Source organism: Arctopsyche grandis, chromosome 3 (assembly GCF_051622035.1).
Source record: "Arctopsyche grandis isolate Sample6627 chromosome 3, ASM5162203v2, whole genome shotgun sequence".
Lineage (NCBI taxonomy): Eukaryota > Metazoa > Arthropoda > Insecta > Trichoptera > Hydropsychidae > Arctopsyche > Arctopsyche grandis.
In genome coordinates this window covers 19,489,376-19,777,733 of record NC_135357.1, presented here as the reverse complement: position 1 = coordinate 19,777,733, position 288,358 = coordinate 19,489,376, and the positions used below count along the sequence as shown (strand labels likewise).

The window sequence follows — 288,358 nt, the reverse complement described above, 5'->3', positions numbered from 1 at the left end:
ATGTGTATGTATGTGTGAGCAATATCCCAAAAAGGTATATTGCAAATACCAAACTAAAATACTTGAAATAAGTCGCACATATTGAAAACAAGTGCGGGGATACTGAACGGATTCTTATACATATGTTATGTATATCACATACGTTTCATTTTTTAAAATTGACTTTTATTGCGCATTTGCAATTTCAATGCACCCGTTTGAGTAAAATAACAAAATTTGCATTATAGAGAAATAGAAAATACCCTATTATATTTAGTAAGTCACTAATAATATGGATGCGTGCATTATTCGTATATAACATATGTATGTATGTTTTTACAAAGTAGATTAATTGAAAAAATTAAAATATATGTTTAAGTTAAAGAAAGTATTTTTATGTTTATGTCCATAGTAGTTTATAGTCCTATTAAAAAAAATCAAGTGGAAGTAAGTTGAAAATTACTTGAAAGTTTGAAGGATCTCAGGAGTTTTTATACACCTTAATTATATTCTCGTAGAGTTAAAAAAAAAGTTGTGACCGAGAAGTTTCTATCCAAAATAATCTTATTAAAAAGGGTAAGTGTAGAAACTTTTTCCGTAGAACGTTATAAGCTTTCTTGGTATTAAAATAGTAATCGATACACTCACATATATATATATATATATATATATATATATATATATATATATATATATATATATATATATATATATATATATATATATATATATAAATATATATATATATATATATATATATATATATATATATATATATATATATATTATGTGAAATGAAAAATTGTATATTTATTACAAACAATGTAAGTATGGTACATAAATGACTTTTTTAAAGCTTTCCAGAAAGAGCCATTTTTAAAAATTCAATTATGTCATTGTATTTAATAATATTAAAAATATAAGAATTATTGAATCTTTGCGTCTATCTAACGGCATTGGAAACTCGTTGAAAAATTACATTGATTTTGCGTCTTAGTCTGGGGCGAGACGTTATAAGTACGACGGTACCCATTAGTACGACGTGGCATGGGAATAAGGAAAAGTCTGTGATAAATAAGTTACCTCTCCCTCTATATACTATCCTTCTGAATAGAGTTGCCAACAAATTACGTGAGTGCTTAACTATTTGATATTTTATACGTGACACTCTCTGTGTCGAGAGAAAAGTTGCGATTTATGTATGAAGGAATGCTGTACTTGCCATGGACCGAAGGAAACAAAAAAAATAGATTCCTTTCTTGGCTTTTACCGAAATATCATATATGTATATTATATGTATATCTATGCGTGTTGATTTACTGAAATGTGAGAAAGCTATGATGTTGATTTCTATAGCCGCGGTAACGAGATATCGAACTGTGAACGCCAGGGTATAATTTTGTGAGTAACGGAGAAATCACATTTTCACGATATCATTGATATTTTGGAAATATAATATTTGTTTATTGTCACTATAATTAATCGGTTCTTCATTACGTATAAAACAAACAGATTGTGCAATTTTTTTGAAATGCAAAATGTCGATTGTTTTATGATATGAACTATATGAATGTTTAAAATCAAACATAGATATGTACATATATACATTCTAATTTGCAGAAAAATATTTATTTCAATAGAAATTTTTATGTGAATTTTCATTGCGTTGCTCATATATACATATGTATTATAAATGGATAAAGCAATGTATGTAATAAATGTACCTATGTGACCTTAGAGCGGGCGTATCTGATAGCCAGCTGTCATTATGTCGATCTGATAGTCAATTCTGATGAAATTTTAATGATTAAAATTTTCTAGCGTTATGTTGGAGACATTCACTTACTTTAATTGCAGCTAATATGTCGGTAAAATATCAAAGCGATCAAAAGAGTGGAAGTGGTTTAAAATCAGCTTCCAAATATTGCACCACACAGTCAGTGAAACTAATAAAAAGCTTCTAAAAATATCAAATAAAAATATCATTCAAATTATGATTGCTTCGTAAATCAAATAAAAACATGTTTCATTCATAACAGGTTGGCACATTCTTAGCATACGAGTTAATAAAGGTTCAATTTAATATCGTAACTCCGTAGATATTTTTCAAATATTTGAGGCTCGTTTTATAGAATTTTTACGCAATAAATAAGGAGGATGAATATTTTTGTCGAAATCATTAGATTACATTTTTGAGAAAAAAATGACACACATACAATCATACAACAACCGCTCATTTATAAATGTATGTAAATACATGTGATATCGTAAATTTCTAAACAATATAAATATAGATTAAAAAAATTAAAGATTGATCAAATAATTACTATTATTTCGCGTTCCGCGGATTTTCAGCAATTTTTTAATCAACTATGAAACGGCATATGAAAAATTTAAATATAAATTTTCTACTTGATTTGTTTGGTATTTTCGGAGAAATCGCGTGATAGCAACATATTTAAGTTTTTCTGACCGGAAAAAGTTTCACTTTTTTTTATTTGACATTGACTTACAAATTAGAGCTAAGCTGTATCACCGAAACAAACTCGCAAGGGAATTTTTCATATGGGGACAAATTTTTAGAGAAACACGGCGGAAATTAAAATGTGAATATCCACAAATGCCGAAAAGCACTCTTCGGAGATACATAATGGCAACCAAATTCGTGTTGTTCGACAGTCGTTCAGTTAATTCGATTCAATTATCAGAGACATCTACGCGAAAATTGAATGGATTTGCGGTCGCAACAATAGAACGAACAGTTATCGAATTCGAACGGCCCGTCGATTCGACTCCCCTGATAGCGTCCATTGTGCAGCCGATCGTGCGAAATAATCCCAAACAGTAAAATAGCCCCCATTTGGAATTGCGAATTGGAGTAATCGAACAATCAATAACGACATTGTTTCAAATGATCTGTATAAACGCATTATTGATTAATAGGAGATGTCGCACCCAGAAAAGCTAATCAGAATGCAGCTGCTGAGATTGGTTCAAAGTGGCTGCCATCTTAACTGACTTCCTGAGGAATTGCTTCCTGTTTAATTATCGATTTTCTCTTTGTCACAGCTTACTTAAACAACTTGACAAGAACGTATCTGTAACACGCCGCTGGCTCAAGTGCTATAACGTTTCGGTAATTAATCCTGAGCTATTGATCCGGATAACCAACAAGTCACCGAATATCTCATTTACGTATATACATATGTACATATATACATATGTGAGTAAATGAGTAACCTTCGTTAAATCGACAAATTGAAAAAAAAACACTAAAACCAGACTGTATGAAGACTAATTTGTTTTCATAAAATATAATACATCATTTATTAAATTCAGTATGCGTTCGGCGATTGAAGTTTATAATGTAAATTTGTTTATTGAAAATCGTATTATATAAGGTACTTGGTTGTCTATCTGACTCATATATACATATATAATGTGTATTAAATGTATAATTATACTGAAACTTCAGCGAAATTCGAATTATGTAAGTAAAGTGACTCTTTAATTTGTTTCGAGGATAATTTTGAGGACTTTGCTGTACCGCGACACTGATTCATTAATTCGATGTAATCTCGCAGGAATTTCGGAAAATTCTCCATCTTCCTTGAAAAGATACACTTATAGTAAAGTACGGTATTTAAGTAGCCGTGTAGTAAGAAATGATATAGAAAAAACATCTTTGTTAAATTTTGAATATTTCCATATTGCATATGAATATTTAATGCAAAAATTTCAGTTTTTTGTCATTGTGGGAAAAAATATCTTAAGGATTTACCCTTTTTATCAGCCCGCTTTTGGAAAGCCAATTTACATCTAAAATCGTGGGATACGGTAAAAATCTATCTATGCAAATACTGATAAAGATTCAGCAAGTTTGGAAATTGGATGTTAAATTGATTTATAAAATATTATTTGCTATTTAACTAAAGAGTGTTTATGTGATACCTCAATTATGCATAAAAGTACATACTTCAACAATTGATATGCAAATTTCAAGTGTGTACGATCAATACGGTGTACGTTTGTACCTATGTATATGTACTACTACATGCAAATTCGACGACGGAATATATAAAACAACTATTATCTATTGCTATCGACACACCGAACATTACATGAAAACTACATATGTAAATTTTTTTATAACGAAGTCACCTTTCCATATACACTATTCATCTATGTACAGACATATGCATATGTACATTTTTCTATAATGCAATTAATAATTGTTAAATTTCATTTTAGATAATATTTATACTCCTATATGTGAATATGTATAAATATATATTTTGATATGGTAATATAATAAATATCATGCCTTATATTAATATGCATGATTACGTGGTTCAAAAACTAATTACTGTAGTTGTGATATATGTATATATATGTATATATATATATATATATATATATATATATATATATATATATATATATATATATATATATATAAATCAATGTTTGGCTCTTTGTCTGTCACGTATGCGTTCCTATACCACTTAACCGATTGCGATGAAACTTACAGGATATATTGTATGTTTGTCCGCCATGGTTTCTGTAAAAAAAATCACTCAAAAACGGTAACGGAAATTGCATGCGTTTTTGTGGCATTGCAATGCATGCCGGGTTCAGCTAGTCTACATATATACATATATATATATATATATATATATATATATATATATATATATATATATATATATATATATATATATATATATATATATATATATATACATATATATAAAATTGAATGTCTGTGTGTGGGTCTCGTATAGGCTTCTAAACCACTGAACCAATTACGATGGAACTTTCAAGATTGTTGTATGCATGTCCGGGAAGATTACTGTGAAAAAACAAACGGGAAAAAACCTTTTTATAATAATATTCGTATTTACGATTTTACTGACGCGAAAGCTATCCCGACTTCAACGCATCACGCCGCGAGTGTGACAATAATCGCGCCACGCCTACCTCGCAATCGAATGTACTGACCATTCAGGGCTGTACCACAAACACACAGCGAATGGCCCACATCAACAAATATATCTATACATATATATAAAATTGAATGTCAGTGGAACGGGAACGAGAACGGAAAACGGAACGGGAATTGCACACGTTATTGTGGCATTGCAACGCATGTCAGATTCAGCTAGTGTATTATAAATTGGGTATGTACATACATATGTATGTAAGTGCGACAGCTCCATGCCAACCTCGAATAACATTCCTAATATCAATATGCTAGTATGCATAATAATAATAAGTACTTGCGATGACAATTTTGTATCATAAATTGAAAAAGCGGAAAGCCATTAATATTTATGAACTGCGAAGAATAAAGGGAAACAGACTAAAATATAATTGGACTTCAAATTAAGTTTTTAAATCGGGACTCTTATAATTAGAGGTAGGATAGTCACAGTGCTATCCATTGTTCGGCAAACCAACAATGCATTTACAACCAACAATTCGGCAACAATGCATTTACAACCTTTGAACAATACACGGCCCCCTCAGGCTCCGGTGACTACAGCTATAATACACACACAGTATAAACGTCAGGGTTGCCAACCGGGAAGTAAAACGAGAGGACATTTTTCAAAAATATTGAATTTTATTACATACCTCCTTTGCATTTCACATGGTTTTCGTGTAAGTAGTAAGTATCCGATCGTTTTAATACTTTGCCATATTGCTCATTTTGGTCATCAATATAAGTTAAGGTATATTTTTACGCCATTACGATGGTGAAAAAATATCGTATTAGACACGTTTGAAAATACTGCATCGTATTACACGGTGACGTTTATCTGTCACATTCATCATTCACAACGGGAGTTTCATTACTTTTCGCCCTGCCATCTCGCTGTCAAATTTTAATTATTTAAACGCCTATAACCTTTTCTTTTTTCACTCTATATTTTTGAAAACTTAATAAATAGAAATATTTTTGAAAAATATTTAATTTAATTGAAAAATCTTAATAAAGCCTCAACATTCAGAACTACGAACGTAGTTCAAAACTTAACACAGGATTATTTAGACAGCGGTAGCCAACTAGAAATCATTAGATTTGACTTGAAAACATGAGAGTATTGCAACGAAAAATATGAAACGGTTTGAAAATTAGAAGATTCGGATATTAATAAAAATAGATGCCATTTTACATATAATTAAAAACAAACACAAATTCACAAAAATTATGTTTAAAAAGTAATATCGTACTTTTTTTTACAAATTTGCAAAAATGTTATATCAATTCTTTAAATCTCATTGCAGGTGCATTAACTTTTACTTTACCACTAGAACAATGTTGTCTAATAAGAAACATTTTGTTTTACAAAATAGTATAGCGTAAGTTATACATATGTATATATAAGATAAATTAATACACAAGATAAATTAAAATTAAATCTAACTGAGGTTAAATGAGATATTAATTTTTAAAATGTTCTTATACAATATCCTTAATAGATATTTAAATAGCTCGCTCATTGGTTTTCAATAATCCTAGAACTACACAATTCGAACGAACACTATTATAAATGCTTATTTTATTATAAAAAAATGTAAATGCTTATTTAATCATTACAAAACATTTAAAGGTCGGCTCAATAAAAAAATTACATTTTGAGAATATTTCACAAAAGAGAAAGAGAGAACAAAATAATTTTGTCAAAAAGAGGACATATTTTCTTGCAAAGTGACCTGTTGGAAACCCTTTCAAACATACATAAAAATGGTTATATAATACAGTGAAACCCCGATTAAATGTTTTTGAAAGGCTGACAAAAAAAAATTACTACACATGTATGTATGTACATATGTATATTGGTGGTATTGAATAATTTAAAAAATTAAACGGGACTGCAGAAATTGCTCTCAAATACTAAAAAATTATGAATTTCTGGCAAGTTAATTCGGGGTCAATTTAATTTTAAAGTATTGGTTTGGAATTGATTTTATTATAATATTTTTTTGTATAAAAAAAAGCGAATTAGCATCTCCATATTATATATCAGTTTTTATCAGAAATTAGAAAACAAAATAATTTTTTGAAAATTTTATTCTTGTGAATTTGTATTTTTGCTTTTAACAAAATGTTTCGCAACATCGTGATAGTTTTTAATTATAATCTGCGGTTGTCCGATACAGCCACGCAAAACGATTGTATTGGACACAGCAACAGTACGGTTATGTATTACCGTATGTATATTTATTATATTCACCTTATACGTATATGTATGTACATATGCAAATACATATTTGCCGTGTTTTACATTGCTGAAAATCTGAAATGGGTTTATTTTCTCATGTTATGCTCACACGTATCGAAAACGCTCTCAAAACCACTCTGTACATACATTTATTTATTTATTTTTTTATCGATTAAACATGCAAACTCGCCTATTAGATCGCTCCAAAGCGATGAGTGAACTACACAGATTAAGAACAGAAAAAAATAGAAGACAAAATACATGAATTAAAAAAATATATAATGACGGTGAATTTATAAAAAACGGCCAAGTTAACAGTTAACAATTAACTTAGGTGTAGTTGGTCGCAACTTATGATTATACAAATTCTATGATTATAAATAAAAACTACGGAAGTAGCTCTATTAAGGTAATGCATATGATTATTACGAGCTTTATCTAATATCCTTTGTTGTTTTCTCGCAAGATCTTTATTAGCAAATGTTTGCAGCCGTTTAAGATTCGCTTTCGCCAAACGCTTCTTACGGCAGTATGTAGTGTTCATACTAATTAAATACCTGGACGACGTCGGATAATCTGAAAATGGCTAAAAAATAGTATAATATAAAGGTAAATATTCTCAAGATAGCTGGTGGACTCAACGCAGAGCAGGCGGACAGTCCAAATTCGCGAATATATCGAACATATCGAATCTAACATTCAACATTTTTTAACATTCATTATATAACGTTTGAGTGGAGTAAAAAAATGTATATACATATATGAGAGATAATGAGAGCCTATAATGCTAATTTAATAAGATATAGTGTGAAAATGAAAAAGTTATAGGCGAGCAAAATGGCAAAGTTTGAAAACAATCGGAAGAGAGTGGATATCAAACCCAAATTTTGTCAGACGAAAAAGCGAAAGAAAGGTAATAAGAGGCTTGTAATAAAAATACTGCAATGTTTGTAATTAATTGTCTAGGAAGGCGCATTGGAGTCTACCTGTTACGCCTTCTTAGTATATACATACATACATATGTATATATGTATGTAAAGATAAAATATCGAATTTTATATTTAACATTTAAAATTACCGAAGAGGATTCATCCGCCGCGTTTATACGTAGAGCATTTTCCTTATGAACACTATTGTGATTTCATACATTTTTCGCACAACTGCCAGACCGACTGGTTGTTGTCACCATTTTTGCCCTATTCAGCGGTATGAGTAGTATTCAGAGAAATGTTATAATAATAGAAGGGCCCTTACAGAGAAGTGTTATACAATAGAAGTGCCTTTTTGAACAAATACCCTGTGTCAAACGCGTTCACAGTACTATAATTAGTAATAATAGTTGTCTCTGTCACGCTCGTAAGCGTGTCCACGCACGTGAAAGGGTCAGAACATCGTGTATACGCGCCAGCTTTTAATTAACAGACCTTTTTTCACGAACGGAGTGTGGCCACAGCCACACCGCAACTGTCGACACTTTTGATGCCTTAGGGCATTTCTATTGTATAACACTTCTCGGGGCCCTTACGAATAAATAATTCGTAAGGGCCCAGAACGTCTCTATAAATACGCTACAACGCACGGAATACAATCGGATAAATTTACTTATAATAAAAATGTATCCCATGTTGTTTATTGCGTGTTTTTGAATGCAGAAATCATAACCTAATTGACTTCACTTACAATATTGATAACGTAGATCTTATAGCGAAAAACTGTGCCAGAGATTAAGGTATACTTATAGATTCCAAACTATCATTTAGTCATCATATTAACCATATTGTCACTAAATCATATAAACTCTTGGGATTTATTTGCCGAGTTGCGAAGCCTTTTAAGAATCCTCATACTCTGATTCTGCTCTATTACAGTTTGGTTCGCAGTAATATTGAGTATGCCTCAATCATATGGTCTCCTTACTACCAAACTCACATTGAGCATTTAGAGACAATTCAGGAGCGTTTTTTGTGCCATTTATCCAATAAGTCTGGTCTTAAAAAACTGTTACCATCTTATAATGATAGACTTTCTTTTTTCCATATTGTAAGTTCGTCTCAGCGCAGAAGGGTTTCTGATTTGTTAATTTTATACAAGATTGCTAATGGTACTCCGGACACATCTGTTTTAAATGAGATTAAATTTAACGTTAATGCCCGATTCACCAGATGTTCAAATCTTTTTTATCCACCAATTTGTCAAACCAACACTTCTTTCAATAGTGCAATCGTTCGTATATGCCGTATTTACGATAGCTTAGATGATTGTCCCGACCTCTTTAGTGACTCTTTTAGTATTTTTAGGACAAAGGTGAAGAAAATAATCTGTGGTTGATTTACTTCTTCACCTTCATTGTCTTTCTTTTTCTTTTTTACTTTATCTGTTTTTTTTTTTTTAATCTTGATGTTTTTGTATTTTTACTATTTTATATTACCATGTGGTGCTCACTGTAAATGGAATATTATATTTTTATTTGTGTATGTATATTATTATTTTTTGTCTCACTATACGACTTTCTTTTTATATTTTATTATTTTATTTTATTTTTTTTTTATTTTTATTGTTACAAATCGCCATTACAGATTTGCTCCAATGCGACGGGTGTACGTTAATGAAATACATAAACAATCAGAAATCAGAAATACAGTAATACATACATATACAAACAGAATATATAGAATATAACAATTAATCAGAAATAATAATCATAGTGACATCTATGGATTTCAGATTACTGTGTATAATTAATACAAATTATATATACACAGGCAGATTTTTGTGACAACAGAATTAGATTTTGAATACCAATTTTCAGGAACCGTTTCAGCAATGATCAGATAAAATTGGCAAACTCTGATAGAGAAACGATCGATTTGGAGTCACAAAACCCCCAAATCTAACCAGCAGTGGCGAGGACACGAACCTATGACCTCAGTGATGCTAAATATATACGCTATCACTAAGCCAAACTGCTGGCCAAACTTATGTATGTGTGCCTATTTAAAATAAATAAATAAATAAATTGTGCAATTTTTAACGATGCTTGCCCATCTTGCGAGTTATATAAACAAACAGAGACAAACGTCGAGCACCAAGCATCAAATACGACTGATGGCTGACTGACTGAATTATTTGGTATTGTCTGTGGACAATCGTCACTTGACAACAATATGACGCTTAAAGCCACTTCTATTATTATAACATTTCTCTGGTATTATTTCTGTGCTGCAGATATCCTCGGAGTTGTTTTCTGTGTCGCGAACCTTCAGGGATCGACCTGTTGACCATCTCCGGCCTAGGCAATCCCAAAATGAAGTCAAAACCAGAGTACAAAGTGCGGATGAGAGTCTAGTGTTTTTCACGTGTTGAATATGTATGTTGTCGCTAGTTGGTATGTGGGTAGAAGAAGGTGAAGTGGTGGTGCGCATGTCGCAACAAGTGAGAGACTCCGGGTCGAGTCCCGTTTAGTCCAACATGTCAGTCGTCGTAGCGCCTCTACGCGCCCACGCGGACTCTACGACATTCGTGGACACTCTCTACACATTCGCATCACATCAAACTCTTATTAACTCCATCGCGAACATTTTATCCGCGGGTAATTGCACTTCTTTCATTCATTCATCGGTCGAATTTTATTTATATTTAAAAAAAAATCCGAACTCCTTACATGACTATCGATAAATGGCAAATATAATAGTTTAAATACGATGTATGTAGATATATTGTATATGAATTTAAAATATATTGAAATTTTTTTAGTGGGAGCTTTAAGTTTAAATTCATGTATTTATAACAAAAAGAGTTCAATATTATTCGATAAGAATTTCTGGATTTGATTTACGAATTGAATTTATTTAACACATTTACCGGCATTCGTTGAAAACTTTTAATCATTTAATATAATGGTATGCGTAATTGAGTTATGAATTTGTGAAATTTTCAAATTGGGCGCAAGGAACGAAAATTAAAATAATTCGTTCGAGGGAATTTTCATTTGAAGGAATTATTCCTTCTTCAATTGAATATATTTTCTATTATGTACGTACATACATATATATTTGGTTTTTTACAATTTAAATTTTTTTTATCAAAATATAAAATAAATGGAGTTATCATTCAGAAACAAATTTATAACAGATTTCTTGCGCTAAATTTAACAATTTCCAAATGTTTCGCTTGTTGAATCACGATCCAGTGAATTTATAGAGGGACTCGGATAACGATTAGAGCAATTGAAACGTTAATAACTGAATTAGGAAGTATGTATGTAGTAGGCATACACAAACACATTTAAGTTAGATAATAAATATAGCACAAATGATAGTTTAATAAAATACTGATATATTTAATCCGATTCGTAATACATAAATGGTATCTAAAATTTTTAATATATTTACACAAAGACATTTTAGACTTTTAAGCATAAGCAATGTTGTGAAAATTTGACAAAATGTGAAAGTAAAAGGCGATATATCTATGTGCTATGTGTAAGAATCGTAAAGGTAAGCGTTCATTTTCACTTTATTTAATTCTAAACGGAATATTTCATATGAAAAAATGTACTATACCTACACATATTACCAATCTATAAGTATTTAAATTAATTTTGAAAATAGTGATTAAAAATAAAGGAAGACGTCCAAAAACTAATTTGAATTTAATTACAATTAAAAAGATTTTTTTCTTAAAAAGCAATTGAAAAATTAATATATGAAAATTGCAATAGACGACGAAACACGATTTCATGGTCCAATTAAGATATATTGAAGTGATGTAATACGATTTTGTTTTAATTAAAATATTTATTAAAATACGTACAATGTAAGCTTTGTTTCGATAGTAACTGGAATATCTACATACAAAAATGTACGTACATGTATGTACATACATAGATCGATAAGTGTTTTAAATTACATTGATATGTAATAACAATAATCGCTAGAGAGCAACTAATGTTATTAAAAAAAGGGATAATATCTTTGGTACGGCTGTAAAATAAATTACACGACAAATTTCAAAACGACATTTAATGTCAAATTAACATCTTTAAAATAGCTCGCACGATAGAATCGGTGTTCGCCCGGGAAATAAAACGTCAATGGGTTGCCAGTAACAAAAATAAAATTTAACGTTTCGGTGAAATCATAAACAGTAACATTTTCACTGGGTAATCGTAATATCTTAGTAGCCAACACTTATTTATTTAGGGGTTAGGTTTAGCCCCATTCATTTAATATTAGGTTTTTAGGGTCAGTATTTATTTTTGACAAATTTTATTTATGTTACTGGCAACCCATTTGATGTTTCATTTGCCCGAAGAAAGCCGAATCTGTCGTGCGAGTTATTTTAGAGAGGTGCATTCTTTTTATTTGTCGGGCCGATAAATGGTTCCAAAAAAAAAAAAGAAATTGAATGTGTTGGATCATAAGCATGATATTAAGGCTTGTTCATGATATTTATAAATAATTTGTTCATGATATTTATCTATCGATTCGAAATAAACAGTTACAATTTAAACGGATGAAAATCGTAGAAAATTAAATGGAAAATTTCCATATCATGTTTTAACACAATTAAAGAAAATATAAAAGAGATATAAAATAAAACATATGTACATATGTACATATATATATATCTATTCGAAATGGTATTCATTTCATCTATCCCAGCTAGGTCGATATATGGCAGCTCAACGTGAAAAGATTTCTAAACAAGCTATAAATCGAAATTTATGATTCATAATTTTGTAAGATATCGTAAATTGAACCCAAATACAATAAGATTTTTATTTTAAATTTGCTAAAAGGAAAGTATCGTTCGTGAAAGCTTTCACCAGAGTAATACATGATATATAATACATATATGTATAAACACAAATGTTTTCATAGAAATACGTACATACATTTATTGCGATTATAGAATTTAAGACCCTTTTTTACAAAAATTCCTTCACAACATTTGTATAGAAAGTTAGACATTATTGATACTTCAGAAATGTATAAAAGAATTTCGTCGATGTCGGATATTACAATTTTATTTATTCACAGAAATCTGAAAATTCCATACATATGTATTTACGTGATATTGACACAAAAACATTTTGCGTTAAATATAAGTACACATATATTTTGTAAATAGCGAATTCGAAAATCTATGCGTATATATGAAGCAAATTCATAAAAGAGATGAAAATTTTAGTATTCAGTCATGATCGAAATGAATTCTGTGTATTTTCCCAAAATTTGCTTTTGAACCATATTTTGTATATCATACATACATATAATAGAGAGAGATAAAATATATAATATATGTATATAATAGAGAGGATCGTGAAACGAACGTGATTAGCATCACGTGTATTCGATATACGGAATTCATCTGGCTTTAAGAATTGTAATGTTTATACGTATGTACATATATTTATTTTTTTATTTTTATTACAATCAATGTACACTCGTCATTATTACAGATCGCTCCAATGCGACGAGTGTACGAGAACGGTCAGACAACGTATACAGTACGTTCAATAAACATAGAATACAATAATTAATTATCATGGAGATATCTATGGATTATTTTTAGATTTTGTGCACAATTATTATTACAATTTTTATACACATAATAAACACGAAATTATATAGACATCTATAGATTTCAGATTTATGTGCATAATTTCTACAAATTATACACACAGATTTTTGTGACAACAGGAAATGATCTATTACCAATTTTCAGGTACCGTTTCAACAATGATCAGATAAAATTGGCAAACTCTGATAGAGAAACGATTGATTTGGAGTCACAAAACCCCAAATCTAACCAGCAGTTTGACGAGTCAAACCATCGATCGCAGTGGTGCTAAAAATATACACTACCATTAAGCCAAACTGCTGGCTATGTATGGTATATGTATGTACATATTATTGTAAATGCTTGTATTTTTGAATATCAGGTGAATATGATATTGAATTCATAATATAACGTGCAAATTTGTTCATTCTTGTAATATATAATTAACCAACCAATTTGAAATTGATCAAAACGGTATGATCGGATCAAAAGGTGTGAACTTAAGCTTTTCGAATAAACACGAAAAGAGAACAGCCGATTCCTTGGGATCAAACGAGAACCCGTTTGACTCACTGTCCGTACTCAAACATTTTCCTTTGCGGTCGGAGAAGGGGTGGAAAAACAACAGGCACTCAGCGTTTTCCGAGACACCACTTTTCCGCCGACGCATTCTAAAACTTGAATTAACTGCTCTCACGGCATCAACACTCGTAAAAAAAATTACGCAATAGGACTTAACAATTCAAATGCTTTTACTGACATGGTGGAAATGAAAAAGTTCTTCTTCTTTCCATACCAAATAAATCTAAAGTATGAAAAATGTATACGGAGTTATAAATGTATTCCAAATGAAATAATTCAAATTGCTTAGTAACTTTCATGCCATGTTGTGTAGGTATTATGTGAATAATGGATTAAGAAAATACATAGTAGGCATATGTACATACTTATGTAAATAAACATATACAGAATACAGAATATTATAATATTAACAACCTGTATATTCTTTCGGGTTGTTCCCGAATATGAATTTCGTCTGATTTTGTCTGGTTTACACACATGTATGAAATTAAAAAAAAAAAAACTCCGCCTACGATTGTGAGAGTGGTGTATGTCAGGAAAAAAAATTAAAGTCGACTTTATTATTTAATATCGGTTATATTGTAATATGTAATTGATTAAAAATTATTTTTTTCTTGACATAGACCACTTTCATAATTATGGGCACATATAACTCTAATCATATTATATTGTCAATTTGATACATTATATTGAGTGTAGATATTGATTGACATCTATTAAATACACACAACTGCTTGCTTTGATCAGTTTTCAGTATGAGAAGAGGTAGTTATCGTAGCAAGTTGGTTTATTAGTCTGTAATGATAGGGTTTCAAGAACACTCATGATTAAAATGTGATAGTTGATATTGATGTAATACATGTAAGTTAATTACACATTTGTATTGTAATAGAAGCCTAGTCTAAAATTATCACAAATACTGCTTTGAATTATTTTAATTCACCATAATAATAGTATTAAAAAAAAGTCAAATTTACCAAATTTCTCCAAAACTGTCGAATTTTTCAGACAAAACGCTAATGCTAATAGTGAATATAATTTTATTTATTATATTTACGTGCTTTTTGATATACATATGTACATAGGCTCTTAAATTGAAGAGCTCGCACGACTAGATTCCTGTAATTTCAGTTTTTTTTCGTGAATTTTCCTTTCTGATAAGCGAGAGCCTTCTTCGATAGTTTATCGCTCAGCATCCGTGAAAAACGTAAGATTTATAGGCGGGTCGTGTCGTATTTGACAATGAGTTGTGTCACATTGTAAGCAGATTTTTCGCGGGGGTTGAGTATGGGCCGGAGAAAATGAAGCTCTTTTCGCGGTGGCAAATATTTGAGATGAAAGTGCGCGCCGCGGATGCCATTGTTATCTTTGGCGAGACACTCCTTTCAATACGTTATTTATGCGAATCATCAATCTTACGTCGAAATTTAAATAAGATACTATGTGAAAATTTTAATACTTCAAACGGAAAAAAAGATTGTCACAATTTTTAAAAATCTACTTTTTGTTTGGATAATATTTAATGTAAAGAAACCCCAATCATTGAAAACTCTTTGATTGAAATATTAATCATGAAATCTCACATATTTGTACATTTGTTGTTGAAATATTGTTTAAATTGCCTTTTTATTTTATTTCTACAGTTTTATTAATTACATTTATATTTTTGCTACAGTTTTTTTTTACTTTTTTTATTTTATTATATATCTTAATATTATATACAAAACTAAAAGGAGGTTTGTATTTAAAAAAGTTTTTTTTACCACGGTTTTTTCAAATATTATTATATCTAAAAATATCAATGAATAATTTAAATATAGGATGAAGTTAATTGTAATTAAGACATTGAACGTAAAACTTCATATTTATGAATAGAAACTCTATACAAATTGATCCTTTACATTAAGTAAAACGGGAAATTTTAATTTATCATTTTTGAAACTGTTTTCTCATTCTATCGTAAGATTTATCGCGTTATCCGGAATTCCATATAACATTTTACATATTATCAGTAATATATGTAGATAGTATTAAAAATATAAAGTTTGTTAGTGAAATTAGCCAGAATGGTATCTCGAGAAGGTAACTTTCATCAAGGAGAGATTTGGAAAATGAACAATTCGACGTTTCTAGAATCAATCAAGCGTTGACGTCTACGCCTTTAGCCACCGTTGGGTTTTCTTATACAAATGCGTCTTCAGAGGAAGGCTTTGTGGGGATTATGAAGCAACCGCAGATCCTGGTACAAACGTGTTCAACCGTCAAAATTAAGCCGTTTCTTAGTCTTGGTTTTTCCGGTGATTTTCACCGGTGTTACCATAAAATTTTCTGCTCAAAATTAAGTAACGCCAAGTGGAGGATTTGGTAGAATTAAGACGTTATCACCAGAGGATTATTCGATATTATAAATGAAACGTACTTTTAGTAGTGAACCAAGTCAAAGCGTAGATTTAATCAAATTTTCCTCATATTTAAAATCGAATCAAAAACATTTTTCAAAATAAATAAATATAAATATAAATTAATTAAATTTTGAATTAAATTTTTCGATTAAAAAATTTAATTAAATTTTTCGATTATCCTGAACTACGATATTATTCAAATAATGAAAAAAATTGAAACACGTTGCAGAAATAAATGATCTTTAGGTTAAATATAATCATCTTTAGGTAAAAATATCTTCTTCCTTCCATTCCCCAAAGGAAGTGTCCTCCCAGCATCACATTCTAGTTTCGTGCAATGTTTCAGCGTTATAATGGGGAATTGCAGGGAGAATTTTTTTATATTTGAAATAAATTTAGTGTAAAATACATAAGTATGTAGTTTTTGATGGATTTTTTTAAAATACTTTTTCTCTTTTTAAAAGTTTATATTTTTCCCATGATGCCATTGCGAGTTGCTCATGAGTGACACCCATGGTATTAACCTTATTTTATTTTTACATATATACCAGGAAGGCCTTACAGGTAAATCCCAATGCACCTTCCTGGCCAATTACAAATACAAATGCAGCATTTTTATTATAAGTCGTTGAATTGCGAGACACTGAAAAAACTCGCAAATTAACGAGACATCTATGAATTGTACATAAATTTTTATTGTACATCAATCAAATTTCAAATAGTGGTGACATAGAGTAGGTAGGAAGGATTTTAAGCCAATTTTTTTTTCCGGGAACCGTTTCAACAATGAAATCAGAGAAAATTGGCAAACTCTGATAGGAAACGACCAACCTGGAGTCACAAATCCAGGTCTGACCAACAGCATACTCTGAAAAATTCATTTTCATTCAGGGATTGAACCTGGCACCTTCTTGACGGTAAGCAGAAGCTTAACGTCCGAGCTATGCTGCTTATACATATATAAATTTTGAAATCATATTAAAAAAGGTGACATAGTGGGTAGGATGGTTTTACCAATTTGATGAGGAACCGTTTCAACAATGAAAACAGATAAATTGTCGAACTCCGATAGGAAAGATCAATTTGTAAATATCCAAGTCTGACCAACAGTACTACAGATATATATTTCCGAATACATTATTTTCGATTGAGGTCAACCCAGGGCTTGTACCCGGGAACCTTTTTATACCTGTTGTATCTCCTAACCCCTTACCTTTCTCACACCCGTCATGTCATGCTGGAGTCATGTTAATGTGTTCTATATAATATGTATGTACATATTATATTCATATTGTAATAATCCTTTAATGCAATTAAATCATACGACTGCTTTTTTGTTGTTGTTGTTTTATTTAATTTGAAATTGAACGTTGAATAATATGTGGCTATATGTTGAACTGTATGACAAATTGCTGACCACGATTTGTTTGAAATGTGTCATTTCGCCAGCGGCCAAATTAAATGTTTTTCAAACGGCTCGGGTCCGAATCTGTGTGTTTGTCGGGGGATTAAACGTGACTTTTTCGGCACACGGAAAAAAATTGAAAGTCATTATCCGAAACGGTCGGTGAAAGGATGAAACAACGGCGATTTGGCCGTTTTGACGTTTTGACAGTTGGCAGCATTGTTGTTTTCTAGATGTGAAACCCGCGGGCGTATTAATTATGCATTGTGTTTCATGGCCTCGCATTTTGTGTTTTCGCCACGGGTGAAATTAATTTCAAACGGGTGCACAAAAAAAGTAACGAAAATAAGATGGCCGTCGAAAAGCGGGGGAATCGTCGCGAATTATGCAAATTGTGGCGACGCAAAACGCAAACACAAAAGAAAAACATCGATCCATTATAGCGCGGTGCCGGGGGATTATTTTGGCGGTAAAAAGGGCGAGGGCGTGTCGCCAATCAGGGAAAGGCCACAGTCACAAACACACTAATTCTTCACCGGTAAGGGAGGCATAAAAAGAAGTAAATATACGACGAAACCACCGAGGAATCCGCTCTTTTGTGTTTAATGAGCAGACGAATTGAGAAAGGTTCGTTTTTTGCCGAAATTTAAAGTGACCTCTCGATATATTCAAGCAGCCCCCATACTTTACATTCAATGGATTTTTAATAAAAATTTTAAATTTCACAAAAGTATTATTATGATAATGATAATAAAGCCGGGGGTGATATTTTCAATAGGTAATTTTACATAAATGCGATGCATATTTTCAATAAAATCTATATAAATATTTTTTCTATGAAATAAATCGAAATTGTATGTAGTATACGTATATAAAAAAATCAATCTTAATCAAATTGTAAATTTTTGATGAAAGAAAATCGATAAAAAAATCAATTTGTAAATAGAAATTGATGCGATGTGACATACATATTTATACTAATGTTTCAAATCATGACAGATTTTAATTATGTATAATTCTCCATTTTCATTTAAATGATTAAATTGTCGAAATTCCTGCGTTTTAATCACCGTAAAATAAAAAAAAAAATTATATAAACATACGGAAATATACGGCTTAAAATTCTATTTTGCTTTTTACTCAAAAATTTTAATTTATTTTGGATACTTTAAAATATATTAAAGAGAAAAAAAAGGGGATGGTGATTTAACGAAATTTCCTGAAAAGATTTTCATTAACAATACGATCATTTCGCTAAGGCCGCAGCTTTTCCCGACGATCTCTTGTTGATGATAGTTAGAAAATGGCGCTTTTCAAGACGACGTCGGATATTTTTTTCACGTCAAAACCTATTCACGAAGGGGTGAACGGGTGTTTATATAAATGTGAATACTATCGCACACTAACGTCAACATTGACGTAAAAATACGTGAAATATGAAAGTTTCTATGGACGACCATCTTGTATGCACAGAAAATCCAATATATCAAACTTTGGCAAAATGAATGCGCTAGTATTTGCTAAATATTTTACGAAATATCGTTTGCGTGAAATACGCGAAAAGGGGGATTAAGCAGAAGCGAGGCCGTATCTGCTTTTTCCATTAGGCTTATTTGAGTTTTCACTTTTTTTTTTGTGAACTTCGCTTTCCATCAGACCGTATGATAACTTTTATGAAGAAGTTCCCGAAATATTATTGTGAAAGTGTTCAGAGCAGTTGCTATAACCAAGTTATTACAATTCTAGTACATATTATAACAATGCACACTTACTACTTACATACGTCTATTATACATTTAATGTTCGAACTATATTAATGAATCTCTCAAGGTATTAAAAAATCTAAATAATGGCTCAAAATGAAAAATTTTGCTTTGAAATTCGTTTAAGCAAGACAAAGTTTATTTTCAACGGAGAGCATGCGTTTAAGCTGAGATAACAAAATGATTTTTCACGGCTAAACGATTGTCTTTCACGGCTTAAAATTTATTCTGAGCACTTACTTATATACATACTTCTGTTTCCTTTCCAAACAAATCAACGAAACCCTGCGATTGTATACGTACATACATACATACATAAACATACATACGTATTGATAAATCCTGGTTGGGAAGTTCCAGCACCGATATCGTGTTTGTATATAATTTTGTCGTGACCCAAAAATTCGCCTGGGAGATCGCCTTCCTAACCGCATATTATTTTATCACAAAAATTTATTATTTTTGCCTGTCACATCCGACGCATTTATTTGCGTAAATTTATTTTTCTATTTATTCGTGCAAAAACGGAAAATATTTAAATTTCCAATTGGCAAAGCACGCGTGACATTCTGTCCAGTATGCGCGACAAGTTTGAATAATTTCTCGTTTGGTCATCGTTAAAAATTTTCACGAAAAATATACATCCAAATTTAAAACAGCCGGACAGTACTTCGTTTCCTCTAACGATTGCTATATTTTTGTAATAACATGGTGCACTTGATCGATGGTTGAATGTTTCGACCTAAAGCCAAATTTGAAGTTGGGAACATCGATTAAGGGCTTGAGTATTTTTAATAATAGTTTTTCTTTAACAATAGTTTGACATATGTATGTATACATAGATATGTATGTACATGGTTTTAGCATTGATAAAAGCAAATGTTGCTGTTGACACACAAACACGGGCTTTGCAAAATCAAAGATGAAGAGGATGCATTATGGATGTTTTTATAAAATATAAAAAAATACATCATAATTTCAACAACTAAGAATATTTGTTGAGAGGGGGGTCGTAAAAATCAAACACCGATCTGGTTATTTTTTTATTTAGCACTACACCACTGGTAGTATCTATGCATAAAAGTTTGTGTTTTATTTAAGAGATGTATGTATATTAAACATTAAACATTATAGGTAACATAAGTAAAACTTAACTATGCAAAATCCACATACATATGTACATACCAGGTAAGAAGTAGATTGTTTTTGTGAGATAATTTTAAAGGGAGGGGAAACAGAAGTTCCCCCTTAAAGGGGAGCAGCGGGCTCCTTCCCCATCGTCTCAATTTAATTTCGTGCAATGTTTTACGTTTAGTCAAATAAAAGCATTACACCGATCGTAATAAGTTGAACTTTGGTAAGCAATTTTTTTGGCTTATTTCCATAGTCACCGGAAGAAATGTTACCTTTTCAATTTCGATTAATAAAACCTAAACTTTACACGGCATTCAGACAGTTGTGCGTTGAATTATTCACGAATTTCGTGTTTGTTTTCATACGTTTTTTCCACGTAAATAACGTTTCACGTTCAAATCGCCAGAGATGAAATGCGAATCGCTTAAGTCGCTGCATTCGTGCAGAAATATGGCCGCACAAAGGTAACGTAAACTAAATATTGAAAGTTATAACGTTTGTGACACACTTCACGGCAAATAAAAACAAAAGACCCACAAGCGAAGGATATTTTCCTCGGGGGATCTATTACATGAAAATATATGGTGTCGTTTGTCGGACATGAAGGACTCGGTTGAAATTCAACAGGAGGCTCAACGAATATTTATTTTTATTCGCTAAAAATGAACTGAGATGGATAGAGGAATAAAATTCATGACATCCATTAAATTTTACTGTTGTAATTTTATTACTTTCAGTGGAAAAAAGTATTTTATGTATACTTCTACTATATAAAGCTTAATATTTATTTGTCCGATATGTAAATCTACAATTTTCACTAAATTTAGTTCATGGCATTCTATCTAAGATCGTACACTGAAAAACTTTTTGAAACTTTTTCCCAACATTTCTCAGCTTTAACAACACTGTGTAATGCATAAAAATATATAGATATTACATTTAATTAAATAAATTCTTATTATAACTATTCACAAACATTTTCACCCCACGAAGGCATATTTTAAAAATACATATTCTATTAAGCAGGTTTTGTCCTTATTTATTTGTATATTTGAAGTTTGGAACATTGTTTCATTACAGAAATATAATGAAAAAAATTGGGAATGTTTTACATTGACAGTCAGCATCAATATATATGTACATACATACATACATATATATGTATGTACATATGTACGTACAAGAACCAGTCACGAATATAAAACATTCCCGCGTGGTCTGTATGGAAGAGAAAATATCAAAACTCACTTATACATCACATTAAATTATGAAAATAATTATGAGCTCAGGCTACCACACAAATTGGTTAAAATAATTTCTGATAACTTAGGCTTATTGAGGTGGAAAATACCATATTCAGGCACGGCGGCAATGATTTCATTAAGAAGTCGGATAACTCTTGTAATAGGAGCTATCCAATAGCACTTTCTCAATCACTAGAGAGTAATTTGCTTCATGCGGATTCCACACAATAGCATTAGAATCTAGCTTGTTTCTCGCAAGCGCGATGAAAAGATAGCGAGAAGACAAAGAGTTGGAGTATAACCTTGCATATCTCATGACAAATTTGAGTTGATGAAAAGAAACGTCAGTGACTTTCTTGATGTGGTTGTGAAAGGTGAGTTGAGCATCAAAAATGATACAACACATGTAGCAAAAATGATTTATTAATATTTAGTTCTAAACCTAAAATAGAACTAAACTCTAGGCCGGCGTCAATATCAGGTTGAAGAAGAGAGGCTTGCCTCTCATCCTAGACAGAAATATGAGAAAAACGTAAAGTAGATTTGTAAAAAAAAAGAGACATGATGCATTAGATAGGACTCTAGGGAGGTTATTTAAATATTTATAAAGGAAAAAAATGCATATGCCCATATGTATGTACATACATTTGACCTATACTATTGATCAGTAACTGTAAATATATTATAATATATTATATATGTATAAAAAACTATTTTTGAGATAATTCAAAGAAATATAGAATTTTCATTCCAAATTGACCTTTTTTATTCATTTCAATTTGACTCTTTTTATTTCAAACTGACATTGAAAAGGGGTCAATTTGAAATGAAAAAGTTTTAATTTGAAATGAAAAAGGGTCAATTTGAAATAAAAAAGGGTCAATTTGGAATGAAAAACCTGTATAAATACATCTTTATGATTATGAGATAAGTACGGTGTATATACATACATATGTATGTACATACATATGTATAGTTGTAAATACAATAAAATTTGAAATCTATATTTTTTTGCAAATAAATTTTACCATGACTTGAATAATCAATAAAAAATATTTAGATTTTATATTCAAACAGGGAAGAAATAAAATGTGGAAGAGAGAACATTTTATTGAAGATTTCTCTAGGGTTCGGAAAATTTGCTTAAATTTTGGGCAAACCTCTAAGCACATACATATATATGTAAGATTGCCTCTTCTTTTTTTTCGCGGGAAATTGAAAAAAAAAACTATTTCTTCAAAGATTAAAAGACACCGGAAAGGGTTTGGCATTCGTGAGCGTTTCCTGTCGGTGATGAATGAAGGAAAATTGATGGAATATCGACCGAAGCTTAGCGTTTCGTGATCGGGAAATATTACACGATATGTGTGTTTGTATACTCGTATATGCCAGATAATCGTGTATATTTTGCTAAGTCGATATATAAATCTGACTGATGTCCATTAAGATTAAACAACCGTTTATCTATGTATATCAAATATTTGCGTTGGAGACATGGGATAACGGAATTATTAATCGAAATGCAAGTGGGGCATAGAGGTAAATGATTATGTTTGCACAACGCTCTTTATACCGTGATATATAATATGTATGCGTCTGTGACGAAACAAAATACTGATGTTTTCATATTTAAATATTTACATGTATGTATATCAAAAGATAATGGGAAAAACCAACACCCGAATTTAATATACGTTTTTAGTATACATATTATATTTAAAGTACCTGATTAAATTTCATATTAATATTTGATCTTCTTTATCCTCTGGTGTATATGCAGTTAAATTTTCTTCTTTAATACGAGAACTTTTTTTAAATTAAAAATTAGTTATCTACGATTACATATAAAGGTGTATGAAAAAAAAAACAAATGAGAATATTTAAATATTCAACGACGAAAATTCTGTTAACTTTTTCAAACACTTACTTTATCATCGCGGTTATATTAAAAAAAAGTTTATTTATCGGAAAATAAAATGCACTATAAAAATTGAAAATTTTGAAAAGAGGTGATTCAAATATCATTAATTCAACTCAAATACTAGACGATTGAAATTTAACCTACCTAGCAATCTGTACAAAATATGTATAGCAACTGAATATATGATGCGAGAATTTCATTTATTTTTATTTATTCGAATAGCTTGAATTCAAATATTTCAAATTACTATTATACGATAAACATTAAGTAGCAAGAAGTCTGCCATTGAATATAAAAGTAATTTCGAACTACTACTTTATTATGTATTTATGTCTGAACTACATACATCATCGCACAGTACTTATGTATGAACTACATCACACACTTACATACATATGTATGTACATATGTATGTACATATGTACACATGTTAAGTGTGTTCTTAAAATTTTATGAATAAATTAAATAACCGCGTATTATTTGTAACATAAACAATCATGTAATTACCATAAAAAAATTCGGTTACTTTGAAATTCTCTTTTGATTGAACATGTCAAACTTTAATAGCAGTTACAAGAAAAGTGCGTGTCCTCCAGTCTTGTGAAAAATATGTTCTACGTAAAACATCTCTGTCAAGTTTAATTTTAATACAGACTGACAAATTTGAAATCGATTTACTTTGAAACGAAATAGTATGACACCAAATATTTCGAATACCTAAAAATTACATAAATATATAAAAAAAATTCTTTACAATTATCTTTCTCGTTTTTAAAAAAATCCATTGATTTTAATATTAAATGTAGAATATGTATGTATATTAAACCTGTTTTGATTATATTATCATTATTGGAAAATTGATAAATGACTGAATACAAAATTTAAATATTTAGTAATTTATCAGTAGAAAACAATATATGTAGGTATGTATAAAACAAAATATTTAGTAATTTGTCAGTAGAACACTTCGCGTCAGTGCAACGTTGAAATATTCATTTGTGCTGCTTTTAGAGTGAAAATGCAATTCCAAAAATGAAAATGGAAAACTGGCGTTCGCTTTAGGCTCGGCTGGTTGATATCAGGCTGAGCAATTCTTGAATTTTTTATTACAGACGAGAGCGCTACTTTCCAAGAGTTTTTGAACAACATTTATATTTGCATATTTACGTCAAGATAATATATACATATGTATGTATGTACGTTAGTGCCGTTTATTTCCATCTCACGAACCAGCACCCTCTTCCACGTTTCGAGCAATTTGCGGTATATCGTAGACGAGAGCTTGCTGGCATGCTCGATAAGGTGCTTTTCGTAAATGTCGTATCGAAAGTATTATTGCATATGCGATTCGATTTTAATATTCTAACTATCATTGATCGATATTATTCAAGAAATATAAGCATATGTACATACATATTATATGTACATGAAGAGAAAATATATCATACTAAGATTGCTTTTTGCTATCATTATTTTGGTTAAAATCTTTCGTTTGACATGCTTTGTTATGTTGCAATTGACGCAGGTGAGGATTAAGTAGATGGGTTGACATTTAATATATAAGGGTGGTTTTTTTCTTGGCCGATTGCGGTTCTGCCATATGAGGGACACCGCTCAACCGTAGGAAATTCTTTCAAGTATTTATAGCTCAGATTCTGCCCTCGTCCCTTGCATCCTTTTGCCCAGGTTTTCTAGAGGGAAAAGCACTTTTCCAGTCGATAAAGACGCCACCTGCCACCCCCCATCATGCCAGTATTCGGGTCAATTTCAACCACCAATGACGACCCTTATGTGGCCAATAATAATAAATACCCCACGGATGACTCTTGAGGGAGTATACGTATCTATCAAGGCTTACAAAATACTATTCACGATCTGTATACTATAAAAACTGTCACATTTGAAAGGTTTCGTTGAATATGTATGAGCATTAAAATGTACAAAATTATGATCTTTGTTGATTTCTCTATTTTTTTAATAGGAAATTGTTTATGAATTTATTTCGCGTAATATGAAAAATTGAAATTATATGTGCGTTTTTGTATGTCATTTTTCCAAGTAAAATTACTGAGTTTGATATGAAGAGAAATTATGAAAATTTTCAACACGAATAATTTTAATTACTCGTGCATATATACATATACTTAAGTACACATGAAATATGGTAACAAATAAACGGGCGTTAATAATTACGCGAATGTCTACCAAGCATTTATAGGAAAATCTTTCCCTTTTAGACCGTTAAAGCATGAAAGCTTTATTACACATCTCGCGCAGAATATGTAGCTATTTAAAATTTATGCAAATATGATTTTATAACATTTCACAATATATTTTATGATTGATATAAAAGAACGGTAGCTGATGGAAAAATACATGTAACATTTTTGCTCCTTTGAACGCAGCAGATTAAATGCTTTAAGTTTGTAACGTTCGCGAGGTTCCTAGGATTCAATAAGCGTAAGGGGAATTTTCTTTTTAAAATATGAAAAGATTTCACTGAAGCATTTCTTTGCAGAATTGAAGTTTATGCTTGTGCTTACTTTCCTTCAATATTACAAATCTAGATGTAGTTATTGAAAGCTATAAAATTATGCGATAGCTACATATATTCCTTAGTTAAATATCATTAAACATTTTATGATTTTTAAAATAGTAAAAATTGTTACATTAAAGATCCGTTTATATTATTCAGCACTACACGTCTACAGCTCGGCATATCACTACTCGGAAAATACTACTTCTATTCATTCTAAGTATACTACACCGTCGTATGGATTGACAATTTTTGTACATAAGTAATAATTTTTTTTAAACATAACAGTACATTGATTTTATTAAATGTATATTACTGAGCATGTATCTGAAGAATATTTTCGTATTGCTGTTTACGTGTAGTTGCTGGCTTGAGCAGTACTAAATAGTATAAACGAACCGTCTTAGATTTTTCATTGAATTATTCATTTTAATATTTGACACTTTTCATTCCTCATAATGTACGAATTGTAATTTTATTCGCTTTTAACTAAAAAAATGATGTTTTTTTATGTTCATGTGCTGAATGTTTGCGTAAATCGTATTGAAATATTGTTCCATATTTATCAATTTAATTTAATGTTTTAATTTAAACGTTACAAAATGAACGAAAGGAGTAGCGTTACAAAGCGAATATTTATCAAGGGAAAGTCAGAGTATTATAAATTACGGTTTGGTCGTCTGCCATTCTTGCGATATTAAATGTCTTGGTGTCGGCTTTTAGGTGTAGAATTCATAAAATGCGTCACGCTGATGACGATCTAACCTCAAGGGAGCTTTATTTATTTATCGTTGTATAAATTTGAAAATTGAACTTTTTTGCAACAATTTTAATAATAGATATCGAGACTCTGAATAGGACTTCAAAGGTAACCCATTTTTTAGAAGCTTTCCTTTCAAATTTCTTTTCAACCTCTTTCGGATATGCATTGGACTATTTAGTTTCTCTTATGTTAAAAACAAATTTAAAAGTAATCGTAAATATGTAAGTGTGAAGTAACGACATAAACCAAGTCTAAAATTAGCATATGTAGTGCGACGGGCGCTGGAGTAGACGCAATGCACGCGCGCACGCCTTTGAAGTGTGTTTTTCCGATACAACGGACTGGGGCGGGAAAATCCCACGATAATCGGAGTGGGGTGCACTAACGGTATTCATCGAACTGTGCTTTAGCCTGCCAAGAAGCTTTACGCTAATTTTCCGCCGGAAAATTTCGTTTGAACCGCAACCGGACGACCATTTTTCCGGAAATTGAGCGGGAGTAAACAGAAGTGCTATAGTTATTTTCTCAAGAAATGTGTAGTTTTCCTGCAATATATAATTTATTACACCATTAAAGTCATCCATATAAATCCAAATAAAAAGTTGGAGTACATATGTATATGATGTATATTGTAAAAGTTGTAGGTCAGTACAATTTTACCAGTTATTGTGAAAAGGAAATAATAACTGATAACTGATAACGCTGCGCTCGTTTTTTTTTAACTAAATAGTTAAAAAAAAACTGAAACGTTTTTTTTTAACTAAATAGTCACTTTTTTCATTTTCTCGTAATCATTTTGAAAATAAAAATCGTTTAATCAGCACCTTTAATTGGAACAGAAAAAATACGTAAAATAATATGGATGAAATGGAGCAAGTGATGAATTTTTTTTTAAAGGCTAAAAATGTAAATAAATTATGTTCACAATATATTTTACATATATCTTTTATAATAGTTACTGATTTTTTATTTAAATTTTTTATAAATTTTTTGTAGTATTAACTTATTTTATTGTTAGTGTACAGCATAATAGGAAAAAAAAACCTCGAAATCCTATTTACAATTCTTCCAAATGTTCATAATGCATTTTATACTTGATATTTAAAGCAAAGACTGTTTAAAGTCAAGGATCTAAAGCAGATTGATATAGAATGATATCTAATATATGTTTGTAAAAGCTCAAAAGGTGTCAGAAAATGTTTTGATGGCAAGAATTAATTTGAATTAGATTGTAATATTTTTGACTCAAATTTATTGTTGGGATATTTACATGTGTACTATATATTTATTGATAATGTGATTTAAAAATTTGGACTTTTAATTTCTTAAGGAAACGTAAGTAGAAAATTGGAAAATTGGTAAAATTTTAAAGTGAACGATGTAAGCAAAACGAAAGTGACGCTTTGCAGTATTAAATATGAGATATCAATATAAAATAAATAAGAGGTTTATTTGAATATTTTATTTTTAATTCCACCTAAGAAGTTTATTCACACACTTCTTAAGTGAAATTATTGTTCAATTTTATTATTAACAATAATATACCTCGATCTTGGTTTCAATTAAAATAGGGGAATGTTAATTTTCACAATAGAAGACATTTAAATCTAATGCTACAAACATAAATTTCACAGGAAAAGTTCAATTATGTACATACACATATGGGAAATATAATATATAATATATACAGACATACATATTTACATATATACTTGAAATGTATGATATTATAACATATATTAAATTTTCATTTTCTGATACAAAACTGATCAAATATGTATTTAGGATGTGTGGCAATGATTTCGATATGGCTGTTCATATTTGATATTGATAAACACATGAAATTGTGTTTGAATATGCTTACACGAAATGTTTTACAACTAAGTATTGCAGAACAGTCTGGTTGGACTCGTAATTCATTTTTACGAGCAATTTAATAATGGCAATGTCAACACGAGTCGGAGAATTCAAGCGAACGTGCGTATGTGAAAACTTTAATTAGTTTTTGAAATTTGAGAATCCTCGCACGACCTAAAAGTTTATTTTCGGGGTTATCAAATTTTGACCCGTGTGTCCTGTACGAAAGTTTTCGGCGATTGGAAAACCCAAGTTTACGACCGGACCCATCTACACAGGGTTAAATTAAAACCGCAGTTTCGTCACTCCTCTTTTCGAATCAATTCCCATAGCTATCGAGGGAGGATAAGCGGTAAAGCACCACAGGTGGTAGGTTGCTTGCCGGTAGTTTGCAAGTTAAGTTGTACCCTGGAAGTTGGTGCAATATAGTGAGCTCATCAAAGCAAACCGGAGTCCCTCGATAGTAAAGGTTGGTAACCACTCCCATCTACCTTATGAGCTTTGCATGCATGTTTATGTAAGCATGCTTACAGCGTACTATAATATTTTCTAAATGAAATCTAAGATGTATATTTAATACAGGCTAATAAATAAATAATATTTAAATCAATTTTTAATAAATATTATATCATCAAAATAAATTTTGATCAATACTGCTTTACAATGGTGCCTACTAAGAATTTGACGGGATAGTAGAATTTTAATGTGAAAACTTGGAGTTGGAATTCATACAATATTTCAATTGAATACAAAGCTTTCGCTTTTGAATATGAAAAGTGTCATATGTCATATGAGAAAATTTTCACATTCACCTACATTCAAATTGTCTCGTCTCCCTTCAAATCTGACACGTGTGAAGGTCTCTTAATTTTTTCTTCTTCTCCTGTAGCGTTCGTACTCTGCATTGACAGTAATAAATCACATCGTTACGTGCAAAGTTACGATAGATATATGACGCGTGAAAATTTTCCGCTACAAGCGCTTCTTTTATATTTAATAAGCAAATATATACATACATATACATACATATATAACAAACATGTGGACTCATGTATAAACAGCGTAGCATAATTGGTGAATGCATTTACTTTTGATCTTACGTTCTAGAATCTGAATTTTGTTGCAATTAATTGTCACGACAGCACAATTAAAACTTGCCTGAAAGTTCTGCTTTTAATAATCGAATCAAAATAGAAAATATTCCATATGGTGATTATGAAAATTAGGCAATTCTTTTTTTTAATTAAAAATTCTTTACACTCTGTAAAGTGATCTACTTTGACATGACTGAACGTGCTACGAAAATTTGCAACGCTGAAATATTGCACAATAACTCTAAGAATGAGTTCAAAACAAAAATGTGACTTTCCAACTCAATTTACTAGTCAAGTGACGTTTACCGAAAGTCTAACCGGGAACTGTCAAATGTCTGACGAGACACTTGGCCATAAGATCAATATCGATCGACAACGAAATCGATCACATTTACTATTAACACTTTGAGTGAACTAAAAATATATATGAGAGATAATAAGAACCTATAAAGCTAATAATTTTATAAATTATAGAGTTTAAAAAGAAAAGTTATATGCGTTTAAACAATTATGTGACATAGCAAGATGTCGGGGTGAAAAGTAATAAGAAGGGCTGAAACTACTGATGTGAATGATGAATGTGACAGATAAACGTCATCGTGTAATACGATGCAGTATTTTCAAACGTGTCTATTACGATTATTTTTCACCATCGTAATGGCGGACTTGATTTCCACTTATATTGATGACCAAAATGAGCAAAATGGCAAAGTATGAAAACGAACGGATAAGAGACAAAATTTTTCCTTAATAGTGATTGTAAGTGAAAGTAAGAAGAGGTTAGTAATTAGTAATTAGTAAAAATAGTGGGATGATGTGGATGACCTTTACTTAAATTTCTTCCCCTCACCTTGAGAATTACTTTACAAACCTAACCAAAGATTTTTGACTTTATTTTTCCTACTATTAAAGTGCCCATCACCTCGAATATTATTATTATTTTAAATTTTCCATTCGGTCTTATCCAGACGTCAGCGGGAAACAATTGGAAAAAGTCTTACCTAAAATGATTACAGTACGTGGTAAATACATATACAAGATTGACATTAATAAGATTCAAATATGCAACTACAATAAACTGAGTATGCAATTGAAGTTGATATAATAGTAGGTGAATATTTAAATAACATTTTTGGAATTCTTTCTATACAAATTGTCAACACTTCAATTGTCGTTTTGCGGAATGAGTTTCATAGTAAAATAAATAACATTTCAGTTTCATTTTATAAATAAATACATAAAAATTGAGCCCCAGAAATTCTCACTAAATAAGTGGAAACGACAAATCCTATTCAATTTTAACGTCGTTCGTAGCGATAAATTGTACAACGATTCGGCTTCCGCGCGAGCTTTTACATTTCCACATAAACCTAAATTCAAATTTACCCCCCGACGGTATATAAGATTTCGATCAAACCGGATAATCCGACGAAAGGCTGAACGATTAGCTATTGTACGACGAAATTTTATGCAGCGAGTATTTTGGATCATTGGGGTGGAAATTGAACTGAAACGGCTTTTATAAATATTTATTTATACATAAAATGGGTATAAACATACGTATATGAAGAACCAGTGGACGTTGCACTATTTCTGTGTGGAGTATTGGTAAAAATCCAATATTTTTTGATGTAAAAGAAAAAATAGTATTCGGTCAGTTGGGCTTTGGGACGTGGATTTAAAAAAATCCGTTCGGAAAAGGTTAAGTCTGGCATAGAAGGCAGTGAACAAAATAAAACCTTTATCGTGAATAAACATATGTAAAAATACATACATGTATATACAATCTATTTTGTTTAGAAAAATAGTTCTCGAAACATACATAGAAATGAACAGTGATTTTATTTTCACTTATAGTATGTGTACATACATATACATATATGTTACAAATATTATATAATATAATGTACGGATATAAAAATTCTTTTGAATAATTTCACAGTTCCAAATTTCTACTTATTTCTACTATTCACAAAAAGTCATGAAATAGCATCGAAAAAAATATTAAATATCCATCAATTTCATTGTCACTCGCACGCGATTACTCGCATGTGCTTACAAACATACGTACATACATATGTATATAAAAGTATCGTATCAATACATAAAGTATAAAAGCAATCCATTATTTCTAAAACCGCTTCAATTCAATAAAATTTTCGATATTCTTGCGGATACGATTCCGAGCGCTTTTAAAACGCGTTCCGTATAATGTGAAAGGGAATTATTAATTTCTCTCGCCACGAAAAAAGGAAACGGATGAGGATTGAAACGAAAAAAATTTAAGCAGATGAAAACAAAACCGCCCCGCGTTCATTTTAAAAAGTTTAAAGTTAATTAAAGAATTTGACTTTAGAAAATAAACGCAGAGTTTTTCAATTCGGAAAGCAGCGAATTGAGTTTGAAATGCAAAAAAATCATCACTTTTATATAACTATCGAGTTTCTATTCAATTAAAATTATTTAAATTAGGCTTAGATAAAAAAAATACTCGAAATTTGCATACATACATATGGGCATTAGATTGCATCGTTTTGTTTTTTTTTCCGAACATGATTTTTAGGTCAGGATCGTATGTGCGTAGAATATTCTATGAATTTGTCGGCGTGGTACGGAACCTCAAACCTTCACATAATACGCTTTACGACTGCTCTTTGATATCACCATAAGAAAATTAGCATAAATTGGTGTAGGGAATTCGTCGACAACCGGAGTTATCTGGCCGGTTGGATGGTAGGTGTACCCAACAATAGAAATTAGTATGGTTCCGACAACCCGAAAATAATACATGGTTCGTGTATGCCGTGTTATGTATGCATAGAGAAAAGCTTATAATTTTGACCCCAGCTAAAAGTCACGCGTTCTGAAAATTAGCGTCAGCCTAATTTAAAATCGCTCGACCGCGTAATTAATTCGTCCGACTGAAAATGTTTCACAATTGCATATACATATGTATGTAAGGGTGTAGCCGTGAAAAATATAACAAATTATTTTAGGACTAATTATCTTATAAAGTAGACGAAGCTCGTATAAGCGTTTGTTGTTTCTGTTAAATGAAAATTAACCCGTTTGCTTTGTGAATTTCTGAAACGTTTGTATTAAATTTTATTGTATGTGTTTATACTGAAAAGTATCTCCAAGACTGAAGGATTCCATGGGATAGGTGCCACCATAATCGCCGAAATAATTCACCGAGGAAAAGGCCACAAGGGGTGTTTAGCTATATATTGTATAACGAGGTATGGTTATCTTCAAGAAAACGACCCAAACGTATTAAATGTTGGCGCACAATGGAAAAAGCCATACTTTATTTTGAGAAATTACATACATACATACATGTAGAGTGAAATTTTCCGTGGAAAGTATGCTAATTGTGTAAAATTCAAGGCCTGTTGTAAATACATAAGTGAAAACGTAGTGGAGTATTTTTGAAGAAAACATTCTTGGAACATACATACATATACTACATATGTATATGTATATACCGATATAATACATAATTGAATATTATGAATATTATTATATCAGATTTGAACAGTCTAAATTCACTTCATTGTTGGAATTAGAAGGAAGCTCATTTATGACCGTCTCGCTATAAATGAACTTAAGCTGACGTATACAAAAGGGACTGTGTTGGAAAGGGATTGCAACATGTCGGTTCTAGGTATTTAAGACGGGTGATTTCAATCCTTACAAGAGCAAGTGAATTGGAAATGTTGTTCAGAGTACAACGGAAATTCATCCCCTTTCAATATAGAATGCTAGTACATACATACATATATACCTATTGTAATTCATTGTATGGAAATTTATATCTATATTAGTTGAAATAATTGATCGAAATCTTAGTTAAATATATCTAGGGCGGTTATACTGGTAATATCGTAAAATGTTTGAGATTCACTTTGCTCGAGTTTTGATCTTGTTCACTGAAAAAACGAGGGAAAACAGGAAGCGAGCGCTTCAAATCTAATTTCGCGAGAATACGTAACGAAGAAAATCGTTCGATTATTGATTTTCTTCTTTTTCTATTACGTGTGTCAATTTTACTGTTTTACTAGTCAAATTTTCCCAAACAAATAGATCATATCGGAGGGAAAATCTTTATTAACAGATTTCATCCGACGCACGAAGGAGAAAATCGAATCTGATAACTTTTCTCCCCTATTCAACAATTTATCCTATTTTACCTTATGGTTTCGAATAAATCCATGCTGTAAATCTTTATTATACGCCTTTCGATTATTATTATATTTTATTATGCTTTCAAACAAACGTGAAAGGTACCGTGGTAAATACACGATAATTATTGTGTCAAATTTTTCGTTGTTTTGAACCATTTAGGCGGAAAATCTGATAAATGCTTATTAAAATAATTCACATGAGAGAGTCCAAATTAGACAAAATGAACTGACGTATCATTTCAATCGTAATTGCCGTATAATTCGGAATAAATAATATCTGCAATGGGTTTCCATGATACAAAATATCAAAGTAAACCAGAATGACTAGACAAAGCCGTTATTTTGAATAAACATTGTTTTAAAATAATAGCCATCCTGTATGTTGGGTTTATTTTATTATTATTATTTCTAAATTTAAACTTCAAAGTACATTTTTGTCAGTTAATGTACATATAGTGAAATACGCGGTAGTTCCGTTGGAAATGTGGCTTTATGTAGAAATGCAGTATAAAAGCACAGCGCTTTTATTAACTGTTTATTTCATCTCAGTATACATACATACATACGTATGCTTTTAATTAAACGTTTGTATAACAACTGCGTTATTTCTTGCAATAAAGATTTAATTAAAAAAGTTAAATGAAATAGATATTTAAAACGTAACTGTATAAGAGCTTTCGGAAAATTATAGACATAATCATTTCAGATAGAATGCGTTCTAATACCATTGACTTTAATCCGGCGCAATCTTCACGCCTCGGGGGATGGCAATAAAAATAAAAATAAAATAAAAGAATCACTTTCTTAGCAGAGCTTGTCCCTTATATGTAGATACCGATCGCATCGTGTGTAAGATACCAATTCGCGTTTGGAATGCCTAATGCTTCTCTATCTTTGCGTCAGATCATTCATGTGTGAGTGTTTCACCCCCGAGGACACGTATACGTATTACACGATCCGGAGAAGCGATAATGTCACCTTATCTAGCTTTAAGTTTGAGGAGTAGATCGCCTTCAAGTTACTGTTAGGATTTTATCCATGTCGTCGTCGTTGTCGTAAAGTGACATTATTATTTACCGGGCATACAGTTTTATCGCACAAAAATCGCCACTGAGTATATCTAATCTTCGATTTTATGATGACTTATACTTTTTTAATACAAACATATTTAGTGTATTTTGTATATCATCAAAGTTTTTTTCAACACATTTTTTGTAAATACATATGTGTATGTAGATATTGGTCAATTTTGTAAAAATTCACAATTAGTGCTTCCAATCCCGGAAGATTACTTCAGCACCGGGATTGTGGTGCTAGGAATTTCAAATCCCGGGATCCCAGTGCTAGCACCGCGAAATCAAATGTATAACAAAAACAAGGAAAAAAATGTTCAATTGCATATTTTCATATTTCTAAACCGTTCAATTGCATATTTTCATATTTCTAAACCGTTCAATTGCATTTTGCAAACTCTCCCGATGTTTAAAAAAAAAAAATACGTATTCTGCGCGCGCACATTTATACGGGAGGAAAAATCTGTTCCTCTTGTTCCTGTTGTATCCTGCTCGCGCAAATTAAGTGAGTATGTACCGTTTACCATGCACCCTTTTTTTTGATCTTTCGACTTAAGATCTTTCGATTTTCGATCTTTGCCTTCCGATATTTGCGTTTTCGGTAATTTCACATTCCGGAGACCGGTATATGTAGGTAGTATGTTTTTAAATAAATAACTGCTAATTCCAAATATATGTACTAGCATACTAGTTGATGTTATTTCAAAACCATCAAGTTCATTGAAGCTTTCACTTAAATAATTATAATGAACACAATAATTATAAATAAGATAACAGAACTGCAAAGTTTTGATTTTACTTGGGCCTTGACTATCTAATATATAATTTGAAAAGAGACTTTGTATGTATGTAGCCTTCGTTCGTTGGGTCGTAGAAATCCGTGACATCATCGAATAAATGATTCGATTCAAAGGATTCGAAGTCCCCGGGGGCAAAGTCGCCGAGAGCAAAGCCCTAGGGGGCGCAGCCGCGGGGGCCCAGGCGCCGGATTCTGGTATACATATAATTTCGTATACATATAATTTCATATACATATAATTTTTTATAAGAGACTTACTATATAATATGTTTGTTTGGGCGTTTCACATTCGGGCCCGTGACGGAGACCGGTATATATACATATGTACATATGTACGTTAGACCGGAGCAAAAATCGGATTTTCATCCATGGACACAGTGAAAAATGTATATGAATAAGCTTATTGTAAAAAACTAAATGTATGTAAGCTTATTGTAAATCATATTAACAATTAGATACAACATAACTTCTTATTGAATACTTATCTCGCAGATAAAACCGACTGAGGAGATATACAGTGAAATGTCAGATTTGACATATTTGGCCAAAAATATAAATAATATATATCGTGTATTACATTACATGAAGCTAGACGCCAAATTTGAAATTTATATATACATATGAGAGTTAAAACTATAAATATTTATATATTAGAGATAACGAGAACCTATAGAGCAAATTTTAAAAAATATAGAGTGAATTATAGGCGTTTAAACAATTAAAATCTGATATGGCCATATCAAGGCGAAAAAGTTGGAAGACACGTGACGAACGCTTGTTAAACGTCAGGAAGGTCTACGTGCCCCGTTTTTAAAACGCGTTGTATACGATATTTTATCTCCAACGTAATGGCAGACGATACATTAACGTATATTGATGACCAAAATGAGCAATATGGCAAAGTATGAAAACGATCGAATAAGAGATAAGAGATATAAAAAATGACCACTAACACGAAAGCCACGTGAAATGCAAAGGAGGTATGTAAAAAAGGGAGGTATATGAATAAACCTACTTTTTCGAAACATTGTTTAAAATCAATAATTTTTTTTATTTAAAATTCCACTAAGTCCATCGATGAAAATCCGAAATTCATAATTTGATATAAAAGTACATGTATATTTTATGTCAAAAATTTTCAAGTCATAAAAGGGAGACAAAGATAATGGTATAACACGCAACTTCAAAAACTTTATTTTTACGACTCTCGAAGTTAAGAAAATGTGTATATGTACATAATCATTAAAACTTCAAATTTTTATTAAATACGATTAAAAACATTTTTATATACTTTAAATTTAGTAATTTGTTATTCAAATTCGAGCATTTACTTTAGAGTTTTGATTAAGTTTGCATGAGGGTAAAACAGATTATCAAATTAATTACAATTATTTAACCTCGGGATTGTTTTGAGGATGAATTTAAATGAACGTTGCCGTAAAGTTTCAAATACGATATAATATAAGTTAATCATAAATAATTGATTTAAAAAATTAGTATGTAAATATGTTTAGATAAATAAAATTTACAGATTCCCAAATGATTCCACGAGTATTATAAGAATGTTACGTTTCCGTGTTCTTCGTACTTTAATCTATTATACAAGGAAAATGGTTCAGTCGTGACGTTTCCAAAGTTTATTCATTCTGAGCGTGTTTCGCTGGCTATCCGTTTCGTATACGTGTGTGGACCTCCGCATCCGGCTAAGCCTTATCCTGACAACGTAGCTTCTTCAAACTTATCCATTTTAAACATCTTATTACAGCGGCTAACATTAAACCTAAATTCAAACAATAAAAACATTAAATCCACATAACTCGAATAATGAAACTCACGAGAGAACGTTAATGCCTACGTGAGAAAAATGAACAAAAGCGTAGGTTGTCGAACTTTTTAGAGGTCCAGATATTGGATGTTAACCGTTTAGAGGGGTGGACGAGACGTCCAAAACTAATGAGTGTAATTAATCTTCAGCCAAATACCACAACCACTTTACCATGCCACCATTGCGCTGGTTTGTCGTTAACGAAGTGGAGATTGAACTGGAAAATTCGCCGAGAACAGAAAATCCAGCATTTTTCCCGAAGTGCACGTCATCCTAAATTAATTATCTACACAATTCTTTGAATAGTTGTTGAAAAATTTTCGTAACTCAATTATATTTGCCGTCTTAATTAAATGTGAAATATTTTTCATATTCTATTTTTATTCGAATTAAATCTTACATTGACCTTAAAATGTCCTTAGAATAGAAAAAGGTGAAAAGGCAACAATGTCTCCGACACGGGAAAACGGTTCTACTTTAACAGATTCGTTTAGAAAAGAGCTTTGTAAACTTATTAAACTTCTAGCTTTATCAGCAACGACGGTTTCCATATATTGTATTATACGTAAAACGTGTAACAAAATTAAAGGTCCCTTTTATTGAAGATAAAAATATTTAAAACATTTATGCATGTCTGTATTATATATTCTTAATTATCCGATATATTAACGGAACATGTTTCTTTATTCAAGTTTATAACATTTAATTGTTTACTAAAATAAAGCCATTTTATTACATTTGTATTTTTACTTAAATTTTCATTACTTTTATTCGATGTATGAATAAAGAAGTAATAAAAAAATTATTTTCTGATATAAATGTATAAAATAAAAATTATTATTTGTGCACATACGCACATATGCTCCCACGATTAGGTTTTACACCTTAATTCTGATAATTGGCAAGACATCTGCATGAGTGATATCTTAAAAGAAAAAGCAATAAACAGCCATGTTTTTAAAAAGGTTTGAGCTCTTAAAATAATTTTTGTTATTTTTTTAAATAAAAAAAAATAAGATTTTTCCTATTTGACAAATTTTTGAAAACTTATGGTACCTCTATTATTTTTTCCTGGTGACACAAATGGTTGTATTTGTTTTTATTTGATTGAATAAACATTAGAAAAACAAAAAAAATAATAACTGACTAACATACCACTTTTAACTTCGGCAGTGTTAGCAATTAACTGTGAGATTTTGGTGTTTTTACTAAAAATCTTTAAAAATGAAATTAAAAAAACCGTAAAACTTTGGACTGAGGTATGTGTGGCTCAAAATGTTCTAAATGATATGAAGTATCAACCTTTTCAGGCTTTGCATCGAGCTACCAAACACCCTGTACTACTATATATGTACATTTATACATATAAAAGTATATTTCAAAAATCATTTTCATTTGTGTGTGATAAAAGCGTAAACGAGATTAGCAGTAGAAAAATTTGCTTTCAAAGGTTTCAATTTTTTCTTGGCATTAATTGTTTGTGATTTCTCTAATTCTTTAGCTTCACCATACCAACTGAAATAATAGCAATTTTTGTATTGAACAATGGAATTTAATATTTTCAACAATGTTGATACATTATTATTTTTTCTGATATATGTATGTAGGTAAATATGTCTGTCTACATACACTCACTGTTCAAATTATATGTGCATATTTCAATCAGGTATTTTTTGTAAAAGAAAATGAGGTCAACTGTAATTTGTTTTAATATCGTTTTATTTTTTACAGCATTAGTGAGACTAATATTTGATTTATTCTATGTATGTACATACAAACTCTATATATGTTTATATATTTTTATTTTCATAATAATAATTATTTCATATTATATTTCATTCATAAATCAAAAGCATAAAACCGAGTTTATTTGATTTTAAAAGTAGTTGAAAAGTACTCTGAATTCTTTCGGCAAACTAAATATTTGCACGAGAATGAAAAGCTCACTTTTATTACGTTTGACGTCAAATAATGAACACAGAAGGTAGAGATTTTCTTTTAACTCGTTATACAATAGCAAAGAAACAATTCTATCGAATCTTTGACCTTTGGCTTGAATGAACACATTTTCTTCCAATTATACGTTTTATTAACGATAGTGACAATCACAAAAATTCAGAAAAAAGTCATTTTATACATATAATTGAGGTATAGTGATATATTGAAATTATTCAAAAAATTACCTTACACCTCAGTTAAAAAAAAAATGTACATACATACATATACATTTGTATATATGAGACTAAAGGGACGTATTGAAATAATTAATTGACAATAGCAATATTCAAGCAAGCGAAATCAGATAAATGACAAATTCTTTTAGAAATTAAATTCTTGAATTGAGAAAATCAATAAATACTCCCTTGAGAAAAGCAATCAAAATAAAGAAATGTGTCGCATTTATAAATCGAAAAAAAAAGTCTTACATTGTTTCGATAAAATGAAAGCCTTTGATCCTATTAGCGTAATGTATATGTAGAGTAACCAAGCAGTGAAAGTCATAACATCTAATTATTTATTAGAAATTGTATGGTTTACTTAAATTTTTAATGTTAAAATCATTGTGAACGATGTAAAATATAAATTGAACCACCGTACTGAGATGTATTTACATATGTACATACATCAGTTATCGGGGTTATTTTATTTAGACAAAAGGTATACCTACATATGTACATAAATATGTATGTATTATATATTCATCTGACATGTCACCGCACATATCAACGCACGTTTCTTGTCCTTTCGAAAGCTACTACTGTATCATAAAAGCTCACTAGAAAGGCTTTTCGCTAATTTTCTCAATTACATTTCCTCGGGTCGTGGCAGGAAGCCTCTAATAAAACGTGGCCCGTTACTTCAATTAAGATTTTAACTCGACAGTAATATGTGAATTTTCGTCTAACGAACCCGAAAGCTTCTACACACATACATACATACATACATATTTGTACGAGCTCGCGTGTTCATATCATAACAATTAATATATATTTTTCTTACTATAGCATAATAACATTTCCAGCTTTTAATTGACGTACTCATATGACGTATATGAGAACGATATATGTACGATAGAATACGATACTCGACATAGTTGAAATATATTTTCCCATTCCTTTGATAGCCATTAGCGACTTGTCATGGCTTGTGACGCAGAAGGATTAAGAGGGAGAGGTGGAATCCCGATACAATAAACCAAAAATTTAACAAAAAAGACAGCTCTTTGTAAATCTTTCAGAAAATATTGGAAAGCAATCCACAATCAGCTATCTTAAAATCATCGGTAATGAAGAAATCTATGATATCACATCGTTTTATTGGAATAATTTAGTCCAAATAAAATCAAACCAGTCATTCTTTAATAGCCTCATACACATTCCAATCATCAAATCACTTCCTGAAATAAAGCTTGAACGCAAGTAGTATAAATTTTATATTAAATTCTAGAGGCTCGTTAAAATATTCATTGGTTAGAAACTTTTTTTCAAATTAGCTTGAAATAGTCCAAGCACATTGTAACTTTCACGTGACGCTTTCAGTTTTGAATTAAAATATGTAAATTTAGATCTCCCCAGTTTCAACGTAAAATATGCTGATTCACTGATTCACACTTGAAACTAAAAAAATATAAGAATATCGTACATTATTTAGTCCCCTCATTACTTGCATATTTGTAAGAGGTAGAAAGAGAGTAAGAAGCAAAACGTAGTCCCAAAGTTCATAATGGTTTGTTACCCCAGAGCTTAATATATGTATTGTATACGATGTCGACTAATTCTTTCTAAGTGTGAATAAATTTGCGGCTGCCACACAATTCAAAGAATTTTCACCATAAACCCCTTTCCGTCCTTGCATGAGCTTTTAATTACACGATAAAGCTTTAGTAACTTTTAATGAATTCACGTTTTAATTAAATATGCCCCCAAGGTTATTTCAATTTCGTTTTGAAAACGTGTCTTTATCCCTTTGCGGCTGAGCCATCGATTATCACATACATACATACATACTAGATACTACACTAGACTAGACTTTGCGTGCTTAATTTGACCGAAATGCATATTTCATTATTATGTTAATGCACCTTCTACATAATATGCTAATCCTTTTCATATATTGTATACATATAATAGTTTTATAGAAAAAATCGTTAAACCATGTGTGTATTGAAAATGTTTCTTTGAAAATGTAAAATATTGAATTTACTAAGAATTTACTAAAAACAAAAAATACACTTAAGAACTTTGAAAGCAGTGCGTTCACTTTGAAAGCAGTGCTTTCGTATAAACGAGACTAATTCAGGTGACAAATATTGCCATCACATAAACTTTTTTTTGTGAGTGATATGTATTTTATTTATTGAGCAGACATAAAAATTATGCTTTCTCAGGAATCACTTTATTTACACAGTTTATTATATACTGAGAAATATAAGAACTATTGGGATTTACACATCTACTTCGTTTTGGACGTTTGCACACATGATTATCAATTTCAACTAGTGTGCGTCGACGAGAGTTTGCAAAAATTATTTATTTATTTATTTTTGGAAAATTTACAATTTAATTAATTATAAATGTTAAAAAATATAATTATTAAAAGATAAACCATTTTAAAATTTTTGCATATAGTCAGTATAAATTATGTAGTATAAATTTGTTTATTTGATTACCATATACTTTAATTAACATTTAGTATTTGCATTTTAAAAGTGCAACTGAGTATGTGGGGATTAAAAATATGTAGTTGAGGATACTAAAATGAAATTAATAAAAAATATTCCCACAATAATTATAATTAATTCATTGATGACGTATTGAAGGTAATTATTATTTTTTTAAATATCATCTTTGAAAAATATATTTGTTTAGTAAGCAGTAATGAAAAAGTTTAAAATGAAATGTAAGTTGGGCAATTTTAAAATATATAACGAAGATATTTCATCCTTTAGTTAAATACGCCGAAGAGACTCATTTGATTATCATAACATGCCAAGGAGGAACATTAAGTATACCTATATATGTTAAATTTATTAATAAGTTTTCATCTTTATAAATTTTGTTTATGCAAGATTTTCAAGTTGATAAAAAATGCCTGCCTATAAGTTATTCTTGTGATCTAAATATTTAATATTTTAATAAAGTTGAACGCGATGCTGTACCTTTTTCAGACGTGTAGAAGAGCATTCACACCAGTTTACGACATACGACATAGAACAGAGCGTCAACTAGCGACAAATAATACAGAGGGGATCTGTTTGTAAATCATTCTGATATATTTGAGAACACATTCGAAAAAAAATAAAGAAAAAAAGAAGCTCAAATCCTTTCATCCCTAGCCCAAATCCAGTCGTTTATTTCTCTTCGAATAACTATAACAGACGTACGAGTGGACCACTACTCAAATCTCATTTCCAAGAAATGTACCGAATGTGGATAAATTGAATAGAATTGACAGCGGTTATTTCAGTCTCCTGTTTTGTATATGAACCTTTTGGTACGTTCAAAACATATTATATTTTTATTCGTGTAATTATTTCTATATTTTTGAGTAATGTGATCTATAATTATCCATCTTTTGTCAATCAATACGACAAATATTCATACACATTATACATATATGTATAAAATTTACATCATCTCGAACTTTCTTTGAACAGCAAATCTATTGAATTGTATATATTTTATACGAATATAAACGATCGGGTAACATATGGCATATGAAAATAAAATTCAAATTGAACGTCATATGCAGAATATATAGAAGAAGAAATTTAGAATATATTTCAATACGTGTACATATGTACATACGTACATACGTAAATAGTGTACATATGTAAATACTATTTTGATTTTTCTAAATAACTACATAAAATGATTATGGTGAAGATGAATAAAATCATTCATTTAATTTCAAAAGTAAAAAGTTCAATTATTTTCATAATAGAAAATAATATAACTTAATTTGCTTTATATTGCTAGCTTTTCTCGTGGAATCTGATTTCATATAATCCGCACACTAATTTTTCAGGATAAGGTACAATATATATAAGATTGATTAAAGAAGAACGGTGTCCGACGTTTATATACAATAACGAAATTACTCGCATGTGATGATTTTTCGATCGGAATTCTCTCTCTCTCTTTCATTTCTTGGGAAATTAATGAGGGCCGATTTTCGGTCTACTTTCCAGAAACGATGTTCAGGGCTCATCGAGTCAACGCAATGATTTATGACTATTCTCGAGGGTACGAAATGTTTGCAACATCCCAGTAGCCGTATATCAGTAGACTTTATTCCCAGGTGCTTAAACCTTCAGGATATAAGTTGTATATAAATTGATTCTATAATTCAGTGTATACATACGTGCTGAAAAAATTGTTTAAAAAATTCGACCAGAAACTTTTCTCGAATATTCGTATGTTCATACTCATATTGATATATTGAAATATATGTTCATATTTTTAAAATTCACAATGTACATATATGTATATAAAGTTATATCGATAGGGCGATATTTACGAGTATATGTAGGAAATGTCTGAATCAGAGTTTTTGCGTCGAGTTTGAATATATATATTTTTTATTTTTGGAAATAGGCTTGATTTAATCGGGTATGCACAGCGAGCCATCGTTAGATCGAAGCTCATCGTTAGTCCGGAATCGAACGACCGGTCAAATCGGCAACGTTTTAACGACCAAAGCTCGGCAATATCTGATGCGAGATAACGGCGCGTTATTGCTCGAACGGTCGCGTTTCGCTTATCCGAGTCCGCATCTGGGACTCGAGACAGACATGGACACTATTATGTATTATGAAAGCGTTTCGTAGAACTCGAAACTTGAATCGGACCTGCTTATTTGCAGGCAATTTGCCAACGCGATTACCGATCGCCTAAAGAGTCAAAATCGCGAACGAATAAATAGCTTCTTCGTTATTCAAGCGAAAATCGCAATAAAACTTCAATAAATACACAATATGAAACATTTCTTATTAAAGTTTCCTGTGACAATATATATAACATATATATCGAGTGAAAGTAATTCATTAAATTTAAATTATTGAGATAGTTCAATTGGAGTATTTAACACTCTTCACACTTTATACATAATATACTAATACGAAAAATAATTTTTATGATTTAAAATATAATATAGATAAATATATTCAGATGCCGTAAATTACAACTTTTACGATGATAATACATATTCTGAGACAAAAAAAAACATCACATTTGAAGCGAGAAATCTGTTTCTGAAACTGCCGAAAAATATGCTGCTTTCAGTGTGTGTACGCAAATTTTGCGAAAGTTTTCCCAAAGTAATTTTCCTCTATTATGGACGTTTTATGGTCTGCCTGGAGTATATAATTTTATCTATTCATGCGTAAACTTGATTCCCTTCTATGTATTTTCAATCCATACCTGTACTTTCATTTAGAAAACAAATATAAAACAATATTATGTAGAGCACATCTACAATATAAAAATACATATATGATATTATAACATCAACTATAATATCATAATGCATATTCATATGTCCATACTTACATACATATATAGTTCTATAAATACATTCAAGAGTTTTTTGACATAAAACAATGTACATATGTTCATGGGGTTAGATATGGTGAATAGTATAATATTACATCTTGGCAATAAAAATAATAAGTTAACCTGCTAAAATACAGCAACCCCGAAAAATTTATATTTATAAAATTTAAGATATATTTACCATGGTGCCATTACTGGTTGCCCCAAAGCGACATATACAAATAGTACAAATATACTTTATTTATATAATCGATTTGGAGTTATAAATATCCAAGCCTGACCAGCAATACCGTTGAATCATACAGTTTATAATTATTTTCAATCGAGGTCAAATCAAGGCTCAAACCCGGAACTACTCAGTCGTTAGCATTATACGCTAACCACTGAGCTATTCTGTTGGCTTATAAAGTGAGCGTAATACATTAAGCAATCGTAACTTCTAATAATATTCAAAAAGTAAATGTATATGTGACAATGTCACATTGAGCAAATTCACATTGAGCATTTAGAGACAATCCAGAAGCGTTTTTTGCGCCATTTCTCCTATATGACAGACTTTCTTTTATCCATATTGCATGTTTGTCTCAGCGCAGAAGGGTTTCTGATTTGTTAATTTTATATAAGATTGCCAATGGTATTCTTGACACATCTGTTTTAAGTGAGATTAATTTTAACGTTAATGCCCGATTCACCAGATGCACAAATCTTTTTTATCCACCAATTTGTCAAAGCAACACTTCTTTCAATAGTGCAATCGTTCGTATATGCCGTATTTACGATAGCTTAGATGATTGTCCCGACCTCTTTAGTGACTCTTTTAGTATTTTTAGGACAAAGGTGAAGAAAATAATATGTGGTTGATTTGCTTCTTCACCTTTATTGTCTTTCTTTTTCTTTTTTACTTTATCTGTTTCTTTTATTTTTTTAAAATCTTGATGTTTTTGTAATTTTACTTTTTTATATCACCATGTGGTGTTCACTGTAAATGGAATATTATATTTTTATTTATGTTTATTATTTTTTTTTGTCTCATTATACAACTTTCTTTTTATATTTTATTCTGTATGTGTGCCTATTTAAATAAATAAATAAATGTGTAATAGTGACAAACTTGAAATAAATAAATGAATCTTCTATGTATGTAGTTTGTTCGTTTCAGTAAGAAATCTTATGCTATGGTTTAGGTCACCTACTTTGAACTAAATATAAAAAAATAATAACATAATACATCAATAAAAAAATATATAAAGCAATTAATCAATATCGATTTCTTTCCCCGTGTCGAATTTCACGTATGCAAATTCGGTGACATGCTCATATATTTTATTACATTGAAATTATATTTTATTTTCAATTTTTAGGTGTTCTCACGAGGAGTGGATGATTCGCATGCTTTCCGGTTGGATTGTGAAGCGTTTTCCCAGGCAAACGCGGGTGCGTGCCTCGCTAGCTGACCCGTATTTAATTGAAGAGAAAGCTTCGTGGCTCGAAGCTCACCATTTCAAGCTTTCGACCGTGAATAAAAGAGGATTCGATTCTACGGATAAAAGCTCCAGCAAGCCCGCTTTTGTTCCGTTCAGGCCGCACCCAGCGACCTATATGTACTAATGTTCCAGATTCATTATGCACTATGTATTTCAATTATTCATCGCTCCTTAGCAAGATTTCACTAAACTATTCGAAATAAAACCACAACTTATTAATACCTGACTATAGTCCCGCTAAAAGTTAATCACAAAAGTTTCAACGTCAAAAGTAAACACCCTGATCTGAAAGTGTAATGGTGCCGCGAAAAAAAGTGACAAATTTATCGTGAGTGATGAAGTGATAATAAAAATGAGAACTATCCCAATTTTAAGATGATTGTAAATCAGTGAAATTAGGATGAAGTTTTAGTAAAATTAACAATATTGGCATAACCCCGTACACCCAGCGGAATCAAAATGGACTACACGTCAACAGTGAGTATAACTATTTTAATCCGATAATGTTTTCATTTTATTACTTGGATAGATTCATATTTAAAAATTAAATTATTTTTATGATACATATATTTCTTTGCATTCAATCTTTATAAAAATTAAAATAAAAAAATAGCGCACAATAGATTAAATTAAACTCGCATTGTTAATTATCTGGAAATTTTATGGTAACTTAAAAATTATACTGTAAAATGAATAATAATATTATATAAAATAAGATAATGAACATCTGGCGTGTGACTGCGTATATGATAATTAATTTTCTCATATGCAAGCTTTCACCACGAAAAGGAATATTTTAGTTAATGGATCGTACGCAATGTAATTACATACATAATTAGTCGTCACAAGATTTCTATTGCATGAATTTACAATAATTTAATTATCAATGAGGCTATGTACATATTATATCATTACATAATACCAATAAATACATATGTAAATATATGTATTGCGGATGATGTTATACTTATTAAATTTCCTAGATAATAATTTCAAACATAATATTCATGAATCGGAAATACTATTATTCATCGCATCACACACTATGTACATACATAGACAATATGTACACTGTAGATACATACAGATGTATTTGTAATGTTTTGAGAGACCGTCTGTTTTGAAATTATAACAAAAGGAAACAATGAGGATATCGGTCTTCGTGCAGTTGACAAGGAAGCTTTGTGTGCATAAGCAGTACTCATAATAAAATATTAATTTAAATATGGTTTTGAAATTTTCAAATAACTTTGTTCAATGGTTAATTTCATAATGAATGCAAATCATTGTTGCTATAAATTCGAAAATTTAGAGAACAACGAGCCTTATTCAAAATGAAATTTGTACTAAATTATATTCTTATACAACAATTTACCAACAAGTAAATTTTATTTCATTTTATACGACTTATATGCCTATAAATTATTTTATTATATATTATCGTATATAATATTATTTCATTATAATATTATTTCATACATTGTCGAATGTGTATGAATGTAGTCAACATGCTCCGTGTCTCTTTCTCTTTTTGGAATCGTATGTCGTGGAAAGAGACGCGGCATAGTATGGCCTTTGCGCATGCACGATGCGATGTACTCACTCAACATGATCCGTGTCTCTTTCTCCCCTTGGAATCGTATATCATGGAAAGAGAAGCGGCATAGTACGGGCTATATGGGCAGATTTAATTCGAAACTGTCCAAGGACAGCATCACAAGATTTGTTGACATTTAAAATGCTGAAAATTTATCTATACATGTCTCTATGATGATTGTTAATCGATATTTGTAATTGGCCTTGAATAATACAAACAACAATTATGTCTAGTAAAAATAAAAATAGGTGTATATCTGTATAAATGAAATATAAATTACAAAAGTCAGGAAAAGACTATTGATTTTTTTTAAAGTTAAGAATAATATGTCACAGCTTTAAATTAACTGCGATTAAACTACAAACTGACTGATATATATATGCACGTAGTTTAAATGTATTTTAACAATGAAACATTAAAACTTAATGGAGGATGTAACGCCATTTAATATTGTATAAGGGTATACAAATTCTTGACATTTTATAAGAAACTCTAAAGCTTTAACTTATAATTAAAATCTTGAAGATTTAATATACGGTGTTGTAAAATGTGGAAATAATGGTAATTTAATATCCTATGTAAGGATAATGGTTTTTAATTTTTATTACTTGGTGTTAATGAATTTCTTAAGATATTGAAAGTACGTGGTTTTTTTTATCGCTAAAGTATTATATGTTATCGTTATATTATAAGACAGTGTCGTGTGAAACGAAACGAAGCATCGATCGTTGTGTTTAAAAGCCGAGTGTATTTTTTTATTTCACTAGATTTTCCGGTGGAAAGCGAAATTTATTAAGTGCATAAACGCGATGCAATCACCACAGTGAGTGCATAAAAATGGCCATAATATGCAAAAAGTAAATTTCACGTACATTCGATAAAATACAAGGTATATTTTGATAAGAATTTAAAGTCAGATTTTTTCTTGCTTATTAATAAAATGTATGAGCATGAAAATGTCGCATAAAAGAGACTTTTACTGAAACGTCCAAAGTTTGAAGTGAGAGTCTTTTGGTTTTATTCTAAGTTGAAAGAAAAAATATCGTTCTACTTTAAAAGTAAAAATAAAACTTTTCGTCGAATTACAATATACATACATATACTCAGGAATAAATCAAAATAGCGTGATTCTAAACTAAGAGTGGAAAAGTTTTGATCATAAAAGAAACGAGAGAAATATTACTCGCAAGAATTTTCCATCTCTTCCTTATCTTTTAAACGTTCTTAAGTTTTCTATTTCCATTTAATTTTTGCTCGTAAAGTTTAATGTGACTTCGTCGAAAGAAACTTAAATAAATCATAATATTATTAATAAAATCTGAAGCTTGATATCAAAATCAATTACAACAATTATTGGAACTCTTCTAAAAGTAATTTATCGATAATTTTTGATTTTTACATACATATGTACATATGTACATACCAGGGAGACATAACAGGTAAACCCCAATGCGCCTTCCCGGTTAATAACAAATATCGATATTTTTAGAATAATTTTAACAAAACATCATATAGGCATCTATGGATAAGTTTTTGACAAATTTTGATAAACTTTGTCAAAAACTTTTTCGGAGCTTTTTTATACATAAATTTCTGGAAATTTATAGACAAATTTGCAGCATTTTTATACAAATCAGCGAAATATGAGATGCTGAAAACTCGAAAATTGCGAAAAATTGTTCATCGTTGCTAATTTTTTGTAACCGTTTCAATGAAAATCAGATAAATTGGCAAACTTTGATAGGAAACGTACATATGTACATATGTATAGGTATACATATATGCACACACGTGCGTATTGAACATACACCCATTAAATACCCATTAATAGATTACAATCATTTTACAATTTCCATTTTAATTCAAGGAAATAACTAAAGCACATTAAATAAAGATTAAAATAACGCCCCGATCGCACACAGCGTTCAACTTAACAATAATCGTTTTTACAGAGATCACGTTCATAACTTCTCATTGTTATTATACCAGAGGTGAAAGGGCTACATTATCTGCACCCCTAACTCTGAAAAGATCTAATTATAGAGAACCCCCACTTTGTAGCCCCGTTCTGCCCACCCGTTCACGTAGTTTACAATGGACCGGAAAATGCGACAAAGGCTATATATTTTTGGATAGATCGGAAGGGGGTGAAGAGCATGAATGAATCGTGAGATATATGTAGTAACTTGTCGGACAGATATAATGTGTGTGAAAACGCCATGGAGTAGATATGCCGTTACATTTTCCATAATAACCAGGACGTTATTGTATCGGTCCTGTAAACGGTTTCGCGTACGTGACAAAGCGACCCGTATTTATTGGAAAATAATTTGACGGTAAAATCAGATACTGTGCCATATATTACGTAAAATCATGAATGGCATCATAGTACAGTATTATAATATAACGGCTGATAGCGAATTGTGCGTTCAAAGTGCACGCTAACGGCGTGGAAATTTGCGTTGTAACCACTCTGTAATGGGGACGTTAACGTTGAAATTAATCACCTTGTCAAGCTAATGCACGATTCTCTATAATTATAAATTCTTATTTTGAATGTGAAATTTTTCAGGGATAATTGCGTGGCTTAAAGGAAAGTGTAAAGTATGATTAATTGGTATCTTTGTTAATTAAAGTATGAAAATTTTCAACCATACAAACGACGAGGAAGCATTTTCTTGTAAATGGTTTAAATAACCTCAAAATTTTAAATAACAATTCAAGTACAATTTAAAATTTTAAACTAGTGCTCATAAAGAACATATAATTATAATATAAATCAGCCAGCGGTGGTTGGGTTAATGCTCTCCACCGAGAGCTCCCGGGTTCAAGCTCTCGTTTGACCTCGATTGAAAAGAATGTATTCAAAGTATTTCTGCAGCGCTGTTGGTCAGACTTGAATATTGTGATCGATCGTCTTCTCTCAGAGTTTGCAAATTTATCTGATTTCATTGTTGAAACGGTTCCTCAACAAATTGGTAACCAACCTATCTACTATTTGTTACCACTATTTGGATATGATTTCAAACTTCTATAAATTTATGCATGTACAAGTTTAAGACCACAGGCGCCGCTTTGGGGCAACCTGTAATGGTACCATGATATAAAAATATTTTTTATAATATATATATATATATATATATATATATATATATATATATATATATATCCAAAAAAAAAATATATATATATATATATATATATATATATATGTATATATATATATATCCAAAAAAAAAAAAAAAAATATATATATATATATATATATATATATATATATATATATATATATATATATATATATATATATAAATATATATGTATACCTATATATATATATATATACATATATGCAAATATATGAAATAATATAATGAAGCGCGGTAGTAAAAATGATAAAAAAATCGATAGCTTTAACAGAATTTCAATATTTTTCATTTCACATAAATTTAAGCTTATCCTTAATTACATTAGGGTGGGTGTTGTTACGATTTTTTGTTTAAAAATATAGCGGCGCTAAAAGCCTGTTCAAGTGAAACTAATTTTAATTAATTTGAAATAAATTAAGCATTTATTAAATATTTTTGAATGTCAAATCGAAGCAGAAAATGTATTTCCCTACCCATTCCTTTGTTTTTATTTAATAAATTATTTAAATGCAAAGAGCAAACAAAAATTGAAATTGGTTAAATTTCGGATTTTCAACGAGCTGTTAGAAAATATTCGAAGATTTCATTTCTTCCGAAAAAGTGAGTCGGTAGCATCGACTAACAAAATATTCCACTTTATGATTTTAACGCTTTCCTGCCTCCACAAACTCACACCATAACTGTCGACTTGGGCAAGGGAAAAATTATTAAATCATTTGAACATTTGGTGGCCCAACTGGGACCAATTTTACCAAATTTGATTCCGGTATGAAAATATATCACAAAACACTTTATTATGTAGAATGTTAAAGAATGAAATACTCCTACAATTTATTCAACAATATTTTGTAGTTTTTTATAATGTTATATATCATCATTTTCAAACATAATACTGTACGACTATTATCATTTATCTTCATATCTTATTCAGAAGCTTGAGGTATAAGGCACTGTAATAACGCAAATTATGGTAATAATTTCGTTTCTATTACTATTTTCAACGTATTTTTGAGCATAATATAATAATTAATCAAACATCAACTAATAAAATAAAGTGAAAATAATGTGTTTGGAAAACAATATCTATATAATTATGTCTATATATTTAGATAATCGTATACATATCTATATGTACATACATACATATGCATAATATTATGATAATAAAAAAAATAATGAACTTAACTTATTTGGCGATTGTCAATTAAATTTCATCGATTTTAAATTTAATTTCCCTCGTATTTTCCGAACGTGAAATACCGCTGAAGTGAACGCTATTTTAGAGGATCAGGTGTCTTTTGCGAATTTAAAAGCCGCTTAAACCCTTTTCACTACAGTTAACCCCTATTGCACTCTTAAATAACAATACAAATACATAAATATAGCGATGGGCTTTATGGTGTATGCATGTATGTACATATATGTACATACATATATAAGAAAAAAATAAGTACAAAATTAATATTTTGAAGAAAAATATTTTAATAAATAATAAAATACATAATGTATAGTATATCTATGTATGTCTATACTCAGTGGCCGTCACTGCAACAAAAGTGACAAAGGTTTTTCGCGATTTTTATGACAATATGTGAAATAGTTCGTTTACCATGCATACATATGAAGAGCGGGTAGTATTACCATACATATGCACATATATAGTACCGTTTACCATGCATACATTCTTTTCGATCTTTGCTTTTCGATCTTTCGGCTTTCGACTTTCGATGCAGTAACCTAGACCTGTTTATACTCGTATTACATATATAGGTATAGGTATAGGAACATATATAATTGTATTATTTTTAGATAATTGACGGGCTGAAAACCAGACTGGTACAAGTGACATTAAAAAAAAGCTGGTTTAAGTGCTAAAATAATAGCATTTCATATATGTTATTATTTTAGCACTTAAACCAGACTTTTTTTTATAAATGTCACTTGTACCAGTCTGGTTTTCAGCCCGTAATATTTGATAAAATTTAAATGTGAATTTCTATGATGAAATATTTTACTACTTGTCTAAACTAGTTAACGGTTTCGTACGAAATTCGACGTCAAACTTTGATATCCGTCAGAATAAGGAAATTCTAAATCAATGCAAAATTATGTGAACCTACTCAATTTTCCTTAGAAAATTTCCGTCTCAAACCTTGAAATGTTCTTTTGAAACGTCATCAAACTATATTCATAAATCATTTTACACCGTGTTTCTGGCTTCTCAAGTTTTATGTCGTTCATAATTTGAAAAGTTTTATCGATGTGTTAATTTGCATTTCAAAACGAATACAATTAAAGTTCACGCAGGTGAGATTACTATTTTGCCGTTAATTTGCCGTTTTTAATTATAAAATGCTAAAATACTTTTATTAATATATATTTGAGTTTTTAATCTAATGTTTTTTAATCTAATGTTTTAATCTATATAATGTTTTTTTATAAATTTAAACTTTGTTTTATATTAATAAAATATCAGGTTGTTTTTGTTTTCTTATAACGATGTTATAAGAAATTTTCTTCTCCAAGATAACGATGCTTCAATTCACTAGATGAAAGGTGTATCGGCATGATGAAACATTTCAATATTGTCATTTAAATATTGTATTGAACATCCCGATAATAAGAGAAGGGGAAGAAGGGTCGATCTAACGAGAAATTTATGCAAAATTCGATCACCTCTTCAGCGATAATTGCGATAAATGGTGATTCGACGAAATTCAAACAATTCAAAGTTTTTTTTCACAACATATTTTCCGTATTTTTTATTATATGTATTATCAATTTCATAAAATATGTAAATTTATATGCAAGTTTATAAACTGGTTTGCATCAATTCAACTAATTTACATTCAATGTATTGAATATGCATATCAGAAAATGCTTATCATTATTGAACATTTCCACAACAAACGCGAACATTAAATTACCAATGAGTGAAATATGCTTTGCAAATAAATTAAATTGAAATACATTCGAAATTTTGTAATTATTTCATGGATGTTATCAGGTCAATTCGTTTAAAGGACCGATTCAACTTAATTTCATGTTTCACGAGATTCATGGTATCACAAATTCAATTTGAACTTAGTAAGTCTGTTGTAATACCACGAGGTTAAGTCTATATTTGTATGCCTTTATATGGTACGTGTTTGCTTTGCACCCAACGTAAATGTATAATATTGTATAATCCCTTACAACGATATTACATATACATACATATTTATCTGTCGATAATATTATAATTGAAAAAAGTTATGGGTGAATTTATGATACATAATAAATACATACATATGCATGTAGATCAAAACGAATAATTTCAATAGATAATTTAAAAAAAAAATACAGAGCCGTATTGAATTAACAGAGTAGCTGTTGTCTTGTTTATTCATTTACTTTATGAAATTTACTGTAGTTAATGATAGTTTCGTTTATTACGGCAATTTACGGAACTTCATACATTTTTTAACATTAATTTAACGCAACACGACTGACTGTAAGTCACAAGGGCAACTAATTATTACTGTTACAAAGCATGATGCTTACTCTATTGAACAAAAAAAGTACCATTGCTATTTAAATATTATATGTATGTACACATGTAATATGACATTTATCGAGTTCGTGCCAGAACTTGCGTTCTCCCCTTACAGTACCTACTATATAGATTTATTATAATATATGTAGATGAAATTTATATATAACGTTACATATAATCCGCACATGTTCATAACGTTACATACGTATTTGTGTTTAATCCGCTAGAGAGTGCCACTGTTCGATCCGCCATTTTGGGATTAGAGCGAAATGGCGGTCGCACTTGCTAGTTTGCGGATGAGTATGAGCGTTTCGACTGTTATTGGCAAAGAAATGGTGCGCCACGTGAGTCGAATTCAATATTGAAAGAGGACATAGTGTGCTGAGCTCAGCCATTGTGTCGCATCCACTTCTTGGCCCTGGGGATGTGGCGTGTTCGTTTCGACAAATGTAAAAATTTTATTTGGAGGCTTTCGCACCGCGCTTTTTGCGACAGCGTAAAAAGGCTCAAATGCGGTCATGAGCCGAGACATTCTCGGTATATAAAAACGAGATTTTCATATATGTATGTATGTATGTACATATTCAAAAATTTATTCACCACTTCTTTGACATTTTTCTCTCTTTGACCTCCTCCTTTCTTTAATTACCACTGTTCGACACGAAAAATGGTTCAGAGACGACATTTTTTTTTACTTTTCTTATACATAGATATGCCCAGTAAACACGAATTTGGTGATAGCAAATTTGATTGGCTCGAGATTCGGAGATACATACTATATGTGTTTTTTAAATCGCGCGATTTCTATATATCTTGGTGTTGTTCGGTCGATGTCTCAAAATTTGTCAATTTCCTGTTCAAAATGAACATTGGAATATATATTCGGGTATTTTATATTTCATTTGTAGTACTTTTTAGCTTTTGAAATCTATCTACGTAGTCGTCCAGTTCAAATCAAAAGTCAAAAGTACGTATTTTCACTTGGGATTTTTTCCCACTGTTAATAGTATTTTATATTGAGTATTTTCTATTGAAACATATTTATTGGGATAGTGTTCTGGCCACACTATTTTTTGTTTTCGTTTAAAAGAGTTAATTGAAAGTGAGCTGAATTTTAAATCGGTAAAATTTCGAGCTAAAAACTCGTACTAGTGGAGCACGGTTTTGCGTTGTATGCGCTGGACGCATGATGACTCACTACGCTCGCAATTTTACCGATTTACGTGTTCACTGGGCATAGATCTATGAGAAAAGTCATATCTCGTCTCTGAACCAAACAAAAGTCCGCATTTGTCGAACAGTGTTATCTATGCAAAATTAAATTGTGAACGGTATCATTTAAAGTTTTGTGGCAATTCAAATTGACATCATACGTATACATAAATTAATTTGTGGTACAAATTATTGAATAATGCTTCGTTTTCAGTTTTCGATTTTTTCCATGTAATAAATAACTACACCATAAATACGAGTATTTTATACGAATTTTTCGTGATATAAAACGTATATATATGTATGTATATGTATGTACATATATACAGTAACGTGCAGAGAAATCGCATCACTTTCAATTGTTCGATGTTTTCGATTTTTTTTAATTACATGAAGCTATACACAAGTTTTTTTGGTTTTATTATTTGATTTCAAGTATTTAACATGTTTTACGATAAAAAAGATTATTTATATTTTTAAATAAAGGCGAGATACGAATTTTAAAAAAACATGCAAAATAGGGCATTTTTCTTATATGTATTTCAAATGTCTCTAGCTAAAATAATATTACAGTATATATTTTTCTATGAATTAAAATACATGGACATATGACAACAGTAAATAGTAATATAATAATTACTAGACAATCGTCTTGCTTCTATGACGGGATGGATACCTGCCGGCAGGGACAATACGACTTTTTTTAGTATGTCGTCTGAAATTTCTTCAAACCATACAATTCAACAGTTTTTTTAACTCATAATTTTCCCCAGGGTGTTGTTTTTATTCCCTTTGCTTTTATAATAGCCAATAAATATTCGATAGGTTGTAAGTCGGGACTATAGTCTGTATATACATATATATATATATATATATATATATATATATATATATATATATATATATATATATATATATATATGAATGCGTGAACTGGACAGCGTGTTATATTATAACCAAGTGTCAAAGTGACAGCTGAATAAGGATGTTTAATTTACATATTATTATGTATAATATGACTACATACATATGTTTCACTGTTAAAATATTGATCAAAATGTATAAAAATGGCATTAATTTATGTATAAGTCATATGAGATGATCGAAACATATGTATGTAGTCATATTATACATAATAATATGTAAATTAAACTAAATTAAACATCCTCATTCAGCTGTCACTTTGACATTTGTCCACGCTGTCCAGTTCTAAAAAACAACACCGGAGCGCTGCTGTCTATTTGCCGACTCCATGCTTTGAGCAGACAAATTCTTGCCAAATACACGCATTTGCCAAAGAATTTGCCAAATCCGTGAACTGGGCAACGTGCTTGCATTTTTCACGCATTCGGCAATTCTCTTGCCGAATGCGTTTAATAGACAATTTCACGGATTCGGTGTAACATGTATATATATAATGTATCTATAAGTACGTATGGATGATCCAATATAATATTAATATCATGCTGGGATGAGGAAAAAGATGTATTTTTATTTTTCTTTTCTAAAACTATTGCCGGACCATATGTTGAAACTTTAACCTTTTTTTATACTAGCTTTCTTTTGTCAGACTCTTTACATAGAAAAGTTTCCACCTCGGAAGTTCACCATGAATCGAATCCGGTCGAACGGAAACTCAAACAAAATGATGACACTTTTCTGAAGAAAATATAGCATTATTTTCCAGTTTTTCTATCGCATCGGCTCGATAAAGATTTAACAATTCAAAATGCATTACGTATATTCGTAAAGAGTTTTTCTAAAATCAAATAAAACTACCATTAACGGATTACTTTACACAAATTTGATGCTAATGATGAACAGCAGCGTATCCGGAACTGTTTTACCAGGTCAGACCTTATTTGTTTTTTCTGAATAAATGTATACATACAAATAATCTAAATCAGCACGGCTGACCTAAAAAAAAAACTAAAAACGAAAAGTAGAACGATAAGCGCTTGCACCACATAGAAAGCATCAACACAGAAACCATTGACCTGTGGGAAATTGCGTTATTATTATAATGCGTTTTTTCTATGTATAAATATGTGCAGTCACTTTCATTTGTAACCAGGTAAATACATATCATTTATCGAACAAAGCTTCTATCAACTCTCAGTAAAAATTTTGCAATTTAATAATCAACTCAAATTTTGAGGTAATGTTGTATTGTCATAGAAAATATTTATATTTGCAAAAATAAAATTGACGAGGCATAAGTCGGTTAAAATTTATTGTTAAGGTCTTTGTCCCATACACAGAATCACCAAAAATGAAATCATAATCGTTTCTTGCATAAGCTTAACATATACATATTATTTTAATTATTAAATTAATAAGTAAAAACTAGCAGGCTGATAAGTGTACATAATATGTAAGTGCTAGTTTCATATCTATAGGAAAGGTCTTGAAGGCTCTTTCCGTTATTATGTTACGGCCGGTAAAGATCAAAACTAACTTAAAATGACAGACACATTCTGACACATGAAACTGAACACGACACAACCGTAGACTTTCGCACTCGTCGGCTTCGACGAACAAACCCAGGGTTAAAGGGTCGCCTGTGAGTCCCTCAAACCCTTGTCATGACTCTACAGACTTTCCGATCCATCACATAGCTGCCCTATCCCTCCAAGTTTATTCCAGTAAAGGAATGGGTGAGAGCGAAAAAAGTCAAACCGATCCGTCTTCTTAACGTCTAACAGTTTACCGGTAAACATTATCTCGACAATGGCTCGACACGGTCAATTCACGAAGCAATAGAAAAACTTTAGCAACAAAAATACGAGAACCAATTGCTCCGACGATTAACTTAGTGATCCACATAAGTTCATCGTTCAGTTGAAATTAAGCAATTGTCTATGGTAAAAACCTAATAAAAAATCCAGGGAAATCCATTACTTGCACAAATACACACATCTGATAATCAAAAGAAAAATTAAAAAGAGAAGAAGATATACCATTTCTGTCTAGCTAAACAATTTGTAAAGAAAACTACAAAGTAATGATTAGCATTTGTAAATAGAATAACAGTACCTGAAGTATCTTCTAAATACATCGAGCCTAGGCCCTTAGAAACCTTAAACTTGTAAGTCTGAGATTTAACTTGTTTTATTTTAATATTTTTTCCCATTAAGATACTTATATTTGTAGAATTAGTATTGGATGAAAATTCATTTCAAGTTGAAAAATATGTTGATATTTTTGTTTTCATGATTATTTCCAACAATATAAAGTTTTAATGTCAAATGTTAATTAAAAGCACAGTTTTACTTGAGATATGAATCTACTTTGCATTTTTGCTGACCGTTTGTTTTGGGACGAAGTCTTATCTTTGATGCTTGAAATGTTTTTTCGTTCCTTCTTTTAATACTATTTCTAAAAATAAAAAGCGCTTTCTCAGTTTCGTTTCATTAATTTGCTCGTCAGTAAAAGGTTTCTGTACTTAGTTACAGAATTGTATAAATACATAAAATTCACACGTACTAACAACCGCTTCGTAGAAAAATACAATTATGAAGTATACCTTATAAATGAGTGAACGAAATATTATATTCAAAATTTAAGGGCGTGAAAGACGTGTATGGTTTCAATATAATGAGTGTCGCGTGATTTTTACGTCACCGAAAAAATTATTATTATACGCATTTGAAATTTACGAATGAATTCTGTCACAATTTTTGTTTCAACGTTTTATTTTATAAAAATGCTATTTAAACATCTTATATGACCTTTATTTTTGTCTAGTCTACAAAACAAAAATGTAATCATTTTTCATAAAAAAACTGTAATAAAGCACAAAAACATATTCTAATGTAAGTATTATATTTATTAGACGTAGGACTAGGCTAGTCCCCTTAAACATTTTACTTAAAATACCAACAAATCAATTACAATAAATTCAAATCGTTGTCCATATTGATGTTGTTCGCTCGGATTAGCGAAGTTCAGAGACCGGTACCTTAAGTAGTAATAGTCATAGTGGATTTTTATGCTATGGTCCGCCGCGTCGTTCACTTGCACGGACTAGCCGTTTCAATTTTATTCCCTTCGCTGAACTAGCAAACTTTTAGGTATAGGCGTTCCATCGAAGAAAAAAAAATTTACTCGTCTCTTCAATATTCACTAAGAATTTTCTGATTTGTATCTATCAAACATCGTTTTTTTTTTTATTAAAATAGCATATATTTACACAGAACTTGTTGAATAAAAATATGACAAGGGAATCAACTCACGAAACAATTCCCTCAGAACAAACCAATACGGATGGCGCGAAAGTTTTGAAGACAATCAAGATGTTATTAAGGAAGGTAGACGCACAAAAAAGAATAAAAGTACTTTTTTGTCCATACTTAGTCCCCTGTCCAAAAAGTCACAGCACGCCTCACATATGTACATATATACTTACATATGTGTTTAATATTTGTGAAGGAATTTAACTTCATAACTCGAAAGATTATTGATTAAGAAAAATGTATGAAAACTTCTTTTCAAAAATGATTATTCATAAAAGAAAATACCTGAAAATATTATGTTAATTTGTCTCGCTTGTTGTTCGACTGATTATACGACAATTTTAAAATTCAATATTAACCGCGCAATGTTCAAACAAAAATACGATTTAACTTGAATAATAAAATTATCTTTTGCGATGAAATTTCGTTTCAAAACTTTTCCTACTTGGAAAATATTGTCCAAGTTTTATTGCCCAAGTCAATTATGCTCACCGTAATTTGTGTAACGTAACAACACCGTAACACAAAGCTAAACAAAAGCCCTAAAAAACCTTATGTTTCATTTATATCTGTCAGACGACGTTGATACAAGTTTAAATTTGCCGAAATCTAAAATGAAATTTCTTTCCTCATGCAAATAAAATCACGTTTTATATTACATATTTATTTCTCTTCCCCATCCATTTACATATAAACATGTATTGTGTATTGAGAGGAATGCAAATATAAAATTGTCGATGATAAATTTTTGTATATGTATGTACAATTTATGTATGTACGTACATACACATACTAATATTTGATATGCGAATTTCGGGTGCTATAATGTAATTCGATATATAATTTTGGCGTATCAGCATAAGAGAGGGCTACCCGTATGTCGGACCCAAGCGTCCGATATCGGTGAAAAAAAATCTCTTGTTGATTCGAGAGCCTCATTTGATTATGTCCTCATATTGATTTTGGGCAAAGGTTAGGTTCTGCTGAGCAACGCTCCTTGACTAAAAGACCGTGAGTAGCAATCGCAATTGACACACTTTTAATCAGGCGGAAGGGGTTAGAATCGGGGACGCTTTGAAATGGCCATACCCTCATGCAAAATAAATAATACGACTTCGTTAACATAAAGCGACTTGTAAATACAAGGAGGCAGCTTATCCATTCGTTCAAAGTTAACTGAAAAATGTTAACCAACCTCGTGGAAAATCCCTATTTTCGCAAATTTGTTTAATACGCCAATGTTTGCCGTCGAGATGAGAAAAAAATGAGAAAATTTTGTCTTTTCCCTTGGTAATATAATTTTACAAATCGAGATATATTTTTACATCTTTTAAAACGAGTCATCTAATAATATCGTTATTATAGAACGTGTATATTTAAAATATTTATTTTATTGCTGAAAACTACAACAGCGGTTTATACGAGTATTGATTTTAAATTCATATCCACGTACATGATTCATGTACTTCAATGGTAAAGCAGCAGTGTTAAAACTTTTAATGAACGCAATAAAATTTTACCATACTTTCAATTAAAAGTGGAAGGTTTTTCAAGTGCAGTTTTCAAAAACCGCATAGTTTTTCGCGGAAACATTCAGATTCCAATTTAATCGCGAGTGTTTCGGATTTATATTAAATAATTAATTTATATAAATATTACTTTTGCAGGAGATGTGGGCCATTAATTCAACAATGTTGGAATTCGAGGACGAAGAGGAGCCGGATGCTGTAACCTTACTCTCGGTGTTGTTAGTCGGTAAGAAAGTTTCCTTATCGAGTTTTACTATCCCATTCAGAGGTGAGGTCAAGACAACCTTCAAGTGGAAAATTTTTTTCGTTTTCACCTAATGTCTTACTGTAATCGACTAACTTCTTATACGATTAAATTTCAGAAATTTTAAATTACATTCAGAATTAGACATTTTTATTCACGTTTGAAGGACTTATTTTTATCTATAACTGCCTTTCGATGGAAAACCATCGAAATAAATTAACGTCCGTCAATGACTTTCTCTACTTGATCAAAATATAATATCTACTTGAGCAAGGTTCAAAGCATAATTTATGATTGCGATATTATGAATTTGTAATTAATGGACGGACATCCGTTCGGTAAAGTTCGTTTTCTGTTTTCAAATGTTTTGGTTGTTCATTAAACATCAAAGAGAACAAGGAAATCTGTATAGTGAAATTTGAGCCATTTTAGCAAATAATCAAAGAAAGCTTCGGAATAATTTGAGTGGTTATATCCTTTGATGGCAATCAAATTTCAAATAGGAAATAATGCTCTTCCAGAGCGATTTTGATATGAACTTTATAAATTTGACACAACGAAAGCTACCAACGAATACGTACTTCAAAAATATCATAAACATAATTTAATATAATCTAATATATAATTTTGAAAGAGATTTTGTATGTAAATATATATATATATATATATATATATATATATATATATATATATATATATATATATATATATATATATATATATATGTATATATATATATATATATATATATATATATATATATATATATATATATATATAATAAAAAAAAATGAATATTTACTATTAGATTCGCCATATTTACGCTTTTTTTATATTTCAAATACTGAGTGAAGCCGGGTAAAACAACAAGTACCAAATAAAACATAAAAAATTGTACAGAAAAATGGACTTTTTAACTAGTCACATGTATGTACATACATACATATGTATACAACAAATATCAATAAATTTTGCATCATGCATTTACAAACATATATACATAGATAGAAATAAAATATTAAATTTATTCAAATTAGTATTTAAGTGATTCTCAACTATCATTGCTATAGATATTGTAAGGATACCATCAATTTTAGTTTCTTCTCTAACACGTCCGCAGGGGGTTAAGCAACGAGGAAACCGTTGATGAGATTTATTATAGGGTGAGTCCACAAGGAAATCAGAACGATCGTTAGCAATATTAGCGATAGCAAAAGAATACAACAAAACAAAAACCCATATAATAACACTAGAACGAATCATAAACATAATAACTCAAGGTGAAAATGACGCTAAAATTAAACTAGTACTAAATTTGGGTAATGGCTGAATTGTACTCGTAAAACTTAATAAAATTCAAACCGGCCTCTGAAGAAATCCGAGTCTGGCGAGCGTTTTATTTGTTTTAATGCTACGTGTTTAGACTTTGGACCTTTCGTTGGTCTTAATTTAATAAAACTGGCGTTGCTTTTGCGAATTTAAGCTAATTAGACAGTCGCAACGAAATATGTATATGCAAGGGTAGATGTTTTCTTCAATGCCGTCAACGAGCACACCCTTCAACTTGCCAGAAAACAAGTTGAATTTATTTTATTTATAGAAGTACAAGTAAACCGTAATTAAAATTTGCATTTTTGCTTCTCGAATATTGACTATTATTTAAAATGATATTCCTGAAAGTTTAATCTGCGTTGTTGCTTAAATTTGCCATTCTGCGTTACAACCATTCGCCATAAACTGCTGGATAAAGGCCTCTCCCACACGCTTCCATTCGTTTCTGTTTTGGGCAACTCACATTCATCTCACCCTAAACTTTTTTTTTTTTTTTTATAAACCCATCTTGCTTGTGGTCTTTCGTGCACCCTTTTCCATTCTATTGGGTATCATTCGAGCACTTCTTTCTTCCATCTACCTTTTTACCCTCATGAATCACCCACAATTTTATCGTACTCGTTATGCCAAGCATAGAGCGTTTCACAATTATTCGAGTGCACTGAGCCTTATGTAGTATCTAGCGTCCAATGTCCCAATTTTGAACCCATGCAACACAAATTTTAGAAGATCTTTTTAGAAGATAGAAGATCTTTTTCTTAAGGCACAGAAACATTTTAGATTTGAAAATGACATTCATTTGCCCAAACACACCCCGTCCAATTTCATACGTCTCATTATTTCCTCAGTAGATTTAATTAAAAGCTTTTATTTAGTACATTCAAATAAATGTTTTATATATAATATATATATACAACATTTATTAATAAAATATATATTTTTAGTAAAAACAACGTAAACGATTTCTGATTTCTCATCGTAAATATAATGCAAGTACTGAATGTTGACTAATTTATATGGTAACCAAGCAAACAGATATCAATAATATGACATAGCTTCTATTTACTCTCGCTGACAATCCAAGGACATTATAAATAGCTTTTTTTTCTGGAAGTGGGAGGGGGAATTGTAAAATGTTGATAGAATTTTGTATTACCTGCCATCAAAAGTTCGTACGTATGGAAATTTCCGAAAAAAAAAAATGGTTTGGTGTAAGTGGGTCAAAAATTGATTGTGAGAAATATACTTTATAATAGAATAATCAATTATTAAATAAAACCGTGTAATACAATTATAATAATAATAGTGATAGTTTATAAATATATTTTCTTACCGTGAAAATATTCTTCTGATTGACTCCATGTTGCCGTTATGTACATATAAATAAACTGCATTATCTTTTGTTTATTTCATTTGAAAACTTATTCTTTGTTTTGTTTGGTTTGATACCAAAGATCATAATAAACTTGTCAAGAATCTAATTTAAAATACATTTCTATATAGCTGACGAGTTATTTTATGTTTGTATATACATATATGTACATACATATGTACATATATATTTTAAATTAATGCATACATGACTGAAGCTGTGTATAAAACTTTTCAATATAAAATACTCAAATGTTTTTGTTATTCGATTATACATAGATTATACAAATAGTGTTGTTTATTACTTGTAGTATATGTATACGATAATAGGATTTGGACACGAGCATATCCGATAATAAGCACTATATGTAGTATGAATGCAAATTAAGGCTTCCAATCCCGGGATCCCGGTGTTTTCTGGTACCGTGAATTCCGATGCTGAAACTAGTCTGAATACCAGGATTACGGTGCTGCCAAAATTTCTTTAAAAATATTATTTTTACAAAAATAATAAAGAAAAAACATAAAACAATATTATATAATGAAAAATGGTGGGATGAGTAATGACAGTCATAGTCCATTTGTTTTCTCTGACCCGTTTTGACGCCGGCTTGCCTTTCCCACGAAATGGTATCAACGGCCTGTATTGTGTCGCAGCTTTTGTGCTCAACTGCAATGATATTTGTAGCATATTTTGACTGATTTGAACTCAGAATCGATCTCTGATCATGTTTTACCTGTGTTTGTGTGTCTGTGTGAGTGTCTGTACGTCAGTATATTTTGAGGATTTTTTTAACACCGTTCGGCCTATCAAACTGAAACTAAGTATCGGTTACTAAAATTACTATCGATACGACGTAATATTTTTTCAAATTTTCAAGTTGACCGGAAATGGTACCTCCCATTATAGGTGTTCTCTTTTTTACTAACCTCTTTTCAGCTTTCTTTCGATTTTTTCGTCTGACAATATTTGGGTTCTTATCCACACTCTTTTGTTTCGATGAATAATTACTAGACGGTACAAACTATTTGTAAAAAAACGAATCAATGAATCAAAGTGATGTTTTTTACTTTATTTGATTACATTAAAGGATGTATTTTATTTAATCTTAGAAATCTAGAAATGGATGCGAACCGAAAATTTAAAGAATGTAGCCAAACTCTCAAAACAAGAACGCCAATATGAGGAGTATTTTTTGCGTGAAAGATCGGGAGAGTTTGCAAAATGCAATTGAATGGTTTTGAAATATGAAAATATGCGCTTGAACATTTTTTTCCTTTTTTTGTTATACATTTGATTTCGCGCAATCCCGGTGATGAAGTAATCTTCCGGGATTGGAAGCACTAATACAAATAGATAAGGTACCTTTTTTGAAAATCTAGATTTTCTTGAAATTTTTATCCTTTTTATTAATATTTGAATATAGCAAAATTTTATTGTTTACACATACATTTGCGAACATAATTCATATACGTATATACGTTTAGGTGCGTGCTATTCAAAGCTGATGATTAACGTAGTTCACAATACAAATTCCACCAGGTGATACCAAAACTTAACGAAAAACAAAATCAAGTACGCCTGTTGAACTTTTGGCTAATTTCTGAAGCAAATATGTATAGAGGTATGTGTGGTACTAAATATATGACTTTTCCCCATAGTAGCGTTCTAAAATCACGAAATACGAGAAATTCGACAATTCGGCACACGACACATTCACGTGTCGCATTTTCACGGTGTAGGAGGTATCGTGGAAGAGAGGGGAGCTTTTCCCGTCGGTTTCGCGATTTTCACTCGTGAATTGCCAGCAAAAGCTCGCGAAAGCTCACACCGCGTTATTAATTTTAATTTGGCGAAAGACGAGCGTGCGTGAAACACGCACGTAGCATTCTCAATTTTGACACTATATCCGCAAATACAAGTCGTATATATGTCGCGGTATTTACTTTCAAATAAAATATCTCAATGTATATATTTCAAATATCCCAATGTATGTATTGACTTTCAAATAAAATATCACAATGTTGAACGCAAACAAATATACGGTTTTTGTACTGATAATGAAATTTAATAGTAAATATTCACTATATAAAAACACCAAACTTTTATACATAACATCGTGTTATAAAGTCATTTTCGACTATATAATATCACTTAGATGAGATTTACTGGATGTCAATTAGCCTCAACACGTTGTCCAACATAATATATCATTTTTCTCAATATAATGTCTCTGGGGTTTTTTGTATGTAATTTCTGAATGGAAATTCTGGAATTGCTTGTCTCGTTTCAGAGATTTGGTCTGGCCTCGACGCTGTCTGATTTATTAGCGTGCAGTTTCTTACTGTCGCATTTTTAGAAGAAAAAATGAAAGTTTATTGACCTCAAACTATCCAAAAGTTGAAGAATAACATCTGAGCAGAAATTTTAAAACACGTGCTAAAATAATTTAAAAAAAGTTCGATGACGTATTGACAACACAATCTTCAATAATACCAATAATTAGCTTGTTTTGAAATTTATTTATTTTTATTTTGTGCTTTATAATGCATTATATAATGATTTTTTTTTATTTAGCTTATTATACTTTATATAATATATTATTAAAAATGTACAGGATAAAGTGTAAAGACCTGTATGGCAAAGTTTATATGTGTGGATAAGGTGACTGCTATAACTGTTTAACCCGTTGAGTTGCACAGGCGCGGTAGAAAGGTGCGTTTGGATAGCTAGCTATCATCGCGTCGATATGACGTATGATTTAGATTTAATTTTTAATGATTTTGTTGAAGATGTTCAAAATCAGCTTACAAATTTCAGACCGTTAGGAATTTCACCCAACTAACCAAGTGAAACTAATAATAAGACTATAAAATGACTTTGTACCTTAATGCTACGTTTTTAGTTTGGTTTTATTTATCTAGTGCACATAAAATTTAAATTAATGTGTTCATATTCAAGATATTATTCATTTCATTGTTTCTGGCCTACTTTGTATGTGTGTAGATAATATGCACATATGTAAATTTGCATGTGGGGAGTTGAGAATATAATTTCCTGGCAGATGCGTTTATATCATATTATAAGAGATATGACGAAATTTTAATCACATACTATATATGAAGGTAAAATATGTCTTTCATTCTTACAAGGAACGTTAGGAATTTCCCCACATTCATTAGTGTCGTATAAATACGCATTTTTATGCGTACAAAACGATATTTCAAATTCAAATTCGTGCTCGACTGGATTCGAGCTCCGGCATCTTATTGATTTGAGCCCAGCATTGTTCGAAGGTGTTGAATTGTACTGACGTTTCCGTTTTTATTTTTAATTTTCGATTGAACGTTATGCGATAACAAACCATGAAAGGCTAATTGTTTTACTTGCGTGTCTGAAAACTGTTCGTTTGTTATAATCGGTTTTATCGACGTGAACTGAGGCATAATCTTGTTTTCACATCTGAAATCGTTGCTTTTGTGAGTGCGTATAGTATTCGTAACATTAATTTATGTAATCGCATAAAACAATTTGTATTAATTACAATTCATTATTTTTTGTGCCGTTTCAGAAATTTAATGAAATCAAGCATTACGAATGGTTGATTTAAAGTCTCGTACAGAGTTTCGTAATAATTTAAAAACAAAATTAAACATTAGACGTTTTTGAAGAGACTATAATATTTCTATTTACATCTTATGTAAGCTATATGTATTTCATATTTGTAATACAAGTCCAACAGTCTTATTAAATCAATACTGTTCACATCAACGAGGGTATTATAAAATCCCATACATTATTAAACCTGAATATGTTTAACATGTGTAGAAACTATTCCGCGAATTACAAATGGCACAACATTATTTTTATGCATTTCGTGGAAATGACTTTATAATAAAAAAATTCATTTAAATAAATTATATATAATACTATTTTTTCAATATGCATGACACGGAAAAAACATTTTTTATATTTTATGTCAAATGGTTGAAAACCGATTTATTGGAAAAATAATAATTCACTTTTGTACTCTTATTTCGAATTAATCATTTTAATGGATTCATAAAAGTGGAGAAGAATAATAAATACGCTGTTACGTTTTTATGCCATGAATGATTCATTCGAACATTATGTTAAACATTATGTTATTAATTAAACTTTTTTTTTAAACTTTTTGTATCATCGATTCAATATTGTCACAATATGATGTTTTCGTAAAAATCATATGCGCATGGTAGCACTTACGTTAGTACGGGTGCACTCGCCAAATTTCCACCATGGCCAAAGAAAATGGGTTCTGTTTCATACGTTTTGATGACATGTATTGCTTTATGATATGAATAGATAGTGACGGTTGCTGCTGTTACGGCACGTCGCATATGTATATACTACGAAACGTATGATTGTGTTCATTTAGCTTGTAGAGTATAAGAATACTTTTCGTATTGCTGTTTACGTTCAGTGTCCAGCTTGAGTTGTACTGGTATAAGTGAACTTTTAGAGTGTAATATTTTGTTTATATCAATGAAATTTTATTACATTTTAATTATATATTATCATATATATAATTTCAAAAGAGACGTTGTATGTAACAACATATGTAAGGTTTGGGGTGGGATCATCGAAAACAAATCAAAGTTTCTATGACGGCGATATCGATATCGTTGAATATTATTTTTTTTCGATTCAAATAAATTTAATAAAAAAAAACAAATGAATTTTAACTATTAGATTTTTTTGCCATTTTTAAGCTGTTTATATTACAAATACTGAGCGAAGTCGGGTAAAACCACTAGTATTATCTACATTAAAAATCAATCTTTTTCTCTCTGTTTTTCTGTATGTCTGTCTGTCTGTTTGTCTGTCTGTTTGTCTGTCTGTTTGTCTGTCTGTTTGTCTGTCTGTTTGTCTGTCTGTTTGTCTGTCTGTTTGTCTGTCTGTTTGTCTGTCTGTTTGTCTGTCTGTTTGTCTGTCTGTTTGTCTGTCTGTTTGTCTGTCTGTTTGTCTGTCTGTTTGTCTGTCTGTTTGTCTGTCTGTTTGTCTGTCTGTTTGTCTGTCTGTTTGTCTGTCTGTTTGTCTGTCTGTTTGTCTGTCTGTTTGTCTGTCTGTTTGTCTGTCTGTTTGTCTGTCTGTTTGTCTGTCTGTTTGTCTGTCTGTTTGTCTGTCTATTTGTCTATCTATTTGTCTGTCTCTCACGAATGCGTTCCTATACCATTCAACTGATTGCGATGGAAGCGATGAATTATTGTGTGCTTGTAATGTAATGGTTTCTGTTAAAAAAATCACCCAAAAACGGGAAAGGAAACGGGAAAAATGGGAATGAGTGGCATTGCAACGCAATAATTTCCAGATTCCTGTTTCAATTCTGGATCCGGATTTCTGATTCAATTCCGGATTCCGATTCCTGTTTCAGTTCCGGATCCGGAATGCTTTTTAGTTCCGGCTCCGTATTTATGTTTCAGTCCCGGATCCGGAGTCCTGTTTTAATTCCGGATCCCGATTGCTTTTTCAGTTCCGGATCCGGAATCCTTTTTCAGTTCTGGATCTGTATTCCTGTTTCAGTTCCAGATCACGATTTCTTTTTCAGTTTCGGTTACGGATCCGGATCCCTGTTTCAGTTCCAGATCAGGATTATTATTTCAGTTTCGGTTCACTTATACATATATACATATATAAAAAAAAACCATTAATTTCTGATCGATAAATGTCATAAAAAATAAATGAATTTTTACTATAAGATTAACCATGTTTAATCGGTTTATATAATAAATACCGAGCGAAGCCGGGTAAAACCACTAGTATTATATAAAAGTAAATCAGTAAATTAAAAAAAAGTTGCGTAAGTCGATTTAATTTAATGAGGCGATTTTATTTATATGAGTAATATTAAAGTTTTAAATAAAAAATTGGGTTTTGTAAACTTTTCTGCAATAAACTACGGGGAAAATGAATTATATAAAACATCATTTGAAGTTTTAACGCTTAGCGTCGGTACTTGGACCCGTTTTGTGCAAAAACGTGAAACCCTGTATGATTTCCGACTTTGGGCGATAATTTTAATTGGTACGTACAGGGCGAGGTTGGAAGTTGTGCAAATAGCCCACTTGCCAGTAGGAAACGAAAGGCCTGGAAAAGGTTGAAAACTCTAATAAATACAAACGAGCTGTAATTCCGAGACATTAACTCCGGACGCTTTTTATAATTCATAATTTTTCAAGAAAACTTTTTTAAAATATGTATATATTAAATTTATATTTCAAATGTTATATAAATTTGCTATGCAGGGTTTTTTTAATCTAACGATAAATCACATGTATATGTTTATGTCAAAATGCTCCATAAATAATTGAAATCGGAGTCTATTGATTAAAATGTGTCAATTTTACAGACCTAGATCTGGCAGGTGTTTTTAGCATAGCTTTGTGTTCTTTATTTTTTTCCCGCAAAAATTCATTAAAAAAGATTTCTGTCGTAAATCGTTTAATACTTGATATGTGTATGTAAAAAACGGTTTTCCGGTAGCTTTTCCGTGATATCTGTCAAAAGCATGTGTTTTCGCAACTGAAAAACAGCTAAGGAGATTTATTCCGCTACCCTTTTTACAAATATGCCAAATTTGCATACGCAGTACACCGACTACCTCATTGCGGATATAACAAAGGGATGGAAATTAATCCATTTTCCTGGAGAAAAGCGATGACCGACCGTAATACGCGAACCCAATTGTATTCTTGATGTTGACGAACCGTCGCCGAAATAAAATTCATTACACACCTTAATGTAGGTATTTGTCTGTGCTTAAAATGATATTGGCTATTAAGAAATATACGAGCATACACATTATAACATATGTACATACATCTGCCTATCCGGATGTAATGATATGTAAACACTCGAAAAAGCGTATAAAACGTGGCATGTAAAGTGAAAATTACCTCGTGAGAAATATATTTACCTCGGTTGTTATTTCTACATTGATATTTCTTCTCATGAAATATACGGTATACATAAATGTATACCGTATATTTCATGAGATTGTGAACAATATTTAAACTTTGAACTACATATGTATGTATGTAGATAGTAATTGTTTTCCGGATAATTGGATTGGCAAAGGTGGACTATGACTTAGGCTTGCTCGGTCACCTGATTTTACCCCTTATTTTACAAATTTTTAACTGGGGATGGGCTACGGAGCTCATTTACATAAAAAAATAATTACAAAAGAAACAGCTAATCGGGAAAATATAAAAAAATCAAATGAAAGAAGAGATGAAATCAAAACCACCACCACAGAAGTGAGACGAAGGACTCTAGCATGCATTAGAAATCGGCATTTGAACATAAACAATAAATAATTTTAACAATTTTTTGTTTTATTTGACATTATAATTAATTAAAGTCACTTGTGAATGGTGGCCTTTGTTTGACGCGCTTCCTTAATTAGGTTTTATCACCGTAATTCTTATAATTGGCAAGAAATCTGAATGGGTGATACCTTAAAAGAAAGGGCAATAAGCAGGCATGCTTTTAAAAAGGTTTGACTTAAATTTAGTTTTTTTTTAATACAAAGAAATATATCAGTGTTTTCCTACTCGACAAATTTTTGAAAACTTATTGTGCCTCTAATATTTTTTTCTGTTGACAGAGACAGTATTTGTTTTTATTTGATAGAATAGACATTAGAAAAAAAAACAAAAAATGACTAGCATACCACTTTTAACTTGGAGAGTATTAGCTATTAACTGTAAAATTTTTTTTAAAAGTGTTTTTACTTAAAAACCTTTAAAAATGAAATGAAAAAAAACCATCAGATTTTGTACTGAGGTATGTGTGGTTCAAAATGTTTTAAATAATATTAGCTATCAACCCTTTAAGGCTTTGCACTTAGCTTATTAACATCCTGTATTTTGAACACAAGTTAATAAAGGCTATGTTCAAATGCTATAACTTCAAATTCAACGAGCTCTATTTAATTTAAACAACCTTGTGACTATTTAAAATCAAAAACATACATATTTTATACATTTTCCATTAAATAATTTTTTTTAGTCCGCTTTAAATAAATTTGTATTCAATGAAGCCAAAACTCTTTGTAATTGTAATTCTGATCCATATATAAATATGTTTGTTTATATTTTAAATAAAAATTCTCACCCCAATTTTAACACATTATAAATAAATATATTTTGAAGGGAATGACTTTTAAATTAGATTATTTTAAAAGAAGGCGCTTATAAACAATTTTTAACGGGATGGCATCTTTATTATCATTTTAAATGTCGCTTCTGGGCGGAATTTTCACGTAGAATGGAAAAGCTATTCGTTACGGAACAACAACCGTAATATGCTTAGCCATAAAGTAGCAAAAAATGCGAGAAGCGAAAAAAAATCTGAAATTCAGGGTTGCACTTGCTAAAAAATTATGTATATCATTTTTGATCATATTTATTTAATATTAAGTAATTTTCAACAAAATTATATAAAGAAAGAATATTTTTTGAGCACATTATTATATTAATTTAAATATTTACGAGAAAGTGTATTCATAAATGTATAAAATGCGAGTACGTTTAGATAAATAAAATGTAATATACTTACATTGCTCATGCTTATTATATGTATAAAGTCAAGAAATATTTAAATGAAGTCAGGCTTTAGATTAAAACAGGCTTCTATTACAAATTATTTGTTTACTAAAAAACTCATTTCGTTTTAAGTAACAGTTCCATCCTTCGTCGCAAAAAAATCTGCTTGATAAAATGATGGCAATTAAAAAAACAGAAAACAATTTTAAACGGCCACGAAATATATGACATCGAGATCTCAATTTTTAAAAGTCACGCTAAGCTTAATCGTTTACGTTCTTGAAAAAAATGTTTACAATTTAAACGTTAAACTTTTTCAATTAATTGTGGCTGAGAGGATTTTTTTCTTCTATTACACTAATTGTGTAGAATTAAATACATTGAGGATTGATTTATCGTCGTTTATTAGTATCTAATTTTATTTCTTTGTTTGAAAATACAATAAAATCGCGGTTTGTTTGATTGAATCTTTGACCCCGATGGATATCTGAACAATGAATGTCAATCAATGTTAAATTGTGGTTCAAATACAACGAGTTGATGAGTTGCCAAAAATTGCCCCCAAAATATAATATAATATGTAGAAGTTTGAGATTTACCATAGAATGTCAATGACTTTTATTATATAATTCACGTATTAAAATTAAATCAACAAAATTTCTCCTACCACTTGTACATTATAGTTAAATAATCGATATTTGATATTCGTTTACAAAAAGCTTTGGCAGGAATTCGAATTAATTCTATCGAAAAATGCCGATCGTATTGATTTTGATGGGAGAGTATCCAATTAAGGTCAATTGATGAAGACAAGCTGCGTTTTTCTTTGATTTTATTTTAGTCAATGTAAATAAAACATACCCCGTCTGAAAAGCTTCCCAATTTACATAGGATTACCACATTCATAATAAAATACGTGCACACTTCTAGATACAATGCTACAAATGCATGCTGTGTATTGATGCTGAACGTTGTTTACAGTTATATTTTGAATGTATTGAAATAAATTTTTCGATGGTCATATTACCAAAGGTTCAACGGAAAATAATTTTAATTGTTTTGTTGATGTTAAATTCAATATAAGGTGATATCGAGTAACAGACATTCTCAAATCTGATGATGTGGGTCGAACAAGGATAACGGGTTAATACCTGGCTCCATAACTTAGGCTGGTAAATTAAAGGACAGGTGTGACGTCTTAATAGAACTGACAGCTTAAACAGAAGGAAATTTCGTGAAATATCTTAATTTTGATCACACATAAATTCGAAACGCAGTCAACACTTGGGAAATAATTAAAATCGACGCCCACTTTAACTATTTTCGTGCCTGTATACAAAGGATTGCATAATTTCCTTATTCCTTTTAATGGGGAAAATATTTTGAAAGAAACAAAAGATCAAAAAGACTTTTCGTTTTTGAATCACTTCATTTTATTTATTTGAAAACAACAAACAACCTTTAAATAACCTTTTTATTCACTTTCTCCATTAAGATATCGTGTTTCAAGTATTTTTATTTAATTTAATCAAAGGTCTCTAGGATATTTTAACGTTGTTGTTCTAATGATTTTTCCTTTTAAAAAAGTTCGTTTTTACAAATACATATAATGACGTACAAATTAATGAAATAATCCAAACAGTTATTCATCTACCTTTGAATACGGATGTATTTTTCGTATGATTTCTTTTTGTGAACTTGTTCTAATGAAAATAATTTTCATATTGTGGTGTTGAAATAAATACATATACTAATTCTGTGCATTCCTTTTGCCTGAATTCTGTATGAGAAGTTTCTGTGGCGCGCGCGCAAACCCGTCATTAATCACGCTTTTGTGAAAACTCTCCATTATATTCGGCCACAATGTAAACAGCAACTTTGTGAGAAACATCACACCGAGTAATCGGTTCATTTTCGAATGAGAAGAACTTCATTATTAGTCTAAAACAGTCGGAAGCCTATTTTTAAACTTTTAGTCTCGACCGAATCTCTTTCGAGAACTTTCTATCGAGTTTACGCACAACGTTTGATACTTTTATGACATGCTAATCACCAATTATTTCAAATCTACAAATCAAGTTTGCACAAATATTATTTTTTATTAAAAAATCAACGAATTTGACTACACATCTGAAATTGGTTACATTCAAATATTTAAAGATCAATTCAATTATCAGACGTAGAATTCAAAACCCGCATAGTTTCATTTTCCTATATCATTTTCAATAATTTCCTTTTAATATTCATTTTCAAGTTGTCCGACTATCTACACACCAATTAACAATTTAAATTTCACATTGAATTATTAATTGGCAAAATTTCAGACCCAAAAATTAATCCAATTAGTTTTATCGAATAACATAAGCGATAAGTTATGTATTCAAATCAATCACAAGTATATGCCATGTTAAACTGAACATTCTACATTTAATAAAAAAATATTTACTATTGAAAATGAGATTAAAAACTCTGCCTTTGTAAGTAGATGTATAATTTAAAATTATGTGTATACGTTCATGTAAATGTACATATATATACATATATAAATGTACACGTTTTCAGTTTTATTTCGAAAATTACTATCGATATTGTAGAACCAAGCCTGGGGCTAACGCCTAATAGGCACAACCATAAATATTTTATTCAGTGAAATTCTTCCCTGATATATGTATGCTCTGCGGTGAGAATCGCTAAATCGGGAAAAACGTGAAAATTTAATAGGGTTTATCCCACACCGTACGGTGAGCTTCAGAGTCGTAACTTAAAATTTTCACAAATCGAACGAGATTTATTTCACGTTGCTTTATTTATACGCGCTATAAACGCTAAATTTTATTCATCTTCCGTTTCTCTGACATATGTATGTAGGTACGATGGAATTGATAGATGCCACTTGAGCTTTAACGTCTATTTTCTTCACTGTTTTTTGTATCATGATTCCGCTTATCGTGTCGTGTTTGGACTATATTTTTCGATTATCTCCATTAAAAATCTAGCTCTGCTGAACGATTGAAATAAAATTTAGCTTAGTCGCCCTTTTTTCTAAAAGTTTTATTGTTATTATTTTCAATATAACCAATTCGAATAAAACAGGGTATATATCTATATGCATATAATACATACTACATACTGCACAAAATCCAATGCACTCTAGGAATTGTGGAACGCTGTATAATCGGCACAACGAGGAGAGATTGGAAACGGTATACGTGGGTGAGTAGTATGTATGACAAGAGTAGTGGATATATAATATTAGAGAGAGTGACGATAATGAAGTGGCAATGGGTGGGTCGCGTAGTTAGAAGAATGGATGTGAAGTGGAAAAAAGAAGTGGTAGAATTGTACCCGAGAATATGTAAAAGGGTGAAATGGATGAAAGGTGTGCAAAACAGAATAATCGAAGTGTATTGGAAAGGCTTTGAAAATGTGGATGGCGAGTTGTTGTAGATGATGATGATCATGATACATACATATGTATATATTTATAATGTACACGTAAAGCGCATCCACTGTTTGCCAAACCAATTTTATTTTATTCATATACATATATGCCAGGAAGCCTAATAGGTTAACCCCGATGCGCTTTCCTGGCCAATTACAAACAATTCTACAGTATCATAGAGACAGAATGGGTAGAGAATGAAATGGAATAGTTTTAAGCTACATATATCAGTACGATTTCAAAAGGGCGAGTAATGCAAAAGATTGAAATGACAAAAAATGTAGTGACAGAGAGACAGCATAGACATATGTATGTACATATGTACTTAGATTTGTAGAATACTTGTGAGTATTCAATAATAACTTTGTAATGAAATTTTGTGAAATTCATCAATGGACGAAAACCTAAAAACTACTTCTTCAACTCAATTTAATTTATAATTATTTCATAACACACTTGTTTATTGGTGTTCAATGTAAAATTCAATGCCAAATTTCTATCATCTACAGCAAATTATGCAAATGAGCCGTTATATGTATAATATTTGAAAGTGTCGGAAGTCCAAATTCCAGTTCCAAAAACGATATTTCTGTTCGACTTAATTCACAAAATTCTATCAATTATTTTAATTCGATATTTCCAGAATCTTGGAAAAGAAGAATAAACGTATTAAAGGCCACAAGTATTTTTAAATATTGTTACACGTAAAACATTATATTTAATCTTTTGCGAAATATTTCTCGAAATGAAGAAAAGTGAACTTTTGTCACTTTCAAATAAAACGGCTCTTTTACACATGTATATTTATGTATTTGGAAACGTCTTCATATAGAAACACTACCCATGGAAAAAGTTTTAAAATTTGGTAGTTGATTTGGTAAAAATTCCCTAAATTTTGATAGAAATGCATTTTTAGTCGCCATGCCAATTTTCGTATTCAGATTATTCTCTTTGGTACCTCTTGCTGTGCCTCAAATCAATATTCTAGCCACGTCGTCTCGTGGAAAGGGGGATTACATTGTTAAGCCATGTCGGTACTAACTTGTGTTTGTCAAATTTAAAATACTCATATGTATGTGAAATTAATTAAAATCTCATTCAATCACGCTTCATGGTATGCATTCTTCAAGTATAATATATTAAAAAGTTATGATATTTAATAACATATTAAAATTAACCATGTTCTTTGAAACCAAAATTAATATTTACTAAACATAAAAGTGTCAACCCTTTTAACGCAGTTTAATTAGTCCATTACGTGTTTAATTTTTGAGTAGGTTTTTTCGTTAGCAATTTTTCGGTCAGCTTGTGCTCACGTTAGTATAATTAATCGGATTTGAACCTTTTCCGCCAATTTGTAATAAATGAGGTCAAGGTTGACCTTGCGATGGCTATTTGCGACATTAAACAAAATTCCAACTTTTTCAGGTATCTTTTTATCTGTGCTAATCTTCATGTCGGTGGCGGGCAACGTGTTGGTGTGTGTGGCCATCTACACAGACCGAGGTCTCAGGAGGATCGGCAATCTATTCTTGGCTTCGTTGGCCATCGCTGACATGCTGGTGGCAGCTATGGTTATGACATTTGCAGGAGTCAATGATCTGCTAGGATATTGGGTATTCGGAGCTGAGTTTTGCGACACTTGGGTCGCTTGCGACGTCATGTGTTCCACGGCATCCATACTCAACCTTTGTGCAATATCTTTAGATAGATACATACACATCAAAGATCCTCTAAGGTTGGTTTTATTGATAATTTATTTGATAAGCAAGATCCTACTTCAATGTCCAATCAGATCCCTCCGTAAACCTTCATTATTTCACATTAATCGCTGTTTTACTAATTATTCCTGCAATTATTTTTACTTTATTTTATATATGTAGATCTTGCTCTTCTCTTATTAATAATCCCTCTCATATTGATCCATTTTTTTGTACTTTGTCTTCCTTTTTTTCCAATTCTCAGTATCCCGTATCCCCCACTATTCAAAGCTTTTCTTCGTTTCTTTGTTTTTAATTTATATCATTGCTAAAATATATTTTCAGAATATTATTTGGTGGTGTGTATAATACATTGATAATGTTTGCTTTTCATTAATAAATAAATAAGCCATAAATACATACATATATACCTAAATAAACACATCTTTAAGTTTTATGGACGTTAAAAAGATTCCCCTTGACTGTGAAACCTGAATATTTTAACTTAATTATATTACAAGACTGATTTTATAATTTAAAAAAATTCTTAAAACATTATGTGAGTAAATTTGTATTATCAGAATTTATGAAGTCGATTTAAAAATTCAATATTCGTGTACAGAGAAACAGTTACGTTCTGTAAAATTTCATTATTCGCGCTAGGGATGTGAAAATATATTAATTGAGTTATACAGCAGGTTGGAAGTTAAACGCTGAATTTAGAAGTATTATATGAATTTGGAAACATTTTTAAGCAATGCCTTAAATGTTTGCTTCAAATAAAAAAACCGACATAGCTCAATTAGAGTGTAACGTCCAATGTATCATCAATAACGTGTATAAGTACTGCAGTAATTTTTCGCATATGACATCCCAAAGGGTAATTTATATATGTAAAATTTCAATGGATGCAAGTTCTTATCGTTATTTTATGATCCACATAAAAGCAATAAAACCATCTTCTTTATCATAAAAATGGGGATATCCCGGAAAAGAAATCCGGTGATCATATTATACACCGCGTCCCTTACTCAGCATGAATTCGAAAAACGAATTTTTATAAAAATTTCCATTTTCAGGTACGGCCGATGGGTGACAAGACGAGTGGCTGTTGGTACCATCGCTACCATTTGGCTGCTGGCAGCCCTCATTAGCTTTGTGCCCATTTCTTTGGGTCTTCACAGACCAGCTCATGCTCCTACCACTCCAAGGCCCCGGTACCCAACGTGTGCTCTTGACCTTTCGCCATCATATGCAGTTGTCTCCAGTTGCATCTCATTTTATGTGCCGTGCATTGTCATGATTGGCATATATTGCAGGTGAGAACCTTCAAATTTCAATAAATATAATCAAATTCTCAACATTACTCGGATTTATCACTCGACAATAACAACATTGCCGGAGTCGAAGAGAATTCATCCACTAGATTTAAACGTATAAATGTCTATTCATATTGCCAAAGCACAAATTGGCAACTACAGGTAGTCTTCGACTTGCACTTTCGACCGAAAAAATCAACGATTTTCAGAAAATTATTTTTAAACATTACTATCAATTTTTTTAAACATTATATCATGGGCTTCTGTTATTCCACTGCCCTTTGGAAGAAGTTAAATGGCGCATATTTTCGAGAAATTAGTAAATATGCGCATTTTGAAGTGAATGAAATTGATAAATTTTCTTAATATTTTGAAGTTTTGTATGAAATTCAACTTACGACCGAGGTGCAAGAACGTTTCTCCGTCGTAAGTCGAGGAATATCTGTACACGTAACCAGTAGTACGAATAGTACTCTTTGATATATTCTAAAGGTAATATAATATATTATACGCGCCAACGGAATATATAAATGTGTCCATACAGAATGAACAAAGAATACTTTTAAAACTACTGATTACCTGCAGTCGCCGGTCTGTGCTGTGCCAATATGAATAGACCTACATATATATGAACCATTGTGGCATTACCGGAATTCCTAATGCGTCACAAAAGATCAGAGAAAAAAAATTATACAGATTAAAAAAAAAAGAATGTAAAAATTCAAACAATAACAGTTGGAAATGTCTTGTTGGAACAGTCAACACCAATATTGTATGTATGTGTGTATGAACAAAAACCAGCCGTGAATCAAAACATCCCCGTGAGGCCCGAATGGAAGAGAAAAGATCAAATTTCACTCATACATCCTATTCAATCATGAAAATAATGATGAACGCAGGCTACCAGACAAATAGGTTAAAATAATCTTTGATAACCTACGCTTACTGAGTTGGAAAATATCACATTCAGACACGACATCAACGATTTCACTAAGAAGTTGAATAGCCCTTGGATAGCACTTTCTCAATCACTAAAGAGTAATATCCTTCATGTGGATTCCACACAATAGCGATACTCTAGCTTGCTTCTCACAAGCGAGTTGAAAATCAAGTGTGGAGACAAAGGGTTGTGGAGCAATCTATTTAATGATAAAAATATTATTGCTACCCGAGATATTATTTCGAATTTTTGTATGTATGTACATATGTATAACGATTATGAAAGTGATACCTCTTCGAGTTGCGGCTAATGCTAATATGTAACGAATACACATATGTATCTATGTAGTTCTACTTCACGTACGTTTAATGGAAATCTAGTAATTTTATCAAAACAAAATAATTATATTTGGAATATTGTTTTCGCTGGTACATGTGTTCTATTAATATTCTCTTTCTGCCTACCACATTTTATATTTGATACAAATACATACATATTTTAATAGAATGTTTTTTGTTGTTATGAAATATTTAGTTAACATTTTCTTTTAATATTAAATTTTTTATTGTTTTTTAGGTTGTACTGTTATGCACAAAAGCACGTTAAATCAATTCGCGCTGTCACTCGTACAGTGCAATTGCCAGATAATCGCACGAAGAGTGTACGAGCTCGAGTGCAAACACACGTGCAATCCTCGCCGTACCATGTGTCTGATCACAAAGCAGCCATCACCGTAGGTATCATCATGGGAGTGTTCCTGGTCTGCTGGGTTCCATTCTTCTGCGTCAATATCGTTGCGGCTTTCTGCAAAACTTGCATACCAGGTATTTTCAGTCCCCCGTTGAGATTCAAACCGCATAAATCTATTTGCATTGAATTTACATAATTATTAACAGGTCTCGCATTCAAGATACTCTCCTGGCTGGGCTACTCAAATTCGGCCTTCAACCCCATAATATATTCCATTTTCAACACCGAATTCAGAGAAGCTTTCAAGCGCATCCTTACCTCTCACTATCCGCCCTGTTGCGGATATCACACCGTCCGCGGAGGAAATTCATCCAGGAATGAAAATTTTGTCACGGACTACGGCACTAAAACCCTAATGGTGAGGAGGAGTGGATCATTGAGAGAGTGTTCCTTCGTTGGAGCCACGCCCAGGTCTTCGGTGGAGTCGGTTAGGAACTTAAAAGACAGCCAAATGTGACCCGAAGATGAAGATGGTGCCGCAGTGCAACATTCAAGCCAGAGTGGACTCTTAGATTCAGTAGACATCGTCTAATAAGTGAAAAACTATACAGTATTCATTGCAATTACATCTAGTATATACTTTTATTGCTCAACAACCCCGTTACGTTGAACTTTGAATGGTAGAAAAGCACATGAGAGCATCGCAAAGGAAGGGTGAATGAGAATATATACCCATCATATATGTTGTATTATAAAATTTCATTATTAATTGATCTACGTACTTTCATTTGGAATGAATAATAATGGCTGAATATACTGCAATATTTATGTATGTATGTACATGTGTATTAACCTACGTGTATGGCTTTTGAATGTAATATAACATATCATGAAGTCATACAATTATTAACTCTTCTTACGAATTAAATGAATGCTTAAAATCGATGGTAAAAAATAAATGCATGAATGTGATATACGAATATTTTTAATATAATAAATATATTGTAGTGAATCCAAATATATACATATATATATATATATATATATATATATATAATAGGAATCTACATATACTTCAAAATAAGAACATATATATATATATATATATATATATATATATATATATATATATATATATATATATATATATATATATATATATATATATATATATATATATATATCTAATTGTTTTAATGTAATTAAAATTTATTTAAAAATCGTATCCAAGCACACATAATGAATGTAATACATATTAATTAATGTTAAATTACACAAATATTCCACATAATCATATCTGAAACGAATTAAAATACAAATAAATAAAAATTCTTATACATGTGAAAGAAGACGGTTTACTAAATACCATATGTAGGTATTAAATGAAAAAAAAATTAAAATAGGTATTTGTGTTAGATTACATAGACGTACTTATACGTTAATATTATTCATATATTGTAAAGAATCTGTAATGTGTATACCTAAATTAGTTTTCAGCAATTAATATTTAGCCACACTTTCTCCAAGGACTTCAAAACAATAATATGAAAAATTCTATATTTTTTAATGTGCCAAATTTAAAATAAAGTACATATATACATGACATTCGAAAGACAATTTTTTTGTTATCTTTATATTCAAAATGTTGCATTCATTCTTACATTTCTAAATGATTGGGTTGAGACATAATATATATGTAGGTATAATCTGTAACATTGTAATTACATATGTATACATATAATACACTTGGTATTAATTAATTTTTGTCTTCCAAATGCATTCATGTCTATGCTAAAATTCATTCATGTCTATGCTAAAATTCATTTACAAAAGTCAATACAAATTGCATACATATTTATATTATATTTATTGAAAAAAATAATGACTCTCTTTCAGATTACAATGTAAACTAATTTTAAGACGAATAAAAACGACTTTAAAATTAAAGCAATATATTATATATATATGTATATTAAATAAAATATATATATGTAAACAATTAAAATAGTAAAATGTACGTATTAATAGTATAAATATGTAGATTTCTTTCCATCAACTTTTAATATCTTTGACTATCAGAGAAACAGGGTGAATGAGTAATGCAATATATCAAATAAATATTATATTATACTTAATATATCTGTGTATATACATATATATATATATATATATATATATATATATATATATATATATATATATATATATATATATATATATATATATATATATATATATATATAACATTATAAATCATTTCTTATTTTATTACATAATACATTTTTTATATTCTTCATACATTATATGAAAATAAATAGACACATTATTTATTTTAATATATCGAAGAGCTTTGTTTAAAATGTCCAAAAATAATTGATAAATCCACATATTTATATATGTATGTACATATATGTATGTATGGATGTATAAAAAAACGCATGGTGTCTATTAAAATTTTAAAATACTATATCAAAATATTGACCATTTTATAAATTTATTATAATGAGATGCTATTTAAAGGAAATTTTAAAACGTGCGGGGTAATTAAAAATACTATTATGAAACTGTTTCCATTACATATATATTTTAAAAAAGATTTAAAGCATATCACATAAAAAATGACACATTCTACATACTTCATAGTTATTATTGAAATATAAATCATAAATAGTATATATGTATGTATGTAATACTATATGTATTTGTATATGTAAATATAAATATCACCGTTTATTTAATTGATTATAAGTATTTATGAGAATGTTATTGATTTAAAACTATTGATGTTATTTAAAATTAGATAAATTATTGTATTATATGTAAAATATAAATATATATATGAAACATAATATATTAAATTATCAAATTCAAATATTGTTTCAGTTGATTTTTAAAATATTAATTCGTATTCATAAGTATATGAGGAATTTTAGTTTACTTACAAGAAAAATTATTCTAAGGTGCTTTTAAAAAACTCTAAAATTATATATCACATAAAATATTTAACCACTTATGTATATACATATGTACATATGTATGTAGTTCATATTTATCAATACGGTATGTAGAAAAATCACAACACTAATTTATTTATTTAAAGTTTGGACCTTTGTAGCATTACAGGAATACCTAATGCGCCACAATGGTCAAAAATATAACAGAAACGAAAAGAAACAAAATAATAACTAATAAATTTATCGCAACAATATTAACACTTCAGCATAATTTATTTCATAATACATATACATTACATATATATTATCTGTTAAGTGAGTTTATTAATTAATATCCACATTGATCCTCTATCGAATAGTGTTTTGATTCAATATTAATATCAGTCGTGCTAGTGACACAAACATGTGCTTTTGTATACCAAATTAGGTCACCTTGTAGCCACTCCACGTCGCATTGTTTTCTAATCAGATTCAATTTGTCGGAAACTACACCCCTTAACTGACCCTTTGAAGCCATTTGCAATGTAAACACTATCGATAAACGATCAAATTTCGCAATTTAATCTATTCAATTGCTTCATCCTAGTGACATATTTTACACAAATACATATGTATACCTAATACATATACCAAATACATATGTATACCTAATATTACTACACAGTAGCTCAATATACGAATGTATGTACATATGTACGTAATACGTATATATTTACTGGAGCGGAAAATAAATTATTTCCCTTTCTGAAACTATTCAGACGATTTCATTTCATTTTTATATACATTCATATGTATAATATATAGAAGTACTTACCGAAAGTATGTGTAATATATGGATATAAAATGTATTACTATCCTTTGGCATTTAATACCAAAATATTGCATATAATTTAATAAGTATGGAAACATTATATGTCGAAAATATGTAAAGAGATAGAAAGCTAAATATGACTGAAAGAAATGACTATAGTAACTGACATTGTTGGACGAGTAATGAAATTAAAATGGTAATAGTCAGGTCATGAAAATGGACATGAAAAGTGCTCGAATAGTAATTAAAGAGAATGTGATAAAGATGGAAGTCAGGTCGCAAGAAATAAGGAAAAATGTTAAGTTAGATATGTAGATATGATAGATGAGGATTATTTAATGGGTTATTAATGAACGCGTTTCAGAGGCCTTCATCTAATTGATTATTCATGTCAATTATGAAGTATTTTGTTATATTTTTTTATCAGTGCTTGTCGCATATACAGTTCAGCATTTTCACAAATTTTCTATCAGCCTCTATTGGTGGTTTTCCTTACTAATATAATTTAGAAAAGGGTCTGTAAGCCGAAAAATTTTCGGTTTACTTATCATAAAAGAATTACTACTACTACAGAATTATAAATTTTTGATTATAAAACTCTCTTAATCAATGTGTCGAAAATAAATTATAATAACTTTTAAAAGACTGCTGGTTTTATTTTTATGTTTGACAATCACAATTATGAATATTTCAATATTATATGAAATTTGTATTAAGTAGATACCTATTTAAAAAAAAAACATTAAATAAAAAACAACATATTATTAATTGAACGTATGTTTATTATTATATTGAGACATCTATGACATTTGGTATGAAAATACAAAATTTAGTCAAAATAATGGTTGCGTTCTTTGTTGAGAAACGTCAAAATCATCTATTTAGTACCCAGACAAGAACTGAGGATGGGAGATACGAGGAGACGCGTCACCGTCTTTAGGAATGGACAGGCAGTCGGAGGGAAGTTGATCAGCTTGCCTAGTACGTTTGAAGAATTGCTGAATAAGGCCGGTGACAAATTGTCCATAGATGCGAAACGAATCTTTGCCAAATTCGGTGGAGAAGTGGACGATGTCGACCTGATCCGCGACGATGATATTCTCTACGTGTCCACAGGTGAGAACTATATCAGCAAAGCGTCCACTCCTTCTGACGGTTGGATCACTCTCAATGTTGGAGGAAAACATTTTACAACCTCCAAGTTGAACATAACCGAGAAAGAGCCTTTCTCAATGTTAGCTCGAATGTTTGCCGAAGAAAATGATCATTATTTAATGAAGCCCAGCTTACGAGACTCGACTGGGGCATATCTTATAGATAGAAGTCCCTTATATTTTGAACCTATTTTGAATTATCTGCGTAATGGACAAATCATTATAGACAAAAACGTCAATCCTAGAGGTGTATTGGAAGAAGCTGAATTTTATGGTATGTTATTGACATGTTACTTATATTTTCTTACGATAAAATGTTGCTTTTAATTTTTCACAATATAAATTTTTACCATTGATCATAGGAATTGAAACAATGGTGCCTCAACTTGAGACGTATATTCAAAATGAATTAGCCAAGACTAAAGACAATGCTCCGTTAACTAGAAAAGAAGTTGTCAGAGTTCTCATCGGAACTACCACTAATGATGACCTTAGATTTCAAGGTGTTAATTTAGAAGGAGCAGATTTATATAAATTAGATTTAAGGAATATTAATTTTAAGGTAAATTTTCCATTTCCAAATATTGTATATACATGTCTTTTTACCATAGATGTATAATACATAGATACGCCCTCACGTTTTATGCCGGTCTCCCTGTTGGCGCATGCAAAATACATGGCGCATGCACACTTTCTCTCAGTAACTAGTTAGCTTCTAAGTCGGAAGGTTGATATTGCATAGATATTGAGGAGATCTTGTTGTCACTAACTGAGGGGTGCGGGGGGTTTAACTAGCGGGGAAGTGGTGAAAAAAACGACGACCGCTGCGTCGTAGGGAAAAAAACCTTTTTTTCCCCAACTTCCCCTCTAGTTAAACCCCCCGCACCCCTCAGTTAGTGACGACAAGATCTCCGATCAAAAGCAGGCGTCAGGGTCCATCTATGTATTGTATATCTATGCTTTTTACGAAAATTAATAAAATTTTAATATATTTTTTAGTATGCCTGTTTAACTCAATGCAATTTGATTGGTGCAAATCTGTCATATTGTTGTTTAGAAAGAGCGGATTTATCTCATTCAAATTTAGAAGGAGCTCAGCTGCTTGGAGTTAAAGCGTTGTGTGCAAATATGGAAGGTAAATTTTAAAAATATTTAGATATATCATACATACATTTTCTTATCTTCCTTTCAATGATATTTTATATGTATACTATAGGAGCCAATCTTAAAGGATGTAATTTAGAAGATCCATCGGGTATTCGAACTGTTTTTGAAGGTGTCAATCTAAGAGGTGTGTTTCAACACACAGTATATTTGTTCTCATTTTCATTCCGAAAACATTTAATCAATATGAAATTTTAGGTGCAAATATGGAAGGAAGCAATATGGCTGGTGTTAATTTGAGGGTGGCTACATTGAAAAACGCCAATTTACAAAATTGTGACTTGAGAGCTGCAGTTCTTGCTGGGGCTGATCTTGAGGTTGTAATTGAGTTTTAATGTGAATAAACATTAAATTTATCAACAATTTTTACTTTGTACTTTTTATCATTTAATCTGCTTTCCTTCTGGGAATTCCAATTTATCATAGTTACAATCTACCCATTTCCTAAATAATATTTATTTTTCATTGAGCATTGCAATTTTATTATTTCAGAATTGTGATTTATCTGGAAGTGACTTACAAGAAGCTAATTTGAGAGGAGCCAATCTTAAAGATGCTACGTTTGAATTCATGTTAACGCCTTTACACATGTCACAAACTGTGCGATAAATTTTTAATAAACTGTACGTATTATATTTTGTGGAATATGCTATGACAAGGTATAAGGTTCTATTCGGAAAAAAATTCCAGTTGCGTTGGCATAGAAAAATTGTACTTGCGATATTATAAGACTGCAATTAAGTTAAAACTTATTTGGAGATTCAGGAAAATCCGCTGAAGCTAATTTCCTGAAAAAAAAAAGGCTCGGAGAGTATATACATATATTGTATTATTATATTCTTGTCAATTAGTCTAAATATATATTAGTCAAGTGTCGTGTTGGTGACTGAAAATTCTTTACAATGTTGTTTTTAAATAATATTTAAAATACAGGGTCTGCTTTTGTATTGTGTCTATACATAGTAATTATTATTAAATGAAATTATTTTATTTTAGATTTCATTATATCATTATAATTCCATATTATAGCATTTATTGTAATATTTTAATAATATATTATTTTGTTTTCGTTTGTGATTTTATTATTTTATTCAACACCCCAATTAGTAAACTGATAAAACTCAGATAACTTTTTTTACACAAATTGTGAAGCAATTATGACATTTATTTACATATTGTTTTATTTTTTATTGGTAAGATTGGTAAAGTTAAAAAAAATGAAACTGGATCATATTTGTTTATTTATACTGAATCTTTTACATAAATCTCAAGTAGTTTTTTTTATTTTTTGAAATGATTCTTTTGATTTGTATAATTTTTTTATAGAGATATAGTAAATGCATTTAACTCATCATTTAATTAAAATAAATGTATTTGGTTAATTATTTTTAGAATATCTTTCTGCATATTTATTTTAATAAAGTTCCATATTTATATTTACTTACATTTTAATCAAGTTTTAATAAAACTGATGTAAATAAAAATATTTAAAAAAAAAATTCCGTTCAAGTCAATTGAAGCCCCCCCCCCCTTCTCAATTTGATTTTTTTTTAAATTGATAAAAATTTAGTGGAAAATCAATTGAAATGCTGTAATTATTGAAAAGCTGAAATGAAAACTGTATGAAAAGCTGTAAATAATGGTAATGAAGTATATAATAAGATATTTTCTACTATCAGGAACCTTAAAAAAAACGCGATATTTTCATACATTTGGTACTTAATTTAAATTGGATGACCACAGTGCAGATATATCGATAACGACAAATTTGGTGAATATCGAAATATGTTTAATAATTTATTTAGATTTAGTTATAACTACAAGATGAATTAGGGATCGTTTTATTGATTTTTAGTTGTATTTGGCCGAATTCATTTGGAGACGGCAAGTATTCAAAATTTTCTTATCTTCGGAATGTAAGTTTTGATCAAAATTTTGTTTCTACATAAATATGTAAATATGAATTTATGATTTTTTTAATAGTTCCCGATAACGCAAAGTACTTGTGATTTAATCGAACCTACCTACCGCATTTAAATTTTTTTCTTCGATTTTTCTAGCGGCATGAAAAGTATAAAAAAGTCGGCTGGAAAAAATAAAATCGAGTGATTTGAACAATTTTTACGGTGAAGTTTAATTAAATCAGTGAACGAATAAATATAGAAACTACCCACGAGTTTTGATCACGAGGACATTGTTGCCGGCTGCGTGCGTGTACAGCGCGAGCGCATGGCCGCAAAAGAGGCGGCTTGGGGCGCGCTTGTTTGGTGCGTTGTTCGGCGCTGTGCGACACTGCGACGTGCGACGTGCGAGCTTCGTTGCTGTGTTGCCGGGTTGCTGCTTGCTATTGCTATTGCTATTGCCATTGCCATTGCCGTTGCCGGCGAAGGCGTGCATCAGACCTCGGCTCTCGGCATTCGACATTCGACACTCGACTCCACACTGGTCGCGTCGTATTCGCACAGCTCATCAAAACTCACGCTCGCATGTCAGCTCCCATGGCGCCGGCCGACGAGGGCGAACGCGAACGCGTTCACGCCAACATGAACGGAGACAGCTCGCACGCGTCCGAAACCTCGCGTGAGTATGGAAACACCGCGTGCGCGTGCGCGAACGCGAACGCGAACCCCTTCGCCTGTCTGCACGTGTGCGATCGCGAGCCCCACGTGCCTCACCCCATACCCCGCGCCCGCGCCCGCACCCGCACCCGCACCCAACCGCGCGCTCTGCACGAACGCTCGGGGATGCCGGCCTCGAGGCTAACTACCTGCGGCTGTAGGTAGACATTGCGCCATAACCTAGCCACTGCCACTGCCACTGCCACTGACTCATCATTCCCGCCGCACCGCTTTTTCCCTCTTGCCCTCTTCCCCTACTCCCCTCCCCTCTCGTCGTGTGACCTTCAGCGTCAGCCTATTCTATGACGCTCTGTTGCATTCGAAGCGCACTCTTCGAATTCGGCCCGGCAACTTAACCTCAAATTGCGCGACTCGAGTCCGCCATTTTTCTTTTATTTTTGTTTTTTTTTTCTCAACGAAATGCAGTAGTGTTTTGGTTTGAATATTTGTTGTACGAGTGCGACAAAGGATTCTGATTTTTTTTCAACAGAGTTCCATTTATATGGGTGCGTTCAGTTTGTAGACGTACGAAATGCTTATTCATGTTTTTTTAGCTTGAAACGGCGGAATTTATTTAGCGAATGGCCGTTCTGAAATTGTAACAAGCTAGGTTTTAGACGATTTTGTAAATGTATACGAAATAGAAAAAAAAAATCATGCTCATACATCTCTAAAACTTAGTCTCGATTGAAATTTATATTCTTTTGTTTCATTCTATAAATCGTATTCTTTTTTTTGTGTAAATCGTATATGCTTTTGTTTTTTCTTTTAATTTAAAAAAATTCTCATACTTGAAATGGTACATTTACAAAAAAACCCAAAAAAAACACTGCTAATAAAAACGTTGTTTGTTTGTTTTTAATAAATTTTCACATTAAAATTTTTGATCCCACTACATACAAAGCAGTTTGAACTTCGATTTGATTTCACCTTTGCACCATTTAATATTTACTTGGGTAGATTGTCGAACGAATAAATGTAATGTTATACTTTGCATACACGTTGCAAAACTTCTTGCAACAAAATTGATAATGGTTATGTGTCGGATTATATTTGCAATGTCGGCATATTATTACGTATCCAATTCTGTTTAAAATGAGTTCATTGTATTTGAGTTACATGTAGAACGAGCGTAAACAAAAAAATGTATCACAGATTAAATGATAAACGAAATCAAATGTGGATTTATATAAAATATTACAATTACAATAATATCATAAATCAATGGAGGAAAATTAGATAGTAATTTACCTTTATTAGCTATAACGTAACAATACTCTATTTTAAAATATTTGAAATTTAATTAATTTGGTACTCTTTCATCGTCCGGAAGCATTTCTATATTTCTATACTTTAAATAAAATACATATATATTTTTACTAAAACAAAATCGAACCCATTGTTTCAACAATTAGATAAACTTATGTGAGTACAATCATTTTGAATTTTATTGCAATTCAATACCAAAGTACTTTTGATTGCATCTAAAAATGACTTGAACATGTCGTTTTCAACCAGCTGTCTCCAAATTTATTCAGCCAAATATGACTTGAAATAATTTAGCTCTTGAGTGTGGACACCAGTGTGCGGTTTAGCCAAGTTGTAGCAATGATTGACTTAGCAATGTTCAAATTCAAGATTTTTTAACATTTCTACACTGCAGCCAGTCACTTCGACTGAACATTCGCGAGTCCCCCAAAAATCCGATATTGGAAGTATTCTATTGGCATTATTCTTCTTTGTAAGCAGCTTTGGTGGATTTCGACGATTGATCCTCCTTTCTACTATTTTGGTTGTTTTTTTTTTTCATGTAGTAATTTCAGCTGACGGTTATGCCTAATTCCTCCTAGCAGGATTTGATAGAATTGACCCAACATATAAAGAAAGTTCATTTTTGGTAGAACAAATAAGTTCGTTTTTAAATGTGAACAAATGAATATAAGAATATGTTTTGTTCATAAGAAATGTTTCCAGATAATGGGACAGTACCGTTTATGTTTATTATGCACCTTAAAGTTCAAAGTTTATTAGAGCGTTAAATTTTATATTATCAATGAACCAAATAACCTTTTTCCTCCTGTTAATATTATGTTTAAAACAACACTGTTTGTATTTGAATACTGCAAAGTATTACATTTATTTGACTGTATCCATAATAGTTCTATGCTAAAGATAACATTTTATCAATTATGTTTATTCTCTCCCGTTAACCTCTCATTGAAAAGAAACTGTTATATGTAAGTATTTTCATACACTGATAATAATCATTTGCAATGATTTGTGCGATCATTAGTAACAATCTCTGAATGAGGTCATTGTATAACCTCTTCATGTTGTTTTGTCACATCTTTACAATTTGTTGCACCATTTCAAGGTATTCCACTTAAGTTAATCAGTTAAATATTGATCAAAAACAATCGTGTACGTACATATGTTTAAGTATTAAAATTATAACATTTGTGTTATTTGTATAATTAGAATATTAGATATACTATTGAATTACACAAGGCTGTGAGGGATAGATGATTGAATAATCTGGAATTGCTGGAAATGAGCTATTGAGTTTTGCATCTAAGACATCTGCAGAACAAATTGAATTATCGGGATTTTTTAGAACTTATTTTTGAAAATTTTGATTGTTGGAACTTTACTACTTTTTATTTGCATACGAATTATCGATAGATAAAATACTATTGTGAGAAATTTGGACCTCAATTTTTAAGTTAATATTTATTTTATATGATAACCTTGATTATGTTGATGACGAATAAATTTCCCGTCATACAGTTTTGGTTTAGTATTTACACAGTTGTGTTGGTAACATAACTTTTGGTCTATATTCAAATTTGTTATTCATCCACATTCTTATATACTTATTGTTTTCAAGCATGTATAAATGCGCTTAAAACACTAGGCCTGAATTTTTTATGTATGCACTTAAAAACTGCATTAGTAAAATACGCTAATTGCACTAATGAGCTATAGACGGGATGCTATTTGTTCTAAATAAACATTGAAATGAAAATTTTTACTTACAGCTGTGGAGGTGACAAAAAAGGGTATACGCAGTGGTATATGGAAGCAAGTGCGCAAGAATCAAATATCTGCAAAGGTCAGATATAGCTATTACAATTGTATTCCTTGGTTTACCGATTCCGATGATCCTGTTGCGAATTTGAAAGAACAGGACGTTTTCAAAAATGCAACAAATATTCTTGTGGGATATGATAAGGCTCAAGAGAGTATTAAGTGAGTAAAAATTCTGTTTATTTAAATATTACTATTGTGTTAATTCAATTAAATTGACACAATTATTTATTTGCACATGTTCACAGCTCAAAATATATTTTAATTTTCTTTTAGGATGGCTTGTTTACAAGCTGGTAAAACTTTATACGTTCAAGTGCCATATCTGCAGAAGTATCTTATGACACGTTTAAAGCTAGAGGATGATGCAACTGAAGAAACGTTTCGTGAAGCTTTAACTTTAAAAGGACTGGAAAAATTTGGCCAAGTTATTGGTATGTGTAGTATAATTTTTCGGTAATATCTGTTTATGAAATTTAAATACTTGAAAAACATTTATGTCAATATGGGGATTTTAATTTTCATCAGGAGTGAACGAGAAAGTTGAATTAGATTTGGTAATTCTTGGATCTGTGGCGGTTTCGAAAGAAGGTGTACGAATTGGTCGAGGCAGAGGTTTGTTTTCTTTTATAACGTATACGTAGTATTGAGAAAAAAAAAATTCCATGATCAAATGATTTTGTTTGCTTTTAGGATATGTTGATCTGTATTTAGCGGTTCTGACACAGCTAAAAATGATACAATCTAATACTATTATCATGACTACTGTGCATGATTCTCAGGTATATATATTTTTAATTGTTTGATTGATAATATTTAGAGATTTAGCTGAAACCTTTTTAAGGTGTCTATAAATAAATATTTTGTAATTAATTTATATTAAAAAAAATTTAGATTGTTGATCCTGTTCCTGCAAATATTGTTGGTCCTCACGATTTTCCAGTTGATATGATAGTAACTCCAACTCAGGTCATTAAAACAAATTGTCAAAAACCACCTGGTATAATTTGGAATTTGATTTCCCCCTCCAAATTGAAATTTAATCAACTTGTTTCTCAACTTAGAGACAAGGAAATTGAGTAAGTTGTTTAATAATTATGTGTATTTATTGTTTTTATATTATTTTAATAGTCTTTATATTTATAATTACTTGAACAAAAATATTAAAACGTGTTTTATATTATTTCATAGAAATGGCGATACTTGTGAATTAAAAGCTGAATCTGATACGGAACGTGAAAGGGAGAACGGAGGTTTCAGACGTTATTACCGTGGACGATATGCTAATAATCGACGTTGGCAAGGACCTAGATATCGTAAACAACCCAATGGAGTTCACAGTGAAAGTGAACAATACGAGGTTCATGTTCATTCCTTTAATATATTATTTTGGTATTTTCTGAGAATGTCAGTAGAATGACAAAAATACAATTTTTTTTACAGCCTGTTGATGGAGAGTCGGCTGATCCCAATGGCAAACAAGAAAGACAACCACGCAGGACGTATTTTTATAGAAGAAGAAGACTTACATCGACAAAGGGTAAATAATTTTTTTATTATTGCAATTATTTAAAACTTATTAAGTTAAGCATTTTAAAATTAATGTTTGGGCTATCTGTTTTAGAAGCTACAGATATTGGGAAAAGTTTGTATCGCAACAAAGCTTGGCAATCATTGCGAGTAAATCGTGCTGCAACCACTTTGCGACGTCCTTATAACCGTATCCCAGGTTTTAAAGGCGCACAAGAAGCAGCCCAATTACTTACATCACAGGATGCCTTTAAGAACGCAAAAAATATTCTCGTGAATACCGATAAGTTACACGAAGGCTTAAGGTTAATATTCTTATTTGTTTGATTTTATTTTTGCTACATTTATTTAGTCCAAATTTTCTTTAATAATGTTTATTAATTTAGATTGGCATGTCTTGAAGAGGGTAAAGGATTATATTTGCTTAATCCCAAACCACAGAAGCAACTATTGATACGTATTGATTTGCCCGCTGGAGAGGATAATCTTGATTTGAAGACTGTCGTAACTCGACAAGGCTTAGACGAATATGGTGTAAAGCTAGGTAAGTGAAAATTGATTTTATGAAACAGTTAACTAATATTTATTTCAAATGTTAATATCTCGATTATTTTTTAGAGTCTGATGAAGATGTGAATATTGATCTATGGGTTGTTGGATCAGTAGCAATATCTAAAGAAGGGCAGCATATTGGCAAAGGAAATGGTGAGTTAGTGTTGAGTAATCACATTTTTTCTTTATTTTTAATGCAAAATTGAGATTTCATTTTATAATACATATGAAATGATAATCATACTGATATGAAAAATATGTTTTGTTTTAAAATGTTATTATTTTTTTAGGTTCAATTGACTTGTGCTATGCTTATTTAATGGAGAAAAAGTTCATAAGCTCTGAAACAAAAATAATTACTACAGTTCATGACCATCAGGTACTAAAAATACATTTTTAATTCCAATTTTTATATATATGCGTATTTACGTTCATAGTAAACATAATATATATGTAAATAGTGAATATTTTTGATTTTCAATTTTTACTTATTGTTATAGGTATTTGATACATTGCCAGCTGAGTTATTTGGTGAGCATGACATTCCTGTAGATATAATCGTAACTCCAACACAGATAATTGACATTAAGAAAGAATCGAATAAAACTGCCACTGGAATCATGTGGAATATGATTAATCCCAGAAAATTGAAGCGTTTACCATTCCTTGCAGACTTCAGGGAGAAAGAAATAACGTCAGTACAAGTTCAATTAATGTAGTTATTATGAGCATAAACATATTGAAAAAGTGATTATTTCAATCAAATGATTTAATATATAAATATTTATCATATATCCACTACATTTTCACTGCCATTTATTTTATGCTTATATACTAACTAAATTTTATTATACACATTACAAATAAATGTATGTTTTTTTGCATTAGTCTATATAATTTTTTAAAATCCAATTTTAGTAACGGAAAGCCATGCGTGTTGAAAGAAGAAAGTTCTGATATGGAGAGTGGCAATAGGAGAAAGAAGGAACGTTTTAATAGATCAAATGATCCCAGTGAAAGTGAACATAATGAAGTAATTGTCATATTTTGATATTATATTATTAATTTCAATTTTATTCTTATTTATTCGGTTATTATTTTTTTTTAAGGCAGGAGAAGCTGAATCTGGCAATCGTAATCGCAAAAAACGATTTGGACCACCTCATTTCCGCCGTTTCCAAAAAAGACAAACTAATGACACTGGTAAATAAAATTTTTTTAAGTTAAAGTTTTGCTTATAAAATTTAATTCTTTCATCATATCTTACCTTTTTTTTTATTCGTAGGCGAAAATGAAGTAGGTGGTGAAAGTGGAAATATTTCTCCAGATACTACTACTAGACATAAGCGACGCTTACCATACCACCGCCCGATGCAACCTTTAGACTTTAGTATCAAGGTAAGGGGGGGAAGGGGTGCTTATTTTTATTTAATTTAATTTGTATTGTTTTGTATTTTTAACTCTTATTTCTCAATTAGTTAACGAGCATTGATCGAGTTGTGCGCATAAGGGATCTGAAGACTGCCTTAACCGAACGACATGTGAAACCTAGTTTCATTACATGGAAGGTTTGTGCTGAATGAATTAGTTCTGTTAAATATGTGTACATGTTTGGAATCAATTTTAATATTCATATTTTTGCGTTTAGGGCTACAAAGGTTATTGTTATCTTCACTTCACCAAACCAACGTCCCCATCAGTAAGCAGTTTGTTTTATTTTCATGAAAGGAATACATACTTGTTAACTATAAGTGTTTGTTATAAATGATGATTTTTTTTTTAGGGTGAAGGTGAAAGTGATTTGAATCCAGATTCAATACTGGGGGCACTGGCTGAATTGACTCTAAATCCTACATCTGATGTTAGCGAAGAGTGTGTTCAGGAACCACAGCCGAATAAAGTAACAGCAGAACTTGTTAAGCCGTTTCCCAGAATCGAAACTGCTGATGAAACAGCAGTTTAGACTTTAATTGTGACAATTGTGATTTTAAATTGTATAATATATATACTAGTGTTACGTAGTAAAACAAATTGTGATAATGTGAAAAATGTTTGTTTCAAATAGTTTTTTTTAAATAGTTTTTATTCCACAAACAGGGAGGATAGTTGTCAAAATGAGTATGTAAACGCACACTATTGCGAAATGATACCTTTTAGATTACATGTTGATAATATAGGTTTACTTTAATGTTATTTTATTGTATTTTGAATAATAGTACAAAATAATTTTGTATTGTATAACGAGATATGATTATGATTTATAGTTTTACAGGAGTATTTATTTTAATTTTTATATTCCTGATGGAATATGTATGCTGAAGAGAAAATAAACATAATATTCACATTATTGCATTTTTTGGTACATAATAATAGTAATGTTTATATAATAACACTCAGTTGTCCAAAAAAGAAATTGTGATTCTAAATTTTGTTTGTTAGTTTTATCTACTACAATGTTTTTCAAAACTTTCATTAATTTTACTTGCGATTGCAAGTATTATTTATCACTGTAAATTCCACTGCTTCATATTTTATCTATATTGCTTAAAATCGTGTGCAGTTAGTTGCATTAATATCTAATCGTTTCTTTCATTGTACCTAAAAAAGTTGGTTAACTAAACAGTGCATATATGTGTTTTATATTTCATAATTTTTTTGTTGGGGTACTATTTTATTTTGAATATAATTTTTGCGATTTGAAAACGTAAATAATAGTACTTACAAAATACATATATGCATCTTATCATATAATATTTTTTAAAATTAGATATTAAAATATGAGTAAATTTTAACGTTATATGAAAGAACGCACAATTATATTAGGATTTAATACCGTATATCCTTTCAATAAATAATATTTTGAGATATGAAGCATATAGTTTTTTTATCGTTAATTTTTGAAATTGTGTCGTGTAATGTAACATACTACTTTAATAATTGTAAGATTTCAAAGTATATTGAAAGTGATATAATTTAAGTCAATATTCCTAATAGAGTTGTATATTCTTTAAGATGTAATTAAATATATTTAAAAATATGTTTTTTTTTTTTTTGTTTTTTCACTGACGTATGTTTGAGGTGTTAAGACTTGGATGCAATCAGTTATGCATTCAAATATGATCGTTTACTAATTTTATTATTAAATTTTATAAAAGAACGCACAATGATATTAGGATTAAGAATTTATATATCCTTTCAATAGATTATTTTGTATAAAAATTAATATTTTCGATTTTCTTATTTCATTGTGGTGCACTCCGTTTTATGCTGTAAGAAATACAAATTTTTTCAGTTTAATTATGGGAATTCGTTTTTCTTACTCTTCCCAGTGAAATTATATTCAACGTATTCTTTCCCAGTTCTATCAAAATTCATTTGAAAATCAAATTTTCTTTGCCATATTCTCAATCCATACTAATGGAAACAAGTGTCTTTATATTTTGTAATATTATATATCTACATATAACCATTGTTTTGTGTATGGTCCACTATTATTTTTTTGCATTAGGTTTTTTTTTTATATTCTGTTTAAGTGAAATTTGGTACAAATTTGAGCAATTTTCATTGATAGTACAGACATAAGTACTACTTATAGATTGCATTGCTAATGTGCTTGATTTATTTTCCAAATCCTCTGTAGAAATTTGATATGAAGTTATTTTGATGATGTGAAAGTTGTTTCTTTTTATTTGTTACATTAATGATGAGTGTATTTATGTACAGTTATTAATTATGCATTTTTTTATTGTTTAATATTTTTTCTTATTTTTATAATTTATTAAAAATTAAAAATATCCACTTCACATCGTAGAACCACCCACACACATTGAATATTTGTAATTTAAGCGGATCGCATGCAGAAAGCTAAATATGAATAAAAAGTTGATTTAAGTTTACTATTGAATAGTTATCTTAACAAATTGTAACATAATATGCTATTTTTCTTTAAATATTGTCATCTTGTGCATCTATTGTCAGAGAAAAAATACGTATTTGCGATGTAGCTTAGTACAATTTAATTTTTATAGAAAATTTTATAGAAAACTCGTAGCATTAAGTCATTTCAGTCAAAATTCTGTTACTTTTATCAACAGTATTTATTGATTTACATTATGCCTGTTGATCATTGCGATTGTAATTTTGTATTTATTGTGATGTAAATAATGTTAGAGTTAGGATTATTGTCATTTTGATATTGAATTCGGGGGTAATTACATTAATAATTCTAAAATAAATTTAAAGACTGCTGTATCTTTTGACAGAAATAGTTATAATTGTTAACCTCTTAATTTTTAACGAAATCTTCATATTTTTATAATTGTTCTTATTTCATTAGATTAAATCGTGCGGTTTATTAAAATTATTTTTATTTTAATTGCTTTTGAAAAGCAAATTTTGCAGAAAAAAATTGTATTATTTCAAATCATGGTTTTTTGGTAAACAATCTATACTATAATTTGTTTCCAGATGCGTTATGAGCAGGTGCAAGTCGTACTTAATTTTAAATATTCACTCAGTGACAGTTTAAGTATAAGTACGTTCAAAAATTAATACAGTCAGATTTCTTTTCAATTTACAAATCAATATCGTATTTCACTCTGAACAGTTAGTAAAGATGACATTTTTTATTTGTGTATCGATCATGTGTACATTTAGCAGTAGTTTTATCTTTATTTTTTGTTACTATAACAAAACATATTTTTATTAGAATTACATAGAATAAATATGAAAAAAATAAACATTTTACAGCTTGAATGGTCTATTTAATTTTAGGTGATCAATTCTTTTGATGCATTTCTGGTAAATCGTTTTAGAAGTGAATTTAAAATGAACCTTTGATTTCTTTATTTCAACTTAAAAACAATTAATTTTGTGTCACCTGTATTATTTAGATTATTTAAGCGAGTTTTTATTGTTAACCATTTGTGTAATATTCCCTAAAAAAATAATAAAACAACATTGTATTAAAGATTTTTTTTATTATTACATTCTCTTAACTTAAAATATTTCTTTTACTAAAGTTAAAATCGAAGTATTGACGTGCTGATGCTAAATGTGATGTGTAAAAACTGATTACATAAATATATACATACATATTAGTAGACAGTCATAAATGTATTCCAAAAATTTTTTTTATATTCAAAACGATAGACGAATTCAATGGATAGAAAAATAATCTGTTCCATGTATAGTTTGACTAGCTAATAGAATATAGTACTATTGTACAAAACACGAGAATTTTTATCTGGAAAAAAGGTAAAAAAATAAGCTAGGCTTTTTAATTTTTTTTTTAAAAGTTATATCTCATCGATTCTTTGAACCGGCGTTCCCTAGTTTTAAGGCAATTGTCAACGACATACACTTGCCTGGATCACATGCTCTTTGGATTTTCGAGTTTGTTATACACTATCGATCACATTTCGTTTGATCATGATTCGATGATTAACCATTGTCATTGTTCTTGAGCGAAGAATTCAAAGAAGCCTGGTAGTTTTTGACAACTTCATTTTTTATCTTTTGGTAACCTGTATCTGCCATGAACGTGGTGGAACGCTGACTTTCAGCAGACGGTTTGGAGTGCTTTAACTTTGGCGACTTGGCTATTCTGCTTTTCACATCATCGCTAAAGTCTCTTAGCTTGCTCGACACGTCCGTCATCTTTGCATAATCTTCATCTGCCGTTTCTTCGTCTCCTTTGCTGGACGTCTTCAGACTGCTCGCTCTTGAAAAGCTCTTCTTCAGGCTACCTGTGCTGCTCTTCTCTTTAAAACTGAAAATTCCTCTTTCGATCGATACCTTTGAAGACTTTTTCTTGATGTTCATGAAGTCACTTTCACTGCCAAATTTGACCTTTCCGCAACCTTTGGTACTGTCGCATCCTTCAGCGCTTTCTTCTTCCAGGCTGTTGGTAGCTTTATCACTTTTGCTATTTTTGAAGTCGCCAATTCTGTCGCTTGTTTTTTCGTCGTACTTGACGCAGCAGTCATCACTGATGCTGTGCACTCTGCCGAATCCTCTGTAAATATCTGAGTTTACTAAAATGTCGCAGCCGTCTTGACTCCTTGTGGCACTTTGGGTTTTCTGGTCGTCTGCTTCTGTGTCTACGTTAGCAGCCCCCATTGCGGTTGCCAATTCCTTTTCCCACTCTTCTTCTTTTTGCTTTCTTTCTAATCGTATCCGCTCTCGTTCTTTTTTCTCCAGTTCTTTATACCGATTGTACGTTATGAATTCTGGAATTGTATTATGAGTTGCTGGCTCCAGTGTGGGTGAGTTTTGTGAGTCCTGAAAGAATATAATAATTAAAAAGTCAAATGTTATTATGAAATCCTTCGATTTTACGGAGAAGTGAACGTACCAGATCTAAACTCCCTATTTGTATTTCCCTCATTGACTTTTGCTTAGCTAATCGCTTTTTCTTTTTGTGTAAGGGCTTTGTTTCGACGATCATCTCTTCCAACTCGAATGTAGGATCGCAATTCAGATGATCTTTGGGTGGACAAAATGCTGGTTTGTAATGTTTCTGCAGAACTAATTTTTTGTCTAGATCTATAAAGGCCGGCATCTTTTTCAGTTCACCCAAAGACGAACAACGTCCTCCCGGGCTTATATTCAGCAGCTGGGGACAAACAGATACTTCATATCGAATACAGTATATACATATATATTTTATGATTTGTATGTCTTTGGTTAAGCGTTAAAGTTTTCTCAAAACGCCAAATTTATGAATTGTTTAAAAAAAGTTTATTTAAAGCTAACTTAAGGCCAAGTTAAAGCTGTTTTAATTTTGAAAAATACGACAGTAGCTTTTTTATGAGACTAAATTATAAAGTAAGTAAATCATTAACATACATATCTAGAAAAAATAAAAGGAAATAAAGAGAGGCATGAAATTCGGATGGAGTGCATTTGAACGAATGAATGTCGTTTTCAAATAAAAAATGCTACTGCTTGAAGAAAAAGATCTTCGATCGATGTGTTTTGCCAGTAATGACGTATGCGATAAACGGATTATTTCACACATTGCGATCGCGCACACGACTATCGCGAATACAGAATATCAGGCAATCGAGTTCTCATTAGTATGATAGTTAGCGTCCGTTAATCTCAATGGATGGAATTTTCGGGTGCCAGATGTTCCGTGATCGTGACCGTCACTGAACCGACATATGGATGCGAAACTTGCATAAGGTCCATTGCACTCAAACAATAATGGAACGCTGTATTCTTGGAATAACGAGGAGAGATAGAAAACGGAATACGTGGATGAGAAGTATAACAAAGGTGGCTGATGCAATGGTGAGAATAAAAAGATTGAAATGTCAATGGGCGGACCACGTAGTTAGAAAAACGGAAGATAAATGGATGAAAGAAGTGCTCGAATGGTACCCGAGAGAATGTAAAAACTTGCAAGGAAGGCTACAGGGGAGGTGACATCATAAAAATGTGTGGAATGAGATGGATAAGAGTTGCTCAAAGCATAGGCGAATGGAAGCGTGTTGGAGAGGCCTTGATCCATCAGTGGATGATGAATGCCTGTAAATGATGATGATGAATACACAAGAAGATCAATATAACAAATTTTGGGTCATGTTATGACCATCATTTTATAAGCAATGTTTAAGAATACTATTTTTTTATGACCAGAGATAGGCGGCCAAGTTGCTTTTTATCCATAAAAAATGGTTCAATATTGTCAACCTTTTTTTTTGCTCTCTTGCTTTGTAGGATAATAGTAACTGACGATAGTGAACCATTTTTTCTAGGTAAAAGTAACTTGGTCGCCGATCTCTGCTTATGACAACTAATGCTAGTATTAATTTTATCTAAATCTTACACATTCATATCCCCAAAGATCAATGGTTAACTGTTATCTTATAACGTAATTTATTTGTTTATTATTATAATAAATACATTATAAATGGATAAATAATAACAATAATAAATTAATTACCAATGTAAATTAAACCAAATATGGCTCAGCATATGCTTTTTTTACGAGATTTTTATTATTATCAAATATAAAATGACGTTACGGACTCGTATGTCCGTATCAACATGCGAAGTTCATATGTCTAGTCGATAATAATAAACTCTCGTAAAAAAAGCATTTTCTGAGCAATGTTTGGGCAGTTTTCTGTACGGCTATTTTCCTGTGCGACGAATTTTCGTGCGACAGGATATATCCGCGCGCGCGATTTTCGTAGCGGCGGTTATCCTGGTAGCAATTCACATTTGGGATGTAACCACTGAACCAGATTAAATACAGCAATCTTCATCTCGAATTCCACATGAGATATTGAAGAATTCCGCGACTGATTTATTTATATAATATTATATATGCCCGCCCGTCTGTCATATACATACATACATATACGGATGTCTTCACTTGAACATGCACTTAAATTGTCTTCAAAATAGGATCACTTCAAAAGCTTCACTAATTAGAAGGGTGTCAAAGGTTGAAGACCGTTGGGTTAATATAGTCCCGAGGGTAAAAACATCCACATACTCTTTTCATCATTTCCGCCAGTTGCTTGTCGATTCCTGATGAAAGCCTCAAAGGAGTCAGAAATAATTGCCTCACATCCGATACTCCGGTCTGAGAGTGTATATCGTAGGGCCTCTCACCAGCCACCATCTCGTAGGCGACTACTCCTAGCGACCACCAATCCACAGGATAACTGAAAAAATATGCAAAAACAATCGCATTATCGACACGGCTGATTTCTCGCGCTAACGAGTGATGCTATTATTATACGTATAGCGTGTAAAGAAAAACATCAAGCTTCCCGGAAAAACCAATCGAGGTGAAAGCCATAAAGGCAACACAAGACACGCGTATCGTCCCTGGAGGATCGTCTCAAATTTTATTACATGAAAAGCTGCGTGTGTGTATGAATCTTCGTAGACGATACAATGTTTTTATTATATAATCCATATACAAACACACACACACACACATATTTTCATAGCACACAAAGTACAGATGTATTATGTTTGGGAAAATATTTCTATGGCTTTGCACGTATGAATACATATTAATGCGATCTAGTAAAGTCAACAGATTTATACTCGTTTATTACATATGTATATGTACATATATTTTATTAAATACACAGGTGTGGTATACGTATGTATGTACATACATTTATATCATATTTAGCCAGCAGCATAGCTCGGTCGTTAAGCTTCTGCTTAGCGTCAAGAAGGTGCCGGGTTAAATCCCCGAATGAAAATTAATTTTTCATAGTATGCTGTTGGTCAGACCTGGATTTGTGACTCCAGGTTGATCGTTTCCTATCAGAGTTTGCCAATTTTCTCTGATTTCATTGTTGAAACGGTTCCCGGAAAAAAATTGGCTAAAAATTCTTCCTACCTACTATGTCACCACTATTTGAAGTTTTACTGATGTACAATAAAATTTATGTACAATTCATAGATGTCTCGTTAATTTGCGAGTTTTTCAGTGTCTCGCAATTCAACGACTTGTAATAAAAATGCTGCATTTGTATTTGTATTTGTAATTGGAATTTGTAATTGGCCAGGAAGGCGCATTGGGATTTACCTGTAAGGCCTTCCTGGTATATACATATGTAAAATAAATAAATAAATAAATCTATTGTATGTAAATATATGTATATGTATATGTTTAAAAGTAACTTTGGTTGGTAATCGTAAACAAGTCAAAATTTCTATGACGAGTCGATTTAATTTTTGGTTCAAATAAATTTAATAAAAAAACAAATGAATATTTATTATTAGATTCGCCATGTTTACTCTGTTTATATTACAAATACTGAGCGAAGCCGGGTAAAACAACTAGTAATCAATCTAAGTCAATAGCTGTAATCTAATATATAATTTCGAAAGAGACTTTGTAAGGTTAAATGTATGTATGTAAGGTTTGGGTAGTAGAACCCGTGACATTAAATTAAACAAACGAATATTTAAATAAAATAAAACTATTCAAATAATTTTAATAAAATGTTTAATATTATCAATGTTTAAGCAGTTTATATTTCAAATACCGAGCGAAGTCGGGTAAAACCACTAGTATAATATGTTAGGGGGATCGAAAAATAATCAAACAATTTCCTGTCTGTGCAATTTTCCTATGCGACGAAGATGATCCTGAACTATAGAACATGGACAGCCAAACTTCAACGATAATTCCTCGATTGTTTGACGAGCATCTGATTCCACCACTGACGTCAGGATATCATCATATAATTTTTGAGCTCTTCTTTTCGTGCGATCTCCTTGATGTCCCTATTCCAATTTTAAAATTATTTATACCACTGATGACTAGAGGTAGGATAGTCACAGTGCTATCCATTGTTCGGCAAACCTTTAACAATGCATTTACAACCTTTGAACAATACACGGCCCCCTCAGGCTCCGGTGACTACTGATGACACTTGTTTAGTTTCAGAATATCCCCGTAAGTATCGGTGATATTTTTCACTGCTTCGTTTGCCTTAATTTCTTGGTCTAACATAAATAGCATAAAATGACGCAAATGCCCTTTCTTTATTATTGGTCTCGACATCCTTCATCAGGTATAAATTTAAAAAATTTAATTAATATTTTTTTTAAACAGAAACAATAAATTCACAACAATAACTTCAACATAATAACAAAACTTAAGTGTTTACTGAAACTGACATTTCGGAAATTACTTTTCGGTCCCCCTAATATATGAATACAATATGTTAGTAGGTATCCTCTTCTCGTTTTATATGTATGTAAATATGTATTGAAAAATATGTACAGACACTGGGAATTTGGCTTATAAATCATGGATCTTTACGGCCAGTATTCTTTGGTATATTTTATAGGTATATGGACGCATTTATACTCTATTCCCACATGGGCATTCATACGCCTCCATATATGTACATATATGTATAATGTACCAAAGAATAATGTCCGTACTTGCATGTTACCTGCTGCTGCCGATACGTGCCGACTAGGTATGAACGGACCTTAATGCGTACATATATAATTGGTAGACAGCAGATGGTGATTGGGGCAATATGATTTTGAGGCATTATGGCTATTTTTAACTCTAATGAATTCAGCTCTGCTGGAACGTGTATTGTGAATTGTCATTGCCCTAATCACCATCCGATTCTTAATAACTGAACAACAAAAAAAAACTATCAGAGCGGAGACTAATAAATCTTTACTAAGTTTGACCCACTAAATTAGAATATGACAATGCATTTTGTTGTCTTCTGCTCGTTTATATCAACGCTTAAAAAATGCGCAATTTTCACAGATTTTTGACTTTTTAGAGCGAGATGAAGAATGGAGATTCCTACTAAAAAGTTATAGCGGAACATTTCACAATGTAATTTAAAATCATTTACCACTTGAATTAGTACGTTCAGATAAAATGAAAAATATTGAGATTGAAAAGCAATTCTTGTGAACGTATTCAAATATAAAATTGGCTCACTGGATTTATTATAGCTTGAAAAAAAAGTATATTTTTGACTTTTAAAATTCGCTAGATAATTAATAAAAAATATTTCAAAAGCTTTAAATTACATTAAATAGAAAAACATCTGACTTGATTTAAATACTCACTTTTGACAAAGAAATACTAGACTTTGAGTAAAAAATGTATAATTGCTCAATGTAATTAGGCACAAAAATTTTGTACGCCCAACAAACGATTGTTATACATAGTTCAACTTAACAACAATTGCAATTTTTTAGCAAATATGTAAATATTAAACGGCGATAAGATACAATAAAATACAAAAATTGAGGCCATGAAAAAATTTTATCAAAAATTACGAACATATGTACATACATACATTACATATACATAACATATGTACATACATACAGACTAGTTACGCACTCGGATAAAAAGGAATACTTAATAAACGAATTGTATCCTTGAAAAGATAATAGCCTTAGAATATGAATTAATATGTAGTATGAAATTATTTCATATTTGAAAATGTAGTTTAATATTGTATAATTTACATTTACATTGTTTATTTAATAGCAATAAAATAAGGCAATGAAACTCCATATAATACATACACGACACCTAAAATCGTATACAAAACAGTGTAATATACATATGTATGTGTATGTACATATATGAATTGAAAATAAAAAAAAAATCAATGTGTAATCGGTTCGTTGTATGTAGATTCTATATTTATCGTGATTTTCTCTATACTGAGATAGATTTTTCATTTTTCCCTCGTGGCAAAGACATTTTCCAGTTTTCCCGAAGGAACCTTGGCTCAATTTTAAACCTAACGATCTCCACTGCTGTGAGCCAACAGGAAGCGTATAGAGAGGAAAAATTTGGGTCGGATAATTTAACCGGTGAATTCGTCGGCCAGTTTTCACGCCAAATAACGAATTATAAAATAACAAATGCGTGCGTTTTCCGCTCGCAAACCGGCGTAAAATCCACGCCAAGGGGGCGAGGAAACAATTTATTTTCATTTTTTCCCTACGCCCTTTTTATTTATCTCGCCCTGCGGCGGTTGCTATTAAAATTCTTTTTGTTTTTTGGTCACTTCTAGGGTGACTACCTTTTATTGAATTCGATTTCCAAAAATAATAAAATCATGATCACGTTTTAATTACTCCAACGTATAAAACGCATTGATAAATATCACTGTTTATTCTTTTGCAATAATTGTAATAGTGAGAAACGAAATCATTTTTAGATGAATTTAAAATAGTGGCAGACTCCAAACGTAAGTGAGTTAAATTATCAACATATGTATGTACATATATATATATATATATATATATATATATATATATATATATATATATATATATATATATATATATATATATATATATATATATATATATATATATATATATATATATATATATGAACATAAATTCGTCAATTGGTATATGTATGTATGAAGGCAAAGATCGAAAATCGAAAGATCTTAAGTAGAAAGATAAAAAAAGGGTGCATGGTAAACGGTGCATAATCACTTAATTTGCGCGAGCAGGATACAACAGGATCAAGAGGAACAGGCTTTTCCTCCCGTATTCTGCGCGCGCACATTAATACGGGAGGAAAAGCCTGTTCCTCTTGTTCCTGTTGTATCCTGCTCGCGCAAATTAAATGAGGATGTACGTGAGTATGTACCGTTTACCATGCAACCTTTTTTTGATCTTTCGACTTAAGATCTTTCGATTTTCGATCTTTGCCTTCCGATATTTGGTTTTTCGTGCATTTCTAATTCGATCCCGTGGGGTAGACCCCATGCATACATATGTGTATGTAATATGATATCGAATTATTACCTTTAAATGACATCTCAAAGATTAGTCCCGATTAATCTAATGTACTCGTATACGGATACGTATGTACATACATATATGTATATTATAAAATTTTATATTGAATACATTTTTATTTTAAAAGCGACGTTTTTGCATGAGTGTTCTCAATTGCTTATATATTAAAGTTACATGAAGATGGATTAATATAAACCTTAATTTTTATGCAACGATAAAGTTGTTCAATATACATATGTATGTAGAAATGTTCATTCGAAGTACATAGAGTTCGATTCGGATTCCTCGTCCGCAATCTTTTCAAATCGATGTCATCAATCTAGCTTTTCAGATTGATGGTTATTTTTTTTCAAAGACGGAGTTCAATTGATTACGGTTGGAACTTCAATTGGCATAATTTAGATTTTAATTAAATTTACATTTTGTTTTAATAATTGTAAAATATGAATGTAGATTTAAATGTAAATTTCGTGGAAAATTTTGGTGACTTTTTAATAAGAAAAATAATACAAAATTTTTTACCTGTATCCAACGCAAGCATCTGCGGCACAATCGAATATTTCAGGACTCATGTAGGGTTTTGTTCCCGACATACTTGTAGCTAGTTCCATTTCTCCCAGTTGAGTGGCGATATTGAAGTCAGTGATGTGAGCATGTCCTGAAAGTGATCCTTTGATAATAAAACCAGAAGAGTTTGAAGAAAATAACGATAACGGTGCCAACGTTAAAAATTAAATTTTTTCGGCAAGATATCGCGTTGTTCGTGAAATTTCAGGAAATTTAATTTGTATTTTCCGAACGGTGTTTGGCGTCGTTTGGAGGAATCATTTTTTCCCTCATAAAATTTTCCTCGTAGTTACGCACGTAATGTGAAACGCTATTTTTTGTTTTAAAGATTTAATACAATTTTATCATGAAAAATTTAAATATGTACATACAATTCAAAATTTCAACGTGGAGTTTTTGAAGAGAGTCACGTTTTTCAAAGAGTGTATTACATTTTATATTGGATAAATTGTTTGAAACTAACCATCGCGTGACTGGATAGTCATCAAATAATTAAACATTTGAAAAGTTATAGCTTTTTATACTCGTTAGTTCAGTTATGTATACAAACATAAATATACGATATTTTCATAGCAAAGTGAGAATCAAATTATTATCTTGCGCTCCGTCAATTCTACATTTTTTTTTGTATTTTATGTTTGTAACGATATTGTTGTATGGTGACGGTATTTTATATTCTAGTCAATTTCGTCAAGATAACGCAAAACTTCATTTCAACGAAATAAATTCGCTATATAAATAGTCGAGAAAAAATTTGCACAAGCCAAGCGTGGAAAACACCTCATTAGACAAACGTTATTCGTTCGTACAAAATAATAAAATTAATCGCTGTAAAAACGTGTTCGATTTTAAATCATCGACTTAAATAAAAATTTACAAGGAGAGAAATCGCGCGATCTGTTGGAGCAAATTGGCGAAGTGGCGAAGTTAATATTAATACTCGCATCGAAAAATTGCAGGGTTTTTCAGTCGTAGTCAGAGTCGTGCTGTTTTTGGCGGAGCCAAAGTCATAAAAAATCGAACTTCTGACTCTTTTCTTTCTTTTAAAAACTGTACGGATGTTATGGTAAATTGCTTTGATATGATTGAACCGATTGAACGTATCATGAAAATTTGCATCGTTGAAATATTGCATGAAATTAAAATGAGAAAGAATTCGTAATGAGAAAGTCGCTTTATTTTTTCCATTCTACTCCTCTTCGAAAATTACTCCATAAACCTAACCTGTTTCCTACCCAGGTAAGTTATTTTAAATAGCGTTTTAATTATTGAATAGTAATGCATTTTGTATAATTAACTATTTTTTTCCATTAGTTTGAGATAAAAATTAATTATCAATACCAATTTTTACTTGAGATGTAGTGTTTTTATTTTTGCCATTTTCTCGTGTTTACAAAAGGTAAAATTTAATACTACTGTCATTTAAATTGTCAATAAATCAATTATGGAGGGATTTTTGAAATTGAAACTAATTCTGATACTTGAAAATAAACGATTAATACACGATTCTATATAGGTAAATTATGTAGTATAGATTTCTCATCTCCGGTACGTAAAAAACTAAGCTGATTTTGCTCAGAGCTATCGAAGCGTGAGTTATTCGAATGACAATTTGTTCAAATGTAACCTTGACGGTTAGAGCCATCTAACCGTCAAGGTTACATATTTTTTGTATCGATAATTTAAAGTTTATTTAAAACATAAAAATATTGTCGGTTTTGATTGTGTTGCGTTTTCGGTTGCGGTTTTTGCATTCTCTCGGGCATCTTTTGTCCACCCTTCGTCCATCTTCTAGCCACCAGACTCACTTATTGCTATTTCAATTCCTTCACTCTATCTACTATATCCCCTACCCTCGTCATCCTTCTCACCCACGTATTCTACTGTATACCAAGCATACAGCGTTCCATACTTCTTTTAGTGCATTGGACTTTGTGTAGGATCTTGGCATTCAATGTCCAAGATTCACATCGATACTTCATGACTGGAAAACAGATTGATGGAAGATTATTCTCTTCAGGCAAAGTGGCATTTTTGATTTAAAAACAACATTCATACGTCCAAATGGACTCCACCCTATTTTCATACGTTTCTTTATTTTTTCTTCTTTACTACCGGAAATGTGTATTATTTGACCTAAATATAAATACTTATTGACTACTTCTACTATTTTATCATCTAATGAAATGCTATTAGACATGCAGTAACTATTGAACAATAGTTTAGTCTTATCTGCGTTCATTTTTAATCCCACTTCCTACCATTCCTGTCTAGCTGTATATGTCTGTTAAGTAAATCATCTGGATCACAAGCTATTAAACTATATTGTCTGCGAACCGAAGATGACTAAAGAGGCAACCGTTGAAGCCTAGTTCTCCTGTGTCCCATTCCAGGTTTTTTAAAACGCCCTCAATCACCGCATTGAATACCTTAGAAGAGATGGTGTGTCCTTGCCTTATTTTTCCTATGCTAAATCTATTTGTATCTGTATGACATTCTTATATATTGAAGCCAACAGCCCCACACAGGATTCCGGCACTCTTTGTGTTTGTAGAGCGTTAGAATGGATGCGGTGCATCCGCTCTAAAATCGCCAGACAAATTGAACGACAGATTAACGGACGGCTGCTTTAAATGCAATTCTCGTCTTCTCGAATGATAGATTGCACATCAGATGACGGGTAACTTTTCGATGTGCACAGATGCAATTATTAAAACGGTAATTATTAAAATTGAGTTGGATCTTTCAGGCGAGTTTAATAAGGCAAGATTCGATAAGTTCCGAATCTTGCCTTATTAAACTCGCCAGAAAAATCCAACTTAATTTTAATAATTGCATCTGTGCACATCGAAAGGTTACTCGTCATCTGATGTGCAATCTATCATTCGAGAAAACGAGAATTACGTTTAAAGCTGCCGTTCTGTTAATCTGTCGTTCGTTTATCTGGCGATTTTAGAGCGGATGCACCAAACCCCGTTAGAATAAGTCAGAGTTAGAGTTGGATTCAGAACTGGAGTTGAAGTCAGGTTTAGTTTGGAGTCAGAGTCGCGTTTTTTTAATGGCTCCACAGTCCTGAAAATTTTGGGTACACGGTGGGAGAAGAGCAGAGGAAAAATGCGTGTGCGTGACTTCGTTAGGGTGAGACAATGGGGTGTGTTGCATAACGATGGGGTCGGTGGCTGTAGTGTCGCTCTCGACCCCTTGTTATATTAGACTGTGTTGTCAAACACTCGAAACACGCCCGTCAGTTTGCTCGACATTCACGAATTATAATGAGCGCCCATTGTCCGACGACTGTGCAAACGGTACTCGAAAAAAAAAAAACACAAAACATTTTTTACAACAGTAGCATGTACCATACTCGAAACATTATAAATTGTATTTATATAATCCTCAAAATGTTTGAGCGAAAAGTAATACAGGTGGAACTTCAAACTCTCTCCATGTATGTATGTATGTATGTACATATCTATCAGACAATCTAAAAGTTCAAGGTATATTGTAAGGTCAACAAATATAAAGCATTTAAGTTTTTGTGTAAATCTACGTCAATTCTTATAGTAGTAATTAGTTTTGTTAGTCAGTAGTATTGTATTTATATTACATAAGTTATGCGAAAAATATATGAATTTTTTTCTCATACACTCCAATGATGACAACGTTAAAATAAATGAATCTATAAGTTATTGAGTAGTGGAAGGTTTTAATTTGCAGAAACATCAGAGGTAGAAAGCGAGAATAAGGGGCAAGAAGTGATAGGGGCAATGTATATATGATAAATGAGGGACTCAAATAGGCATAGCCATTTTGAACATTTAAATATACATTTAAGCAAAAAAAATCAGATAGCGTACGTCTAAAATCTACATCAATTTATTTCATGTATGTATTCAATTTAACGAGGAAAATTTTCAATTGAAATATACAGTTTTTTCTTAAAAGCAAGAAAAAGCGAACATATTTAAATGGCTTTAAAAAATAATATTATTATAAAATAAAAGAAATTATAAAACCGATGGTATATATGTACATATGTGTGTGCACTATTTAATATTACAAATTGTGTTTTTGCTGTAAAAACATGGGTTTTTTGCTTCCACCGATTCGCGTACGGAATACGTATGATTACGTGACCTTATTACGAGATAATAAGAAGATGAAAGATGATATCATATTTTCGAACAGATTATTTCCATCATATATATGTATAGTATGTATGTACATACATGGATGTTCCTGTAGAATTTTCTGATCAACATAAATTATAATGTACATCGAGATTTTGATGCGATTTCAAACAATATTGCTGCCTAGCATTAAGCACTATTATGACATTTGGAAAATTGTATTTATTAGATGGACTTTTATCAAGAATTTTTTTAATGAATTCGGTGTATTAGGAAATTAAATCTCATTTACATCACTCCAAAGTATTATTCGAAATACGAGATTCTAAATAAATGGTTCTAAGTATCAGTTCATTTACGAATTCATCTCTGTTAATATTATATAAATTTACAAATCAATATATTTGTGTATATTCCTAAAAGGTTCGGTAAACGATAGCCAGATCGAATAACAATAAAATACGGTGAATTTGTCGTGCTACTATACACAATACGAATTCTTTGAACTGGAAAAATTTACCATACGTATTTTCTTCGCGAACGGGTTTCCTATCGGCGACGATATCTATTTTTTTTATACTGTAAACCTTTCTATTTTTACCTAAGCTCAAGACTGATTGCATACTTTTCTCTACGTAGCACATAATACTTAGAGATAATACAAATATACAATATACCACGGCCAATCCAATATAAAAGTCATTGAAAATAAAGCGACTTTAAGATTAAACGGTATACGAAAATGCGTATTGAGGATGTATAGATTTGTATTATTATGGGTAGGTGTTTTTAGTATAAAAATGAAATGACTTAAATATACCTACAGAATAAAAATGGTTTGACGCATAACAATGCACGCTTAGCATAGAAAATTTTAAGGTTCGAACCCATTGTTTGGCCAAAATAAATTATAATTCTAAAATAACTCGCCATAAGGGCCATTATATAATAGTAGGGTGCTTGAATTTAATTTACCCAGTTCTGGAAATCTATAGATTTGAATGAATACAACTTAAGCGAAAGGGAATTTTATTATGAGTTTGCTTTTGTTGTTAGCAGGTTTATTCTATTTTGACTTTCAGCATTATTTTGATATACAGTTAGCATTTTCGTATACAATTTTGTACAATGGAAATTCTCGCGTATTACGTATTTCGACTATGAATAAAATATTGCTGTTTATTTTTTTCTTTTTCCACTATATTATTTTCGGTTGTGTGGTACGAATTCGTGTCATTCCTACCTTAGCCCCTTCACTCTGCTTCGCTATTCAATCACGCCTCACTATAAATTCATGGTTGTGTGCACGTGCTTTTCACCAAGTAAAAATATTCCGTATTGTCTGCAGCACCTGTTCCACGTCATATTTCAATTTTACTATTCTTTTCTTTTCATGAAATTTATCGTGATTTTTTACGATGTCGGTTTTCTTTTTGCACACACAGAGCTATTTTGATTTTATGCCATATTGTTACCCCAGTTTCATTAATTGGGATTATTTTCAAAGCGGAAATATTATGTAAATATTTTGAACGTATCCTTTTGAATATTTAAAAATTAATAATGACTAGACCAATGGTGGCGAAGCATTTTGAAAAGGTACCGAGAGTAATGTGAAAATCGATACCTAGATATTTCCTAACTAAACTAATTTCTCCAATAACCACCCCTTTTCTAGCTTTATTTATTCCCTTTATAATCACAAAATTACACTCCAAATTATTTTTTTATTATTTAACTGATCATTTTTAACAGCTTAATCAGTAACATAGCTCAGTGGTAAGCGAATAATGCTAACAATTGAGGAGACACGGGTTCGAGGCTAATCCGGTATTGCTGGCCAGACTTTGGATACATTTATTTATTATTTATAATAATAATAACAATAAAATGACCAGTGTGACCTGACAGGTTGCCCCAAAGCGTCACACCAGTTTTACAAAATAACAAAATAAAAACAATGAAAATTCCAATCATTCATCTCATTCAAATAGTCTCGTGTTGAATCTCAAGAACCTAACTAGCTCATCAACATGACAATTTAACAGATCCAAACACTCATAAATCAAATTAAGGAACCGGATAGCCTTTACAACAGACGAGTTATTGAAAGTATGTAGAAGTTTTCGCAGGAATAGGTTGGAAAAGTAAGTGATGATGCAAAGCTCTACCGCATTCAGGCGGCAAAAATTTAAATTCAAATAAAATCGAAGGGTTGTCGATTCTTCCCTTTAATACTCCAAATAAATATTTGGAAATGGCAATAATTCTTCTCGAAGATAGTGAGTCAAGGCCTAGCATACCTTGTAAAAAGGCAGTGGGAAATAAATAGGGGTAATATTTACATTTCTTCATATAAAGGCATCTAAGAAGTTTTTTTGAACTCTTTCTATCAAGAGAGAGAATTTATGTATGTATGTGTATACATAATGTAAGTACAAATGTTCAAAGTTGGCAATAGGTATATCATTGGGACAATCCCGTGATGACCATGGTAAAAAAATATATTTTTTAATAAAAACAAAATTAATGGTGCACCGTAGGTGGAATTTTTTAAAGAAAATTAATGATTCTATATTATGTAATTAATGGAAAATATTTACGTAAAAAGAAAATTTACTGCTTGTTATTTTTGGCCATTTTTTCACTTCCACTGACTACATTGTATTTTTATAAATTCACTCTGAAACTATTCTTCGATAAAGTTCGAGAAAAAACTGTTATTATCCTTGAAGTGGAACATAAATTTAATTGAAAAGTAAGTAAGTTTGCATTTATATTACTCTATTTTCTATTATAAAATTAAACTCGTCCAGTCTAAAGCTTTTTGAAAATTTATCTCTCGTTAAAATTTGCCTCCATATTTTAAATGTCTCTCGATGGATATTAATTAAAAGATAGGACTTAATTAAATTTTACTTTGAACTAAAATAATGCACTTTAATCATTTTGATGCATGTTGAAATTTTCTCTTATGTTTGAAAAACATGTATACATTACTTGGCAAATTATTTTTAAGTACATTATACAAGTAACAGGTGTGATAAAACTCCCTTTATGATTAAAAAAATATAATAATGCAAATTTTGAGGTGCCACTTTCAGGTAAGTGTAAATACAAGTAACTAAAATTTTAACAGGCAAAAAAAATAATATTTTAGCCAAAATTGCATTGATGTACTATGAAAGGTATTGGGAAATCACATGAAAAAGGACAGTTCCCCTGGATTCAAAATAACGGCTCACCTTTATCTGATATACATATCTTTTTGCACATAATGTAAACAAAATAAAAACTATTTTTTTTAATTAAAAATTTTTGTTATGTCTAAATTAAATCGGGAAGGAACTTTTGCCGAAATTTAAATATGTACAATAGAATGTCGAAGAAAATAATTTTCAAACAATTTTTTTTATTTGAATGATGTCTATATAAATAGGCGGGAGCTTAGCAACAACAATATTGTTTCGATTTTCAAGGATGATTCATCTGAATGTATGTATATATTATTTTTTGATGTTTTTCACAGAACACTTCAATTTAAATGAAAATATTTACTCATCCATTAAAACATGATTCTTTGCGCTGATCAAATGACATCAATGTATTTTCAATTTAGTAAAAAAAATGTCATTCGCTCAAAAAATAAGAGTTCGATTGAAAGGTGAGTGATTGAAAGCGCTCATCGAATACATTTTTCTATAGGAATTTTCCGATTTTTCACGAGCTCCAGAGACTTGAGTGAACCACAGTTCAGATGAGGGGTCGGAGTAGTGTTCAGGCGCGTTTAATTTGTGTAAACCTCCGCGACAATACGGAAAAACGGGGAAAAGTCAGAGAAAAAATCTTCGGAAAATTCAACGTCACGAATACTTCATTTCGAGTTCGATTTCTCGCATCGCCGCAATATTAATTAAAATGTCGTCGAAAAGCGTTCCCAATCACTTTTCACTCTAAAGCGTCGATTTGAATGTGAAAAATCGTATTTTTTTTCCAAAATCGTTATTGGGCTATTTCAAACGTGAAATAATTAAAAGGCAGGCTTCAATTAATCTCAATTTAATTAATTGAATTTTCCGTGGAATACGGTGCGTTTCGATATACATATATGTATAGCATAGAGTAGTACGAATATAACGTACAAATTGACACATTCGACACATTTGCGGACGAATATTGAATTTTTTATAGAAATTCCGAAACTGTTTAAATTGCACTCGGATATTTTCTAACAACTCGGTCTGAATCGTTCCGTGATGATTTATTGACACAATTTAAAAATAATTAATGAGAATCGAACGATAATGAAGGCGAAGATAAAGTTTCGCGCAAGTTTTTATTGGTAACGTCCGCAACGAAGCGAGATAAACGCAAAACTTTACAGGATGATTTATTAGAAGCAAACAGATGATATATTAACTTATAAAATCGTTTTAATATCACCGATCAATTTTTAATTTTATTTTCTCAATTTTAAATTCATTGTGATTATAAAAGATATTTAAAAAAAATTACCTTCTTCATCCAAGAGAATATTGTCAGGTTTGATGTCTCTGAAAAATAAAATAATAAATGATGAATATTTCATATTTTTACTACACATACATATATGAAACTAAGAATTATATGATCCGTTATATTTGAAAGTGACGGAAGTCCAATTTCAGATCCAAAAACACTATTTCGGTTCCACATCCTTTAATTCGATATATCCTCAATCTCGGAAAAGCAGAATAAACTTATTACAGGCCACAAGTATTTATTGAATGTTTTGCGAGATATTTCTCGAAATGAAGAAAAGTGGATTTATGCCACTTTAAATTATAACGGCTCATATGTTATGGATCAAGATGATAAATAGTTAGTGTGATTAATAATAATTGTAATTAATAATCTTTAACTAAAGTTCACCCAATCTAACTTTCTTCCAAACTTGATTTATCGCATGAACCTCAAAGGTCCGTTTATATATGTAATCCAGCACTGCACTTCAAATTACACCTTATCATAATCGACCCAAACTTCAATAGGTAAATTGAGTGTTTAATTTTTTTTAAATATTAAAAAATCGAAACTTTTCTCTAAAAAAAGATACATATATGAAAAAAAATTACTTTTTCTTTATTTTGTAGACATAAGACAGTGTTTCAAATCAACGAATTGTACTTTATCTATGTACGTAGTAACAATAGATGAAGTTTAGTGATCATGCGAAAATTCGAACTCGAGATTTTGACTATTCGAACTCAGAAACGATCACTGATCACGTGTGTCTGTGTGTCTGTGTATTTTGGGATTTTTTGAAAACCGTTAGTACTATCAAACTAAAACTTAATATCGGTTACTAAAATGTTTATAGGTATGATGTAAATTTTGAAGTTCACCGGAAATGGTACCTCCCCTTATAAGTATTCTCTTTTTTTAAGGTTTTGGATTCCAAAACCGCTAAACGAATTCGAATGAAAATTTCAAACATCTAATAGAAATTTTAAATTTTATACAATAATAATAATAATTTTACCCCGACCGTAAGTAATAATTTTACTTTAGATAAACGAACCTTTTTATTTTTGTCTCGGAAGCCTTTCGTTATATTGAACTGAAATTTGATACATCTAGAAGTTTAAGCTTAATACCAAGTTATATAGGCATATAAAATTTGGTGAACACCCGTCAACCGGAAGTAGTTTACTCTTGTTCGATTTTTCTGCCACTTTATTTTCGACCCCATAAATATTTATGCTCTTCACGAGAAAATTCAAATATGATTATTGTATCAATGTCATTAAAATAATAAAAAAACAATGAAATTGAATCAACCGAGAAAGTGGAATTTTTTTCCATACACTATTTTTTCGATTCGGATTGGACACTCGATTTTTTCCACACACTGAACGTATCAAGCTGAAAATTAATATTTGTATTCTTTATGTACTAACTTATGTAGAGTTGGTCAGAATTTGTAACCCGGAAGTAATAATTTTTTTTAAAACAATATTTCATTATTTTATTTTGACCTTTTAAATAATTTTTATTTTCTTAATATTGTATAGATAAATACAGTGTATAATATTTATAGTGATTTTCCGTAATTAAAAAAATTTGAACAAAATCCGACAACCGGAAGTAGAACTTATGTCTTTTGTAAGTTTCTCTACATTTGCGCTCAATTTGTATCGAAAATGCTCTCATAGCCGGTATGTATGAACGAGTATTTACTTATGTTTAATTACCGAATGTTTTGTAACCTTCTTATATTCCTCAAATACATAGATTAAGTCGGGGGTTGGTCACATCCGATTTTTTTATTGAACGATGTTTTTATACATACATACATTAATACATATGTATGTGTATGTACATATATTGAATGCATTATTGTATTTCTGGACGTTGGCGACCATCTCGTCGATTATTTGTAGATATCCGCATCGGTCTTCAGCGGCTCTGAATAGTTCTTCGGCGGTCATATCGGTCCACATGCGCATGTTTCTAAACCAAGACAACTTCTTCCTGGCAATCCATTTCCTACCTTATATTTTCTCCATGGTTATCAACGGAGAAATTCGTATTTTGGACCCCATATCATGTGTCCGAGGTGCTCCATCTTTCTCCGCTTGATGACAGAAACAAGTCCCCTGCCTCTCGCTTTATTTGATATATTGGTCCACGAGATCTTTAGTTACAGAATAAAATATTGTAACGTACGCCACCGGTTAAGTGCAATCCGGTTTACCAGGTGGTTTAAATATTTTCGAGGGTTACAATGGAGACCCTCGGATTACGCCGAGTAGCATTTCCGCTATTTGGTATAATGCGGACGACCGTGAGACAGCGCGTTCCTGAGACCCTGCGACCAATTGACATAATTGGTTTCGAGGATTATCTCCAGGCTTAAGTGCATTCGGCTAACAATAGAGACTCATGAATGGACTTAGCGGTCCCAGGTCCTGGGTAACGGCACCCAGCCACTTTCCGCTAGAGTTCTCAGAACTGACAGCGCGAGACCGTGGGACCGCATATCTGGTACGTGACTATAACAATCGGTAAAAAAACGTGTCGAAGAAGATGAACTGAGCGACCTGCCTTTTATAAGCAGGTACTTAGGCCATACCACGGTATTCTGGACGGAGCACGGGCAGTGCGTGAATCTCCTCAATCACCCAATATATGCTGTGAACCGACATTGGCTTTTATTTGGATCCTCCACCCACCCCTACGCAACAATATTATATCGCTTTGATAATAATAAACTCGATTAGTAATATCAAATTAAATGAAATTTAAAAATTTATTTTATGTTAAGAATAAAAATCGAATTATTGATTTTGTAGAACAAAATTAATTTCTCAAAGCCATTAACGGTTAGATGAAGATAAATTTCACAAAGCACTTAAGTAATTAGTTTGGTAGTGTGCGTCACACGGCATAAAAGTGTCGAGTATAAATATTACGAGTAATTTTTGTAAGTGAACGGGGGCGTCGAAAGGCGTGAAATTGGGCATGACATGTCACGGGATAAAATATGTGAAATTGATTTTGAAATATATGTCTACACGAAAAGAGTTCTGAGGAAAAAAAATAAAAACGCAGAGCACCGCGGTTGACAGGAAGTACGCGAAAGTGTGAAAATGGGGATCGCGTGAAAAATCCTTCAACTTTAATTAACTTCCGCAACGGAAACCTTTGCTACGATACGAAAACGGATAAAGAGGGAGAACGAATAAAAAAGTTCTCTAAAATCCTGTGTCAAATTTACAATGGCAATGGGTGGCTCTTCTACATAGAAGCTTATTTTACTTGAATCTCTTCATGAATGAAGAATTCCAACCGAGACTGTATCAAACTTTAGAACAACTTTCTCATATATATCTACATACCTATGTACATACATACATACATACATCTTAAACGAAAAATAAACTTTTATATCCATTTCATTTAAGTTATCTCCATTTCATCCTTATAAATATTTCATTAGATAAAAATACGCACATATGTAGTTGTATACTTGTATTTCAAACCATACATATATAACATTTTAAGCATACATTAATATATTTATGTAACCGTCAAAGTGTATAACCGTATAAACATATATGTATCTAGTAGTTGATTTATATTCGAATACGATTTATCTAAAACCCCAAATAAAATAAATACATACATACATACATACATGTATGTATGTATGTATGTTACAATTGGTTATACGATTGACGGACGCTTGGATGAACGGACATTTTGCCGAACGGATACTTGGCCGAACGAAATTTTTAATTGTTTAGATTTATCAAATTTTAATTTGACATTTTTGGTCGTGGTAATTTCTGAATAATCTGTTTCCAGTCTAAAATAAATATTTTTTTTTCTCTTAAAATCTATTTGTTTACTAATTTTGTTTTATTTAAATTATATATGTATACACATGTATATAAAACTAATTAAAACACTTAATCTAATATTTTGCAACCACTCCTTTATTATGTATAACTTCTCCAATTCTCGAAGGCATCGATTCCGCTAATATTTTTAAGCATTCGCCTGTAATGTCGTCATACTCCACTTTTTCTAATGTTTGTATAAGCTGGTATTTACAAGTAGGCTTATTGCTATTAATTTTTAACCCCATTATGCCCCATAAGTTCTCAATCGGGTTTAAGTCAGGACTATTACCCAGCCACTCCAGCGTCGTAATTCCAAGTTTTCACACTACAAAAGTCGATCTTCTTTTTCGTTCTGGAAGTGTAGGATTTGATTTCATCTTGATATATTTGAGCACTGATATCTTGCTGCATGCAACTTGACCAGCAAAAATTTATCCATAAAAATTAATCTTGTCGCTCTGTTAAAATGAATCTTGTTGTACTGCTAAAATTAATCTATACATTGTATATCGTTGCATTGTAATTGGCCAGAAAGGCGTTTAAAGGTTTGCCTATTAGGCCTTCCTGATATATACATATGTGTATATAAAAATAAAATAAAGTTTCCGATCATTCAGCATTTCCAGGAATTGATTTATTCGCATAATCGTGGGAATATGATTGCTTCATACATTATTTTGTGAAGGAACCGATTAAAAGCTTTAATAAAATTTGCATTGAAAATGTGGTTTTCGCAATTTCCCGGCATACATATATGTATGTCATATTAAATATCTGCAAGTATATATATGTACATACATACATGGATATATACGTCTATATTATTATATAATATTATAGTGAGCGATTTGTGCCATTGATTAAGCCTGGGGACTAGATGAAATCATGTATAATTGAAGTCCTATTGAATTATACGGCCGAGTTCAAGGCTTCCATTCAAAATAAAGGATCCCGTATTAATTAACGATCACCGAGTTACGTCAAAAGGTCACATGCCAATTAGAGCGAGAATTTTGCAAGAGTCGTTTGATAAGCTGAAGCTATCTTGTTTATAAAATTGTTGAATGATGGATCTCATTAAATCAGTCTAAAATTATACTTCAGCATATAACCTAAAAACAAAACAAATGCATTTCCATACACTATACGCTATACTCGTGTATGTGTCGGATTGTATTAGCCCCAAAAACTTTTTCATTTATAGTTCGTTTTGTTTGAAAACAGAATGACTATAAGCGAATAAAGTTTAATATGTTTTTGGTGCGTAAATATCTGGAATAAATTTGCATAGTTTCCCGAAACTCGAGTAGGGTGTCCATAGCGTAGTGGGGTATCGTAGACTAAGTAGCATATTGTGGGACACGCCGTCTTGTAAAATTCCTTTGCCACAAAGATATTCAATAAGGCGTCTTTCTCAACATTCCACTAGACAATGTAGACTCCTGTCTCGTATAAAATACCACCATACAAACGAATTTATGTATACAACTACATATGTACATACACATTGTAGTCGATTGCTCTTAACCGTGAAGTGATCCACGCGTTTCCGATCTCGCTCAACTTATATTACAGAGTTTAACAGCAACAATGGCTTAAAGATAGCTTGCTGTTCAAAGCCTTACGCGTATGGTTTGTTGAGTCTCTCTCTCTTAAAATAAAACAGAAAAAACCCCAAGCTCGACTGTGAATATGTGAAAATATCTTCGTGTGACATCAAAGAAAAATGAAAATTCGGATGTGACCAAGCCATGACTTTATCTATGTATTTGAGGAATATAAGGTTACAAAACAACATTCGATATTGAACCGTACAGACACATTCACTCATACCGGCAGCATTATAGCTATTACCGCAAATACTAGCTATTACAAGCTTAAACTTGTAGATATGAAATTTCAGTTCAATAAATCAAAAGATTTCTGAGAAAAGCATAAAAACCTCGATTCTCTAGAGTTAAAGTACTACTTCCGGTTCAGGTAAAAATATTTTAAAAATATTATAGTTTAAAATTTATAATTTATATTATATATAAAAAAATTTCAGTCCGATTCAGTTAGCGGTTAGGGGCTAACTGAATTCAAAAACTTAAAAAAAGAGGACACCTAAAAGGGGAGGTACTATTTCTGGTCAACTTAAAAATTGGAAAAATAATTTACGTCGTAACGATAAGAATTTCGGTATCTGATACTGAGTTTCAGTTCGATAGGACTGACGGTGTTCAAAATATCCCCAAAATAAACAGACACACATACACACACACACATTTTTTTAGAACATGAAAACGTGATCAGTGATTTATTCTGAGTTCGAATCAGTCAAAATCTCGAGTTCGAATTTTCGCACGATCACAAAACTTCATCTATTGTTACTACGTACATAGCAAATGTATGTATTATATGTATGTACATACATATATAGGTATATGTATATACATATAATACATACATAAAAATATACTCGCAGTATTTTTAAAGAATTTAAAATAATGATTACGTACAGACTTTATATACCCATGAATACAATATGGTTTAACCGGGGGGAGGGGGCAATTTAAATGTTTGGGGGGGGGGGGAATTGACCAAATCATCAATAGTTCTTGTTTTTTTTTTCAGAAATCCAATTTCAGAAATGGTCTGTGTTGCCGGTGAATTTATCAATTTGAAATAGTCACATTTTTTACTGAAAATAAACAAATTCCAGACAACATAATCCACAATATGCCATTTGCATCGATTCATAATGTAATATTATGCAATTGTATGCCTGTATATGTAATTAATTCGGGATAAAATAGTTCCGGTAATAACCGGTAAATTTTAAAATTTTCCAATGCCGAAATTTTGTCGATTTACCGATAAACCAGTATATCGGTATACCGGTATTGCATTCCCTAGTAACAGCCCTCCATGTGATCGAATCGAAAAATAAATAGAAATAGCTAATCAGGCAGAAAACTTCATGTTCGCGATCCTCAGGAATACGATTGTATACGATTGTATATATAGGTATACGATTGCTATAATATGTAGATGGATAAATCAACTATAAGAGACAGTAAGACTATATTTGATGACTTATGATGGCTGTTTTAATGGTTTATGACCTTAATTTATTTTTAGAATTTGGTGCTGAAAAAAAGGTTGGGAAACATTGGTTTAGTAACGGTAACAAACAAAGATATTTAGAATCCTTCGGGAATCGTTTGCATGAATTTACCCCCCACTATAATTTTCAAATAATGAAGATGAAAGTTTTGTACTATACCCATATTACTTACGCCTTTCTCAAATTTGTCATGCTGCTACACAACTTCATATATGTATATACATACATGTATAGTAATCATCCTGGAAACGCTTAATCTATGTATCTATTTATCTATATAAAAATCAATGTTTGTCTGTTTGTCTGTCACGTATGCATATACAGGAGTTATTATGTGTATGTAAAAAATAAATCGCCCAGAAACGAGCACGGAAACGGGAAAAACGGGAATGATTGGCATTGCAACGCAATAATTTCAAATGTAAATTCAAATCGCCACCTACGTTGTTAGGGTAAAATAAACAAAAAATTGAATAATTTCAAATATGTTCGAATGGGAACGGAAACGGGAATGAGAACGTGAACGGGAACGAGAATTGCATGAGTTATTGTGGCATTGCAAAACATGCCGGGTTCAGCTAGTAATACATATGTACATACATATAAACATAGCTGGGTTGAGAATTTTCCACGAAATGAACACAATATGTTAGAGAAAACCGCATTAAAATTGAGTTTGCGCTTTATGTATTCATTTATATATGCACATGTGTGTATTCATATGTAAATTCATACACGCATATATGTAGATGGAAAGTAAAAACCTATTTCATTGTTTTATCTAAAAATTCAATAAAATAAAGGATTCAACATTCGAATCGTGCAAATGATTTCACCAGTTCTCCAAATATTGCGCGCATTTATCGGTCCTTTATTTATTATTCTGAAAATGTTATCTATGTATGTATATTAATATTATTGAAATCTACCAGAAATGGGGAGAGGGGGGATTCCAATAAACAGATTCCGCTCGGAATGACTTTAATTTGTCAAGCAATATCAATGAAACGAAGTATTCTATTTTTATATTACATATGTATATATGTATGTGTGATATGATGACAATCATAAAACCTGTCGGTTTGTGCAGACCGAATGATACTGTTTTTCGATAATTCGATTTTATTATATATGTATGTACATATGTACAAATGAACGTCATAAAATCACTTGATCACAAGAGAAAAACATTTGAAGCATCGTCTCGAAGACGTCCGAAAAAACAATAAATAGATAGATGTTTTATTTTTACTACGCAAGTTGAATACATATACATATAATACATAAATGTAATAACGCTTTATCAATTGAGCTCGCACCATTAAAATGTAAAATGTTTGTAGATAATATTCTCACGTATGTATTGTTCATATACAAATAATACATATGTAGATAGTATATACACTACACTAGCACAGTCTTCTCACGCAACAATATGGCGAAATAAAATAATAATTAATATACATTAAAGCTGAACCTCACAAGGGCTGCGGTAGGGTTCATATGTAAATTTGTAGCTTTCAACGGTATACTTTGATGTTTTTAGTAGATATTTAATATACGGCTGAAGAATTATCTACCCAGATCCCTCTGCCTAAAAACGAACTGTGCCGTAAATATTTTATTAAAACGTTTCAACTAGTTCACTTTGACCTTTTAAAAGAGCGTATTATAATATAAAAACATGGCGATAGTATTTAATTTTTCGCGATATTTAATTATCGGATCGATTTGTGAAATTGGTGTTTAAGTGAATAAGCTCGTTCTGTGAACGTTCGGAGTAGAACGGCAACGTCTTCGGCCAAATCGAATAAGGAAGTTAAGAGGAAATTGGCAAAACATTGAAGTTTAAACTTCCAGCCAAGCAGCAGATGTAAATTTTAGAGCAGAACTTGCGAATCAACTTAATAAAATTTAAACAGACACTCAATGTATCTGTTTAAACGACGTTTTCAACCTAGCTCTTTATTCACGTTAAATAGATAGTGTAAAAATTTGAATGATATGTGAAATTTATATTTAAAGGTCATACTATCCAGCACTGCAATTCAACAGTACAGCACAGCAGTGCAAGCAAAATACTACTTTTATAAATCTATACAGCAGCGTACGTTTCGGGACGTTCAGACTTGTTTTGGCCGTGTGCAAGGCAAAATCGACTTACATATGTACATTACAAAGCGCGACGATTCGGCGCAATATTACTTGCATCGTTTCGTCGAGTCAATATTGTCACAATATGACGTTTATGGTTAATACTCGTACACTCGCTACTATGACGTCACGTCATGCTATGTTTTAATAATGGCCACAGAAAATTTTGCTTGATACGATACGGTGACAAGTACTGTTGTATTATATAATATGAATAGATTTTGTCTATATGGAACATATCAATGTGTCCATATAGAGTGTACAAAAGAATAATAAATTTTCATACTGCTGTTTACATTCAGTTGCCGGTCTATGCTGTGCCAGCATGAATATGCCTTAATTTGTTTGTATTTTTGACTAAAACAGCGATAAATTAAAAACAAACTGAAAATTATCAAATAAAATGACGCTTAATACTTTTATATAAAACTAGTGTCGTGCCCATTGATTTCAACGGGTGGTTTCGGAAAGGAATTGAATATATATATATATATATATATATATATATATATATATATATATATATATATATATATATATATATATATATATATATAAAGAGACGCGATGTAAATATGTATATAAATTGTATATACATATATATTCTGTATGTATATAAATTGTATAACTCATTGTATTATTGTACATAGCCATTAACATAAAATACTTATATAAATCAATAATAAACTTAAAAAAATAACTTAATTTAGTAATAAAACGTGAACAAAGAGAACTTATTCATTCACTTGATACACGCTTCATACATTTTAGCAAAAATTCAATTAAATCACAAAATAGCAATTTCCAACTACGAGCGTGTAACTAATTGTAGAAACATCCGCTGAAATTCTATATGTATAACAACACGACATTCATAAAATAATATCTACAATAACGTAAAACAACATCAGTACGTGACGAGACACATTGTTAATTTTTTTTAATTATAAATTACTATCTGTATTACCCGGCTTCGCTCAGTATTTATAATATAAACCGTTTAAACATGACTAAGCTAATAGTAAACATTTAATTAAAAAAAAAAAAAAAATAATAATAATCTTAAATTTAAAAAAAAATTAAAAAAAAAATTAAAAAAAAAATCTTTTTTTTTGCCTTCTAGGGCTTCGCCCTCGGCGCCCCCCTGAGCCTTTGCCTTCTAGGGCTTCGCCCCTCCACGCCCCCATGAGCAATTGCCGTTTAGGGCTTCGCCCCCCTTAGCTGATGCCTTTTAGGGCTTCGCCCCTCCGCGCCCCCATGATTAAATGCCGTCTAGGGCTTCGCCCCAATGATCAGTTGCCTTTTAGGGCTTCGCCCCTCCGCGCTTCCATGATTAAATGCCGTCTAGGGCTTCGCCCCCCTTAGTTAATGCCTTTTAGGGCTTCGCCCCTCCGCGCCCCCATGATTAAATGCCGTCTAGGGCTTCGCCCCCATGATCAGTTGCCTTTTAGGGCTTCGCCCCTCCGCGTCCCCATGATTAATTGCCGTCTAGGGCTACGCCCCCCTTAGTTAATGTATTTTAGGGCTTCACCCCTCCGCGCCCCCATGATTAATTGCCGTTTAGGGCTTCACCCCCCTTAGTTAATGCCTTTTAGGGCTTCGCCCCTCCGCGCCCCAATGATTAATAATAAAGTATTTTATAACAGGGACGATTCCATATAGACACAAAAAATGCTCGAGTTGAAAAATAATAAAAATTTTGCATTAAATAAATACATGTGTTTTTATGTAGAATAATATAAAATATCAATATCGGTCAGTTGGAGTCCCGACACAAGGCCTCTCGAGTAGTCCGGGCCCTGGAACTTTATCTCGGCTCCCCTCCATCTCGTCGGCCCTGTATGTATGTATAAATTGAAGATGATGTGCGATAATTAATATGAATAGGTTGTTATATTAAAAATACGCTGAGATATATTTATAATATAATATGCCTAAAATATCATTTTCATTTCTAACTGAAACAGAGGTTAATTAATGAATAATCGAATCGCGTTCGAAAGATAACTCGGCATTTTACATATATGTATGTATGTACATACATATATGGCGTTCAGTGAATGTAAATTAATTTGATTGCTTGTTTGATTCGTCAGCTACCGTTTAATTGAATTCGCTTTTTATGATTGCGAATAAACATTACAAATACAAATCAATATGAGTGAAATACGGTAAATTTGAATCGTGGATAATTAAATATTCCGCTACGTTATGTCTGTATGTATTTTTACGAACTATTGAAATCTTCATATAAACACACCAATTGTTTCCGATTTCACTGTTAATTAAAAGTTCCAATACATATTAAAATATAAATAGTGAGAAATATTAAAAAAAATGTATAAATTAAATGGAATCTGACTGAACTTTGAAAAATGAAATCAGTGCGGAATTCAAGATGTTCTTAAATTAAACTGGAAAGTAGGTTTTTCATTTTTTTACTTTATTTATAGAGTATATGTATGTATATCCTGCATTTGCGTAGCTAGGAATTTTAGGGACTCATGCAAAATTTATTTAATTTCTCCCTTAACCTGATTTTGTAAAATATGAGATGAAATAATTCAAATTTTTTGCTGATACATTTTTTTGATTTTTAAATGCTTTTTATTATTACGAAATTATGTTCACAATACATCTTATATCTATTTTAATAGCTATTGTTCAACTGGACATTTTCAATTTTACAATTTAATTTAATTTGGTTGGCATAATAGGAAAAAGAGGTCAAAAATCTATAAGCTGATACATTTTTACATAGGACTATTAGTATAATAATTCTACAAAAAAAGTAATTTCATCTTTCTCAATTTAAGTATTGCAAAATTTTGTGATGAGTCTTATGGATATATTTCCAATTTAATATTTTTTTTTGATAATGGCATTACGTGATTAATTATCCCACTTGAAACCGAATGGCTTTTTATGGTCTGCAACGATACAAGCCCAAATAGAATCCCGGACAGTTTACTACGTGCGGGCAATTTTTTTCACGAGAAAAACTCACTCACTACCCCCTTTCATCCACGCTCACTAATAAGTAACTATTAGTAACTCAAAGTAACAATACTGATTGTAAAATATTATTATTTACGAGGAAAGCAGAAAGTTAACTGTCAAATATTAACAACTCACAAATAAAACTTGTAAAACAGCAAACTGATTTACAAGTTTTGCTTCACGTTGCTTAACGAAATTAAATATTTTAACCAATCATATTCGAAAAAAGAAATTTCACTCTATAATTATATATATTATATAATATTATGTTATATACAGGTATTATATTATATAATATTATAATGTTATTGTGATTATGTTATTGTTATATTATAGTTATAATTTTTTTAGTTGTTGCTTTTGTTATTTGTTAAATATTCATTAGCAATTTGCTACTATTTAATTAAATAAATAAAATTCTTTAATTTATTGTCGAATATAAATGAATGTCTTCATTGCCTATTTATTCATAGTTATGCGTATTTTATTTTATTTTATTCATATGTATGTACATAAAATGTGCATATTTTGAATAAAATTTTGTTTTTCTTAATATAATTTTCTTCAACATAAAATTTCAAGAAATTTTATTAAAATTATAGTTTATTTTATTCAAATTTTATTAAAATTTTAGGGGGGAGGCGGCACTTAAACCAATCTGCCTAGGGGCGCCATATACCCTCGGGCCGGGCCTGCATATGACATATAAAAAATTGACTAATTCAATTTGATTTAATGCTCGCCGACTATATAGAAATACTTGACATACAAAGTTTATTATAATTTATTAATTTTCAAACAAAATATAATTTTCAGTCACTTTTTTTAAAATTTTATTTTAAGAAGTTTGATTCAAATTTTCAGGTTTTCGTGTAAACATACATGCATATAATGGTCATGCAGTTAAAAGACTTAGAGAAGATTGGAATTTATTATTTTCTATATTACGATTTTGATTAAAAATTTGAATGAAACGTCGGTAGGTACAGACTTGAGGTTTACTGCTTCGGGGAACTTCAGCCTTTCATAGGCGGAATTGAAGTTCAAGCGCGCGACATGAATCATTGTTAGAAGTTTGTTCGGGAAAGTTTGTTCGCGATCCATATTGTTGTGTCGGCTATACGGGGTAGTTCAACAAAATGTCGTACAGGAAATGTACTAAGATCGACAGGGGTGGATAGGTACATAAAGGGTCGGATCGAATCAAATAACCGGAAAAAATACCACAAAGGAATTCTCGACAGTACCTACTCTCTAAACCCGCAGTTAATCTAACGAGATAAAAATAATCGCAATATTGATTCACCGTGTCATTGGTTTTTGTTATGCGTTAAAAAATATATGAAAGAATGGAGTGAATTTCACTCACATATACATATTGAAGTAATTTTCCCCCATTTAGAAGAAAATATACACAAATAACACTGTTCGACACGAAAATGGTTCAGAGACGAGATATGACTTTTCTTATAGATCTATGCCCATTAAACACGAATCTGGTAATAAAAATATTGATTAGCTCGAGATTCGGAGATATATGTGTTTTTTAAATCGCGCGATTTTTCTATATCTTGGTGTTTTTCGGTCGATGTCTCAAAATCTGTCAATTTCCTGTTCAAAATGAATATTGGAATATATAGTCGGCTATTTTATCTTTCATTTTTAGTACTTTTCAGCTTTCGAATTTCTCTAAGTAGTCGTCCAGTTCAACTCAAAAGTCAAAAGTACGTAATTTCACTTGGGATTTCACTGTTAATACTATTTTATATTGAGTATTTTCTATTGAAACATGTTAATTGGAATAATGTTCTGGCCACACTATTTTGAATAGTGTGGGCAGAACACTATCCTAATTAACATGTTCCAATATAAAATAGTATTAACAGTGGGAAAAATTCCCAAGTGAAAATAAGTACTTTTGACTTTTGACTTGAACTGGACGACTACTTAGAGATATTTGAAAGCTGAATAGTACTACAAATGAAAGATAAAATACCCGACTATATATTCTAATATTCATTTTGAACAGGAAATTGACAGATTTTGAGACATCAACCGAACACCAAGATATAGAAAAATCGCGCAATTTAAAAAGCACATATATCTCAGAATCTCGAGCCAATGAACATTTTTTATTACCAGATTCGTGTTTAATGGGCATAGATCTATAAGAAAAGTCATATCTCGTCTCTGAACCAAAAAAAAAAGTCATTATTTGTCGAACAGTGTAATCAAAAAGAAAATCGTTTTCTTTTCGATTCTTGAAAATATTCTTGATAAATACATACATACATATGTACATATGTACAATAAAGGATCGGCAAATATCATACATAAAAGAGCTCAAGCCGGCACCTGCACGTAAACAGCAGTACGGAAACTATTATTTAGCATGTTCTATATGGAAACATTCATATGCTCAGTAATGTATACGTGACGTACAGAAACAGCAGCAACAGACACGATCTATTCATATTATGCAGCAGAACATGTTGCCGAAACGTATCGAGCGGAACCAGTTCTCTTAGACCATTGAGGAAATATTCACGCATGAAGTGACGTTATAGTGGCGAGTGCACCCATACTAACGAAAGTGCTACCATGTACATATGATTTTTTTGGGAAATGTCTTATTGTGAAAATATTGACTCGACGACAAGGCACAAGCAATATTGCGCTGTATCTACGCGCTCTATATGTATGTACATATATGTAAGCCGATTTTGCCTTGCACTCATCCAAAACAAGCATGTAGTGCCGAAAACGAGCGGTGCTGTATAGCATAAACAGAACTAGTCTTTTTCGTGCAGCGCTGTGCGGTCCTTAAAAAGTCCTTGTATAAACGGTCCTTCAAAAGTGCCTATATAAAGGAAATGAATTAAAAATCAAGTTATGTATTTTTGGTGAAATTTTGATTACCTGTGAAGTATTCTTTTGCCATGCAAATAGTCGAGCGCTGTTGCCAGTTCGTATACCATAAGCACAATGGATTCTTTGTTGAAAGCGACCTGATGTTGAATATGATATCTCAGATCTCCTCCTAGTAGTAGATCCGACACCATAAATAAGTCTTCTTCATCTGGAAAATTAACAAATACAATATGTATGTTGCTAATAGTATATGCATAAATACATACATAACATTGTATAATACGATGCTGGGCGGTTTTTATATAACAATCTCATTCTATGACAATTTAAACAAAATAAACGTGAAAATGAACTGTCGGGCAATCTACTTGGAAAAAAAACCAGAATCCTAATATTAATGTTTATCTGCTTTCAAATTAAGGTTTAGCAATGAGTTGATGCCAAGGTGAGCTTGGCTCTTGGCTCAAGCTACACGCCAAATTTGAAATTTATATATACATATAAGAGTTAAAACTATAAATATTTATATATTAGAGATAACGAGAACCTATAGAGCAAATTTTAAAAAATATAGAGTGAATTATAGGCATTTAAACAATTAAAATCTGATACGGCCATTTCACGGCAAACAGGTTAGAAGACAGTATAACGCGGTTGACGTTGGCGTTGTAGACGTCAGGCAACTCGACGAGCTCGAAATTTGAAACGCGTTGTATACGATATTTTATCTCCAACGTAATGGCAGACGATACATTAACGTATATTGATGACCAAAATGAGCAATATGGCAAAGTATGAAAACGATCGGATAAGAGATATAAAAAATTACCCCTTACACGAAAACCATGTGAACTGTATAAGAGGTATATAAAAATAGATTGTAATGATAATTCATATACTATTAATAAATTAAATATGTACATATAATACACTTGTGCAAATAAATAATTTTAGCACGATTGGCAAACTTCGACGTTTGCAATTTTATGTTCATATTATGAATATGTCAAGCTCAATATTCATAGATACTACATATTAATTAATTATAACGTCAACTTTTGAATGCGAACAAATGTGGCTTTATGTATATATACACATATATATATATATATATATATATATATATATATATATATATATGTGTATATATATATATATATATATATATATATATATATATATATATATATATATATATATATATATATATATATATACATATATATATATATATATATATATATATATATATATATATTAATATATATATATATATATATATATATATATATATATATATATATATATATATATATATATATATATATATATATATATATATATATATATATATATATATCTATATATATATATATATATATATATATATATATATATATATATATATATATATATATATATATATATATATATATATACATATATTCACATTCTTGTTTATTTTCTGAAAATTAGTTATATGCGGTTTCTTTTTTATCGGATTGATTTTTTTTCTCAAAATTTTATTCCTAAAAATATGATATTACGTAAAAATATCAAATGGGTTCACTAACACAACGATGAACGTGAAATTACTCGACGCACTTTCCAAAAGTTGAAATAAAATTTGTTAAAATTTTCTCTTTGAACGTGGGAAACTTTACTTATTAAGAGTGAAATTGAATAACGAAGGATAATTTTATTAATATGTTAATTAGATGAATTTCTCTGCAGTCATAAAACCACTAAATTTTAACTTTTGGTGAAGGGAGTCGTAAAGTTGTAATAAATATGTTCGATTGAAATGAAACCGATAAGGATCCATAATTGATATAGTTCTCAATTCTTTGAAAAACCTTAACATTATAAATATTTCATATATATATATATATATATATATATATATATATATATATATATATATATATATATATATATATATATATATATATATATATATATATATATATATATATATATATATATATATATATATATATATATATATGCATACATATATATACATATACATATACAGCAGCATAGCTCGGTCGTTAAGCTTCTGCTTAGCGTCAAGAAGGTGCCGGGCCGCGCGAACGCGCCCCCTTTGGGGCCCCAAAGGGGGCGCAGCCTGATGGGGCGCCGCCTTATGGAGCTCAGCCGCATGGGACCCCGAAGGGGGCGCAGGGGGGCGAAGCCCTAGATGGCATTAAATCATGGAGGCGTGGAGGGGCGAAGCCCTAAAAGGCATTAACTAAGGGGGGCGAAGCCCTAGACGGCATTAAGTCATGGGTGCGCGGAGAAGCGAAGCCCTAATAGGCATAAACTAAGGGGGACAAAGCCCTAGACGGCATTCAATCATGGGGGCGCGGAGGGGCGAAGCCCTAATTGGCATTAACTAAGGGGGGCGAAGCCCTAGACGGCATTAAATCATGGGGGCGCGGAGGGGCGAAGCCCTAAAAGGCATAAATTAAGGGGGGCGAAGCCCTAGGCGGCATTCAACCATAGGGGCGCGGAGGGGCGAAGCCCTAAAAGGCAACTGATGATGGGGGCGAAGCCTTAGACGGCATTTAATCATGGGGGCGCGGAGGGGCGAAGCCCTAAAAGGCATCAGCTAAGGGGAGCGAAGCCCTAAACGGCATTTGCTCATGGGGGCGTGGAGGGGTGAAGCCCTAGAAGGCAAAGGCTCAGGGGGGCGCCGAGGGCGAAGCCCTAGAAGGCAAAAAAAATGTTTTTTTTTTTTAATTTTTTTTTTGATTTTTTTTGATTTTTTTTTATTTCTTTTAATTTTTTTTTTTTGATTTTTTTTTTAATTTTTAATTTTTTTTTTTTTATTAAATGTTATCTATTAGCTTAGTCATGTTTAAGCGGTTTATATTATAAATACTGAGCGAAGCCGGGTAATACAGCTAGTACAATATAAACAAAGTCTCTTTCGAAATCATATATTAGATATGATTGAAGACACACATGAATGGAATCTTTCAAGGCAGCTTTTCTGGACAACATTGCGTTGTAAGATATCTGAGACAATTAGTTTTGCAAACAATAAGAGTTCTAATTCATAAGAGAGATTAGGAACGATGTATTGTTATAGATAAGATTCTCCTTTAACAATTTACACAATAAGAACATATACATACATATGTAGATATGTATGTATATGTGTACATATTTATAAATAGATTGTTTAATATAGTGAAACATACTCGAACTACAAAATGTAGAGAGGTGTGTGTACATACATTATTATTATATGTACATATGTAAATGTATTCTCATTAGCTTTTCTCGCAATTCTTTTGGAATAATTTACCATCAAATTATACAAAAATATTTTTATACCATTTATAATGGGCGCGAAATTCTGTTATGAAAATATTGTGAAGACGTTGTTGTTTATTATGAAAAACAAATGTATGTATAAATTTGTATATTGGTTAAATACTAACGGGAAATTCGCTAGAATTTAAAAAATAAATGTATATATATATGATGATGATGATATATAATAAATATATATATATATATATATATATATATATATATATATATATATATATATATATATATATATATATATATATATATATATATATATATATATATAAATATATATACATCATCATCATCATCATCATCATCATCATCATCATCATCATCATCATCATCATCATCAGCATCTAAAGCCATACACCATCCACTGCTGGATGAAGGCCTCTCCAACACGCTTCCAATCGTCTCTATTTTGCGCAAATCTCATCCATCTCACCCCGCACACTTTCCTAATTTCGTCTACCCTTCTTCCCTGCGATCTTCCTTTTACCCTTTTGCATTTTCTCGGGTACCATTCAATCACTTCTTTTGTCCACCTTTCGTCCATCCTCCTAGCTACGTGACCCGCCCATTGCCATTTCAATCTCTTCACTCTATCCACTATGTCCACTACCCTTGTCATATTTCTCACCCACGTGTTCCGCTTTCTGTCTTTCCTCGTTATGCCAAGCATACAGCGTTCCATACTTCTTTGAGTGCATTGGATTTTATTTAGCATCTTGGCGTTCAGTGTCCAAGTTTCACATCCATACGTCGTCACTGGCAAAACGCATTGATCGAAGATCCTTTTCTTCAGGCAGAGTGGCATTTTTGATTTAAAAACAGCATTCATCCGTCCAAATGCACTCCATCCTAATTTCATACGTCTTTTTATCTCTTCATGTTTACTACCAGACATGTCAATTATTTGACCTAAATATAAATAATTATTTACTAATTCTACTGGTTTATCGTCTAATGGGATGCAATAACTACATATGTATATATACATTTATACAATAGTATGTGTTATCAATTTGACATATCCTTATACATATATTTGTACGGTACATGTTGTGTCAAAACAGTAATAGATAAAGTTTTAATAGGAAATGTTTTTAATGTAGCGCCAGTGGCTTTACACTGGAAATAAATAACAAAGTTAAACATTCGGAACTCGTCAGGTCAGATTCCTTAATTTTTCATTAAAACTTGGTATTTGTATAGAGAAAGCGGTCTTTAAATTCTTTGTGATCGCAAAACCAACTAGTCCGTACATACATATGTATCTGTACATATTTATTGCAACAATATAATTTTATTTTAGATTCAATTCAATCTAAATTTGTTCAAACAATTCTTACATATCATTTTTTGGGTCTAATGGCATCAGCCGGTGTATGTTCGTTCTCATAATAAATTTACGGGTATTAAAACCCAACATCCGGAGGTGGTTTCGCAAAAGTCGGTCAATTTGTCAAATAAATGTTTTCATTTCGGCTAAGCTGTCACGTTATCCAATATTTAACCTCTTAAGTGTTGGTTACGCGAGCGTGCTAAACTTTATTACCGAATACATCAGAACTAAGATAATATTATTCATAACATATCATAACCAGGATGATTTTGGACATATGCCGTATAAAAATAATATATACATTTTTTATACCATATTAGCTGTATAGGTAGAATAATTCATTTTAATGAAAATTCTGCAAAAATAGTTTTCTTTTGTTTTATGTTTAAATTATTAAAAGAAAATATATTTATTAAGTTTATATACATAACATATATATATTTTTTTTATATTTATTATTTTTAATTGTACTAGAAAAACAATGTTTATCTCAATCGAAGTGCCAGGGCGGCGACCTGGCTCAAAAATAAGTACCAGGGCGGCGACCTGGCCCGACTACACCACTGGATATATGCGTGTATTCATTCATTAGAAACCGACTCAGCATGAAAAAAACGATTTGATTTTTATATACGCTGACAGGGACTCGTTTCACGGTGTGAAATATTCTCATAAAATACGCATATAACATATTTTTGTTACAGACATTTTATATTGCAAAATTATGTGCTGAAAATTGTACGGATGTCTCCATTCACGGTTATCCACGTATTCCAAATTTAGAGCTGCTCTATATGTATGGTGATGGAATGGATTCTGCATACATTCCAAACGGTGCACATATTCACATATTTATATGCGTTTCCGGATTTTCGCAAATAAAATTCTCACATCATAAATATTTATAGTACATATATGTATGATATGAAAATATTCTTGCATAAATAGCGCACGTTAAACTCGAGCAGTGTTCCCCAAAAAACTAATTACGAATGTTAATTATGTTAGTATATATATATGTATATATATATATATATATATATATATATATATATATATATATATACATATATATATACATATATATATATATATATATATATATATATATATATATATATATATATATATATATATATGTATATATGTATAAATATATATATAATATATATATATATATATATATATATATATATATATATATATATATATATATATATATATATATATAAACATTATAAAATATTTCTTATATTATATAATCGATCATCCAAGAGCGACAGTATATGTAGTTTCCTTATATAACATTTCACATTGATACGCTAGAAATATAAAAATTGATTGATATAAGAATTGATCATGCGAAGATGACATAATATTGTCATATTATATTTCAGTTTTAAATATTATATAAAAGTAAAATTATATTTTATTTTTAGGCAACTTACTATAAATAACTTCGGTTCGACTTGAATGAAATTGTCGCATTTTGTAGCAGAGTTTCCCAACGTGGGGCCCACCGAGGGGCAATTTAATTGCGTTTGGGGGGCAGTTGCTAAATCATTAATTTCATTTACTACTATATCTTATGTTCTTTTACCATTCTGTCTACTGTGTGAATACTGTTTTACCAACGAATCTATGAAAAAATGTCTTGAAACGCATTTTTAGAAGAAACAACACTTACATACATACATTTGTGAAATTTAGTCTGAATACATTTATGAAATTAAAAATAAAAGATCAATAGTAAATTCATTGTTCTCCGCACGAAATTTTAAACAAAAATCGTACTCTTGACGCTAGTTATGATATTTCTCTTCTCATAGCTAAATCTGGAATAGGTCATACTATGGAGGAGGATTTACATAAACCAGTTTTTCTCAAAAAAATATCGGAAATATGTATGTATGTACATACATACATATGTATATTTATTGAAAAGTTGAGAACAATAAAATTCTCAATATAATGTGTATGTAGATGTACTATAATCTGCCTGACACGAATTCTCTAGAGTCTATTCTTCTCGACCAGTTAACTATATTATATATATTTTTATTACGTATCACGACATAAGGTCCAATGATATAAGATCCAACGTCAAGGGCACCACGAAAGAAGATCCACCCGATAGGATGCCCACCTGATAAGTGATCCAGACAATAAAAAGTCCAGTTGATAAAACGTCCAACCGAAAATCATCCAACCTGTTACAGGTCCAGCCACAAAAAGTCCGAAAACAAAATATAAAATATAGATACAGTAATAATGTTTAATAAAACGCTCCATATTTACATAAATCGGATATCGAGTCAATTTGACTCGATACTTGATTGAATACTCGGCGGGTTTAAATTTTTTAAATTTATTTCCGAATATAATAATAATGTTAGATTAAATCATTGCAGCACCTGATATCGAGGAGTCAGGTGCTGCCAATCGGATTGAAAAGGTTCAAATTATTTTCCCAATACAACAAACAATAATATTCGATTCGCATACTCGGCGAATGAATCGAATTAGGAGTCAGGTGTGGTCAACCGGGTTTAAATTTTTTTAATTAATTTCCGAATATTTATGTATGTATAAAATAAAAATAAAATCATTTTTTCTCAAGGAAGTTCTAGAAATACATGAAAAAGATTTCAAAGGAATCACACAAAGCAATAATAGTGTAAGTAATAGATTAAATGAAATGGTTAGGAATGGATAAAAAAAACTTTGAGAAAAAGAAAATTCTCAATGCAGATGAATGAATCAACTATAAGATACAGTAGGGCTAGGCTGTATTGATGAAAAATCCAAAATATATATTTGGCTTCATTGACCTTATGAATTTGTATTTTTAAGTGAGCTTTTATTTTGTACGACAGTGCGACATACTTATTTACTAAAGAAATTGTGAACAACCCATGACTTTATCTATGTATTTGAGGAATATAAGAAGGTCATAAAACAAAATTAGATATTGAACCGTACAAACACATTCACACATACCGGCAGCATTATGAAATACTAATAGCTATGACATTATATCCGATACAAATTGAGCGCAAATGTATGGAAACTTGCACAAGACAAAAGTTCTACTTTTGGTTATCGGATTTTGTTAATTTTTTTTATTAATTGAAATCACTATCAAGTATTATAGATAATAAATATCAAGAAGATTAAATAAATCTAAAAGGTCAAAATAAAATAATGAAATATTATTTTAAAAAAAAATACTACTTTCGGTTTTCGTATTCTGACCAAAACCTTATCAGCTCAAAGTTAGTACATAAAGAATACAAATATAAATTTTCAGCTTGATACGTTCAGGGGTGTGCACAGATTAGTGGCGACAACATTTTTGACCTTTCTAAGAGGAAAAAATCCCACTTCCAGTTTATAAAATTTAACGATTTTTTGATATTTTCATCAAATTGATACAAGAATTATACTTGAATTTTTTGGTGACGACCACACATGTTAAAGGGGTCGAAAAAAATAGTGGAAGAAAAATCGACAAGAGTAAACTGCCACTTCCGGTTGACGGATGCTTACCAAATTTTATAAATAACTTGGTATTAAGCTTAATAAACATATTCAAAAGTGCCTAAAATAGAGAAGAGCTCTATATTATAGTATTCGATAACAATGCCGATACCTTTCGACATTTAGTACGCGATATAATTATACATATATATATATATATATATATATATATATATATATATATATATATATATATTGTCATAAGTTTCAAGTGAGCTCAATTGTTACATGTGCATACATATGTATATGTGTATGTATGTATATTAACGTCAATTAGCGATAGGATCTAAAAGTGTATAGAAAGTGGTCTGACGTATATTGTCTCACCCTCATCGTCCGACCCGAAAAGTTAACGTCAAAGTAAGGCTAAAGATGTACGCCAACAGTTATGGAGCTGTCGATGTGTGCTCAATCAACCGTTCCCTACTATATTGGCCAATTGCCGAGGAGAGGGTCGAGGTACCTTCGCCTCTTTAGTTAGATATATCGTTGGTGAATGTTTGAGAAACAGCTTTTACAGCATAAGGTCAACCACATAAACTACGGAACATTCATTACCAAACGTAATTTTCTTGCGAGTTTGCGTAAAGGATGCTACTCGTTCGAATTGCGCAACTTCCACTCTCCATTGAGCCGTATATAACCAGCAAATGCGCGAGTTTCTGAAAGCTACGCAGAAAATGTGAGCTTTCTACGAGTAATCTACGCCGTTTAAAATATAATGTAATACATATAAACACAGGTATATATTTATGCATATTTTTTTTATTAAATTTTGTAGAATACTCTTAGATACTTTGCATGAAGTGCTTGAAATATTTTATTTTTTATATTTGTTCTCTCCGATTAAATAAAATGCTACGCAAATTATTTTTAGAATACCTAAATACATATATATTTTTTTACTTTATCTACGTACGTTGTAACAATCCATTAAGTTTTGTGATTTGAACTCGGAATCATGTTTTCATGATTTATAAACAAATGTTCGTGTGTGTTATGTATTGGTTACTGAAATGCTTATCGTTATGCTTAAGTTTTTGGATTCAATTATCTCCTAAGCCATTCAACGAATCGGGTTGAAGATTTTTACATGTTACATATATTATATGATAAGTTGATAAAGCTTGTATTTTTATTACCTCAACCAAAAGTATATTTTTTTGAGTTTTTCTCCGAAATCTTTCGGTGTATTTAACTGAAATTTTATATTTAGAAATTTAAATAATATCAAGTTACATATAAAATTTAGTCATGATCCGTCAAACGAAAGTATATTTTTGTGTTTATTAATAATTATTTGTCTGGATTAAATAACTGTTAGTTACAAACATAATATAACATACATATGTACATATCTAAACAAATGCTTAGCTTTTTACAAGGAATATTATATAATAAGATGTTTAAAATTGTTTAACGCGTGCACATAAAGTTTAAATTAAGTTGAAATGATATATACGTATATACATTGTACATAGATATAAAATTTGTAAATAATAATATTTGAATCGTTATAATTATAAGTGGCATAAGACCCCTTTTCTTCATTTCAAGACATACTTACATATTCATTTATATCGCAAAACATTATAACGGCTCATTTTTACATATAAAACGAATATATGTATGAGCCGTTATAATGAATAATATTTGAAAGTGGCGGAAGTCCAATTTTCCGTTCCAAAAATACTATTTCTGCTTGACTTCTTTCACAAATTGTTATCACTTATTTTAATTTGACATCTCCAGAATAAAAAGCAGAATAAACGTATTATGTACAGAACATCAGTATTTTTAAATATTGTTAAACGCAAAACATCATATTTAACGTTTTTGCGAAATATTTCTCGAAATGAAGAAAAGTGGACTTATGCCACTTTCAAATATTATGAACCCATATATTCATAACAATACATAAATAAGGTAAATCGGAATAAGATATTTTTTCACATTTAAATTTAAATTTCGTAAATTTTTTTTAATAATTTCGAAGTTAATAGCTTTATAAATATGTATCGGAAAAAATTGATCAAGAATTTGTATGAAAAGTTACTCTATTATTCGAAATAACGAAACGATGAAAATAATTCATGTGATTAAATCTCTCGATTATTAAAACTGGAAAGTTTTATAAAATCCATTATAATCTAACGTTATTGAAATAAAAAACGCCTTAGATCGTTTTTTTTTTCGATATACTTGATTCGCGTTTGCTTTTAACGAAGAATAAAGCACTCTCGAAGCTCTGGAAAAAAATAATAAAAAACCTAAAATTAAACGAATAAAAGTGAATTTTTCTACGTTCATATTTACATATCGAAATAAGCGCACGCATATCCTCAAAAAAGTTTGAGCGATAAATGTGGTTGAATTATATTGAATCACGCTCAAAATTCTCATCTGGCTCCTTTCGAAAAGTACCTCGATTTGCATACACAACGTGATTTTCATGATTAAATTTCGTCGCGGCAAAAAAGGCACACTTTTAAAATAGATTTATAAAGTAATACAACGATTTTCAGCGTAACATCAATCAGAATATATTGACAGATTGGCAATAAAAAAATAAATACGTGGAATTAAGAGATTTCTCATATGCCATTAACGTTCGTGTAATAATCCGTTTTGGGCAAAATCCACTCGAGAGGTCCGTTATCGGCATTTTTACGACCGTAATCTCCCCCGACAACGCGCTTCCGTTAATTGCCTGTCGTATCCGGAGCATGGTTTAAGCGAATTTCCGTTGCTATGATTTACCTTGAAAGCTGAACCAAAGGTTGACGAGAAACGGATGTTCCAGCTGCGTCAGGAGTTCCACCTCCCTAAGGACGTTCCTAAGGGCATCTCTCTCCGAACAAGCGCTCTTGTTCATATACTTCATAGCAAACATCTGCTTGGTGTCCTTCTTCTGCACTATGCATACCTTCAACAAAACAAATCAATTTTTTTTTAATATTTATATATGGATTCAAATTCATATGTATGTAAATTTACTTATAATTCATATTTTTTATTTATATATTCTAATGAACATTTCAAAACAAATCATTTATGAAATATATATGGAATGCTATAATTAAAATAATGAAAACCATGACATCAATTTGTTTCCATACGAAGAATGGAGATAACATATATAGAAAAACGGAAGGGATATACATAAAATTTTGCATGGACAAGCATGTACATACATATATGTATGCAGTGGCGGACTGGCCATACAAGCGAACATGCCCGATGGCATGTGGGCCCCACTATCTGTTAGAAAATATGGGCCCTCAGTAAAATTAAATAACTTTTTAACTATTTATAGGATATTGCAACTTTGGGACCTAAAGTTTGGGTATTTCAACAAAACAAATTTCTTACGATATACACAAACAACTAATACCTGCTTTAACAGCCCAAGGATCGGTTAACTTTTTTTATTAGGCTCGAAATGTAAGTTTCAACATTTGCGTGGGCCCTTTTGCCGGGCCCATTTCCAACCTCAATATTATGTATATACCAATACCTATGTAACAACTAACTACTGAAATAAAAATGGGAATAAACAAATTTTCGTGAAAAATATAAACATAATTGCATAAAACAATTTTGATAGGACGATTCATCATCAACCAGCGATTTAAATTTACTTCATACTTTCAAAATAACATTTGATTATACTTCGATGATATAGTAAGATTTAAATACACAATTTTAAACAGTTTCCGAATATAAAATCTATTCCTAATTTAGACACATCCATGTAAATAGAAATATAGGATAGGGGCCCCCTCCCCAAAATCCCGATTTTCGATTAACATTCATTGAAAATATTATGCATTTTTTTCAGGGACGTAATTTGGGGTGGCCATAGGGGGGCACTCGCCCCTCTAAACTAAGGAATAGTGTGAATTTAGAAAATATTATGAATTTAATGATTAATGAGATACTACGGATCTATGAATGCTACGTTTATTTCTTATGTATGTTACTTTTGGGTAACTAATAAAATAATCGCTGCTATGTGCTTTGAAGAGAAACAAAACAAAACTTTATCTATTGTTATTACGTACATGTACATAGATAAAGTGAAAAGACAGTTGGTAGAAATGAAGTTAATTGATAGTTTTTTGATGACTCAGTTTGATGGTCGATTAATGTTGACCATGTGAAGATTTGTGGAAAAAAATTTTCGCCTGCGGCGCTTTTTTCTCTTTACATGATATTTTTTTATAATTACTTTTTCAAAAATAAGCTAATTTTTTTCATATTTTATAACTCAATTAGGTGTATTCAAAGAATATTTTCCATTTTTATTCCGATATAAAAAAGATTTTTTGAAAAAAAATTCAATTTGACCAATCTTTGCCTGCCCCCCCCAAGAAAAAGCTGAAATGACGTCCCTGACGTGGTGGAAAGAAGAAAATTTTGTTATATGGGGGGGGGGGGGGGGACAAATTTTTTTAACCCTGGGGGGCCCCCCTTTGACTTCTGGCATGCACTGATTTCAGTCCCAGTCCGCCACTGTATGTATGTATATTGATTTTACAATAAAGAAAGAAGAAGCTAAAACGAACAAACTGGACGAACAGTCTGAACGATCAATTCGGACGATAGACGTCAAGAAGAACTATTTTCAAACGTGTCTATTACAATTTTTTTTCACCATCATAATGGCGGACGTCATTTTCACTTATATTGATGATCAAACCGAGCAAAATGTCAAAGTATGAAAACGATCGGATAAGAACCCAAACTTCGTCACACGACAAAATCGTTTCTGAACTAAGAAGAGGTTTGTAAAAAATACAATGATCAGAATTTATAAAAATGCAGAAGATCGCGCCGTGAATACTGATAAAAACACACATACTTGAAGGCACATATATACACAACCTCATTTGTACGTAGACGGCCGAGCGAGAGTGTGGGGATAGAATAAGGGAGTTGCACGGGGGTTGGAGTGAAAGCAAACTGCACGCAGAAAGCGCTAGCGACAATAGCCTCCGGTGTGGTTCATATATCAATTCCTTTCCAAAACCACCCATTGAAATATCAACGGGCACAACAATGGTCACTAATAATATTTTGAAATTTGAGCTAGTATAATCAATTAGTGCAATTTTTATTAAACTAAGCTATGATTTAAATTATTTTAGTAAAATTACAATGTAAATTTAAATATTATTTAATTCTGTGTCTGTCTACTTTTATTGCAACCAAAAGGCAAATGATTTAATTATTTAAAGGTAGCTAAATATAATGTTTCCTAAAATGAGAAGAATATGGACGTACATACATATACATAAATAGCCGGATAAAAAAAGGAATTAAGTACTTACAGGACTCAGTGGGTATTTAATTCAGCGGCTTTCAAATTTAACAGAACTGAAATCAACGAAGGTTCGTTTTTAAATAGAGCGATAAATTGAAAAATCTACGTAGCCTCATTTGCATTAACTTTAAAATCAATTAGCGTAAGTGTTATACAGCTTTTCAAATGGATTAAGATTACTGAATAATCGGATTGCTATAAATTATGTAAATGCATCACTTTGTATGTACAGCATAAATCTCTCGTTGGAAATAAAGTTTCGCTCTATATCTGAACATTAGGTACATACATACGTATAATTTATTATCAATTATTGATCATAAATGTGATCAAAAGGTACCCTAACTTGCGGTAAACGTATTAACGACGAACAGTTAAACTAGGAGTGATTCGAAATTAATTACACCACGCTGGCATTGATTGTGCTTAAATTGGCGACACGTTCGATGGGCAAAATTTGTCGGCGAACTGAGAACTTTAGGGCCACAAGTCTCAAACGATAACCACTAAGCCAGGCGGGCTTATTCGAACGATTGCCCAAAGTAAGCAGACTCAACCCTTTGAAGCACTTTAACACCTCGAGCGACAAAACTACGTCAACAAAAACAAAACACCGCGAGCGAGATCTAACACAGGATTAGAATTAAATTGACTGTATATATACGTATACGTATATGTATATGTGCGTACACACAAAATAAATGTCGAATTTTTTTTCACCGATGAGAAGAGCTCTCGGGGAATCTGTCCCGACCGGTTTATTTCCGTCGGCTCAATTTTCGACCCAAAAATACGGCGAGGGATTTTCGTGCGAATTTTCTCACTGCACTTATCCAAGATTTGAGGAGGCAAAGGGATATGAACGTAGTTCGTTGCTGGCGTAATGCCGGCTTCAGGTTCAACGGCTATGAAACTTGTTTGACTATTTATCGCAGGGTTGTTTGCGGTTGGCGTCATAAATCTGCGGTTTTCCAGCTCCGCGTGAGATTGCCAAAGCAGTAGTGTCGTGTGACCGCAACGTCTATGATCCAGATGAGTCCAGAATTATTCATTAAAATTGTCGAAAATATCAATACATATGATTTGTGTTTAAAATTAGTTGGCGTACAATACTCGAGACCTGTTTAATTGAAATATTTAACTTTCATTGCTATAATAATAAATTCAATTTCAAATGGTAGGGGAGGATAGGCAATTCCTTTCTTCTATATATGAGTATGTAAATAATCTAGTGGTTTTACCCGGCTTCGCTTGGTATTTGTAATATAAACCGCTTAAACATCTAATCTAACAGTAAACATTTTATTAAATTTATTTGAATAGTTTTATTTTATATACATTATTTAAATACTCATTTGTTTTTTTTATTAAATTATGACTCTCACGAACAAACAAACATATATTCTCTTTCGAAATTATATGTACATATACCAGAATTCGAAGAGAAATCGGGTAGGACTTCGCCCTCTAGGAGGCTTCGTCCCCTAGGGCTTCGCCCCCTAAGGCTTCGCCCCCTGCAGCTGCGCCCCCAGCGGCTGCGACCCGGGGAACTTTTGAATCCAAAAAAAATAGATCGAATGTATTGTTCCCAACCAACCAATGTTACATATATAAAAATTCTCTTTCGAAATTATATATTAGATATATAAATAATAGTATTAAATTAAATACTATAAAAATAATGATATATAAAATTAGTGACCAATAAAGAAATAAATAAGGCATTTTATAATTCATTCAATATTCCAAGCTGGGTTGCCAGATTTCCAAAGGTCAGGACATTCACGATCTGTAATTTTGAACGATCAAAAGAAAAAAAGTTTAAGAATTAATGAAGAAATAAATAAAAAAATATTTTTAATTAAATTATAATGTATGTAAATAAGTACATACACATGTATGTATGTATGTACATACAAATATACATATGTATGTAGATGAGAACATTATAATTTGTATCTCTCCTTTCTACAGGTTGCACTCATTAGACTAAATATTTTTTCGCAAATTACGATGTACTATAGAATTGAGAAGATGTGGGCTACAATTTTGTACAAATTTAGCGTAAGCGGAATGATCTTTAAATAATTTTATCAATTTCTCATACATTGTTTTTTTTTCTCGTTTGCTTCTCGTTTAGACATCTTCGTATAGAAGGTCAACATTTCAAATAATTATATTATAAAGACGCTAATCGAATGTATAAAAAGCCTAAACTTTGTATAAATTCATTTCGTCGAGACTTACCCGCGGTGTTGAACCGGTGAACCCTCGAACACAAATATCCTCTTATAGGTATATCTAATTTCGGCAAGCCAACCAATTACACCATCGTCGATATTCAAATAGTCCTAATAAATTTATTTTGCAAGGTTTGGAACTATTTTTTTTGTTTTCATATTAAACAATTAAATATATATTTTTATATTTTTAATTGAAATAAATTTATATTTTAACGATATTTGAAAAATAAAATGAATTCGATATGTATCGGACCACGGATCGAACCTAGACCGATCCGTCCGCTCGATTGTGCTGGAGACCATTAGACCACGACGGCTGACAAAGAAAGCGTTCTAAATTTAATATATGTATATATATGTAATTTATAATATTCAAGGTTACGAGGTCAATGACCGGGGATTGTTTATACATAATTGTGGGTATTAGGATTTGTAAATTAAACATACATAGCTCATAAATCTTTTTGCTTACGTCACGCGATGTAAAAATACGTACTTTTCATATTATCCAATTTCGAATTCGATATTGACTTCGGGTTTTATAATTTTATTATTATTTTTTATTGCATAATTTAATTGGCATAACCAATTTCTGTTTCAGTTCCGATTCCGATTAATTATTACTATTCATATTGAAGATTTATTTTAAATCATGTATCAATCCTAAAGCACCCATTGAAATTTCAACAGGCATAAAACTAGTATTAAATAATTTTGTTAATTCTTGAATTGAAGAAAATTCGATTATCATGTTTGGTTTAAGGACAAGACCTTAATCAATTGAAATTTGTTACTTTTGAAGTCAAACAATTTATATTTTTGTACATATACAAATTTTGGTAATTCGAGATTTTCAGAGGCAATGCGTGACTCGGGACTCTCGTGACTCATTTGTCTGTTGATCACGGGACAGTCCCTCTCAAATAGGGACGTCTGGCAACCCTGATTCCCTTTTTTTGGAAAAATATGAGTATAGTGTTGAATTATACATATAATACGTTGGCTTTAGTTCAGTAACATAACGATGATTAAAATTACTTTACATGGGGGATGAAGAGAGGAGAGTTTCAGGCACCTTCTTCATCATCCCACTTTAGGGCATAGACACACAGAGTGATACGTAGTACGAGTTGTTGCAAAGAAAAAACGCTAGTACGCCTGATCAATGCTATGGCAATCAAGGCCAAAACTCGTGGAGTGTTTTCGGTGATATTCTATCATTTTATTGACATAAGTTTGACAGTGATTCCTATTTTTGAAGAAATTTAGGAGAAACTTTTCGAAATAATAAGATGGTACGAATTAAAAATGACATGAGGCTACACCCATCACAGTTGGAGTATAATTAGACAAGCCGTGCCGTAGGATTCAATGTGTCTGCACCCTTAGTTTCGTTCAAGCTGACTTTATTTTTTCTTATTATTTATTCTAAAAAGTAACTTTCATAATAAAGAAACCAGCAGCATAGCCCCGCCCCATTGATTATCGTATAATGATAACAGCTAATGGGTCACGGGTTTGAGCCCTGACCTAGTGTTGTTAGTCAGACTTTGGATATATGTGTATGTGACTCCAAGTCGATAGTTTTCTATCAGAGTTTGCCAATTTATCTGATTTCATTTCTGAAACGGTTCCTACCAAATTGGTCACCTATCAACATTTATCACCATTATTTGAATTAAATTTCAAATTTATAACAATATTATACATTTATATATATATATATATATATACATAATACATATTTACAAATTTGGCCATAGGTGTTATCTTGGGGTACCTGGTAATGGCACCATGGTAAATATAATACATCTTCAAAAAAAGTTGAAAGAAATATAAAATGACTTATATCAACTTCATAATACATATATGTATTTGATGAAAAATACACAAATCAAATGCAGCACGAATTTAAAAATTGTCTTATGAGTGTTTTTCACACATTAAAAACATTAATAAATAGCTACATCTATAATGGAAATTTAATGATGTAAGATAAACTTAAATCCTATCCACCAGGCTGAAACGTTCCGGGGTTTTTTAGAAAATCTTGCGTGATAGTAATAAGACAAGTGACCTTATTTATACGTAAATGAAACTGTGTCGTCTGAGGCTTAAGATTTTTCGTTGCGGTTCCTTTGAATCTAGTTTTTTTTCAATTTGAGAAGCAGGTGTACGCCTCAATACTTTTTGGAGGGATATATCACTTGGGAAATGTTTACACGTGATTGAAAACGTAAAAGTATCTACTTTAAGGGAAAAATATAAAAGTCCAAAAGTTTGAGATAAAAATGAATTTAATTTTGACACATCCAATACAAATGTTTATATTTTTGTTTGTGGATATTTTCATTTCATGATAATTTCTTAGATTCTATTTCGATTTGTGTATATACATATGTTTATATATAGTATTATATAAACATATGAACCGTTATATTTGAAAGTGGCAGAAGTCCAATTAGTTCCAAAAAACACTATTTCTGTTTGACTCAATTCACAAATTGTTATTAATATATTTTTAAATCGATATGTTCGGAATCTCGAAAGAGTAGAATAAACGTATTACAGGCTAATTGTATTTTAAAATATTATTAAACGCATAACATTATATTTAGTATTTCTCGAAATGAAGAAAAGTGGACTTAAGCCACTTTAAAGTATAACGGCTCATATGTAATTCGTTGAAAATTAAATATTAGAACTAAAAGTTTAGAAATGTTTGTATTATAGAATGAAAATAATTTATTTCAATGAATTTAATTTGTCGGCACACTAAATGTAGTATTAAATAGAGCTTCCCTAAACAAATTTAATAAAATAATACAATAGTACTTTCATATAACAATAGATTTGAAAATGTGTAAACACATTTTCGGTATTACTTTCCGAATTAAAAATTAAGGTGAAATAAATTTTCGCTTATTTTATATGAAAAGTATAACATTTATAACATGTTTATTCGATGGTCAGAATTTTCAACGGTAAAACAAAGCTTTTAATTGTTAAGTAAAATAACGAAAAGCTTTTGCTCGAAAAATTATTAACACAAATGATAAATAAGTATGTACATTTTTACTAGAACGTCATATTATGTTTTGGTTTACTTATTTAACTGTTTCACAACAAGGACTATCGGTCTGATAAATGATTAAAACGAAGCAATTGTACTATACATATGTATATTTATATGTGTGTATGTCACTTTATCAACTTTTATAGCGGTTTGAACTTTGCTAAAAGCAATTTACCAGGCTAATGAGAATTAAATTAAAGGGTCTAAAATTTTTCAGGTTAACGGACGGTAGTAAAAACTTTTAGAACTATAATATTTAAATTAATTTGTGAGAAATCGTTATTGAAATTTTGATATAGAAAATTTTCTAAGCGAAAACGTTTTTTGTTTTAAAATTGAAATAACCGTTTGTTTCAAAAGAGATTTTTTTTAATATTGAATATTATATATGTATTTACTAGTGTTATGTCCGTTGAAATTTCAACGGGTGCTTTCGGATCGATACATGATTTAAAATAAAGTTACAATATGAATAGTAATAATTAATCGGAATCCGAACTGAAACAGAAATTGGTTATGCCAATTAAATTATGTAATAAAAAATAATAATAAAATTATAAAACCCGAAGTCAACATCGAAAACGAAATCGAATTTTTACGTATTAATAAAAATACGTATTTTTACAACGCGTGACGTAAGCAAAAAGATTTATGAGCTATGTATGTTTAATTTACAAAAACTAATACCTACAATTATGTATAAAAAAACCCCGGTCATTGACCTCGTAACCTTGAATATTATAAATTACATATATATACATATGTATGTATGATGATGTATGTATGTAATTAAATTATGTGTTATTAAGAGCACTTTCTCTATATTATCTATATTCTATCGGTCTGCGTACAGTGATCTAGTTGTGCGGGGGGGTAGGTTCGATTCCGCGATCTCGAATTAATTTTATTTTCAAATATCATTAAAATATAAATTATTTTAATTAAAAATATATATATTTAATTGTTAAAAATTAAAACAAAAAAAACGGTTCGAAACCTCGCTAAATAAAATTATTATGACGTATTTTTATATGGCGAGAAGCAAAACATTTAAATTAATTAAAAAAAAAGGTAATTTCAAAATTCGACGGCTTGGCTTCATCGCTAACTCTTTGAACTCAGGTATACCTATACGAGGATATTTGTGTTTGCACGAGGGTACGCAGGTTCGATTCCGAGTGAATTTATACAAAGTATAGGCTTTTTATCGATTCATTCATTATGTTCCGCAAATGTGTTAGGGCACACACACAAACACAGTGAGAATATCGTCTTTATATACATATATAATGTATGTACATATGTATGTACATATATAACAATTTTTTAAATATTCACATTTAAGATACAAAATTTCACTGTTTTAATTAACAATGATTGTTGTGGTTGACGTTGGCCTCTACAAAAATTTTCTTGATTTTTCAAGAGTTGCGTGATCGGCTTTTTCGATAACTCTTACCTAGACGGCTAATCAAAATTTTATTCGATGGCTTTCTTTTATTCGACTTTTTGGGACTTGTCTCGGCGAACTTTTGCACTTTTTGCCTTCGGGCGTTCTTCGGTGTATCTGAAAGCTTTCTTACTAATCTTGGCCACTTTTATCGAAACTTTCAAAAGAAAGAGTACCCGTATCCGTTTTTAAGCTCTCTTCAAATCAAGTGGATTACGAAATCGATTCGGTCGTATCGTATAGGAAAATCAAATTGGAATTCTTTGAATTCCAGTAATTTAATATTAAATATTGTGCATACACACGTCAATTTTAGAAAACATGTATGTACATACATATGTACATATGTATGTACACATGTGTAAAATAATTAAAACTTAAAATGTACACAACAAACCAAGCTTGTTGCACTTTAAAACATTTTTAATTTATAAATTAGTTTTGAAATTTAAATTGACATCATTTATTTTTACAGTACATACATATATAGCCAGCAGCATGGCTCGGTGGTTGGGTTTTTGCCTAGCACCGAGAGGCGCCAGGTTCAATCCCGTGAGTTGGCCTCGATTGAAAAGAATTTATTCTGAGTATATCTATAACGGTGCTGGTCAGACTTGGATATTTGTGACTCCAGGTCGATCGTTTCCTATCAGAGTTTGCCAATTTTTCATTGTTGAAACGGTTCCTGATTAAATTTGCTAAAAACCTTCTTACCTACTAGATCACCACTATATGATTATACACACTATGACTAATGTACAATAAAAAATTATGTTCAAAATAGAGTTTTCAGTAATACGACGAGAAGTAGTACGTCTCGTTCGTTAATTAACATACTATAATAGTTTGTTATACTGAACACAAAATAATGATTAGACATAAATTTACGTATTCTCAATCATTTGTCCCATCGTCAATGACTTTATGCTTATATGTGTATTAATATAATAGCGAACTAGCTCTAAATGAGATATATAATTTGCTATTATTAAAAAATAAATAAAAGTAATTATTTAATCATTGCCATGTCTCTTTCAACTGTGATAATGGTGTTTTTGTCGATAATAAGCAAACTCATTTTGAATTACTAAAGCGATGTAAATTCATATAATTGCTGTCGGGAAATTCTAAAAGAATAATGGTCATACGATTGCTATTGTGCTAATCATTTTATTCACATTTTCACTAACATAACACACACGAAAGGTCACGCAGAAATAATAGGACGCTGAAAACAGAATAAAAACGATAATTACTACCATTCGGTTAGTGCGGTTCATCATGGAAGGGCGAATGAGATCCACTGTCTTGGTATGTGCCGTTATTTTCATAACGATCATATATAGCGGAGATGCCAAGAAGAAAGTACATATTTTTTTCACTAGACCGCATAAGTTTTTGTGGATTCGCTTCATTGAATGGGGTTGATTTATTTCTGTTTATTTGCAGCCGAAGCCTGTACTTAATTATAATTCGGGAGTTAAAGTGTGCGACGATGCCAACAGTCGCGCCATGATGGAAACTAGCGATCTGAGAGCCGTTCGAGTAAACGAAACCTTAGCCAAGTTGGAAGGAAAATTCGAATTGAAAAAGACGATGCAAGATTGGAAGGTATTATAATATGTATATACATTATGCAATATATATAAAAGATCCGGACCTCTCATCTAGTGTATAAGTTCATTTTGCATAATTAATTACCAACTCACAAACCAGCGGCATCCCACCGGATTTTGCAAGTACATACATACATAAATTTGAATGTATTTAGGTATAAATATCTATAATAATATATATATATATATATATACATATATACACATATCGTCGTATATAATAATTGTCTAATGCGTGTGTGCGTGCGTGTGTACGAAGTACTCGCTGTTAACACCATGCTCCGTGTCCCTTTCTACCCATGGAATCGTATATCGTGGAAAGAGACGCGGCATAATGTGGACTTTGCGCATGAATTCTTCTTTCAAATTTATAATATTTCAAATTTAATTAATTTTATTGAAAAAAAAATCATATTTTTAATTTATTCTTCTGTTTATGTCGGCCGATGAAATGGCGGCTTCCGTTGCGTTATTTTACCGAGCTTCCGTTGCGATAATCCAAATTGCGATATTTTACCGAGTGCACTAGTCATATCATTAAAACCGGTCTCCGTGACGGGTCGGAATGCGAAATGCCGGAAAACGCAAATATCGGAAGGCAAAGATAGAAAATCGAAAGATCTTAAGTCGAAAGATCAAAAAAAAAAATGGTGCATGGTAAACGGTACATACTCACTTAATTTGCGCGAGCAGGATACAACAGGAACAAGAGGAACAGGCTTTTCCTCCCGTATTCTACGCGCGCACATTAATACGGGAGGAAAACCCTGTTCCTCTTGTTCCTGTTGTATCCTGCTCGCGAAAATTAAGTGAGTATGTACCGTTTACCATGCACCGTTTTTTTTTTTGATCTTTCGGCTTAAGATCTTTCGATTTTCGATCTTTGCCTTCCGATATTTGCGTTTTCCAGCATTTCACATTCCGGCCTGTGAGGTAGACCCCATTAAAACACTGCCAACAAAATGTACAAATATAATACGAACATAATAAATGATCACGAAAAAACTTCTATATATACTGTTTGCTACCAATACTTCTTCTAGGAAAATAGTCTCGGAGCATTTAGCGATTTATAGAAAATTAATTAAATAGATAATTTTTTCCATTGCTGTTTTATATTGTATATACAAATGTATATGTAGGTAGGTAGGTAGTTTTTACTTATAATACACCCGATTAAATTTTCATCGGGTCTACCACCATATTACAGGTCTGTTACCGAGAGTTGGCGCGATCTCATATTCACGCATATGCGCGCGAAAGAGACAGAGCGTCTTTTTACAAACCTCTTTTATATTTCACTTCGCTAATTATTATTGAATAGAGTGTGACAGCATGCTTTTCACCTATTTACAGACACTACACACGCGCATTTGTTTGCGCTAATTCTCGGTAACAGACCTACATACATACATATGTATAATAGAAATTGCTTACGTTACGCCATATAAAAAATACACAACGCTAATTTGATTTAAACAATTAAATATAAACTAATTATATTTAAAAGGTATTTGAAAACAATGATCGAACACAGGACCAACACATTTCATTTTTTTTTTTAATAACTTAATATGCCACAAAACATGCGATGATAATTCATCGGGCACAACACTAGTCTATAACAAATAAGTATAAATTTTAATTTATACGAATAAAACTCAAGCCGTCAACTGCACTTAAACAGCAGAAAAAAATATATTCTTAAGCACATTCTATATGGACACATTCATATGTTCCGTAATGTGTATGTGACTTATACGAAAACAGCGGTAACCTACACGATCAATTCATATTAAACAGTTCTACATACATGTCATCGAAACGTATCAAGCAGAATCGGTTTTCTTGAAGACTCATATTCATGCATGACATTCTCATTTTTACTAAATTAGCATTGATTGCATAGCGAGTATTGAAAAGCGTATTTTGCATTTTTTTACCCCATCGGGCCAGTCTTGTTAGATTATTGCCAACCAATTAAGACAGACTTTCATATTTTAAGATTATAAGTTTGTCTTATCGCAGAAGAGTTTCTGATTTATTGCTCTTACATAAAAATAGTAAATGGTGCTATTGATACATCTGTCTTGGCAGATATTAGTTTTAATGTCAATACTCGATCCACTAAATGTGCAAAATTTTAATAATAACACTTAATTTTATGGTACAATTCCCCGAATGTGACGTCTTGACGAATGCCCTCATTTGTTCTTTAATTCAATCAGTATTTTACATATATTTACTATGTTTTTGTAATTTTTTTGTGCTAATTATATTACCATGCAGTGTTGACTTTAATATGAATTTAAATATTATTTTTTAATATTTATATATATTTTTTCACTTTATTTCTCTTTTATTATATTTTTATTCCGTACTAATTTTATGCCCGTTGTAATTTCAACAGGTGCTTTCGGATTGATACATGATTTAAAATAAAGTTACAATATGAATAGTAATAATTAATTGGAATCAGAACTGAAACAGAAATCGGGAATCGGTTATGCCAATTAAATTATGCAATAAAAAATAATAATAAAATTATAAAACCCGAAGTCAACATTGAATTCGAAATTTGAATCAGAATCGGATAATATGAAAAGTATGTATTTTTACATAAGCAAAAATTTATTTTTAATTTACAAAACCTAATACCTACAATTATGTATAAACAAAACCCGGTCTCACCTCGCAACCTTGAATATTATAAATTACATATACATATATTAAATTTAGAAGGCTTTCTTTGTCAGCCATCGTGGTCTAATGGTCTCCAGCGTAGTCGAGTGGACGAATCGGCCCAGGTTCGATCCACGGTACGAGATATATCGAAATAATTTTATTTTTCAAATATCGTTGAAATATAAATTAATTTCAATTAAAAATATATATTTAATTGTTTAATATTAAAACAAAAAAAATGGCTCAAAACCTTCCTAAATAAAATTATTATAATTACGTATTTTTATATGGCGAGAACGAAAAATTTCAATTAATGTTTTAAAAAAAAGGACTTTGAATATCGACGATGGCGTAATTGGTTAGCTCGTCGAACTCAGATATACCTATAACAGGATATTTGTGTTCGAGGGTTCTCGACGAAATAAATTTATATAAAGTTTAGGCTTTTTATACATTCATTATGTTCGACTAGAGTTAGGACACACACACACACACACACACACACACACACACACACACACACACAACACAAACACAACAAACACACACACACACACACACACACACACACACACACACACAACACACACACACACACACAGATACACACAGATTAGCGTCTTTATAATATATAACTAGTTTTGGGCCCGTTGATTTCAAATGGTGGTTTCAAGGATTTGATACACGAATTAAAATAAAGTTTTATGTTATATAACTTATATATATATAAATAAAAAGGTTGTGTTCGATGCGCTATCCTTTTCTTTTTCAAATATAATTAATTTAATATAATAAATAATTTAATAACAAAAAGTTAAAAACCTTGCTAAATAAAATTATATGTACTTACTATACTGAACACATTCGTGAAAATAGTTTTAGTCAAGAGGGTAAAGTAAATATTTGGTCGTGTTATAAGAGAAATCAATTATAAACAAACTTCGGTCATTGATCTCGCAACCTTGAATAATAATATAGGTCGAAAAACCTGGTTACATTATATGTGTCATTTATCGGCTAGCTTTAGGACACAGATTACCGTCTTTATATATATAATAATGTGTGCCATGATATAATATTTAAAAAATGACGCGGCGTCATAGTGGCAAGTGTACTCGTACTAACGAAAGTGTTGCCATGTGCATATGAATATTTTCGGAAATGTCAATATTGTAAGGATATTGACTCGACGATACGACACAAGCAATTTTGCGCCGTATCGTCGCGCTCTGTAATGTATACGAAAGCCGATTTTGCCTTGCGCTCGTCAAAAAAAGTATGAACCTGCCAAGAACGGGCGGTGCTGTATAGAATGAGTCTTTTCCGTATGGTGTTGTGCCGAACTGTTGGTGTGCAGTGCTGGATAATATAAACGGACCTTAATACCTACAATATGTATGTAGTTGTAAAATACGAACAATATTTAGTTCAAATTTGGAAATTTGTATATCTAAATGATATCACGAAAATGTATTGTAAATAATGTGAAAAATTAAAAAACGTTTCACGTCTATAAATACATCTAAATTGAAGATTTGTAAATGTTCCTATTGCACTTTTGAGCTGAACTTTTATTTTTAATTTTAATTTTAATGGACGAACCAAATAATTATATTTTGAGAAAATAGTAAATAAGAGAGAAACTTATAAAAGGTCTGCTCAAATGATAAACAAAGCAGTTATGTGTAGTGAAATTCGTAGGTATAAAGAGAGACGACATGCGTTTCCTTTTTGAGGTGTAAAGTATTAGATATATCGATTTTTTTATATCCGGCAGACATCCACACTATATATGTATGTAAGTATGTATGTATGTACATATTATATATACATATGTACGTATAAAATATTTAAGTACACACGAAACCTTTTTTAAGCACAAAGTTTCGTCACGAGTCAGTGATGGCACACCTTTTACGCTTTGATAGCGCTTCCGCTCGATTTGGCCCTTTTCATGGTGTCTCGGTCGTGATTTACACTCGTAAAATTCGCCCTTTTGAATTTGCGCCTCTACCGCGCAGGAAGTTGTGCACAATTGCGATTTCCGCCCTTATTCGTCAGCTTGACGTTTAAATAAGATACAAGAAAATTTACAAGACACGCATACGATATTCTATTTGTCTATCTATCTATGTGTCTATTTTTAAGAACAGCTGAATTATGTTTCAGTTGGTTATTTTGTTGGAGAAAAAGACTCCTCTAGGTTCTAGAGAAGTCGTGATGACTCATGAAGTACCAAATCTCTGCACGGAAATTCAGAATAAAGACGGGGACTCGATATATTCGGTATATTTGCGTGCTATAAATTTTCCTGCTGAATGTCCAATTAAGCCGGTAAGCTCTGATATTTTTGAAAACACATATGTACATGTATGTATATGTAAATACAAAATTATAAACTTATAAATACAAAATTATGAAACAATGATTATATTACATATAAAAGCTTAATTATGTATATCTTGTGTTTCATTGTTTCAGGACACGTATGAAATAACAAACATGATAGCGAATACAAATGATCTCTCATTGACGTCTATGATGGAAGGCGAATACACTTTGACTTTTACATTTTACGAAATCAATCTCAATAAAGACGACAAATTCTTTTCATCAAATAAAGATACAAAATTGGGGTGTCTATCTTTCACTTGTCTTGTCGAACCGGGTGAATAACTTCTTTCAAATATGCAATTAATAAATGTATCAAAAAGTTCTTGTTTCTTTCAAAAAAGTTTCTAAATATACAGAAAAATAAAACACAAATCCATAAGCTCCAGAATGTAAAATATGAATATCACAATAATGAAAATGCTTAAAAGTAGAATGGAGAGCCTTTTTTTTACATTAAATACGTATTTGTATGATTTTTTTCTATACAATATGAGCATTCAAACATTCCATTTTCATTTTATACACATTTTCGTAAGTAGCTTCTATATCTGGACATATAGGTATATGCAAGTATATGCAATACAAACGAGTATATTTCAGAGACGTTTTCTTAAGGATTCAGAGATCTATTATCGCTGTCCCTCGAGAACTGTTTGTAGTCGAAATTAGCCTCTGATCCCGCTGGATGATTTTTACTTTGTCGAGAAATATTCATTTTGTGCAACGTAAATTGAAACATTTATTTGTTTCTATAATTCTAATATAATATATAAAAATACGAACCTTGCCGAAGCTTCCCTTTCCAATGGCTCGTAATATGTGGAAATGGTCAAAATTCACTGCAATAAATGAAAAATCCCATTTTACTTTACAATTAAATTTTATTCCAAAAACAAATAAATAAGCTTTTTATGGGGTACAATCGACTTACCGTCTTTGTCGTCAAATTGGAAATGTTCTCGTCCAGATTGATTTGCTCCCATTTTTTCGATTAGAGTAAAATCCTTCTATGTACATTTGTGCTCGATGTACATATCTATATTTATCATTTTTTATTCAAAGCTTTTTATTATTTTTTCGACAGGAAAACGTATGATAAGCAATATAAACAATCTCCATTTTCGAATCGAAAGAAAACGAATGATTGATATTTTATGTTAGCTTTGGGTGCAGAAAAACTTTTACAAACATCATCCTCGAAAGCGGAGAGAGAACTCGAACTCGATTCACAAAAGCAATTACGTGATCTGTAAAGAAAAAAAAACACATTAAAATACATTTACATACATATGCTCAATAGATATTTTTTTAAATTTTCATTTGAATGAAAGAAATTGAGGAAAATATTTAGTTCTATTACGTAAATTCTTGTCTGCTTTTACCGAAAAAAAATAAGTGTCTTATGATTTTCTGATGTGAAAAAGTATAAAATACATTAGAACGGATATTTTAGGGCATTTGATCATTTTTTTTCCTATCAAAGGGGTCGAAAAATTGCAAATGGGTTCCGCATTAAGTCGCCCTGGGGAGTGTTTGAGAAAGTTGTCGCAAAAAAACGAATTACAATGATAAAAAGGTGCGGACCCAAAAGAAAGTCCAAAGACTGGAAAATTTCAGATGTGCTTCGATTTCAGCATGAATGTTTTCAAACGCATTATGACATGAATGTCAACGAACTTGACATAACATAATTGAATGATCATATTACACACATTTTAATATAAACCTTTAATATTGACATATATGAAAGTTTGTATAAGAATGTCCATACATATTTTTATTTTATTTTATTTTATTTTAAAAAATCAATACCACAGAGACTTGACAGGTTGCCCCAAAGCGTCAATGTGATTTTAATACAAATAATAAAAATCATAAAAATTACAAAAAAAACATCATAAAAAAAAATAATAAAAATCATAAATAAAAAAAAAAACATAAGAAAATAATAAAAATCATAAATAAACAAAAACATCATAAAAAAATAATAAAAATCAAGTAAAAAATATGTACACAAAATAAAAACAAAGAAATAAGATTGAAAAATTTATATCGTGCTATTTAGGATGTGTTCCACCAACTCAACATAACTGGCATCGAATAGGTCCAAGTATTGTGCCAGTAAGTTAAGGAGTCGAACAGCTCTCGAGAGGGGGGAGTTCATGAGCACGTTTGATTTAGCCCTAATTGGTAAAAATATATCATGTTTTCTTAAAACTCTACGATTTTCCGGGGCCCAGAATTTTAGTTTCTCCAGGATAGTGGGATTGTGAATCTCTCCTCTAAGTAATTTTACGAAATGTTTCCCAAGAAATAAATCTCTTCTCTTTGCCAGGGAGTTGAAACCCAAAGATCCCAAGACAAAGGCACTAGGGAACAGATATGGATAAAATCCAAATGTTTTCAGATATAAAAATCTAAGGAATTTCCTTTGGACTCGTTCCAACATTAGAGAGTAACGAAGTTGATAGGGAGACCATATAATGGAGCCAAACTCGAGCACACTGCGAACTAATGTACAATATAAGAGACGAATGGCAGTGAGCCCTAGTTCAGACGAATTACGGATTACGAATCCAAGGATTTTTGTTGCCCTATCACAGATATTCTCAATGTGAATGTTGAAACTCCAACTATTTTCGAAGACTATTCCCAGATCAGATATAAATAATTCTCTCTGAAGAAGAGAATCATGAAATTTATACGGATATTTAATAGGAGAACGAGAACGAGAGTAAGAAATGACCCGACACTTTAGGATATTGAAGGGAAGTTTATTAACATTAGCCCATTCATAAATAGAATTCAAATCCTCTTGCAAATAAAGAGCGTCAGGTAAATCAATTATTCTCTTATAGATTTTTAAGTCATCCGCATATAATAAAAATTTAGAATGGTGAATAGAAGATTGAATATCGTTGATAAATATTAGGAATAATAAAGGGCCAAGATTTGATCCTTGGGGAATCCCAGAAGTGGCAACATACTCATAAGAAAAGCAACTCCCAAACTTAACGAATTGACGTCGATCCTGTAAATAAGAAATAAAAAGACCAACAAGATTATAAGTAAATCCAATAAAACTTAATTTACTAACCAAAATTTTATGATCAACTTTATCAAACGCCTTCTCAAAATCAGTATATATTACATCCATTTGATTATTACAATCCAAAGTGCTGGTTATGTCATTAGAGAAACATAACAAGTTGGTAATAGCTGATCTGGCCGGACGAAAGCCATGCTGCTGATCAATGAGCATACTTTGAAAGTGATTAAAAATGTATCTGTGTAATATTACCTCAAACATTTTGGCTGGCGCTGACAAGATAGTTATTGGTCTGTAGTTCCTTACACAAGATTTATCGTCCTTCTTATGAATAGGAGTTACTTTAGAGCATTTCCATAAATTGGGGAATGAAGAGTTCCTTAGAATTAAATTAAAAATGAATTTTAAAGGTTCTAAGAGACTAACCTCACATCCTTTTAGGATGTAATTAGGGATGGAGTCAGGACCGGAAGAATAAATATTTTTTAACTTTAGAAAGCCATATTTCAGATCGGAAGAGTCAAGATGATTAATCGCTAAAGTGGGGAAAGTAAATTCCGAGTCATTGGTAGGTTCCATGGAATCAGTAGGATTATTGAAAACTGATTTAAAAAAGTCGGCAAATCCATTAGCAATGTTTTGATCACCCTCTAACAATCCAGAATCATTGTACATAATGGTCGACTTTACACGATTTACACGTTTAGAATTGATGAAGTTCCAGAATTTCTTAGGGTTTTTAACTATGGAACTTTCACAATCAGCTACATAAACATTATATGCATTATTAATTAATTTCTTAATTTCCGTACGTAAAATACGGAAATTATTTAAGATAAGAGGATTGCTCGATTTCTTCCAGAGTTTATGTGTTTGATATTTACTTTTTAAGAGATTAATAATTTCTTTAGTAAACCAAGGCGGATAAATCCTTTTACTCGTCACTAATCCTTTCAACCGAAAACAATCATTAAAAATAGAATATATAATGTCATAGAAATTAGAGAGGGCCAAATTAACATCTTTGCACTCATAAACTCGCTCCCATTGACAATTACAAAGAATATCATTTAAATATTTGAAATCAACATTTGTAAATAACCATCCATTTAGGACAGAGGTATTAAGACAGTTATTTATTAAACGAAGTGAGGAATAAGTTATAGTTAATTTTAAATGAATATCAAGAGCAGGATGATAGCTGTCTTCAGGAACCAAGGAATCAACTGAATTTGAAATAATAATATTCTGACAATCTAAATTTGTTAATAGAAAATCCAACATGGAATTATTAAAATAGTTTCGAATAGTATTAATTTGTTTTAAGTTGAATAAAGATATAAAAAAATTAAGGTCATCAGGAAAACAGTTAGAAGAATTCAGATTAAAATCTCCAGATATAAAAATGCGACCATTACTAAAATGTGAATAATTAGATATAATTAAATCAAAAAATCGCTTATAAATATTTGGTGGAGATCTTGGTGGAAAATAAATAGTACATATGTATATAAAAAAAGGAATGTTAACAAATCTTAGTTTTAGCCATACACATTCATGAATGTCCTCAAGATGACTAAGTCTTTCAACCGAAATAATATTTGTATTTTTAACTGCTAGAAGAACACCACCACCTCTGGCAGATCTATCATGGCGATATATATTGAAACTGCTGTCAAGTACTTCGGCATCATGTACAGATGAGTTTAGCCATGTTTCAGTAATAGCAAGGACGTCAATAGATCTAGAAGCGGCGTTGTTGTAGAATTCCTTGAGTTTTGTATTTAAACCCCGCACATTTTGATAATAAAGTTTAATGTTACGGGTCACGGTTTTGGGCAATCGGTTTCGAAGAGATTTTTTTGAGAAATAACCATTCTCTTATGCCAGTACCTATAGGCCAAAATTCAGGATTGATAATTATATTAAAAGTTTCAGTATCTACACTAATTTTAAATGACGAGCACATGTCAGTTTTAGCAACCTGAGAAACGTTGATTCTTTTATTTTTAATTTTATTTAATATGAACTGTTTCACAGTATCACAAGTGCAGTTATTTGCCAAATTAAAAACGTGTACATTCTTCAATTTCGGAATAGTGGCCACCTGTAAAGTTTTATCAGGTGCTCCAGATCCACGAGTGTATGGCAGTCTCCCGGAAGAAGTCCCAGCGACCTGACTGAACGAATTTGAAGGATCTACAGTAGAAGCAGAAGCAGGAGCACAAGAGACAGGAACATAATCAGATGTTGAAGCAGAAGCTGATGTAAGTGTAGTTGAAGATGAAGATGGCAGAGGTGAAGCAGTAGAAGATAGCGCTGCGACCTGACTGTAAGATTTCGCAGGTTTTATAGGAGAAGGAGGAGAAGCAGAAACAGAAACAGTAGAAGCAGAAACAGTAGCACACCCAGGAGTAGATGCTGAAGCTAAAGCAGACGCGAGTGAAGTTGAAGCTGAATAAGGCGGAGGTGAAACGGTAGAGGATGCCGCTATAACGTCATACGGGCATCTGACAGGTGTTTGTTTATGTACTGTAGTATTGTTACATTCAGTTGACAGTGTGGAGAGTTCTCGTAATGTTACCTCGCCCGATTGCAGAGTTGTAGGTTCAACAAAAACAGCTGGAGCCAGAGCTGCTGGAAAGGGACGACACATCATCCTCTTTATTTCACCGACATCAGTGTGGATAGTCTGGAGGGACTCCACAGCGATTTTTAGCGAGGCCAGGTTATTAAAAGCGACGCGTGCGATGGATACTATATTTTTAATTTCGTCGCTGATGTATCGCACCCTGTCCTTGGTAAGGACATTGGCACCAGATCCTTTTTTTGAAAGGTCCGCGAGTATTCTCTGGCTTATAGTAACAATATCCTCCATGGTAGAATGCGAACGATTTAACACGTCCAGACACAACGATAGCACACGATATAATAATGTATGTAAGTATCGGAAAATTTATATTATTTATATAAAGACGCTATTCTGTGTGTGTGTGTGTGTTCTAACGCTAGACGAACATAATAATAAATCGATAAAAAGCCTGAACTTTGTATAAATTTATTCGGAATCGAACCCGCGTACCCTCGCGCGAACACCAATATCCTCTTATAGGTCGGTGCGGGGCAAGCGCTCGACAATCACCAGACAGACTGAACGACAGATAAACTGGATGGCAGCTTTAAACGCAATTCTCGTCTTCTCGAATGATAGATTTCACATCAGATGACGAGTAACCTTTCGATGTGAACAGATGCAATTATTAAAATGGTAATTATTAAAATTGAGTTGGATCTTTGTGGCGAGTTTAATAAGGCAAGATTCGATAAGTTCCGAACCTGGGTTCAGAGAGTTAGCGACGAAGCCAACACCAAATTTTCAATAAGCCTATTTTTTTTTTTAATTAATTGAAATTGTTTCCTTCTCGCCAAAGTACGTAATAATAGTTTTATTTACCGAGGTTTTGAACCGTTTTTTTTGTTTTCATATTAAACAATTAAATATATATATATATTTTTTAAATTAATTAAATTTTAACGATATTTGAAAAATTAAATTAAATCGAAGTCGCAGATGGTGGATCGAAATCGGTCCGATCTGTTCGACTGGGCTTTAGACCAGTAGACCATTGCGGCTGATAATAGAAGAGTTTTAAATAGCACATAATTTAATTGCGATATACATATATGTATATGTATGTAATTTATAGTATTCAAGGTTACGAGGTCAATGACCGGGGATTGTTTATACATAATTGTGGGTATTAGGATTTGTAAATTAAACATATGTATATAGCTCATAAATCTTTTTGCTTACGTCACGCGATGTAAAAATACGTACTTTTCACATTATCCAATTTCGACTTCGATGTTGACTTCGGGTTTTATAAATTTATTTTATTTTTTATTTCATAATTTAATTGCCATAACCGATTCCCGATTTCTGTTTCAGTTCCGATTCCGATTAATTATTACTATTCATATTGTAACTTTATTTTAAATCATGTATCAATGTGTTTCCGAAATCACCCGTTTCAACGGGCATAACGCTAGTATATTATTGTATATTTAATAATAAAAAAATATGCATCGGAAGTGTACCTACATATTGCTAAATAACAAAAATAAGTACACATTGGATATATGGATTAGATTACGCATTGTATTTATCGATTGAAAAAAGCTATACTGTACATATTACATAGCACGATAGCATGACAATATTTTCTAATGAGTGATAACCCCTTCGCGAACAAACCTCAAAAAAATATTTTTACGAATGGCAATAAATAAGCTTGAAATCCGTAAAAATCAGATTCAATTTCATAAATCTAAACTTTTACTATAAGGCGCCACAATTTTTTCTTTTCGGGATCTTTTGTTATTGCTTTATGCTATAGTACAAAATTGTCTAGAAAAGTGATAATATGTAAATACATATACGCATTAGTTCGTGGTCAAATCTGATATGAACGTGGATATGTGTTTTTGTGCCTGCCTTGTAAAAGTTCGTATAGTTTTATTTAAAAACTACTACATACATACATATGTATATTTCATATTCAACTAAAAATGCTAAAAATTCCTTGTATTGCATTCTACATGTATTTTAATGACAACAATGAATTGAATTAAATACATGTTTATACATATCACATACACATACATTTGTAGATATAAATAAAACATACCACTGTGTTTTGGTACAAAGAAGAAGGTACCCAAATTGAATAGGATTGCGACGCAAAGTTTTACAATTCAACTTTTGGAATTAATAAAAAAGCAAGATAATATATGAGTACAAGAATAAATATTACATTTTTTTCGGAGGAAAAAAGCTATTCGCGTGAATATGTATTTAATTGGTATACGAAATTTTAAAGGGTAAAATTATGTAATTTTAACAAAAGGGATAATTAATATCTATTACATATGTATGTATTAAATTAATATTAATTTAGCACTATTGATGTGACGAGATTTGACTACTCAGTGTTTGATTGATCAGCCTCGTATATTTACTCGAAAATTTCGCGTCGACAGTTGAACGTGCTAATTGATGGCGCCATTGATCACACTCGCGCTGTATGAATTTTCTTTGTGTGAAAATGGAAAATTATGTTTTGATTGATCTCACAATTAATAACACCTAAATTCAAGCTATATGAATGTAAAAAAGTTTAATTTGGGATATATTATTTATCTTGAAACTTATTTTTATTTAAAAAGTGAATTTTATGCTCATGAATAAATGCATATACATATGTATGTTCATAGATGTATGTATATGTACATACACACATAAGCTTAGATTTATAGAATTTCTATTGCATAGTGCCGAAAGTGCTGTGAAAATAAACTTATTATGTAAATTTAAAAACTAACATAAGTTTGTTTTTTTTGTATATGTATTAAGGATTACAATATAGTTACTACTAAAACCAGTTTTGGTTCAAAATCCTACCTTCGGTACTAACAGAAGTACAAAATATAGACTACCGGCAGTATCAGTAGTATTATAATTTCAATTTAATGTTAATTGAATTATTTTCTATTGAGAAGAAGAAGAAGAGTCAACAATCAACATTAATTTTGACCTGCTATTCAAAGAAGCCGTTAAGTGTATCATCGATTTAAAATCAAAGATAAAGTATGTCGAAAATATCGTATTAAAACCTGAGACTACTTCTGAATACAAATGTATGTACGTATATTGATTTATAACTGAGTGCTAACAATGAAAAGCCTAGTATCTATTTTTACAAGGTTTATCTTAGTTTCACTTTGTACAACGATGAGTGATCCCTTCCTAAAACTCTTCGATTTGCCATTTTGCGAGATTTGGCCCCCGATAGAGATTTCAATTGTTTTTGCTTGGTCGATTGTGAAATATAGTCTTCATAGACATATTTAAAAATTCGAAAATTTTGGAGAAGATGAAAGCTAACTCTTTGCCGAGAGCCCGTAGCTCCGTTTGCTTAACTTTCCGTCCCCCACTCGTTTTGTCAGATTTTAATTATTTAAACGCCTATAACTTTATCGTTTTCACACTATATCTTATAAAATTTGCATTATAGGCTCTCATTATGACTCACATATATATTTTTACTTCACTAATAGATTATTATTACGAATTCGCATCGAGATGGGTAGAACAGCGTTAATCAAAATTAAGGCGGCGCTTACAAACAAGCATCTCAATTAAGGCTTCCAATCCCGGGATCCCGGTGTTTTCTGGTACCATGAATCCCGGTGCTGAAACTAGTCTGAATACCGGGACTACGGTTCTGGCAGAAATTTCTTTAAAAATATTATTTTTACAAAAATAATATGGAAAAAAACATAAAACAACATTATATAATGAACGATGGTGAGATGACCAATGACAGTCATAGTCCATTTGTTTGCCACCCGTTTCTTCCACCCGTTTCGACGCCAGCTTGCCGTTTCCACGAAGTGGTATGAACGGCCTGTATTGTGTCGCAGATACAATACAGGCCACTGATTGTATATTTATTTATTTATTTATTCTAAACAGACCATTGTGGCATAACAGGAATTCCTAAAGCGCCACAATGGTCAAAAAATATAACACAAAAAAAAAAAAAAAAATAACAATTAAACATAAACATAAATACATCCATACATAAACATAAAAAATAGCATTTAATAATAACAGATAAAGTAAAAATATCAAATAAAATATAGCATAAGTATATATGTATATATGTATTGTATCTGCTATTTGAAGCATATTTTAATTGATTCGAACTCAGAATCGACCACTGATCACGTTTTCGTGATCTAGAAAAAATGTGTGTGCCTGTGTTTCTGTGTGAGTGTCTGTATGTTTATTGTGTGTCAGTGTATTTTGGGTATTTTTTAAACACTGTTCTTCCTATCGAACTGGAACTTAGTATTGGTTACTGAAATTTTTATCGATACACCGTAATTTTTTTTCAAATTTTTAAGTTGACCGGAAATGGTACCTCCTCTTATAGGTGTCCATTTTTTCTTTTTAAGTTTTTGAATTAAATTATCTTTCAAACCATTCATCAAATCTAAAATTTAAAAAAATAACTAAAATTTCTTACTTGTAATAGAAATTATTAATATTATACCCCAATATTTTTTCCTAACCGAAAGTAGTACTTTTAATTTAGAGAATCAAGGTTTTTTATGTTTTCTTAAGAAGTCCTTTAATTTATTGAACTAAAATTTTACCAAGTTTTGTATAAAAGTTAGTACACATCCGTTAACCAGAAGTGGCAGTGAAATTTTTTCTTCCACAATTTTTTTCGACCCCTTTAACATGTGTGCTCTTCAAGTAAAAATTCAAGTATAATTGTTGTATCAATGTGATGAAAATAAAAAAAAAACACTAAATAAATAAACCGAAAGCGGGATTTTTTCGTCTTAGAAAAGTCAAAAATGTTGTGACAACGATTCTTTCCACGCCCTGAACATATTTAGCTGAAAATTTATATTTGTATTCTTTTTGTACCTACACAGAGCTGATAAGGTTTTGGTCGGAATTCGTAAGCCGGAAGTAGAACTTTAGTATTGTGTAAGTTTTCCTACATTTGTGTTCAATTTGTATTGAAAATGCTCATATCCGGTATGTATGAACGTGTATGTACATATGTACATATATTCGATTATCGAACTTTGTTTTTATCCTTCTTATATTCCTCAAATAAATACATATATAGTGTCGAGGTTGGTCACATCCGAATTTTTTACATAAAGTAAATGTAATTGGAGTTTTTTTTTATATTAGGTGGATTGTTTCGATGAATAATTACTAGATGGTACAAACTATTTGTAAAAAACGAATCAATGAATCAAAGCGATGTTTTTTACTTTATTTAATTACATTTTCGGATGTGTTTTATTTAATTTATGGATGCGAAACGAAAATTTAAAGAATGTAGCCAAATTCTCGAAATTAGTACGCCAATATGCGAGTGTTTTTTGCGTGAAACATTGAACGTTTTTGAAATATGAAAACATGCAATTGAACTTTTTTTCTTATACATTTGAAATCCCGGTGCTAGCACCGGGATCCCAGGATCGGAAATTCCCAGCACCGCAATCCCGGTGCTGAAGTAACCTTGCGGGATTGGTAGCACTAATCTCAATCTTTGAACGCATTTCAGATTCGCTAATAGCTACGCCTGGTCAGTGTTGCTATATGGATGCGAGACGTGGACTCTGAAGAACAGGATGAATAGCCATATCAAAACTTTTGAGATGTGGGTCTACAGGCGTATGCTGAAGATCCTATGGACCAAAAAAGTTTTGAAATGAAGCTGTACTCAGCATGATAGGGAGAAGCAGGGAACTTGTTTTTGTCATCATGCGAAGAAATATGGAGTACCTCGGACACATGATACGGGATCCAAAATACGAATTTATGGGGAAAATAGAAGATAGGAAATGGATTGGTAGGAAGAAGTTGTCTTGGCTTCGAAGCATGGCGCATGTGGACCGATATGAGCGCCGACGATCTGTTCCAAGCCGCTGAAGACCGATGCGGATATCAATAATATATATTATCTACAAATAATCGACGAGGTGATCGCCAACTTCCGGATGCGGATAAGGCATTAGAAGAAGAAAAATACATTATATAATGTTTATTTGACTTTTATTTGAATACATAAAATATGATATTTAAAGGTAAATTATTTTATTCTATTGCACTAATTTCTTACATATAACATATAATTATAATTGTAACATATAATTACATATAACATATAATTATAATTATATATAACATATAATTATAATTACATATAACATATAATTATAATTATAACATATAACATATAATTACATATAACACCGGTAGATACCAGTACTAACGCTAGTGAGAATTATTTTCCGTTAGTATCGGCAGTGTCAAATGTCGGTATTTTTTTTATTCTCTAATACATATGTACATATGTAGGTATGTACAATCAGTTGTGTATTGAAGTCTATCTCCTAACATTTCAAACAAACTGCTCACCCTAAACAAACCCCTAAGCTTTACCTGAAAACATACACAACGAATCGGCGGTCGTTTCTAGGGGGATATGAATCTTTTCCGACCTCCTCAGGTACGAGTATATTCTCAAGTACGCGTAGACAAAAGAGCTCGACTAAGAATGCACGGACAAAGAAGAAGTGAAAAGAAATCTTTTTAAGCTACCCGTCCGAAAGGAAATTTTTTCGATTTGTAGATTTTTCAATGATTCATATTTGTTGGCGAAAACGAGGGCGTTGAACCCTTACCTATAAAATATTACGATGAAATAAAAAGGAACAAAAGTTGTTCCTTCTTATAAATAGACAGCATTCGTTATTATATTTCGTGTGTGGAGGTTTTCCATCACATGTGCCAATGTACTCGTAACTGTAACAGGTGGTTCTTTTATTGGAATTCAGAAAATATATACGGTGCATGGAAATCATATTTCCAATATATTTTTGGGTCTATCTATTTATATGATAATCCAGTTATCAAAAGATAAAACTTGTTGATCCGATTTTCGTAAACATGTAGGTATTTGAGTAGTTACATACGTATGTAAGATATACTAATAAAAATTGCACTGGACATACATTAAGTATTTATATCCAATGCATTTTTTAATGCAAGAATATATATGTACATATGTACATACATATTCTTGCTTGGTTACCTACATATGTAGAAACTAAGAAGTCAAACTTTTGGTCGTCCGTAAAAGTGTCTGTGTTTCGCAAAATTTAATATTGATATAAGCAGTGTGCTTAATTTTCGATAAATAAAATCGAACGTATTCAATTATGATGTGTTTAAATTTATCTCCGAAAATTGTGACGAAAATTCACTAGGAAAAATGTTTTATTTTTATTTTTATTTATTTAGGTAATGATTAAGCAATTATACCATTTGTTTTTTACTTTATCTATGTACGTACCTAGTATTGCTTTGTTACATTACCTTATCAGCTCTAAGTTGGTACATAAAGAATACAAATATAAATTTTCAGCTGGATACGTTCAGGGGTGTGGACGGAATATTGGCCACAATATTTTTGACCTTTTTAAGAGGAAAAATTTTTTTTCGTGAGAGCAGTGTTTAAGGGGTCGAAAAAAATAGTGGAAGAAAAATCGAACGAAAGTAAACTGCGACTTTCGGTTAACGGAAAAAAAGGTACAGCACTTAGCGGTTTTTTTGAGATATAGTAATGGACGAAGAACAGGTCATAAACCAATAAAATATTATTGTCAGTAGTTTCAATGACCTACACAAGTTCAAGTATAAAAGTATAGAAAACATTATTATCGCAAAACTTTGTACTTGACTAGAACAAAAAAGTAGTCGTAAACTCAAATGCTTTATGGCAAAATGCATTGGAATTTCCGGAATATAATTGATTTTTCTTTGAAGGAATTGGAAGTCCTTTAAATTTTGAGGCCACATATCTACTTTTTATTATGGTTTTAAAATATTTGTGATATGCCGTTTCTAGTTCCAAAATTTGCAACAGTTTGACAAGCTTTTGGATTTTTAAGCTACAATAGATGCGTAAAAATAACTTTGAAAGATTGAAATATTCAACGTTGAGCGCACCTCAAAGTGAATGATTCCACAATTATAGTTTTTCTGCGAGGTAACACATTATTTTTTTTTAAATACATTCTTGATAGTAGCTTATTTAAATTATTTTATTATTTGTGCGTATTGAGGATCTGCCATTTTACGGCTGTGATATACATATAATACAAATTTTACTATTTGTAATATTTGTAATAATAACATATAATAATGATCTTATGAAAGTTGATAATGTTTATAACTCAATTTAATTTATAAAAAACTATTTTTTTGCATAATCTAATATATAATTTCGAAAGAGACTTTGTAAGTATTATATGTAAGAAAATATGTAATGTTCGTTGGAACTTCGTAAACAAAACAAAGATGACAATTCAATTGGTTGAATACTATATTTTTTTGATTCAAATAAATTTAATAAAAAAATAAATGAAAATGTTTACCATTAGATTCGCCATGTTTAAGCTGTTTATATTACAAATACTGAACGAAGCCGGGTAAAACAACTAGTATAATATATATTTACATTTTTTTTTCGATATAAAATTTTTTTAAATTTTCAATCCTTTGTCTTCTCGCTTGCTTTTCAATTCGCTTGTGAGAAGTAAGCTAGAGTATAATGCGATTGTGTGGAATCCGCATGAAGCAAATTACTCTCTGATGATTGAGAAAGTGCAAAAAGCATTTCTTCGTTTCCTATATAGGAAAGAATATGGGTATTACCCATATCTCTACCCCACTCCTTTCCTTTTGGGCATGCTTGGGTATAATTCCCTTGAACTTCGGAGAAACTTCTCATTAATTCGTTTCGCTCTCCTGCTCTTACGTGGTAATACGTCATGCCCGTTGTTGCTGGAGCAGTTGGGGCTTTATGTCCCTAATCACTATGTGCGTGGTAGACATCATCATTTGCTGGCTGTACCTCCTGCCCGCACAGTCCTTTTTCGAATGGCTCCTATTCCAAGAGCTATCCGACTTCTTAATGAAATCGTTGCTGCCGAGACTGAATGTGATATTTTCCACCTTAGTGAGCGTAAATTGTCGGAAATTACTCTAACCCATTTATCTGGTAGTCTGCGCTCATCATTGTTTTCATGATTGATTGTGATTTATGAGTGAAATTTTGATTAACTCTCTTCCATTTGGGCCTTACAGGGATGTTTTGTATTTGTAGTTGTTTCTTACATATTTATTGAAACTGGCTGTAGGTGCAAGGCATTCCTTATGCTATATTTTATTTGATATTTTTACTTTATCTGTTATTATTAAATGCTATTTTTTATGTATGTATGGATGTATTTATGTTTATGTTTAATTGTTATTTTGTTTTTTTTCTTTTTTGTGTTATATTTTTTGACCATTGTGGCGCTTTAGGAATTCCTGTTATGCCACAATGGTCTGTTTAAAATAAATAAATAAATAAATAAATAAACTAAAAAAAATCTTAATTTTCCTAAAGCCGGCCAACAGGGTTTTTATTTGTAAAAAAATCGAAAACCGGCTTTTCCTTTCGGGCGGTTTTTTGGAACCCCTAAATTCGTACTATAATATATACATCATATTATAATATAAGAAGTACTCATCACTTAAGCCAACATTTTTCACAAAAATTCAATATCGCAGATTCCTTTAAGGAATTTGCGATATTGCTATTTTTAAAGAGGAATAATAAAAATTTTCAAAGGACTTGGAGCTATAGTATATTAGTAGGAATAAAACACCAATTCTCAAAAACACAGTACTGTTCCAGCGTATTCACAATTTGAAAATGGCTACACACTACTGTGCAAAGTCGGGGGAGATATGTACATATCTTGAAGAGAAATATGTTGTAACTTTTGTAACCCTTAACGAGGTCGTTGTTGTACGGTTCTAGGTTGTATGTTGCCTTTTTGTTAAATCACAGCGAGTTTGTCTCAGTCTTGCGCTATGACAACGTGACACAAATGCAATATTTCACACTTGTCTACTACATACATATGTTCATGCAAACGAATATATGTATGCTGTAATCTCGAATAAACCATTTGTTTAAATTTAAATAATAGTCTGCTGAAATACTTGGGATTTTAATAATGTGAAAATAAAACTCTAATTATAGATTTAGTGGACATGGGTACATTTATCGATTGTGTCAAGTATACTAGAACAAAATTCCTCTCAGCAAACCTCTCAATATTCAAGGTTTCCTTTATTTGTCATTTATTCAAAAGGGTACGGATTGACCCTTAAATTTTCCTTTTTGTATTTGCGGTGGCCGATAAATTATTTCTTGAATTCAGAATATATCGGAACATCTCAAAACGCCGGCACTGTACTATTCTTCTTTTATTCATGCACATATGTATGTATATACAATGTATGTATGTATGTATGTATATGCATACGAAAATATTCAGTTAATAATTAGAACTGATAGATGTAGTCGCAATCGTTTTCATAAAAATTCAATTTAATACACCAAATTCAGAGTAATCACTCAAGTTGATTTGTTCGGATGACTCATTTGTATTGTGCGAAGTGATAAATTGTATTATCGAGGATCGAATTTACCTGATGTTGATTTAAGCTATTTACACGAAGTTTCTCATTGTCGTCGCTGTTAATAATCAGCGTCTGAACATAATTGAATGAGAAGCAGACAAAGCGAACAAAAATATGAGGCTTTCTTGTGCCGGATGCGACAGGAAAATTCGCTCTTCCGGAAGAGAAGTTCTAATGTATTCCAATTATAATGTTTATTCCCGCTCGCGAACAATATGAAGATACCAGGTGGGGTGCGAAAATTTGTTTTTCCTCCAACTTTTGCACAAATCGACGAAAACTTTTTTGCCTCCGATCCATTTGCATAAAAGTGAGAAATAAACAAATCGAACGAAACGAAATTTATAGCCGACTATATTACACTACATACATGTATTACATTTTTCAATCAAAATAGTGTAACTAATTTCTCGGAATTCATGCAAATAAGACTGTAAAATTTTGTAAAATATATACATATGTACGTTATCTGGAACAATTTATTGAATTCATTTTATTTGTTTGTAACTTTAGCATAAGAAAGATATTATAGTTCGTTATTCTACGTTATAGAGAAGAAAGCTTTCACCCGAAATCCTTTTACCACAAAAGGAAATCATATTAGACTTGATGCTTTCACAATCTTAGCAGTGTACATTACATACTCAACTGGAATGAAATTTTACGAAGTGAAGACCTATTATTTTGACTCTCACTAAGAGTATGTGTAGTTTGACTGTATAAGAACCTAAGTATATTTAATATGTAGACATTTAATATGTAGAAGTTGCTTCAAAATAATGTTTTTGATCTTGAAACTTTCATTAGATATTTTAATTAAATTTTCCAGGAATATGTGTATATATTTATTGCAGATGGGAAAGTAAAGAGCCGTTTAATTAGATAGATACCGATCACGGTAGTAAACGGACATAAAAATAATTAAATTCAAATGACTTTTTTTTTTAACGCGAATCGTAAATCGTTTTATTAGGTGACAGAACGAAAGAAGTGTTACATTGGCAATTTTTTGCGAAGAGCTAATTAAAATTGAGCATTTTTGTAATTAGCAACTTTTTCAAAAGCTCGTGAACAAGACAAGACAGTGTTCCCATAAAACCCATTTCAGTACAAAGACAAAGATGAATACTTTTTAATTAAATTTGCACTTTTCTCGGAAAAATTTCTATGTAAATTATTCACAATGCTTTTTTCCATGTTTCTTATTATATCTCAAAGTCGTACCATTTCCGCTCGAAATTTTAATTTCTCTTATTCGACAATCTTAAAACATGTTTGTCGATCTACATAAATTGAGGTGTGCCTCTTGGGAAATTTGTTTTTGACTTTTTGAGCAATTGTCATGAACGTCCAGTACGAATTCACATATCGTAAAATAGACTTGCTTCCAAAAATTCAAAAATAAAAACAAATATACATTATCACGAGTACGCTATGTATTTCACTATAACAAACAAGTTCAAAAGTTTAAATTTGCTTTGAATCCCAACATATGTACATATATATGAAACAGTGACATGCCGTTATTCGACTACACTCTACAAAGAGCGGCGAAAGCCTTTATCATTTCTTTTTCATATAACTTACGAACGAAATAAATTTTAATTTTAATTTTAAATAAGAGTTTATTAATTTTTATGTAATGTGTGAAAAACTGGGTCGGGTTACGGCATTGAAAGTCGAAAGATCGAAAAAGCAAATATCGGAAGCAAAGATCAAAAATCGAAAGATCTTAAGTCGAAAGATCGAAAAGAATGTATGCATGGTAAACGGTACTATGTATATATAATATATATCAGCGGTGAAATTTCACCATGCGGTGAAAATCTCTCTCTTTTTGTCGTACAGCTTTACTACATGTGCGCGGGCAGGTTACGGGAGGAAAAGCCTGTTTCTCTTGTTCCTCTTGTATCCTGCGCAAATTAAGTAAGGCTGTACGACAGGGGGAGAGAAAGTTTTACCGCATGCCACTGATATATATGTTTATATATATATATATATATATATATATATATATATATATATATATATATATATATATATATATATACTACTAGCTCTTCATATGTATGCTTGGTAAACGAACATTTTCGATTTTTCGACTTTCGATGCGGTGATGGTCGCCGTTTTGATTGATATCAACACAAGATTGGTAAGATCTTGATAGAAAATTCCTTCTAACAGGCATTGCTATTTGTTCTGGCAAATTTAAGTCAGATTGTTGTACTATCCATTAGTAATAATATAATACTTACCATTTTGTTATTAAATATTGGCTGAAAACTGATTTATATACATACCGAAATTAATTAAACTGCCCATTTAATTTGTTGCCTCATAAACATTGTTAGTTGTCATGGGAAATTTTCAACGCTGTTAAATTCAATTGTATAAAAACGCATTGATTCATCGTTTTTTTTTTGATAATATAACAAGCTGCCACATATTATAGAAGTAAAACTTCAGCAGGAAAGAAACGGGTTTATCAGACATTTCTCCAAGTGGGTGATGTGCGCAGGGGGAGATGGGAGGGGGGAGGTGAGAGCTTTCCCAGCATCCCATTTTAGTTTCGTGAAATGTTGAAATGTTCAACGTTGAAAAAAAGGAGGAGGGGTCGGTTGGGGGTGGAAACAGGACGATGTGGCACCATCTCCATAGTTCCAGTATACATAAGTATGTAGTTTCGTACAATCTTTCAGCGTGGCGAATTCTAGTTCCACGTTCAGCCACACAAAAGCCACCATACCATCCGTAAAGAAGTTTCACTTTAATGATTGAACTTTTGCAGCATCTTCTGCAACTAATTTTTCAAACTGCAGACGTACAATATAATATTTTTTTTTACACTTCTAGTACATACATATATACATATGTACGTCCTACATTTATTTTTTTGTGAGTTCGGATTAGGGGATAGGGGGGCGGGGCGGCTTATGAATATGCGCAAACTAATTACAGTCCTCGAAGACCTTATTAATATGCGACGAACCATTGTGGATGTTGGGGTCTAACACGCCTCGCGTTAAATATTAAACCGGTGAGGCGGAAGACGGACCCATAATCGCATGTCGCGGTGGCTGTAATATCTTCACCGACAATATCGGCCTCGTCAAAACTTGCACCATCAAAGGGGCCGAATTTAGATCACATTTCGCAGATAGGTACTCTGTAGATGCTTTAATTCACGCAAAATTGTGACTAACGATCGATCTTACCTATATATGTCCGCTTATGGTACTCCTGCTCAACTAGTGAATCGCGATGTAGCCTTTGGTGGATTATTTTTTCGACATAGAACTACATACATATGTATATGTATGTAGGTACATATGTCTATTTGTGATGGTACATTTCCTAATAATACATTTAGCAGTAGCCTCGACGGGAAAAAGTATAATTTTAAAATCGTTATAGATCCGAGTTAATATTGTTGCGTAGGGGTGGGTGGAGGATCCAAGTCAACGGCCAACAGTCGTTTCACAGCATTTATTGATGATTCAGGAGATACACGTATTGCCAGTGTTCAGTCCAGAATGACATGATATCGCCTACGTACCGCCTTATAAGGGGTAGATCTCTCAGGACGTCTAATCTGTTTACCTACTGTATAGTCACGTATTCGGATATGTATTCCCACGGTATGAGAAGTGCAATCATTGTTTCATTGATTAGCTTGTCGCTAATCCTTAAAACCCACTTATACCAGTCGCACGGTATGCATTTAGTTAATCCGTTAACAGATATCCGTTACAGATAATCTTTGAACGGTCACACAGTCTCTGGGATTCTATTCGCTTAATCCGCGGCGTACGTTACAATATTTTGCATATCAATAATACTGTAGCGTGATTATGAAAAGGGGTTTTTGAAATCCGAGTGAACGGCGCAGCGAGTTGTGGTAGAAGTATGTAGTTTTTTGTTGCTCCTTTAACGTTGTTACTCCGAATAAAGCACGGAACAGATCCGTCGAATATGCTTACACAGCGTGTACTCATAGCACAGAGAGATCATTGGTCGATGGGTCGTGAGCGTGCAATCATCGACTGTTGATAGTGAGTCTGTATTATTGCGTCGTAATTATGCAAAATGTGGATGAAATTTTGTATTTAATTTTTTTGTTTTTACCATGGTGTCATTGCGGGATTGCCCCAAAACGACACCCATGGACAACTCTGTACATAAATCTGTGTATACGTGGGTATCTACTATATATAAATGTATATAATTTTAATCAATTAAATCCAAATAATGGTGCTAATTTGGTTTGAGACTGTTTCAACAATGAAATCAGATAAATCTGAGAGGAAAAAATCGACCTGGAGTCGCATATATTCAAAGGCTGGCCAAAAACACTGGACCAAGGCTCGAATCTTTGAGTTGTTAGCATTATTCGCTAACCACTGAGCTATATGTATTTACGATATATTTCATTAAAATAACCGTAATGAAAAATTGTTCAAATGGTCAATTTAAAAGTGGCAGTGATGAAATAAATGAATATTGTAAAAAACAGCAATATCCGATTCAGACGAATCCACTTTGAGCCCAGTTTTTTTCTCTTTTGATTATATGTTCTTATAAATCGTTAAAATATTATAATAATTGATCAATTTCCAGCTTACAACAAATTCATCAATTATTCAGGATCAAAGCTTTGACGACTCTTTAAAAAATTCGGATGTGACCAACCCATGATTTTATCTATGTATTTGAGGAATATAAGAAGGTCACAAAACAGAATTTGATATTGAACCGTACAGGCATATTCACACATACCGGCAGCATTATGAAATACTAATAGCTATGACAGCATTTTCGATACAAATTGAGCGCAAATGTGTGGAAACTTGCACAAGACAAAAGTTCTACTTCCGGCTGTCGGATTTTGTTCAATTTTGTTCAAATCAGTATTATACACAACAAATATCAAAAAGATTAAAATAATTTAAAAGGTCAAAATAAAATAATGAAATATTGCTTAAAAAAAAAATACTACTCCCGGTTTACGAATTCTGACCAAAATCTAATCAGCTCTAAGCTAGAACAAAAAGAAAATAAATAGAAAATTTCATCTTGATGCGTTCAGGGTGTGGACAAAATCGTGGTAACAACATTTTTGACCTTTCTAAGAGGAAAAAATCCCACTTGCAGTTTATTAAATTTAGTATTTTTTTTTATTTTCATCACATTGATACAAGAATTATTCTTGATTTTTTTCGTGGAGAACACACATGTTTAAAAATAGTGGAAAAAAATCGAACAAGAGTAAACTGCCACTTCCGGTTGACGGATGCTTACCAAATTTTATACATAACTTGGTATTAAACTTAAACTTCTAGATAAGAAATTTCAGTTCAATAAACTTAAAAGGATTCTGAGAAAAACATAGAAAACCTTGATTCTGTAAATTAAAAGTAGTACTTATATTAGAGTATGAAATTTATAATTTCTATTAAATGTAAAAAAATTTCAGTCCGATTCAGTCAGCGGTTTGGGAGATAATTGAATTCAAAAACTTAAAAAAAAGGACACCTATAAGGGCAGGTACCATTTCTGGTCAACTTAAAATTGGAAAAAATAATTTCAGTAACCGATACTGAGTTTCAGTTTGATAGGACTAACAGTGTTCAAAAATTTCCAAAATACACGGACACACACACATTTTTTCTAGATCATGAAAACGTGATCAGTAATCGATTCTGAGTTTCAATCAGTCAAAATCTCGAGTTCGAAATTTCGCATGATCACAAAACTTCATCTATTGTTACTCCGTACATAGATAAAGTAAAAAGTTGTGATTGATTCCACTCGAGAGTTTTAAATAATATTTTTAAAATGGTAAATAGACTTTTTGAGAAAGTTTTGTTTATTATGGTATGTCTTTATTCAGAATAGTTCAAATAGTTTAAAATAAAAAAAAAACAAAATTTCGTTCGTTGACTGATACATCATAAGATCTGTTTATATAAACAAAAGTAGCTCGCAGATACAAAAAAACGGTTACGCATCACTTGGTCGATACAAAATGGTTACGTAGTTTATATGTAGTATTATTAATAAATTTTGCGTCGAATTTTATGAGATCGGAAATTTTCTCAACCAATATACATAATTCAATGGACAGGAAGCCAGTGGAATTCACTTAGTACTCTCTCTCTCCCGTCAATCAATCTCCTCCACTCGAAATAATTTTGAATTAGGCATTCGGAAAGAAAATATACAACCGATTCAATTATAGAAATCTACAGTATAAAAAAGTAACAAAAATAAAAATCTATCCACTTATTCTATGCTCCCCTGATTGTATGATAATTGTCCGTATTACAACATCCTAGCTTTGTGAATATCACAATAGTATGTAACTTCATTACTTGCTTTCAGAAATTCTATAGACGCTATACATACGCTATTGCTCAAAAAATGACTAGTTGTGTATTTTGTAAAGAATTATATGTACATATATGTATACCACGAACTCAAATTGTATTGTACTTTCAATCTGTCATACAATAAGGTTTTTCATTCATTGTGCATACACATATGTATTTTTGTATGTATCTACATACATACATATAATATACTTTACTTTGATGATATTTGAATAACTTCTCTCGTTATTACTCAGCTAAATCGAGGATTCAATTTCATATTTCAAATTAACCAGTATGAAAGCAACAACTTGTATGTACGTAATCTCTTTTCATGAGAAACTTGACACAAGATGAAGTTTATCACGAACCGCACGAAATGCTAGCTGATTGCTCGTGGACCCAATTTTAGAAGCTCTGCTTTAGACACTGTATTGAAAACTGCGACGTAAGTCGAGGTCTATCAGTCTGTTGTACAAACACCGTCATAACAAATGTTGCGTCGAAGTCTTCTTGACAAAAGAGCCTCATAAATATTAATTGAAGCTCGGCGCAGCTTTCATACAGTTTATTATTCAAGATTATAAAGCTTTTCACAGACTTTCTATGAAAAGCATCACACGCACGGTTAATGACAAAAAGTCATTAAGCGGATCCGCCAACCACGACAGTGACGACACCATAATTTATTTCACATCCTACTAAATCATGGTCCATTATTCGTCACGGATAGGGAATAAATTCACGTTATTTTTTTTTTAATATTACTTAGGATGAAAACGGTACGCCATCCTTCGAATTATAATATGACGAGGAGAAAGCTTATTGAAAATCGCTTTTCGTGTCGAAAACGACCATCGACAGTAATAAATTAAAATTGTCCTGACACAAAGGCGAACTGTGACGACGGTCCTCTCGAATAATTCCGGATTATATGCCGTTTTGTGCGACGCGTTTCATCAATCATCATTAGAATTTTTTGCGTGGTAAAGTGATTTCGATAGCGCTTATGTACTTTATTGTGTTCAAAATTTGTGAAAATGTCCCAAAGCTGATTTTCATCGAGGACAATGAATTGAATTAAGTCATTCGGTATATTTATATTATTACTAGTGTTGGGCCCGTTGATTTCAACGGGTGGTTTCGAAAAGAAATTGAAACTCGAATAAAAATAAAGTTAAAGATATTGAATCGATTGGTTTTGGAAAGAAATTGATGTACGAATTAGAAATTACGAATTACAAACTACGAAGTGATTACGAATTACGAATTACGTTTTGTGCATCGCCGACGCCCCGACGCCTTTGCCCCCAGCGCCCCCGATGCCCCCGGCACCCCGGGGCCTTCCCCCCGGCGCCCCCGACGCTCCGGGGCCACTGATTTTTTTAAATTTTTCGTAATAAATAAAGTATGTAATCCTTATCTATGTCACATATGTAAGCTCTATCAACAGTAATAGAAATCAATATAAAAATTGTTCAACGTGAATTTTCCAATAAGTGGTAAAGCAATGTATGAAGTGAAAACTTCCTTGCAAACGATTGAGAAAAACTGTATTTATACGGTTGAATGTGTTATGAAATGTTGCATTCCCTAATTTTCTACACCATTGAAAGTGAAATGCTGGTCATTAGTGGCTTTTGCTCCACTCCCCCCCTATGGAGAGTAACTTTAAACACTTTCTTACCTGGTGTGTTTCTGTAGAGTGTATAGTAGAATATACCATCGATTTTCTTTACCAAAAAAAACATCAATTTTAACAGCGACGCTAAAACGATTTTCCGCTTAATTTATTTAAAAACGGTTTACCACGCCAATGAAATAATCACATTTTCTTCGAGTTTACAAATTTGTCAAAATGAAAAACGGTGACGGTGTTGAAATTAATTTTCCAACCCTAAATTTAATTTTCGTAAACGATTACGAGTATTCTTATGTTTATTGAGTCATACGTACTCTAACCTACATATTAGAGTACATATAATATGTACATATGACTCGAGTCTACCCTATGTATACGTAATATATAAATATAACATGAAACATGGCAATCTTCAGTTTCAATCTTAAATTAATACTTATATATCAAAACACAGAGTGCAAATTAATAAATGTATGTACATATGAAAAATTTATATGGGAAAGTGTTTTTTTAATATATTTTTTGATTACTGAATAAGGTTTATTCAACTTTGTCATAAAGAGAACATATTTAGGTTGTTAAAGATTCATAATGTTCATCGAATCAGAAAAAATGATACTACGAGTTAAATAATAGTCGGCTATAAGTTTCCCATCAACATAAATTAAAATTAATTTTAAAATTTTACATTTATCACTTTTCATACTACATATGTGATGATGTATATATTCATAAAATATTAATAAAACCTCTGTACTTATACACATTTACTGATTAAGTACAGTTTTATACATACTAAGCTACCCGCCAGGGGCTTGAAAGGAAAATTTTCTTGTTTTTTTTTCTACGTATCTCTTACGATGGGCAAGGGTTAAAAGCAATAATTGCGAACGAAGAGCAAAAAATAAGTTAATGAAGCGGCGTAGTCTTTAAGCAAAGCAATTTTGGTTAAAAAAATCCTATGCGAGGTAAATGGGGTTGCTTTACTTTCACTGAGGGGTTTTCTTATAACTCATAAATTATACATTGTGAGCTTAACAAGAACCGTCATTCTACGTCCATAGGAAATTGTATTCGGAAATAAGTACTTTTTCCGGTTTGTAAGTAAGCCTCAGTATCCAACGACTTTTTCCGATATATGTATATTTGAGATGTATAAGTAACAAAAACAAAATTTGCTTTATTAAACACACTCACAGCGGTTATGAAAAAATTCTCGATACACATTAAATAAACAGCCTATTCAATAATTTGTTTTTTTCGAGCATTTCGAACTGTATGTCAAGTAATGTGACCTTTAAGCAGCTGAATTTCGAGAAAGTTACATAAAATAAATTCGTATGTTATCAGCGTCTTTTTACCGAGCGATGCTCGGTCTTCCAGGTACATGTTCATCAGAGAGTCCAAATTTACCGTAATTTTCTCTAACCGGTAATTTTTTGCCGATTTACTAGTAAATTAATACTAAATTTTTTAAATTGTATTTAAGAAAACTACAATTTTCGTTTTTATTTGTCGTTTTTCTTACGAATTAGTTTTCGAATCAAACATAACTTTTGAGTACAAAAATCAAACAAGATTAAAAACAGGCCTTATATATGTGAATTTGGGACAAAAGTTGAAAAAAATAAAATATATACATTCAAGATAAAAATAATATACTAAAAATTGACATGAAAAATTAAACAAGAAAAATAAATAATGAAATACAAAAAGATAAAAAAACATAGATTAAATAAAAATAGAACAGTAAATTGATAACTAGAAGAAAATATAAATATAGAAAGAAATTAAGATATTGGAAAAGAAGAATTATAAAAACCGTTTAAGATCAAGAAAAACATATAAATGGTTTTTAAAAATATTAAGGTTTTCAGAATTTACTAAATTTTTGGGTGGACTATTCCAAACTTTAACCACTCTTTTTGAAAAGAAGGAGCCTCTAATATATTCGATTTTTCGAATCTCAATATATATATATATATATATAGAGAGAGTGACTTCTAACATGAATGTTGTCATTGGACATAGGACAATTGTAATGATTATTTAATATTTTAAAGACTTCGATTTAGTCGTACATGTAAATATTTGAAGTTTTTCCAATTTCATTTATTCACCGGTAGAAGCACTGATTTCCGGTAAATTCACCGATCCACTTTCGGTCCATGAGTAATAAACTTACTTATGTACCTACTAGTGGTATAGAACACACATTTTTGCACTTGATTAAAAGTGAATTTTCAAAATCCATGTAGTGAAAAGATCACTCACCTTGAGCTAATTATCTTACTCGATTGTTGTCGCTGCCTCTTCATATTTCATCTCCGAAGAGACGTAAATTTTTTTCTTTTCATTTTTTTTATTTAATAACTTAATATGCCAAAACCCATGCGATGATATTTCATCGGATACAACACTGGTAAATAATAACGGTCACGCGCGTGTGTCTCCAGCTTTCGTCGCCTGTTATTACGAACAATTGAAAACTAACCCTTGTCACGCTGGACGCACCCCGTCGCAACTGCTAGTTAGAGATGGTCACTGATGAACCGGCCCAATGGACCGGACTCTGTATAGTTAATCCGATACCAGACACCTGTCATACGGCGACATACATATATTGTTGCGCGGATGAACACGCGGACACAATGGTTTTTCGCTTCTCGCGAGCTTTGGCTGGGCTGCTGAACTGGAGCTCTGCATAATCGCACAGCTTTTGTCAGGAGGGAGCAAAGCGAACGGCTTACGCGAAAAGCACGCGTTGTAAACGACGCTCCGGTAATATAATACAGCCTCATTATAATTAATTAAATTTTCCGTCCGTCATCGAAACGCGACTAACAAAAGCGACACGGTCACGATTTCGGGTAACTCAAGTTTCGAAGAGTCGTTCGAAATTCAAGCCCCACAAGACTAAATTCTGATATTTACGAGGGTTTTACAGACTCGCTGTGGAAACACGGCATAAATACTTAATTAGGGCAGTTACTATTCGGATTGCCGCAATCGTTGTGATCATTCTTATCTAATTCTTCTTTCGCTGTTCGCGTTTAGGACAAGCGTTAACTCAATTATAAGAATTGATTGTGACTATATTTCACCGGCTCCACTGTTGACCGCCCTCCACATAATTCAACGGGAAAAGTGTCACGGTTTAGTTAGAATTTTCCGTGAAAACTTCCTCACTTGAAAAATATACAGCTTTGGTGAAAACTTATGATTGCGGTCATTTTTTTGGTGCATACATTTTGAATGCGTAATAAATATACTAGCAAATTTTACCAATGATGATTTTTACTTTATCTATGCTTTTTTTTTGGCATTGAGATACTCCCAAGAACTTAATTCTTAAAATTAAAGTTAAGTAAATTACTCCGAGTAAATAGCGATGGTAAATTTGGATATTTAGTTAACAAAACGAAGTATCTGGCAGGAACAGTTAGATAAGTGTTATGTTGTTTTATGGAGTCGTCTAAATAACAAATAAATAAATAAGTCGCCACCCATAAATATGATTTGCCAAAAACACGCTTATGCAATAAAACGAAAACACACAAAAAATGAGTAGAAAATATAACTTGATGTAGAAATATTCCATCGCGATATAATTATTTCCAAAATTGTAGTACATAAAAATAATTCCCTTTGCGTTAGACGTTAATATATGTATGTTATATAATACCTTCAAAGTGTATATATTTGTAATAAGTACATATACATATATGTTGTAATATATTTTATCCATATTCCACGATGCTCCCCAAGAAGCGGAGGTTATCAAGGTGGTCGGCGAGACAATCATCAATACAAGATATGCTGATAACACGGCATCAGTCGCTGAAAATTTAGCAGACCTGCAAAGATCTCTAGACCGTATACATCAAGAAATAAATCGAAGAGATCTGCGCATAGATCTAAAGAAGACAAAATGTATGATAGTAGATAGAATGCAAACAGACACTGGTGATCTAACGTTGGATGGAGAGATGTTAGAAAGAGTAAAAAGATTCAAATACATGGTTACCTGGCTAAATGAAGACATCAACCCAGATGAAGATCCAAGAATCCGCATCGAGATGGCTACAACAGCATTTATTAAAATGAAGGCGGCGCTTACAAACAAGCATCTCAATCTTCGTAAGCGTTTGAGATTCGCGAAGACCTACGTCTGGACAGTGTTACTACATGGATGTGAAACGTGGACTTTGAAGACCAGGATGATCAGCCTCATTTTTACTCTCATTTTTTTACTAACCTCTTATACGTTTCACATGGTTTTCGTTTAAGTGGTCATTTTTTATTATTAAATTGATTTGTTTTTGTATAAAATTCATACACATACAATATGTATGTACTTATTTTTTATTTATACCTATTTAATTAAAAATAATTCAATAAATTGGGTTACATGTCAATGATTTTTTAAATTCCTGTAATTTTTTTATATTTTGAAAATCACTATTATTTTTATTACTAACAATTTTATACGTTGAGAAGAAACGACAATTTCGACCGTTCAGGTTTTTTAATAGGATGCTGTAGGATTCAAAAACCCGTTAGTATTACTTGCTATAACGAATTATGGAAAATACTTTAATATTAAGAAAACCCTAATAATGTAATCAAAACAAAAATATGACTTTTCGACTCAAATTACTAGTCAAGTGACGTTTTCACACAAAGCAGTACACGTATAATTTAATTTATAAAATGCATTAAAATCAGGTTGCAATGAAAGTCTGTATTTTTTAATCATTTTCAAAAAGTGGATGAAAGAAACGGAATACGTATTGACTGATTCTGACCAGTCAGATTGTAAATTCATTGTGTCATATTTTATTTTTCATTTTTAATTTATACCAGGAAGGTCTAACAGAGAACCCCAATGCGCCTTCGTGGCCAGAAACATTATACAAGTATTAGTAGTAAACAAAGTAAAAACATATCAATTAACATCCACAAAGACATCTATGGTCAAATTTGTAAATTTGCAGCATTTTATACAATTCACTTTAATTCGAGATTGCTGAAAACTCGAGAGTTTGCGAGGAAATGGGTAAGGTTGTTTTGTTGGAACCATTTAAATAAAATTCAGATAAATTGGCAAACTCTCATAGGAAATGATCGACCTGGAATCACAAATCCAAGGTCCGGCCAGCAGAAACCAATGGGATTTGAACCCGTGACTACTTTGTTCAAAGCATTATATGCTAACCACTAGTCTATTTTGCTGGTTATGAATAAACTGCGTGGGATAGATGAAATATATTTAGACTAGTCAAAATATACTTTGACTGTAACATATAATATATAGTTTCGATGTAATCTAATATAATATATAATTTGTATCTATTTTTTTTTGTTTGTTGGTTTGGTTCCTAGAATCCGTGACGTTCAATTTAATAAAAAAAACAAATGAATATTCAAATAAATTTAAATAAAATAAAACTATTCAAATAAAATGTTAACTATTAGATTGGCTATGTTTAAGCGGTTTATATTACAAATACCGAGCGAAGCCGGGTAAAAACACTAGTGTGAAAAAACATGGAAAATTATAATGGGTTCAAGATTTATTTATTTTATTTTTTATTTATATTTATGCTTTTTGTACCATTTTTGTTAATTTGAGTACAAAAAATTAAGAAATAAAATTTTTATGTGCAAACTTTTATGCATGTGTGTGGGCATGTGATAACATTAAAAGAGATTACACGGGTATTATCTTTGTTGCGAACGCAGTTTCGGCCATTACGAGGGGAACCGCATTAATAATACGAAACGCATAACCAGCTAACGATATAAAATGTAAACAACTCTTAATCCAATTTTCGTTTAACAACTCATTGCTTATTTTTTATCTACTACGCATATTATAATGGAAAATGATTTCAGCATTAAATATAATACAACAGATACAAATAATTTGTTTATTTTCCTATTGTATTCATTCATACTAGCCGATATCCAATAATTTTTCGATATTTTTAGTTTCACATTATACCACAATGGCTGAAATAACTACCCCAATATACGAACATAAGTACATATGTACATCGTACATACGTATAATGACGAAATTACGATGACGCGATGGTTTCTTATTCAGTATTTAATGAAGGGCTTCAGAAGAACAAATATATTTGTATAATCTACGTACGTAAATACATACATATATGACTTTTGTACACGTTAAAGTTTACTAAGTGGAATACATTCGAATTTTCAGAGCCATTGCTTCGATCCAAATAAACATACATATGTACATATGCATACTTGCATTTAATTAAGTAATTTGAATTTGATGTAAATACGTTTATGAATAGAAGCTTCAAAGCAAAGCACATTTATATGGTAAAAGCTCTTAAGCTAAAAGCTATTACTTAAAAGATAAAAAAAATACACGTAAAAAAAATCAAAAATGAGAATGAATCGAAAAATGAAATCGTATTAAAGGTGGGTATGGTAAATTTATTTCTATAAAACGCAAACACGTATAATTTAATTTATAAAATATGTATCTTCCCATCACTTGTTAATGAAAATTTCAGACCCGCTTATCTAATAAATTAAATCACGTGAAAATTTTGACATTCGCTGCACCTCACCGTCTATGTATATTTAATTTGGACCCAGACGTGCCGTAATCACACGTATTTTCAGGCTTGAAATTAGTGCACACAGAGAAGGGAGAGGATTTCAATATTTGAGTGGTCCACGGCAAGCAGTGACGGTGCGTGATCATCAAACGTGCCCACCTGGATGAATCAATGTATGCCCAAGAGAATTCCTTTTGATGTGCAACGATTTGCCCAAACATTGTGCAAACGTTGAAGATTAAATTGGTAGACTGAAAAGCTTAAAAAGACTAAAACGACGATAGACACGCGTTTTTTTAGAATGTGGAAAAATTGTGCATAAATTGAAACATTATAAACCCACTTTTTAGTATATACAAACATACATATGTATAAATAATTTTATAAAACACTAGCTGAACCAGACATGCGTTGCAATGCCATAATACGCATGCAATTCCCGTTCCCGTATCAAGTGATGGTTGGAGATCAAATAACGTATCTTCAAAGATGTGTCGTCATAAACCAACTGGTATCGTGGTACACATTTCCTTGACTACACAATGGCGTTTCAAACTTTCGCGTCGGTAAAATCGTAATTACGAATATTATTATTAAGAGGTTTTTTTCCGTTTCTTTTTCACAGTAATCTTCTCGGATAAGCATACAACATATCCTGAAAGTTCCATCGTATTATCGTTCCATCGTACATCGGTTTAGGAGCCTATACGAGACAGACAAACAGAATAACATTGATTTTTATATATATATATATAGATATGTATAGATAAAAAGCAACTGAAGATGTTACATTTGAACTGCTTTTTTAATCAAATTTTTCGTTTTAATTTGGAATTAATTTAAATGATTCAATTATTTTATTAAAATTTAATATACATATATATGTGAAAATTTTGCTTTTCAAGAATTATATTATACATAATATCAAATACAGGTATTTAATTATGAAATAAATTGTGCCAAGTCATTTGACAGCACACATGACATAAATCGAAAAATGTGACTATTTTACGCAATAATAAACTAACTACAAGAAAGGAAAACGGAAAAATCTATTTGACGTCAAAAAAGTTCTTATGTCAAAGTGACGTTGAAAAACGAACGTACATAGATAAGAGAATGAAGTGGAGTGGCTTGTCCCCCTATTGGCTCGTGTTGACTTTTAAAAAGATTAACTCTGTGAAAAAAGCGCGTTCGCAAGATAATTGAGTTGAAAATGAAACAGTAGAAACAGGACAGAAAACACATAGCAAACGCAAATTGCTAAAAATTCTTCGTTGGATACGTTATTGTTGGTGCGATGCGAAAATAGCGTAAAATCTAAAACGTTAGTGTATGTATGTATGTATGTGTATATACATATGTATATTGTGTATAATAATTGTTTAATGTTCGTGTGTACGTAGTGCTGTTAACACCATGCTCCGTCTCTCTTTCTTCCCATGGAAACGTATATCGTTGAAAATAGACGTGGCATAGTGAGGGCTTTGTGCATGTCACTCCGTTCACATTTATATAATAATTTTTACAATTCTATTTCACATTTATAATATTTAAATTTAAAAAAAATCCTATTTTTAATTTATTCTTTTGTTTATGTCGGCCGATCATAATGGCGGCTTCCGTTGATCAGAATTGCGATATTTTAGCGAGTGCATAAGTATGTGCACATAGGCCAATAGTATCATATAATATGAAAAGTATATATGTATGTATAAATAAATTTTTAATAAATTGATAATAAATAAGTGTGTAGATTACTTTTTTCATGTAAAATATATAATATAATCTTTCGTAATTGTTTCGTAATTTCGTACGTGATAGTTAGAGACACGTATTTTGGGCATGTATTTTTGTCAATTTTAGCATTTTCATTTTGCATTTTAGCGTTTTAGGGCATTAAAAATGTTCAATTTTAGCGTCTATTTTTATGAAGAGTTGAATTTTAAATAATAAACAATTTTGACGAATTTTAATAAAATTATATACATATATGTCTACAATTTAAAGACAGCAAAACAATTAAAAAATAATAGAAAAATTCAAAAATGTTTTGTAATTAAAATTAAAAAGAAAAAAACATGAATATTAAAAAACAAAGACAAAAAACATGAATATAAAAATATAAAGACAAAAAATAAGAATATAAAAATATAATAAGTACCAATTAAAATTTGGTAAAACTCAACATGGAACATATTTCTACAGATTCTTTTTCGAGATTCGTGCAATGATCGTTAACAATTATATTGTATTTACTAAAATTACGATTTCAGCATCCACACTATTGACGGGACACCAAATAGATTTTAGAGCTGCACAACTAATTTCTTCATATTTAATTTTTGTTGCCATAAATAATAGCAATATATTCGGCGTGAATTCACTTTTTATATTCTCTATTAATTGTCTAAAAAAGTGCTGATATCTTTCCAAACATTGAGCCTCTGTTAATACATTAAACAATAACAGGTTTCTAAAAAACAAAACTGTTTCTTTAACATTAATATTAGATTTTGTACTTGCCACAGATGGATTGAATAGTTTATTCAATGTTCGGAGGAATAGATTTGTCTCATTTAGTCTTGAATGCGATTCTAGTTTTAAAATGCTTTTTCGAGCCGCCTTTTGGATCCACAGCTCCAGCTGTCTTCTTTTGTTTACAGTAGTAGACAAAAGCAGTTGTTTGGTTTCGACAGGAAAAACACTGCAAGCTCTGTTTTATCCCCACAATTTCTTTACATAATAAATAGGCAAAGGGATAGGAAGACCCCTCTAAATTATCTATTGATTTTGTAAATGTTATGCAAATTTCACTTTTGTTTTGTTATTTTATTTTGTTTGTTATATTCAATTTAGCATCTATTAGCATCTATTAAGCATCTATCGCAAAATTCCCAAAATACGTGTCTCTAGTGATAATATTTATGCTTACATATTATATTTACGCTAGAAATATACATATAGAAGAGGTATATAAAACATGTAGAAGAGGTATATACATATATATAAAATTAAAATGTGAGATTGGATTTGTCAGTCGGACAAACCTATGCATATACATATATACATATATAATACATATGTAGATTCAATAAAAATTTTAAATAAAATATTGTACATATGTAGATAAAAATGTGTAATGGAGTTTTCACTTTCATTGGTGATTTTTTAAAATAAATTCTTGAAGACCGTCTCGAAAATTATTCTATCAAAATTAATAAATATTTTTTTTCGTTCAACCATACGTTCGATAATTTGTTTCCTTTATAAAACCAAAAATAGTGTGAAATAATAAATTCTGACTACATTCAATTTTGAATGATTTCTTGTTGGTTGTTTCTAAATAACGGCTTAATTTTCACGAAAAACACGCAATGTATGCGATCGATTTTTGACAGTGAACACGCTTTAAAGGCGTATACTTGTGTAAAATGTTTTGCGTGGTTGTAAAAATAAATAAATTTCAAAGAATAACCGTATGTGCAATTTTAACTCGTACGAATTTAATTAACAATTTCGTAAAATCACTTTGAACGTGTGGAATTCGTTTCGAATACGAACGAGAATTTTATGAATTTTCCAACTTCGCCGGAAAACAATTTTGCGAATATTAAAGAAAATCTTCCGAATCGCTATTCGTTTAATTTACGTAAATAGCTACAGATCGGTATGCAAATAATTTAAATAATCCTTATGAACTTGGCGAAATGGGGAAGCTTAATTCACATATTCTTTTTCATATATTAATTCGTATGAAACATATATACATATGTATATATTCTATTTATATCTTTTTGACTTTCAATTTCAATTTATTTGAACAAAAAGATTATTAATCATAAAAATATTTCCGTGTTCCCACATTTGATTTGATTTTTACTTAAAACAACTATAAATTGAATAAGTTCTTTGATTTTTTTGCAATGTGTTAAATGTATGTATGTATATTACATCAGGATTTACAACGAATCACCACCCACTGATGGATTAAGGCCTCTCCAACACGCTTCCATTTGTGCGACTCTCATCTACATATCTTGCCTCACGCATTTTTCTAATTTCCTCCACTGATCTTCCTTCCAGCCTTTCTTCCACTTTTTTGGCCATTCTTTTAGCCACGTGACTTTCCCATTTCCTTTTTAATCTCTCCAATTTCTTTAATATATACGTTCCCATTTCCTTGTCATAATTCTCACTCACGTATTCCGTTTAATATCTCGCCTTGTTATGCCGATCAAACAGCGTTCCATATTTCTTGGAGTGGATTGGACTTTGTATAACATTTTCTACAAGTTTCACATTTATACGTCATCTCTAGCAGAACAAATTGTTTAAATATTTGTTTTCTTCATGCAAAGTGGCATTTTTGATTTAAAAAACGGGTTCATTCGCCCAAATACACTCAATCCTAATTTCATAAATCTCCTTATTTCTTCTTCCTTGCTACCTTTCCTTTTTTCTTATGTCTATAAATACATCAAATTGTTAATTTCAAAATCATTGTTGAAACATAAGTAAATGAATTTAGTTTAAATAATGCAAAACGTATATATGTATACATGTACATATGTACCCACATATTTATACTATGTGAGGGACCCTGCACACTGCGATATGGGTGTGTATTTTTTTATTTTTTGTGTATATTCTTCGAATCTTCCAAGCATTTCGAGCGTAATAATTCCATTTCGAACGCGGCATAAATCTTATTTAAACGCCAGAAAATACCTTTTCGAAATCGTATTTTCTGAAGAATAATACAACGTGGAGGCTCCAATGATGGAAAAGGGGAAAGCGTTTCACGTTTTCAATTAGGGTGACGTTATTCGATTGGAAAAAAATGCAAACTGGTATATCAAAATTGAAGGATTTGTGATCAATACGTAGATAAGATCCAGATCATACAATATTCAACAAAAAAATTTATCTGACCGAAAGGAAAAATAAACAAAACAAAGCAATATTCAATAATCCAATATTCTAAAATAATATCGCTTTGTTTCGCGCCGATGAAATATCTGTAGTTTATACATGAATGATAATATTTACATAAAACGGACAGTATCATAACGGACTTTGGCCAAAAGCACTAAATCAAATTGGTTACACATACAAAGGTAAATCGGTATATATTGTAAAGAAAATGCTTGTGATTGTGGTTGAATTTATATATCGAGAGGTATGCTAATTTGCGATTTGGTCTAATCTTCTACGAAAACAACGTAGATCATCCTTTCACGTCACACAAAATGATCTACGATAAATCGCCCTCCCTTAAGAAATACCTCATAAACCTAACCTGTTATATTTGGTGTATAATACATATGTATGTATGTAGTTTTACTTCTGTAGTGTAAAATACGCGGTTGATATTTTTTTAAATTTTATATTCGTTATTTAAACATGTTGATAAGATAAAATTTGATAACAAAATAAACTAGTTATTAGCAACCATATTGCAAGTTGTGTACAATATAATACACGTGTACATATATGCGTGAATATAACAGCAATGAATTGAATTCGAAAATCGATAATTTCTAATGAACTCGATGATGTGGATAAAAATTATTTCCAGGCCATATTTACTATCGACGATTTTATATTATATGTAGTATCATGTTATCATTCATGATAAAAAGAACAATTTATTCTGCATATGTGCACCGTGTGATAAGCCCTGTATTATTTCAGAGAGAAAACTGAATTAAATCCACACACTAAGTGGAAAGATCGACGAATATCGATTTTACGCGTGTTAAGGCCGACCGCTCGACCGTTACTAACATGCATTTGAATAAAATAACAGGAAAAAAATCAGCAGGTGAGTTTATTTTTTTCGCACCATGCCTTTATAAATATTCACCAAGCAAATTGGTCGCTTTTTCATAATATTAAATTTGAGCTCTGCCTTTATTCTAATTCATTACTCGTTCATAAACGCTGAAATTTCAGAATTTTTCGCAACTACATACATTGTATATGATTGATGAAAACAGTTCTGGGTTAACCGCATATTTTCAACATAGAAACAGTTATACATATGTATGTACATGTTTTGAAATTTAATGAACCCACTTTGAATGTATGAATCTACACGCTACATGTATTGTATTAGATGATTGCATCGGCTTACAAGCTCTTTACAAAGATAATAGCAGATAGACTGAAGACTATCCTCGAAGAAAACCGAACTATATGTAGAACAGGCAGGGTTTAGAGCAAATTTCAGCACAATGGGCCATCTCGAAGTAGTCAGCGAACTAATTGAACGTACCAACGAGAATCAACGGCTATTGTGCCTCAGTTTCGTCGATTTTGAGAAAGCCTTCGACACAGTTAGAAGTAATGCAGTATGTAACGCTCTACAGACACATGAAGTTCCGGAACTCTATGTGGGGCTGTTGACTGCAATAAATGTATAAGAACAACACATTTTCGGTTAATTTTTTTTAAGATACAGATAAATTAAGCATATGGAAATGATTAAGGCAAGGAGATACCATCTCTCCAATTTAATGCGGTACTTGAGGACGTTTTCAGGAACTTGGAATAACTTCAACGGTTGCCTCTTGAGTCATCTTCAGTTCGCAGATGATTTCGTATTAATAGCCCGCGATCCAGTTGACTTACATAACAGACTATCACAGCTGGACAGGGAAAGTAGAATTAAAAATCAACGTAGATAAGACAAAACCAATGTTCAATAGTTATTTCATGCTTGATAGAATTTTATTAGATGATAAATAGTAGAAGTAGTCGATAATTATTTATATTTAAGACAAATAATAGACATGTCCAGTAGTAAAGAAGAAGAAATAAAGAAACGTGTGAAATCAGGACTATTTGAAAAAATGAATGCCGTTTTTAAATCAAAAATGCCACTTTGCCCGAAGAAAAAGATCTTCGATTAACGTGTTTTGCCAGTGATGACGTATGGATGTGAAGCTTGGACATCGAACGTCAAGATGCTACTCAAAGTCCAATGCACTTAAAAAATTATGGAACTCTGTATGTTTGACATAACGAGGAAAGACTGGAAGCGGAATTCTTAGGTCAGAAGTATGACAATGTTAGTGGATATAATGAATAGAGTGAAGAGATTGAAATGGCAGTTGGTGTGCCATGAGGCTAGAAAGATTGATGAAAGGTGGATAAAAGAAGTGCTAGGATTTTACCCACGAGAATGCAAAAGGGGAAAGGAAGACCGCAAGGAAGATGGGTAGACGAAATTAGGAAAATGTGTGGGGTGAGATGAATAAGAGTTGCGCATAACAAAGACGAGTGGAAGTGTGTTGGAGAGGCCTTCAGCAGTCATGATGAATGACTGTAAATGATGATGATGATGATGAGATGATTGCATAAGTTCATACCCACTTACCGTCAAAGAACGTTTACCACCATGTATGAAAATCGGGTACGAACTTATGCAATCACTCAATATATGTATTTTCAATTCATCAAAAGCCATAATGATGAAATTCAACATGATTTTATTTACATATACGTATTACGTACATTTTATCATTTAAAATTTTGTGCAATTCAATGAAAATAATACCAACTTAGATTAAGTATGTAGAAAGCATTAGCTATCCACAAACTTTCTATGAAGATCGTCGTATTTTAAACTATATTTACCGTTATCGAAAATTCCTATTGAATGGAAACTTGGCAAATAGTGTTGGATGTAATTATCGGCTTCGTTTGTGTTCAAGTGAGGGTAAGTTTAGTGGAACAAGGACTGGATACGAATAGTAGCCGACTATTCAATTACACCTCTACAAACTAACAGTACTGGACCTGATTGTGTTGCTTCAGAATTAACTGATTTTGAGATTTTCAATGATTAAATTTTAATTAAAATTTAGCAATTTTAATAACAATTGTTCTGCAGAAAAAAAATAAGAGCAATTGAAAAAGCTATTTCAATTTGCGCAGTTGACGATTCAAGCGAGCACGTATGAAATGTCTAATATTTGGCGGGTTATTATTGCGAATTGGCGAACGTGTTCGCTAATGAACTACGTGATTTTCCTTTTAATGTCAATATTCATCTTCGGCTTACATATACATCGAATTTTGTCTTTTAAATTGAATAAACAGTTGGAAAAATTCTCACATGGCTCGTTACGCGAAAATATCGAGTCCTTTTGGTCAAATTAGTCGGGATTTAATGCCAACCCGCCCATTATTTCGTATCCCATATTCAATTATCCGAATTTGATATGATCATATCGACGATATTCGAAACCGGGTCTCCGAGTCGTAAACTAGGAAATTGCGGACTTAAGTACTAAGCTTTGATTGAATTTCGCCGTCTGATAAGAATTGAATTGACCTACTGGTAGTATAACATAAAAATCGTCACACATTTATATGGCCCATTATTTGGATTTTACTGCGGCTTAAAATTGAATAATTTGCGTAAATTCACTTTAAATTTTCGCATAATTATATTATTTATGTACATATAAAATCAAAGAATATTAAAATATTGTATCAAAGGATGTATTAGATAATTTACATATGAAAATAAACGTTCGGTGACGAATATGAGGTGAAAGCATAAACATAAAAAAAGGGTTATCAAGACAAAGGGTTAGTTCATTTTCCAGAAAATAATTAAATTGAAATTATACAAGCGGATTAAAATCCCATCTGACTTTAAGTAGGTATATATGTACATATGTATATTGTACGAAATATATAAATTGTCTTATAATTAGCTATTTTAAAAGAATTAGTTTAACAACGAGTATGTACATACATATGTACATAAGTACATACATACATATAATGAATATATTCAAAGGAATTCAAAGATTATGGAAAAACACAACTCACCTATGTATGAACATACACATATGTATTTTCCAAAGGGAAAAGTCCCCTATATCAAATACTAGTGAATAGCCCGATGAAATATCATCGCATGGGTATAAAATTATTATATACTCGTTTAAAACTAAAAAAAAATCCGGAACCGGAACCGTTATTTTCGTAGACTCTCATAGATAGTTTTCAATTCTTTATTTGTAATAATTTTCAATTCTTAAAGTTAACAAAATGTAATATTTTCCGGTTATACACAAACGGTCATTGACCTCATAACGTTGAATATTATTATTACACATAACAAATTATGTGCAATATACATATGATGTTTATTTACAACGCGTATTCTGGGCGAGGATATGGTGTGCGGTGCGTTTTCGTGAGCACATCGCGTTTGGATCGGAGGGTCCGAGGTTCGATTCCCGGCGCCCGCGGTGAATGAAATCAATTTTTTTCTCGAATATCGTCAAAATATAAATAATTTAAATTTAAATTATAATTTAGTTCGGCGAGAGTTAGGACACACACACACACACACACACACAGATTACCGTCAATGACCGTTTGTGTATAACCGGAAAATATTACATTTTGTTAACTTTAAGAATTGAAAATTATTACAAATAAAGAATTGAAAACTATCTATGAGAGTCTACGAAAATAACGGTTCCGGTTCCGGATTTTTTTTTAGTTTTAAACGAGTATATAATAATTTTATACCCATGCGATGATATTTCATCGGGCTATTCACTAGTAAAATATAATACCATAATAAATAAACTTCTGTTAATTTTATATTGTAAATATATACATACATAGTAATATAAATATGTACATATGTATATAGTAAATCGGTATTCAGTTTAACCATTTTTTTTTTTGGGGGATGCAAAGACAAACAAAAGATAGTTTTTATTCCATAAGGTAATTGAAAACACATTTTCTAGCTGAATATTTTAAAATGAAACGTAATTTGAATGAATCGAAAAAGAAAAAAGCAATAAAACTTCTGAAAACTTTTTCCAGCTATTAAATTAAGCTCCTAGCAATTTTGTAACATTTCAAAGAACAAATAAGCACATACAACTTAAAAAAAGCGTTTGTGTACACAGATTTCGGCTTTTCGAGAATACTTTATATCGTTTTTCTACTCTCAATATATAGAATCGAAATTTAATATAAAATATGAAAATAAAAACAATTCCGATGTTAAAAAATATTTACGCAGATAAAACATTTGTGAATAAACATTAAATCACAAAGAAAATTCTGAATCAAATTGCAAAAACATATGTAAAATATAATAACAAAAGTTTGTACGTCTAAATATTTGTACGTCTAAATATTTCAACATACATACATACATATGTATGTAGATAGAATAAAAACAAGTTGAGTGTTTTAAAATGTGAAAATACTAGTTTTACACTATTTATAATTATCGCATGAGTTGAAAAAAAATATCTACTAACCACAAGGTTACCTCCACTGAATTTCATTTTTATAATTAAATAATATATACATATGTACAATAATATATTGGTTGAGAGGTGGTGCAAGGGACAGCTGTGCGTTTAACCGAAGTGTCTTCCTACAGCGGACCAACTATAGTGGAAAACTTTTTTCGTATCAAGGGAACGTTAAATAAAAAAATCATTGATTTCAGTGATATTAAATATCATATGAATTAAACCGGTCACCGTGACGAGACAGAATGTTAAATGACAGAAAACGCAAATATCGGAAGGCAAAGATCGAAAATCGAAAGATCTTAAGGGGGACCACTAGTGTGACATTTTGAAAAAAATCGTTTTTTTTTTTTGCACATTTCGATAGTCCATACCTTTAAAAATAACATACTAAATTTTCAAGTGCATATCTCGAATAGTTTTTGAGTTACAGCCATCCGAAGAGCAGCTGACGTCGGTTCGAAAGTTGCGTTAGCGTACGGATCATAATAACTGCGTTATGATTCATAACGCAGTTATTGTTCGGGTTCTGTCAGCCAGAAAAGTCATTAAAAACGGGTCGTATACCTGGCTGTTTTGGAGATGCTAGACTTTGGCACATTTAAACTCTCTTCCAGTGTTATTGTGACCGTTATAGTGAGAACATCGTACAAAATTTTAGCAAAAATGAGTTCTCAGTATTCAAAACAAAAGGGTTCCCATGTTGATCCCACGCGTAGATCAACTTCTAAAAAACGAAAATTTTCGGCGAATCAACATACATGTGAACAGTCCACCGCAAATACCAGTACGTCAGCTGACAAACTTTTACACAATAAGGATGAAGAAATTGTGATTGATCCAACGCACGGTTATAGTATTCTCCAGTTTATTTCTGTTTTTTCTGATCTAATACGTAAATTCCATACTCAAACTTTCAGTGGATGCTTTGCGAATTTATGGACATCAGCAGAATCAATTTGTAAATTTAGTATGCAAAGAGCTGTAGAAGAAGAGAAAAAGTTGACACTGGAAGACTCCGAGACAAATTTGACGGTTTCTGGAGATGGCACGTGGAAGAAACGTGGCCACACTTCACGGTTTGGCGTAGTAACTCTTGTTGGAAAGTTTAGTAAGAAGATCATCGACTCGTGTGTCAAGTCAACTTACTGTCAGAGTTGTGTTTTATGGGAAAAGAAAAAATTATCGCTGTGCGAAAGCTAAACAATTGGACATGACCAAGTTCAAACACGACTACGTTCCACTTGATCCAAAGGTTCAAAATGCTCTGAAACCAATATTTGAAGACTTGAGTCGGCGTGATTTACTCGAAAGATGTCTGGGTAATAATACTCAGAACAATAACGAAAGTTATAATGGCTTGCTATGGCACTTTTCTCCGAAACACCTCCACAGTGGTCTCAAAACGATAGAGTTATCAAATTATTTTGCTACATCAATATTTAATGACGGTTATTCATCAATTTTAAAAATGTTCAATGTAATGGGAATTATAATTGGACCTGCAGCGAACGATTATGCCGTTGACAAAGATGATACGAGGCTTCGAATGGCAGATCATCGTCAACAGGCTGCTTCAAAAGAGGGCCGATTAGCTTGAAGAAAAGCTTTAGCAGACAAACAGCTGTCTTTCGAAGAAGAGGAAGGTGCACTGTATGGGCCTGGAATAGCAGATTAACAGTAGGTATGATATTTCTTGATTTATAACCATGAAATCAGTAACTTAAACTTCAAACGCGTTTTTCTCGAAAATACATTTTTCAAATTTGCTGCAGTTGTAACTCGAGAATGAATCATCCGATCGATTTGATTTTTTTTCAGCTTCTTTTATATATGTTTCTGCGTGCCATGAACCTCCAGTTTTCCGATTGAATAAAAAATGTAATTTTGGCAGGCCAAAAATCAACAAATTTATGCGCGAAATTTGATTTTTTTTTTTAAAACTCCGCCATTTTGTTAAATTTCAATTTTTTTTTTTGATCGAGGTTCATGGTACGGCAAATAACCTCTAGTTTAATAAACTTTTTGAATTTTTTTCGCGCGGTCACACTAGTGGTCCCCCTTAAGTCGAAAGATCAAAAAAAAAAGGGTGCATGGTAAACGGTACATACTCACTTAATTTGCGCGAGCAGGATACAACAGGAACAAGAGGAACAGGCTTTTCCTCCCGTATTAATGTACGCGCGCAGAATATGGGAAGAAAAGCATGTTCCTCTTGTTCCTGTTGTATCCGGCTCGCGCAAATTAAGTGAGTATATACCGTTTACCATGCACCATTTTTTTTTTTTGATCTTTTGATTTAAGATGTTTCGATTTTTGATCTTTGCCTTCCGATATTTGCGTTTTCTGTTTTTTAACATTCTGTCTCGTCACGTAGACCCGAATCAAACCTACCTTATCGAAATTTTTGTCGAGATAAATCGATTGGTTGGTTGCAACGAATGTTGTTTAAAATATTTTTTTTATTTAACGTTGCCTTAATACGACAGAAGTTTTCCACTAGGTCCATCGATAAAAATCCGAAATTCGCATTTGTCGCTCCGACCTATGCAAAATAAATATTTATATCTATATAAATTTTATTGTACATATCTATATCTATGCAAGATAAATATTTTCATTTATTTTGGCATGTTTGTAATAATAAGGTGCCCCTCGTATCTGATTGTTTGCGTAAAAGTTAAACAAGGTAATTAAAACAACACTAATTAAAAGTTTCCTTCTTTATACGTAAACGAAAAATATTTTATTCCCTACTTAGCAACTTATTTATATTTTGACTATATTTTTAATATATGTATATTATTATTGTGAAAATTTTGTCACTAATTATTGTGTTATATGTAAATACATATATACGTAATTATTTACGATATATTCTATGCGAATAGAACATATATTTATTTATTTAAAGTTTGGACCATTGTAGCATTACAGGAATTTCTAATGCGCCACAATGGTCAAAAATATAACAGAAAAGAAAAGAAACAAAAAAATAACTAAAAAAATTAGACATAACAGAAACAAAACATATACAAACAAACAACACATTTAACACAATCATAAAAATAATACGCTATATAATAATATATATGTACATATGCATACCCAGCGTCCCACAAAATAAAATTCTCCCGATAATATTATTTTTCATTTATAATTTTCACAATCATCGGGAGAATTCAATTTAATCTACTCGAGGACGTTGATAACCAATACATATGTACCTATGCTATGCACATATGTACATATATATGTACATACATATGTACATAGACATCTAGCAAACCGATTGATATTCAAATTATCGAAACCCCCATTTTATGACAAAGGACAGTTCTGGAATTGTCATTAGATTTCAGTTACGATGTTCGAGTACACTATATGTATGTGTATTATACAAATACATATATTTACATAATTTAAATCTGAAATTCTGCCAAAGCATTTTACCCTCATTGTACGATATATTGGCAGCAAATTGCGATGCGAGGAACGATCGGGAATCGTTCAAAATCAGAATGTACTTAAACTCATACATATTTATAGAACTTTTATACTCCCTCGCGGCATGAAATCGAAACCGTATATCTACGTTCACTTAAATAAAATAATCCGTAAATCGCGAAGAAAGGAGAGCTAATGTTTAACTCATAGGGGAATTCGAACGTCAGATTACCTTAGTGAGGTAATCGTGGATACACCATCCGAATTACGCTAATGCCTAAATCGTTAACATTAATTCAAATTTCATAGGAACAACCCTATTTACGAAGAGATTAAATACTAACATGTTATATTTAAGCGTATACGTACTATTTTCCAGGAATCTGAGCCGTTAGTCCGATTGCATAATCTCACCAAAGTATCCGTGTAATTATGATTAGAGATTCCATTGATATTCAAGTCTAGATAAAACGTAACACTAATATGTAACTCACCATATAAATTCATGGAAAATTAATAAATAAATAACATTTGTAGGATGAGTAATGCCCCGTTTATATTATCCAGCACTGCACGTCAACAGTTGCAACACTACAAAGCACTGCACGGAAAATACTACTTCTATTCATATGATCTATTTGCTCCATCTCGGCTTGTGGATGAGTACAAGGCAAAATTGGCTTACAGATACATTACAGAGTGTGACGATATGGCGCAATATTGCTTGCGTTGTATCAATTTTGTTACAATATTGTTACGTACGCCGCGGATTAAGCGAATAGAATTCCAGAGACTATGTGACCGTTATTAATCCTTTCTCAGAATCGGTACGGGGAAACCTAATGTCGTGGGAATACATATCCGAATACGTGACTATACAATAGGTAAACAGATTAGACGTCCTGAGAGATCTACCCTTTATAAGGCGGTACGTAGGCGATATCAGGTCATTCTGAACTGAGCACTGCCAGTGCGTGTATCTCCTTAATCATCAATAAATGCTGTGAAACGACTTCGGCCCTTTACTTGGATCCTCCACCCACCCCTACGCAAAAATATGTTTCCGAAAATATTCATATTAACAGGGCAACACTTTTGTTGATGTACGGGTGCACTTGCCACCATGACGTCACTATTTATACAGTGGCCAAAGAAAACTGATTGTTTGATAGGTTTCGGTGACATATACTACTGTATGTATATTATAAATCGATCGTATCGGTTACTACTACTTCAGATACGCCACGTACACATTACGGAAGATATTAATTTGTCCATATATGTATGTATGTAGAATGTACCAAAGAATAGTTTTCCTACTGCTGTTTACATGAAGTTGCTGGCATGAGCTGTATTGGTATAAACGAACCATAAATGCATATTGATACAAATTAATGACACATTTGAATTATTTGACAAAACGGAAATCATAAAGACGACACTGTTATATCAAAATTGAGTTTTAGTAAAATAAAATTCAATAAAAATTATTCTCATTCCACAAAGCATCAGCTCCCTCGTTCTAAAATATATTTTATTTTAAAGCCGCTTCTCACAAATAGCTTATCAACGTTTTTAATTGCGTTAACTTTTAAATAATAAATATCTAAAATAATTAAGCTTATCCTATCCCAGTGATTTAATACTTTCATAGTTATAATTTTATTAAATCAAATCGAGTCAAATATTATACAGGGTGACCACGAGGAGCATTGTCATTTTTCACTCCTGGCAGGGATTGGATCGCCATTTTGTATTCAGTAGCAATAGAACAGTGGTTCATTACAAAATGGGTTGAGAAATGAAACGGTGAAAACTCAATTAGTTTTTATTGTGCACTAAAAATTAATAAAAACACTGTTTTAATTCGATTGAATTTCATATAATGCAATGCAAATGATTCTCGGTTCAATTACGTTACGGATAGACAACGAAAAAGATAATATTGAGATGACGCAGTAAAATTTTCAATTTTAAGCCATTTTTGCCGAGATAAATAAAATGGAATCGTTCCTTATCCGACCCAAATTGAATTTAAAATAGAGGAAAGCGTTTCAGTGGAGGCTTTTAATATAAAAATCCTCTGATGTTGATTTGGTTTCGGTGATTCTCGAATCATATTATATTTGAATTCGAATATTGTACCGGACTATCAATAACGTATGTATTCGTTTATTCGGGAAAACGATAACGAGAATACTAATCTACTTTTAGTGGGAGTACGGTTACACAACCAGCAACTAATTATAATTAATATTTATAAATTTTGAATTCATAAGAATCATACATACATATGTATATCATGATTTGTATGTACATATCAGTTTTAGATACATACATATATGTATCATATTTATTTGATACTAGTGGTTTTACCCGGCTTCGCTCGGTATTTGTAATATAAACCGCTTAAATATGATTAACTTATAGTAAACATTAGCGTCGAGAGGCGCCGGGTTCGATCCCATGAGCTGACTTCGATTGAAAAGAATTAATCTATAGTGTTGCTGGTCAGACCTGGATATTTGTGACTCCAGGTCGATCGTTTCCTATCGGAGTTTGCCAATTTTCTCTGATTTCATTGTTGAAACGGTTCCCGGTAAAATTGGCTAAATATCCTTCCTACCTATGTACTATGTCACCACTTTTTCAGACTGATTAATGTACAATAAAATGTATGTACAATTCATAGATGTCTCGTTAATTTGCGAGTTTTTCAGTGTCTCGTAATTCAGCGACTTGTATAATAAAAAAAAAAAAAAATTAAATGCTGCAATGTTTGTAATTGGCCAGGAAGGCGCATTGAGGTTACCTGTAAGGCCTTTCTGGTATATGTATATGTAAAAATAAATAAATAATAAATTTGTTTTTTTATTAAATTTATTTGAATCGAAAAAAAAACCATAGAATAAGTAATAATATTCAACCATCGTCATATTGATTTATTTTCCAACCAAACCTTACAAAGTCTCATTCGAAATTATATATTATGTAGATATCTGAAATTGGCACGCGTGTTATATAGCAATTAAACTAAATAAAAAAAAATTGATGAACGAATACTCGAAAGCTTCAAGAAAAATTACCAAAGGTCACTGTAACAATTTTGGAAAACGTTTGTTGTGTAATGAAATGCTATAATTTAACATGTGTTTTACGTTAAGCCCCTGACATAACACAGTTTAGCGTAATGAGTGGTTAGCATGGTGTCCGAACTGAAATTTATTACGGAGAATTGAGTTGGACGCGACCCCTGCTAAAGTGTGCCATTAACTTCTACTACATACATACATATACTATGAGTGTACATACGTATGTTTATTATCTGTGTATGTATGCAAGGTGACCACATACGTAAACATTTGTCGGCAGACAAATCAGCCGAAAAACCTTTAACAAATCGTAATGATTTCTCAGAGACCAGTAAGCCCATAAAAGGCTTTTATTCAAAACACAATAATACAATCCTAGTAGTTATGTTCATCTTTAATTTTCAAAACAGTATATATCACAATATTTTTGTGAAATAATTCCAAAATTGCATTTGAAAAGACACTCTAAGAAACGAAGTCGAAATATTTCTCTCGATATGTCTCAATACGACAAATGCCATAGCTAGAGACTTATCTACTTTTACAGTAGCTCTCATTTCACTATTTAGGAGTTTACGATTTTCTGTCTACCCTAAATAAACAAAACTATTTATTTTCTTCAAAGGACGTCAACAAAAATAGAAACATTTCAGCATCTATTTTATTAAAGTTGTTCTACTTTTTCTTATTACTACAAGCTTTTTATTAGTTTCACTTGGTTAGTTAGATGAAATTCCTAACCGCCCGAAATTTGTGAGCTGATTTTAAACAATTTCTACTATTCTGATTGCTTTGATATTTTACCAACATAAGGGGGTAACTCTCAAAGTAAGCAAATGTTTGCGATATATAGCTAAAGAAATTTAACCAGCAACTAAATCATTAATAAATATCAAGTAGGGAGTGAAACTATCGTGGAAAAAAAAGTTTTTTAAAAACATACCTCTTCTTTAATTTGTATATAAAATTATTATTTTGAATAAAAATACCAATAATTTTATTTTACTACCGCCATCTATGTTTAAAACTAAGAACTGGATAGACGTCAGTCACTTTTCAGAAATTCAAATTTCAAACGTGGCTTACACGATATTTTTGCACCATCGTAATGGCGGAGGATCCATTTACTTATATTGATGACCAAAATGAGCAATATGGCAAAGTATGAAAACGATCGGATAAGGGGCAAACTTTTTCCTGAATTGTAGTCGTAAGTGAAACGTAAAGGAGGTATGTAAAAATTACTTCAGTTAGATCGACACGATGACAGCTAGCTATCCAAACGCACCTTTCTACCACTCCTGAGTAACTCAACAGTTGAACATTTGTTAATTACTTTTTCCACAATATCTCATATAAACTTTGTCTTTCGGTCTTTCAAACTTCCTCTTATATATTTTTAACTCACTAATCTAATATACATATATGTATGTATGTGATTTTGAAAGAGACTTTGTATGTATGTTAGGTTTAATGTAAGGTTTGTTGGGAGCATCGAAAACAAATCAAAGTTTCTATGACGACGATTCGATATGGTTATACATAATTTTTTTTTCGATTTAAATAAATTTAATTAAAAAGCAAATGAATATTTACTATTAGATTTGCCATGTTTAAGCTGTTTATATTACAAATACTGAGCGAAGCCGGGTAAAACAACTAGCAAATTCAAGAATATTAAAAATGTTGAAATGCGTGGCAAATTTTCATAAGATAAGCAATGTTTCCAAAATGAAGCAATAGGAACTAAATCATTAAAAAAAAAAAAAAACTGTAAAGCGTAATATTCAAAAAACTTTTTTTAAGTAAATCACAATTAAAGTTCAATATATTATTTGAATTTAATTATAATCAAAAAAGTCTGAGATATATATTAAAGCGGTTCAATCTGTAGTTTTGAAAAGATAATCTGAAGGAATGGTCGAACAGAGAGCCCTTCGGAACACTTTCACTTGATCGCTTCGGTAAACATTCTCAGAAATGGCGACCTTTTGATGCTAGGCGTCGTCAGGGCGTTTGCGTCTATGACGTTTTCATTATTGTCCTTTGAAGATACGTGATAAGCAAATTTATCGTGAATTTTGGTCACCGTGTGCAAATTATGCATGGGTTCGCTTTAGCTGTTTGCCGTTATCTCGACCGAATCTGGGATCTCTCAAATTTCTTGAACCATTTCAATTCTCATGCTAATCCGGACCAATATTATCTTGTGTATGTACCTACGTACGATTGTAGATACATACATACATACATATACATATATGTATACGCTATGATTCCATGAGCGGCTTTACGATATTTTCGCGAGAAACTAAATTTAGTAATCTAAAATTTTAAAGTGCTTAGTCAATCTTTGAATTATTTTTTATGCTGAGAAGGTGAAGGCGATGACAAGCATTTTCTGAAACGTGGAGTCATCTTAAAGTAACCGTAGTCTTTTTCATTTTTCTACTATCTAAATCTAAAAAGAAGCGAACTAAATACATTGTACTAAAAATGAGTTTTTAATTTAATTTCATCCGGGCAAAATATAAATTCGCAAGATTTGACCTTAGATACTTCAATGAATATTATTATATTTCCTATGTATCTCGCCGACTATAATATAAATACATGCATAAATATAGTTTTTCAATCTTATGATGTCCATAAACCAGTGGAATCCTTTGTGCGCCAGCGACTCACCCATGAGTCGTGTATTGACTCGCCTTGTACGCCAGATTCTAACGGGCAAGTCGCATCCATTTCTTTTCCGAAATGTACAATATTTAACGTTTAAAAATGGTTTTTTATACACCATTTATGGACGAACTTAGTTACAAAAATAAAAAAATAGGTAATTTGAGTTTTTTGGTAAAAACATTTTTTTAAAAAAATGCAACTATCTTTTATTTTTTTAACAATATTTGTACATATGTATGTATATCATCGAGACTGCCACTGAATTAATCCATTATATTGAGAAACCTAAAAAGTACATAAGCTCACGTGTATCATGAGTAGTCAGTCCTAGGTGGTTGATGGATACTTTTAAAATAACAGTTGACCGCTTCATTAGTGCTCAAAGCAAGATAGCAAAAAAGTATGGTTTTTCTAAGAAATTGACAATACTGAGCAATTTTTTATGCGAAAAGCATCCATCGAACGCCGATCTTTGATCATAACGTGTGTCATGTACATACTACATATGTATGTATTTACATGCAAAGTCACTACAAACAAATGTAAGTCAAATAATTTTTTTTATGCATGTTCAACTAATTTTTAAATTTCTGGCGTATTGGTAAAGATGAAATATTTCGCGAGTGGCAGCAAACTGGTTAATTGGCAGGCACCATTGTATAATAGCACGATAGAACATTTTTCTATTGTTCAGCTTTCATATCAAAGATTTTTATTTCACAATGACTCGGTATCGAATTGAATTGACAAAAAAGGGCCATTCTCTTTTTTATTTGAACAATTTATTCGTATTATGCGTTTTTGTTTGCTTTATGAGAAACCTTTTGATTTTGTTCGGTCTGTGGTGAAGTGTAATATTTTACTTTATTATTTATTTAAATAAATATTGTATATTTATATAAATTAACTAAGCTTTAGATAGTATACATATGTATTTATGTACAATCCAGAACTCAGAGATAGAACATAATCCAACAAGCATCGAATTTGATGGTTATAAATTAAATTCAATTTATGTACCCTTTGCTGAGGTGAAACTTAGAAATATGTTACGGTTGTATCCTTGTCACTGCAATCTGCTATACATATTACATATACATATATAATATATCATTTGTAACATTTCCATAGTCAATGAATAATAATAGAACTAAGTGAAAAGCAAATCATTTTCGAACATCAAAGGCGTAAACGGATGATTTAAACTATTCACGAATTCAAAATAAAAAGTAACATTTTGGAATTTTAGATTATATACATATGTATGTAGTACATACATATATATGAGCCGTTATATTTGAAAGTGGCATAAGTTTACTTGTCTTCCTTTCGAGAAATATTTCGCAAAACATTAAATTTAATGTTTTGCGTTTAACAATATTTAAAAATAGTATTAGCCTGTAATACGTTTATTCTGTTTTTCTGAAATTCTGGATATATCGAATTAAAATAAGTGATACCAATTCGTGAATTAAGCTAAACAGAAATAGGGTTTTTGGAACTGAAAATTGGACTTCTGCTACTTTCAAATACAACGGCTCATATGTTAGTTTGAAATTTATTATAAAAATTAATTAATTCGAAATAAAAATATTACAACAAATGAATGACGCGTGCTTAAATTTTTTATTTATATCACGTTCAAGCCGTTATAATACGTAGTATTGTGGGTAAGATTAACTAATGTGGAAAATGCAACTTATATACGTACATGTACATATATATGTAATCTGGGATTCTATAAATGAATCAGTAATTTTTTTCTTATATAAATCATAATGAAAAAAATTAAAAACCAACAGAAAAAATGTAATTTTAGAATATGAAGCATTCGTTTGAGTGAAACAAAAAATCATTACGAAAAAAATATAGCGTAAAAGCGACAGTCACCTGTTTATAATGTGAGAAGCGGAAACTCCTCGAAAGCCTCGAACAAATCACTGGATTCGTAGGCGTGTTCACTTTCTGGTGTAGTTTTGATTTGTTTGATAATATTGTGTAATATGTCAACTGATAATTCGGTTGTTTGCGAAAGTAAACAGTCGCAAAAAGTCGTACTCGCGTGTTGCCTCCTCGGCGTCTCAACGACGACTAGATTTACGTTGTGGAGACACAACGTAGTATTTTACGTACAGAGGTCGTAAACATTTTCACGTCAATTTATGGAAGCACGACCGTCACTGTGGCTCTTATAGCGGAAAGAATTTGATGGATTTTAATGGCCCGGAAAAAGTGAAAGAAATACGCCTTCTATATTTGAGTACACATGTACCTAAGTATGTGTGATGATATTGAAACGGTTCCTGTAAAATTGGCTTTTCCTTCCTAATTTTCCGTTGCAAACCTTGAGCTATTGTTATATCTCAGGTTTTGCTTGATTTCTCACCATAGATGTCTCTGTGGTTGTTAATTGAATGTAAAAATTCGTATTGTTACATGAAAAATGTTATTGAACGTATTTATACGATGTTTGTAATATCTGAACATAGATTTTAGGTATTTTTTCGATTTACATGTGTATGTAATTGGCCAGGAAGGTGCATTGGAGTTTACCTGCTAGGCCGTCCTGGTATATTTGCATATATATATATATATATGTAAAATAAAAAAAATATATGTAGTAAAAAAAATATGTATTTGAACTTTCAAATTTTCACCCGCGGCGCAGTGTTTTTGGACAATATTCTATGTGGATAATTTATTTTTTGTTTTTGTTTTAAATGAGGTTTTTACTTTTTAAAAATAACTTTAAAAATTCCCTGTCAAACAATCAAGTTTTAAAATAATTTTTGCCCAGGGTGACGAAAAAGCTGGATCGGGACCTGCTCGTATACAAAGTGCGTAGTCTTTTCAACAAAAAATATCTTCATTTCTTGTGTTCCTGGCATTATAAATAAAAGTTTAATTTAAGCACAAAAAATGCAGGAAAATTATAAATTGAATATAATGTTTTGCGATTAACAATATTTCAAAATAATGGTACAACGTTTTTTCTGCTTTTCCGAGATTCCGGATATATCTAATTAAATTATTCCGAGATTCCGGATATATCTAGTTACATTAAATATTACATATACATACTGCAAATTTAATTATTATTATTAATGATGTTTTTTGTGACGAATTTTTACTTTTTTGATAAATTAAATAAATTAGAAGCCTGTAAATGTTTTCTGATTTACATTCATAGTGTAAATGTAAAAGCGGTTTTTTTTTTTTTGAATTGAGAATGGCCGACATCGAATTATTTTTAAGGGCTCCTTTGTGAGTGTTTTCATCCCAAAATTGCTTTTTTTTTCATTCATAAAAATATAAAAAAATTCTTTTGGAGACTTAGGTGGGCGTTTTTTGCGAGTTTTCCTCAAAACCATACATATATTGTATATAATCTGGGTAGATCGTTTTAAATTACATTTCATTTTATACAGTAGCAAAACTTATGTATGGATATATTTTACCAATAAATAAATCAGTACAAAATATTTGTACATATTTACATACATATATACAATATAAATAACTACCATATGTACATATGTATATCGACATTAGTTAGACATTACTATACGAAAAAAAATTAAATTCAAACTTTTTCAATTTAACAAGTTTGGTGAAATATCTCTGACTAAGACTAAGACTATATGAAATATCTCTAGTCTAATCTATATATGTATATAAAATTGAATGTCTGTGTGTGTCTCGAATAGGCTCCTAAGCCACTGAACCGATTACGATGGAACTTTCAAGATTTGTTGTATGCATGTCCGGGGAGATTACTGTGAAAAAAATCGCCCAAAAATGGGAACGGAAACGGGAAAAACGGGAATGTGAATGCGACGCTATAATTTCAAATGTTTTCGCGTCTGCGTTTTTCCGAGATATGGGAACGGTAACGAGAACGGAAACGGGAACAGGAACGAGAAAGGGAACGGGAACGGGAACGGGAACGGGAACGGGATCGGTAACGGGAACGTGAACGGGAACGGGAATTGCATGCGTTATTGTGGCGTTGCAACGCATGCCGGGTTCAGCTAGTATTCCTATGTATATATGTAATTTCGAAAGAGACTTTGAAGGGTTTAATGTACATATGTATGTAAGGTTTGGGTGGTAGAATCCGTGACTCGAATCAAATCAAATTTTCAATGACGACCATATTGATATTGATTTCGATTCCAATTTTGATTTAGATTCCGATTGCGATTCATGTTTCAGTTCCGGATCCCGACTCCATTTGCAGTCCCGGGTACAACCACTAGTTCACTACATACATATATACATAAGTTCAATATTTTTACTTTTTCTCGTAAGCAACGCCAAGCAATTAATTTCATTTATTTAGATATGTATTTATTTTATTTATTTATATATAATTTTAGCTATTAGCTAATTTACAAAAAAAAATACATTTCAATAACTTAAATCTAAAATTCTATATGTACTGTCCCTCACAGAGGTGTCTCTTTGCTCCTCGCAAGAATGCATCCATGGTCTTAGAAGACCTGATGCACTCAGGGAGGGCGTTATACATTAGTACACCCCTGTGAAAGACATCCCCAGCTGTCTTTCTTTTTCTTACTCTACCTACAACTAAATTATTCTTATTTCTAGTGTAATGATTGCAAATGTATGACACAGATCAGCAACACTAGTCATATATCATAGGTTATCCAATATCTAAATAGTTTTATACATATATTCACACTTAAGCTGTGTGTCGTAAACAATAAACCATAAAAAAATCAAATGCCAGCAGCATAGCTCGGACGTTAAGCTTCTGCTTACCGTCAAGAAGGTGCCGGGTTCTATCCCTGAATGAAAATGAATTTTTCAGAGTATGCTGTTGGTCAGACCTGGATTTGTGACTCCAGGTTGATCGTTTCCTATCAGAGTTTGCCAATTTTCTCTGATTTCTTTGTTGAAACGGTTCCCGGAAAAAAAAATTGGCTAAAAATCCTTCCTACCTACTATGTCACCACTATTTGAAATTTGATTGATGTACAATAAAAATTTATGTACAATTCATAGATGTCTCGTTAATTTGCGAGTTTTTTCAGTGTCTCGCAATTCAACGACTTATAATAAAAAAAATGCTGCATTTGTATTTGTAATTGTCCAGGAAGGCGCATTGGGATTTACCTGTAAGGCCTTCCTGGTATATATGTAAAATAAAAAAAATAAAAAAATAAAATAAAATAAAAACAAACTTTCATCTATGTACATATGTGCATATATTGAAACTACATATGTACGTAGATAAAGTAAAAATGTTATATGGTATACTATATGTACCACAGATTAAAATGCAGCTCATTTAAATGACAGGACACGAGATAATTAATAAGAAATAATATATGTAAGTCAGAATGCCACTGAGTTATTGAAATTGGTGGGGTGCGCGCATGCGTGATAAAACCACTAGAAAGCGTTCAACAGGCAACGATTTCAATAATTACGACGATTTACCATTATTCAACACTGAACATCTGTCATGAAAACGTATCTAATGCAATTAAGTGATCAAATATTTGAAACAATTGTAAATAAACAGTATATATGGATATTCATGAAAACGTTGCATGCGTGGCATTCGGTATGTGGGTCACATCAACGGGTTTTATCGATTTCGTATTATAAGTTATCAAACTTTTAAGGTCTCTTTTACGTTTCGCGCTCCCGATCGAGTTTTATCCGGAAAAGTGGCGGCGCAAGTCTTGCGGAAAACTTCGGTCGAATCAGTCGTATTATGATGTCGAAGGTCGCACTTTACGGTTTTTCCAAGTTTTGGTATATTTTTCAGAGTTTTTCTTTTGTCATGTTAGAAAAGTTTCACAATATTTTCAAATAACTAACTTCCGATGAAGTCAAATTATAACTTTTGTGACCGCAAATGTACACCGTAAAATTCAATTTAAGTATTGGATACTCATTTTATACTTTATCTATGTATGTATGTATGTACGTAGTAACAATAGATGAAGTTTTGTGGTCGTTCGAAAATTCGAACTCGAGATTTTGACTGATTTGAACTCAGAATCGATTACTGGTCACGTTTTCATGATCTAGAAAAAATGTGTGTGTATTTTGTGAATTTTTGAACACCGTTAGTTTTAACGAATTGAAACTTATCGGTTACTGAAATTCTTATCGATACGATGTAAATTTTTTTCCAATTTTTAAGTTGACCGGAAATGGTACCTTCCCTTATAGGTGTTCCCTTTTTTAAGTTTTTGAATTATCTCCCAACCGCTAACTGAATCTGACTAAATTTTTTTACATGTAATAGAAATTATAATTTAATTATAAGTACTTTTACTGTAGAAAATCGAGGATTTTTATGTTTTTCTCAGAAATCTTTTGATTTATTGAACTGAATATCTACAAGTTTATGCTTAATACCAAGTTATGTATAAAATTTGGTAAGCATCCGTTAACCGGAAGTGGCAGTTTACTCTTGTTCGATTTTTCTTCCACTATTTATTTCAACCCTTTAAACATGTGTGCTCTTCCCGAAAAAAATCATGTATTATTCTTGTATTAATGTGATGAAAACAAAAAAAATCACTAAATTTAATAAACCGGAAGTGGGATTTTTTCCTCTTAGAAAGATCAAAAATGTTGTGCCCACTATTCTGTCCACACCCCTAAAGGTATCAAGCTGAAAATTTATATTTGTATTTTTAATGTACTAATTTAGAGCTGATAAGTTTTTACTCAGAATTCGTAAACCGGAAGTAGTATTTTTTTTTTAAACAGTATTTCATTATTTTATTTTGACCTCTCCGAATATAATAAATGCAGGGTCTTCATATTTTATGTAATCCTTATCAAAACCTGTATGATTCGAATTATATCATTACGAAATAAAAACATTAGTTAATATCAACAGAAATAATTATTTTCGCATGAAGCTTTGTACACGTGCCTCACAGATGCGAGAAAGGGGGAATTCAGTACGTACCACACTCAATGGTCAGTGTGGGAATGATATCCACCTTGGAATGACGGCTCTTACACTTAATACCTATTCCACGTTTAATACATGACAATTTTTTTTACCAAATTTCAATAGTTAACCTCGTAGATTTTGCATTATTTTAACTTAAAACACACATTTTTTACTATACGCTTGGCACACAGCACAGTGGGATTTGTTTTGGGACAGTAAGGAAAATATTAGCTGCAATCAATTTTCCTTCATCTTAATCAATTCAATTTACCATGGTGCCATTACAGGTTTCCCTAATTGTACATATGTACTATAGAGGTGAGGTACATATGTACTATGAATTTAATTTATGTATATTGAAAGGAAAAGCCTGAATTGTTCCAGCATCTACAAACTTAAAATTTAACACATATTCAAAAATGCACAAACAATATCTGTGCACCATGTGCAAGCCATCGATATGTACTATAGAGGTGACAAATAGAGGATAGGTGGCCAATTTTGTGAGGAACCGTCTCAAAAATGACATCAGATAAATTAGTAAACCCTGATAGGAAACGATCAACCTGAACAGGGATTGAACCGAGACAGCTTAATATGTAAGCATATTAAGCTAACCACTGAGCTATATTGCGGGTTGTATAATGTTCCCAATTATAGTTCAAGTATTATAAATATAGGTTAGATATAGATTATTGGCCAATAGATAAACAAAAAATATGAAATATACTAAACTTTAAATTAATTAATCAAATTTTATGTTTATTTAAAAGACCGAGCAAATGAAGACAGATTATTTATCTTTTACATTTTCATTAGATCCGAAACCACAACGTTTACCCTCTCTGTGTGAATACGAATGGAAGTACGCTCACCGAAAATATAAAGGATATCGACTCATTTGAAAACGTCGAGAAGACACGAAACAAGCATTATTGAAGCATTATATAATTGTCTCGTTGGAAATGTGTCAACTTACCCTTATCTAACCCTTCTCACACTTCCGCATTCCGCCAATTTTTCCAGTCGTGCTGAAATTGTGACAAGACGTAATGCAAGTATAATATTGAATTTGTATTTTAAAAATTCGACACTTTCTTTTAAGCTTTTAATGGCGTGTCGACATCAAATCGTCAATCTTAATAATATTTTATTTTGAAACGTTGTTATAACAACGATTGCATACCTACATTATATTTTTCAATATAAACATTTTTTTAATATAAAATATTTGTACGATTCTTAAGGAGATTTTCAAATAATATGCATTGTATTGTATTCTGATTTTATTTCTCCGCAATACGTGGACTACTTTCATTCTTATTCCGAATGATTGATTGAATATACTGTTGCCATTTTTGCTTTCAAAAGGTTCGTATATTCCGACGTCGACACATGACAAATGTATCTGAATATTACGTATGTACGTTCGTAAAGTTATGAATTTTAAATGGAAACTTTGCATTCAATATGAAAAATACCAAACATCAAACATATTGCATTTCCACTTTTACATTTACTGCTGTCTGAGTTGTGTTGTTGTGTATCTTGGTCAATGTGGGACTTGAAATGGGTGGAATACTCGTCTTTGATGAATTTTAAGTGCATATTACGCTGCAAGTAGCAAACTCAACATTAAAGTGAAGCACGAACATTTTCTTTATGCCATTTTTATCAACTAAAAATGTGTAGACTAAAATTTTGTTTCAAAAAGATTATTTTATTTTATACAAAACTAGTGTTTTTACCCGGCTTCGCTCGGTATTTGTAATATAAACCACTTAAACATGGCCAATCTAATGGTAAACATTTTATTAAATTTATTTGAATAGTTTTATTTTATTTAAATTTATTTGAATAGTTTTATTTTATTTAAATTTATTTGAATATTCATTTGTTCGATGACGTGCGGATTTACGAACCAACATTACATATTTTCTTACATACTTACAAAGTCTCTTTCGAAATTATATATTAGATTATAAATGAAATTGAACTAACTTGTCTTTTTTAAGCAGTGGAATAATACATTGAGGGGGGATGATTTACAATCATTCACCACCAAATAATACGAGTTACACAATAACTGTTTTTTCTTTTTAAATTATTTTTAACATGATTTCACGGATTGCCCCTGAGCGACACCTATTGTATGAAATTTGTTCATATATAAATTTTAAATCATATTCAAATAGTGGTGACATAGTGTGCAGGACGGTTTTCGAAATTGGATGAGGAACTGTTTCAACCATGAAATCAGATAAATTGGCAAACTTTGATAGGAAACGATTGACTTGGGATCACAAATATCCAATTCGGAATATAAATTAATTTCAATCGAGGTCAATCCAGGACTTCTCTTCGGAAACCTCTCGGTGGTTAGCATTAACGCAACCACTGACTGTAATCGAGGTGATTCAGAATTAAAGTGTTAAGTCAATAATTCAAAATCGTGTAATTCATTTTGGTTAAGTTTTTTAGATCAATAGTGTGAAAGATCGATTTTTTTGTTAAAAAATATGTACAAATTGTATAACTTTATATTAAATAAGGATTTTGTGTTTAAATAAATATAACACTTTTTAAATATTCAAAATTTAATCAATTGATCTTATACATGTGAGGGTATTGTCTGATAGTGAGAGATAAGAAAATACGCCGTTGTTACTTAATAGTAATTTTATTTGTAAAATGATGTTATTTACAAAAATGCACACGATCCCGCTGTTGTGAGATCGTTGCTTTGGCACGATGTAATTTGGGACATTATTGATTTGGCCGTTTAATATACACGATAAAATGGAAAGAAAATTCTTTTTTGTCAAAAATTAAAAGTAATAATAAATGTACAAAAAGAAAAAAATTAAAATAATAAAATAACCAAAGATGATCCTAGTTTTCGCTGGACGCGTTCCTGACGATCGTACAAATGCGTGAACATGTTGAACAATAAAAAATTGAATAAATGATGATTGAAATGGCGGTTACATGTTTTGATTGGCAGTTCCCTCTTTGGCCATGGGGTTTGAGACTCCCTTCGCGTATATTATTTCAATTTGCATCGCAAACTATAATCTTGTTCGCTAACACTTTTTTTCTGTATTTAAATGTTGCATGTCAAATGATTAAATGCTCGTAATCGGTGCTAGCCGTGACGAGAGCTTCTAACTCAAATTGAAATAGGAAGTCGGTTGGTTTTGCTCTTGTGAGGGATTTGGTCGTCGTAGGTGGTTCTTTACGCTTCAGCGGCTTCCTCCTCTTCGGCGGAAGCAGTAAGCATGGTGATGAGCTTGGCGGTGTCAATGAAGCCCTTGTCGTCCATCTCCATCTGGTCGTAAGCCTCATCGACCTCATCGCTGGAGAACTTGTCACCCCAGGTCATGAGTGCGTGACGCAGCCTCTCGCTGTCGATCTTGCCCTCCTCATCGAAGGATTTGAAGGCGTTGATGACGACGTCGTCCTCATCGGAACCACCGGCCATCCTTACGGCGAACAAGTTCAACAGTTGGGTGAAGTTGATTGGTCCAGGAGCTTCATTCACCATCTCGTCCAATTCCTTGTCGACGGCTAGGCGACCAAGGGAATCGAATGTGGCGCGGAGGTCGTTCTTACCAATGATACCATCTTTGTCGTGGTCCATTAGAGAGAAGGCCTGCGAACGAAATACACAAATTGGTTATTTTTATGAATAATAACATATTAATTTCATGCTTAACACGATCTATTCATATTATACAGCAGTACATGTCACCGAAATGTATCAAGCAGAACCGGTGTTCTTTGGCCATTGTGGAAATATTCACACATGACGTGACGTCATAGTGGCGAGTGCACTCGCATACTAACGAAAGTGCTAACATGTATTTTTGAAAACGTCATATTGTAACAGTATTGAATCTGTAATGCTCTGTAATTTATATGTAAGCTAATTTTGCCTTGCAATCGTCAAAAATAATCATGAACATGCTAAAAACGAGCGCTGCTGTATAATATGAATAGAACTTTTCAATGCAGTGCTTTATAATATGAACGGACCCTTATATTTATATATTACTAGTAGACACCGGATAGTCACAGTGCTATCCATCGTTTCATTGTTGTAAATCCTTTGTAAAAAAGGTTCGGCAAACCTTTAACTATGCATTTACAACCTTTGAACAATATTAGTGAATAATTACTAGTGGTTTTACCCGGCTTTGCTCGGTATTTGTAATATAAACAGCTTAAACATGGCTAATCTAATAGTAAACATTAATTTGTTTTTTATTAAATTTATTTGAATCGAATCGATATCGTCGTCATAGAAACATTGATTTGTTATCGAATCTTATATTATAGATAAAGTCTCTTTTTTTTTAATTATACATTAGATATTTGATTTTACTGCAACTATGTATTATTGCTTCATAAAACATTTTTATAAGCTTGTTGAAATCAACCCTCTAAATGAATTTCCCCAATGTTTAGACCTAGCTAAACGTTTTTTTTTTTGCATCCTGAAATGTTAGATTCATCTACCATCATCAATTTTCACGAATTGCTCGTTTAATTATATAGGACTTACACTGAATAAAGTTTAATAAAACAGGAATGTGAAGGTGACGATAAAAAGCTGTAGTTTATGTATCACAAATGAAAGTGAGTGTCTATCCAAAGACAAAAGCATACGCATGGCAATCGTAAGAAAGGATAGCCTTTATTTGTTCGGATGTGCGTCAGTAGCCGACGGTAATGCGGCACGACTTGAACTCCACTGGCACTTATTGGAAGAGAGGGAGATACAATTTCCGGGAAATCTGACAGGGGCGCCAAACCCGCGGCCAGAATATAAACGACGCGCCATTTCCCCGCGTAATTGAATTCGCACCTCCGTCTCGCAAAATCGGATTCGCTTGTTTTCAACAAGAGAAGCGTTTTATTTGAAAATTTGGAATCTGTGAATCTACGCTATGCACACACTCAGTAGCATATACTCATTAGTGCACGGTGGTGCGAACGCACCAGGGCCCAAACACCTGGAAGAATTTTTGGGATGAGAAAAAATAATTCATTTTTTTTATAGTTGTAACGGTACAAAATTTTTTTTATAATCAAATAACCCAATATAATATTATAAATAAATCATTTCTAAGTTTGAACGCATTGCTTGATTTGTAGTATTCGAATGAGGTACATACATAATTCTAGGATTATTGAAAATCAACGAGAGCGTATTTTAAATATTAAAGGTATAAATTTATGAAAAATTAAATCGAGAAAAGTTTAAATCTGATCTTACTATCATTTTTGTTGATTATTTTTAATTTATGAATATTGACTATACTTCATGTTACACTATTTAAAAAAAAAAACGCTTCTCAATAAATGACTTTGTCTATGGTGGAATCAAAGTTACGCACCAGCAGATAAGCAATGTTTAACACTTTACCGGCCACATTGATATCGCGAAAATTTTCGATAAAAACCGCACGCTTATTCGTAAATGCACAAATTGTTGGGTTTCTTTAAACTCTTGTAGTTTTTGAACTGTTGCTTGTATTTTAATGAAATTTTCAGGAAGTATTTAAAATTATTAATGCATTTTAAAAAAAAAATTTGAACGAGATTAACCTTAATTTTTGTCAATGAAAGAATTTATAAAATGAGACTTTTTAATATAAGATTTTATCAGAAAATTGCACCACCCTCTTGGTATTTAATGATATAAAGATATTTTAAGTAAATAATTCATAAAAACTACATTTTTTATGTGCAAAATCAATTGTTTAAAAAAAATATGGGGTCCCAATTTTCAAGATTTTTCATATTATTGATGATACACCACTGCACATCATCACATCGTTTTTCGTGATGATTTCTAGCGCGGACCTGGCACCAATATCAAGATTGACGTCAGGTTTATGACTCAAAATTTCAAAACTTTTGTTTGGAAGGATTTGGTTGGAATCATTGGGGAACTCACCTCCTTGAATTCAGCTACTTGCTTCTGCGAGAACATGGAGAAAACATTGGAGCCGGTGCGCTTGGCCTTGCGCGAGCCGCGAGATGACTGGCGTTGGGAGTCTCCGGAGGCGGGGGCGGGGGCGGCGGCCGGAGCCGGAGCCGCCTCAGGGGCTGCCTCAGCTGGGGCATCTTCTTTCGCCTTCTTCTTCTTGATCTTCTTATCTTTATCCGCCTGAAATTTAAATAATATTTCAATTTGGATTACATTTCACATACAATGTAAATATGTATTGTGTAGTATATCATATTTCGTGCGATAAAACCGAGCCATTGTTCAACAGTAATTGAATAAGTGAGGATTCAGATGTGATATATGTATGTATGTACATAAGTGTGTACGAACGTAAACAATAAACCTTGAGCTCTGAGCCTTTCTAAACTGACTATCAATGTGGTATGGTATTAAAAATAATAATCATCATTTCTATATATGCTGCATTTTTAAAATTTTATTAGATTCACTGTTAGATCAGTGACATTCCTACCCGTAAAAAAATTGTGTTCTGATTTCAAACCACATCCACTCTTCAGGTAGCTTTGATATACATACATATTACAGACATACGGGGGGGGGGTTAGCTAACATTGAAGAAAGTTAATATCTCCGATATGAATCTAGCAGAGTTTATTTCATATGTGTATGTATTATGTGTGTAGGTAAATATACATATGTAGATATGAGCCGTTATATTTGAAAGTCCATTTTTCTTCATTTCGAGAAATATTTCGCAAAACATTAAATATATTGTTTTGCGTTAAGCAATATTTTTTGAGATTCTGGACATATCAAATCAAAAGAAGCGATAACAATTTGCGAATTAAGTCAAACAGAAATAGAGTTTTTGGAACTGAAAATTGAACTTTCGAAACTTTCAAATATAAAGGCTCATATTTATACCTACATTGAAGTTAAAGTTAAAGTCCTAATTTTTATAAATTATAAACGTATTAATTACCAATATCCAATATTTGTACAATTCAGACAATGGGCATGAACTCTTTTATTATTTTGAAAATAGATCAATAGTTGTTGCTTATATCTAATAATAGAATCTCAATTTTCAATTTATTTTCAAATTTCTTGTGGAAATTCATAAAAGGGCAATTATGTTACACATTTATTTTCCAAAACCAATGTGAACATCACCTCTATTATATAATGGCTAACTTGTATTTATTTTTTACATTTTGGATGTTATCCGCTGTTTCTAAATAGCATCAGATTGTTATTTTCGTCTTAAGACGCAGAAGAAGCCAAGGTAATGTTTTCCGAAAGGAATTCATATATATAGACGCTTTCAATTATTATAATTTAAAATGACAAACTCAAATGAATTTAGACGAGCTAGTAGAATTGAGCTTTCCAAATATAAATTATTGTAAAAAAATATGAAATGAGCATATATTATCAGAATTTATCGCTTATTTTTCTTTAAAAGTATGTATTAAACAGCTAATATCCTATTAATGAAGCAAAAAGGCATGCTTATGACGTATTTCAATTTGATGGCTACGAAAAGTTCTAAAAATAAATTATTTTATAATTATGAATCAATTTATTATCCCAGTGGTTTATTGACCTAGCTTATAATATACGAATATACATATGTACAGTTGAGTAAGTGTAGGTATATTTAATGGTGCACTTGGATTGAAATGATTCAAACTTCCAAAATGTAAACATTCTCATAAACGATGTATACATACATATCTATTGAATTGATCTCCTATAAAATGATTGTATGCGTTTTTACTGATTATGATGTAATTGTGTCGTAATTCGATATCGTTGCCGTATTGTATTACGCTTCCGTTGGACCAATCCTTGGACTGATATCCATATTTAGACGGACGCCATTTGTTGGCACACACCACCGCCATTATACAGAAATAACCAAAGCTTCAGCAACAGCTAGCGAGCTCTCTCATTTCAGATATTTATATGCATCGAACTCGACACCAACAACACGCTAACATATCGCCAACAATTTTAGACAAAATTTAGTTTCTTTCCGGTAAAAGTCCACAATTTTCGGTATTGCGTCCCACGAGAGACTGCATATTGTATATGTACAATTTGTTTGAGTGCAATGCAGTACATATATTTTGCGACAATGGCATTTGTTCTGTTTTAGACGCGATGTTTGCGACATGTCATTTATTTTCCCGCAACACGAAACGACGATAAAATTTCAAATTATCGTAATGGCAGTGAGACCGCGGAAAAATACGGAACTTCGCACGCGTTTTTTTTCTCATTTCGACAAAAGCTCATTTCAACACGAAAGTGAATTTTCCGCGTTATTAATTTCGGCCGGAAATTGTTTTATTTCTTTTTGACTAAAGTGCTTTTTGTTTTGTGTCGAATACAAATCATCTAGTTTGAAATTGATGCAAATCGCTCAAACTGTTGCATTGTTAAAAAGATTTGTATAAGAATAGAATAACTGTAGTGGCGCCTGATATTTTTTTTCAAGTTTTTCCTATATTTCATTATGTGTATTGTATCATATATGTAACTCTTCTTATGATGAAATGAATTACTGTTTTTTTAAATCAATATGTACATACATACGTAGTTATAAGAGTATTATGAATGTTGAATTTATGTACATAATTATCAATGTTGAATTTGTATGTATAAAAATGTATATCAATTTCAATATAATTATTGCATGTATGTTTGTGTATCAGATATCAGATAAGTTTGTGCGTTATTTTTATATATGTACATATAGATAACTAAGGAAGCTAATCGAAAAAAATATTAAAACCGTTCTTAAATGTAGACTTTAATGAAAATGATCGAGAAGTTTCGGCCGAATTTGATTGGATAAAAGCTTGAGTTGGATAACTTCAAAAAAATCCTTAATAAGATCCCCTCGTTCAATGAAAAGTCTCTCAAAGTACAACATACATAGCTCCTATATGTGTAAGGACTGTTCTTTCAGAAGAAAAACGTTCCGTAGCAGTCTAATTACCTAGAAGTTAGTCGAGCAAGTAATTCAAACACGTGTAAACACACGGAATTCACTAAAGTAGAAAACTTTCAATCGATTTAACTTAAATTCAAATCAGCAATCCAAGAAAAAAAGTAATGGCTCTAGTCCACTGCACCTTAGGTTCGTATACAAATGTCTTGCACCTCTTAGAATATGCACTGCGTCGTATATCACGAATAACACTTGATTGTTTTCATTTTGAAGGGTTTGTGGGTGTTTAAATGTCACTATGGCTCGGTTGTCAATGTCACTTGTTGTTCGTCGTTAACTTACCATTGTTTTGTGTGTGTCGAAGAAGGACTAGTGTTACCTCGGAGTGCGGCTACCGACTGGCGGCTGCGGCAGGGCCTCCGGCACCATGTTGGTTCAGGAGGGGGCCTGGTAGGCCACGTGGGGGCCAGCTCGGTCACCTGAGTCCATATTTAGTAGGAGAGAGAAGAGTCGGCGCCCCTCTGGGTCCACTAGGAGCCTGCCCCGCCGCGTTATAAATGGATTTTCCGCAGATTCCGCGACCAACCTCTTATCAAATGCCACTTGAGCCTATTGTCGGACTACCACTATGTCTTACTCAGTTTCGTCATCGAACTCAATCGATATCCTCAAATGCAATCACCGAATTCTAATTGCAATCGCTTAGATTTCGACCACTCGCACTCAGTATGAAGATTTCAAACTCATCCTAATGAATTTTCAATATAGGTTCATTTGTTTCAGTAATATTACCGCAAAATTACATATGTCTATCCAAACGATTCGATTCAATTGAAATATGTTGCATAGATATAATACTTACGTTATTGATTTAAACCAGAATGACATTTTATATCAATTATATTAGCTTCGTGACAAAATTATGGCAATGAAATATTATATAGTCGTAAGTATGTAGATGCCAATCAATGAAAATGTGTAAGTTTTTTATAAAAACAATGTGAATTTATTTTCAATAATGACTCAATTTGTTTTGCTCGTTGGTGAATACTTAAGTAGAATTAAATATGCTAATAATAATAAGTAACTAATATATTTTTCAAACATCACATGTATAAAATATAAAATAAATGAATACATTTTTACGACATCACATGTATTTTTATAACTTATTTATTATTATTATTGTTTCCTTTAAAGCTTTTCATCCCCTACTTTCCTCATTATTTATAACAGTAGAACTGATACTCTTTGGGGCAATGGCCACAAAATAGCACTAAACAGGGGAGTAACAATATACATTCCAAGGTTCGGTGATTATTGGTCACAAAACGCTCGCCCAAAAGTCACTAAAATCTCTATAACGGAACATTTGGCAGCCGAAAAGCCCATCACACTAACAAGAACTCGAGTGCCAAATATTCCGTATTCGCGATTTTCATGGTAAAAATTGTCTTTTGAACGATCGAAATGTGCTATAGTATGTAGTATTTTTTAATTATTAATTTTTCCCAAGGTTTACATTACGGGATTGCCCACAAGGCGACACCTTATATAAATTTGAAATTAAATTCAAATAATGGTGACAAATAAGGGTAGGTGGCTAATTTTATATGAAACGTTCCAACAATTAAATCAGATAAATTGGCAAACTCTGATAGGAAATGATCGACCTTAAGTCTCATACATACATACATACATACATACATACATGTATATCCAAGGTCTAACCAACAACACTAAGTAAGGGATCGAACTCGTGACCACTCAGTTGCAAGCACTGTCTAATACGCTAAACATTGAGCATTAAAAAAAAGATGTTGACAATAGCCAAAACGTCTCAAGAGCAAATTACGAGATATTATGACCAGAGGGGTCTACCTCACGGGACCGAAAGTGAAAAGGTCGAAAAAGCAAATATCGGAAGGCAAAGATCGAAAATCGAAAGATCTTAAGTCGAAAGATCAAAAAAAAAAGGGGGCATGGTAAACGGTACTATGTATATATAATATATATCAGTGGCATGCGGTGAAATTATCTCTCTTTTTGTCATACAGCCTTGTTAAATGTGCGCGCGCGGATACGGGAGGAAAAGCCTGTTCCTCTTGTTCCTGTTGTATCGTGCTCGCGCAAATTAAGTGAGGATGTACGACGGGGGGGGAGAGAGAATTTTACCGCACGCTACTGATATATACATACATATATACTAACCGTTTTTCATATGTATGCATGATAAACGAATATTTTCGACTTTTTCACGGTCACCCATTATGTACATTCAAATTATCGTTTATTCGTCTATTATGGAAACATTACTTGTAAATCAATAAATTTAAGCACCTTACATTATTGATTTATTTAAAAAAGTAAATACCAATAAAAACTCTATTATGAAAAGTAAAATCCATCACAGAAGTTAGTTTAATAGCAGACGCGAAGTTATGTATAGTAAAAATGTGAACGAGAATGATTCAATGAACCGTAACTCAAATTCAATTTCTCGAAATGTAAGTCAAAGAATTATTCGGCATTTTCCGATAAGCTTTTTCAGACAGAATGAAAAAACATATACATACATATATAAAATCATATATTAAGTCAACTTTAACTGCCGACCGAAAGCAGCAAGATGATTTATAGCGCTGAAAACATGAAATTAATTTGGAGGAAAAACATCCTCCGAAAGGAGGATTCCTTTTTGTGTCGACAAATATTAATTATATTCGTGGCATATTTTAACGAAACCAAAAATGGCTAAACGGCGTTATTAAACCTTTTAAATTAAAAAATTATATATTAAAAAATAAATCAATATGCTGCGCTTTCCGCACAATACTAATATTAGTTTTGAAAGTTTACCATTTTATAATCTTGATCATCATTATTGTTCGAAGTCTTGTTAATAGCATATGTATTATATGTAGGTATATGTAGCCAATTATAGTTCTTCAAGTTGTGTCAACTTGGAAGCCTCTACCGCCCCTCATATCCGATCTAAGATCTCGTTAGGAGATAAGCTAACTAGGTAATATATCTCTTTGTACCGAATGAGTTAACTAATACAGTTATTTTGGTCGAATGAGCACAAATTAGTTCACGAGTAGTATTGATAAAACTTTCAAGAGAATTTGGTTACCAGTCGGCACAAATTTGCGTGATATTGATATTAAAAATTCGGATGTGAACAACCAATGTATGTATTTCTGGAATATAAGAAGGTCACAAAACAAAATTCGATAATTAAACATACATACAGGTTCACACAAACTGGTTATGAGAGCATTTTTGATGCAAATTGAGCGCAAATGTAGGGAAACTTACACAAGACAAAAGTTCTACTTCCGGTTGTCAAATTTTGTTCAATTTTTTTTCATTTCTTAAAATCACTATAATTATTATACACATTAAAAATCAAGAAAATGAAAATAATTTAAAAGGTCAAAATAAAATAATGAAATGTTGCTTAGAAAAAAAATACTACATCCGGTTTACGAATTCTGACCAAAACCTTATCAGCTCTACGTTAGTACAAAAAGAATACAAATATAAATTTTCAGCTTAATACGTTCAGGGGTGTGGAAATAATCGTGGTCATAACATTTTTGACCTTTCTAAGAGGAAAAAATCCCATTTCCGGTTTGTTAAATTTAGTGATTCATACAAGAATTATACTTGATTTTTTCGTGAGGAGCACACATGTTTAAGGGGTTTAAAAAAATAGTGGAAGAAAAATCGAGCAAGAGTAAACTGCCACTTCCGATAGACAGATGCTTACTAAATTTGTAAAATAAAATGGTATTGAGCTTAAACTGACAAATATGAAATTTCCGGTTCAGGTTAAATATTCAAAAAATATTGGGGTATAAAATTTATAATTTCTATTAGATGTAAAAAACCGCTTGCTGAATCAGTCTGATTCAGCTAGCGATTTGGGTGATAGTTAAATTCAAAAAAATGAAGACGGGATTTCCGGATTTCCGGTCGAAAAAAAAAATACATCGTATCGAAAAGAATTTCAGTGACCGACACTAAGTTTCAGTTCGATAGGACTAACGGTGGTACTAAATCCCCAAAATACACCGACATACATATTTTTTCTAGAGTTCGAATCAGTCACAGTTCGAATGATCACAAAGCTTCATCTATTGTTACTACGTACATATGTAGAAAAAGTAAAAATATAAACTCCATATATTGTATACGCGTCGAATACGTTTTACATAGATATAGACATTTTAACTTAGACTGTATGTTTGAATGTATATCCAAAAATATAATCACAAGAGCAATGTAACGATCGCATTGACCTTTCGACAATGAAAGGCAATCAAGACGCATTAAGGTACTTTGAAGCTTTACAAAAATTAATCAAAAGAATACAATATTTCAACTTTGACATTTAAAAGTATATATATACATATGTATGTACATACATTGTATGTACAAGTACATAAATAAAGCGCGACACTGTGTTGACAAAATTGATCATACAAATGTACTGGAATATAATAATAAAAAGCTATCTATCTATTTATTCGTATATATATTCATATATGTATGTAATATGTAATAATCATACATGCGTACATACATATGTACATATATGTAAGTAAGTACGACATAAATCCGCAAAAAAAATAATTTTTAAGATGAAAGTACATATAGAAAACAAAAATAAAAAATTACATATTGAAACTAAAATAAACGTAGTGGTGATACTAAGACGATTCAATGCAATCTATTTATAACGATATTTTTGAGATTTAAAAACAACTACCTTGATTTATTAATACTAGTAGATAATTGGTGATTCTAGATTTTTAATATTTCGGAAATACATAGTTTGTATGTGTACATATGTATGTACATATCTATATGTATGTATGTCAAAATGTTAATGATACATAAAATTTTCTGTCAAGAAATCATAAACAGCTTTTTAATTATATTTATTTTATTGATACATATAAAGATATAATCGAAAATTGTGATTTACAAAAAGCAAACAATGGGATCTATTTCTGAATAGGTGTATAATGTTTCCAATGTATCTCGATTCAAAATATTTTTTAATCTACAATATAATAAATGAGGGTGTAGTATATGTACATATGTATGTATTCGCATCAAAATATTGCATAATAATATATTTAATATTGCATCATAAAATATAATATCAAACAAATAAATCTTAGATTGTGCTATTTCCCGAATATTCTATTTAAAAAATTGAAAATTCGTTTATTTAACCTGGAAGACATGTAAAATACTAATTTACGAGTAGATAAGTGTAAAATTTCTGACATCTCTTTCTCACCTATATATATATTTATCATGCGATGCTGATCTTGATATTCGTAATGCCAAGATGATACAATTTATTAATGCGCCAACTGCGAGCATGAATGAATCATGTGCATCTATCTATACATAAAGAAAATTACAAGATCATGGTAATTGAAATGCATACATTTATGTACATATCTCTTTATTCAATATTTATGATAAATTATACAATGAAATGCACATTAAATCTAATATAATGAACAGAACACATTAGTAAATAGCACACAAACTACTTTTTCATTGATTTCTATTTGACATACATACATATATTTCAACAAGTATCAAAATATTCCAAGCTCCGAGACTAATAAAAAATAGAACGGGCAACGTTATACTTAACCCTGGCCCATAACATATTTTTCAATGCAAAACCAAATATTCTCAACTGACGATATTTAATTAAATAAAACAGATCACGATATGCATGGAGATATACATAGTTATAGCATTTAATTTTGTCTACTATATCATCAGATTATGTAAAGAAGATTGTGCAGATGTATGATCAGTCGATATTGTGTTAAAATTTCACACATTTTGACCTCAATCCAAAAATACCACATTGCAGCGCTGTTAGTCACAAACCCAGATGTGTACGCACAACTCTCCCCACCCTTGCAAAAGATAATCTAAAAATTACACCTGGACTTCTTTTTTTTATCTGAATGTTGTTACCCTTTCCAAAATTTCACTATTAAACTACAAAACAAACTTACACATTTAATAAAAAAAAATCTTTCAACAAAATAACTTTAATAAACTGAATATTCACACATAGATCATTAACATTAAGTAATTATTTTAAGTTCATTTACACGAATGAAAAGTAAGTACTTGAAATATATATGAATGTAACGTATTATTGTCGTTGATTTAAATCACTTGAACAACTAAGTACTGATTAAGTAATAAGAATTTCATCAATATCTAATTTATATTTTTGGTTGTCTGTGTCCAAATATATTGGAACCGACACGTACTGTAGTAGCTCCCAATTCAATCTGCAATCAATACAAATAGTGTCATATTAATATGTACATATCTAAAATCTTTTATTTGACGGGCTGAAAACCAGACTGGTACAAGTGACATTTTTAAAAAAAGCCGGTTTAAGTGATAAAATAATAGCATTTCATATATATTTTTATTTTAGCACTTAAACCAGATTTTTTTTAAAATGTCACTTGTACCACTCTGGTTTTCAGCCCTTCATTTGATATTAATTAATGTTTAACAATGATAATTATTTTAGAGAAAAACTATTACATATAGGTATTACTTACGGCATGCTCAAAGTCACTGGACATTCCCATCGATAACTCCATATCGGATAAATTCAACCCTAATTGAGAACACACATCTTCACGACATTTAGCTAAGCATATAAAATCTGGATTTGGTCCTAGGCTACAATCATAACCATATTGCCCGATCGTCATAAATCCCTTTAAAGACAAATTCTGACAATTTTTTATGACATATTCAGTTAAATTGGCAGCCTCAGAAGGTTGTACACCGTTTTTTGCTACAAAAAATATATCATCTCATATTTTTTATCTTTAAAAATGTATTAAATTTAATAATAATAAAAAAAAATTAGTCACCATCTTCACCACTGGTGTTAATTTGAACCATAACATTTAATTGTCTTTCATCAATATTAAATTTAGGCCATTGCTTATTAATATTTTCTGCTAGCTTAATGGAATGAATAGTTTCGACCATAAATAAACCTGGACAACTGAGAACTTTATTGATTTTATTTGTCTGTAGATGTCCAATAAAATGCCATTTTATATCTTTGCATTTCTCCAAAATATCAGCACTAGAAGCCTTCTCGTTCAATTCATTTGCGTAGTTTTCACCAAAATGTCTCTGTCCAGCTTCATATGCTTCTATAAGCATCGGTGTTGGCTTTGTTTTTGAAACACATACCAATCTGGGTTCTATTTGTGGCAAGCTCTGAAACGAACATAAAAAGAAATCAGGATATTGTAACAGCAATACAATTAACATAAATTTCAAGTATCAGAACTCTTTAAAAATTTAAACACTTACTAATTGAATTTGTTCCACTATAAAACAAGGTACTTACATATCTAGATGTTTTCTTTTTTTTAAAGTGGAACCTTAAATAATACTGGAACTTCAAAAATCACAACATATGATTTATAATTGTTATATTACCAAGCATATACCTATTGTATATTATTCGAATTTATTTGTGTGAGGTTTGAATAACATTTTTTATCCTATCATTTTATTTATATACATATATACACAGGCAGTTTATTTAAGTTACATACTTGTGATTATGAAAACGACCTTAGACAAAAAAAATATATTAAAAACCTGTATTTTTAATTAATTTTGAAATTATTATAGTGTTATATTATATAATATTTTTGTTCAATAACATTTTTATAAACACATACATTTTCTTGAATTGAAGTAAGGTTAGTTGAAAAGCATTTATCAACGTGTCGATATTGTAAACAGAAAAGTCGTCGCAAAATTCTTAAAAGATTTTCCATAATACTACTTACAGTTTTACTTTTTTAAGATAATAGTAAATAAGTGTATTAACGTTGTTTTTAATTACTTTTTTGTGACTTACTTTATTTCTTCGTAGAACGGCTTGCCTCATTTGATCCAACACCATCTTCAGGCCTCCCATAATGTCGGCGTCCGTATCAGACATGACCTTCACCCTGATGTTAACAATGTATAAATAATAGATTAAGTCAAGCTGTTTAATGAAAACAGTCAGCCAAAAGATTCGCCGTATTAAACTTGAGTATTTGATACAAATTAAACCTAAAATAAGGCTTTATTATCAATAGAATTGATCGATTTCAAAACATATGATTTTGACTTAGAACTGTCACTTATTTGACAACCATTCTACCAATAGCAGGATCATAATATTAATATTTCTAGCTTTTGCCCATGCAATTTTGAGAAATAATATTTTAAATATTTATATTCAATATATTTCAAGATTGTTATTACAAGTGAATGATATGTGTAAACTAGTTTTTTTTTGTAATATAAACCGCTTAAACATGGCCAATCTAATAGTAAACATTTTATTAAATTTATTTGAATAGTTTTATTTTATTTAAGTTTATTTGAATAGTTTTATTTTATTTAAATTTATTTGAATATTCATTTGTTTTTCTACGAACCAACAATAGTTACATACAAAATCTCTTTCGAAATTATATATTAGATTATTATTGTTACAATGCGTTTTTCTTATTCGATTAAGTGATATTGTAATGCTAGAGTCTATTTCAAATTAATAGCGATGTTAAATAATATACATTTTCACCAATCCGCGGCTAGGAGTTCGGCCACCTATGTGCAAACTTAAATCGGCCACTCTTTGATTAAAAAAAAACACACATAAAACCAAAACGTTTAGTTCTGAACATGACCAGATGACAAGAGAGACTGAACGTTTTCGAGTTCATTCATGAAAATGTAGTGTTTTTACCCCCCAATCTCACATCTAGGATATTGTCCTTCCGATGACAAATTAATACTCAACATACTTAAAGAAATACATCTGTCAGTCGCAGAGATAATATAACATAAAATACCTAGCTCTACGCAGACCAAAGCTATACCTGCTATCCCGTTATTTCCCCGAATTATAGTTCGGGTGTGTTACAAATTGCAACCTGCCATAGCAATCCACAAGTATACAACAGGGCAGCCTAATTGCATTTTAAAAAGTACGATGTCTTGTTTTGTATTTTTAAGGAGTATAATTTTTTCGACTCTCATTTATGTCGGTCGCCTTTACATTTCAGCCGCATGTGTGCGTTCCACACATTTTTACATATGGTGAGCGTGGCTCTGGACTTTCACATAGTGGTTATCGCGAAATATATATACATTCGCTTAATGTTGTTCTAAATCAAAACGTAGATGGTCGTACTATGGTGTGTTATAGCAAAAATTTTGACACTTGGTGTGGTCCATTCGTGGTGGACCGGTTCTTTCAACGAATTCGATGGAAATGACTTGAACCGACTGCAGCAAAATGACCATCATAGAGAGGGTGGAGAAGGCTTTAGAATATCTAAAAAATCCAGAAAATGCACACAAGTAACTTGACTGACATTTTTTTTCAAAAGTCATTCATACAAACAATTATGTGTTTTGAAATGACGTGTTTCACATTTACAACATTTCGATACACTGTTCTAATATTTTACATCTTTGATGTTTTGAAAATTTTTTAGAACCTATGAGCTTCAAAACTTTGCTGGAATTTTGGGACAATGTATGGGTGCTTTGGGAGGTCATCATTCCATGATTTCTCAATATTCATCATTTTTACAGCAATCCATTCCAATATTATTGGCATTGTGCAGTCATAATAGTGTAAGTTTTTTTCTTGGATCTGTCTCAAATCTCTGGTTTAACTCTACAACGAGGACAAGTTTAAATATCATTTTCAATCCTTGGTATTATTAGCTTATCGTGATTTGCTATTTCAGGCTGAAGTTCGCTTGGTAGCTGATGAGGCTTTGAATCGGGTCGTAATTAGCGGAGCTCCCTTTCACTCATCAAAAGTGCATTTACATTTACATAATAACTTAACTTCCGACAAACATCCAAGGTTCATATATCGACAATAATTTTAATAGCTAGAAATAAATAATGGTGTACATATATTATGTCATGATTTTTTTAGATGGTTACGTGCTGTTCTATCTCGAATATGTCTGGGACAAAGTTGGTTGAGAGCCGGTGCAGGAAGAGGGAGAATATTTGCCCAAAGCACTTTGATTCGATTGCGAGATATTGTGGATAGTATCAAAGATCCAGCAACCGTTACAGATAAAGGCGATATTTTACTTATGGAGTGTCTTGAAGTAAACCTTCCGAGAATAATGAAAGCATTATCATCTTTTGCCACTAAAGATGAAATGTTTGGTAATTTTTTATAGATTTAAACAAAAAGCAATTTAAACAAAATTGAAAAGTGAATTTTATACAAGAAATTGATGTAATTGTATTGATTTTACAGGTTTATTGACAACTCTAATATCCCTCGTAGATTCTCCAACTCCCTCCATTCGTAGAAATTCAGCAAATTGTATAGCCGAATTATGTCAATATTATCCCAAAAAATTTATTTTACATATTGTAAATATGGCTCTAAGTATGTTCATATATTTTTCTAGTATCATTTTAATGGTTTATAAATATAGGATAAAATTATTCTGTTGTAATTTTTTAGATGCTCTACAAGAGAAAAATTGTTCTTCAGATTCAATTTTGGGTTGGTTTGGAACATTGAGGGCGGTATTTCACATTACTCCAATTAATAGCTTAAATAATGATGTCATACCTACTGTGAAATATATGATGGTTATAATTTTATGATCTTATTTCATATTGCTTATTATAGGAATGTTTGTTTTTCACATCCATACATTTTTTAGATATACCAAATGTGCCTACATTATATTGAAGTAAATTGGAGTAATCATAACATACTCAATGCGGCAATGGATTGTCTCAATGTTATTCTCACAGATGTCAGCTCAGCAATCAGGTCAACATTATTAAATCCTAATGGACCGGTTTGTCTATTGAATCTCAAAGAAAAAGTCAATATCAAAGGTCATCAAAGATCATTGAGTAAGTATACATATTTGAAAATATTATGTGCAATGGGTTTGCATACATAAATTGTGAGAATTAATAACTGGAATTTTATCAATTATTTAGGCTCTATTAGCATGGTACAGTCAATAATGTCGACAGCGTCATCAATGGCAAATATTTCAGACGATGTTTTAATTAGTGAGCAAAGTGAAATTTTAACGTTTCGAGGACCTTTATATATTGGTAGCATATCACAAAATCAGACACCCCATAGAAGTATGGAAGATTTGCATATGAAGGTTTTGACTTATTTTCAATGAAAATACATATTATATTTCATATTTATGCCAGAAAAAAAACGTAAAAATCAATATCTTAATTTGTAGGGTATACACACTCCAGATTCTCCGTGTGAATCAATGATAAGTGAATTTAATTCAGAAATAATGACAAATGAACAGTTCTCTATGTATGTGAAAGAAAAACTTTCTGAAAAAAATGATGATAAGGAAGTCGAAGAAAAAGAATTTTCTCAACATAATGAAGAACTAGATAATTTTCAGCTTTCCAAGGAAATTAATCAAAAGGTTAATTTACGTTGAGAATTTTCAAAACTTTTTTTGAACAAATAAATTTATATTTGCTTCTTAATTACAGATAAACATTGGGACATTTTCTGATAGTGATGTACCTCTTAAATATTGTGCTCGGTTATTAATAAGCAGATTTTTATTGACTGGATATCCAGGTAGTTGGATATCCAAATATTGATTTTAATATAATAACATAATTAATATTAAATATGGGTATTGAAAATCGGTTTTAAATTACAGATCATACTATATCTGATCGAGTTGTAAGAGTTTCTGTTAAAGCTTCTGCTCTGTGTTGTTTGACGTCTATACTTGATATATATCCTGAAATATTCACAATGTATTTGGGAATACAAAATGAAAGCACTCAACATAATATATCAGGTTTATAAACATTATTAAATAGTAAAAAACTATGTACGTTTATGTATTTAGAAATTACCAATTTGATAATATACGTTTACAGATTTGATTAAAAATTGAAATTTTTATATACATACATATATGTATGTACCTACATATATATAATTTCATATTTCTAGGTAATTCTGAACAAAGTAGTTCATCAAACAATGAACAATTGAATGATTTTGTTTTGGAACGCAATGTTTGTTATCAAGAATCATTAACTGATTCATTTGGACAAGAACTTTTGACCAAAAGTATCGATATGATGAGTCAAACTAGTGGAACAGGAAGTAATAAATCTGGTACTAGTCATCTTCCTTCCGCTACTCAAAAACGAGACAAATATAAGGCAACTATTCAGGATAGCATGGAAAGTAGCTCTTTAGCAGGAATACCAAGTAACATACTTGATAGTAAACAAAATTCCACTAATAATGTTCTCAACAATCAAATGGTTTCAAGTTGTATGAGTGGGGATAGTATCAATTTGGGTATGACAACTAGTAACTTTACCATGGGCAGCAACACTACAGCATCCAATTATCCTGCTTCTACTGATTTGCTTACTACTAGCATAGATCCTTTAACATCTAGTCTAGATTTAGAAATGATTTTCGATCATTTTGGAGAATCTTCTACTAGTATTGATAATCAAACAATTCCAACTGAAATTGAAAGGAAACAATCTAAAACTTTCAACCTAGAACAGATGATTCAAGGTATGTTTGTTTCGCAAGAAAATATAATAAAATATGATAAACAAATTTCAAACGAATCTGATAAATCCAATAACAACAAAATGGATATTTCGATTATTGCTGAAAAGCTAGAATCACACACAAAAGAAGATGAAATACATCAAGTTGAAAAAGGAACATTTTCAGAACATTTAAGTGCCGAACCATCAAACCAGCATATTTCTGAATTAATATTATTATTTGAAAATCACCCTGATCCTCAAATTAGAGGTTTAATTAGAGTCTGTATTGGCAGTTTTTTGAATTCTGTTTTCAACGCTTCATCGGGAGAATATCAAAAGTGGAAGTCTTGGAGTCACGTGTCTAAAACTATCGCTAATAGTATGACCATTGAAAATATGTTGAATATTATAGTAACAGTACGTTTTGTTTATCTAATATGCTATTTTTTTTATTTTTTTTTGCCAAAATGTAATGAAGATTTTCACTTTTGTTTAGGCTTTGACAGATACCATCCATTCATGTGTAAATCATGCTATTATGGCTCTTGAAAAATGCATTGATTCCATTTGTAACAGTCATCAACGATCCGTTGTTGAAATATTGAATAATCTACGCCATGTTGAAAAAAATCCATACTGGTTATGCAAAGTGAATCTTTGCCATTTTTACAAAAAATTAGACTATCAACGGTATTTTGTAATATTAATCAACATATATTTCCAATAATATATATTTTAATTACTTTATTTTTTTATCAAAAATTTCAGACTTAATATTTTGATACCCGATTGGTCATCAAGAGGTTTTAGAATATTAGATATATTGATTAATCTTTTGAGTGATCAAGATCAACGAGTGAGAAAAGCAGCTGTTGATGCGATTACTAAGTATGCTATTATGCTAAGTACCTATTTTATTATTGCCAAGTATTCATTGTTAGTGCCAATTAGCTATATTTTTAATATATTTCAGATTGCCATCATGTCTATTTTCACCAATAAATTTAGATGCATCAAATATACTCACAAATCTAGTCATTGAACAGACCGAAGAAACGTTATTTATTAATTTCAAACAAAATACAAAGTTATTATCAGATTTCAAACATTCTTTTGTCTTATCAATTCTACCAGAACCACTAAAACAATTAAATGGAACACAAGGAAGTACACATTTAATTAGTAGTGATTTATTGTATTCTAATTTAAAATGTATTGTACATATTTTATGTAACAACTTGATGACATCCCAATGTAAATACTTTACGGTGAGGATCAATTATATACATAAATATGTATGTGCTGTTAATGATTTATGAGTGCTAATTTTTTTTATCATATTTTAACAGCAAGGATGCTTAGAATCTCTATTAGATATTAGTCTCAAATATCCTCCAACCAAATATTTTCACGCTTATTCTGGATTGGGCTTGCTAGATTTATCACTCGAGTTATTGGAATATAGGACACTATCACTGTCATGCTTTGAGACTACTTTAGAATTTACTTCCCAACTATACGCAGGTAAAAATTATTTTCTATTTAATTTAACAATTATGTGATACATGTTTTTTAAATATTTTTTTATGATTATTTTCAGTCGAAGCTTGGAAAGTCATATGTAAAAACTACAATAGTGATATCAAACAGCCATCTAAATTAGATGTTTCAAAAGATCAAACGTATCAGAAATCTTGGAATCACTTAGGTTCAGGAACATTTTCCTCCAAAGCTGAAAACCTTCTCAAGCTAACACTCAAACTGTTAAATATTTTTATTCATATAATTCAAGACGTTTCCCCTGTGGTTATACAACATAGAACTGGAATAATACCGCCAAGCCCGATTAGAAGAAAATCTGGTTTGATTTTTACAAATTACTGTTTGATACATTTTTTATACATGTTATTTATAGTAAAAATATTTATAGGTGAAGATAATCATAAGAGGAGTATTTCTCCAAACTATGATATTCCATCATCGGATGATAAAGCAAGTCAACGAAGAAGATTTCAGTATAATTCGACCACAGGGAATGTTATCCCAGTAGGCTATTTTATAAATGATATCACTCTTATGAAGCTATATGGCAATTTGAAATCTGCATTTTCTACTCATAAAGTGTGTATAATAATAATTCATAATTCATATTGAATTTTTATATTTTTCGTTGTTTTTAAAGTTTTTTTTTTATTAATTTCAGGTAACAATTGATCCATCTTCAAGCGTGTTTCTTAACTTTGTTTCTAAAACACTAGACAGTCTTGCTATACAATTAGAGGTTATGTCAGAAAAAGAAGCTGGCAGAGTCGCCGAAGAAATTCTATTTTATTTGAAGGGTTTGCTTCCTCTGAAACCCGATAAATCTGTGGCGTGTGTAACCCAATTACTCAGATGCCTTTTTTCTATCAATATGACTTCACAGTGCAATAGTTTACAATTGTATTTCAATGAGTCAGAAAATATATGCGAAAAAAATAAATGGGACGATTATGGAGAGTTAAAAAAATATAAATTCTATGAAAATGTTTTGTTGGCACACTGTAATAGCTGTGTGAGCTTTGACTCGATAATGAATTATAATGATAAGCTTTTTACCCATCTGAGTGATCCTGGTGAAAATAATTTAAATCATAGAATTGCAGAAGGTTTTGGTAAAAATTCTCATTTACAGTCAGAAAGAGATTGTTATTTGAGTATCAAAAATTATAATAAACATAATGTTAATAAAGAATGGACTACGCACAAACACGAATTCGCTAAATATATAAAACTTTTGGAACCCATTGTGATACAAGCTCTCAAGGTATTTAAGTTAGTCATAATAAATAAATACTTTATTGCATAATATCTACTGTTTCATATTTTTATTCTTTTTAGAATTACACAACTCAGAATAACAGATCAATGCAATGTAAAGTTTTGGAATTGCTAAATCAACTTCTAGCGCTGCGAATTAATTACTGTTTTTTAAACAGCGACCGTGTTTTTATTGATTTTGTATTGAAACAACTTGAAAACATAGAACATTTGGAAATTCTGTTAGCATGAAGTTTTATTAATACAATTAATTCGAATTTCAATTTTTTGTTTACACATTTTTTATACTCTGTTGCAGTAATTGTGGAGAACTTGTTCGATGTATTTTTACATTTTTGGTTCACCTTTCTTCTGCTGAACATCATACAAAACAGCTCATGGATATTCCAAAGGTTTGTTAGCTTTTAAAATTTTGCAAAATTTCATACGTACATACATATTATATGTACATACTATGCAATAGAATTTGTATGTGAAATACGCACGAACTTATAATATTTTTACTTTATCTACATATGTACGTAGTAACAATAGATGAAGTTTTGTGATCATTCGAAAATTCGAACTCGAGATATTGACTAATTCGAATTCAGAATCGATCACTGATCACTTTTTCATGATATAGAAAAAATATGTGCATGATATAGAAAAAATATAAATCCGTGTTTTTTGGAAATTTTTGAACACTGTTAGTCCTATCAAACTGAAACTAAGTATCGGTTACTGAAATTCTTATCGATACCACATAAATTTTTTTCAAATTTTTTAGTTGACGGAAGTGGTACCTCTATATAGGTGTCCTCTTTTTTTTATTCAATTATCTCCCAAACCGTTAACTGAAATATTTTTACATGTAATAGAAATTATAAATTTTATACCCTAATATTTTTACCTGAACCGGAAATAGTCCTTTTGTTCTAGAGAACTGAGGTTATTTATGTTTTTCTCAGAAACCTTTTGGTTTATTGACTGAAATTTCATATCTATAAGTTTAAGCTTAAGACCAAGTAATGTATAAAATTTAGTAAGCATCCGTCTACCGGAAGAGGCAGTTTACTCTTGTTCGATTTTTCTTCCACTATTTTTTTCGACCCTTTAAACATGTGTGCTCTTCCCGAAAACAATCATGTATTATTCTTGTATTAATGTGATGAAAACAAAAAAAAATCACTGAATTTAATAAACTGGACGTGGGATTTTTTCACTATTTTCACTAAGGCCACTATTCTTTCCACACCCCTGAACGTATCAAGCTGAAAACATATATTTGTATTCTTTATGTACTAACTTAGAGCTGATAAGGTCACATCCGATTTTTTTTATTCACAGTTAATTCAACTCTGTGATGGACTGATGGCAAGTGAAGTTTACACGGAATGTATTCAATCTTTACATCCTTTGGCATACAAGGTTTTTGTATCTCAACAACAAATTCCTGGCCAAAGTAGACAACAGGTTCAAGAAATGCAAGTTACTAAAGAAGTTCTTTTTGCTATGTTACAAAAAATGATGAGAGATACGAAGGTTTGACAATTTAATCTAAATATATTAGTTATTTTCAGTTCATTGTTTGATAATTGATTGTAATTCTATTTTTATTTTAGGTTATTAAACTCATATCGACGGTTCTAATATTCTCAGAAGAACATCCAGAGAGTCATATGAAGCTGTCTCAACTAGCATGCGATACACTATTTCAATTATTAAAACAAAAAACCATAAACCTTAATTGTTCCGAAAATTTTGTTTTGGTAGATAAATTGTTTGATTGCATACATAGGGAAATTTTATTTGATCAATCCAAAATAGAAGCGGTTCTAAGGATAATGTTTGATAAGCCACCTAATCATGTAATACATAATTTTTTTCTGGGCTACGATTTAGTGTATGTAATATAACAGAAATATAATTATTTGTATATTTTTAGGAATATTCTACGTTAGAAAGTAAAGAGCGGTGGTTGGCAACTATATTACTATTTTTAAGAAAAATAATTTACAATTTAGCTGAAAATGAAATACTTCTTTCATTAAACTATCTAAAAACATCTCACATATCACCAGCAGCTATTTTTTTCAATTCACAAGATGAGATTGATCCATTAAATGTTCAAACAGTCAATGAAAATTGTGCAAATTTATCACCTGATGTAATTTTTGTGCGATTTTTGTTCAGAGTTATTACATATACACTTTTAGAAATCGAAAATTGCTCTAAAAATGATTTGATGATAATGGAAAATAAGAAATCTGATACTAATTTATCATTTTGGTATAAATTAACCATTGGGTTTATATGTCAAGTAAAGCACATATTATATTTAAAAGGTTAATTGAAGATGTAATTTTACTTGTATGGTGTCCAAACATTAACTGTAATATATTTTCATTGATTTCTCATTCACTCAATTGCATGTAGAAAAAAAATCGATTAATAATCAAATTCTAAAAACAGTTGATATGTGGACATCATTGGGCTAATACTGTTATAATGAAATTTCATTTTTTGTATTAAAAATTGCAGATGGATGCCGATTTCCGCTTTTGGCTAAGACTGCTCAAACCGTTTTACAAAACGAACAAAGTGGTTTGAACACAGGGCTGTATAGCCCCGAAGAAAACATTCCATTAAAAAGATTGGCCAATGTGTGTACCAAATTGTCGTGGATTCAACCTTTACTTGCTATTCAATGGTGTCATCTTCTTGTAAGGTTGAAGTTTATTGAACAAAAATTTTGGGGCTCACTACTCAACTTTTTACAAAGCTCTACAATGCCGGGTGAAAAAGATCATAGAAATTTACATAATGACATATTACAACTGGGATGCTTTTTAACGCTGTGTGAACATTTTGTAAGTATATTATAATTATTCAATTTGAATTCTGAATGTCAATTTGAACTTAAAATGATTTTTTAAAAAATATTCTAGGTCGATAATGGACTGGATGAAGTTATTAATCTCACATGGCTTTTGGTCAATCGAATTCATTTTCTCGTGAGATACTACGATGAATCTATAGTTAAAGAATTTGTTGTAAAGATTAATGAAAATACCAGTGCTTCTGGTCTTTTATTGCAAGCCATTGCTGCTAGATGTCAACCGCATATAAAGGTTTTTTTTCATTCCTCATTAGGGTTTATAAATACATACATATTATGTTTTTGTTAAATGTTTAAATTACATTTTTAGGGTACATATGGAGTTAATGTTTATAAAATACTTTCCAACTGCCATATGAGTCAATCTGGATCTTTGCTTTTCTGCATATGTCGTTTTGTTGGACGCATACATGTATCCATTTCTTCATACTTCATAAAGCTAGCTATCAAACGTTGTCAATATATATCATCTCTAACAATTGAGGAGGCCAATAGCCAAATTCCATTAGACGATTTGCAAATGGCGATGGAAATGCTACACAAAGATAGAGTAGACAAGAGGTACTTTCCCAATTTTTACTTTTAATTTGTACATGAAAATTTGTATTTTATAGTAACTTGTATTTTATAGGTATCCGAACCTGGTAGATGAACTTAATAACCTTGCTTCGTGCATATATAATTTATCTCCATTGGATATTCCGTTGGATAGACATATCAATCCACAAAATATAATAACTACTTCCGTGGATGCCGAATGGTTTTTTACTCAGATAAAAAACAGGTGTGTTTCGACGTATTTTTAGAGTCATTTTTAATAGCTCATTTATTTCTTAATTTAATTTCAGATGTTCCAAGTACTCAAATGGTCATGTAAATTTCGGAAGGCATGCAGCTATAGCTAAGGTCCTTAAATCCTTGTCAATTGAAGAGCTCAGTTCCATATTTAATTCAACAGAATTTGACAGTGAAATCATACAGCAAACATTCAAATTAGGAATTGACATGTTTGTAAAAGACCTTATAAATAAAGTTTCAGAACAAGAATACATTAAAATTGAAACTCGGAGGGAAAAAATTAAGAGACAAGTCTCTGAACAAGGAGAATATATTATAAAAGATAGTTTTCTGGATTCAAATATATTTCAGGATTTTGCAAAATTAAGAGGAATTGGGAAACAATCTCGATTCTTTGTTTCAATAGAAAATCCTGTTGATAAAAATACTGAATCTATAAAAATCGAAACTTTTATCGAGGACGAAAAAATGGATATTATTATACCGGAATTCTCACCGTTGCTTTCTTTATCACTGAAGCATTTCCAAAAAATGCTGCAGTCTGTTGTGTCTTTGTTTCCTAAGAACACTAGACCTCTAAGTCAATTTGAAATGGGAAATTTGAAAGAATACCAAACTATGGATAAATACACGAAGCGATGCTATTTAGTTTTCAGAGATAATGTGTTTCATCAACTTTTGGCTCTGGTACAAAATTTAGTGAGAGCTTATTTACAATGCTTAAAAACTATCACTATGATGTTAGACAAAATGGATCCAGATGCCGTCGACAAAATAATGGATTTATTTTTGTCTAAAAGCTTATCAAATAACCTTATGCTATTCTCAGTTATTTCACTTCAATATACATCATATTTAATAAAACAAGATGGCGAACCATTACAAATAGACTCCAACGGCTCATTTAAAAGTAATCAAAACCATATTGATCATATGATTGATTTGTGCATAAACAATGCATCCCAATGCTTTGCTATTAATTCTATATGGAAAGAATTGAACACTGAAGATAATCTGCCTAGGATTTTGTCCACTATCAATTGCTTTTATAATTATATGTCACATATTTTGAAGGTAAATAAATATATTATAATATTCTGCAGAAATATCATAATATGTTTATTCTCTAATATATTGTTTCAGAACACATTACCCATTACATTTTTAAGAAATGTTTCTGAAAAAGAAACTTCTGAAGTTACGTTAGAAACTGCAATTACGTGTGACAAGTTACTCACACTTGTAGAATATTGGCAAAATAATTGTTCTCATAAGTTTAGTAGCCGACGTGATAATATAATATCATTCCAAATGAAGAGTAGTTTAGAAAATTTATTGGTCAAGCTTTGCAGGTAAAAATAATTTATCACATATTTATTCTACAATTCAATACTCAATAATATTCCTAAGTTTTGTTTGAAATTTTACAGGTGTAAATTTGCTAGTTCCTTTACATTGATACCTCCATTAGCATGGGGAGACTTACAGCTTTTTGAAGACGTTATTTTACCATTGAAAAATAAAAATCCATCAAATATTGATATACCAAGTACGCATTCTCGAAATCCTTCAAAAACGGATTCCATCAAACCGGACAGATTACTAAAAACAGAAATTGCTATACCTATCGATTCTTTGCAAGATATGGATGTATTGGAACAGTTCCTTTTTAGGTTAATATTGGTACTTGATTTGGGTCATTTTTAAATACTCATTATTTTATTAATTTTGTATTTTTTTTTTAAATATTTTAGAGTAAACTTGATTGGTTGGACGTCCAAAAAAGGCTTCGAAGAAATATGGGTAACATTTTTGAGTGCTCTTCAAGGTAATGGCACACATTGGGCAGTCAGGGGAATGATGCAAATGATATTAATGGCCAATTACAATTATTGTGGTAGAGATCCACCGTTAGCCAGTCCAAGGTAAAACACACTCACATGTATACATATTTTTAATAAAATTTTAGATATTACATATATAACATAGAAACAATTATATTTTTTAGCACAAAAAGATTGAAACAGGTGGCATTTGATAGCAACATGTATGATAAATTATTTAGTGATACCAATTTGGAAAAAGTTCCGTTTAGAAATTGTAGTTCTTATAATTATTCTCAAGTAAGCATAGAGTATTTGAGACATGCGGCAGGTATGTATTGATTTTTATATGTAAATGTTTAATGATGTTGATATTTTTATATAAATACTAATGTACATATATTATGTTTAAATTAAAATACTTTTTTCAGGATTAAACGAAACACCCGATATTAAAGTGCAAAACGCTCTTAGTCAATCCAAAAAAGAATTGCAGCTATCTGGAATAGATATTAATAGTTGCGTTCATCTTTTAATAGATATAGCTTCACAAGTATTACCTCAGGTATATAAAAGTACTTAGGTATGTACATATTATACGACTTTCCTTTATGATAAATAAAATTTAAAAAATCATTTTTTTAGATTGATTGGGGACTTTGTGCACGTAGTGCTTTATTATGTTGCATTGTCAACATAAGTGATACTTTCACTTCAAAGTTGCAATGGCAATGGTTGTCCCAGCAACTATCAAACTTGAATATTTCATCTGAAACATCTGATATTCTCACCCAACAGTATATATTATTAGGACAAGCAAAAGTAAACTGCGTTTTGGGCAATGTAAGTTGTATTAAAAAATATCGTATTATAATGGGCTTCTTTCATTTTTATTTACTGTTATGTTTCAATTTAAGGAAATTCCTGACGTAAATCAGTTGACAGCTGCTCTGTCGTCATCTTTTGCTCCGATCCGCATTGCAGCTTTACATTCAGCAATTATGTATTTAACTAGATCAACTGATTTATCTTTTATATTTATGGACCCTTCCATCAGAGTCGGCTATGAACAGTCAACTGCCATGTTGGAAATACAATTATTAACCTCTATAAAACCACATTTAGTTCCATATTCTGTGTAAGTATTGTAATTATAAATTGGAATTTGTAAAAAACAAAACATTGTATGTAATATAATTTTTAATAATTTTAGAGTGTCATTTAATGAGCAGTCTTTGTGTTGGACTGCGCTTTTCGCACTTGTAAAGTATGGTAACAATGAATTATATAAAACTGCTATAGATTTCTGCTTTAACAACCCAAATCATTTCTGCTTTAATCTTTTATTAAAGGTAAGGCAATAATCAATACATCATATTTTTATTATAGTTAATAATACAATTTAATTTTTAAAATGTTTTTGTAGGGAATATGTCAAACTACGTTGATAAAAGGTCCAACTTCAGCTAACGAAATCAAAACTGCAATATTCAAAATTTTAGACACGCAACCCGAAGAATGCTACCATTTACTTCCACTCTTATTAACGCAAATATACACAAGTATATGATTAACTTTTTGTTTTCATTTTTTAAAATATTTATGTATTTTTTTTTCATCAAAATTATTGGTTTTAGGTAGTGATATTCAGTCGTCGGAAAATACTTTAGAACCAGAACAATTATTAGTACACCTACAAACATTTGCATGTCTTCAAAGATCAACTTCGCTGTCTCCCCTCTCACATTCTAAAAATATCTGTTCATCAATCACACATTGCTTGCGAAGTTTCCTACCTCCAGCTGCTGTGTTAAATAAAGTTGTTCAAGAATTTCTGGATTGCTGTCGATGGGCTGATAATTGTTATATCGATAAACATGTTGCACTTACCAGGGGTAGCATTGGATTAAATTTAGCTCCAAGCTATGCCGAATTGTTGGCAAACGTTGTGTTTGAGGTAATAAACTATTTATAGTTCAATCAATTATTATTCGATGCACTTTCTAATAATCGTTCCAATATATAAAACTTTGTAGGTATTTGAAACTTCAATTTCTCATGATCAACTTGCAATATTAAATGGTTGGCTGTTTGATGTCGTGGGGCATTTACTCAAAGGAAAGGTTTCATCAAGCTTGACTCCGTTCTGTTTACTGTGTTTGATAAGTTGCGCAAGTTCTAATGATTTCATTAGATTGATGGCACCAGTCGTAAACCATATGCTCAAAATGGGATGTATCACTAGCATTCCGATTGAACGAAAATCCCAAAATTTCGATGATGCAATTGAGAGTATACTTTCGATGAAACCTAAAAAATCGCCGCAAACTTCTCGCATGCAAAAAATGACATACAACGATATGCGTCTTCTTTGTTTGGGTGCCATGCATTCTAATTTTACAAAATCTCAATTAGAAAAATTAAAATCTATTTGTGCCAGTGAAGAACTACTTGGCGACCTGCTATTGTCTCTAAACGAAAAAAAGAACGTAACACAATAAATATAATCTATATTAAATTTTAAAATTCCATTAATTATTTATATTCCAATTTTTTAGTGGAATGTTAATATTACGTACATATATATTATAATAGATTTACCTATAATAAATACACACAATCTCTTCTCAGTGTTATAGTTAGGATTTCATATTTTAAAATTCGACAATTCAGATTTAATTGAAATTACCAATGATTTATATGCAATGAATTCAGTAATTGAAACTTAATACACATATGTATATAAATTAAAATATATCAAATAATAATATGAACTTTATTTATGTTTAGTAGTACATATACGGTCAATATGAGCTTGATAAAAATAGAGCTTGTAATAGGAAGCTATTTTTGACATGTAATTAAATCCTATAATATTTATAAGTATGTATGTATCACTTAGATTTTAGATCATATTTTGGATTTAAAAAATCAAATCAAAACTATTTATTATTGATAAATTGTTGATGTTCTTTATTTTTGTTAAAATTAAATTATAATTGTAAACAAAATCTTTTTTCTATGTATGTGTATTTGTTTCTGTGTTGATACTTATTATCCTAATATAAATTGTTTTTTGCTTATTTTTTATTTATGGATTTATAAAAATACTCGACTACTGCTATTGATTGTCTTGTGACATTAATAAATACAATATTATAAAATAAATTAGTGCACCTATCCATTTAGTTAATTCTCACATTTATTATTGAGATTATTTTATCATATGTTATTTGAAAGTTCTTTTCATCTAAATTAAATCAAACGACTCATCGACAAGTATTTTCTTATTATATTAATATTAATAATTTATTACAAATAAGTAAACGTTATTCATAGATCATTTTTGAATTATTTTATTTATGTAATTTTCTGTTTTCTTATTCCTAAAATGATTTAAATTTTATATTTATACTTCAATGTTCATAAATGTCATTGTAAATACGACACAATAAATGCACGAGTATATCATTAAATTTCATGCTTTATTTTGATATCCTTTTAATCACAATTATTGCTGAATTTCAACTTGAAACATAACGAATTGTAGGTATAGACGTAAATAAAAAATGTAAGTCACTTGTTATTTGATCACTTGCTACTATGTATGTATATGTAGGTCGGAATTTGTTCAATTTGCATATTGAACAAATTGAACAATGAAAAATTGTCGTGAATATATTTTTTTATTTATTTTGAACGTGTATATGGAGCGAGCAATAAAAATATCATTTGTATCAATAATTAGACAGTGCCAAGCTCGCGCAACAGGCAAATTTAACTTTTCCGTTTTCAACGATGACAATGTATAATACAGTGAAACCGACCAAAAAAACAATTAGCATTGAAATTAACGATTCTAACGTTTCAGGTAATAATTTATTTTATAAATACATATGTATCTTAGTATTACACGATATGTATACATATGTAGGGGTCTACCTCACGGGCAGGAATGTGAAATTACCGAAAACGCAAATATCGGAAGGCAATGATCGAAAATCGAAAGATCTTAAGTTGAAAGATCAAAAAAAAAAGGGTGCATGGTAAACGGTACATACTCACTTAAATTGCGCGAGCAGGATACAACAGGAACAAGAGGAACAAGCTGTTCCTCCCGTATTAATGTGCGCGCGCAGAATACGGGAGGAAAAGCCTGTTCCTCTTGTTCCTGTTGTATCCTGCTCGCGCAAATTAAGTGAGTATGTAGCGTTTCCTATGCACCCTTTTTTTTGATCTTTCGACTTAAGATCTTTAAATTTTCGATCTTTGCCTTCCGATATTTGCGTTTTCGGTAATTTCACATTCCGGAGACCGGTATATGTAGGTAGTATGTTTTTAAATAAATAACTGCTAATTCCAAATATATGTACTAGCATACTAGTTGATGTTATTTCAAAACCATCAAGTTCATTGAAGCTTTCACTTAAATAATTATAATGAACACAATAATTATAAATAAGATAACAGAACTGCAAAGTTTTGATTTTACTTGGGCCTTGACTATCTAATATATAATTTGGAAAGAGACTTTGTATGTATGTAGCCTTCGTTCGTTGGGTCGTAGAAATCCGTGACATCATCGAATAAATGATTCGATAAAAAGGATTCGAAGTCCCCGGGGGCAAAGTCGCCGAGAGCAAAGCCCTAGGGGGCGCAGCCGCGGGGGCCCAGGCGCCGGATTCTGGTATACATATAATTTCATATACATATAATTTTTTATAAGAGACTTACTATATAATATGTTTGTTTGTTCGTGACGCAAAAACGCATTCCGACTCATAATTATACTAACGAAATGGATTGATGATCGAATATAACGCTATCTTTGGACATAAAATATTTTAATATTATCGTTTATTTAATCCCCAATATCTGAAATAGTAATAGTTTTGTATTTTTTTTTACTCATTAAAATTTACTGTTTTTATCATTGAATGCAATAAAATGCAGCAAAACTTTGAAAATATATAATTCCATAGTAATTGCCTCAGTGGGTCCAATGGTATCCGGTTGCGTTGCAAAAATTTGTTCTATTGAATCGGGATCCGGAACTGAAAAAGCAATCTGAAACCGGAACTGAAAAAGGAATCCAGAACCGAAACTGAAAAAGGAATCCGGATCCGGAACTGAAACAGAAATCGGGATTTGGAACCGGAACTGGAAAAGGAATCAAGATCCGGAACTGAAACAGAAATCGCAATCGGAAACCAATATATCATCGAAATCGAAATTGGAATCGAAAACCTAATCGAATTCGATATCGATTTTGTCTACCACCCAAACCTTACATACATACATACACTAAACCTTATATACAAAGTCTTTTTCGAAATTATATATTGGATAAACAAGGTAGTTATTCAATAAAGGAAGTAGTAGAGAGATGTTATCCAATTCTTTCTATAATTGATTTATTGAAATTTTAACTGGCGAGTGCCTTATCCAGATTAGGGTTAAAATAAAAACAGAAAGATACAGTTTTGCAATATTTTTTCATAACATAGACCCCAAAACAGTTTCTATAACATTATATCAACAGCATATAAAATTAACACAGATAAAACTAAACAACAAAAAATCACGTTTTTGAGTTACCAGAGCGGAGACTAATCAATCTTTACTAAGTTTACCGCTCGAGTTAGTACGTTTAGATAAAAGAAAATATTGAGATAGAAAACCAATCCTTATGAATGTGGTGAAATAAAAAAACTGGCCAAATAAACTCTACATATCACAGAGAAAAAATCCGTAAAAAAATATATATTTTTGACTTTTAAAATTTGCTAAACAATTAATTAGAAGTATTTTAAAACAATAAAAAATCACAATCAATAGAAAAAAACATCTGACTATTGATTCCAATACTCACTTTGAGCACAACAATACTAGATTTTGAGTTAAAGACCGCCAAAACCAAAAAACTGTAAAAATCGCGCATTTTTTAAACGCTCACATCTCGTAAACGATCACTCACCAACAAAAATCATTATCACATTCGAATTCAGTGGGTAAAACTTAGTAAAGATTGGTTAGTCTCCGCTCTGGTAATTATTTTTGTTGCTCAGTGTAATTAATGATTGGTATTTTACATTGCTTAAATAATATTTAGCGATCGACCTATCACAAACGTCTTTGACCAATCCAGCCAATCAGAAACGACTTTGACATCAACCAATCAGAAACGAGTTACAGACGCCGTTTCAGTTTTATATATAAGATTTAAAATGTTGGCAGGAACCACTTATTTCAGGTTAATTTCATATTGTAAAATAGCTAATGAAAAATGATATTATACTCGTGTATATTTTTTGACAGAGGCGCTCGTGCAATATTGCTCACGTTAGTAATTAATTTCGCATTTTTTTTACTTCCTTTCCCATGCAAACGAATGCACGTATTTCATATGTGTGGATTCCATGACTCTTTTTTAATATTCACACATCTATATATTCCTGTCGTTTGTGCTTTCGATATATTTTTCATGTTCGTAAATGAAAACGTGTTCGTGGCGTATGTCATCTGCCATTTACTTTTTTTACGTTTTTTTTTTGTCAGACGACAATATTCGACTGGCTTGAGTGGCTAAAGCACGTCATATATAAATTCTGGGCGATTTTTATTTATAATTTTTCAGAACTCGTTATGACACTTTTAATGTTCACTTGCCGTGCGACAGTTTGATTCGATATATGGCCAAAGGTGAACACGATTAAACTTTCCTGACGAAATGCGGGTAGTAAATTTACAACAACAAATAAATTTACTCGTACAATCTCTTTTAAATATACCTATGTACATTTCGGCAAATGTTGATTTTTCCATATTTTCAAATGAATTTACTTTTTATTTCTGATGTTATACGCAATGAATAAATCGGGTTTTAATCGTTTCATAAATTCGCTTATATTTTTGTTTTATCAAAATTTGCAATAAAAATTATTAATGGTAACGCATAACAAAAATTCTCGTACGATACAATACAGCGAAAGCTTGTAAATAATATCCAACGGAAAAGTAGTATAATACTACGATTTATAATGCCGGAAAAGTGTCGCCGAAAAATATAATGTTTTAGTGGATTCAAAAGGAGGAAATAATTCAACTGAATTGCCTTTTTGTCCCCTGCGTGAAATCATGGGAATAAATATAAAATTTTTAAATACATACAATTAAAGAAGTATTCATTTTTTTATTCTATAAAAATGTAATTTTGTATTAGAATGAAATATAAAAGAGCCTTGTAAAAATAAAATTAATTCAAATAAATATTTGCTATATATTACATGTATGTACGTAATAGTCTAAGTTTTCACTACAGTTCGTTCGTGTACATACATATTAGTTTGTTCATACACGAACTATTGGTTTTAGTTTAAGTGCTTACAATTAAAAGCTTCAAATAGACTCACGAAGTGTCGCATGAAAATTTAGCTGCCAAAACCTTCGAGATGTCAAAACGCCAAGTATTTAAAAGGAAAATCCTATGGAAACCGCTTTTCAACGTTGGTATAATTTCTGTTCCCGCAAATTTTTAAAATATTGCAACCCGGGGTAAGATTACATATATATAGGATTAGACAAATGATTGAAAATACTTATAGCTAATAGTTTGTGTATGAACAAACTAGTTCGTTTATCAGTTTGTTTTTTTTTGTGTTCACTATAACTGGCGAGATCGATTCGTGTATGAACAAACTAGTATGTTCATGATTGAACGAAATGTACACTTGGAGTGTAACATACATGTATGTACATAGTAGTTTAAATGAAATTTCATTTTAGAAAGGTATGTGCGTACTTTATAAGAAATTTCATATATTATATGAAATTTCAAGTTGAGATTTTTCGATGAAATGATATTATACAAATTTAATATTCCCGACTTAATGTATAATTCATGACAATGTTCTACTTCGGATTGGTGTAGAAAGTAAAATAAAAAGATGGCGTTTAAAAACCGAGATATGTATGTATGTATGTATAACTGTCGTCTGCTAAAAACGCGAACAGAAATAAACTTTGTGATGGATCGCTTGAGAATCGGAAAAGTTTATTCAACCATACCAGCTATCTGTCTCTATTTTGCTTTTCTCGAGTTCCAACTAAAAAAAATACACACGTATAGGAAATGATGACAAGACGCGTTTTCCACATTTCTTTGAGCTTAAAAAATATATTCTCAATACTAAATTAAAAAAAGGTATATTTATAGTCGAGTTATTTCCAGAAGTTGTAGTAAAAACAGTATTAAACTAGTTTCTTTTAAACGCGAATGTGATATTGTATGGGTGGAGTGCAAAAATGGATATCAATCATGAACGTTCATTCTAAGGAAAAACGTAGTTTTTTCACTTATTTTTTTTTACACAGGGGGAAATATGTATGTACTAAACTAGGCAATTTTCCAAAGTTGCTGGAAAATCGAGTTTTCCGAGAATAAGGCGCTGTACATACGGACGCACGTTTTCACGGTCATGAATCATTTTATTTTTCTTTTGTCATGGAAAACTCGCCGATATATATTGGCAATATGTACGAAACGCCTTAAGCCATTTCGAATTCGTAATCTGAAAAACATTACATACACACCCAGACACGCACACATTTGAACGATTTGTATGAGAATCGTTTTGAAAAGTACATATGTATTACAATTCAAAAGTGAGACAACTCCACTTACAAAATCGATTCCACATTTATTATTTACATGGATCTTTTACACTGGAATCAGTTTTATTTTTCAATCGAATTTTAAATTTGCTCTGTTTCATTTTTAATGTTGCTTTTACATATCTTATAAATCAAAAAATGATAATATTTATGTACTAGTTGTTTTACCCGGCTTCGCTCAGTATTTGTAATATAATAATAGCTTAAACATGGCGAATCTAATAGTAAATATTCATTTGTTTTTTTTTATTATATTTATTTGAATCGAAAAAAAATATTCAACCAATCGAATCGTCATATAAACTGACATGTTTTCGATTTCCAACCAACTTTAGTTACAAACTTATAAAGTCTCTTTTGAAATTATATATTAGATGTATTATACATATATTACACCAGAATTCGGCGGCTACCCCGGCGCCCCCGGGCCTTTGCCCCCGGCGCCCCCCTTCGCCATGTCGTCATGGAGATTTTTACTTGTTTTCGAAGTTCCCAACAATTTTCCAACTAACAATATTTACTTACATACAAAGTCTCTTTCGAAATTATATATTAGATTAAACAGGCCTGTGGAGTCGGATCAAAATTTACCGACTCTGACTCTAAACTCCGACTCTAACTTGAACGATTTTAGTAATATCGACTTTTCTTGCTAACGTTTAAAATTGTTGGTTATAAAAATAATATTAACCCAATGTAATGAATTATTGGTAAAGAAATAGGAATAAAAAAAATGAAGCACATTAATAATAATAATAATAATTTTAATAATAATAATAAATTGTAGTTTATGTTTATGAATTTTATATTCAAATAAATCAATGCGAAAAACGACAATTTTTTGTTCAAATGAGAGAAAAACGAGAAAAATTATTAAATTTAAATTCATTAGTGATTTTACTTCAATAACGTTGGAAACTCTAGTTGACACATACTGTAATACTATAAATTACAGAAAATAATAAAAAGGAGTCGGAATCGGTTGATTTTTTACGACTCCGACTCGGACTCCACTGGAAATGATCAACGACTGAACGACGCCGACTCCGACTCCACAGCCCTGGTATTAAATACAAAAGTACAAGTGTAATAATACAATACAGCTTATTATGCGATATTCGCTCCCATTTTAAATTACGACGAATTGCATATTCATTCTTTTCTAAATTACTTTCGCAATAAGAAACTTTAATAATGTCCGTAAGAAGTGCAATTGCAACATGCAATTGAAAATATCATCAAATATACATTGATGCTGATGAGAAATTAAGTATTTTGTTGCAGAAATGAGACTGTACATAATTTGATGCAATTTTTCCGCTACATGTTTTTTCATGAAGTGCAATTATGAATATTCATGGGCTGTAGTGAGTTCTAATTAAATTGCTATTTGAGCTTTATGGAAATTTCCACATCATTCTACATATATAAGTCTCGAAGGTTCCAACGCCTTATTTATGCATGTAGCCTTCATCTTATAAAAGCATGTCATAATTAAAAATACAACACACAAAACTTTATACTATCCACATATACATACACGTAATATCAAATTAGTTTCAGGTTAAGATTAATAAGAACTATTTAAATTAAAAAAAAATGAGTTCCAATGCTACACTACAGATAATTGATTATCGATTTATCTATTATCAATTAGTGTGCAAAACTTTATCTTTGAGTATTGGAAATTATCGTTAGTTAACTGCAACATTATGTACAAAGGGATATCGGCGGATGCTATTATCTCCATGAAACGTACGTGGCTAAAGCATTGATGTTCAACTTCGATGGGCAAACTATTATATATGATCTTTTATATATTTATCGCACAAACCATATATCTGTGGTTTATATGTAATGGTGGCGAATGACTTGTAACAACGCTCGCCAAAAAAATACTGAGTGTGACCATTGCATTAGGAAATTGAAATTAAAGAGTATTAAAACAATTAAAATTGTAAAAAATCAGTCCCACATTAAGATTTATTACTAAAAATGTTTGTTTTGAATAATTAATTAAATATTTTTCATGATTTATTGGCTACATATGTACTTGAGTATCTCCAATCGAAATCCATTAGGGCTCAAAGTGTATATATAATTTAATATCTAAATACAATACATCCTATAACAGTTTAGTAATTATGTGAGAGTATGTCGTTGAATTAATTACAATGTTTCATCTCGAGATGCAAAATGGAACAAGCTCTTGGGTTATTATATGCATTATACAAAGAGTTAAACGGTCTGTGCACACTTAAAAATGCGCTTTTTGCGCTACATACATACATATATATTTGTAGACATTTTCAAAGACTGACTTTTTTTATTCGAATGAAAAATCTCTATTTTATTTCGTGGCTCGAATTATGACAATATTAGTAAATAACTTTGATATAGAAACAATAGATTATTTTTTACATTCGCATACAATCATTATTAATGCCCGTAAAAGGTTTTATAAATTGAGACTGTTTTATTTTGCCATTATTAAAAAGGATTTGTTGAGTGTGCGAATTGAAAGCGATGATAGAGTGCCTTTGTCTTAAAATTTATTACTATATATTTGTTCATCTCTCGCCGAAGTATCTTATTTTCAGAACGCGTAGTTTGTAAAGCTTCCGAGAAAATGAGCTTTTTTCCCCACCGTTAGGCGCGCCCTCGAGGTGTTTGAAGTCGGCTAATAAGAAACTAAGGGTCATATCGTATAAGGGTAAGATTTTCCGACATCGTCAAACTTTGTAAATTTCGCGATCTCTTTGCAACGATCACACTTTTATCGGGTAACTGTCGGAAAACGCTTTATGAAAAAAATCAATTCTTCAGTCTGGATTTATAATGTTCCGTGAAATTTTTCTTTTTCAGGAAAATATTTTTATACTTTAGTTAAATTTTCCAGCGCCCTTACTTTGCATATACGCAAAATAGCATACTTTAAATTAGTTCCAGCTTTTTCAAACATTTTAAAATATCTACAAAATATCCTCATAATATCCTCATAAAACCTTGTGATTAATCTCACTTTATTGAATTTAATTTAATGATGCTAATACAAATCTCCCATAAATAAATTCAGAATACTTTTTATTCAATTATCCAACTGAGCCTTTAAATTACTCATAAAAGTAAATAAAAATCGAACGTGTACTTAGCACTACACACTATCTATAGAAGTAAAACAAAATCTACTTACTCTTAGGCACTTCATTGCCGTGCGCTCACCGGTGGGCACTTGAGTTAGGTTCATAGGTTCAAAATAACCACGCGCCCGTCTTTGGGCACCCTATATGAAGAGAAATTAATTTCGGTTTCTTTACTATTACATCTATGAATTGTTAAAAGGTTATGAATAAAGTTTTAAAGTTATAAAAAAATGTATTTTTCGAAAATTTTCAATTGAGGTGTCTACAAACACGTGCGGCGATAAAATGGTTAGGTATAAACAGGCTAGGTTTTTGAGATAATTTTAAGGAATGGAAAAGTGTGGTGTGTTTTCAAGGTTGACAGACTATTGGCCGAATAGACATTAGGCCGACGGACACTTGGTCGAACGGACACTTGGCCAAACGAACATTATGCCGACGGATATTTGGCCGAATGAAATTTTTAGTTATTTCAGTTGAAAAAATATCAAATCATAATGAATTCAAGGTGATTTCTAAATAATGCATCTGTTTTCAGTGAGTTTTGAGTAGTTTTGATGTACAATCGGTCTAATTTCCGTTGGCCTAGTGTTCGTCGGCCAAGTTTTCAAGCGAAAAGTCCTCGCACAGTTTTCAACGTCTTACTCTAGTTTCAAGTAGTTTTTCAACATTGTAACAGGAAGGAGAAGGAGAGAGGGGGGGGGATGGATGGGAAACTATGGAGTACCTTCCACAATCATCTCATTTTAATTTCATGCAATTTTTCGTAACGCGTCCAGCCACACAAAATTAATTCACAGCACTGACCGTGAAGAAGTATTACTTCAAAAACCTCAAAATTGGAAAAGTTTTCGTCGAAGCTTACAATGAAACAACAATTTAAAAAATATAAACGTATACACATGTACATAATGCAACAAGTCTAAAAGCAAAATGAAGGCATCACTTTAACCCCCTTTAATTATCGCATTTCCTTTGTGCTGGCAACAAAGAAAGTGGCACAAAACAGCGGTTAATTAGGCCGAATACGTGCTCGAATTCGAGGGTAAAAGCTACTCGAAAGCTTGTGGAAGCTTTGCACAACATTTTTATGAAAGTAACCTCTGCGACCTCGCCGAACAAGTTTTATTTATTCGGAAAGAGCTTGCTTTTTGACCCACCCGAAACCCTAGCGTTTGTAATGTATGCAAATAACGGCCAGAGACCGCAATAAACACACACGTATACGACGTGGAATATTTCACATTTGAATGAAAATTTGTACACAGATTATACTAGAATATTGCATCAATCCTATGCGGCATTGTGCTCTTTATGCCTCGTGAACACGCATGGTAATTTTCTAACCGTAAAATTGCATTAGATGTGAAAGCTTTAGATGTGAAGCTCAGTTTAAATAATTAAAATGGCTTTGTAATTTGCCCTCTATCATTTATTTTTGTTTTTGAAAAAGATATTTAATTGCATTCTTTTAAACGATTTGTTGGCGCACTGTATTGCTGTAATCTGAGACGGGATGATAATTAAATTTCGATTCAAATTTAGATAATAAAAGGCGGGGGCAACAAACCGCGAAGATCGCGCAAAAGGCAACAGCTTTTAACTTGAACCCATCGAGAAGCCTATCTGATCTGAGAATTTTAATTAACGAGCTTTGTTCGGGTGTATTCAGTAGGCCGTAATGAGACACTCGGCAAATTCGTTTTTCACCTACACCAAATACAAAGTCTAAAACATAAGAAGCTATCGACAAATGCTGGAGGCCTTACGAATTTCTCAAATTATTCGTTTTATATGTATGTACATATGTATGAAGGTGTGTAGAATGCTGTGCAAGTTTCCATTTATTTATGCTATACATATATCTCTACCATTCATAAAATCTCTACTTTCATCCCTCAACAAAAAAAACTCATGTCTAAATGGTCAGTAACTTTAAATGGTTTGCAACTAATGTAACATATATTGATTATTAAATAATTTAACATCCAGTACTTTAAAAAATGGTTATATACATACATATGATTTTGACAGTTTGTTCATAATTTGACACGTTTAGTCCTATTATGCAATTACACACAATGAAGTGTTTTGTTTAAAGCTGAAAACACGGTTTTTTTATAAATCTCTTTTTAGGTTCACTTACGATTACAATTCTGAAAAAAAATTTCCTCTTATCCGATCGTTTTTTATTTTTAACAAATGGAAAATGTGATGATTTCAATAAAAATATTTACTGAATAAGCTCGTAGAGATATATTTATAATCACTGATCAACTATGTATATATATGTAAATAAAAGCTGCCCAAACATTTAGTTGGGCCTTCTAATAATTACAAAAATGTGAAAATGCATCAAAACCAATAAATGAAAAAGCTGTTAAAATTAATTATACGTATCTTTGTATTATTATTATATACTAGTGTAGTGCCCATTGATTTCAACGGATGGTTTCGGAAAGGAATTGATACCTAGAATACTTGACTCTGATTGGCTGTATCTCCACGGTCCGGCACATACCCACATACCCATATAGCGTCCATTTTTATATATAACTAGCTGAACCCGGCATGCGTTGCAATGCCAGAATAAGGCTTGCAAATCCCATTCCCGTTCCGGTTCCTGTTTCAAGTGATTGTTGGAGCTCAAATAACGTCTATTCAAACCAACTGGTAACGTGGTTAACAATAAACACATTTCCTTGACTACACAATGGCGCTTCAAATTTTCGCGTCGGTAAAATCGTAATTACAAATATTATTATTAAAAGGTTTTTTCCAGATTTTTTTCACAGTAATCTTCCCGGACATGCATACAACAAATCCTGAAAGTTCCATCGTAAACGGTTGAGTGGTTTAGGAGCCTATACGAGAAAGATTGACAGACAAATAGACATTCAATTTTATATATTCATATGTATATAGACTAGTGTTGAAATATCGCAGTATCATCGCATGGGTGTTGAAATATAAAGTTATTAAATAAAAAAAATTAAAAGAAATATGTCGTCGGTCATGTGTTCGATCCCCATGCGGTTGATTTTTTTTCAAATACCTTTTTTAATATAATTAATTTAATATTTATATTTAATTGTTTAATATGAAAAAATATATATTATTAAAAATATTGACTAGAGTTAGTTATTTATTTATATATAATTTTAGCTATTAGCTAATTTAAAAAATACATCTTAATAACTTAACTCTAAAATTTCATATTTAACTTATATTTACTGTCTCCTCGCACCTCGCAAAAATGCATCCATAGTCTTAAAAGACCTGATGAACTCAAGGGAGGGTATTATACATGAGCACACCCCTGTGAAAAACACCCCAGCTGTCTTCTTTTTTCTTACTCTACTTACAACTAATTTGTCCTTATTTCTAGTATAAAAACTATGTATATCTCTATTCCTTATTGTATAATCATTAAAGTAATTAGATAATAACTTATAAACAAAAGATTCATTCCAATAATTCATCTAACATACTTCTAATACTTTTTAATCTACCCACATTCAAAATACCTCTCATAGCTTTATTTTGTAATTTTTGTATTTTCCCTAAATCTTGGCCACTAAACAAGTTAAGCACAGTGGCACAATAAACCACGTGTGGCAAGACAATTGTATTATAAACTAAATTATTATAAAATAATACAACATTCATATGGTTGGTAGTTTTATTTCTTCCTCACGCAGAGAACGATTCATTCAGATTTTAAAATATTTACATAATTCATTAGGTGGTTTGTCATTGTTATTATTATTAAAATATTTACCGTAGTTCGCTCTATTAAAATGAGCCTATGCATATTAAATAAATGCATATCAAAATCATATGTATTTAATTAAGTCATCTACATAAATATGTATGTATGTACATATGTACATAATTACATATGTATGTACATACATAATTAATTCGTGATAATAAAATCAAATTATTCAAGTGCGAGAAAAATTACAATGTCCTCGGTGTTATCCTGATACTCATCCTGTTCGTTTTGTTGCGGTAAAACACGACCCAGAATTGCTAACAAGCCTTCGGTAATAATTCTTATGCGGACGAGTCATTTTTTGCCCACAAGCGCTTTCTCGTTAGCGAAGTATCGCATGTGCGAGTTTTCTGTCAACAATGTACCGCATACATACGTACATATCTACAATATAATTTTATATTATACGTACGTGCACATTATGACTGTATATATTGACGTTATTATATTAAATGGCAGAGTCGGACCGAGGGGGGGAAATTAATGAATGGAACGTGTTTAAGATGATAAAGCAATCTCAACTTTTCGACGAGTCTCTCTTTCTCTTTTTGTGTGCGTCGCTTAGCCGCTGGAAGCGACAGAGGAGGCGACTCTCGGCCATTGCGAAATAATTGGGTGTCGAGATTGTAGTCGTTGGAAAGCTCTTGAGCATAATAAGAGTCTTGAAGTGTTGTGTCCAAATTCAAAATTCATTCACGATGTGAGCTATTGAAATTTTGCATTCTAAAAGTACGCAATTTATATTTTAAATCCTGCTTCCAGATCTATACACGATGAGACATGTATCATTGCAAATACAAAGCACGATCGCGATCCAAATCTCAGATACAGAAGTTGCAACTTATTATTTTTATAATATTTATGTATTTATTTATTACAATTACAATAATAATAATAATATATAGGCATAGGTAATATACTGATACTATAAGTTGCAACTTATAATATCAATATATTATTACAGACCTCAACATGAGCAGAGCTTTTTATTTTAATAAAAATTTTTAAAGTTCTGGGCTTTATGTATGTAGATCAGTGTTTCCCAAAATGACTGGGGGGAAATTTGAATGTTTTGGAGGGAGGAGGGGGGCACTGATCATTTTCTGAAACCATTTTTACTACATTTGAGAAATTTTAAAAAAGATCTACAATAAATTCCTTGTCCTCTGCACGAAATGCTAGCAATAAATCGTACTTTTAAAGCTACAATACGAGTTATGATACAATAGGCGGATTTACAATTTTTTTTTTTTTGGTATTTAACTTTTGGTATATTTACAAACACAGTGAAATCTATGGTATTTATTTTTTACATATATACATTTTTAGATTATAAATTCTAAAATCATATTCAAATATTGGTGACATATGTACATATGTGATGCAGTTCTGTCCAACAATACTGCAAAAATACTCCGTATAAATTCTTTTCAGTCAAAGTCCAACCAGGGTTTGAACTCGGGACCCCTCGGTGGTTAGCATTAGCGCAACCACTGAGATATACTGCTGACTAATACTTAAACCTGTTATATCAGTTTTGCTTAAAAATGCCTGGAAATAAACTACAATAATGTCAAAAAATGCCACTGATGCTAGTAATATGTAGAATTAATGGGTTAAAGACAACTTATTCGACTATAAGCAACAGTGAAGTTTTTTTGATGTTTTATATGTTGGCTTATGGTGGCTATATTTAGGCTAATGATCTTAATTTATTTTTAGAATTTGGTGAGCTATATAATTATGATAGGGAGGGTCATGGAGATTTTTGAGGCTTAGAAGTGGGACGTGGCACAAACTTTTGAAGATAATCTTTATATCTTGACTCAAAATTTAATCGCCTTGTTAATAACCAAAATTTTTCCATTTAAAAATTACTCCTTACATCACCATCTATTCTATACATTCCTGACTTGTCCCCTTCTGTAGGAAACTTCTATAGAAGTGTACCATTGTCCTAAATTAAATTATAATTCATAGAAGACGTATTGTTGCTATTCAAATTGAAAGTATGAAAATTTTCCAATTAATTTTATACACCATATGTATTATCAATATTCTATATGTACACGATTATAATATGTAGAATAAACCTAAAGCTAACAAAAGGTCACTTACTACAAGAGGTAGGTAGAATCGGGTTCGGATGACCAAAACGTTTGAAAGAAATTAACATGCTGGTTAGTATAATAATCTAATCTATGTATATACACACACATATATATATATATATATATATATATATATATATATATATATATATATATATATTGAATATGATGTTACACCGAATCCGTGAAATTGTCTATTACACGCATTCGGCAAGAGAATGCGTGAAAAATATTTGAATATATTGATAAGTTATAAGTAAGTACATATGACGGGCTGAAAACCAGATGGTACAAGTGACATTTTAAAAAAATGCTAGTTTAAGTGCTAAAATAATAGCATTTCATATACATATGCTATTTATTATTTTAGCACATAAACCAGATTTTTTTAAAAATGTCACTTGTACCAGTCTGGTTTTCAGCCCGTCGTATGTCAATTCGAAATATATTTAATAAATCATATTTTTTCCAAAGTAATATCATTACAATACTCTAATATATAATTAATGGGATACATGCAGGGCTGTTTTAGTCCTCAAGACAAATGCATATCTGGACTCCGGAGAAACGTATGCAGTTAGATACAGCGTTTCACACCGGGTGATTTCTTAGTCGCTCACATTTTCATATGTAAAATTGGTCTGGTCGGTGTAGCCCAGAGCTATGTTCTGGGACATGTGTAATGAAATTAAATATTTATAATATAATATATAACTATATATATAAAAATGAATGTCTGTGTGTGTGTGTGTGTGTGTGTGTGTGTGTCTCGAATAGGCTCCTAAACCACTGAACCGATTACGATGGAACTTTCTGGATTTATTGTATGCATTTCCGGGAAGATTACTGTGAAAAAAAACGAGAACAAACGGGAAAAACAGGAATGAGTGTCATTGCAACCCAATAATTTCAAATGTGTTCGCTGCCTTCGTTTTTCCGACAAATGGGAACAGGAACGAGAATGGGAACGAGAACGGAAACGGGAACGGGAACGGCAATTGCGTGCGTTATTGTGGCGTTGCAATGCATGCCGGGTTCAGCTAGTATATCTAATATATAATTTCGAAAGTGACGTTGTAAGTATTGTTGGTTGGGAATCGAAAACAAGTCAGTGTCTATGACGATTCGATTGGTTGCATATTATTTTTTTCGATTCAAATAAATTTAATAAAAAAACAAATGAATATTTACTATTAGATTCGCCATTTTTAAGCTGTTTATATTACAAATACTGAGTGAAGCCGGGTAAAACAACTAGTTAGCTTATAAATACGAAGTTCAAGTGATGGAGCTTAAACTACCATAAAATAAAAATATACAAAACGACTTCGGATAGCTTCCGAGTTTATTTTTTTTTATTCATACAGAATTTGAAATAATTTTAACCAATTTTTAATGAGTATGTAAATAGTTTGGGTATTTTCAAAAGCGAAATTAGTCTCGGGTTTCCTCATCTCCTGAAAATTCAGTCATGAAATTGAGCCTCCGGGGCAAAGTTTCAGTTTCGGTTAGCCGAGAAGTGGGGTTATAAGGAAAACTTTCGAGAAAATAACTAAAGAGAGGCTGACTCGTGCTCCACCATTAGGTATCGCTCTTTACGTACATCTTGCCCGGTCCCGACTTCGCCAGACGGAAAATGCGATCGGCTTTTCCGTTCTATCTCGATTCCGGCACAAATGAGAAAAAAAATGTAGCTTCTTGCCCTGCTTTTTTTTGTTCGCACCCGAAATTGGCAAAAAAGAAGTGTAAACAACCGCAAAATTCTTTTTCCGATAACGTCTATTGGAAGATGGGTACATGTTCATACATATGTATACACATACATACATACATATGTATATACATATAAGGGCCACAAGACAAAAGCCGAAACACGAGAACAAAAGCCGTTACACCGAGACCGTTGTAAACGATTTCAAAATTAATAAACACGCCGCATTTATATACAATATGCGTAATTACATTTACTCAGGTTTCGCAAGGTATTATATGAACTTTGCATAGAATTTCGCAAACTCCCGCCGTTCCGCACAAAGATACATTTTATTATCCAGCACCTTTAAAAAGAGGCGACCGTACTCATTCGAGGCCTCTGCAAGGGATGAAATCTAAAAATAAACTCTTACGGTTATAATACTTTCTGCGCGGCATAATCGGCGCATTCATATCCGTGCCAAGTTATCACTCGCAACACTCTGTATTCGCGAAATATGTACATACATATGTATATTCTTTACACACGACCTATGTACATATGTATGTATGTGCATACATATGTATTCGAACGTCTAAAAAGTCGTTCGAATACTATTCTTTGAAAAGATAGATCGGGTTGAAGGAAACAATAAAATACTACTTTCTATGCTGGCTAGTTTACCTTCGTTTAAAGGTGTCACAAATTAGTAAATCTTTTAGAACATCAATGGCTAGAAGTATGGATGTAAAGCTAACAAACGAAGTGCTCAAATGCTATTCGATAAAATAGAGTAAAGAAGGTCGAGTTGACGCTGTAAAGGTGAACTGGGGAAATCATATATATAATATATAATTTCGAAAGAGACTGTAAATACATTTTTTTTTATTTTATTTAATATGTAAGGTTTGGTTAGTAGAATCCGTGACGTTATCGAAAAAATCTAATTTTCTATGACGACCATATCGATTTCGATTCCGATTTCGATTTCGACTTCGATTTCGATTCCGATTTGGGTTCCAATTTTTTATTTTATTTCAGATTCCAATTTAATTTCTAATTCCTGGTTTGGATTTGATTTGATTAGTCGGGATTCATTTTTCAGTCCTGGATCCGGATTCTTTTTTCAGTTCTGGACCAGGGTTCATTTTAAAATATTTTAACCAATGTCAAAGATTTTGGATTCTATTAGTGGAATTGAAGTTGAAGTCAGATTTTTTTAAATTGAATTCCGTAATCATCAAAGTCAAGAAAATAAATGACCAAAATCAAAGTGAGCTCTCCTGTTTTTTACTAACCTCTTCTTAGTTCACAAACGATTTTTAAACAAAAGCGTTTCAGTAAAAATGAGAAAATTTATCATATTCTGATAGGAAACGATTGACCTGGAGTCGCAAACCAAGTACAGGCCAGCAGCCAGGCTATTAGGTCTTCAACACATGACCACTCTGCTCGAAAGCATAATATGCTAGACAAGTCCACGCTGTTGGTCTTACCGAGATTTGTAAATTTTTAATATACATATGTATGTACATATGTACATATATTTGACGCAATTCAGCGGTCTGACTATAGACTCAATGATTTATAGCGATTTAAAAGGCGACGCTTTTTCACGTTGTGGCTACCACTTTAGGTGTACGTATGAATAGTTGTATGTCAAAATCTGTCAGGAAAATACCGATAAAATCGTGTTTTCGATTAATTATCCAGCTAAGATTTTACATATACACACAGGGGTGTAGTAGCGAGCGAGTTAATTGAATGTAGCGCGTTAGCTACGCTTCGCAAGAAATTAACTTGTCTCTGAAGGCGTTCGGTTAATTACGCGTTAATTGACGTCTCGCGCGCAATGGGTTATAGACGGGTTACTACAGGATGCGTGTATGCAGCTTCAAAGCGCGGCTGTTTTCCGACGATAAGGCTACTACATACATACATACATATATGAATGTATGTACATATATATCTATGCACATTAGGCCGCAGCGAATAGTGAAAATTTTGAATTTCTCACGATGGACCCGATGGAAAACTTGCATTACATCAAGAGGACGTTAAATATTTTTTTTATCGATCTTGAATAATTTCCTGTACTACCAATCGATTTATTTCGGAAAATATCACGAAAAAGTGGATTTTTCTCATATATCTTTTTTTTAGAATAGTTTTAGAATATTTTCCATTTTTACTAACCTCTTAGTTCAGAATCGATTTTGGGTTCTTATCCGATCGTTTTCAAACTTTTCCATTTTTCTCAGTTTGTTCATCAATATATACATATGTAAGTGGAAATGACATCCGCCATTACCATGATGAAAAATAATCATAATAGACACGTTTGAAAATACTGCATCTTCGTTTACGGTGACGTCTATCGTCTACACTGTCGCATGTGTCCACACTGTTCTGATCGTTTTTTCCCTTTTCGCCCCCCTCTCGCTATGGCAGATTGAGCACTTTGCCATACTCATGATCAAAGTTTACGGAGAGATTTGTTGATTTTTTAATTAGGTTTTTTATATATTGTCTTAATTTTATAAACAAAATATAGAAGAGGTTAGTTTTTAAAAGTTATTTTAAGCAGACCAAAATGACCTATTTTGACGTAAAATATAACATTTTGTTTATCTCAATTCGTTTCTTTTTTCGGAACTTTTTGTGTTAAAAATAAAGATAACCAAGAAAGCTCTTGATGAAAAAAATATTAATACATATAGTCAGCAGCATGGCTCGGTGGTTGCGTTTATGCTAAGTACCGAGAGGTCACTAATCCTGCTCCTGTGCTAATCTTTAATGCTGTCGGTCAGATTTGCATATTTGTGACTCCAAGTCAATCAGTTCCTCCATCAAATTGGCCAAAATCATCCTACCCACTATGTCACCACTATCTTAATTTGATTTATGTATAAGTTTAAATCCATAGATGTCTCTATGGATAAAATAATTAAATAATTAATAGTAAATATTGAGTTTTTTCAGCATCTCGAAATGCATTGATTTATGTAATAAAAAATGCCACAATATATGAAATTGGCCTGGAAGGTGCATTAGGGCTTACCTATTAGGCCTTACAGGTATATATCTATGTAGAATAAAATGACATAAAGTGACCGCTTTGAGCGTGGCGCACTTTGCATAGGATTTTCTGCCAAAACAGCGACTTTGAATTTTCGTTATGCATTCAAAACCAGATAAATGTTATAATAATAGAAGTGGCTTTAGGCGTCGTATTGTTATCAGGTGGAAAAGGTCCACGGACCTTTTAAAATAATTTCCGCGGCAGTCGTGTTTGATGCTCGACGTACATCCGATAAAAATTTCTTTGTTGGTTCATATTACTTCGTTAAAAATTACACACGCAATAAACAACATGGAATACATTTTTGTAAGAAAATTATCATTTAAGTAACATATTATTCAATTAGCATCGTAGTTTGACAATTTAGTAAATTATTTTATTAACGTAGTTATGGAAACGGTACGCGTATTGTTTTGACATAGGCAATTTATTGGTAAAGGAATTAATATAATAATTATTAATAAATATTATTATAACATTTCTGTGGTCAAAACCAATCAATACCCAATTAAACTGAAATATATGACTATTGATCGTTCATCTTTTTAAAATAGTGAAATATTTTAAACTGTTCATTAAAAAAAGATGTATGAAAAATTTCGTCGAGATGAATCGATTGGTTTATAGGCACGGAACATTGTTTAAGATCGATGAAATTTTTTATTTGTTTCCTTGATACGATGAATGTTTTCCACTTGGTTCATCGTGGCAAATCTGAAATTTAAATTTTTCGCTCCGGCCCAATGTATGATACATACATATGTACGTACATGCTACGCGCTTTAACTCTTACCTTGCCCGGTGGTACCGGCTGTTACCGGGACGCGTAATTGACGTGTACATATGGTCCGATAGTGATGGTTCTATACACACACCTAACACAAACACGTCCGACACAACAAACTCTGTGTATAGATTTTTTGACGTAGTTCGTAGAAGTCCGTTTGTGTTGTGTGAAAATGGGTGTTACAGTCGGTCGCTAACCCCTAAGCTGCGGAAATGAGCGCCCGACACGGACGACGGAAGCACAGTCATTTATACCCCAAACCTTTCTCGTACGTGTGCCATTGCGCATTAGGGACAATTTTTTTCACGTACTACTCTACAGAATGAATAGGAGTTTCATTGTGCGCCATTGTGACATTTTGTTCTATGGCCAAATCGGATGACTGGAGCGCGTTTTGAATCATTACGTTAATTATGTACCACTATTTACGAACAAACTTATCGTATCGATGTTTACGATACAGGAAAATTCTCATACAAGTATTCATATAATTGTAATTTATATTAAAAAAATCATGGGATGTGACCAACACATGAGTTTTTCTATGAATTTGAGGAATATAAGGTCACAAAACAAAATTCTATTTCATTCACACATACGCCAGCATTATGAAATACTAATAGCTATAAAAGCATTTTTGATATAAATTCGTTCGTTCAGTTCGTCGCCGTACACGGTTGCAATCGGTCGATGTGCGTTATCGCCTTATCGCGTTCGATATAACATTTATAAATTTTATAAATATATAATAATTATTATAATAAAATTTAAAGTTGCAATAATATAATATAATAAGTGAATATACAACAACAAAATCAAACTGTTGCCGCGCTGTTACCGGCGCGGCACAGTTTTGCACCCGTTCTGAAAAATGAACACAGATAATCCAGTGCCTCTGGCGCAGCAGTACGATCCGTATGATCAACTTACACATCTATGCCAACAATATGAAATCAGATGCAAACAATATGAGATAACTATAACCGATTTAAAGAAAAGAATTGAAATAATGGAAAAAAAATCCAGGCCTTCTACATCTATTCTAAATAGGAGCAAAAGTCTTGACAATATGAATAAAGACTACCACACGGATGAAGAAGAACTTGAAAATGAACTTAGCCAAAATGCAGAGAAAAGAAGTAAAAAAAGAAAAATAGATAAAGTATTATCTTCCCCGCAAAATAACCTGAAAGAAACACAAAAACAGCAAACCAATAAACCTAACAAACAACCACTTCCACCGCCTATTTATGTGAGCAATGTTATTGACTTCAATAAGTTTAGAGCTCATCTATTATCAACAACAGAAACACCACCCATTCAATGTCAATTTAAATTAATTTCAAATAATAGTATCAAAATCACTACACAAACCGAAGAAGATTATCGCAAAATCAAAAAAACACTAAATGATTTAAAACAACGTGAATGTAAAGACAACGAAAACCCCCTTCACAATCTAGAGTACCACACCTATCAACTCAAGAATGAAAGGTGCTATAGAGTGGTTGTTAGAGGTTTACCGCCATCAACAGACGTTAATGAAATAAAAGATTCTTTCAAAGATAAAGGATACGAAGTGGCCAATGTGGCAAATATTATGAAGAAATTTACAACCGATGGTGAAAGACAAATAAAACATTTCCCACTATTTTTTGTAGACCTGGTGCCAAAAGAAAACTGTAAAGAAGTATATGGTATTAAAGAACTTCTACATTGCAGAGTAACAATTGAACCACCAATGAAAGTAAAAGACATCCCTCAGTGTACAAACTGTCAACAACTTGGGCATACAAAAAATTTTTGCAATCGACAACCTAAATGCGTCAAATGTGCCGCAGACCATCACACAACAAAATGCAACAAGCAGAAAAATGTTCCCCCAACTTGTGCCCTGTGTGGCCAGCAAGGACATCCAGCTAGCTACAGGGGGTGTGAGGTCTATAAAAAAAAGATAAAAGCATCACAACCCAAAAAGGTAACAGTAACACAACGCGTACAACAAAATCAAATTGAAGTTGTTGATAAACAAACAACTGTGGACAAAACATATAGTGAAGCAGCTAAGTCCCAAGCAGACAAAAGCAAACAAGATATCGGGCAGGAAAATAAATCAACTGAACCTACCATCGGTGGCATGATGCAGTTGCTATGTGACTTTCAAACTGAAATAAAACACCAACTCAACTGGCTCATAACCAGAGTGGAAAAAATTGAAAATCAGTGCAAATCACCAAGTAAACATAATAAAAATGACAGATAATTCCCTACGCATATTAACATGGAATGCAAACGGACTCAATCAGAGAGTCCATGAACTTGAAGTGTTTCTAAAGACAAACAACATCGATCTAGCACTAATATCAGAAACACACTTTTCACAAAGAAGTTACATAAAGATAAACGGATACTCGGCTTATTGGACAACACATCCTAGTGAACGAGCTCGCGGTGGTACTGCTATTTTAATCAAAAAAAATATCCAGCACTTCGAACAAAAAGATATCAGAGAACCATTCATGCAAGCTACTATCATCACAATTAAATATGGCAATGCTGACTTAAATATTGCTGCAGCATATTGTCCTCCAAAGCATACCATCACAAAATACCAATTTATAAACATCTTTAATTCCCTTGGGCCAAGATTTATTATTGGAGGAGACTACAACGTTAAACATACAGCTTGGGGATCACGACTTATAACTCCTGGTAAAGGAAACAACCTTCTATACGCGATTCAGAGCTCCTCGTGCGAGTATCATTCCTCACAAAAACCAACCTTCTGGCCGACCGACAGTAAAAAGGTACCAGATTTAATTGACTTTTTTATATCCAAAGGAATAGCCCCAAACCACATTGAGGTCGAAGGAATAGAGGACCTTACTTCTGATCACACACCAGTGCTAATGACACTGAGCACACTGGTAATTAAAAGAATAAGGAGACAGAACCTGACAAATAAACGCACTAACTGGGATATGTTCAGGAAAAAACTAGACCAATCAATAAATTTAATAGTGAAACTTAAAACTATAGAAGATCTCGAACTACACACTCAAAATTTTATTGACTATGTACGAGAGGCTGCGAAAGAAGCTACACCTGTACCAAAAGAAAAACCAGACCAAATCATTAATTACCCCATGGAAATTAGACAATTGATTAAAGAAAGACGTAGAACAAGACGAATATGGCATAGAACCAGAAATATTGCAGACAAAAGAGAATTTAACCACATAAGTAACAAAGTTAACCGACTTATTAAAGAGCATAAACAAAATTGTTTTGAAAAATATTTGGAAGGTTTGGGCCCTGCAGCTGATAAAAATCACTCACTATGGAAAGCAACTAGGAAATTCAAACGACCAATTCTACAAATACCACCTCTGAAAAATGCGCAAGGAGAGTGGATAAGAAGCAACAAAGAAAAAGCTGAGCTGTTTGCACAACACTTAGAGACAGTATTCCAACCACACAATATTCAATCTGATGCTGATTATACACCAATGTATCAACCACAGCAACTAATCAAAACTGTCACCCCTATGGAAGTAGCTAAAGAAATAGATGACAACATAAATCCTAAAAAGGCACCTGGAATTGACGAAATCTCACCGGGACTATTCAAGGAACTTTCGAAAAAGGCTATTATAATGCTAACATACTTATACAATGCATGTTTCCGGCTCAGGCATGTGCCAGAGTGCTTCAAAACTGCTCAAATCATAATGTTGAAGAAACCAGAAAAGTCACCCGAACAAGTAACATCATACAGACCAATATCCTTGTTGCCTGCGATCTCTAAGCTATTCGAAAAACTATTATTAAAAAGACTCAAGCCCTTAATCGATGTTCCCGACTTCCAATTTGGATTTAGGTCGAAACATTCTACCATCGATCAAGTGCACCGTGTTATTTCAAAAATAGAGCAATCGCTAGAGGAAAAAAAGTATTGTCCGGCTGTATTTCTTGATGTCTCACAGGCCTTCGACAGGGTATGGCACGAAGGACTTATCCACAAAATCAGCAAGTCATTACCTGGAAATTATGTCAAATTACTGGAATCATACTTATCCGGACGCAAATTCAGAGTTGCTCATGAGGAGGCATTCTCTAACTTTTTCACAGCCTCCGCAGGAGTACCACAGGGAAGCGTAATAGGGCCTATACTGTACCTGATATACACTGCTGACATCCCGACAAGCGAAGAGACATTCATTGGAACATTTGCAGATGACACAGTCATTATGTCATCGAGCGAGTCACAGGAGGAAGCATTTGAACGCCTGCAGCGTGCACTGGACAAGATCAGCAAATGGACCAAGGACTGGAAAATGAAACTCAACGAGCTAAAATCAATGCAGGTCACATTTGCACTGCGACGAAATAGTGTCAGCACTCAGACTTTCATAAACGGAATCCAAGTTCCACAAGCTTTGTCAGCTAAATATTTAGGACTGCATCTTGACTCAAGACTTACGTGGAGGCATCACATTAAAAAAAAAATAGAACAGATTCGAATTAAACAAAGAGAAATGCATTGGCTAATAGGAAGACACTCCAAATTAGACCTACAATGCAAAAAACTGATATACCAGGCAATCGTGAAGCCAATATGGACATATGGCATACAACTGTGGGGATGCAGTAAGCCATCCAATATCGAAAAAATGCAAAGATGTCAAAACCAGTTTTTGAGGATTATCACCGATGCATATCGCTTCGTCACAAATGAAGAGATCCACAAGGACCTTAAAATCAAAAAAGTAAAAGAAGTCATCCGAGAATGCGCCGGGAGGCACGAGTTGAGACTGCACCGTCACCCTAACATAGAAGCGCTGCAGCTATTGGACACAACTCACCAGCAGAGGCGTTTAAAGCGAAAAAAGCCTCACGAATTGGTGTTCTGAATGTGAGAGATTCAGAAGCCCAATTCACAATTTTGGGGACGGAGTGATGATTCCGTAGTGCCCGTACATGATCTGAAGAGCAACGATATCGCTGGTGATGATTTATCGGGAATCGATAAGATGGCACCAAAAAAAAAAAAAAAAAAAAAAAAAAAAAAAAAAAAAAAAAAAAAAAAAAATGTATGGAAACTTGCACAAGACAAAAGTTATACTTCCGGCTGTCGGATTTTGTTCAAATTTTTTTTATTACTTAAAATCACCATCAGTATTATATACAATAAATATCTAGAAGATTAAAATAATTTAAAAGGTCAAAATAAAATAATGAAATATTGTTTTAAAAAACATACTACTCCCGGTTTACGAATTCTGACCAAAACCTTATCATCTCTAAGTTAGTACATAAAGAATACAAATATAAAGTTTCCGATTGATACGTTCAGGGTGTGGAAAGAATCGTGGCGACAACATTTTTGACCTTTCTAAGAGGAAAAAATCCCACTTTTTTTCATTTTTTTATTTTTATCACATTGATACAAAAATTACACTTGAATTTTTTTTGTGAACACATGTTTAAGTGGTCGAAAAAAATTGTGGGAGAAAAATCGAACAAGAGTGCCATCAACTCCCACTTCCGGTTGACGGATGCTTACCAAATTTTATAAATAACTTGGTATTTAGCTTAAACTGATATATATGAAATTTCAGTTCAATAAATTAAAAGGCTTTTGAGAAAAACATAAAAAATCTCGATTCTCTAGAGTAAAAGTACTACTTCCGGTTCAGATAAAAATATTTAAAAAATATTAGGTTATGTAAAAAAATTCAGTTCGATTCAGTTACCGTTTTGGGAGATAATTGAATTCATAAACTTAAATAAAGGGGACACCTATAAGGGGGAGGTACCATTTTCGATCAATTTAAAAATTTGAAAAAAAATTACGTCATGTCGATAAGAATTTCAGTAACCAATACTAAGTTTCAGTTCGATAGGACTAACGGTGTCCAAAAATTCCCAAGATACACAGACACACACACATTTTTCTAGATCATGAAAATGTGATCAGTGATCGATTCCGAGTTCGAATCAGTCAAAATCTCGAGTCAGAATTTTCGCATGATCACAAAACTTTATCTATTATTACTACGTACATATAGATAAAGTAAAAAATTATCATGGTACCATTATGGGTTTTACTCCAAAGCGACAGCTAAAGCCAAATTTTTACATATATACTTTATATTAACCAGCAGTATGGACTAGTGGTTAGCACATTATGCTTTTGAATATAGTGGTCACGGGTTCAAGTCACACTGGTTGCTGCTGGCCTGACCTTGGTTTGTGATTTGAGGTCGATCATTACCTATCAGACTTTGCCAATTTATCAAATTTTCATTGAAAGTTTTTATCATCTCGAATTTCACTGACTCGTATAAAATGCTGCATATTTGTCCATAAACGCCTTGCAAATATCAAGGTTTTCAGAATTTCGAAATTTGGCGATTTATATATTAAAAAATAGTGCTGCGAAAATTTTAATTTCTCCATATTAGATACATACTTATAATAGATACATATGTATGTCTATGATACTTTGATGTAAATATTCTAAACTGTATATCGATGTTTGTAATTACCTGTTAGGCTTTCTTGGTATATACATATGTAATTTACATACCAAGTTATATAACACTACTATTATAAATTTAAAATTATATTCAAATAAATGTCACAAATTAGGATAGTTTGCAAATTTATTTAGAACTGTTTCAACAAAGAAATCAGATAAATTAGCAACTCTGAATAATTGGAAACAATCGACCTGAAGTTAAATAAGATCTGGCCAGAAACATCGGGTCAGGAATTGAACTTATAGCCCCTCAGTTGATAGCATTATACGCTAACCACCGATCAATGTTGTTGGTTAATAAATTTACGTCAATCAACATGTCTTATTTTTGTTATTAATACGTATATTGAATACTATATATTTTGATTTTATTTTTGTGATGCAAATTTAAAGTATAATATAATACAATGTAATCCGTTTGTTTTGAAAAATGTTAAGTTCATCCTGATTTTTATTTCATACATATTTTAAAATATCTTCATTTGAATAATTCAAAACCGTAGACCCAAAAGAATTACTTTGTGACAAATAAAATTCAAATGGGGTAGATGTATTTCGTCCTGTTGAATTTTGATGTGGATCGTATTTTTAGAAAAATTAATAATGATTTTCACAAATTTTAAGTGTCCGAAACATGTTTACGAATATACAGAATATATCTACGGAAATTCAAATGATCAAGTGTATTTTGGCCTACTGGGTTTTTTTTTTATTTGAATCGATAATTTATAGTTTCTTGAAATGCTAATCGCTGCAATTCAAATTATGTGAATTCTGCAAATCATATTACAGGTATTGTTTTTCAGAAATAATATTTAAACAAGTGAACAAATGTTCGAAAATTTTCGCAAATGGAGATTCAAATCCCACTGAATACGGCTTTCAAAATTGGGTCACATCCACCATTTTATACATAGTGAAAATCAAATTCGTTCGACGAAATATCATCAATCATTTCATTTCTGTACATGGGGATTATTATTTACAGTGTAAAATCGATGTGTATGGTGCGCATATCAAGCATTAGTTATTAAATTTTAGCTATACAAAATATACGCAGTTTAATTGAACAGAATTTCATCAATAGCTCACAATTAAACATTTCAAATTAGGTGAAAATTAGGTGAAATTACGATTCAATAAATCTAAATTATAAACATAATATGTAGGTATTTTATAAACATAAAAGTCTCAAAGAAACTTACATAAAAATACACCATATTGATATATATGACAAATAAACAAAAGAATTCAAATTTCTATGTGTAAAATATTTTCTTTGTTTTGAATTAAATGTTTAATTTCGAAATTTAAAATGAATAGTAGTTATATTTAATTAATTTTGGAGTTGCGGTAATTTTGTAGGTGTTTAAATAGTACAATTATATGTATGTTGTATATAATATACAAAGTATAGACATACACATGATTTTTATATGTGAGCGCAAAAATTCATAAGCTTATCAACAGGTTCTTTTTACCTACATATTGGTATTTAAATCGGTTGTCGTTATTCCAAGTATGCATAAATTTCCATATATAGGCAATTTGAATACATAAAATCAAATTTTTACTATATACTACATACGTTGTCATATGCCAATCATTCCAGAAGACTATTTAACAAAACCGTTTGTCAATTTTGTTTCAATATTGCATAAAATAAACCAATAGTACGCCTATTATGTATGTAGCTTCGGCTTATTAATCGAACATCCGGAAAACTGACAGCTTTCATAGTCAGTTTTTAAATATTAAATTTCAATATTAAACATTTTTGAATGTGTCAGAATAAAATATTGGAATTAATATTTTTATTTTATGATGGAATAAGCCCGACGGATCATGATAGGCTGTACAGCTTATCTATTGTTCGCGAGCCATTGTTGAGCTTTTCCCGCATCAGGTGCTTTCTTAAGCTGAACTCACATACGGCGCGGTCTAATGAAAATACCACGCACGTCTATAGTCGTCTTGTTTTGGAAATTTCCCCTTCGAATTTGTTTGCTTACACCTGCACAATTTTCCCAGCTAAAGCCCGCCTAAAACAAAACCTTCATTACCCAAGTCATTATATCCATGTATGTATGTATTGTTTTAAGAATTTTCCCAAGGTAAATTCAAACATATATGTACATATTATATTATATATTTATATGTATGAATTTAGCATCCCATCAACTAACCTTTTTACCTACATTATAATTACAATAACTACAATTAATATGATAACTGTTTGTATATAAGAAATATTCAATATTGAGAAAACTTTATAATTAAAATCTTTCGCACATCGAGACAAGAAGACAAAATGGTGAGATAAGTATCATAAATGAGGAATGGATAAGTAACGTAAATTACAGACGATGGTTTCTCCTTAACGATTCATGAACTAGGAAATTGGAGCAATTCTTCCCAAACTTATTCATTCTACGACTACTCAAATGAGCTTGAATATTATTTGAGTCAACCGTGGCCTACTTTTGGGTGTGGTCTCCGTGACGAGCCAGAATGTTAAATTACAGAAAACGCAAATATCGGAAGGCAAAGATCGAAAATCGAAAGATAAAAAAAGGGGTGCATGGTAAACGGTACATACTCACTTAATTTGCGCGAGCAGGATACAACAGGAACAAGAGTATTAATGTGCGCTCGCAGAATACGGGAGGAAAAGCCTGTTCCTCTTGTTCCTGTTGTACCCTGCTCGCGCAAATTAAGTGAGTATGTACCGTTTACCATGCATACCGTTTACCTACATACCTTTTGGGTGATATCAAGAAACGCGAATTAGACCGCAGATTGCCTCAGATTTTCATCTTGAACTTCAAGTTCATTCGAATGCATTTTCGATGACTTATATGTATTTGAATTTCAGATCTTATTCTTCTTCTCAGTAACTTATTTAATGTCAGTAATGAAAAAGAGGCAAAAATAAGAGTCTGCGTCTCAGATTTACATTTAATACATATTAAATACCTACGTTCATTAGTAGTTCAATATTCACATATGTTCATTTTTAATTAGAAAAGTATAAAAAAGTAAATGCTATTTAAATACGAATACGAAGTTGGAATCACTTGATTTTGGAGAGACTTTACGACTCCCATTCCGGCCAAAAATCTTCGACTCCGACTCCAATTACGATTCCACAGCCTGTAGTCAAGTAATTGCGAGGCTTATACAGTAGATAATGATAGGATGATTTCATTCCAGCTGCAAAAACACAATAATTTTAATAATACGTTACGATCGTGGAAAAAACCACACGACTTTTTTTGTATCATGTTGGTATGTCTGATAAAAGTAAAGCAACCACATTTCCTTTGTGCGATTTTCCTCCTTTTATTCCTCTCCTCCTTTCACCTCCTCACTTGAGGGGATTTTTCTTTGTATACATCGTAGCTATTCGACCCCACAGCAGACAACCACTTATTGAAAAGCTTTTTCACATACATAAATGTGCACCTCGATTTTAAAAATAATATACTAAAGCAAAATATATTGGATGCAGCCAAATAAAACCACTCTCGATGCTATTGCAAAATGTTATTTTTTTATTATTTTGTATTAACGGAACATATTGCAACACCCAATCAGAATATTGACGGATTTGCAGTTATAAGTTGTTATAAACACACAGGAGTGGATCGGTGAAATTCAAAATGTGTTTACGACTCAGTATTCGTTGATGTCAAAGAGTAATGTGCATCCAATCGTATGCAACGAAATTCCACTTCACTTTTTGTATGACATTATATTCATCCGACTATGAAATGAGTGTTCAGTAAAGGATAAATTTAAGTAAGAAGGATGTGGGGTACTTTAAAAAATTCCACGAAATCCCGAAAGAATGCGAGTGGGAAAAGTCTGGCCCCAAATCCGACGCGTCTTATCGCGCGCTCTTATCACCGACGGAAGGGCCTCCGCCGAATTTTCTCCAGAATTTTCCATTTTCCTGGAATCATTACGACTACGAGCTTGAAATGTGTCGAGGATATTCCCTACACCGTCAGTTGACAAAATAACAAAAGCATTGCGTCTCTTAAGACATGTTTCACACGTCAAAAGCAGCCAAAATCAACGAGTGATTTACATATTGTAATAATAATATATCTAATATGTAGTTTTGACAGCAAAAACCAAAATGTCAATCATTTCGTTCCCATTAAATTTTGCTACAAAATCATATTTTGTAATGTGTGTACGTTTCATATATTCAAAATCAAATACAAAATTGATTAATTTCAGAGATTAATACAAGCGGTCTGACCGTTCTGATAAATATTCAAGCGCTCGGTGATTATATGAAATATTAAAATATTGGTTGATTTAAATTAAATTGTCAAATTATTTAAGGTACACTAGCAAAGCGATTATTTACTAGTAGAGAGATTTATATTTCATCCAGGGTTGAAAAATATATTCAAGTTTCTCGATAATCAAAAGTATGTCTATCACTAGTGGTAAGATATATGTATGTAACTATAGATGGTAATTAAATCCGGATCAGTCGTCTCCTGCTAGAGTTTTATAATTTATCCAACATATAAGTGTTGTGAGTAAATGGTTACTGGCAACTTCTACGTTTATCGCAAATTTGGATAGTCTAAATTTTCTGATTGTTGCAAACGGTTTGTTATAAATATATTTGTATAACTACGATGTGTACATATTCATGTTAATATACACGCTTATGCGGTGAGCCATAATGTCAGTTTAGGGTACACTGTTATAGCAAAGATTCAGAATCGACTGTCAGATCAACGTGATGACAGCTGGCTATCAGATGCACCTGTTTGCCGCCCCTACTTAGCTTTGCTAGTTATAATAGTCAGTTTTTTCACACTATCTCATCTAAAACTTATTCTCATATACGTTTTCACTAATATTTACAACTTGAAAGTTAATGTTTTTTACATATCTCTTAGCTTGCAAGCGATTTGGTCGAATGACGAAGTTTGGCTTCTTATCCGATCGTTTTCAAACTTTGCCATTTTGCTCGGTTTGGTTATCAATATTTTTTATTTTTTTTATTTTACATACATATATACAAATATACCAAGAAGGCTTAACAGGTAAACCCCAAATGCGCCTTCCTGGTCCACATAATTATTACATAGATACATGTAAATCTAAACAATATCTGACATCTATGGTCAGATATTACAAACATCGTATGAATACGATAAATAACGATGAACAACTTTCATGTAACAATACGATTTTTTATTCGATAAACAACCACAGAGACATCTATGGTGAGCAATATGGCGAAACCTAAGATATAAGAATAACTAAAGGTTTGCAACTGAAAATTGGGATGGGAAGGAAGGAAACGCCAATTTTTACGAGAACCGTTTCAATTAAAATCAGAAAAATTGGCAAATTCTGATAAGAAATGATCGACCTCGACAAACCAAGGTCTGGCCAACAACGAGACTTAGTGGGACTCGAACCCGTAACATCAAGTACGAAATAATTCAACATTCACCACTAGACCACGCTGCTGGTTATAAGTGGAAGTGTCATCCGCCATTACGATGGTGAAAAATAATCGTAATAGACACGATTCAAAATACTGCATCGCATTACACGGTGACGTTTATCTGTCACATTCATCATTCACATCGGTAGTTTCAGCCTATTCTTATTAATCCGTTGTTGAACTGTGAAGTCTCTGATTATTTATTTTTTATATTAAAATAAATTTACAAAAACATCTCAAATTAAGGTCGTTCAGCGTGTGCTTAGATTTTCGGGAAAAAAATGCGAGCTTCTCGAAATTACATTAGTAGGTAATGCGTGCATTAATAATTTCGCACACAATCGCGCAGGCCTCTCAAAGTGGGAGAATTTTCGTCGGAGGGCACTTGGGAAATTGGCCTAACGATGCCTGTACGATGGTGTGAGGGTTTTGCCTGCAACAAAAGCCATTTCCTGTCGAGGTCGTTCCCTCAGAAGGCTTCACCACCCGGCACAATTTCTGCACCACTCGACCGGCTCATTCGTTTCTTTTGGATTGCTTGATAAATAGCCAGTCAACGAAGGCGATGGTAAACGGCCCATTAAGGAGCACGTCCAAATGAAAATAGATCGACAATTAATGAAGAATCGCAGACGACCGGATATTGAAGCCCCGTAAATGATGGCGCCAAACTCGGCTGCTAGACGGAAGTTGACCAAAGTTTGTCTCGTTATACTATTATAACACTGTTATGAATTTTTTGGAATATTTCATAGTGAATTTCATTAATTTATTCATATTAAAAACATCAACCAAAAAAGTTTCTGAATATAAATTTTAAACAGTAAATATGTAAATTTAAAAACAAATAATAAAAGAATAAAACCTTTGAATAGTGGTAGATATGAGCTATTAACAATTGGAAGTTGAAAAATAACTAAACAATAAAAATTAAAAAGAAGACGAGGTACAACAAAATGGATCAATATGAGGGGAAAATAAAAGTAGCTTTGGGGGCGCCGCGTGAGCAAAATTTATATTTTTATTTACTGCTTTTTTTATTTTTTGGGGTTAATCACTTCAAAAAGTATGAAAGTTTAAAAGTTTAAGTTCTTCGTAATCCGTCTGCTGAATTAGTGTCTTTCTAGGTTGTCTATTGAAAGCAATAATGTGGCACCAGATTAGAGCCCAACCGTGAAAGAAAAAGATGCAATTGAGGCAGTGCTTTCTATACATTGTATATTTATATGTATTTTGTGTCTGAACACTTTAAAACAATATGAATGAATGAAATTCGTGCAATTTGCTGTATTTTAAGATATACAATGTATTAAAGTTTTACAAATGGAGTAAATTTAATCATAAAAAACCTATATATGCATATTTTTTTAGTGTGTTTGTTATTTAGCAAATTATATAAATCAACATAAGGAGGGGGAAGGGGTGCGGAAAAATATGCTTGCCCCGGCGCTATTTACTCTCGCTACGCCTCTGGAATATTATTAAGAGAAGAGCAAGATCTGTGTACATTATGTAAGTAGGAATTACATAAATAGTTGGTTGGATTAATGTGAAATAATGTTTACGGAAGGATCTGATTGGACATTGGAATAGGATCTTGCTCAGCAAATAAGGACTATCAACAATAGTTATTCTAATTCAAAAGCTTAAACAAAATACCTAAATCGTAAATTTTCCTCCTAGATTGTAATGAAACAAATCAATAGTTGTGAAGAAATCTGGAATTTTAATTTATTATTTCTAGATTATTAATATTCACTCGATAGAAACGATTCCAAACAGTACTAGCAAATTCCAGCTTCCAGACTTAATCGAAATTTAAGTGACTAAATTAATTGAAAATTAAAGCAAGAGTACTAAGGGATTTAAAGGGCTTGGATAGTCTAAAAATGAAACACAAATTCCTATATGCTTTACTTATTTTGTTTTATTTATTGAAAAATCGTAAAAATAGTAAATATATAATTTATGTAACATCTGATTCCAATAACAGATTTTTACAAAGATTATAAAAAAAATGAAAAAGATAAATATAAGGAAAACAAATGAAAAAGAAAAAAATAAAGGGTATAACATGACAAAATAGAACATTGCATAATTAAACTATAGTATTAAAATATTGGAAAAAGGTTATAAAATAGAATATAAGAAGAAATTGAAATTTACAAATATAAAACAAATGAAAAAGGTAAATACAAAATAAACAAATGAAAAGGAAAATAATGAAAGCTATAACATGATTAAATAGCACATTACATAACTAAACTTAAGTATAAAAATATTGGAAATATTGGAAAAAGGTTATAAAATAGAATAGGAGAAGAAATGAATCAATCGGTCAAGATTCTCTTGATGTTAGTTAGTGAGATTCTCTTATGCTACATATATGCTTTAATTAAGGTCTGTAGTTTATCACATAATCATATGTACATACATATGTATGTACATATATATTATACACATATATTTTTAATCTTAAGTATTCCAGTTTTTTCTTTTATGTACATGGCCGCTCATTAAATATGAAACGCTTGTCTTTTACTTTGCGTCGATCGAAAATTATATTTTGTTTTTATTTATTAAATATTAAAAACAAAATATTTTAAAATGGACGTGAATTTAATTCATTAACAAGCCTAAAATTTATTGAAGCTAAAACATATCTGGATATACCCGAGAGATCCTCGGACCAACAGTTACGAGCCCCTACACTAATGACAAATGCTTTACATTAAATTTCGTATCACATACATACATATTAAACCCGTGGCACTCTTGCTAACGAGGATATCTCGCATGTAGTATAAAACGACTCCAATGGAAATTAATTATTATGGTTTCGGTGTATTTAAAACCACATAAACCGCATTCAAAACAAATCTCAAAAATTAGCTGGAAGAGTATAGAAATTACATAAGAAATTAACATTTCAAATCATAAATTTAATTACTCTCACTTTTGTTTAGTACATTAACTATATGTTTGGTTTTGTAAATTAACTATAATCATTAGGATTGAGAATTGTTTCATTTATTGCGGCCATTTACAAGATTTATAAGAAAATAACGTACATTTTTAGACTTAGTCTAAAGTCACCTGATCAACTAATTACAATTTTTCGCTAATATGTATGTAGTCCACGAATCAGCATCGTTTGATGACCTATCCGATACTCGATTGTTATTCTATTGATGAATCCTGCTTCATATTTATGCGTCTGGCAGAGCTTTCGGCAAGAGCTCGCACTCTTTATGAGGCTTTGAAGGGCCATTATCGCGCCGGAAGCTTGGTGTTATCAGGACTCAACCTCGTCTTTACGGATAAAGCCCCATCCTGCTGATGAAAGGAAGAACTAGAGAGAACTACAGTCCCAATATCTCTTCCTACAACGTACAACGGCTTATTTATATCCGCGTACACACATGTATTTGCGCATATATAATATGTATGCAAGTTAATTAAATTCAAACAATTAAGCTCCGGTTAGTAATTTCCAGTGACACGTATCCTTAATTAAAGTAATTATAGTGGCACCGTGTCGATTGACCTTTGTTTAACAAACGTCAACGTTTCGCTTCTGTCTATAATTAGTGCTGTTATTATTCAGCGTTTCTCAATGGCAATTAAGCAGACAGGAATATTACTATTCTTGGAAACTCCACGCTTAAAGTACAATTCAAAGAGAAAGTGTTAAAGCGCGAATTGATCTGAAACATCTATTTATACAATAAATGTAAAATTTAATTTGAAGCATTCAAATTAAACTAAGAAAAGAAATCTTTTCAATTTCTAATAATAAAGTCATGAGAAAAAACCATTCCTTTTAAGAATTCATCATACATATAGATACTAAATGTATACATATGTATGTGATTAATTATGAGGCTCGTTATCGTAAACGTAATTGGTTGGGTTAGTGTACAAACTTCGTCATTCGTAACTTCGAATTGATAAACTTTAGTCTCAATCCGAATGTAAATTTAATTCAACTTGAAGAAGCATGAGCAATATCTACATACATATAATTACATTGATGTAATTTAATCATGAGAATGTATCGGTAGTACAATGTAGGTATGTACATACATTAAAAAAATCGGATGTGACCAACCCATGACTTTATCTATTTATTTGAGGAATATAAGAGGATCACAAAACAAAATTCGATAATTAAACATACATACACGTTCACACATTCCGGTTATGAGAGCATTTTTAACGCAAATTGAGCGCAAATGTAGGGAAACTTACACAAGACAAAAGTTCTATTTCCGGTTGTCGGATTTTGTTCGAAATTTTTTTGTTACTTAAAATCACTATAATCATCATACACAATAAATATCAAGAAAATCAAAATAATTTAAAAGGTCACAATAAAATAATGAGCTCGATTCTCTAGAGTAAAAGTACTATTTCCGGTTCAGGTAAAAATATTCAAAAATTATTACGATTTAAAATTTATAATTTCTATTACTTGTAAAACAATTTCAGTCTGATTGGTTTAGCGGTTTGGGAGATAATTGAATTCCAAAATTTAATAAAAAGAATACACCTACATACATATGTATGTACACATCGGTCAACTTAAAAATTTGAAAAAAATTTACATTATATTGATAAGAATTTCAGTAACCGATACTGAGTTTCAGTTCGATAGGACTAACGGTGTTCAAAAAATCCCCAAAATACACAGGCATACAAACAGACACACGCACACATTTTTCTAGATCACGAAAACGTGATCAGTGATCGATTCTGAGTTCGAATCAGTCAAAATCTCGAGTTAGTATTTTCGCATGGTCACAAAACTTTATCTATTGTTACTATGTATATGTACATAAATACATAGATAAAGTAAAAATTGAATCAATGTTTGATAGAAACAAATGTACGAATAGCATGCCGTTATTGCACCGGTACGCTTTTATACACCGAAGTCAATTTGTACCTGTAGGAAAATATGTACATACAATTTTATGATCGGTTATTTGCAGTTGACTCGGTTACGTTTCCAATAATCCCGTATAATTGAGAGCAAACCTCGTTGAAATTTCACAAATGCACTATCGCCGGAGTGCACGTTTCTTTTCAGGTTTATTTTGAATTTACAAAAAAATTCCATTGCATGTAATGCATATTTGACGTTCAAAAAATAAAGCATCCTTTATAAATATACAAGGATATGATTA

General features: G+C 31.4%; 9 protein-coding genes across 11 annotated transcripts; 5 read left to right on the top strand and 4 right to left on the bottom strand.

Annotated features, from left to right (window-relative positions):
- The first annotated feature begins 62,804 nt into the window (after window positions 1-62,804).
- Window positions 62,805-82,792, top strand: Dop1R1 (Dopamine 1-like receptor 1). The gene is made up of 5 exons (XM_077426941.1): window positions 62,805-62,874; window positions 79,055-79,364; window positions 80,406-80,645; window positions 82,162-82,409; window positions 82,482-82,792. Exons 1-5 carry the CDS (start codon window positions 62,811-62,813, stop codon window positions 82,790-82,792), a joined length of 1,173 nt encoding a protein of 390 aa, XP_077283067.1. The 5' UTR covers window positions 62,805-62,810.
- Window positions 82,793-86,871: 4,079 nt separating this feature from the next.
- LOC143909932 (BTB/POZ domain-containing protein KCTD9) lies at window positions 86,872-89,434 on the top strand. The gene is made up of 6 exons (XM_077428249.1): window positions 86,872-87,468; window positions 87,557-87,756; window positions 88,194-88,329; window positions 88,411-88,485; window positions 88,557-88,675; window positions 88,851-89,434. Exons 1-6 carry the CDS (start codon window positions 86,946-86,948, stop codon window positions 88,965-88,967), a joined length of 1,170 nt encoding a protein of 389 aa, XP_077284375.1. The 5' UTR covers window positions 86,872-86,945; the 3' UTR covers window positions 88,968-89,434.
- A 1,144-nt stretch (window positions 89,435-90,578) lies between these two features.
- Window positions 90,579-101,112, top strand: lost (methenyltetrahydrofolate synthase domain-containing protein lost). Its single transcript, XM_077428185.1, has 19 exons — window positions 90,579-90,938; window positions 94,015-94,225; window positions 94,340-94,497; window positions 94,592-94,678; window positions 94,757-94,845; window positions 94,958-95,142; window positions 95,255-95,423; window positions 95,507-95,603; window positions 95,688-95,898; window positions 95,980-96,137; window positions 96,212-96,298; window positions 96,436-96,524; window positions 96,646-96,839; window positions 97,064-97,178; window positions 97,255-97,348; window positions 97,431-97,543; window positions 97,624-97,713; window positions 97,794-97,844; window positions 97,929-101,112. The coding sequence occupies exons 1-19, from the start codon at window positions 90,845-90,847 to the stop codon at window positions 98,106-98,108; spliced, it is 2,472 nt and encodes an 823-aa protein (XP_077284311.1). The 5' UTR covers window positions 90,579-90,844; the 3' UTR covers window positions 98,109-101,112.
- LOC143909923 (serine/threonine-protein kinase 32A) lies at window positions 101,107-213,085 on the bottom strand. Of its 2 annotated transcripts, none has more exons than XM_077428196.1 (10): window positions 212,882-213,085; window positions 161,596-161,911; window positions 161,448-161,503; window positions 144,635-144,800; window positions 133,711-133,870; window positions 118,657-118,694; window positions 109,970-110,105; window positions 104,655-104,826; window positions 102,501-102,761; window positions 101,107-102,427 (listed from the first exon to the last, which is right to left on the bottom strand). In XM_077428196.1, exons 2-10 carry the CDS (start codon window positions 161,645-161,647, stop codon window positions 101,588-101,590), a joined length of 1,881 nt encoding a protein of 626 aa, XP_077284322.1. In that variant the 5' UTR covers window positions 161,648-161,911; window positions 212,882-213,085; the 3' UTR covers window positions 101,107-101,587. The 2 variants fall into 2 exon arrangements, with proteins under 2 accessions (XP_077284322.1, XP_077284323.1); XM_077428197.1 differs by lacking the exon at window positions 212,882-213,085 and adding an exon at window positions 188,886-189,556.
- LOC143909939 (uncharacterized) lies at window positions 155,259-160,956 on the top strand. The gene is made up of 4 exons (XM_077428257.1): window positions 155,259-155,334; window positions 155,419-155,580; window positions 160,440-160,604; window positions 160,752-160,956. Exons 1-4 carry the CDS (start codon window positions 155,263-155,265, stop codon window positions 160,944-160,946), a joined length of 594 nt encoding a protein of 197 aa, XP_077284383.1. The 5' UTR covers window positions 155,259-155,262; the 3' UTR covers window positions 160,947-160,956.
- Window positions 162,707-170,103, bottom strand: LOC143909147 (uncharacterized). Its single transcript, XM_077427048.1, has 3 exons — window positions 170,077-170,103; window positions 166,122-166,297; window positions 162,707-166,043 (listed from the first exon to the last, which is right to left on the bottom strand). Exons 1-3 carry the CDS (start codon window positions 170,101-170,103, stop codon window positions 165,533-165,535), a joined length of 714 nt encoding a protein of 237 aa, XP_077283174.1. The 3' UTR covers window positions 162,707-165,532.
- Window positions 213,086-220,601: 7,516 nt separating the features above from the next.
- On the bottom strand, window positions 220,602-227,660 carry Mlc2 (myosin regulatory light chain 2). The gene is made up of 3 exons (XM_077428172.1): window positions 227,219-227,660; window positions 223,903-224,115; window positions 220,602-221,592 (listed from the first exon to the last, which is right to left on the bottom strand). Exons 1-3 carry the CDS (start codon window positions 227,219-227,221, stop codon window positions 221,176-221,178), a joined length of 633 nt encoding a protein of 210 aa, XP_077284298.1. The 5' UTR covers window positions 227,222-227,660; the 3' UTR covers window positions 220,602-221,175.
- Window positions 227,661-232,089: 4,429 nt separating this feature from the next.
- LOC143910073 (pyridoxal phosphate homeostasis protein) lies at window positions 232,090-235,226 on the bottom strand. 2 transcript variants are annotated; one of them, XM_077428430.1, is made up of 5 exons: window positions 235,040-235,130; window positions 234,840-234,933; window positions 233,827-234,184; window positions 233,506-233,747; window positions 232,090-233,223 (listed from the first exon to the last, which is right to left on the bottom strand). In XM_077428430.1, the coding sequence occupies exons 2-5, from the start codon at window positions 234,921-234,923 to the stop codon at window positions 233,155-233,157; spliced, it is 753 nt and encodes a 250-aa protein (XP_077284556.1). In that variant the 5' UTR covers window positions 234,924-234,933; window positions 235,040-235,130; the 3' UTR covers window positions 232,090-233,154. The 2 variants fall into 2 exon arrangements, with proteins under 2 accessions (XP_077284556.1, XP_077284555.1); XM_077428429.1 differs by having other exon boundaries at window positions 234,840-235,226.
- A 943-nt stretch (window positions 235,227-236,169) lies between these two features.
- htt (huntingtin) lies at window positions 236,170-250,539 on the top strand. The gene is made up of 40 exons (XM_077428363.1): window positions 236,170-236,338; window positions 236,476-236,617; window positions 236,734-236,855; window positions 236,931-237,172; window positions 237,267-237,401; window positions 237,480-237,610; window positions 237,685-237,883; window positions 237,974-238,149; window positions 238,237-238,437; window positions 238,508-238,598; window positions 238,684-238,827; window positions 238,986-239,968; window positions 240,048-240,241; window positions 240,320-240,439; window positions 240,525-240,819; window positions 240,901-241,075; window positions 241,152-241,412; window positions 241,482-241,672; window positions 241,755-242,357; window positions 242,432-242,592; window positions 242,670-242,763; window positions 243,701-243,895; window positions 243,976-244,221; window positions 244,299-244,698; window positions 244,895-245,223; window positions 245,302-245,484; window positions 245,563-245,813; window positions 245,884-246,036; window positions 246,101-247,124; window positions 247,194-247,402; window positions 247,481-247,723; window positions 247,805-247,975; window positions 248,059-248,204; window positions 248,305-248,438; window positions 248,519-248,716; window positions 248,791-249,011; window positions 249,087-249,225; window positions 249,300-249,435; window positions 249,511-249,830; window positions 249,910-250,539. The coding sequence occupies exons 1-40, from the start codon at window positions 236,274-236,276 to the stop codon at window positions 250,372-250,374; spliced, it is 9,888 nt and encodes a 3,295-aa protein (XP_077284489.1). The 5' UTR covers window positions 236,170-236,273; the 3' UTR covers window positions 250,375-250,539.
- Window positions 250,540-288,358: the final 37,819 nt, after the last annotated feature.

Coding starts and splice junctions, on each gene's coding strand:
- Dop1R1 (XM_077426941.1), top strand. CDS start 62,811: ATGTTGGAATTCGAGGACGAAGAGGAGCCGGATGCTGTAACCTTACTC. Junction 62,875..79,054: donor ACTCTCGGTGTTGTTAGTCG/GTAAGAAAGTTT, acceptor CAACTTTTTCAG/GTATCTTTTTATCTGTGCTA. Junction 80,646..82,161: donor ATGATTGGCATATATTGCAG/GTGAGAACCTTC, acceptor ATTGTTTTTTAG/GTTGTACTGTTATGCACAAA.
- LOC143909932 (XM_077428249.1), top strand. CDS start 86,946: ATGGGAGATACGAGGAGACGCGTCACCGTCTTTAGGAATGGACAGGCA. Junction 87,469..87,556: donor GGAAGAAGCTGAATTTTATG/GTATGTTATTGA, acceptor CATTGATCATAG/GAATTGAAACAATGGTGCCT. Junction 88,486..88,556: donor TGAAGGTGTCAATCTAAGAG/GTGTGTTTCAAC, acceptor ATGAAATTTTAG/GTGCAAATATGGAAGGAAGC.
- lost (XM_077428185.1), top strand. CDS start 90,845: ATGTCAGCTCCCATGGCGCCGGCCGACGAGGGCGAACGCGAACGCGTT. Junction 95,424..95,506: donor GTGAAAGTGAACAATACGAG/GTTCATGTTCAT, acceptor TTTTTTTTACAG/CCTGTTGATGGAGAGTCGGC. Junction 97,349..97,430: donor AAGACAAACTAATGACACTG/GTAAATAAAATT, acceptor TTTTATTCGTAG/GCGAAAATGAAGTAGGTGGT.
- LOC143909939 (XM_077428257.1), top strand. CDS start 155,263: ATGAGATCCACTGTCTTGGTATGTGCCGTTATTTTCATAACGATCATA. Junction 155,581..160,439: donor AGACGATGCAAGATTGGAAG/GTATTATAATAT, acceptor ATTATGTTTCAG/TTGGTTATTTTGTTGGAGAA. Junction 160,605..160,751: donor CTGAATGTCCAATTAAGCCG/GTAAGCTCTGAT, acceptor TCATTGTTTCAG/GACACGTATGAAATAACAAA.
- LOC143909923 (XM_077428196.1), bottom strand. CDS start 161,647: ATGGGAGCAAATCAATCTGGACGAGAACATTTCCAATTTGACGACAAA. Junction 144,801..161,447: donor GAAAGGGAAGCTTCGGCAAG/GTTCGTATTTTT, acceptor GTTTTGTTGAAG/GTATGCATAGTGCAGAAGAA. Junction 104,827..109,969: donor GATGCTTGCGTTGGATACAG/GTAAAAAATTTT, acceptor ATATTTTTTCAG/TTATCCTGTGGATTGGTGGT.
- LOC143909147 (XM_077427048.1), bottom strand. CDS start 170,103: ATGACTGTCATTGGTCATCTCACCATC. Junction 166,298..170,076: donor TCATTGGTCATCTCACCATC/GTTCATTATATA, acceptor CAATCGGGCGAG/GTAACATTACGAGAACTCTC. Junction 166,044..166,121: donor GCTTCAGCATCTACTCCTGG/GTGTGCTACTGT, acceptor GAAATCTTACAG/TCAGGTCGCAGCGCTATCTT.
- Mlc2 (XM_077428172.1), bottom strand. Junction 221,593..223,902: donor AAGTAGCTGAATTCAAGGAG/GTGAGTTCCCCA, acceptor TTTCGTTCGCAG/GCCTTCTCTCTAATGGACCA.
- LOC143910073 (XM_077428429.1), bottom strand. CDS start 234,923: ATGTCTGATACGGACGCCGACATTATGGGAGGCCTGAAGATGGTGTTG. Junction 233,748..233,826: donor TAACACCAGTGGTGAAGATG/GTGACTAATTTT, acceptor TATTTTTTGTAG/CAAAAAACGGTGTACAACCT. Junction 233,224..233,505: donor CCAGTGACTTTGAGCATGCC/GTAAGTAATACC, acceptor TATTGATTGCAG/ATTGAATTGGGAGCTACTAC.
- htt (XM_077428363.1), top strand. CDS start 236,274: ATGACCATCATAGAGAGGGTGGAGAAGGCTTTAGAATATCTAAAAAAT. Junction 238,599..238,683: donor TTTATTGACTGGATATCCAG/GTAGTTGGATAT, acceptor TTTAAATTACAG/ATCATACTATATCTGATCGA. Junction 245,814..245,883: donor AAAGATAGAGTAGACAAGAG/GTACTTTCCCAA, acceptor TGTATTTTATAG/GTATCCGAACCTGGTAGATG.